This window comes from Pinus tabuliformis, chromosome 2_1 (assembly GCF_031772625.1).
Source record: "Pinus tabuliformis cultivar Carrire ecotype Pingquan chromosome 2_1, CPIR1, whole genome shotgun sequence".
NCBI classification, from domain to species: domain Eukaryota; kingdom Viridiplantae; phylum Streptophyta; class Pinopsida; order Pinales; family Pinaceae; genus Pinus; species Pinus tabuliformis.
In genome coordinates, this window is record NC_142299.1 from 496,059,640 (window position 1) to 496,347,997 (window position 288,358).

Consider the following 288,358-nt stretch of genomic DNA (forward strand, 5'->3'; position numbering starts at 1 on the left):
GCGACCCAGAATTTTGCCACACATACCAGACACTCTTGGAGGGTCGGCATGTTGCAGATTTTCACCTCCAAGACGCCCTATTATGCCACCTCGGTCACCTTTGTGTTCCAAGCGAGCGTGCCAAGATGATTTGGGAAGCACACTACAGTCGGGCTGCTGGGCATTTCGGGGTCGAGAAAACAGTGGCAGTACTGCAAAATTATTTCTATTGGCCGAATCTTCGACAGGATGTTGGGAAGTACATCCGATCATGTACTGCCTGTGCCATTGCCAAACCGACCATTAAGAAGCACGACCTCTATACCCCGTTGCCTACCCCTAGTCGACCTTGGGAATCCATATCCATGGATTACATGTCAGGCCTTCCTTCCACTAAGCAGGGAAATGACTGTGTTTTTGTGGTCGTCGACAGGTTCTCGAAGATGGCCATTATGATGGCCTACAAGAAGAAAATCACAGCAGAAGCCACTGCTAAACTCTTCTTTGAACGAGTGTGGGTGCACTTTGGGATCCCACAGTCTATCATCTCAGATCGGGACAGTCGGTTTCTCAGCACATTTTGGTCCAGTCTTTGGTCAATGCTCGACACCAAACTCACGAAGTCCACAGCCTTCCATCCTCAAACTGATAGCCAGACAGAGGTTGTCAACAGGATGATTGTGCATATTCTTCGCATGTATAACTCAAAGCATCCACACACATGGGACGAGAGCCTCCCCTATGTTCAGCACAGCTACAACCGAGCTCTTCACAGCTCCACTGGCCATAGCCCTTTTCAGGTGGGTTTTGGATTCCAGCCACTATGCCCCATTGATGTGGCCATGCCCCTTGCAGCTACTCACATGAATTCAGCTCATGTCCAGTCCGAAACAGATAAGGCCACCAGCTTCATTGAGCACATCCAACATATTCGCCAGTAGGTCCATGACCTTCTTGAGAAATCAAATGCCAAGTACAAGCAGCGACATGATCAACACCGGGTGCCACACAAGTTTTAGGTGGGCAACAAAGTCTGGTTGCATTTGCAAAAGGAACGCCTTACTGGAGCCTATCGGAAATTGAGACCACTCCGATATGGTCCTTACACCATTACTAAGGCTATGGGAGACAATGCATTTGAGCTCAGCATTCCCCCATTCCTTGGCCTGCACCCAGTGTTCAATGTGGACCGCCTTCTGATGAGCCCCAAAAATGGATAATTATTTGGGCTCATTCAACCTCCTAATTTGACTTAATCCACCATTCTCATTAGTTTATTGCATGTTTTTTATTATATTTATGCTAATAGAGTGAATTTGGTTAGTCATTATGCCAACAAGTCTAATGGGTGCTTTGTGTAGCCTTTTTGGTCAACTTGGAGACAAAATTGAAGGTCTTAATGAGCACTTGGTAGCCAAATTCGTGGGAGAACAAGGGAAAAGATTTGTAGGAAGGTGTCCCCTTCATTTATGGGCCTTACCTCGAATTCTCCACCATCAGCTCGGAGTTCAAGGGCCACCAAATCAATTAGCACAAGGGCAACCAAGCAAGTCAAGTAGGACTACTGTTAACTACAAGTCTTGGGCAGCCGAGTCCCTAAAGTTTAGGAGGACTGTTGGGGTCCTCAATTTGTATAAATAAGAAGGCTTAGGGCCTCATTTTTGTTAGCTAGTGCTTAGTCATTTCGTAGCTAGTGGTTAGTCATTTCGTAGCTGGTGGTTAGTCATTTCATAGTCTTGTTGTAGTCATTTTGTAGTTCGATTTTTAGGCAATAGATTAGCTTTGCTTTCAGCTCATTCTCAAGCTCTCCTTGTGGACAGTTTTGATGTAACTCTTCTTTTCTTGCTCAATAAAGATGAATCCAGCTTTGCACCATCTCTAAATCTCTCTTAGGAGGCTATAGCTCTTGGGGGTGGGCCCATCTCAAGCGCCCAATACCTCCTTTGATTATCTTAATGTGTTTTTGCTGCATTCTTAGAATAAAATCTGTTGTTTAGATCTAAATCTTGTTTTGTTATTTAGTTTGTTTTTTTTGATGAGTAAAATAGCTTTTCATGCTCAGATTTAGTTGATAGGTTGTTAACAGAAAAAGCTTCAAGAAAAGGGCCAACAAACATCTGTGGTTTCACCTCTCTCTCAGTGGGATCAGGAGTTGTGACTAGGATGACTTTGCTGCCCACAAAAACACTGACTTTGCTTTGCCATGCAATCATTAGTGTTTGGTTTTCATTTGTAGAAGTTGGTTACATGTTCAGATATTTGAATGCTTCATTTCATAGTTGATATACATGGTTTCCTTGCAAATAAAGCTGCTCTCCAATCTCGTTTCTGTTAGCCAAATCATATTAAGGGTAGCATAACTAGATCTTTGTTTTCTTGCATGTCTTTGTTGGTTCAGTTGGAAACACAAATTGCAGAGCACCTATGCCACTTCTCTATCTTCCCTGACTCCCTCAAACCCATCTTCTCCATCTCCTAACTTGGTTTCTTGCCTCACGTTGCCACATTTCCCTCATAACCCTACCTTTTGTGCAGCATTATTCCAGCCTTCTTGGAACAAGTCCAGCCATCTACACCTTCTCCTCAACTCCATCCTCCAAGTCTTGAACTCCCCTACACCCCTATTCCACCTCCATACTCATTCCTCCATCTTTTTCCCTCCATCCATGCTCCAAAATCCCATTTCGAAACATCCTGTAGAAGAATTACAGAACATCCTGTAGAAATCCTAAACATCTTGTAGAACCCCTGCAGACTTCCTGTAGAAGCTCATAAACACGGTTTCTTGGCAGCCAAACTTTGTGAGACTCTCTGGAAGGGTGTTAGGGACCCCTTAGACCCTCTCTGAACCTTCCCAACCTTTCCCAAGCATTTCTCCTCCTTGATCCACCTCTGCACAGTAAAAAATAGTTAGAAGCACATGCATGATAATTCCAACAACTTAATCAAAAATACAAAAAGATGTTTTCTTCAGATAGTGATAGCTTAGACATTTTCATTTTACCTTCATAGAAGTAATGGCATCTCTTTCAGCAGTTTGCATGCTCTCCTTTGTGTCAGTAGGACTAGCTGGTAGAATTAGAGTTTACGTTTCCTTTTGGCTTTCAGTTTCTTTTTGCAATTAGATTAGCTTCCTTCGAGTTAGCCTTCATCCATCAATTAAAAAGCTTCTTCTAAGAGCTCATAGAAGTTGGCTTAAGCTCCTAGTGGACTTGTGCCAGCTGACCAAGTGACAGCTGCAGCAAGAGCTAGTACTTGTACATACATCATCGTCGCTTCCAAGTTTGTTACGAACAACCGGGTTGATAAAATTAAAGAAGGGAGTTCCAGGAGTTGTAGCATTGTTGCTACAATATTGGAGCCCACCATATTTTTGGTGCTGTTGCCGGGGAAGCGTCAAAGTATTGGTGATTGCTGCTATTCTTCTATTTTCTACTACAACCTTCTGCTAAGTAGTTTATTTCATTTCCATTATGCAATTTCATTTATGCAAAAGTAGATTAGCATTTCTCACTTTCATAGATTAGCATTTCAATTCGGAAATTTCATTTCTGCAAGCGTAGATTAGCATTTCAATTCTGCAAGCATAGCCTAGCATTTCATTCCTGCAATTTCATTTGAGAAAAATAGCTTAGTCCTTTCCTGCTTTCATTTCAATTCCACATTTTCATTTTAGCAAGATAGTTAGTTGCAGTTCAATCTATTTCAATTTTGCAGGTAGAAGTAGAAAAAAGCAAAAATCAACCAAAAAGATTTCATTTCATGCCTTGTAGGAGTAGAGATAAGTTAGAAAAATGATTGCACAACACCCCCATTGCTTCACACAGCCAACCTTCTCTCTCTTCTTCGATGGCTGTGATTAAAGAACCCTTAGGTGGACAACAAGACATATTTGAAGAACCCCTAGGGGAAAAGAAGAAGAAAACATTCCTCTGAAGCAAATGGCTACAAGCAGAAATGTTGGGAGCAGTCCCTTGTCCAAAGATGAATTTGAAGATCAGATAGAAGATTTCAAGAGTGATATGAGGCAGTTTCTTGCCATAATTGGATACCTTGTGGATCCAAAAGAAGCAAGAGGAAGCCAAGAGGTCTTTGGTCATATTCTGTCCCAGGTGCACTAGAAAGCATCCTAGGAATGAATTTCCAATGCACTCCCTAGAAGTGTGTTTCATCTGTGAAGAATACCATCCTATAGATCAGTGCCCTTCCTTACCCAGAATCAGAGCTACATATCAGAGAGCCAAAGAAGCCACTGAACCACTCTATCATATGAACCAAAGGAAGCTGCCTGGACCTAAATCTTACCAGCAGGAACTGCAAGGGACACCTGAGACCTATTATGTCCCCTACCAAGCTACTTTCATGCCTTCTTGGGGTCCCCCTGCTCATCCTTCCTGGTTCACACCTCCTTCTTGTTCCTTCACAGATCCATATTATGCCCAACCAGTTGCTCATTCATTTCACTCTTATGCTCAGCCACAGCCTCAGTGGAATGCACCTTATTAGGACTGGAGGCCCCAGTACAACTCTCATCCCGCTCATTTTCCTCCACCACCTGCTCATCCACAACCATCGCCTCCTCCTCCACCAAGACAACCCCAAATGCCTACCCAACCACAATGCCATCCATATCCATCTCAATTTCACACCTCCACTCAACTACCCGTACCATTTCCAAAGCCATACAATGGAGTAGCTCAACCCAATTGCAAAGTTGAGGCACAACATGTGCAAATGACTCCTTTTGAGCTCAATGATGTTCACCAAAGCTCAGGAAGAGTGTTGCAAAACAGAGATTATATTGAAAACAATGAAGGACCAAAGGAAAAAGAAGATTCCAAAGAGGAGATCAAAGAACCATGGGCTGCACTTGATGAAGAGAAGAGATCAGAATCAGAGATCGAGAGAGTTCCTTCATGGTTACCATCAAATCCTCCATGTACTCAAGAGAAAGATCAGAAAAAAGAGGAAGATGAGAAGGTCATGATAGAAGGTGACATGAAGAATGATCCAGATCAGCAAAAGGACCAAGGATATCAAAGCTATATTGAGATATGGTTTCAGAAGTTGACTAAGTTGCAGCAGTACTCTCTTCTTCAGCTATGTTTGATCCCTTCAAAGTCAGATCATTTGGTCTCTAAAGTCCGGATAGTTGTCCAAGCATGCATTTCGAGCCTTCACATCATTTTTTCTCTAATCTCGATGTGCACATGGCTCCATTGGAAGTATTCTTATACTTGAAAATGATTTTGTTTTTCAAGTAGGGTAGGGTAGAAGAAAAAAAAAATCTAAGGTGAAAACCTCCGCAGAGGCGCCTTAGATTGGCTCATTGATTGAAAACCTCCATGAGGCGATCAATGGGTTGGGAAAAAAGAGAAAAGAGAATAAGATCTCTGGGTGAAAACCTCCCTTGGAGGCGCCCAGGGCAGGCAATTAGGGTGAAAACCTCCATGAGGCGCCCTAGTTGTCTTTCAAAAAAAAAAAAAAAAGAAGAGAAAAAGAAAAAGAAAAAGAAATCTAATTTCAATTGAATAATTTCAGGTTGCAGCAATGACATTGCAGGGCAGGAGGATCACTCACAACCAAGTCCGAGGGAGTTTTGTGCCTTCTACAGGAAGTTCTGTATTTCTACAGGAAACATCCTGTAGAACCTTCAAGCGAGCCAGATTCGATTTTGGAAGGGAATCTAAAGCTTGGAATCTATTGGTTATGCCTGCAAGCATCCATTTTTCCATCCCTCACCCATTTTCCATCATTTTTTTTCATGTCATTGTGCTTCTTTCCTCAAAACTATGTTTTCTACAGGAAGTTCCTGTAGGAGCTACAAGAAGTTAAAAAAGGATTGAAAAAAGTGGTTTGGTGAACATGGTAGCTTCCTCAAGGGTTCAAAAGTCCTCATGCAATCATCCAACTCCTCCTCCATCATCTCCATACCTGCATCACAACCCAAATTCATTTTTCATACCATGCAACAAAAATGCAAAATGCCTTGAGGCAAAAATACCTAGAACAAAATTTGTTTTTGCCATAACTTGAAAACCATGCATCCATTTGAAAAACCATTTTATGGGCAATTGTACAAGGGTGATGGCAACATGCGTGAGGATTTTCAGGCCATTCCGGTGCACGGTTTCCAAGAAATCAGCCTCCATCACCATCAACCATTTTTGCATTTTCTCCATATCCGTGCATCCGTTTCAAAACCTGTTTCATGGGGATATGCATATGAGTGATGGTAACCTACCCAAGAAGTTTCAGCCGATTCCGATGCACGGTTTCCGAGAAATTGATCTCTGAAATCTTCATCCATTTTCCATTTTTCTCAAAATCCGTGCATCCATTGATCACGATTTTGCTATGGGAGGTGAATAATGATGATAGGAACATGCTCAGCAAGTTTCAGATCGATCCGGTTTACCGTTTGGGAGCAATGGCAAAAATAAGTTCTGGTCTGGTGAAAATTCAGCAGCAGCAGCTTCAAGGTGCAGATCTGAGCGTGGAAATGGACTCCTGCAGCATGCATCTGGTCAGAGGACACCTGCACAAGGAAAAACAATCAACAATCATCAGCCAAGCCCTCATGCAACCAAAGGATCCAAGCATGCAGCAGCAGAATATGAGCATGCAGCAGCAAAAAGCACTTCACAGCAGCCATTTCACTTCAGGTACGTGACTAAACCTTGTTCCTCTATTGCATGAGTCTAATCTAAGCATTGCATGAACGAATGAGATGGGGGGATTCAGCCAGGAAGCTAGCCATATTCGATTGCACTCATCAAGGCAAAAATCACGCAGCATGCATGGATAAGTCATTTACGTGGAAGTTGAAAAACACAGTTAGTGTCAGCTGTTTGAACTCCAGTGCAGCGGATCAAGAAGAAAACATACAGTTAATAAATAGAACTGCAGTCTGCATGTGGCCACGTACACTTGGCCACTTCACTCTCTCACGTAAATCACGCTGCAGTTAAACGACGCTCGGCCGACTCTCACCATCCGCTGATTAATTTGCATTTGTGACATTCTTAGCTGAAGTATGCATCCTCTGCTCCCACAATCGGTTAACCTATCAACCTCCATGGAGCTTTGCGGCCTGGTTCGAATTTCTCTAGTGTATCGGGCTCACTCAAAGGCAGAGTAACATTCTACAGGAAACGGGTGGGGTCTTCTACAGGAAGTATGGCACAGCATTCTGGACCAGAGAAGCCCAGACTTTTCTTCATCGAATTTGGAGTCCCGAGAAAGGTAGGATCGAAAGCACTCTTCCATGTATGATATACTCCAAAAGAGTGGTGAATTGAGCTGTTTTGAATTGGAGGGTGACCATGCATGAATTTTCTTGAAAAACACTTGCTAATAGAATCTGTTTTAATGCCTAAAATAAGAGGCATCACAGCAAATGGGCAAAGCAGATCTGAAGTAGTGCGCTCCCTCTACCCAGTCAGCAGGCATCAGAAACAATGGTTAAGAATGATCCCTTTTATGCTATAACTAAGGCACATAACAACCCTGGAAAATGTGCCCAGGCTGCTGGTTATAACTCCTATCAGATGTGCCCCATCTCCTGGTGTAGATATTGTGCTTGGTCTTCCAAAAAGCGCCTCATATGCTCCTCTTCAAATAGCACTCAAATACCATATAAATTGGTTAAAGAACTACACCTAGACATGTGAAATCAGGGGCTACATAGACCAACATAAAAATTCCTTTCATTTTTTTGATCTGGAACTGATGGGAAAACAGCATCCACTTCTCTCAAAACAGTGTCTCTTCAACTTCAAATCTGCCCAATCATACAAGAACAACACCAATAAAAGAAAATGCTCATATTTGTGTTTTCTACATGTATTATAATCCACCATGACTGTTGATTTGTTTGCAGAGCTTGCACCCTACATATTGAAATATATGCGTTGGTTTAGACTCTGACTTTGATTCAAAAACAACAAAAAAAAGGAAAAAGAAAAAAAGGTCAAAAGTCTCATGGAAGTGCTCCTCTGTAAGCTGGTATAATTCTGCACCCTGTTCAAAATCTGATTTGAACTTTTTCAAATCTGAAATATCTCCCAGAATATTCAAGGTGCCTTCCTATGCTGAACAAAACATCTCAGACATATGGACTTATAAAAACATTGGATTTATCTTATTGTGTCCATCTGCTACTCGGGAATACTGCTACTTCATTTTCCAATATCACCCTGTATATGAAGTTATTGTGTGCTGGAAAGAATGCCTCTGCAAAGATCAAAACGCACCTGCACTTTGAGGGGTATCAGGACCTAATCATGCACTTGAAGAATGCTGCCACTAAACTGCTCATCATCTGGGGAACTAGGATACTGAACTGTCCATCCAAAAAAGAAGTGTTGGAAGAAACAAGTTTAATCCCTGGAAATTTTTGCAGGTTACAGGAACACCATGCGGAAAGTGGACCTCCCAACAGAAGCAGAAAGGTCACTACCAAGTTCCCAGGCATCCTCACATCCATCCCCTCCATGAACACTCATTCTTTTCAGGGTTCGGACACAATTTAGTCATGGTTCAACTTTCTACAGGAAGTTCTGTATTTTTACCAGAAACATCCTGTAGAAGCCCTTGGGTAGGCTAGAATCAATTATGGAGAGGGATTTGAAGCTTGAAGACTGTTGAGGAGACATGCAATCACTCTTTTCTTCCATCCTCCACTAGTTTCATCTCCTTTCGCCACCATTGTTGCCATCAGATTGAATATACTTGCACACTCAGGCTGAGAATTCACTAGGAAAAGGAACAGGCAGTGGGAAGAAGCAAAGAAGCATGGTTTCATGACAGAAAAGAGGACATCACTTCAAAATCTTGGCATGAAAAGGAGGCCACCAGGGCCATCAAAGATGAGGAGAGAGATTGGTTGCTCAGAGGATGAGCAACACTTTCAGTAGGGGGTGATGATGAGCCCCAAAAATCGATAATTATTTGGGCTCATTCAACCTCATAATTTGACTTAATCCACCATTCTCATTAGTTTATTGCATGTTTTTGATTATATTTATGCTAATAGAGTGAATTTGGTTAGTCATTATGCCAACAAGTCTAATGGGTGCTTTGTGTAGCCTTTTTGGTCAACTTGGAGACAAAATTGAAGGTCTTAATGAGCACTTGGCAGCCAAATTCGTGGGAGAACAAGGGAGAGGATTTGTAGGAAGGTGTCCCCTCCATTTATGGGCCTTACCTCGAATTCTCCACCATCAGCTCGGAGTTCAAGGGCCACCAAATCAATCAGCACAAGGGCAGCCAAGCAAGTCAAGTAGGACTGCTGTTAACTACAAGTCTTGGGCAGCCGAGTCCCTAAAGTTTAGGAGGACTGTTGGGGTCCTCAATTTGTATAAATAAGAAGGCTTAGGGCCTCATTTTGGTTAGCTAGTGGTTAGTCATTTCGTAGCTAGTGGTTAGTCATTTCGTAGCTGGTGGTTAGTCATTTCATAGTCTTGTTGTAGTCATTTTGTAGTTCGATTTTTAGGAAATAGATTAGCTTTGCTTTCAACTCATTCTCAAGCTCTCCTTGTGGACAGTTTTGATGTAACTCTTCTTTTCTTGCTCAATAAAGATGAATCCAGCTTTGCACCAGCTCTAAATCTCTCTTAGGAGGCTGTAGCTCTTGGGTTTGGGCCCATCTCAAGCGCCCAATATCTCCTTTGATTATCTTAATGTGTTTTTGCTGCATTCTTAGAATAAAATTTGCTGTTTAGATCTAAATCTTGTTTTGTTATTTAGTTTGTTTTTTTTTATGAGTAAAATAGCTTTTCATGCTCAGATTTAGTTGATAGGTTGTTAACAGAAAAAGCTTCAAGAAAAGGGCCAACAAACATTTGTGGTTTCACCTCTCCCTCAGTGGGATCAGGAGCTGTGACTAGGATGACTTTGCTGCCCACAAAAACACTGACTTTGCTTTGCCATGCAATCATTAGTGTTTGGTTTTCATTTGTAGAAGTTGGTTACATGTTCAGATCTTTGAATGCTTCATTTCATAGTTGATATACATGGTTTCCTTGCAAATAAAGCTGTTGTCCAATCTCGTTGCTGTTAGCCAAATCATATTAAGGGTAGCATAACTAGATCTTTGTTTTCTTGCATGTCTTTGTTGGTTCAGTTGGAAACACAATTGCAGAGCACCTATGCCACTTCTCTATCTTCCCTGACTCCCTCAAACCCATCTTCTCCATCTCCTAACTTGGTTTCTTGCCTCACATTGCCACATTGCCCTCATAACCCTACGTTTTGTGCAGCATTATTCCAGCCTTCTTGGAACAAGTCCAGCCATCTACACCTTCTCCTCAACTCCATCCTCCAAGTATTGAACTCCCCTACACCCCTATTCCACCTCCATACTCATTCCTCCATCTTTTTCCCTCCATCCATGCTCCAAAATCCCATTTCGAAACATCCTGTAGAAGAATTACAGAACATCCTGTAGAAATCCTGAACATCTTGTAGAAATCCTGAACATCCTGTAGAACCCCTGCAGACTTCCTGTAGAAGCTCATAAACACGGTTTCTTGGCAGCCAAAATTTGTGAGACTCTCTGGAAGAGTGTTAGGGACCCCTTAGACCCTCTCTGAACCTTCCCAACATTTCCCAAGCATTTCTCCTCCTTGATCCACCTCTGCACAATCAAAAATAGTTAGAAGCACATGCATGATAATTCCAACAACTTAATCAAAAATACAAAAAGATGTTTTCTTCAGATAGTGATAGCTTAGACATTTGAATTTTACCTTCATAGAAGTAATGGCATCTCTTTCAGTAGTTTGCATGCTCTCCTTTGCGTCAGTAGGACTAGCTGGTAGAATTAGGGCTTTCTAGGGTTTGCGTTTCTTTTTGTCTTTCAGTTTATTTTTGCAATTAGAGTAGCTTCCTTCGAGTTAGCTTTCATCCATCAATTAAAAAGCTTCTTCTAAGAGCTCATAGAAGTTGGCTTAAGCTCCTAGTGGACTTGTGCTAGCTGACCAAGTGACAGCTGCGGCAAGAGCTAGTACTTGTGCATATAACACCGTCGCTTCCAAGTTTGTTACGAACAACCGGGTTGATAAAATTAAAGAAGGGAGTTCCAGGAGTTGTAGCATTATTGCTACAATATTGGAGCCCACCACCTTCGGCCATACTTTCCACCATTGCTAGACACATCCGACATTGCAGAACAGCTCAAACCCACAGAATTAAATCCAGATTGCATGGAACAAGGCTCAACTGATCGGATCATGGACACACAGATCAAGCACACTCGTCAACAGAATATCCAACTGTATTGAGTTGTCAAAGCATGCCAACTCCTTCAGCAGGGCAAGTGGCTCACCAGGGAGCAAGTTCAGCAGAAGTTTCATCATCTCATGGAGGAGCTCAACGCAATGGGGACCATTGCTTCCTAAGGGGGGAGGAATGATCCAGGTGGATATTGGTGGCCACCTGGACCCCCACCATTGTCTTTCTCAGCATTTTTCAGTTTCCTTAATTGTAGCACAACTTACTATTTTTAGCATTTTTTCGGGTCCTGAACTTCCAAAGTTGTTTTGAGGCCCTAAACGACGTTTTTGGGGAATCCAGGGGCAACATTTCCAACAATGATAGTGCTCGGATAGATCTTTCTAATGAGCTATTGTACGTCAAACGGAGATCATATGCAAAGTTACGACCCCGGGAAGTTGATGTACCAATTTACCCCCAAACGGGGCCCACAGTTTGGCGTTTCATCTCCTAGGGTTAGGTTTTGGAATGTTAAGGGTTTTTCATTGTTTCTCAACACTAAATAGGCCTTCGAGCCTCATTGTAAGACAGTTCAGAGGCATGTAGCCATCACATCTCTTCTCAGAGATAAGCTACCATCGCCCTAGCTAGTTTATTTCCATTTCTGGTTGTAAGCATATTTCAGTATTTTCCATTAATGAAATGAAGTATTATTTCCGCTGCATCTTTGTGTATATGGTTATCTCTGTACTTTGTTGCGTTCCTGCTTAAATCCGGATCAATTGATCTGTTAGTTCTTGACATTTCACCAGGAAATGCCATCCCCAAGTGGAGCCACTGTTATGTTCCTATACCAATAGGTGTCATAATTTTTGAATGGTTGAGGTCAAATCTGTAATATGTACATACCTTTGCTTTTTGAAAATGTTTTCCATATTCAAAAAAATAAAAAAATGTAAAGAGGGTATGTTCTAAAAGAAAAATCAAAGGACAAAAAGAATAAATAAAAAAGGTCAAAAAAGATGAAAAAATGAACCCCAAGAAAAAAAAAAGACCATGAAAGTGTGCAAGTCAAAATGCCACTACTATTTACTTTTGATGCAGGATAAAAGATTTTGTGCAGCCTGTTACCTTTGCCACAATCCATGGATGGTCAAAATGTTTAAACTTCACAATTTCATGTTTTCAATTTTATGCTTAAAGATAGAGAATAAAATCTGACCAAACTGTTTAATCTTGGCAGATGAGTAGATAGGTAGAGTAAATAAAAGGAGCTCAACAATTTAATCTGAGAACTTGGATGTAATAAGGTTAGACTTAGATAGATTTCTCTTGTAAAAGAAAAGAAAAGTTTTGATAAAGGGTTTGCCAGCTTAAGTGCACCCTAATAAAGAGAAGTAAAAATGGTAGGATGAGTAGGTGGGTAAGTAGTTGAATGGTTGCGGAATTGTGATGATCAATTAGATAAGATCATATCATTTACCTTCATCATCAAATTTCTAAAGTATGGATGAAAATTGAGCATGTATCAAGTACACAAAGCCAATTAATTAAATTCCCTCATTCATTTCATTTTTCACTTAACTAATTTCCAAGGAAAGTCTTAAAGTACTTAAAATCTTAAGTTAAAAGGGCTCAGAGCATTTTTTTGACTTCTGGAGGGACCGGACCCTCAGCCCAATAACTTATAGATCCTAAGTACTAAAGGCCCCCTCATAGGCATTCACCCCCCCCGAAAATAATTCACTCATATTCCCAAATAAATTCATTTTCCCTAATAAAACCCTTTTCCTAAGGTTAAACTACTTTTGCCTAGGAAAAGTATTTGTTCCCCCCCACATAACTCATTTCCACATCAAAAACCCTCAAATTATGCGTAGCCTAAGTTTTTATGTTTTCTATGTGAAAAGCGAAAAACAAATTGCAAAGGAATTCACTTTACACTTAGCGCTAAAACATTATCCTCCATTTTCATATTAACTTTTAACTTTATTTATATTAAAATCCAAAAAAAATAACCCTTTCCCTATGTATTTATTAAAAACCCCTTAATATTAATACCCCGCCCCGAAGTTTGAAACATAAGCTTTATTGAATATCATGAATAATGGATTAATTAGTTGATCAGCCGCTAATTAAAAACCAAAACCTTCCACCGAATAAAAGAGATTAATTACTGATCTGCAATTAATTAATAATCGATCCCCACCAATGAAATCATCCCCGATGCCATTAACCCACCATAAACCTTGATTAATTAATCTCGCCACGCTTAAACCTCTATCGGGTCCCTCCATTAAACTTCATGTCAAATCCCTGCCCCGATCACTGTACAATCAGGTCCCATTTGATCCGACGATCGACAATCATATCGAGCAACCTCCGAAGGCCGACCTTTACCCGCCCGATATGGGTGGTTTCACTATTCACCCCACCGCTATGTAGCGCTTGATGAGTGGCATCAGGTGTCCTCCCTCCAAAACCAGTCTAGCCCAAAAGTGGTGCAATCCAACCGCTTACCAGACAACAAAAAAATGTCCCATCTCTCGCTAAAAGCCAAACGTACCTATCACGAAAGCCCACCAAGCAGTTGAATTTGCAAATAAAACTAAAAATCTCGTTATTTTTGGTTCTATCGCACTCAGACCTCTGTGCAAATTGCAGAGAATGTACAACTGCGAACCCACATTCAACCACCAACCTGTAGAAGCCGTTGAACTCCCAATTCACTCTTCAGTGATCTATACCTCCTGCAACTGTGCACATTTGTCCATCAAACCCATTCAAGGCCAAAACCAGGTATTTACTCAAATTCACCTAGAAACCCTATCCCATTCCCAAAATTCTTACTTAATTGCTTCAAATTATTAAGTAATTAAGTAGAAGAATTGTTCACCCGCATCAAGACTACTCTGAATTAAGACAATTTCCCCTAAATACTGCAGAAAACCTTCACCCCAATCGTTGAATCCACAAGAACCAAGGATGGATACTCCAGTTGCATTGAATGTCCTGCCAATTTCTACTCCCCACATGGACTTAAACCACCTCCCCTTAGCAGATAAATACTTTTAGATTAAAGATACTTCTATCCAAGAATCCCCATTGAAATTATACTACAGGCATAAATACCAGTACCTGAACCATGCAGACAAATAGGTCTTTGGGAATCATGTCTGCCCAAGTACCAATTCCCCAGAGTTCATGTCTTCCTTGAGATTGTCCACTATTTCCATATGAACTATAATCTCATCCAAAGAGTAGTGATGACTCCTGACCTGACTATACTATTTACCATCACTGCTGAATCCATAAATGAAATTTTGCAGTGGCAACTAAGCAAAAACCCGACCCACCTTTCTATTGGAGACCTTCTTAATAGATTCCCTACTCTCACTTCCATCAAACTTGCTCAGTTATTCCAGACCTTTATTAGGGAAGAGAAATACATTCCAAAGGATCCTCCCCCATACATGTGGACCATATTCTCCGATCTTGGCCAAGACATTATAGAAATGATATCCAGTGTGTTAGGCCAGACTACAAGTGAATTTGTTGATGAGATTATCATAGCTTTCATGTCCATTTACACTCCTGGACAGTCCTCTGCCATCATTTTTGACTATGCTAAGTACATTGCAGATAAGATGCATGATCAATTCATGAGAATGGAAAATGAAAGGGTGTTCAAATATTCATTAGTTTTATATCATCTTTTCCTGTACTATCAAGCTGATAAATTCCCATTCACACTCCAAAATCTTGATACTAGAGGCAACCCTAGATCAGTGCTCTTCTGGACTTCATTAATCCATCAATTTGACTCTCCATATACCTACACAGATTTCATAGATCTCTTTGTGCACCTAGTGGAAACTGTGTTGTTAGGAAGTCCTCCCCCAAGATTTATTGCAGATATTAGGAGGGTCCTATAATTGTCCAAACAATATAGAGTGGGAGATTATTGTGAACTAGCACCTTACAAACTGCCAAGATACCTCCCCATGAGATTGTTTGCTCTAGAGTACTATAGGCAAATGATTAATTCAGATGAGGTACATTTTGTGAAGGCCATGAAGAAAGCTCAACTCAGAATAAAAGACCAGCTTGGCCCCTTTATATGCAATAGTAGAGAAGCAGGAAAGGAAGCAGAAGAAATCCTTCAGAGACTGAAACTGAAACAAAGTTTCATATGGAGATATGACCCTTTAGATTTCATCTGCAAAAGGAGACAAAAGAAAAAATTATCTCCCTATATCCACCACAGAATTCCTAAAATAGAACAATATACAAATCAACTAGATTGGGTGGAGAACACTTTAGTTGACTGACATAGCATAGAAGTTGTTGTCGATAATGTATTGATTGATTTAGAAAGAATACTTGTTGAAGGTTCCTTTTTACAGGTGCCAAGAGAATCCCAATCCCAAAGGGAAACACAGGAACACAGTGAGCCACCAACAGAAAGAAGAAACCCAGAAGAGTCAAAGAATGGGTGAGAGGATTAAAGTCCTTGAAAAGGACTTGACATTGCAACAACCACTAGGAGATGTAAAGGAAATTCTCTGAGCCAACATCATTGACTCTGTCAATGATGTTTCGCCATCAATTCAAATAATTTTTGAGCAAACTGAACTGGTGAAAGTGGCCACTGAAGCCATTAAAAAGATAAGAGAAGAGTTAGGAGACAAACCTGAAGAAGCCAACCAACTGATAACACTCTTGATCAGCAAAAACATGTATCATTTGGATGAACTGGGCATAGAAGATAAGAAATACACCATCATAGAAATCAAGAAGGTTCTTACCAAAAGGAACCTAATGCTCAATCTTGAGAAGAGATGCCAAAGTATCCAAGCTGATATAGATAGATTCATGGCCAAGTTTGATATTTTGAGGGAAAAAGGTCTTCCCAGTCCAATGGTAATTAATGACAAGCTTATGACTCAAGATGACTACATTGAAAGACTAAACAAGTGGGCTAGCAACCAAGCTAGTACTTCAGGGGTAAAAGCTATTCCCAAAGGAAATGTATTATATGATAATCTAGAAAATCTGTATTTCCTCGAGCATGAGGTAAAACACCTTTTTGTCGACAGGCCAGATTTTTCCAAATACACCGATGCTGATGAGGTATATAGAAAGGTGATAAGGATGAAATTATCAGAAGGTGAATGGTGGACAAACTTGACAGATTTACTATAAAAGTTACTGCAATAAATCTCATATGACAGCCAGGTAAAACAGATGGAACATGGTTAAAATATAGCAGGTAAAGAGTATTAGTAGGTTGAAGACACTCAGTGATTCCATCACATATATATTAAGCAACTCAAAGAGCCAAATCCAAATTACAGCAACCATCACAATCATAATAAAAGGGACAACAAGAAGGATTTTTTCCATCTGTCTCTATCTTCGTGCCTGAAGATATTTTTTATTTACTAGATTAATTCTCATATTGATATGAGATATTTTGTAACATTTTTTATATAAATACTTCATATTTGAAGTAATTAAGGTGGATTAAAATACATTTCTGCAAACATTTCATATCAAGTTAAGGAGCTATTGTATTCAAGACTGGACTGGTTTTGCTGGGTCATGAAATAAAGCTAAAGACATTCCACTGGATTCTTGTGCACAATTGGAACCAAATAAGTATTATCTCTTCACGTTTAATTATTGTTTTCTCATCATGTTATAAATATTCACATGTTGTCTCTATGAAATCTGAATAGTAAACAAGGAAAAATATTTCAGAATTAGCTTTAAATCTCTTTGTCTTGACTGTTTACTTTCTCATTGTTTTCTACTAAACTATCTTGGTCTGGGAATCCTTAATTGCTCCCTTACTTCTATATTTTCCTCCCTTAGGTCCATAGTAAAGGATTCTTAGCTGCCCTTTGCTACTAATCTCCTTTTGTTTTTCATCTTAATCCCGGTTTAAGGATTCTTCATTGCCCTTTCACCCTCGTTAGGACTACCCCATCTATTTGAACCTCTAGATTTACTTTTGTTGTGCTAGCCTGCCCTCTGAAATCCTCCTTTAGTAATTGATCTGATCCAGTTTAGCCACTCTTTGACTGACTCCATAGCCCAATTGCCTGAATACTTGTTCTACCCATTTGTTTTCTTAAGTCCACCACTCAATCAAAACCAAACATTATGAGCACTAAGAACTAGCCTGAAATCCTACTCAAAACTAACTTAAATTATAAAGAGACAGCCCTCTCTGGACTTAGGTTGGCTAGAACCCGAGTCTAAAAGATTGGTTTGTGGTTACCTTGGATTCTTCCTTCTTTTTATAACTTCTAGGAAAGACTTCTGAGTGATAACAATCGACACACTAAGCGAGCTTCTACTTCTCTATCTAGGATGTTGGGTTGTGTTATATTGTTTTCACGACTAGCCCACATAGTTAACCAAGGGGTTAGAGGGGGGCCGGAGCCCCCCTTCGTTGTGTTGATTGCGTAGTGGGGGGTCATAGGGGGGGCGGCAGCCCCCCCGTCCAGGGGGTTTGAAGGGAGAGGGTAGCCCCCGTCTACGGGGTCCAGAGCAGCACCCTAGGTAAAAAAAAATTGGACCCTATATTAGGTTGGGCAGACCTACCCATAGTTTTGTGCATGGTTTTAACACATGGTTTTGGACGCGATGGTTTTCAGTGCATGGTTTTGGACGCGATGGTTTTCAGTCCATGGTATTGGATGCTTCGACATGTATAAATACATATTGTAACATTGAAAGGAACACAATGAAAAATCAAGCTAGTAGTCCCAGTTTTGGGATCCAGGGAAAAATCTCTATGTATATGTGTTTTATGTGTTATGCTCTCACATTGTTTAGTTTTTGTGTTTTAGAATTCATATGTAGGTAATTTTTGTAGGGGGTTAAAACCTACATTTGGTATCAGAGTTGTTTTTGCTTCAAGGGAATGACTTTGTTGCTGAGGGGTTTCGCTCAAGCCTGTGGTAGACCCTGTTTAGTGGTAGATCTCTGGGATTGATTTTAGTGGTGAAAGAAGATGGCAAGTAGTGGAAAGATAGAGATCGAGAAATTTAATGGTGATAGTTTTGAGTTATGGAAACTCAAGATGGAGGATCTGTTGGTGGATAAAGTTCAGTGGATCGCGGTAGATCCAAGTGCTAAACCAACGGGAGTATCTGATGAAGAATGGAATAAGTTGGATTGGAAGCTTAAGAGCACAATACAATTATGTGTCTTAGATTTAGTATTGCTGAATGTATCAGGGGAAGCTACGGAGAAGTCTTTGGGGGAAAAGTTAGGGACTTTGTACCAATCTAAGTCTCTGGTGAATAAACTATTCCTACGGAAAAAGTTGTATAACCTACGGATGAAAGATGGAGACTCAGTGACAGAACATCTGAATGCATTTAACACTGTGGTAAGTCAGTTATTATCTGTTGATATTAAAATTTCAGATGAAGATAAGTGCATCAGTTTGTTGTGTTCTCTACCAGATTCGTGGGATAGTCTGGTTATTGCAATAGGTAGCAATACAACTTCCTTGTAGTTTGATGAAATAGTCTCATCCTTACTGATGGAGGAGATGAGATGGAAAAATATGGAGAGCCAAAATGGTGATGCCTTGTCTGTACAAGGATGGTCCCAGAACATAAACAAAAATAAGTCATCGAGTGGGAGATCTAAATCTCCAGGAAAACCTGTAAAGGTGATTTACTGGAAATGTGGAAAGGAATGGCACTACAAAAGGGACTGCAAATCTAAGGCTCCTGACAAGGGAAAGGGATCTGATGATGCTCCTTCTGCAGAGGCGAAAACCACCTCAAATGAAGGTGGGGAGGTGTACTTTGCTTGTTCAAGTATACATGTAGATCATGAGGCATGGTTGATTGACTCAGGTGCATCCTTTCACTTCACTCCCCATAGAGAGTGGTTCTGCGCATATGAGAAATACATTGGTGGTGATGTCTTCTTAGGGGATGATAGGAAGGCTAGAATCATTGGTCAAGGAAAAGTAAAGTTGAAGTTGCAAGGTGGAAGGGTTAGAACACTTGCCGATGTTCTGCATATTCCTACATTGGCCAGAAATCTAAATTTTTGTAAGCAAGTTGGATGATGCATGTGTAAAAACAGTGTTTGAGAAGGATACCTACAAGATAGTTTAGGGAGCACTGGTATTGATGCATGGAGTTTGGATTGGAACTCTGTATGAGCTGCAAGGTAGAACTTTTGTTGATGGGTGCAACAGTTCTATGGTTCTTGAAAGTGGAGTAGAAACTCTAGTGGTCTCTAGAGAGAAGACCATGTTGTGGAATAAAAGGCTTGGACATATTGGAGAGAAGGGCCTTTGAATACTTCATGGTAAAGGTATGGTAGAAGGTATGAGTAATAGCTCTTTGGATTTTGATTTTTGTGAAAATTGTGTATATGAGAAGCAGAATCGGATGAGTTTCCCCTCTGGTGGTAAGAGGGTGAAATAAATATTAGAGCTTGTGCATAGTGATGTGTTTGGACCTGTGAAGGTTCCATCACTAGGTAATTCTATATACTATGTATCATTTATAGATGACTTCTCAAGGAATACATGGATATATTTCCTTAAGAAGAAATCTAAAGTATTTGATAGATTTAAAGAATTTAAGGCTTTGGTGGAAAACCAGACAGAGAAGAAGATAAAGGTGTTGAGGGAAGATAATGGTGGAGAGTTTTGCAGTAAGGAATTTGAGGAATTCTGTAAGAAGTGTGGTATAGAATGGCAGAAGACTACTCCATATACACCTGAGAAAAATGGAATTGTAGAAAGAATGAATAAGACGTTAATGGAAAGGGCAAGAAGCATGCTCAGTGGTGTTGTGTTAGGATAGGAATTCTGGGTAGAGGTGGTAGAGAAAGCATGTTACCTGGTCAACAGATCACCTTCATCAGCGTTGGAGGGTAAGACTCCACAAGATTTATGGACTGGTAAGAAACCCTCTCTTTCACATCTAAGGGTATTTGGATGTGATGCATATGTACATGTGCCAAAGGAGAAAAGAACCAAGTTTGATAGTAAATCTGAAAAGTGCATCATTATTGGGTATAAGGATGGTTTAAAGGGTTATAAGCTTTGGAACCCCATAACAAGGAAGGTTGTGTACAATTGAGATGTGGTGTTTAGAGAGGTGAAAGATGTTATTAAACATGAATTCCAACCAAAGGAATCTGAAAAGATAGAGTTTGAGCTTAAGGAGGAAGAATCATACTCTACAGCAGAGGAGGAATCAGAAGATGAAGAGCCACAAACTCCAGGTGTGAGAAGATCAGTTCGAGAAAGAAGCAGTGAGAAAGGTATAGCCCATCTGCTTTCTGTTCAAATTTTGCTTTATCTATTACTTATGATGATCCTAGAACTGTGAAGGAAGCAGTAGATTCAGAGGATGGAAAACTCTGGAAAGAGGCCATGGTTGATGAAATGGCATCTTTGCACAAAAATGAGACATGGGATCTGGTGGAGTTGCCGGCTTGAAGGAAACCCATTGGTAGCAAATGGGTGTTCAAGAAGAAGAGAAATGCAGAAGGAAAGGTGGAGAAATACAAATCTCAGTTGATAGAAAAATGTTATTCCCAGGTGCCAGGAATTGGTTTTGGTGATATTTTTTCTCTTGTTGCCAAGGTAGCTTCTATTATATTACTTTTATCTATTGCTACTACTTTTGATTTTGAGGTAGAACAGATGGATGTGAAGACAACATTTCTTCACAGGTTTCTAGGAGAGGAGATCTACATGAAGCAACCTGAAGGATTTGCGGTGAAGGGTAAGAAAGAACTTGTCTATGTATGGGTTAAAACAGTGACTAAGGATGTGTTATCAGAAATTTGATACATTTATATGGGGACTTGGCTTCAACAAAAGCAAAGCATATCACTATGTTTATTTTAAATTAATTTGTGACCATGTTATTTATCTGGTCTTGTATGTGGATGATATCTTGCTGGTTGGAAATGATAAAGAAATTATCGAGGATTTGAAGACCCAATTGTGCTCCAAATTCGACATGAAAGTTCTTGGTGTTGCAAACTATATTTTGGGCATCAAAATTAAAAGAGACCGGGAAAAGAGGAAGCTCTGGTTAAACCAGAGAAATTATGTCGAGACAATATTGCGGAGTTTTAATATGCAGGATAGTAAACTGGTGAAGACTCCTATTCCTGTAGGTGTAAAGTTATCTGTTGAACAGTGTCCCAAGACACAAGAAGAAGAAGAGGACATGTCCTATGTTCCATATGCAAGTGCAGTCAGTAACCTGATGTATGTGATATTATGTACTAGACTAGACATTGCATACACAGTGGGAGTATTGAGCATGTTTGTGTAAAAACCAGGAAAGGTGCATTGGACAATAGTGAAGCAGGTTTTTAGGTATTTGCCTAGCACTAGTGATTATGGTTTGTACTACCAAGGAATACCAGGATTGGGCAAAGTTTTGGATATCCATGGCTTTGTTGATGCAGATCGAGCTGGAGATCTGGATCAAAGAAGATCTACAAGTGGGTATGTGTTTAACCTATTTGGAAGTGCAGTCAGCTGGATGAGTAAGGAACAATCTATAGTGGCATTATCAACTACAAAGTCAGAATACATGGCAGCCACTCATGCACGCAAGGAAGCAGTTTGGTTGCAGAGATTGTGTTCAAGTATGGGTTTAGTATAGGGAGATATAAGGATAGATTATGACAGCCAAAGTGAAATTTTCTTGGCAAATAACCCTTCTTACCATTCAAAGACAAATCACATTGATGTTCAGTATCACTTTGTGAGGGATATGATAAAAGACAAAAAGGTGTTGCTAGTAAAGGTGGACACTTTGAAGAATATTGCAGATGCATTGAAAATATCTGTGAGGTCTGAGAATTTCTCTTGGTGTAGAGAAGCAATGGGCATTGCAGGCTGGATAAATGACTAAGCGCTCTTGTGGCCCGCTGTGGAAAGAAAACAACAAGTGGGAGAATGTTGGGTTGTGTTATATTCTTTCCAAGACTAGCCAACGTAGTTAACCGGGGGGTTAGAGGGGGGGTGAAGCACCCCCTTCGTTGTGTTGATTGTGTAGTAGGGAGTCAAAGGGGGGGCGACAGCCCCCCCTGTCCAGGGGGGTTGAGGGGGGCAGGTATCCCCCCTCTACGAGGTTCGACGCAACGCCACGGGAAAAAATTGTTTGGACCCTATATTAGGTTGGGAAGACCTACCTATGGTTTTGTGCATGGTGTTAGAAAAATAAATATTACAGAGCAATGGAACACATAAAATATTGTAGAAATATAAACAAAGAAAATGCATAAAACAAGATAAACACAGATATATGTGGTTCACCTAGTTTGGGCTATGTCACCGGAGAAACAGCCAGTCCTTCCTTTTATATTATCCAGCAAACTGAAGAGATACAACCTACAGAAGATCCACTGTAATTCCATCTCCGATCTCAATCTCCTCTCTCTTCTTCACTCAGAATACAGATCTACATAGATGCAATACAATTCCCTCATACATAGCGAGGGGTTTCCTTCTAGGGAAAAAACCCTAAATTAAACATAACTTCTACCGTCAGATCTCCGCCTAATGAATGGCCCAGATTGACCACGAAATTACAACATTTTACAAGGCCGCCCCCTAGAAAATATTTTATAGGCGGCATTGCCGCCCCATTATGAACTTGGGTCTAATGCAGCAATACCTTTGAATACAGAAGATAATCAGGTTCCACACCCAATAATCTCCCACTTGGAGACTGATTATAGAAAATCCACCATTGCTTCATTTGTTGGAAAATGACTCCACTTTGGACCTGGTCGTTTCTCATCTTCTTCATCATAGTTGAAGACCAATTGAAACTAATAAGATTCTCAGTTTCTCCCTGGTTACAGCTTTTGTTAACATGTCTGCTAGATTCTGGCTACTGTGTATCTTTTCCAGCTTCAACTGTCCATCTTCCAACGCTGACTGTATGAAATGGTACTTGAGCTGTATATGTTTAGTCTTGGAATGAAATGCAGAGTTCTTTGCAAGATGTATGGCACTCTGGCTATCACTATATAACTTGCCCAACTCTTGCTTCTTACCTAATTCATCCGGAAACCTTTGTAACCAAATCATTTCTTTACCAGCCTTTGTAGAAACAACATACTTTGCTTCTATTGTTGAGAGTGCAACAACACTTTGCAATTTTGAGACCAAACTGACAGTTGTTCCACCTACAGTAAACACATACCCTATTATGCTCCTCCTGTTATCTCTATCACCCGCCATATTTGCATCAAAATATCCCTGTAGAGCTGTTTGAACCACCAAAGCATAATTCTTGATTTGTGGTACCTCTCAAACACCTGAGAATCCACCTCACTGCCATCCAATGTTCTTTTCCTGGATTGTTCATGTACCTGCTTACAACTCCCACTGCATGTGTAATATCAAGCCGTGTGCAGACGATTGCATACATTAAGCTTCCAACTGCTTATTCATATGGAACTTTAGACATATGAGCCATTTCTTCCTGAGTCTTGGGATACTCCTCCTTACTTAATTTGAAATGGCTAGCTAAAGGTATACTAACTGGTTTTGCATTCTGCATATTAAACCTTTTCAACACAATTTCTATGTACTCACTTTGAGACAATGTTAATTTGCATTTCTTCTTGTCTCTAGTTATTCTCATACCAAGGATTTGTTTTGCAGCACCCAAATCCTTCATTGCAAATGATTTCGCCAATTTTATTTTGAGAACATTTATTTCCTACATGTTAGAACCTACAACAAGCATGTCATCTACATATAATAACAATATAATATAGTTGTCGTCATTTTTCCTTTTGAGATAAACACAATGATCAAAGTGACATCTAGTATAACCTTGTTCAAACATAAACCTATCAAATTTTAGATACCACTACCTTGGAGCCTATATTAAGCCATGCAAGCTCTTTGTCAACCTACACACTAGCTTCTCCTTCCCTTTTACATCATATCCTTGTGGCTATTGCATATATATCTCTTCCTCCAATCCCCATGGAGAAAGGATACATCTAACTACTCAAGATGAAAATCTTTCGTTGCTACTAGACTTAAAATAGTTTTTATTGAAGTCATTTTAACAACAGGAGAAAATATCTCATCAAAGTCTATACCCTTTTTCTGTGCAAACCATTTCACGACAAGTCTAGCTTTATACCTTTTTCTACCTCCATCTTCTTCCTTCAACATGTAAACCCATTTATTTTGCAATGTTGCTTTTACTGTAGGAAACTTGACTAAGTCCCAAGTATGGTTATGTGCTAAGGAGTCCATCTCTTCTCTCATGGCTTGCTCCCACTTCTTCCTGGTTTCTACCTGTACTGCTTCTTCATAACATTTTGGTTCACCAATACATAATATATTGAAGGAGAGTATCATTTAGGGGGTTTACTTATCCTGGTAGATCTTATAACACCACTTTCAGGTGTTTGAGGTGCTTGTTGCTGTTGTGATTGTTGTTCTAGATGTTGATCATTATGATTTCAGGCACCACCACTTTTTATGTGATCTTGTCAAGTAGTGTATTCTCTATTTTCTTTTTCTTGTTTCTTTTCCTGCAGCTGATCGTTATAAAAAAAAAATTCATTGAATATGATATCTCTGCTCCTAATGATTTTGTGTTTTTCATAATCATAAAGGCGATAACCAAAGTCATTAACACCATATCCAATAAAGGTACATTTCTTTGATTTTGCCTCAAGATTTGTTCTATTTTCTTTATTAATGTGGACAAAGGCTTCACAACCAAAAGTCTTTAAAAAAGAGTACTTTACCTTTTAACCTTTCCATGCCTCCTCTGGAATACCACCATCCAAGGAAATTGAAGGCCCTCTGTTTAGTAGATAAACAATAGTATCTACAACATCTACCCAAAATTGTAAAGGCAATCCTGCATGCAATCTCATGCACCTTGCATGCTCCGTGATTGTCCTGTTCATCCTTTCTGACACGCCATTTTCTTGTGGTGTTCCTAGAACTGTCTTCTCTCTGTGAATTCCATTCACCAAACAGTACCTAACAAACTCTTTGCTACAATATTCACCTCCATTGTCTAATATGAGACACTTCAACCTTTTTCCTGTTTCATTTTCAACCAAAGCTTTCCATTTCTTGAAAGTATCAAATACATCAGATTTATTTTGAATACAATAAATCCAGGTTTTTCTGGTTGCATCATCAATAAAACTAACATAATAATGAGAGCCACCAAGAGATGATACCTGAGAAGGTCCCCATACATCTATATGCATAAGCTCTAATTTTTCACTCTTCTTTTCTTTCCCAACTTAGAGGAATCTGACTCTCTTCTCTTTTCCATAAACACAATTCTCATAGAATTTTAAATCAACATGCTTCAAACCTAGCAACAGATCTCTTGAGTGAATAATCTGCATCCCCTTCTCACTCATGTGCCTGAGCCTATGATGCCATAATGCCATATCTTCTCATGTAGAGGTTAAAGCATTAACAAAATTAGAAATACCATTGCATAAATACAATGTACCAACCTTTTCTCCTTTAGCTATTACCAGGGATCCTTTAGTGACCTTCCAGGTTTTATCTATAAAAGTAGTCACACAGCCTTCACCTCCCAACTGCCCTGTTGAAATAAGATTTTTCTTCATATCTGGAACATGCATTACCTCCTTCAATAGCCATTGATTTCCATTATGTTGTTTTATGAAAACTGTACCCATTCCAATGATTTTACAAGGTTTATCATCACCCAATTGAACCTATCCAAAATCTCCTTGAACATAATCATGAAAATGTTTCTTATCAGGTGTGGCATGGAATGGAGCCCCTGAAACTACCACCCAGGCATCAATAATATTTTCTAAAGAAAGAATCAAAGCATCTTGCAACACATCACCTGTTACATTTGCTTCATGATTATTTTCTAGTTGTGTGTCTCCTTCTTTTCCCTTCCGAGATTTGCACTCTTTCTTTAGGTGTCCTTTCTTCCCACATTTCCAGCACACTATTCCTGATCTGATGTTGAATCTTCCTTTTCTTGACTTACTACAATATCCAGGGCTCTTTCCTCTTTCCATTTTTCTTCCCCTAGTCTCTGCAGTCAAAGAATTACCTGATGTCTCACCAGAGCTTTTCCATTGCATTTCCTCGCTAAGGATTGAACTGACAACATCATCAAAATTTAAAGTAATATATCTAGAGACAGATTTACTAATGGCCATAACTAAACCATTCCAACTTTCTAGCAATGAGCACAAAAATAACAGAGCACTAACTTCATCATCAAAAGTTACCCCTATAGAACTTAACTGATTGGTATCTATATTAAATCCATTTAAATGATCAGCAATAGATCCACCTTCTGACATTTTCATATTAAATAAATGCTTCATAAGAAATACCTTATTTGAGGTCGAGGGTTTTTCATATAGCTTGGCCAATGTCAACATTAAACCCTTTGTTCTCGTTTCCTTTGAAATATTAAATGCTACCGATGCTGCTAGGCACAATCATATTGTTCAAAGTGCCTTTCTATCGAGAATATCTCATTTTGTGTCTGTCATACTCGTCGGCTTCTTTTCCTTTCCGCTCAATGGTTGGTATAGATCTCTCTGATACAGATAATCTTCCATCTGGATCTTCCATAGCTTGTAGTTTTGGCCGTTAAATTTTTTGACCCTAAACCTACCATCTTCTGCCATTTCTCCCACTCGAAGCAGGAACCCATCTCTCATGTGAGTTTATCAGCCAAATAGACCTTCCGCTATGATACCAGTTGTCAGAAAATAAAATATTATAGAGCAATGGAACACATAAAATATTCTAGAAATATAAACACATAAAACAAGAGAGACACAGATATATGTGGTTCACCCAGTTTGGGCTATGTACATGGAGAAACAACCAGTCCTTCCTTTTATATTATCCAGCAAACTGAAGAGAAAAAACCTACAACAGATCCACTATAATTCCCTCTTCACTCTCAATCTCCTCTCTCTTCCTCACTTAGAATACATCTACATAGACGCATACAATTCCCTCATATATAGCGAGGGGTTACCTTCTAGGGAAAAAAAACCCTAAATTAAACTTAACTTCTACCATCAGATCTTTGCCTAATGAATGAACCAGATTGACTACGAAATTACAACATTTTCGAAGGTCCCCCCCGGACGTGATGGTTTTGGGTCCATGGTATTAGATGCTTCAGCTTGTATACATACGTATTGTAACATTGAAAGGAACATAATGAAAAATCAAGCTAGTAGTCCCAATTTTGGGATCCAGGGGAAAATCTTTATGTATATGTGTTCTATGTGTTATGCTCTCGCATTGTTTATTTTCTATGTTTGAGAATTCGTATGCAGGTAATTTCTGTACAGGGTTAAAACCTACATAGGAATGGATTTTCATTTAAAGGGCCATCCCTTCAGGAAGTATTGATTGACTAATCATATTTTCGTGATTTCCCCCTTTCAACCCGGTTGTATACATAGTACCTCACTTTCTTTCACTTGGTTCAACACATAAAACATATGCCATATCACAATTGTTTCAATCCATGGAAGGGTAATGTGCGCAGTGAATGTATGATATTCAAAGTATGAGTTTTGATATATGGTTTTTATCCATTTCCAATAGGCTTGGAAAGCACCCCAACAAAGTCACTTCAGGAGAACAAATGTTGCTTCCTTGCTATGAGGCCTAGAAAATACCCCGAAGAAGTCACTTGCTTCACCTCCCTGCGCAATAAGCCTTTCTCTTCTTTCATCTTTTATTATTTATTTAATAGGATTGTGCTTCGACACTTATTATTTTCAACGAGAAGAAGATGGATCCCGACTTATTGAGAATAAAGGAGGTTTCCCCTTAAAATAACTATTTTAGAACCTGTGATATTGGTTTGCTCACTTTATATTTTCCCCTTATTCTTTATCTACTAGATTGGACAAGAGTTAACGCACAAGTAGATATAAATCATGTTGAGTAGTTTGGATGCTAGTATAAGCACATATCTAGTAGGTTCCCTCAAGGTTTTCCTTTTGGATGTATCGTATTTCTATCCAGACTTAGTTCAACCTATGGCATCTTCCCATTCAAAGAAGGAGAACAAACAAAAAGCCAAGCATTGTGGTTGTCATATTCTCTCTTTTATTCTAGATTAAAGTCCTTAGAGCCATGCACTTTTCACAAAAGGTCTTATTTATGCACAATGAATTAGATAAAAAATAAGTCAGGAAATGACTAACATAACACACATATGACTGACATAGACGAAAAAGAAAATAAAAATCAAAAAGTATAGAGGAAGTGCAGCTTGTAGCTGCTATTGAAAATAATGTTTCAAATCTCATTCATTTGTAGGAAGGGGGTAATTCCACCCGTCTAAGGATTTCAACTTGAAGGTATTATGACTGAGTTTCTCTTCGATGGTAAACAGGCCAATCCAGAGGGGTTGGAACTTCATGTGTTTGTATTTCTCTTTGTGGTATTTATCCCACTTTAGTACTAAGTCACCCACAATGAAACTCTTAGCTCGTATAGACTTATTGTCAAACCAACACTTAACACAATTTTTATGAATGGAAAATATCTCTTTGGCTTTGAGCCTTTCCTCCTTAAGTTTGAGAAAAGTGTCCTACTTTGAACTAGAAGGCAAGGTATACATTTGGACTATTGGGAGAGTTGCAGGGTTGGGAGATATAGGTTCAGGGGCAAGATAACTTCTTTACCATAAACTAAAAAGTACAACTAGGTCTTAAGAGAAGGCTTAGGAGTTACATGGTCATCCCATAATGCATTTTTCAAAGTATTATTCCAGCTCCTTTGCTCAGAAAAGATGGTTTTCTTGATTATGCGGATGAGATTTTTATTTGTCGATTCAACCAAAGAATTTCCCTGCGGTTGATAATTAGATGCATGTTTTAATACAATCCCATTTTCTAATGTGAATTCATAAAGTTTCAATGACGAAAAATAAGTTGCATTATCAAAGACAAGTGATGTTGGAATGCCAAACCAAGTTATAATATTTTGTCTCAAGAAGTGGATGACTTCCTAGTCATGTACTTGTCTTAAGGGAACTATGTTTGACCACTAAGTGAAATAATCTGTCGCTGTCAAAATAAATCATTGTTTCTTTGAAGAGTGTGGAAATATTTCTCTGATAAAATCTAGGCCCCACTATTGGAGTGGTTCCTCAACTTCTACTAGTAGCAGTAGGGTGACTGGCCTCTGATCATGACCAATGCATCTCTGACAAGTTGGGCACTTACGAACATATGTGTGACCATATTTGAATAAAGTGGGCCAATAATAACTAGCCCTCATTACTTTTTGCGCAATTGCATCACCCACATAATGGCCACCTGTTAGTTTTCCGTGTAAGTCTCTAAGTACCTTCTTTGTGTCCTATGGCTCAAGTCATTTTAGCAAAACAACATTGTGGTGCTTTCTAAAAAGAACTCCACGAACAAGCTAGTAGGATAGAGATTTAAGGCAAATTTTACTCTTTTCTTTGTTTGATAGGTGCATGGGAAAGGTTTCATGCTCTATAAATTATAATATATTGGAATATCATGGTACTGTAGACGTGGAGTCAGGGACATGTTCAACATTGTTCATCTCTATTTCCTGCTCCCAACCTTAAATATCTTACTCAAGAGCATCTCTCACTTTGGTTGCTAGCTGATAGAGGCCATGACCCTTAATGGTATGAACTAGTTTAAACTCTTGATCATATTCTTATTAGCAGGTCAACCAATTTTCCCTCTTCTCACCCAACTCTTGTTACACAAAGAGTGTTCTTACCGCTGGATGAGGCACCAAAAAGGCTGTGTGAGATTTTAGAAGATAGGGCCTGAAGTATTTAATTGCCTTATATATAACATATTCTTGTTCTTCAATGGCAAGATAATTTATTTATCACCCCTATAATCTAGCATGCATAAGAGATAGGCAGTTCATTTCCTTCAATATCCTTTTTTGTCAATACGGTGGAAATAGATGAATATGAAGCAAAGGTATAAAGTAGGAAATATTTTCCATAATTAGGATTGAATAATGTAGGTGCACTAGCGATAGTCTATTTAATTTGAGAAAAATAATCCTTCTCCTATGTGTCCCATTTGTAAGTTACATCCTTCTTAATTATCTCCTGTAAATGCTTACCTATCTAAGCATAATCAGAGATGAATTTTCACAAGAAATTAATCTTCCCCAAGAAAGATTGCATAGCCTTCTTATTCACCGGGAACAAGATCTGAGTAATAGATTTGACCTTCTCAAGATCAAATTTAATGCTGCTCTTTGCAATGATGTGACTTAAATGAGTCCCTTCTGACATACCAAATATGCTTTTCTTGGGATTGATATAAATCCATTTTGGGACACCACTCAAATATTTATTTTTGATGACAGACATGATATGATATTTGTTTGGAAAACATAGTAACATCATCCAAATAAGAAAATATGATTTGACTAATCAGGCCACAAAAAGTGATTTCCATCACTCTTTGAAACATAGCACCGACATTGCTAAGCTTGAATGACATTCTTTTAAAAGTGAATGTTTTCCATTTGGTCCTGAAGGTAGTTTTCAAATGATCTGGTTCTGCAACTAGAACTTGATTGTAACTGGAAAAAAAATGTCTATTAGTGAGAAATTTTAGACCGAGATACTATTTGGAGGGTCTGTTCCATGGATGGAACTTGAAATTTTCTTTATTAGATGCTCGTTTTAGGTTGTGGAAATCTACACATAACCTTATCTCACAAAAAAATCTTCTTAACTGGGACCAAATTTGAAACCTAAGTGGAATGTATAACTTTCAAAATGATTCGAGCTTCCAATATTTTTCTCAATTATTTTTGGATGAGGGGCTCTAGTATTGGATGAACTTTCCTTAGTTTTTTCTAGAAATGTTTTACCCCTTCTTTCATGGGAATGACATACTGGATAATACAAGTATCATATGTTTATAAGTCATCGTATGTCCATGAAAACATATCATGGTACTGTTTAAATAAGTGGATGAATGATTGTCGTTTTTATGGATTACAATATTTACCAAGGTTTACATAGTTTGGGTCTTTCTAAGTTCCTAGATTGATTTGTTCAGATAATAAATTTGAGCTTTGATTCTTGGTATTGACTAGTCCTCTGAACCGGTTTTGCAGGTCATATAATTTTTCCTGGGGCACCACACCTTTAGGCATAGTGTTACCTTTATTTGCACTAGATCCTCCTGGAAAGCCTTGTCATTCTCATCCTCTTCTATAGTTGTTGAAAATGCAGTAAGAAAATATAGTTTTGAATTTACCTTGGTCAAACTAGATTAAAATTTGAATTTCTATTTCATCAGAATACTTAGGGATAGTTAACTAAAGTGACATGGATCTTGTCACTCAATGAACTCACTAAATTCAAGTTGGAGAAGCTTGAGTTCAATTCTACATGATTGATTTCTAATTTGTAGTAATCTATTTAAGTTAATTTGAGTTATTCTCAATTTAACTAGTTCTAATTGTTAGAAGAACTAGTGGAGGTCAAGTTGTGGAAGTGGAACTTCAACCACACTTAGTGATCAACTAGTTAACTGATCAATTAGCCTAAAATAATTGTTGCATGTAGAGAATTTGAGTTACCCAATTGATATGGATATTCCAAGGCAGTGTACTATAAGTAGCAGCATATTCCCAAGTGTACAGGTGGTGCATGTAGTCAAATATTGACCTAAGGCTATTGTGCAATTCCTTGGTGTGAAATTCTAAAAAAATGGGGGCAATTTCCCAAGGGAATATCACAAGGAAATAATATCTTGTGAAGGATTAGCTAAGTGTTGGTCCAAGTTCAATCAATTAGGCAGAGGGATAGAATATACACTCACAGGATATGCCCAGGGTTGATAAAACATTGTATTTCTTCTCTATTCTCTTATTAATGCAATATAGATAATAAGGGGTTTCAAGTAGTTTCTTTCCCATATATAAGTTTATGTGCATGTATTATGTTTCCTTTTGCATGTCTATGATTATCGTTATATATGGTGAATTAACTTTCACAAATTATTAAAGTAGCTTCAAGTCTTGTGATTTAAAAAATTTCATGATTATTAATGAATCTACCCATTAATTTCTATAGGGAATCAGAGTTGGAATCATTGTAGAGAAGATATTTTGAAGTTGTCATTGCAGGAGGTTCGAATTTGAAGATTAGTGTTGCAAGTTTTCTTTGTGACTGAGAAGATGGACTTCAATGGATTTAGGCTCGAGTATGCCTTGGAAGGCACCTAAAAAATTGTTGCATGAAAAGAATGCATGGATGAAATATTGGATGATAATGGGATGCTAGAATGCATCAAGAAATATGTAGCAAAAACTCAAGCATCTGATGCCAAAAATCTTTCTTAGTGGAAGAAAGGTGTGGCCAATGCGAGGAGAATCATATTGGCAGGAATAGGGGATTATATTGTTTCGAACCTCCACTGAAAATAGACTTCATTCAAAATGTGAAAAAAATTGACAGAGTTGTTCGAGAACAATAGTGACCATAAGAAGCTAGTACTCAAGGACAAGCTTTGAAGTATCAAGATGCAGAAGAATGGCACAATTTTGCATTACCTAAGCATGTTTACAAAGTTTCATGATGAACTTGGTGGGGCGGTGGTAATTTCCCTGAAGAAGAATTTGTAGCTATAGCTCTTTAGGGCCTTCCAAAGAGCTGACATAGCTATCAATATTTGGTAAATGGTAGAGATAAAATACCAAGTTGGGAGAGCCTATGGTATGACCTAGTGCCGGAAGAAATAAGGTGGAATACGAGAGACGAGACTTCATCCAAGGGTGAATATGAGGAGAATTGTACCTTGGATGGAAAGGAAAATAAAGGGAAAGGGAATAAATCCCAATCCAAAGCAAAATCTAGTCAAGGGGGAAAGAAGAAGGAGTTGTCCAAAGTCAAGTGTTTCCACTATCATGAATCCAGGCACTATGTATAGAATTGTCCACACAAGAAGGAAAGAAAGAAGACCGTAGGTGGAGAAATAGGTGAAGCCTTGGCTTCACAGTTTGAGCTTGATTTTACTCTCATTGAATGCAAGGCGATCACGATGATGGGAAGTGTGTGGTATCTTGACAGTGGTGCCTCATTCCATATGACAGGGAACATATATTTTTTGAATGATTTGGAAAATAAGGATCTCCATATTCACAATGATATGGTAGATGATGGAAGGTGCAATGTGATCGAGATTGATACTGTCACCTTCCAGATGGATTCGAGCTCCCCTCCTAGGTTTAGGGATGTGATGTTTGTACTACGACTAAAGAAGAATCTTGTCTCCATTGCACTTTTGGAAGATCGTGGCTATGATGTGATCTTCAACAAAGAAAAGGAATTCTTGAGACACATAGCCATGGGATAGGTGAAGCATATCAAGGTTTTGGTGTAGAACCTCTACAAGCTAGAAGTGGAGGATTGTGTTGCATTGAGCATAAAATCAAAGATGTTGCCGAGTCGCAATGTCGGATAACTTTGGCATAAAATATTTGGCTATTTTCATCATAGTGCTTTGAAGATCATGCAACAGATCACCACAGGTCTCCCTAATAGAGCACTAGAGCAACAAGACACATGCAAAGTGCATACCTTGGGGAAGCACACAAAATCCACTTTCCATGATCAGGATAGCAGAGCACATGCAGTCCTTGGAAGGATCCAGTCTGATGTTTGTGGACCTTTCTTGGCAACCTCCATTACTAGGCACAAGTATTTTGTTATGTTTGTTTATGACTATTCACAAAAGTGCTAGATCTTCTTAATGTAGAAAAAGGATGAGACTTTATCCATGTTCTTAGAGTTCAAGGAATTGGTGGATAAAGAAATGGGAAAGAAGGTGAAGGCTCTCAGGAATGATAATGGAGGTGAGTACATGTCGAATGAGTTTTAAAAAATATGTGAAAAAGAAGGCATTCGACGAGAGTCGAAAGCACCCCACAACCCACAACAGAATGGGGTGGATGAGAGGAAGAACTGAAACATTGTGGGAGCAGCACAATCGATGTTGCATGACCAAATCCTACCTCTGCACTTGTGAGCTAAAGCATGCAACAAAACAATATATTTGCAGAACAAGAGTACTCATAAGATTCTTGGCATGATCACACTAGAGGAAGCTTTTTGAGGGAGGAAGTCAAATGTGTCACACTTCAGGATCTTTGGAGCCTCTATTTATTGCCATGTCTCCAAAGAGTCAAGGAAGAAGTTTGAGCTGAAGGTAGAGCTAGGGGTATTTTTGGAATACACAGAAACTCCCCACAGCTACTGTGTGTATTTGACATCCCTCAGAAGAAATTTATGTGATGGGATGTCAAATTTTATGAAGACAAAGCCATGTGGTTCTCTCTTGAGAGGGAGCTTCAGATCTCACCAAAGGAAGATATTTTAGCTCCAAAGGAGGAGCCTCAGGATTTTGTGGAGCAGCCACAAGTTGAGGAGAAGAGAGTGGAGACGTCCATTCAAGAAGAGTAATCCAGAGAAGGTAGGAAGAGAACCATAGAAGCTGAGAGACATGTGCAAGATGCAAGGGAGAATGTAGGTGCTCTTTCAAATCAACACAGGCAGAGAAGGTCACCAGATCGGTACACATGCTACATGGATATTATAACTGAGCTAGTAGAAATTGAGCCATCCTCTTTCGAGAAAGCAGTAGAACAACTAGTATGGATTGATGCAATGGTGGAGGAGTACAAATACATTGTGAAGAATAGTATGTGGGAAGTGGTCCTAAGATCAATATATAATTAGTTATGGGTTCGAGATGGATCTTCAAAGTGAAGTAGGCAACAAATGGGAGCATATAACAGTACAAGTTGATATTTGTGGCCAACGGATACTCTTAGGTGGAGGAGATTGACTATGAGGATACCTTTTCTCCTGTAGCAAGGTACTCATCCATCATATCAATCCTTACTTTGGTTACGCAAATGGGGTCAAAGATCCACCAGATGGATGTGAAAAAAGCATTCGTCAATGGATTTATTGAGGATGAGGTGTATATCAAGAAACTTGGAGGCTTCAATACTTATGACCAAGAGTCCCATGCATGCAGACTCAAGAGAGCGTTGTATGGTCTCAAGGAAGCACCCCGTATTTTGTACACCGGGATTGATACCTATCTCACGTTTTTAGCTTCACCAATAGTGAAACAGATACAAAATTCTATCATATTTTGGTAGAAGGTAAATTATTTATTATTGTTTTATATTTTGATGAATTTATCCTTACTGGTGATGAATAGTTGATTAGATCTTGCAAGGAAGACCTTGCAAGAGAGTTTGATATGAAGGTCATGGGCCTCATGTAATACTTCCTTGGATTAGAAGTATGGAAAGGTGATGGGTAATTGTTTGTCTCGCACAGTAAGTATGCCAACAAGATACTTCACAGGTTTTTCATGGACTGGTGCAAACCCATGGAGACTCCTCTAGTGACCAACTAGAGGAAAGAGGATGCCACTTCAGCTGAGGAAGTGGACGTGACTATTTACCAGCAATTGGTGGGTTCACTCATGTATCTTGTGAACACATGACCAAACATGTGTTATGTAGTCAACCAACTTAGTCAAGTCATGGTTAGACTAAACAAACTATTTTGGAGGGAAGCTAAAAATGTTCTATGGTACCTCAGAGGCACTACAGTCTACCCACCCAATTTGGATATTGGTACAGATGAACAGAGGGAGTGAAGTTGTGTCGCTTCACTAATGTAGATTGGGTAGGAATTCCATCATAATAGAAGAGTACATTAGGAGGAATCTTCAATTTTGTTTCTATAGCAGTTTCTTGTTACAACAGGAAGCATAGAGAAGTGGCACTCAGCTAAGTAGAAGAAAAATACATGGTTGCAAGTCAAGCAGCATGTGAGGCAATCTGGATGAGGAAGATACATGTTTCCTTGTTTGGTCAAATGATGGATCCTACTATGATTTACTATGATAATTAGATTTGTATCAAACTCTTTGAGAATCTTGTTTTTCACGATTGAACCAAGAATTTTGATATCTAGTATCACCATCTACAGGATTGTGTGTTGAGGCGGATTATGTTGTTGCAGTAGATTATGATACAGGAACAAGTTGCAGATATTTTGACAAAGGCTTTGTCAAGAGGCAAATTTGAGTTCCATAGGTGCAGGATAAGGGTGGTTCATAATCACTTTCTTGCTAAGAGGGAGTGTTGAAATGAAGTAAGAAAATGTAGTTTTGACTTTACTTTGGTCAAACTAGATTAAAATTAGAATTTCTATTTTAGTAGAATACTTGGAGGTAGTTAACTGAGGTGATATGGATATTTTCAATTAGTTAACTCATTAAATTTGATTTGAAGAAGCTTGAGTTCATTTCTACATGATTTATTTCTAATTTGTAGTAATCTGTTTCAGTTAATTTAAGTTATTATCATTTTAACTATTTCTAACTGTCAAAAGAACTATTAGAGGTCAAGTTGTGGAAGTGGGACTTTAGCCACATTCAGTGATCAGCTAGTTAACTAATCATTCAACCCAAAATAAATGTTGCATGTAGATAATTCAAGTTACCCAGTTCAGATGGAGATTCCAACGCAAGTGTAGTATCACTTGTATCATATTACCATGTGTACAGGCGGTGCATGTAATTAGAGATTAACCTAAGGCTATTGCACAATTATTTGGTGTGAAATTCCTAAAAAATAGGGGAAATTTCCCAAGGATATAATGCAAGGAAATATGAGCTTGGGAAGGCTTGAAATTGGCTAAGTGTTGGTCCAGGTTCAATCAATCAAGCAGAGGCGTATAATATATAGTTTCAAGGTGTGCTCAAGGTTGAGAAAGAAATGTATTTCTTCTCTATTCTCTGATTAATGTAATATAGATAGTAAGGTATTTTGAGCAATTTATTTCCCTTAGATAAATATTTGTGCATGTGTGATGTTTCCTTTTACATGTATATGATTCTTGTTGAAGATGGTGAATTAACTTCCAAATCAGTAGAGTAGTTTCAATTATTGTGATTTAGAAAATTTCATGAGCAATATTGAATCTACACATTACATTCGACAATGGTAGCATCTTTGAACACATCCGTACTAGCCATAAAATGTAGTATCTCTTAGTCATCATTGAAAACATTAAAATTAGTGAAATTATCAAGAACAGATGGTTATATATAATCTCAATAGAAAAACCATTTCTCAATGGAGACATTCTATCGACTACATTTTTTAATGCCTCTACTACGACATTTCTAAGCCTAGGAATATAAATGATATTAAAATCTTTGAAATAATTAATCAAATGACATACCTCATACTATTAACTTTGATATTTGGTGAAACAAAGTGGATAGTATAATGTACCTAATGAGTAACCACTTATGAGTCACCAATTACCTTGAGTAACTGTAGTCCAAGTATGAGTGCTTCACATTTGGCAGTATTATTTATACACTCTAACTCCAACCAACATGGAAGGATATACTTCTTATTGTGTGGCTCTATAAGTACGCAACCAGCTCTGGAGCCATCCCGCATATTTGAACCATCAAAGTATAAATTCCAAATATTATTAGCTACTAAGCTACTCCCTATACTATTATTATTAGTATATTTATATTACAAGATTCATTTACACTAGTTAGAGAACAAGGAAGGAGGTTCCAATGTGTATCAGGTGGGATAGATGATGGTTGTGCTTGATAACGCCCATGATCGATTTCTAAGAAACAATTTCCAAATATTAAATTAGCAGAGGAAACATGCTCATTATGGCCTTCAAGTAGCGTGTCAGTGTATTTCATGTATGATTCACTTTCTGCTCGAATATGGTTTTTTTCTGCCGTTATATGGAAGCCATAAATGTGACCAATATGAAAAATACCCTTGTAATTTACTAGACTAGTCTCTACTTAGGTATACGCCATAGGCTTTGGGGATGTCCATAATTACAATATTTATACATTGGTGAACTCGATGATCAAATTATAATTCAATAAGAACATTCTTGAGTTCACCAATAGCTTAGACACGATATTTTCCAAATGATTTATTTTTGCATCAGTTTTGTCCCATTTAGCATTTATTTTCTTAGCAACAAATAACGACGTTACATTCCCAAATACACTGGAATTGACTAAAAAATTATAGACATTGTAATTAAAAATTTCAAAAGTTAACAAAAATAGAGGGTAGAGAGTGTTAGCATCTAATGTTATAGTGTTGGCTTGGTTTGGTTTGACCTAATTTCAATCTATATTGTGCACCAAAAAACCCCTCAATCACTGGCCCTTTCGGCAATGACCTACAAGAATATCGCAGTCTCACCCAAAATGACTATCAGAGGATGCAGAACTACGTTTCTGCAGCCTTGGAGGATAAGGAGATGTGGTATTATTATGTTATCTTATTCTTAGCATTTATAAATCACTTTGCCACATTATATTAATCACTTAAACATGCCATATACAATCATAAACTATCACTATGATGAAGTAAAATGCAACCTTAATAACTACTACTCTGGAAGAGATAATAAGAAAATATACACATCAAACACCAAATTACCATGGTTCAGCCCAGTGTAAGGCTACATCCACAAGAACTATTGCTTAATATAATAAATATTTTCACAACAGCTAGTTCTTGACCTAAGCACTAAGCAGTAGATTGTCTGCGCACTCACTTGCATAGGCAGGCCTCTACACACTCAGCTGCAGAGCCTCACCTTCTTTACCAAATTACTGATCACAATAATTTACCCATAACACTGATCAGGATCGATAGATGATTTTCTTATTATTATTTTACCCTATATATATTATTACATCGAAGGGTTACATCATCAAAATACCATGGACTCCCTAAAACAAGAAACTATGGTCCCAAAACCCATTGATCCTTTGAAAAATCACACATTGTTATAAAAAGGAGGGGCTTCAACCCAACCTACAACACCACATGGTATATTTAGAATGCTCCAGTACACAATCCACTTCACGTTCCGCTGCACACTCCATTGCGCTCTCCTCCCTACAAAATTTAGAGGCTTTGCCAAACTTTAGGCTCAGTTTGGTTGCACCCAATAGGCCCCCAACACTCACATGTGACAGATCCTGAGTCACTCAATTGGTTTGCCTTTGATATTCAATGTTGTAGGTGTTGTTGAACTGTTTCATAATGTATGTTACCTTCTTCTCTTCACTACGCACTTCCTCCAGTAATGCTTTTGTCACCAGTTACGTAGCCTTCTAAATCATTGTTGTCTCTCTCTATTGAATCTCTTGAAGCTTCTCATCCACTTCTTGGGACAATTGGAGAGCCTCATCCTACCATGGTTGAGTTCTTTCTGGAGGGAATTTCCCTCTATGATCTTTGTGAGATTCTACGATATTGGCAAGGTTCTCATAGTTGCCTGAATATCTTCTAGTAGTTGTTGCTTCTGTTGAATATCCACTTGAAGTTTCGGTGCATTTATATCTTCTTGCAACGAAGTCCAAATTTATAAAATTTCATCCAATAGCTTCCCAAATTTTTTCACTACTGCAGATATGACAGCCATTTCATCCTTCAGGTCATCCTCCATCTTCTCTCGCACTTCCTTGTTCTTCATTTCATATGTGAATTTCACTTCTGTAATCTTATCCTTGTATCTTTTTACTACAAGGCCAAGCTTTGCGACCTTGTCCTCCACTGGTTCCTCTTCTTGGACATAAATTTCTAGAACCTCACAGCACGTTGTTTTAACCACCTCCTTTAGCTTCTACTACTGTTGTACTCCCTGATCCCTCTCTTGGATCACTTGGATGATATTTTGTTGCAACGAAGCTCGCTCTCTCTCTACCCAAATTTTTAACTATGAAGTGTCTTGTTCATGCAATTCAACTTGTCTATGATCTCGAGATGCAACTTCTGCAATCTATGAAGTGGTACTCCTGCAATGTTCATGTTCACATGCCTCCAAACTTTGGCCTGTTGTTATACCTCATCAGAGTCAAAATGCAGGGCTCCGGCAGGTATTTGTGTTATCTGCACTACAATTGTAGGATCTATTGGTCTTTCCACTCCAATTTTTTCCTCTTCCTGCACTAGTTGTCTGGCCACCTATTCCAATATATTTAGTTTTGTATTGTTCTCCTCAACACTTTTTAGAAGTGAATTGTAGCGATCTTCTAGTTTATTCCATGATTCTGTTGTTTCTTCCTGAATTCTATCCCAAATCTGATCCAAGTCCCCATCAATGCAGATCAATGGTGTTAAGTCCTTTTTCTTATATTCATTCCACTTCTTCGCAACAACTTGGTTTGTCTTTGTATTTTCAAACTCTTTTTTCTACTCGTCGTCTTCAGGAGGATCCTAGTGACCCTAATCGTATTGCTCCTCTTGTTTAGACTCATGCTCATCCTTATCCTTCCCACTCGCTTCCCCAAATTGCGTCGTGTCCTCCTCTGTTAGACTATCCTCTGTCTATGTTTCTAGCACAGTCATCCACTCCATGGGCCATTGCTATATCTATCTTAGGATATCATCTTCTATCACTAAATATGGCAGGGGATGCCATTTCTTCCTTGTGTCCTTGCGAGCTTGTATATAAATTCTGTGGAAGTCATCCTTAAACTTCACAACATTGCTATACTTATTGTATAGGCTTGGTGAAAGGAAAGGGTGTTGGTTCACCAACATGTGTAATTTTGTATGGTATAATACAAAAAATATTCGTTTATCCTATGCTTGCATTGGTTTAGTGGTATATCATAGCGAGGCATACCGCACAGATTCACAAACATCCGAGGTTATCGGAGGGAACTGCGGATATTTCAGCTCTCTCCATGCAAGCATCACAATTATCAAATTTAACCATGCATAATGAAATGGAGTACATTTCTCTTGAGCCTCATATTAGTCATCTAGAAACTCGTGGAAAATATATGTAACCCATTTGAACTGAACTTGTTGGGTGCAACCCAACTTGGTCCAGTTTTGGTCAAAGACTTCTCATTTTTAGGAGAGAAGCGCGCGGAGTCCGTGAAATTATATTTACTGTGCGATGTTTAGAGGCTTTAGGGTGGGTTAAAGACCCTTATTTTCTAATGGGTATTTGGTGTTAGTTCATTGTTTTGTCTGATCCATGGTATGTGGACCATGGTCTTGTAGTAATGAAATCTATATAAAAGGATGTAATACGTCTTCGAGGATAGTAGTAAAAGTAGGGAAGTCATAGATGAATCATTGATATCTTTTGTCTTTAGTTTGTATTTTGGGCCTTAATAGAAGGATCTGTAGCTAAGTTCCTGGAGGCCTTGGACGAGTTTGCAATTGAGTGCACAGACCACCTGCAACTGGGTGCACAGGTCAAGAAGTTGTATGTATTGAAAGATCCATCTTAATAAAGAAAAAGAAGTTTTGGAAAATTCTTGTGTATTTGTGTTTCGTATCTATGTTTATACATATTGTTATGCATGTTTGCTATTGAATTATGAAAAAGAATACAACTATTCTTTGATATGGGTACGTGATAAGTGCAAATTTGTGAATTAAATCATCATCAAGAAGTCTTTTATGTATGCAAAGTTATAGATAGGTATAAAACATAAGTAAACACATGGGTGCCACAAAATGCATATCCCTCCAGCTGCAGAAACCTGATTCTGCAACCTCCCATAACCGCTTCAGGTGAGACTGCGATCTGCTTGCAGGTCATTACTTAAAGGGTTAGTGATTGAGGGTTTTGTTGGTGCATGGTACACTCTAAACCTAGGTCAAGTGACTCATCTACGCTATTAGAATCAGGGCGATGAGCTCTTCAATTTGGTCTTGGTTTTGCTGAGATTCAAAGACTTTGATTTTTAAGGTTTCCTATAGTCACTTGGTTCATTCCTCCCCACTAAAGGACTTTTGTTCCTCCAAAACCATAAATAGTATTGTAGTCTTGATTTGCATAACATGTAGCTATCAATACATGTCCTACTTACAAGACTCAAAGGAAACCCATACTTTCAAAGATTTTATAACACACTCATGGTCAAGTTTACAATAGAAACCATAGCCCATATTATTAAACTAAAAGGCCAAAATACCACTTTGTTTCATATACAAGTGTGTTGGCATTACGTTTTCTGGTATGACTGTATGTTACAGATATTGTACTTGATGGCAACTCCAGTGGTAAGGCTCTCAGTTTGATGAAAATTAAGAAGGACGCAGGCAATCGGTTCAGAAAGTGCGCCCCCGCAGGTATACCATGCAGAAACCGCGTCCAGGGATGCCGGCCGACCGTTCATGGGGTGCGTCCACCCAGTGCACACATTTCAAGGCAGAGAAAAGCACGTGGGGGTTTCTTGTGTGGTATCTAGCCGACGGTTTTGTGTTTCTATGGTGTCGGCTCGTGGTATTGTTCCATGTTTTGGGGAGAAGCTTGCCTATATAAAGCAAAGGAGTTCATTTGGATTGAGCAATTGTCTTGGGTTGAATATCTTATTTGGTGAGATCTAGTCCAGATCTAAAAAGCGAATCTTCTAATGGACTGTGATCTCTATGGCGCATCAATAGATCTGACTGTTTGGGTTTGTTCTGAAGTCTTCATATCATTTATATCTGAAGGGTCGCAGGTTCAGTGAAGGGGAAAGTGCGCCGGGACGCAGGTACTGTAAAGGGCAAGTGCGCCGAGATGCAGTACAGTAGAGAGAGACCTGCGTGGGGACGCAGGCCGATCAAGGTTCAGGTGCGTCTCTGAAGCAGAAGGACGCGGCGCGATAGTGTTTTCAGGTGCGTCTCTGTAGCGAAAGACGCGGCGCGATAGCATCCTTGGGTGCGTCCCTGAAGCAACAGAACGCAGAGCAGTCAAAGGAACAGTGCGTGGGCACGCAGCGAAGCAGAAGGATATCTGCGGGTGGACGCAGAGTAGCAGAAGGTTAACAGCGTCTGGTCGCAGGCCACAGAAAAGAAAACTGCGTCTCTGTTTTAAGATGTTCTGTTGATTGAATTTCTCTATTGATAAGGTGTTCTGGGTTAGTTCTGTTGTTGCTGATCTGATATCTGTAGTGATCTATATCTGTTATGTACTTGTTGATCATCTGATGCTTTATGAAAAGAAGTAGGGGGTTGTAGCTCCCTTCCAGGAGTAGACTGGAAAACAAGAGAGAGAGAGAGAGTTGCAGCTCTCTGCAGGTTGCAGCCTGCGTACTGGTAAAGGACTGCACCAGTACAAAATCATTGTAAAAGAAGTTTCTAAATTGAAAGAAGATAGAGACATATTGCAGCAGGTGGTTTTCACCCACATTGGGTTTCCACCTTACATCTTGTGTTCTTTGGTGTGACTATCTGTTTTTCATACTCATTATTTTATGGTACTGACATGCTAAAATAATTCAAAGATCAAATAAGGAAGATTTATTTAATTGCTAGATAATACTGATTCACCCCCCCTCTCAGTATTATTTCCAACAAAGTGATGTTATACATTCATCACTTTTACAAACAATTTTGCAACATGTGATTTACAATGATTTCCATGCCAAACTACTTGAAAAGACTTCCAATTCTAGATGGAGCTTCTTGTGATGCAACTTTATATGGAGCTCCCAACAGGTATCTCTCTGGTGTCCTTTCTTGTTGTGATGGTTTTAATGATTCTTCTTCCTCCAAAATTTCTTGACCTTATTTCTCCCCTAATATGGAGAGGGATTCTTATGTCATATCTCCTTCTTAGTCGACATAACCTTCCTTGAATGGTTGTCTCTAGTGCAAGTCCGGCGAGGAGAGCTTTCCTTAGCTCTTGTTTTGGAATTCTCACTTCTACTAGAAGGTGTTGATGTGCTTTTCACTGTCTTGGACTTGTCGCTTCAATAATATCTTGTCTCTTCCTTTCTTACAATCCCAATCCTACATATTAGGGTAATTCCACCGCTTGGATGGGATTTACAATGCCTTGGACATTAACTCCTAAGTGCTTGACTTCATATCCAATCTTCTTCATTAGGTTTGAACCAACCCTTGTAGTGCTCTTTCCAAATGCACCAAAATCATCATCACAATGAACGTTAAACGAAAGAATCACTGAGACTATTGACCCCAATTGTCAGTTTTGAAGCGAGAAATGATGGCTTTGCTAAGCCTTCACTATTCTTCAACATTTCCAAGGCATCTTTCATGGCTTGTAGCTGAATCTGTAAGAATTTCTTCTTCTCTTTTTCTTCTCGTAGAAGAATTCTTAGTTCAACATTCTATGCTTGAATTATTTGGTTGATCTCCTCAATTTATTAGAGCCATGAATTCTTTATTTCTCTTCTCACCTTTGGTGTAACACTTGCTGCAATCTTCATCTCATCGCCTGAATCAAAACCGAAATCAATTGGTCTGAAACCTACAATCCTAATAGTTGTGACCTTCACCTCATCGTTTGAATTAGATTCATGGTCTTGTTGCATGGTAGAAACCATGTTTTACTTCTCTTTTCCAACATTCCTCTTTGGCTTCAATTCTGGATGCAGTTTCCAATAATGCTTCTCATCATGTTCTTCTTTCTTGAAATGGGAGAAAGAGGGGTTTTCTTCCTTTTTCTTTTCCTTCTTTGCCAATCTCTCCTCATAATCCGCAAACAATTTATCGACCTTATTCTCCGCGGTGTAGAAATCTTTTTCGAAAGCTTTGTTATGGTCAATGCAAACATCATCATATGTCATTTTCCTTCTTCGCGTTGTATGTCCAATATTTGGATCAAAGGACTTAAATTTTCTTTCACCCTATTTTAGTTTGTTCCTAGTTATCATTCACACTGGCAATACACATCAACAAGAAGACCACTCTGATATCAAACTTGATTTAGAATCTCTTATATTTACTAGCATTAACCAAGATATTTTCCTCTATGATGTTTTTAGAGTTGACGAAAAAGAATTTTAAAAACATGTACGTAAACACATAAAGAATAAGAATCATAATGAAAACCATAAAAATAATGCACACAGTGTTTGATAATGAAGTTCGTCTAGTGTGGACTATATCTCCACACTTTAATTCAACAATCAGGAGGCCACTTCATTCATCCCATCAAAAGGAAAACAAGTTCCTAGCAAAATATATCATTATACCTCCAATCATGGGAGTGACCTGAAATTCGTCTACTTAAATTATAGTAATCACAATACCAGTAGATCTATCTCATCCTCCTAAGACTTTTGACTGTAAATATGACATACTTTTGACAGGTGCATTGTTGTGTCGAATTTCATGCCCGACAATTAATGATCAAGGCGAATTTCTTCCATGAGCCCTCAAATTCGCTACTCATATGTAAAAACTAATTGCACCATTGTGATTCTTGTGAAATTGTACTTAAAATGAGTATAAATCTGGCCACATTCTGCGACTTACAGTTCTAGCCCTGTATGGAATATAAAAGATTCAACATAAAAAACATTCTCCGAAATATTCTCTGCTAGAACCATGCCCTCCTAGTTCCAGCACTCAAGGTTCCATCAAATTCAGGGTTCCACCTTCTCTTTGTTCCACTATTAAGCTTCCATGGTATGCTCATGGATCCCGGCTTCACCCTCTGTCGAATGTACAAACAATGAGTTTAAATGAGTGGTCACCGAGAGACATTACAAATTTCGCCCCAATGGAATGTCGATTGGTGATTTACGTTGAAATCCATGGGGTTGGCATGTGTCTTAGCATTCAAACCAAGGCGAACCAATTTTATATCAATCAAGTCATATGTTATGACTCCACCACCATTTTGCTATAACCATTGCAATTTTGTTGAACCAAAAATTGAAAACGTTAATGGTCACCCTTGTTGAGACCGCCATCATACTTCTTAATTGTTTCAAATCTATGTTATATATAACATATAACGGCTAACCATTTATCATATATGATTCACGAAATAACCACCATAGGTTTGATATGGCTTTTAACAACCAAATTAATGCACCCATTCATTTTATGGTTTTGTGTCTTATACATGGTTTTAACCATATAACCAATTAATACCCATATTTTCAATCACCATATGACATTCAATAATTCGTTGGATTTTTTATCCAACCATTTTTTTTTAGCTTTTTACGGTTATATATATTTTTAATGTATTCTTCATTTATATGTTTTTTTTTGTTTTAAAATTAAGTCCCCTTAAACCAACAAATGGTTCCATTTCTAGGACCAAGATTTTTTTGAGGGATATGTTGCGGTATCCATCAAAGAAAGAAATCTAGGAGTGGGTTGAACAAAAAGAGCGAGAATTTGCAGTTCAGGAAAACAAAACACTGTGATTGTCAATTGAACACTGGTTGCAGAACTATATCTTCAAAGAGGAGTATGAAATATTCTTTGGTTTGTTTCACATTGAACTGTATGAGTGAGTATCAAAGTTAATTGAACATAAGACTTGTTTTAAGGGAGACGAACCTAAGGAGTGGAATCCTGCATTGATATGAATCAAGTACATCAATAACAGGATCTCAGGAGCTGTTGATTTTTGGATTGATAACGTTTTGGGGGGATTTATCACTGAATTCGCAATAAACATGATTGTATATTACAATAAAGTTGAGTGGATATTTTTCAAGGGTCCATGAGGTAATTACATGAACTATTTGAAGCTATGGATTAAAATGCTTTTATGTGAAAAGGGCGTACTATGAATTCAGTCAAATTGATGTTTGGGCGAAGAGGGAATAAGTCTAAAATAGGATCTACAAAAAGTGGAAAGTGATATAGAGTAGAGCACGGGCCAAAGAACTTTATAAGACTAAATATAGTCCCTTGTTAGGTGGGTCTGAGAGTGAAGAATAATGAAGTAACCTCGCAACCCCCCGCTATTCCCCCTCCCATCTTGAAGGTGCGTTGAAGTTAGGAGTTGAAAAAAATCAGGGTGTCTTTGGGATTCCCCATCCATCTACTACCATTACCCCCCATCTCCCTCCCCATAATTCCCCTACACCACCTCCCCCTCCCCCTGCCCCTAACCCCCCAAGAATAAAAAATTTCGATGACATTAAGCTACCTATCTTTAAAGGACTTGGATCAAAGGATCCTTACTAGTTCTGGTTTGTAGCTGATGCAGTATGGAAAGCAAGATAGATCATTGACGAAGATGTAAAGAAGGAACATCTCATCACGACACTACAAGAAAGAGAGATGACATGAGACATGAAGTATTATATGACTAATATGGCTGCTTCACTAGATGATATTAAGAAAGCACTGGTATCAGAATTCAAGAAGTCGAAATCATAATCACAATGCACTATCGAGCTAAAGGAAATCAAACAGTCGGCTATTGAGCCTGTGTGGGAGTTGGAACAATGATTCAAGGTGTTAATGGGACATGTAATCTTTAACATACCCCAAAAACAACATAAAGAGCGGTTTATAGCCACATTATTGCCACATATCAGGTTACCCTTGACGCAATAGAAGATCGCAACATAAGTTGAAGCATTGGAGATTGTGATGAAGTTGGAAGCTTCACCGATCAGAGATACTGATATAGGAGTACATCCTATTCAGAGTCAGCTAGCAAATTTGACCTTGGAATTGCAAGATCGCAAGAAAGGTAAAGAAGCTAGATCATAAGTGTGTTGTACAAAATGCAAAGCAAAGGGCCATTATAAGGATCAATGCCCTCTGTTTAGAGATTGCTTTGCAAGTGGAGTACCTAATCTAGTGAAGCCAAGATCAAGTTTGTTGTGCATGATTTGTTGAACAAGAGGCCAAAATTGCTCTGAAGATTTCTATTTATTATAGAAGTACATACAGACCCCAAAGCAATTGTTTTGCAACTTTTGTAAATCAGTAGGCCATGATGAGAGAAATTGTCGAAGCTATGACTTGATGATGGAGTGCACTGCTGATGCTTATAGAATACAAGATGAAGGACATACACATGAATATCCATGCCAGCATGTTGGTCGAGGAGGCTTCCAAGGATGAAGATGAGGATGAGGAGGAGGAGCTAGTCGAGGATGCGGCCAAATTATCTATTATAACTGTGGAAAAGCAGGGAATTTCACAAGAGACTGTCAGAACCCTACGACAAGCTACAACTACTATAAGTATTTTGATCACATGATAAAATAATGTCTCATCCTTATCAAGAAGATACAGGAGAAAAGGAACGAGCATCTCGCAACAGGTCTTCAAATGGTGACCACTAAGCCAAGGGAGGATCAACTGCGCATCGGAATTGTAACAAGAAGTGGAGCTGCGACTCAAATTGATAAATCTGATGAGAAAAAGGAAGTCGAAGCTACATGCATAAGAAAAACTACTGAAAAAAACCCCTGCATTTGAGATTCAGAAGGAAAAGAAAGTATTCATTAAGGTTAGGTGAAGCTTTATGGACAATCGGGCTTCGACCTCTACTGTGTAGCCAACATAGAAGAATAATTGCGAGATAGTACCAACTGCGACACAAGATGTTGATCTGAATATTTTGATGTATTTTCTACAGACTTGCATGAAATTGCTAAGAAACCAACAAATTATGGAAGGATTTTAGGAATTGATAGACTCGTGTGCTTCTAAGGAAGTAACATAGAGATATATGCACGTTGTAAACAACTTACATTGACACAAGAAGAGGATTGGAAAAGAAATGAGGCTTACTACATAGATTGGAGAATATGACATGGATCAGGTTATCTTGGATCTGGGATATGATGCCAACGTCTTGGTGAAGAAGACTTGGGAATTGATGGGTAAGCTAAAGTTACAATGGTCACTGATCTAGCTGTAGATGGTGAACCAACAGAAGATTGTTCCTCTAGGAAGATTGTCAAGTATCACAGTAGACATTCAAGGAGTGCGCACTAATACTAACTTTCACGTGATCTAAAATGTGGATGATAGTAATCCCTATCCTGCATTGCTTGGATTAGATTGGGCATTTGCTAACATGGCTATAATTAACTTGAAGAAAAGGAAAATGATATTTTAAAGCAACAATGTGAGATTCATAGTTCCATTAGATCCATAAGAAAGATTGAGGTATACTAAACATGTGAAAGAAGAGTACAATGTAGACGACATCGACAACATTTACCAGATAATAGAAAAAGGAGAAGAATGGATTAAAGCTATTGCAGATGGAAAATTGGGTTGGGAGCAAGACACTTCCTACACTTCAGATTCAGAAGAGGAATTATAAAATTGGCAAAACAGTTTACATGAAGTATCTACAAGACGATGTTCAAGGATCACTAAAGTAATACATTGTATGAAAACATAGGTATGTGATTTACCTTTTTATCATGGTTTTGGTAATGTCAATACTTTCTCTAGATATTATTAAAGATAGGTGTGAGAATGTCAGAGATTGTTAACTCTGGATTTATCCCTAAGAGCTACACCTTCTAGATGGTGGGGTACACATGAGAAGAACATAGGAGATTGGAAAAAATGTGGAAGATTGATGTGGGTAAGGTTTGGTCAAGTAGAAATAGAACTGGAAGATAAGTATGTTGGTCAAACTAATCCTAGAGAACACATACATCTATGTATGACAACGTGGAAGTAAATTTTGCGAGAAGAGTGGGTGCATGGCTTCATCCATACCTTAGAGACAATTCCTCAGAATTGGTATTTGGACAACATGGTACAACAAGTTGGGCAGAGATGGTTGATGGATTTATAATGAAATTTAGTTTTGAAGATGATTATCCTCATATAGATGCATCTCTTCAGATAGTTAAGAATAATATTTTTGAAAACAAAGTTCCATGTACATGGCAACCTGATTGGGCCACACAGTTACACAATGTAATGGAATGCTACAATATCACTTCAAAAGAGGAGGTAGATCTTCTCAATATAGACATCGCGAAATTTGAAGGTCAGCATAATGTGAATGGACCTGAAATAGAGATGCCTAATATAACAAAGCCATTAAAGATGAAGAAGGTGAATATAGGGTAAGAAGATGAGCCAAAGTTTGCAAAAATAGGAGATGACTGGGACAAATGCATAGCCAACAAGATAACAGATCTTTTGTATGAATACCAAGAGTTGTTCCCCACTAAGTTGCAGCCTTCAAAGAATATATACACAATTTTTTGGAAGTTTACTTTGATGATTGGACAGTCGTTGGGATGTTGAAGGAGCATGTGGCGAGCTTGAGGTTGATGTTGGATAAATGTAGGCAATACTAGATATGATTGAACTTGAAAAAGTGTATCTTATGTGCACCAATTGGTATATTTTTGGAACATGTACTTTGAAAGAAAGGATTAATGGTGGATCTCATGAAGATCGCAGTTATTTTGAACTTGTAAACACTGAAAATAGTGAGACAATTGCACACAATACTGGGACACAATGGCTATTACAGAGATAACTGCAATGATGGAGAAATTTCTAAAGAAAGATGTGACCTTTCATTGGAACGAAGAGTTCCTGAAAATATTGGATTCACTGAAAGAAAATATGGTGACAACAGCTATTTTGGTTTTCCTAGACTGGAATAAGGAGTTTCATGTACATATCGATGCATCTTGCATAACATTGGGTATAGTACTAGCATAGCCAGGAGCAGGAGAAATTGATCACCCCATAGCATTTGCAAGTAGAAAATTATCCAAGGTAGAGAAGAACTATAACACAACAGAAAGAGAGGGGTTAGATATGGTATATGCATTACAAAAGTTCATGCACTATTTGTTGGGAGCACATTTCAAGATGTTCACCGATCACTTTGCGTTGAAATATTTGATGAAAAAGCATGTTTTAGGAGGAAAATTTTTTCAATGGTTATTATTGTTCCAAGAGTATCACTTCGAGGTTGTAGTGAAGCCAAGAATATTAAATGTCATGCTTGATCATCTATTAAGGATAGAGATAGGAGAAGGACCCACCAGTATTAAAGATAACCTACCTGATGTGTATTTATTCACAATCAAATTCATATATTATCACTTTGCAGATATTATTTAATTTATTTCTACATGAATGGTTCCCGTAGAATACAATATGAAGAAAAAGAATGAGTTAGTAGTCAGAGCAGCTGATTTCTCGTTGATTGTTGGACACTTGTACAAAATGGGGCCAGATGAAATACTATGCAGATACGTTCCTGAACATGAAAGACAAAGTATTCTAATAGAATCTAATGGAGGAGTCGCAGGTGGAAATTATGCAGGAAAGGCTACCATACAGAAAATCTTGAAATTTGGGTTATGGTGGCCAATAGTACATAAGGATGAAAAATAATTTTGCCAAGCATGTGATGTATGTTAAAGAACAAGGAAGCCATCTAAGAGAGATGAGATGCCACTAGTACCACATGTAACTTTGTAGGCTTTTGAAAAATGGGCTATTGACTTTGTTGGACATATCAGTCCACCAGGGAAAAGGACTGGTGGGAGTTATATAATCACTGCCACTGATTATTTGACAAGATGGGCCAAAGCCTAGCCAGTGAAGGATTGTAGCACAAAAATTGTTGCAAAGTTCATCCTTGAATATATATTGTCCAGATTTGGATGCCTAAGGATTCTAAAGAGTGAACAAGGGAAACACTTCATGCATAAGACCATTGAAGCATTAACTAAGGAATTTCATATTTACCACTAGAAGAGCACTCCTTATCATACTTAGGCAAATGGAATAGTGGAATATTTTAATAAGATTCTAGAGAATGCATTGACCAATATATGCAATGTGAATAGAGATGAGTGGGATCTGAGGATTCCAGCAGTGTTGTGGGCATATAGGACATCATGTAATAAATGGACAGGGTAGACACCTTTTAGGTTGGTATATGGATAAGAGGAAATTATGCCTATAGAGTACATTGTGCCAAGTTTGAGGATTGCAGCATTCATAGATATGGAAAACCCTGACATTGTGAAGGAAAGTATGTCGCAATTACTGGTTCTAGAAGAAGATAGGTTCATAGGAGGGTTCCATCAACAAGTGCAGAAAGAAAGGGAGAAAGCCTAGCATGAAAGGCACATAAAAAAGAAGTCATTCCAGGAACAATATCTTGTACTATTATATGACAACAAATTAGCAAAGTTCTTAGGAAAATTCAAAAAACAGTAATTAGGGCCATATTTCATCAAGGACATCTATGATGGTAGCAGATTAAAAGTATACAGGGATGATTTTGTCCTTGTTGCTTCACACTAAAAAATGAAGGGAAGTAAGTCGTAGTGCCACTTGCAGTTGAAATTGGGCATGGGACTGTAAACTACTCTGTAGAAAGGGACTTCGTCGAAGGGAGATTACTGCACGATACTCAGGAGTATGATGAAGTCTGAAGGAACTACGGTGAAGAAATGATGACTACACTATAAGGGAAGGTTCATCGAAGTTGGCCAGAAATATGACCATTGGAAGGAAAAAGATACCAGTAAAAGGAAGTTGTCATTAAAGGGCACGAGAGAAATGCACTTATGAAGCACAGCTGGCTAAACCTAGCACCATACTGACATTAAAAGAGCAAGATCTTATCCAATCATGGAGTCTAAAATTCAAAATCGTTATAAAAACCATATCCCACACCACATTTTACACTTCATTGTCTAGATAATTCAGTTTGACAACTTGTAACTAAGTGTGAAAGAAGTGAGGAAATTGCTAGAGCATTTGCAAAGAAAGGGTTAGTAGGAGTCATGGAAGCCTAGGGTAGTCAAACCGTAGCAACGAGTGTACCCATGTCCCAAAAGCATGCAAGTTCACCATGAAATAAGGTATCCACAGAAGCATAGCTGCAGAAGAAACAAGAAGAGAGGCCAGTTGAGGTATGTGGAATAGAACTGAGGACATCTCCAAGGAAGAAGACATAGAAGGAAGTGCGAATGAAGAACAAGGAGGACAAGGGGAATAAATCTGTGCAGAAGGGAAATAGACCAATCTAGCAGAAGGAACCACAGAAGATTCGTGACAGTGAGGAAGAGGTCGAGGTGCAACAAATGGAAACAAAGGGCATAAAGATTCCCTCTATGCTCCAACCTTATATGCCAACGAGAAAACTGACTACCAAGCTGGTCAAGGACCAAAAGATATGAAGTTTGGCACATTCACTCCATTTCTACTAGAGGAAGTGTAATTAGATGGTGAAGTGTTGGGGAATATCTCACAACTGAAGATGGAAGACTGGGATTTCAATGATCAGAGAAAATGCTCACAGTTTGAGCTGAGAAGATACCTGCAACAGGTATATTACCCAGAAAGTGGAGTTACAAGGTTGGAGCCGCACTGGTGGGCTACAAGATTGTAGAGAGTAGGCCTGTTAAATATTCTACTTGTGCCACACTTTGATAGAAGTACATCCAATATAGCCTGTGTGCAACAAATTCTCGCATTGATACATGATGGATGCCTCTGGTTCGAGACAAGGATCTCGATCGACGAAATGTTGATTACAAGGATTATAGGACTGCCTCACTAAAGAAAAGACCCCAAAGAAGAGTTTGTGGGAAAGAATCAAGACAAGGTGATGGCACAGATGATGAAGGATAAGTTCAAAATTTTCAAGAAATCGAATGGATATGATATCATCTCTATCAATGACCAAGGGGTGCACTTCATCGTGCACATCTTGGCAAGAATGATCATGTAGAAGTGTAGGGGAAATGAGGTCCCTGCAGCCATGGTTTCTTTGGTGGTGTAGTGCAGCGTCAGGGTCCAGTTTAACTAGGCCACCTATTTATGTAAATGATTTTTGGAATACTATAGGGAAGCGTAGGAGGAGGGGAAGACATTTCATTATGCGTGGTTAATCATCATCATCACACTAATTGCATGGAAGGAGACGGAGGACTCGTAGTTTCCTCCTATTGAACCAGATGTTTATGAAGCAGCGAAGTATGCCTCCCTTTGGTATACTAAGGAGCCATCACATGCGATGGAAAATAGGATTTTCTTTGTAATAGTATCGATGGATTTATACATGGTGGTGAATCAGCACCCGAGGCTGTCACCCATTATGTATAGGAAATACTACAATGTCGTAGACTTTAAAGAAAACTTCCATCGAGTCTATGTAAAGGAAAGGAAGGAACCGACAAGGACATGGCACCCATTTCCATATTTAGCGACTGAGGATGACTTACTCATAGTAGTACAAAATTGGTCAACATAGTGGATGAATCCACCCAACGAAGAAATTGGAACGGAGAAGAGTACTCCGATGGATGCAGGTCTGAGTGGAAAGGATACAGAGAAAGAACAAGGCATGGAAGAAATAGAGCTAGAACAGGAACATGGTACTTATGAACACCTCAGTGATGAAGGAGTATCAAAGGAGTCACCATTCATCCTTAAAAATAAGGTACCTACAACAACCATGTCGGGCATGAGTAAAAAGTAGAATGCAAACAAATCTATGGGTGTTATACCAATTATCGTCACTGATGGGGACATCGTCTAGATCGGGGAGAAGGTCTAGGAGGTAACACCAAAAACTTGGGACATAATTGATGATCACTATAGAGAAATCTTGGCCAAGTTTTAGCAAGGCATCATAGAGTTGAAGGCACTACCACAGATAGCGAGACAGCCAGAGAAGAAAACTCAACCACTACAGATAGAGCGACGAATAGAGACAACATTCGGCGTTAGGCTTTTGAGGGTGCCAACTAGAGCACTACAGTTTGAAGCACCAAGGTACAAGGAATGAGCTAAAGCCTGGAGCAACATCAACATGAATGTTATCGCACTGCCAATTCAAGTACTACATGAATTCCACTATAGTATAGCAATTGAGCTACGAGAGCACAAAGAACACACTTTTTTGTTGACGAGTCAAGTGGAAAAGGAGAAAGATTCGCTGAAAAAGGAGATGGAGTAGTTGGCTAAGTAAAGAGATGAGGACTGGCAGTAACAACAACAACTGGAAAAATCCATTGCAGATGCTTGTAGCACAACTCTAGATGTGAAGGTCCGCAAAGAGGAGCCACTAGTAGAGAAGGTAGTGAAGCTCCCCTCGCGATAAAGGAATAAAAGAATATGCCCGCAAAGATCAAATTTGATTATGAGGTGAAATTTTTTGAGTTGCAAATAGGACTGCATCCAGCCATCCGCCCAGAAGCACAGGAGTAGAGGGAGAAGGATTTAAAGTCTACAATAAAAGGCATCTCTGACACAGTGGCAGAATGTGGAAAGTTGTTGGACAAAACTATGCAAATTTGAACCTCATTGCAAGAGAATCCAAACATTCAAAATATCGAGGAGGAGATATAGGTGAAGCATAAGTAGTGGGAAGGGATCTTGGCAATTGAAGACCTTACTAGTCTCGCAAAGGCTTTCTAGCATTACTGAAGGAAAGAACCTCCAGAAATAGATAGAAGATATTCAAGGAAGGAGAAGATATTGCAAGCGAGGACTTTGTTATACAGGAAAATGACCTCCTCATCAGCTCAAAGGAGAAATATAGTCTGACTAAAGGTTTGACCAAGTTCACATTCCTATTTTCTAGGGTAATGCTCCCCAGGAACTAGCAAGATGAGTTATAACACTCCCCATGCATGAACCATGGGCGTTAGTCCCTAGGGTAGCTCTCTGTGTTTCCATAGGGGCTTCATTAGTAAAATTTTTTGAGGTTCCAAAGGTCAAAGGAGTGGGTTGACTAAATAATATCCCACTTTTTACTTATATGTCAACCCGAAAAGTAGGAAATATCCATCTTCGACCTATTTGATGATATTTATATTTCACAGAGTCTAATAGAAAGGGAAAGAGCAATAAAGCAAGGAAGGATCCTAGCTTTTTCTAAAGGGAACTCGTGGGAGAGTTGGAAAGGATTAGCCTCTCATTTTATATATTGGAGTCTTGGAGCATTGTGAAAGGGTCGAAAGGTTGAAGGATTACCAACTTATTGTCGAAAATTTGTATGACACATAGTGGTTTAACAAACATTTAAGAAGAGAGAGAGAGAAAGGAGTTGGAGGATGAAGGGAAGCTTGATTCACGAGATGGTTGTAATCATCCTTTCCTATTAACAGTATAGACCTGTAGTTGCGTTTTTTACTCTATGGTGTTTATGTTTTGTTTCAATTATGTATTGATGCAAGTCCATAGTTTATGAGTAACTTAGATGCATGTTATTTGATATCATTATGTATTATTGTTTTGATTATCAAAGTTTATATGTTGTAGTATTACTTCTTGTCTTGTCTATATGAAGGTGTTGACCTAGAAGCTAGCAGAGAGGTCTTTTGCTTTGCTTAATTCGGTTCTCCAGTAAAACTGCATCAATATCTGAGGTATTATCTTCCCTCCTGCTTTAAATATCATACTTTAATATGGATATGTATATGATTCTTTATGCTAGCTGCAGTTAATATGATCTATCTACCAAGTACCCCGGGAAGATCCTTGAGGGTATTCTAGCCATAACCACCTGTGCATTAATCCCTATAGTAGAATTGGCGACTCTGTTGGGGACTACACTTAGTTCCTGATATTCACCTACCAAGTTCCTAGATTTATCTTTCTTCCAGGCCCTCCTGTACTTCTTGGTTCCCTTTCTGACCATTTAGGACTCTTCAGCACCCTCCTCACTATGCTCAACTTTTTTTTAACCCTAAAATACTTCTTTTTGAGCTTCTAACCCCCTAATGCACCCCAACAGTGCATCCAGAGAGTTATAACATTGTTGGCTTGCAGATAGAGCATTAGTGTAGTCACTAACTCTTTATGCCCTCTTCTAAAGTGCATTAGCCAACCAAATCTTGATCAATAGCCAGTTCTGTGAACTCCTGGGTTAGGGAAGCTATCTATAGTCTGATCAAGGATCTGCAGTTGTGCATTTTTGTTTGGTTTCCCGTTTCTTGAGAATTTTTTCTTTTTAGAAAATAACTTAACTGCTTATGTTTTTTCAGAAAAAATAAATAAAATTAATTAATTAATAAATAAAATAAAATAAAACAATAAAAAATAAAAAATAAAATAAAATAAAAATAAAAAATAAAATAGAATAAAATAAAAAATTGGTTAAAGTTTTTTTTGTTTAGTTGGTTGGATTATGCATTTATTTTAGTTAATTGTTAGAGAGCATTGCATATCTACAATTTGTGCTTGTGTTTTACTGCACTGGGTGCATGGTACTGATTAATGTATAAATGATTCTCTCCTTGTAGAAATAATTCATTCATCGAACTAAAATTGAAAAAAAAAATCTGCATGGTTTGGGTCAGAGTCCCACAAAAATCTCTATGTCAACACCCCTTCCGAAGACATTACCAAAGTACATTTAAAATATATCTCGTAATAAAATCAATCAACAACTATTTTTTTAGTATACACACATATTAGTCTAGGCTAGGATCTTGGGTTAGGAAGTTGTGCGTTAACTACCCAAGATTGTAAAATTGAGACTAGCGTCATTAAAGAGGGAAAATCCTGCTACACTCATACTATCCGGGACCACTCCAGTCAAAGCGGAGCTAAATGCAAGACAAAATTTGAATGTGAAAGAAGGTATAAGCATGCCTTCGATTACATCTCCTTTGGGTATTATGTGTATCGGGGATCCTTTCGGGGGTATCGGAGCTGAGTCGAGGACTCAAGTATCCTTCCTAGACAATGTACTGTTTGTGACCATGTCCCCCCCAGTAGTGTCTGTGATTTGAGGTAACCATAGTGTCTGTGAAAAATGCAAGGTGATTGGGGCAGGCTTCCCTAGTACCTAAACAAATGAACCTAATTTATCTTCGGTTTTTGGGAGGGTTCTCATCTTCACGAGAGTACTTAGCCCCTTAATCTGAGGTTTGGGCGAAGCTCAAGAGTAATTGTAACTGTAAATTTGGCCAACTATCTCTTTTATCCATTATGATACTAGGTTTCATCTCCATCAAATGGTGGTTATTAGATAGAGTCATATCCCTTGCTTGATGATTAAATTTTTAGAGTATTTTTTATTTTTTAGGTGTCAGTTTGTTATCACTAAGACTATAAGCAATATCAATATAAAAAAAATGATAAAATATATCAGTCACCGTGGCTACATATGACCCTCATCGTCAATATTGGCGAGAACAAGGTCTTCCTTCATTGATTGTGGAGGATCCGTCGAACCTCGATGAACTGGATTACCCATATTTAGGTAATCAGTCTCCAATATCTAACACCAAATCAATCAATACATCCCAAGATTCAATACCTCTGGAAGATTTTTTGAATGAAGGTTTTGTACCTCCTTATAATCCTCCTATCACTAATCCTTTGGGACCAATATATATTCAAGTTGCACCTGTACCTACCATGTCTTCCACTATACCTACATCCACCATTCCTTCAGTGACTAACGGGTTGTGGGATTTTGTGGACAATTTCATTCCATCCTCACTTCCCCTACCGATAGTCAGTAATACACCACTGATCAAAAACCATACTATCCAAGCTCTTCCAAGTTCGAGAAACTTGGTTACACCTAACATGAGTGGAACCTAGTACATACCAGTTTCTGCCTCTTTTATGCCTACTCCTGGACCTTTGTCTAGCGCTTCAAATAGATTTGTTAGCATGGGTCCCTTCAGTAATCCCTTTGGTTTGAATCCTTTGTTTAGTTCAAACCCTCAAGTTCAAATGCTTGGGAGCATTGTCCCAACATGCACATACCGACAGGGGGCATTACAATTCCCCCTCCGTTTATAAGACAAGCTAGACAGTCATTGATTGACATCAATGCTCCATATGTCAGTCAAATTACAATAGCCAACTAGGTGGTTGGTGGGATCCCTCATCCCAGTCTCGCTAAATCCATTTGGGCACCCCCTTCTAAACCTCAAGTGAGTCAAGGGGGCAATTTTTATCCTAGGGGAAATCAATCTTATATCCCCCAACCTAACAACCCATATGGATAGCCACACTATATAATTTTTCCTCAAGGAAACTATTATTCAACAAATCTTATGTATAATGTTGGGAATAATATGATGGGCAGACCGCAAGGAACCTCAAGTCATTTGTCATCACCCAAGTCAGATTCAGGGGCCCCAAATACTTTTTCTTTTTTGGAAACACTCGATATCCTCAATCTATACAAACTAACCAATGACCCCATCTACCATAACTTACATTGGCCCCCAATCCCGTAGAAAATACCTACTGACATCCTAAAGTTTGAAGGAAAACAAGGGGATCATCTGGGTACACATGTGACCACCTATCATCTATGGTGCATATCAAAATACATGGTGGATGACAGTATCTAGCTCTGGCTCTTCCTCCACACCCTTACTGGAAATGTTGCCAAGTGGTACATTGATTTACCGCGTGTGTTAGTTAATACCTTTGGCTCCTTGGTGATGGAATTTTTAAAGCACTTTCAGTTATCCATCCACTACGAAAATGGGACGAAACGCCCTACTACTTTATGCCAAGACACCTCCATCCACGTCTCCAATCACATTCATGAATGGAGATGTAGGCAAAGGTTAGTCAAAGCTCCCATTCTCGATTATCTATTGCCAGATTGGTTCTGTAAATATCTTCTTCCCCAAATTGCAAAGGACATTGCCTTAGGTGGTGTAGTCACTGAAAACCAATCCATTCGTTGTGCCTAACACTTAGATTTAATTTATTTGTAGTATGGCACATTATATGACATAATCCCCAATGACCCCAGAACTTCCAATTCTCCCGCTACTTAGCAACCTGATACGCATGCTGATGGTATTATCGATGCTATACCTAGGTCTGTTGTAAAACAAATTAGTGGGTACATTGCCTAGTTATCTTCTGATCCTGCTACCCAATCGACTGCCCTTCCTACCATTGCGATAAACTTTGTGAAGTCTACACAAAAACCCAGCGGTAAGAATAAGAAAAATATCGCTCTTCTGAAGAGCAGCTAGCCAAGTAATCCAATCCAAAGCAGAAATCTAATGCAGGACAAAGCTATCAAGTTCACTTGAAAAATCTATGCGGAAGAGCATATGACACATCAGTTTCTGTGTCTCCAAGAATGCATAGATATTCTTTCTCAAAAGGACACTGGCCGAACCCCTGTCATCCTACATAACCCTTTCCCCGCTCAAAAGTAGCAACATCTTATCGTAAACCCGCCTCAACCCCCGCAAGGGGGCAATGTTGGTTCACATCAACCTTCAACTAGTGATGGATCGTCGATTGTTTACACCTTTGAAATGGTTGATCTTCAAACGTGAGCCAAAACTTATGGAGCTCCATTCGCTAACGCTCAAGAAAATGCCTCTGGTTCAAAACCACTGTCACCTAATGATATTCACATCGAAAGGCCGATTGTTGATCTTATAATTCACCCTCCAAAAGAAGCACTTCATCGCACAACACATAATGCATCTGTACGTGCTAACTAGAGCTAAAGTATTGTAGAATATTTGGTTCAAGCACGCTAGCTATATCTGCGCTTGAAGTATTGCAAAATTGTCTAGCACAAAGGAAATCTTTTCTTTCGTCTACTGGTGCTTTTGACCCTCAGGATTCCATGCTTACAATATTCAACATGGAGATATTTAAACTTCCCCTTTCCCACCAATATGCATTTCAGGTGCATTTTTTCTGAAAGGACGAGGGGTACATAAAATTGTCATCGACGAAGGTGCTTCGAGTTGCGTCATCTCTACTTCATGTTGGCTCACCTTGGGTTCTCCAACCCTCTCTCCACTGTTGAATTCACTTAAATCTTTCGATGGCCATACATTCATTCAAAAGGTTACATTGCCAATTACCCCATCACTTTGAATGGGAAAACAGTAATGGTGGACATTGAACTTATGGATCGAAAACTCTACTATAATATGCTTTTAGTCCACAGTTGGACTTATGCCATGACTTCCATCATGTCTACGATTTTCCACATCATCCTATTTCCATTGGATGGTAGAATAGCCATCCTAGACTAGTTGTCCTTCCGCACCCTAGATTACTCCCTGTTGCCTAGTGACATTGTATCTTTAGTGGGTGGCATACCTGACTCTTATGTTAGTATCAGTACCAGTCTTTTGAAGGGTTCTTCCCTGATGGTTTGTTTTTCTCTCCCGTCGTCTGCAGTTCGATAGATAGTTTCTATGATCTCCACTATTCCTCATGACCCAACTGATCCCTGGATCCTCCTAGCCCCTTCAAAAATTGACTCTCATGGAGATCAAATTCCATTGTCACCAATCGAATTGACCTATCCAGCCATTCACTCTGCATCCTATTTTCCTATCACTTTGTTCATGGCCAATGGTACCACTTCCTCTCCCACAGTTTCTCCATATAGTAATCTTCTCAATCATGTCCTACCTTTGAATGAAACTATTTGAGAGATCATGTGTTTAGAGGAGCGACCTTGGGAAAACTCTCACCATCACATTTGATATTTGATTCAAATGCGACCCCTATACAAATATCATCCTTTGAACCACCTGAGGTCGTCCCCTCGAGTTATAAAACTATCCAAAATTTGGATTCAAAAGGGAACATAGGAAATATTTCAAAAACAATGCTCATTAATATCTCAGTTAAGACAAGCATCGTGGAAAATATATAGATTGGAGCAAATTGCAATACTGAGGAAATTGAAAGCTTCACTTGCCTTTTCAAGGAATTTCGTGTTGTATTTTCTTGGTCTTATGACGAAATTCCTGGAATAGATCCATCTATCGTCAAGCATGAAATCAAGGTTTATGACAATTTCAGGCCTGTTTATCAAAGACTCTAACAAGTCCACCCCTGCAAAACTACAACCATCAAGACTAAGGTGGAAAAATTATTATGTGTTGGTTTTGTTTAACCTGTTCCCTTAACAGAATGGGTTTCCAATCTTGTTCCTATAGATAAAAAACAGGGTACCATCCAGGTCTATGTTGACTACCAGGATTTGAACATTGCGTGTCCAAAAGATAATTATCTGACACCATTCATCAACCAGATAATCGATGATTGTGCTAGTTGTGAATCCTTCTCATTTATGGATGGTTTCTCAGGCTATAACTAGATCACCATAAAGCCTATAGACCAACAATAAACCACCTTCATTTTCCCTTGGGGAGTATTTGCATATAGAAAACTCCCATTCGGTCTAAATAATGCTAGAGAAACCTTTCAACAGGTCATATACTATGAATTCCATGATATCAAACATATTTTTCAAGCTTACTTGGATGACTTTCCAACCCATTCCAAGAAGTAATCCCAACACCTAGTTCATCTTCAAGCAATTTTTCTTAGGTGTAGGTTCTATAACATACATCTGAATCTGTACAAATGTGTTTTCTTTGTCAAGTCTAGACACCTACTTCGTTTCATTGTTTCCAAACATGGATTTAGGGTTGATCCCGATAAGGTAAAGGAAATTACTCAATTGTCCAAGCCACAAACCATTTTACAGCTCCAACATTTGCAGGGGAAAGAAAACTTCTTACAATGATTCACCATGAACTATGTCAAGCTGGCAAAATGTTTTATGCACCTACTAATGAAGGGAGTACCATACTTGTGGGATGATCAAGCTCAATGATCATTTGATGATTTGAAAGAGGCACTTATATATGCCCTACTGCTTAGTGCTCCCAACTATTCACATGACTTTCTCCTATACCTAGCAGCCTCGCCATCCTCTATTGGTATGGTGTTGGTTCAAAACCGTGATGATCTTAGTGAGAATGTGATCTATTATATCTTGAAAGGCTTGGCTGGGCCCAAATTTCGATATTCACATGTGGAAAAGTTGTCCTTGGTAGTTGTCTTTGCTGTCAATCGCTTCTGAAACTATATACTACTAGGTATACTACCGTCATTGCTTTGGAGAATACCATGAGACACATTTTGTCTCGTCAAGTCATCAAAGGAAAATATTCCAAATGGATTGTTATCCTCCAACAATTTGGTTTGCTTTTCGCCATTTCCAAGGCAAAAAAATCCTTAGTCTTCACAGATCTATTATCAGATCTTCCCATAGTCAATCCAAATGAGATAGCCCATGATCCTCTTCTGGATGAATCTATCTATCTGATCGACTTAGCTATCCCTTGGTATGGTGAAATTATTGTCTACCTCCAAGCGCAACGATTCCACCTTGAACTATCATCAGATGATCGTCGTCGCATCCTCCACTAATCTCAACACTATTTAGTGTTTAATGATACTTTATATCGTCACGATGCTGACACAGTTCTTTGAGGTTGCCTCACTCATGAAGAGGTAGAACATGTTTTAAAGGAATACCATGTTGGGGCATGTGGCGGTCATCTTTCTCGCATGGCTACCAACCAAAAAAAGCTACGCACAGGATAATATTGGTTGACCTTGTTTAAAGATTGTATCAAGGAAATATAATAGTGTCACCCTTGTCAAATAGTTACAAAGAAAATGCACACACCGCCAGCCCCCTACACATAGTCATCTCTGTCGGCTGCATTCCGAAATGGGGCATCGACTTCGTCACATGCAACCTCACTTCCTCTGATGGACACAACTACATTATTGTCGTTGTGGAGTACTTTATGAAATGGGTCGAAGCCATTCCCACTTTTTGGGCCAATGGAGAAACCGTGGCATTATTCCTATTCAATCAGGTGATTTTTCATTTCGGTGTACCCTACACAATCATTACAGACCATGGTCGTCACTTTTAGAATCACATGATGTCTGACTTAACATCGTTGCTCAGTTTTAGGCAAGAGCGGTCTTTCTCCTACTACCCCTAGGCTAATGGCCAAGAGTAAGCTATTAACGGCATCCTAAAAACCATGATTTTTCGGTTACTAGGAAACCAAAAAACACACTAGCACTACAAGTTATACCCTGCATTGTGTGCATACCGAACTTTAGTCAAGACTACTACAAGATTTACACCATTCCAACTCACTTATGGCCTAGAAGAAGTACTACCTATCGAGTGCCAAATTCCTTCACTAAAAAACATTGTTGAACTCTTTCCCGACACCACTACTGAAGAAAAGCACTTACTATACCTCAATCAACTGGACGAGACTCGTCCAGATGCCGCACTGGCCCTTGAATCCCACAAGCATCGAGTCAAAGCCCAATATGACAAAAATATCAAGCCTCATTCTTACCAGGAGGGTGATCTTGTTCTACTCTATGATAAAAAAACACAACCTCTTGGGAGCAGCAATGCTTCAACCATTGTGTATCGATCCATATGTCATCACCAAAGTCCTCTCAAAAGGTTCCTATGAACTTCAGGACTATGAAGGAATCCCACTCGCAGAGCCCTGAAATGGAATCTATCTAAAAAAGTATTGTGCCTAGTATTGCACTAGGCATGTGCTTTGTAATTTTATGTATGTATAAGTTTTTATTCTTTTGTTGTGACTAGATTTTTTGGCATTTTATGAGTATTTTTCTCATGCATGTCTCTTGTTGCACAAATGTCTAACCATACATAGGATACGTGGATGGTGCTAGTCATTGCACATGGCACATTGCATCAGTTACTTGGGCCATTTACACACCTGAGTAAGAATTAATGTGTTCCAGGGGTCTTTTTCTTGGCACTGGCACCAACAATATTGCTGAGTATATTTATGTAATTAAACTTCTCACTGAACCGTCATTTTGGGACATCTCCAATATGGTGGTCAGGTTAAACTCTCAGCTAGTCATTATGCAATTGAGAAATCAATATCACATTCAAAATCCAATATTGTTACGTCATTATTTAAGGGTACGACTCTTGGAACATCAATTTGAGTTTATTACATATGAACACATTCCTCGAGAATTTAATACAGTCACTGACTCATTAGAAAATTATGTATTAGATTGGCATCTGTCTCATTTATTATAGATACATGCATGAAAGTAAAATTTTACACAGTTAAAAATTTACAAAAAATTAAAAAACATTTACATCATAAAATACCAATATATATACATACATACATACATATATATATATATATATATATATCTATATATATATATATATATATATATATATATATATATATATATATATATATATATATATATATATATATATATATATCGAATCCAGTTTTTACATCAAAAATTCCCAAACCTTGAGTGTTTTAAGTACAAAAATGGCTTTACTAAGGCTTGCTATCACACCCACTAGATATACCATGCTAATGCTAAGAGACTACTGCTCATGAAAACTCAGAACAACTCTATCTACAATACTAAGAGGAACTAGAAATCTCTCAGGCACGCCCACTGTGTGTCGCTACATATGAGCAAGGATCTCCCTCATGGGAAGAGGTGACACACCCATGCTCAGACCTTCGAGGTTCCTAAGAGCTTCATGGAGACTCTTCTTGTCATCTCCCTCTTTGGCGGCTGCCACACCTACTCTAGCCCCAGGTAGATGGTCCCCCCACCTTGCCTGGTGGAGCATGCCTGCATGATGCACTTGTGCCACATCTGTGTCAAGAAAATGCTTCATGTCAGTACTTTTTCATCCATAAAATAAAAAGCATTACATAGCTTTAAAAAGTTAGAAAATGTTAGGCCCCTATACTACTAGTGTAAACCCCTTATTGTTATTAGTACAACCCCCTTATTATATTGTTGTACCCATTTAGTCCCCATAGAAGCCCACTATTGTTATTATTGTGCCCTTATATTATTATTGTTATGTCGGCTCTAATTATAGTATGACCCCTTAGACTCCTATATATAGAAAGGAGGTCTTGTCATTTGTATCATCGAAGAATTGTCCATTTGTGTAATGTAAAGGAGGTTGCCCCCTCGAAGATGCTTATTTCTAAGGCGTTCATCTATCTTTTCTATGTTTTTGTGAGCTGGTTTCATAACATTTGGTATCAGAGCTTTGGATTCTAGGGTTTCGTTGCTCCAAACAGGTCATTGTGGCATTTGCGCTATAACTTTTTTCCTGTGACATTTCAGACACCCATTTGGGCTGAAATCGTGATGAACCTTGGGTCCAAATTTCAGAGCTTTTCATGCTATATTTGCAGAGACATGATCTGAGGAAGTTGGCATTTTTGCAGACTCCCTAATTTCATTCCAAACAGGTGACCTGGGGAAAATCGTCATAAATTTTTTTTTGAGCATCAAATTGAAATTTTGTAAGAAGTTACAGAAAAAGGACAAACTGTAGTTTACTGTATATATTTTTCAGATGTGAAGGTCAAAACAGTGACATGTGGCACTTCATACAATTTCGCTCTGCTGGAAAGGTGTATAATCAATTCATCTTGGGAGATTGTGTATAACTCTGCCTTGGAGAATCTAAATTCGATCAGACTGGTGGCATTGGAAAGAGGACACAGAGGGCTACCGAAGTCGCAATTTCAGAACTGGAAGAACCGAAATTATAGAGTTATAGTCGTTTCAAGATCGAGCTCCTAAAATCAAGAAAAGGCGATATCAGAAACTTTGATGGAAAGGATCTGGTAAATTGGATACTTCAAATGGAGAAATATTTTGATCTACATGGTATACCACAGTTACAAAAGGTATGTATTGCATCTTCATATTTAGAACCGAATCAATTTTTATGGTATAAAGGGCTTTGTTCTCATAAATAACTTGCTACATGGTCAATTTTCATGTAGGAAATGATAGCACATTATGAGGATACAAAGAGCAACACCTTCTTTAGAGCAACACCACAACAATTGGAAAGAGAAAAAGGGCTTTGTTACAAAGTGGAAAGTAAAATTATGGCAACAAGGAAGTCTACCTGTCACAACTATAATAATGGAAGTGTTGTTTCTCCTAGCCTTCCACAACCTACATGGGTTACACCAGAACAATTGGAAGAAAAAAGAAAAAAAGGGCTTTGTTACAATTGTGATAGAAAATGCACTAAAGGGCATAAGTGTGCTGAGAAGAAATTATTTTACATAGAGTATGAAGAGGAGGAATAAAAGGATCAAGAAACATCAAAAGAATAGGATATGTGCTAGGACCCAACCCCAGAGAAAGAAGAAATGAATCTGACCATATCTTGTAAAGCATTGGCAAGAATTACCACTCCTCAAACTCTCAAGATAGAAGGACATATCAAGAACAATAAGGTTCAAGAAGTGAAAGATCACATCAAGAAAGAAGAAATGAATCCAACCATATCTTGTAATGCATTGGCTAGAATTACCACTCCTCAAACTATCAGGATAGAAGGACATATCAAGAAGAAAAATGTTCAAGAAGTGAAATATCACATCGAGCATCAAGAAATGAAGCCGACCATATCTTGTAAAGCATTGGAAGAAATTACCACTCCAAAAAATCTCAAGATAGAAGGACATATCAAGAAGAAGAAGGTTCAAACAGTGAAATATCAGGAAGAAAAGTATCAAGAAACATCAAATGAAGAGGATACTCACCAGGAACCAACCCCAGAGAAAGAAGACATGAATCGACCATATCTTGTAATGCATTCATCGGAATTACCACTCCTCAAACTATAAAGATAGAAGGACATATCAAGAGGAAAAAGGTAATAGTGTTGATTGATTCAGGGAGTACCCATAATTTTATTAATTGTAAGATAACCAAGGACTTGAATTGCTTCCTAGATCCAACACAAGAGTGTCAAGTGACAGTTGTAAGTGGAGGAACCATAAATTTCTCTGGAAAGTGCCAAAATGTCAAGCTATTCATGGGAGACTATGTATTGAATAGCCCAATGTTTCTCGTTCCAATGGGTGGTGCTAATGTTGTACTAGGAGTCTAATGGCTACAATCCTTGGGTACAATAGCTTTTAATTTTCAAAAAAAAATTATGAAATTTTATTCGAAAGGAAAGGAATTTGGATTAAGGGGTATCACAGGGAAACCAAGAAAGATAATCAACTCTGACGAAATGACAAAGCTTCTAAAGAAAGAACAATGAGGCTTAATTGCACAATTATGTTCGCTAACTGTTCACACATCGAAATCATGTATTTCTCCAGATCTCCAAAACGTCTTGGACAATCATTCCAAGGTATTTGAGACTCCCAAAGGTCTCCCACGTATTCATTATCATGATCAAGCTATTCATTTTATTCCAAGATGTGTTCCTCCAAACATCAAGCCTTATAGATATCCATATGCCCAAAGGAGTGAAATTGAACATATGGTTGCAGAAATGGTAGAGGTTGGTACAATTATCCAACCAAATTTGATAAAAAAAGGAAGGTATGAATGGAAGAATGGTGAAGCAGGGTGGGAACTCATTCAAAATTTGATGAATATCCCAGTTCCAACAATATTGCTAGAACTTGACAAGGAAGGAAAAAGAATATTGGAACCTGAAGCATTTACATAACCGAGAAGTTGACAGCTATGAAATCGATCAATTTCAAGGCATCTCATCAAGCGGAAGAACTTACCTGTTGAATATTTCACATGGAAGGACAAGAATTTTATGCAGAATGTTATGAAACCAGCTCAAGAAAAATATAGAAAAGATAGATCAATGCCTTAGAATTCAGCCTCTTCGAGGGGGCAACCTCCTTTACATTACATAAATGAACAATTCTTGGATGATTCAAATGACAAAACCTCCTTTCTATATATAGGAGTATAAGGAGTCACAATATAACCCAACTGACCTAACAATAATAATATAAAGCCACAAAAATAACAATAGAGGGATTCTATGGGGCACAGTAATAACAATATGGGGATAATAGGGACACATCAATATTAATAATGGGTATAACTACAATAATAATGGGGTAATCACTAATATTATAGGGATCCAACATGCCCCTCTCCTTCAAAAAAGTGTTGTCCTCAATGCTTGAGAAGTTCTGGATGCTTCTGTATAAAATTCTTATCCTCCCATGTGGAATCTTCAGCGGATAAGTTCTTCCACTTGATAAGATACTCCAAAATTGATCGATTTTGTAGCCGTCGAGTTCTTGTTTCTGTGACTGCTTCTGGTTCCAATATAATTTTTCCTTCCTCATCAAGTTCTAGCAATATTGTTTGAACTGGGAGCTTGTCGCCTATAACCTTCTTTAAACATGAAACATGGAAAACTAGGTGCAATCGAGAAGCTGCAGGAAGCTCCAATTTGTATGCCATAGTACCAATCTTTTGCAACACCTTGTATGGACCATAATACTTTGGTGATAATTTATTATCCTTCTTAGCTTGTTTGAGGGACATTTGCTTATATGGTTGTAGCCATAGGAATACCCAATCACCTACATCAAAACTTCTTTCGCTACGATGTTGATTTGCCTGTTGTTTCATTCTATTATGTGTCAACACGAGGTTATCCTTTAAGAGTTGGAGGACTTGTTGTTGATGTTCGATGTGATGTTCCACTGCTTGAACCTTAGAATTTTCTCTTAAATATGATGTGATGGATGGTGGTTGATACCCATAAAGTGCCATAAATGGGGTCATTTTTGTTGTTGTATGGAAGGAAGTGTTATACCACCATCCAGCCAAAGGCAACCATTTGACCCATTGTGTCTGTTTATCAGATACAAAGCAACGAAGATATCCTTCCAAACATTTGTTTACTAGCTCAGTTAGACCATCAGATTGAGGATCATAAGATGAGCTATGAGCTAACTGAGTACCAAGACAAGAAAATAATTCTGTCCAAAAATTTCCAGTGAAAATGGGATCTCTGTCACTTACAATAATCTTTGGGTTTCCATGTAGCTTTTGAATTGTTTCCATAAATGCAGTAGAAACTGTACTAGCTTTAAATCGATGTGATAATGCACAAAAGTGTGCATACTTGGTAAGTATGATGGGTCCCTATAATACTAGTGATTACCCCATTACTATTGTAGTTATACCCCTTATTTATATTGTTGTGCCCCTATTACCCCCATATTGTTATTTCTGTGCCCCATAGAATCCCTCTATTGTTATTTTTGTGGCTTTATATTATTATTGTTAGGTCGACTGGATTATATTGTGACTCCTTAGACTCCTATATATAGAAAGGAGGTTTTGTCATTTGTATCATCCAAGAATTGTTCATTTATGTAATGTAAAGGAGGTTGCCCCCTTGAAGAGGCTGAATTCTAAGGCGTTGATCTATCTTTTCTATCTTTTCTTGAGCTGGTTTCATAAAATTTGGTATCAGAGCTTTGGATTCTAGGGTTTCGCTGCTCCAAACAGGTCATCGTGGAATTTTCGCTATAACATTTTTCTGTGACGTTTCAGAAGTCACAAAAAAAACCCATTTGAGAAGAAATTGCGTTGAACCTTGGGTCTGAATTTCAGTGCTTTTCGCACGATATTTGCAGAGATATGATCTGAGGAAGTTGGTGTTTTGCAGACTCCTGAATTACATTCAAAATAGGTGACCTGGGGAAAATCGTCATAACTTTCTCTCTGGGAATCAGATTGAAATTTCGTAAGAAGTTGCAGAAAGAGGATGAACTGTAACTTCTTGTATATCTTTTTTAGAACCAAATATTGAAAATTGTACACGTGGCACTTCATACAACTTCGCTCTTATGGAAAGGTCTATAATCAGGTCATCTTGGGAAATTGTGCATAACGCTTTCTTGGAGAATCCAATTTGGATCAGACTGGTGGCATTCGAAAGAGGACACAGAGAGCTACTACAGATCACAAATTCAGAACTAGATGATTGGAAAGTACAGAGATACATCAGAGGCAATAGCAAGCTCCTACAAAGTCAAAAAATGTGTGTAGATTTTTTTAAATTTTTGCTTAAGCTTGGTTTGAAAATTTATTTTGAAGGACTTCAAAGGGCATAGTAGAGCATTATTATCGGTAACGGATGCCCCGAGGAAAGAAAATGCAAACACCTAGTAAGGAACCTGAAAGCTCTAGCATGACTCATGAAGAAGAGGAAGAAATGCTATGTGATATATCAAAATTACAAGAACAAGCGCAACAAATGTCACGCTCACAAAAGTTAACAGATACTAAGATAAATGGCGTGGAAGCTAAGATGAATGGCATGGAAGCTAAGATGGACAATTTGAAGATAGATTTGAACACAAATTTGAAGACAGGCATGGCAGATTTGAAGACAGATTTGACAAATTTTCTACAAGAAATACTTACTAATGGTGAAAAGGTTGTAAAGGAAACTCATGATGAGAACAAAAGAAATGTTAATCATGATTCCATAGACGCTAATGTTGGATCTAAGAATAACCATATTCCAAAAATCGATATGAGGAAGTTTGATGGCAAGGATCCTGCCACATGGATATTACAGATGGAGCAATTCTTTGATCTCAATAATGTGCAAAACGCACAAAAGGTACGTATGGGAACTGTATATTTGGAACCAAATCAGTTTGTATGGTATCAATGGCTTTGTTCTCGTAAACAATTTATCACTTGGGAAATTTTTACGAAAGAATTGATAACACATTATGAGGATACAAAAAGCAACACTTTTTTAGCCAATTGATAAGTCTCAAACAAAAGGGTTCAATAATGGAGCACATTGAGGAGTTCCAAAAATTGAACATAAGGGTAAAAGATATTCCAGAGGAGCATAGGATTGATGTCTTCATAGGGTCTTTAAACGATAATATCCAACATGATGTTCGCCTTTGGGAACCTGATTCATTAGAGAAGGCATTCAAGTTCGCAAGAAAAATGGAAAGCAAAATTATGGCAACTAGGAAGCATACCACTCACAACTATAAAGACGGAAGTGTTGTTGCCCCTAGTCTTCCACAAACTACAAGGTTGACACCACAACAATTGGAAGAAAAAAGAGCAAAAGGGCTTTGTTACAGTTGTGATAGCAAATACACAAAAGGTCATAAGTGTGCTGAGAAGAAATTATTCTACATAGATTGTGAAGAGGAAGAAGAAAAGGAGCAAGAAAGGTCAAAAGAAGAGGATATACTCCAGGAACAAAGCCTAGATGAAGAACAAATAAATCCGACCATATCTTGTAATGCATTGGCAGGAATTACCACTCCTCAAACCATCAAGATAGAAGGACAAATCAAGAAGAAAAAGGTAATAGTGTTGATTGATTCAGGAAGCACCCACAATTTCATTCATTGTAGGGTAGCAAAAGAATTGAATTGCTTCCTATATCTAGCACTAGAGTGTCAAGTGATGATTGCAAATGGAGGAACAATAAATTGCTCCCGAAAGTGCCATAATATCAAGCTATCCATGGGAGAATATGTATTGACTAGCCCAATGCTTTCCATTCCAATGGGAGGTGCTGATGTTGTACTAGGAGTCCAATGGCTACAATCCTTGGGTACAATAGCTTTTAATTTTCAAGAACTTTTCATCAAATTTTCTATGGAAGGAAAGGAAGTTGAATTAAGGGGTATTGCAGGGAAACCAGGAAATATAATCAGCTCTAATGGCATGACTAAGCTTCTAAAAAAGGAGCAAAGAGGTGTAATTGCACAATTATGTTCGCTAGATGTTTCCACATTGGAATCATCCATTTCTCCAGATCTCCAAAAAGTCCTGGACAATCATTCCAAGGTATTTAAGACTCCCAAAGGTCTCCCACCTATACGTGATCATGATCATGCTATTCATCTGATTCCAGGAAGTGTTCCTCCAAACATCAGGCCATACAGATATCCCTATGTCCAAAAAAATGAAATTGAACGTATGGTTGCAGAAATGTTAGAGGCTGGTATAATTCAACCAAGTCAAATTTCTTTCTCAGCTCTAGTAGTATTGGTGCACAAGAAGGATGGATCATGGCGCATGTGTTCGGATTATAGGGAGCTCAACGAGCTCACTATTAAAGATAAGTTCCCCATTCCTGTCATTGATGAATTACTGGATGAATTGCATGGATCAATTTACTTCACAAAGTTGGGTCTTCGTTCAGGATATCATCAAATCATAATGAAGATTGAAGACATTCCGAAAATGACATTTAGAACTCATGAGGGTCATTATGAATTTTTGGTCATGCCTTTTGGCCTTACCAATGCACCTTCAACATTCAAGGTTTGATGAATTCAATTTTCAAACCATTCCTTAGAAAATTTGTGTTAGTATTTTTTGATGATATACTAATCTACAGCAAGTCTTGGAAGGATCATGTTGAACATGTTGACAGGGTGCTACAACTATTGGAGGAGAAAGAATTATATGAAAAAATATCCAAATGTTTCTTTGGAGTCCAGGAGGTGGAATATTTGGGTCATATTGTATCTCATGAAGGAGTTAAGGTAGACCCTAGCAAAAAAGCCATTAAGGAATGGAAAATCCCCACATCCATAAAGCATCTGCGGGGATTTCTTGGGTTGACAGGGTATTATCGCAAGTTTGTTAAGAATTATGGGAGAATAGCAGCACCTCTAACAACATTATTGAAGAAAGATTCATTTTCATGGACTCCAGAAGCAACAAAGGCCTTTGAACATCTTAAAGAGGCAATGTGCCAAGCACCGGTCTTAGCTACACCGGACTTCACAAAAACCTTTATTGTGGAATGTGATGCTTCAGGAAATGGAGTTGGTGTTGTTCTAATGCAAGATGAAAGACCCATTGTTTTTGAAAGTCGTCCAATCAAGGGAAAGTTTTTAAGAAAAGCTATTTATGAGAAGGAAATGTTGGCAATACTCCATGCACTTAAGAAATGGTGACCCTACCTAATGGGAAGACACTTCAAGGTAAAAACAGATCATGATAGCCTTAAATACTTTTTAGAACAAAGATTATCCTTTGAAGAGCAACAAAAGTGGGTCACAAAGATGTTGGGTTATGACTTTGAAATCATCTACAAAAAAGGGAAGCAAAATGTGGTGGCAGATGCACTCTCAAGAAAGGATGAGGATGTGGAAGCATTGTTGTGTGCCATTTCTATTATCCAACCAAATTGGATAAATGAAGCAAGGGAGGAATGGAAGAATGATGAAGAAGTGTGGGCACTTATTCAAAAGCTACAACAAGATTCTAGTGCTTCTGATACATTTAGCTGGAAAAATGATTCGTTATGGTACAAAGATCACTTATACCTCTGTAAGAATTCCCAGCTAAAACAAAAGATTCTTATGGAATTGCACACTTCTCCCTTAGGAGGGCACTCAGGATTTTTAAAAACTTACCACAGGGTTAAGAAGGAATTTTTTTGGGAGGACCTTAAATCAGATATTCAAAAGTTTGTGGTGGAATGTTTGGTTTGCCAACAAAATAAAGTTGAAACAATTAAGACACCGGGTCTATTACAACCTTTATCCATTCCAAGCCAGCATTGGTGTTATAGACATTTTTGTGCCTCGCAGCATGGAGCATGAAATGTCAATAATTACAGGGATCCTCAGTCCCTAAACATGTTGTTCTTACCCCTAGAAGAACAAGGTCAGCAAACCACAGCACTTCCCATCAGTTCTCCACCTGAAAACACTCAAAAACAAGCTATTTTTGGATCATGTCAGCTGCTCCACTGAGTAACTGCGCTGAATGTCAACTGCTCCTCCTTGTACCTGCGCTGAAAGTCAACTCCAATGAAGGCTACCTGCGCTGGGCGAGATTGGCCAAGTGGCACAGTCATTCTGCAAGGTGTCAACTGCCCAGGAAGCTTCCAAACTGACACTTGGTTCAAGGGATTCGCCCTGTGATGAGTAAGAGGTACTTGATCTCCATGTGTAAGCAAGGATCTCCAAGTGGACTCAAGAACTGAAGTTTAACTGAAGAAGGAGAGGACACAAGGCAGCTTTATGTCAGTCTCAAGCTGACTCATCCTCTCTTCTTCTCTCCTATATATAGAGCTCTTCTATGAGGTCTAGTGAGGCTGGAATTTTGTGCAAAGCAAGGAAGTGTTGTTGGTTTACAGTTAGAGCTATTGGGTGATTGCTTTTATAGAGGTGAAGAGGAGATTTCTTACTGCTGGGGAGGTGCTGCTGGATTGGAGCCATTGATGGTTGTAACCTTCTCAGAACCTTTTACTTCTATCAATAAAGCTTTGAATGTTCTCCTATATACTTGTATTGCATTGATGTATTGTATTTACTTGTATATCTGATTCACTCTAATCCATGCATCAGTTATGAGTACATGTTTCTTGTAGTTTCCCTCTCTTGTTTGTGCAGGATCTTTGTGTAGCTGGGCCGGCAAGGGAACAAGGAGCTGGGAGCAAGGGATGAAGGGAGAAGACAAGATCGACAAAAGCGAAGGATATCGGTTGGTCAATCTTTTCTTCCTTCTCTGTACTTTCATAAAGGAAAATATTAAAGCTTTACTTTCAGTTGTTGCTAAGGAACTATCGCCCTTAGAGTAGGGATAGGGTCATTCCGAGTCGGATACTTTTCCCCACAACAAACTGGCGACTCCACTGGGGAGCGTATCCGTTTGATTTGTGTTTGTAGTATCTTTTCTATTCATTTCCTGAAGAAAAGAGTACCAAATCGAAAAGCTTTTGACTATATCAAAAGCGAAGTAGAGGGGCTGCTACTCTTGCTCATTTTCTGAGCAGATTCATGATTTGAAGAGCTGATCTACAAAAGACTCTTGTGCTCTTTGTGATAGCTTTTCATCCTCTTGATCATCCCTTAGCTTGTACTTGACCTATAGCTTTTTATTTCAGTGAATTTTTGAGCTTTTTATGACCCGGAAATCCTTGTAAACGCAACTCTCGTGTCTCAGTGCAGGCTGTCCACAGGCAGTCTGCATTCCAGCGCAGGTACTCCCTTCGGGAACTGCGCTGAGAGTCAAATTGACCGACCAGAGCCTGCGCTGATCCAGTTAGGCTATGTCCTCCTGAGGTTTCCCACTGTGTCTTAGCCCTGTTTTCACTGTTGTTTTGCTGCTGATTGCTTGTCATTGTACTTGCTGTAAACCAACTTTCCTTGACATTATTCCGCCTCAGTTGTGTAATGAAACTGTGATTGTTCTTTCAGTATTTCTTACTTCAGTTACAGTTTCCCATTGTGAAAAGCAAACCAGTATAGCTGTGGCCTCTTAGATCCTGAACTGTAAAAGTGTCTTTGAGATCTTAAGAGCTAGTTTTATTACTATTCATGGCTGTTTGAGTTTGTTTGTTTTTCATTTTATGGTTTGAATCTATACATTTCCAGTGTCTAAACAAGTCGATCTTAAGGTTTCTTTTGATTTTGGACAAGCTTGTTTATTCTCGCTTGAAATTAGATTCAAAGTTATACAACAGTTTCCTTTTTGTCTTACATCAACATTAAGGATAAAGAAAAGAAATATCTGCATTGTGCATGTGCATTATTGACAGTTTGTTGATTTAGGAAAAAAGTGCATTTAGTGTGTGTTCTATGATCTGTGAGAAAAGTTGATCTCTTTCTTTTCCCTCAGTAGATTAAGGTTTTCAAAGTTGAAAGATTGAAAAGTTTTGCTTCTCATCTTAGATTGCATTTAGGAAGTTGTATATATACATCTCGTGGTGATCCTTAAAGGCAAACTGCTAAGCAAGATCAACATTAAAATAAATCCAATTTACATAACAACGCTTTGTAACATAACGCAAACATCTAGAGGTCTAGGTAGAGACGTGTTCCGGCGTCGTTAAACATAGTGACTGTCGATCTCTACGAAGGTGGGTGATTCCTCCTGAGAGTCGGTGGCACTAATACGGACTTGTGCTCCCACGTACTGTCGAGTATATATTGGGAGACCCCTATAGGCAATTATCCTTTATCCATAGGAAGCCGTGTCGACCGCCCTACTGATCGCGATGCAGTGAACACAGCATTCACGAAGATCGACCACCCGTACCGTAAAACGTATTCTGTGGTTTCGCGAAAGGTTTGGCACACCCTCTGCCTAGATCTCCAGAGCAGTTTCTTTTGGCCCTTTTCAAACTCTATAACTGAAAAGGTCCAACCGAGCATTTGTCACTTCGGGCTCGTTAAAACATCGAAGGCGACTAGAGTCATATTTAGCTTTTTCTCGACTCTTAAAACATGAAAAAGCAAGTTTGTGTCTAAAAGCGTCGTTAATAAAATTTATTTTAAGCGGAACAAAATCACCTGTTATTCCCACGTTGATCTTTCAGTTGAAAAGTATGGAGCCCACCAACCAAGGAGGCAACCTTGGCGGAAGTCCAAATCCCTTCTCCTCTTGGGGAGATGTTGGTGCACCTCATATGGCGACATTGTCACTTCCAGGATTGACAATTGGCCTACCTGTATGGCTCTTTTCAACTAATGTAGTCCAGATCGCCACTAATCCTGAGCAGTCGAATCAACAGTCAGAACAGTCTAGAACTACCCACCAGCCTTCCACTTCTTACAATACTTCCTCTGATCCTTCATCTTCGCAAGGTAGAGCTGGCAAAAGTCAACCTCCCAAGGAGAAGAAGGAAAAGAAGAAGAAAGAAAAGAAGCAGAAGGAGCCTATGGCGAAGGCAGCTGGGGGCAAGCAAAAGACAGCTGACAAAAACCCACACACTGCACCGACCGGGCCTAAATCGCCATGTGTCATTTGCAAAGGGGCCCACTTCCATCGTGATTGTCCTTGTATTCCCCGGATACTAAGGGACTGGTCCCCGAGGTTGCACAATCCGGTAGCATCAACCTCTGATAGTCATGTTGATTGCAGTCCGTCAACTAGCGAGAGTGAAGGACGAAGAGGGAGACCAAGATCACCCTGTGTATTGTGTGAAGGCAAGCATGCCATCCACAAATGTCCATTCTTAGATGAGGCCAAGAGAGTTTTGGAAGACCGTCCGGTTTCACCGTTACGACTTCCTCCTGGATACCAAAAACTCGCGCCTAATCCCTTGATAGTTGAAAATCCAGTTGACCCACCCAAGTGGTCAGCTGAAGTGTCGGTCATTGAGAATGAACCTACTGAATCCAGACCAGACGAGAGTCTAAAGGTCGAAACGGCAGTTGACCCGGTGCTTCCTTCAGAGGTTTCATCGTCCAATGACTCTGTCATTGAAGACCCATCTTCAAATGACACCGTCGCCGAAGAGTCATCTTCATGCGACACCCTCACTGAAGAGAATAAGGATGACACCATCCAGGTTCTTTTCATTAGCACCGACTCTGATGAGCGTCAAGGCAATGCGCCCATTCCTTTATCGCAGGAAGGAACATCATCAGGGTGATACCCGGCCGTATATTCGGTCCCACCACCAAGCAACCTGGTTGTATCCTTTGATTGGAATCAACTAGGCAGACCCGGTTACCAGCCAGTATACCATTCAGAATCATTGTCCAGATCTATAGAATGGTTATGGCTGGTACTATCATTGATGAGGGGGCATCTGTGAGTATCCTTTCCTCTGTTGCTTGGAAAGCACTGGGTTCTCCGGCGCTTTTACCTGAGTTAAGAAATCTCTCAGGTTTTGATAAAGGAACCAGTCGACCATTAGGAATCCTCCCCAATGTGCCTGTTACATTGAAAGGGAAGACCGTCAATTTGAACGTGATGGTTGTCCAGGGACCCTTGGATTATAACCTACTCCTTGGACGTGACTATATTTATTGCATGGGAGCGATAGTCTCCTCACTCTTTAGAGTAATGTGTTTTCCACACGAAGGAAGGGTGGTCAAGCTCGTAGACCAACTTTCGTTTCCGGGATCTCGCATCGCAAATAGTCAAATACCATTCCTAAATGGTCTGTTCACTCAAGATTCGCCTCCACCCCCAGTCCTCCTTCCCGATGAGTGCGAGTGATTCGGAAAGAAAGACTGGAACCCGGGGGGCATGCACCCTGGTCTGCTTCGGGCAGAAGAAACCCTGGGTATAAGGTAGAATCTCCGCAGAAGAATATGACTAGTCCGTACCCCGTCCGGCGGTGGAAGAGGGGTTGTTCTGGAATAATATTCTTTTGTTAAAGTTATGTGTTTGGCAAAAGAGTCATTCACCTTTGTCTAAATAAGTGGGCACTGCCCAAGTAGGAATTCCCTTATTGCAACAAGTAGTAACCATCTTTGGGGAAAAGCAAGCCTCACCCATTAAAACAAATGTTTTGAAGGATAAGTAGGGGCAGCCTCCAAAGAAGGAGATTATATTGTTGTGACAGAGGGTAACCATCTTTGAGTAAGTCCCAATGATAGACATCGCCGAAGAAAGAGATTGATTTGCGGCAGCAAATAGAACCCTCTTCGGATAATAAGTAAGAGATGGCGGTATCTCGAAATTATACTTTATACCTGGGGGCATGCAAACTTTTGGAATGTGAGCGAGGGACGACTATTTATTTTTTACATTTTTAGGTCCTCCCTTTAAACCTGTAGGTCTAACCCTTTAAACTCGTAGGATTAGTCGTTTCCGACCTTGCATGAAGAAAGTCTGTGGGGCAAACGTAAAAACTTGCCAAAATTGGAGCATAGCTTCGTGAGGTAAAGCTCCTTAAAAAATAGCTATCTCATAGGAGGCGTTCTTATTCGATGACTGGTATATCGAGCAGTTTTAGCACATAGTTCATGCTCATTAAAAAATAAACGCAAGATCCGAGCAGTTTTAGCGCATAGTTCATGCTCGTTAAAAAATAAACATAAGTTTATGAGCAGGCTTTCCTTTAGAGTTCAAGCTCATTCAGAAAAAATGAACCGGTAAATAACCTTTTGAGATCGTAAATTCATCAGCCATAAAAGCCTTGGTCGTGTTTGTGCACCGTCACCTCCACTTTTCATTTGGCCGATCATTCACCTCCATTTGTGTGTTTACCTCTTTTGAGAAACAGCTGCGAAGAGTGATTTCACCTAGCCATCCTTGTGACACTGCCGTGATTGGAAAATTCCAACCTGTACCTGGAATCTGCTGCTATCCCTGTTTATCACTCGTTCCTCAAAAGACGAGTCTTCTTTGAGCTCTTTTCACTGACTCGTAAAATATGAAAAGTTTGCCGAGTTTTGGCCTTCCAGCTCGTTAAACGACCGGAAGAGCTATCCCTCCTCTAAATTTTAATCTTTTTGGACCTGAGGGATTATCGCACAAAAAGATCGAGCGCTTGTCTTGTTCGGCTCGTTAAAAGTACCGAACACCCATCCCTTCTGTATTGTTTTATACTTTTTCGGACTTAAGGGATTAGATGACGAAAAAGGAATTCTGGAGTTGACTTTATGTACCTTTTTAGACTCTCTAAAAATGAAAAGGACCGAGTTATCCTTGTCGTTAGACTCGTTAAATTCATTAAATAGCGACAAACTTGTCTTTAGACGAGAACGAGTTTCCCTGTCGCTAAGCTCGTTAAATCATAGCGATGGGCTTGCCCGAAGGGCAGGTTATAGAACAAGCATATGTTATCCTCCTCAAGCTTGACAAAAATAAAGAGGTACTGGTCAGAAATGACTGGGGAAAAATTGGGAGAACATCAAAGTTTAATGGTAGCAAGTCGCTCTTGAACATGACACTTTTCCTCCATACCACATCGGGTTGGGTTGTTTCATTCACCGGTCTCATCACCATGGTCCTCGCCAAACCATCCACATTTGGGGTAATGCTACCGATCCATCGCATCAGTGTCGTTATATGTTCAAGAGAGGTCATTCTGAAAGTGTCAACCGTGTCCCATCCACTGCCATACATTATCCTTCATCCATTCATGATCGCCACCCTGAATCATATGTCACAATTTGTTTTCACCTCCACTAAAATCATTAGCTCTGTTCCGTGTCATTGATGTGGGATTCATTAAGGCCCTCCTTTGACGGATCACTTCTTGTCGACTTCAGCTCATTATCCAAGAAGTTGATCTAGGAACAACCCCATCAGTACTTTGAAGCTTGCATGCCTCAATGGCAAGTTTCTCACTTCCGGCGACAGGTATACATCAATGACCTTCAACCAGAATATTTTGCGTGGCGTTCGACGCCAAGTCCTTTATTCACGCCACGTGAATTGTACTGCAGTACCTTGAGGGTCATTATCATTATCGGTGATTCCTCTCGCGCTTGTTAACGGTTTCCATCATTGACCGGTAATCAAGCGATGTCTTTCCATGTTTGACTTCAGCGCAATTCTCACATGGATCGACTTGTACTTAGAGTGAAGATCGAACGAGTTTGAAGACCCCGGATCTAGTTTCATCCGTCCGGGCTGCGATATATATTCAGGAAATATAAAAGCATTTATCATGTACATCATTGCAGCAGATGATCATCCTATTCAAAGGATGATAATTTCAGCAGAGAATTATCAGTCTACTATCAGATGATCGTCTGTTCTATGTACCAAAATGTATTTATAAAGCTGAGCATGGGAATGCCCGCCTCAGCTAGATCATGAAAACAGAATGAAAAATAATGTATTGTATTGTATTGTATTACAGGGCGCCTCCTCAGCACTGGAATGAACTTCGGACCCTCTAGATAAAGCATTTCACCCGATAAACGGCCTCATACTTTAGGGGGCAACTGTTATAGACATTTTTGTGCCTCGTAGCATGGAGCATGAAATGTCAATAATTACAGGGATCCTCAGTCCCTAAACATGTTGTTCTTACCCCTAGAAGAACAAGGTCAGCAAACCACAGCACTTCCCATCAATTCTCCACCTGAAAACACTCAAAAACAAGCTATTTTTGGATCATGTCAGCTGCTCCACTGAGCAACCGCGCTGAATGTCAACTGCTCCTCCTTGTACCTGTGCTGAAAGTCAACTCCAATGAAGGCTACCTGTGCTGGGCGAGATTGGCCAAGTGGCACAGTCATTCTGCAAGGTGTCAACTGCCCAGGAAGCTTCCAAACTGACACTTGGTTCAAGGGATTCGCCCTGTGATGAGTAAGAGGTACTTGATCTCCATGTGTAAGCAAGGATCTCCAAGTGGACTCAAGAACTGAAGTTTAACTGAAGAAGGAGAGGACACAAGGCAGCTTTATGTCAGTCTCAAGCTGACTCATCCTCTCTTCTTCTCTCCTATATATAGAGCTCTTCTATGAGGTCTAGTGAGGCTGGAATTTTGTGCAAAGCAAGGAAGTGCTGTTGGTTTACAGTTAGAGCTATTGGGTGATTGCTTTTATAGAGGTGAAGATGAGATTTCTTGCTGCTGGGGAGGTGCTACTGGATTGGAGCCATTGATGGTTGTAACCTTCTCAGAACCTTTTACTTCTATCAATAAAGCTTTGAATGTTCTCCTATATACTTGTATTGCATTGATGTATTGTATTTACTTGTATATCTGATTCACTCTAATCCATGCATCAGTTATGAGTACATGTTTCTTGTAGTTTCCCTCTCTTGTTTGTGCAGGATCTTTGTGTAGCTGGGCCGGCAAGGGAACAAGGAGCTGGGAGCAAGGGACGAAGGGAGAAGACAAGATCGACAAAAGCGAAGGATATCGGTTGGTCAATATTTTCTTCCTTCTCTGTACTTTCATAAAGGAAAATATTAAAGCTTTACTTTCAGTTGTTGCTAAGGAACTATCGCCCTTAGAGTAGGGATAGGGTCATTCCGAGTCGGATACTTTTCCCCACAACAATTGGGAGGACGTTTCAATGGATTTTATCACAGGTTTACCCAAGTCTAAGGGAAAGAGTGTCATCATGGTGGTAGTTGACAGACTTACCAAGTATGCACACTTTTGTGCAAAAGCTAGTATAGTTTCTACTGCATTTATGGAAACAGTTCAAAAGCTACATGGAAGCCCAAAGATTATTGTAAGTGACAGAGATCCCATTTTCACTAGAAATTTTTGGACAAAATTATTTTCTTGTCTTGGTACTCAGTTAGCTCATAGCTCATCTTATCATCCTCAATCTGATGGGCAAACAGAGATAGTAAACAAACGTTTGGAAGGATATCTTTGTTGCTTTGTATCTGATAAACAGACACAATGGGTCAAATGGTTGCCTCTGGCTGAATGGTGGTATAACACTTCCTTCCATACAGCAACAAAAATGACCCCATTTATGGCACTTTATGGGTATCAACCACCATCCATCACATCATATTTAAGAGAAAATTCTAAGGTTCAGGCAGTGGAACATCACATCGAACATCAACAACAAATCCTCCAACTCTTAAAGGATAACCTCGTGTTGGCACAAAATAGAATGAAACAACAGGCAAATCAACATCGCAGTGAAAGAAGTTTTGATGTAGGTGATTGGTTATTCCTACGGCTACAACCACATAAGCAAATGTCCCTAAAGCAAGCTAAGAAGGATAATAAATTATCACCAAAGTATTATGGTCCGTACAAGGTGTTGCAAAAGATTGGTACTATGGCATACAAATTGGAGCTTCCTGCAGCTTCTCGATTGCACCCAGTTTTCCATGTTTCATGTTTAAAGAAGGTTATAGGCGACAAGCTCCCAATTCAAACAATATTTCCAGAACTTGACGAGGAAGGAAAAATTATATTGGAACTGGAAGCAGTCACAGAAAAAAGAACTCGACAGCTACGAAATCGATCAATTTCAGAGTATCTTATCAAGTGGAAGAACTTATACGCTGAAGATTCCACATGGGAGGATGAGAATTTTATGCAGAAGTATCCAGAACTACTCAAGCGTTGAGGACAACACTTTTTTGAAGGAGAGGAGCATGTTGGGTCCCTATAGTACTAGTGATTACCCCATTACTATTGTAGTTATACCCCTTATTTATATTGTTGTGCCCCTATTACCCCCATATTGTTATTTCTGTGCCCCATAGAATCCCTCTATTGTTATTTTTGTGGCTTTATATTATTATTGTTAGGTCGGATAGATTATATTGTGACTCCTTAGACTCCTATATATAGAAAGGAGGTTTTGTCATTTGTATCATCCAAGAATTTTTCATTTATGTAATGTAAAGGAGGTTGCCTCCTCGAAGAGGCTGAATTCTAAGGCGTTGATCTATCTTTTCTATCTTTTCTTGAGCTGGTTTTATAACACTGTCAACTACCACCATTATGACACTCTTTCCCTCAGACTTGGGTAAACCTGTGATAAAATCCATTGAAACCTCCTCCCAGCGTTGGCTTGGAATGGATAAAGGTTGTAATAGACCTGGTGTCTTAATTGTTTCAACTTTATTTTGTTGGTAAACCAAACATTCCGCCACAAACTTTTGAATATCTGATTTAAGGCCATCCCAAAAAAATTCCTTCTTAACCCTGTGATAAGTTTTTAAAAATCCTGAGTGCCCTCCTAAGGGAGAAGTGTGCAATTCCATAAGAATCTTTTGTTTTAGCTGGGAATTATTACAGAGGTATAAGCAATCTTTTTACCATAACGAATCATTTTGCCAGCTAAATGTATCAGACATACTGGAATCTTGTTGTAACTTTCGAATAAGTGCCCACAATTCTTCTACATTCTTCCATTCCTCCCTTGCTTCATTTATCCAATCTGGTTGGATAATAGAAATGGCGCACAACAATGCTTCCACATCATCATCCTTTCTTGAGAGTGCATCTGCCACCACATTTTGCTTCCCTTTTTTGTAGATGATTTCAAAGTCATAAACCAACATCTTTGTGACCCACTTTTGTTGCTCTTCAAAGGATAATCTACGTTCTAAAAAGTATTTAAGGCTATCATGATCCATTTTTACCTTGAAGTGTCTTCCTATTAGGTAGGGTCGCCATTTCTTAAGTGCTAGAGTATTGCCAACATTTCCTTCTCATAAATAGGTTTGTGTAAAAACTTTACCTTGATTGGACGACTTTCAAAAGCAATGGGTCTTTCATCTTGCATTAAAATAACACCAACTCCATTTCCTGAAGCATCACATTCCACAATAAAGGTTTTTGTGAAGTCCGGTGTAGCTAAGACCGGTGCTTGGCACATTGCCTCTTTAAGATGTTCGAATGCCTTTGTTGCTTCTGGAGTCCATGAAAATGCATCTGTCTTCAATAATGTTGTTAGAGGTGCTGCTATTCTCCCATAATTCTTAACAAACTTGCGATAATACCCTGTCAGCCCGAGAAATCCTTGTAGATGATTTATGGATGTGGGAATTTTCCATTCCTTAATGGCTTTAATTTTGTTAGGGTCTACCTTAACTCCTTCATGAGATACAATATGACCCAGTTATTCCATCTCTTGTACTCCAAAGAAACATTTGGATCTTTTTGCATATAATTCCTTCTCCTCCAATAGTTGTAGCACCCTGTCAACATGTTCAACATGATCCTTCCAAGACTTGCTATAGATTAGTATATCATCAAAAATACTAACAAAAATCTTCTAAGGAATGGTTTGAAAATTGAATTCATCAAACCTTGAAATGTTGAAGGTGCATTGGTAAGGCCAAAAGGCATGACCAAAAATTCATAATGACCCTCATGAGTTCTAAATGTTTTTTTTGGAATGTCTTCAGTCTTCATTCTGATTTGATGATATCCTGAACAAAGATCCAACTTGGTGAAGTAAATTGATCCATGAAATTCATCCAGTAATTCATCAATGACAGGAATGGGATACTTATCTTTAATAGTGAGCTTGTTGAGCTCCCTATAATCTCGACACATGCGCCATGATCCATCCTTCATGTGCTCCAATACTACTGGAGTAGAGAAAGAACTTTGACTCAGTTGAATTATACCAGCCTCTAGCATTTATGCAACCATACGTTCAATTTCACTCTTTTGGGCATAGGGATATCTGTACGGCCTGATGTTTGGAGGAACACTTCCTCGAATCAGATGAATAGCATGATCATGATCACGAATAGGTGGGAGACCTTTGGGAGTCTCAAATACCTTAGAATGATTTTCCAAGACTTTTTGGAGATCTGGAAAAATAGATGATTCCAATGTGGAAACATCTAGCAAACATAATTGTGCAATTACACCTCTTTGTTCCTTTTTTAGAAGCTTTGTCATACTGTTAGATCTGATTATCTTTCCCGGTTTCCCTGAAATACCCCTTAATTCAACTTCCTTTCCTTCTACAGAAAATTTCATGAAAATTTATTGAAAATTAAAAGCTATTGTACCCAAGGATTGTAGCCATTGGACTCCTAGTACAACATCAGCACCTCCCATTGGAATGGAAAGCATTGGGCTAGTCAATACATATTATCCCATGGATAGCTTGATATTATGGCACTTTCCCGAGCAATTTATTATTCCTCCATTTGCAACCATCACTTGACACTCTGGTGCTGGATATAAGAAGCAATTCAATTCTTTCGCTACCTTACAATGAATAAAATTATGGTTACTTCCTGAATCAATCAACACTATTACCTTTTTCTTCTTGATTTGTCCTTCTATCTTGATGGTTTGAGGAGTGGTAATTCCCGCCAATGCATTACAAGATATGGTCAGATTCATTTCTTCTTTATCTAGGCTTTGTTCCCGGAGTATATCCTCTTCTTTTGACCTTTCTTGCTCCTTTTTTTCTTCCTCTTCACAATCTATGTAGAATAATTTCTTCTCAGCACACTTATGACCTTTAGTGTATTTGCTATCACAACTGTAACAAAGCCCTTTTGCTCTTTTTTCTTCCAATTTTTGTGGTGTCAACCTTATAGGTTGTGGAAGACTAGGGGCAACAACATTTCCATCTTTATACTGTTGAGTGGTGTGCTTCCTGGTTGCCATTCTTTTGCTTTCCATTTTTCTTGTTAACCTGAATGCCTTCTCTAATGAATCAGGTTCCCAAAGGCGAACATCATGTTGGATATTATCCTTTAAAGTCCCTATGAACACATCAATCATATGCTCCTCTGGAATATTTTTAACCCTTATGTTCAATTTTTGGAACTCCTCAATGTGCTCCATTATTGAACCCTTTTGTTTGAGACTTATCAATTGGCTAAAAAAAGTGTTTCTTTTTGTATCCTCATAATGTGCTGTCAATTCTTCCGTAAAAATTTCCCAAGTGATAATTTGTTTACGAGAGCAAAGCCATTGATACCATACAAACTGATTTGGTTCCAAATATAAAGTTGCAATATGTACCTTTTGTGTGTTTTGCACATTATTGAGATCAAAAAATTGCTCCATCTGTAATATCCATATTGCGGGATCATTGCCATCAAAATTCCTCATATCGATTTTTGGAATATGGTGGGTCTTCGATCCAACATTAAGGTCTATGGAATCATGATTAACATTTCTTTTGTTCTCATCATGAGTTTCCTTGACTACCCTTTCACCATTAGTGACCATTTCTTGTAGCAACTTACTCATATTTATCTTCAATTCTTCCATGTCTGTCTTCAAATCTGTATTCCAATCATCCATATTAGCTTCCATGCCATTCATCTTAGGTTCCACACGCTTTATCTTAGAATCCATGCCATTTATCTTAGCTTATATTAGCTTTTGTGAGACTAACATTTGTTGCACTTGGTCTTGTAATTTTGATATATCATGTAGCATTTCTTCCTCTTCTTCATGAGTCATGCTACTGCTTTCAGGTTGCTTACTAGATGTTTGCATTTTCTTTCCTCTGGGCATCAATTACTGATAACAATGCTCTACTATGACCTTTGAATTCCTTCAAAACAATTTTTCAAACCAAGCTTAAGAAAAAATTTAAAAAAATCTACACACCTTTTTTAACTTTGTAGGAGCTCGATATTGCCTCTGATGTATCTTTGTAATTTCTTATCATCTAGTTTTGAAATTGTGATCTGTAGTAGCCCTCTATGTCCTCTTTCCAATGCCACTAGTCTGATCCCAATTAGATTCTCCAAGGAAGAGTTATGTCAAATCTCCCACAGTGACTTGATAATAGACTAGTTCAGTAGAGCGAAATTGTACGACATGCCACGTGTCCCTATTTCGACCTTTGGCTCTTAAAAAGATATAAAAGAACTATAGTTTGTCCTCTTTTTGTATCTTTTTACAAAATTTCAATCCGATGCTCAGAGAGAAATTTATGACGATTTTCCCCAAGTCACCTGTTTGGAATGTAATTCAGGAGTCTGCAAAAAGACCAACTTCCTCAGATCATATCTCTGCAAATATAGTGCGAAAATCTCTGAAATTCGGACCAGAGATTCAGCGCGACGTATTATCAAAAGGTTTTTTTTTTAGCTTCTGAAACGTCGTAGAAAAAATGTTTAGAGAAAATGCCATGATGACTTGTTTGGAGTAGCGAAACCCTAGAATCCAAAGATCTGATACCAAATGTTATGAAACCAGCTCAAGAAAAAGATAGGAAAGATAGATCAACACCTTAGAATTCAGCCTCTTTGAGGAGGCAACCTCCTTTACATTACATAAATGAACAATTCTTGGATGATTCAAATGACAAAACCTCCTTTCTATATATAGGAGTATAAGGAGTCACAATATAACCCAGCCGACCTAACAATAATAATATAAAGCCACAAAAATAACAATAGAGGGATTCTATGGGGCACACTAATAACAATATGGGGATAATAGGGGCACAAAAATATTAATAAGGGGTACGACTACAATAGTAATGGGGTAATCACTAGTATTATAGGGACCCAACACAAAAGCATCAAGAACTACTCAAGCATTAAGGACAACACTTTTGAAGGAGAGGGGCATGCTAGGACCCTATACTACTAGTGTAACCCCTTATTGTTATTAGTACAACCCCCTTATTATATTTTTGTACCCATGTAGTCCCCATAGAAGCCCACTATTGTTATTGTGCCCTTACATTATTATTGTTATGTCGGCTCTGATTATATTATGACCCCTTAGACTCCTATATAGAAAGGAGGTCTTGTCATTTGTATCATCGAAGAATTGTTCATTTTTTTAATATAAAGGAGCTTTCCCCCTTGAAGAGGCTTATTTCTAAGGCATTCATCTATCTTTTCTATGTTTTTGTGAGTTGGTTTCATAACAAAAAATACTTTTTGTAATCTAATAAAATGTGCTTACCTTGTGGATCCCATTGAGTGCTAGGTGGTCGCATCAGCTCTAGATCTCCCATGAAATCCATGCCTACATAGGCATAATCATTGATCATGATAATCTGGACGTTAAGCCACTCGAAGAAATAATCTTCGAAGAAGTGTCGAATTAGTACCCCTCCAATCCGAGGAACTAGGGAAGCCCATCACCCCTGCCTTGGTTCCCTAGGATCAACCTGATGCAAACTCATATGTGGCCTCACCATGGGCACTCTCTCAAGAAAAAAGGATACAATAAGAGTACCATACCCAAATCCCCTTTGGGTATGATCTTAGAAGTCTTTAGTTCTACTTTCACCTGGCAAAGAACTCTCTCACACCAGTTGAATATCTAAGGCTACAAACAGTCAATGGCTAGTAATAACTGAGCTTTTGTAGCTACATGTAGGCTCTTGGACCCCACCAAGCACACGATCATCCAAATAATGTCCCTCATAGGCCTAGTCCTGATCCACTCAATGGGGACCCTGTTACTAACTAATCCACTTCCTGGCCTACAGTGAGTCTGGACCAACTCAAGGGTGGTTCGTGGATCTACTCTGCCACCAGTCAAGTTTACTCATGCACCTCTACATGATAAACCTGTAAGAAAGTAAATGTCATCTCTTTCGATTGCAATCTCATGATCCCTTATTCGGAACACACCTTGGTGTCCATCCCATCATTGGATAATCTAGTTGAGAAGTTCTTCCTGACCCTTCATTAGGTCAAGTCTAGCATACTTCATCAAACCGCATCTACGCAAAGAAATTAAGCATTCTATATCATTATGCATTTGTAATTCTTCACTATCGTGAACTCTTTCCCTTGAAAGACTCATGATGATGGCTCAAAACCTGCATAAAATCATCCAAAAATAAGTCAAAATGATGGTAATATCAATAAAAAAATCATGCATTTCAGTTTTAAAATGCGCCCATGTAGCCTAACGCTACCCCCTAATGCCCACAAGGCATGATAGCACACCCCTGTAGGTTATGAATGGTGTTTAACTCTCCTCCAACCCTATGAGGCAGAGTTAGGTGCAATAAATTGTCTAGGGCTTCCCCAAAATCCAAAATTTCACCCCAAATGTAGCTGAAAAAAGTAATATAATGCAAGATGAGGGTTAGACCATATACCTGGAACAGACGGCATGTTGAATGGTCACCTGGATTTTTTGCAATCACTCAGGGAAGATCTACTCTTTTTTCACTCTAGAACACTCACACATAACTCAAATGGTGAATATGAAGGCTTCCAAACCTTATTATAGTCATTCTGGAGGTATGACTCACCTTAGTTAGTCACTGAAATCAAATTTTTTCATTCCTATGTTGTTTATCATATGACATTTTGATATTCTGTCAATATTACTTATGCTCTGATGAATAATTTTTAGTGTTGAATTTTAGAAATGACCATGTTTGACTCAATATGAGCACTTTATTCTATGGGATCTTTTCTCTTTTGAACTAAAAAATCCTTGATTTATCGTCATCGGGCTCGTAAAACTTCTACAATGAAGATATGAGCGCTTTCTTTTTTTAGACATTTTCTCACTCTTAAATTGAAAAATCCCCAATATTTTCCCTTCTTCAGGCTCATTAAAACTATGAAGAAGGGATGCACAGTTCTTTTATCTCTTTTTCCTCACTCATTAAACTGAAAAATATATATTGAGTTTTCTTCATTTGAATTGTTAAAATTTGATGAAGATCTATTGAGTTTGTCTTCGCATGACTCATTAAAAGTTCATAAAGAATATTGAGTTTACTCTATACCCTCGTACTTGTAACAAAATGAGGCAAACCTCTGTTGAGCATAGTTTTATCACTTTATATTGACTCAATAGACTAACTTATAGAAAAGGAACTATGCCTGATATACTATTAAACCTTTTCTGCACCCAGTTATCAACTATGACAAAGGGACCCCCTTGGAGTTGCTCTTTGCAATATTTTTAGACTCTCTAAATATGAAAATACCATCGAGTTTACCCATATGGACTCGTTAAACTTAATCAAATGGGGAAAAATTGGAAAGCACAATTGTTTCATGTATGTATTTGGAGATATTTTTTGGCAGTAGTCGTTCCCTTGAACATGGCACTCCCTTAGCCAAACCTCATTTTCGTCAGCCTCTCAGATGAATCTTACCATCCTATGAGTTTAGCCTATATACTCTGATGTTCCTGCATCCCTGTATCCTAACACTCTTTGTTGTTCATGAGTCTAAAGGTACATGGTTAAACCTTTGTGTCATGCCTTATATTATTCAAGGGATTCCTTTATCATCTGCTTCCTGTATCAATCGTCACTCATATACTTCCATCATGCCCTCCGTCGATTTGACTCATTGCTCAAAATTTATCTTCAAAAACAATCATTCTTGTCTAGTTTCGTGTTGCCTGTTGCAGGACAAATTATTTCCTACCTTTCAACAGGTCTCTTCCTATCGACTTCAACACTCTATCTAGGGAGCAAATCTAGAGACATATCAGTGCCTTGGAACTTGCAGTCATTAGTGGCAGGCTACCTTGTGTTTGATCAAGGGTTTTCATTATTCACTCCCGGTCGAATGCTTCTACGAGTGTTCCACAATAACATCATTATTCACACTTGCTAGATTATACTATGAATCTTGGAGACTATCATCATTATCGGTGCCGATCCTTACATCTGTTAACAATTTTCATTATTGACTTGTAATAAGACGATTTCATACGTGTTCGACCTAAATGCATTTATTGACATGTGTCGAAATATGTTGTTGCGAGGAAGTGACGATCAAGACCTTGGGTAGAGGCATACATCACTCAACTTTGTTTCCTCTCCCAAGCTGCATATATTTTTTTTGTAGATAGCTTGTCAAGATTATCCTATTATGACACAGTTCCACAGTGTGCTTATCAGTGGACATGATTGTAATACCTCTTTCTTTAGAAATCAATCTGACATAGCTATTAAGTGTGGGAATACCCGACTCATGACTTGATTTTAGATTTTGACATATGCTGTTGTATTAGGTTTCTCGTAGTCCCAATGCTCTGATCCTCTCTTTTTTTTTTCCAACACAGTAATTCTAAAGTATTTCATCCATCGTCTTCATCTCAAATCTCACACTTTAAGGGGCATCTGTTATATAGGAAAATGACCTCCTCATCATCTCAAAGGAGAAAGACAATTGGACTGAAGGTTTGACCAATTTCAAAGTCCTATTTGCTAGGGTAACACTCCCTAGAAATTAGAAAGATGAGTTATAACACTCCCCATGCATGAAACAAGGGTGTTAGTCCCTAGAGTTACTCTCTGTGTTGCCCTAGTGGCAACGTTAGTTAAATTTTATGAGGTTTTGAGGTCAAAGGAGTGGGTTAACTGAATAATATCCCACGTTTTACCCATATGTCAGCCCGAAAAGTAGGAAACATCCATGTCCGACCTATTTGAGGATATTGTTATTTCTAACGAAGTATAATAGAAAGGGAAAGAGTAATAAAGTAAGGAAAAATCCTAGCTTTTGCCAAAGGGAACTCATGTGAGAGTTGGCAATTATTAGCCTCTCATTCTATATATTGGAGGCTTGGGGCATTGTGAAAGGGGTCGTGTTAGGATATTCCGACACATAGGATATAGTTAAGTTCAACTTGGTCTAGTATAGAGTTAGGTAAAGTGTGTTTCTTTACCGTTGTACATTTTGTAACTTACAATCCGACGGTCACAATATGTAGTGATCCGACGGTTCACTCTCACCTCGGTATTACCGACACGTGATCCGTGGCTTGACACTGGATTGGTCCATGAGTTCTATTTAAAGCGCATGGAGGGTCATTGTTCGGGTAATCCGTGCATGAGAGAAGCTTATGTAAATTTTCATTATTTGATTAATAAATTTCCTGTAGTACCCACGTTGGGACAGGCCGTGGACTGTTTCCCTCCTTGCACTCTGAGGGCTTTAACCACGTCAAAAATATTGGTGTATTGATTTGAGATCTGGTTGTGAGCGGTGTCCTTTTGGTATTCTTTCTGTGGAACTTACCCTGTAAATTCCTACATGGTATCAGAGCTATTTGAGGGTCGCGTCCGTTGGTGATCCAAATCTGAAGCCGGTAGAACTGCATGCGGCTGTCGTTTCCTAGATCTGCTGTTTCTGACTACTTTCGGGCCGAGAGGACTGCTCTGTTGCGTTCGGAGCATCTGTTCCAGTGAGGAACCCCTTTCGTTTCATGCGAAAAGGTTTCCGGTAGCCCTAGCTGCGTCATTTTTCAGATCGGGAGGTATACAGTGTTTTTTTTTGCAGTTTACTGTTATTTTCTCTCTGCTTATTTCGGTCTCAGTTTATTTAGCCTTTTTTTTTAAAACCGGATCTATACCTTTCATTTTTGCGTATGCTCTTTGCCCTGCGACTCTGTGCGATCTGAGCAAATCAGAAACAGAAAGGAAGGATTTTTCTCATGCGTATGCTCTTTTCCCTGCACCTTAGTGTGATCTCGGAAAATCAGAAACATTGAGAAAAATATTTAGTTTTTCGGCTAAAGCTAACTTTGAGATTTTTTTTAAAATTTCTAGTTTTTTGGCTAAAGCTAACTTCGAGCCGCAAGGTTCGTTTTTCTTTGCATATTCGTGTTGGGTTTTGTGTTTTGTGTTTTGTAGGGAAAAAGAGCTTTCTCAAGGCAAGCACGCAAACCGAGGCCCCCCCCCCTCTCTCTCTCTCTCTCTCAAATTCTTTGTATAGATCAATTGGTTCAAAGCTATTTTAAGAGAGTAGAGGTCTTGGGTTCAAGTCTCCATTTTGTGGGGGCGGATTTTTTCATTCCCGCACATTCGCGCACTTTGCCGGCAACTTCAACAATTATTTTTCAAAAAGCCATAACTTCTTCATCCGGAAGCCTTTTTCAGAGCCGTTTTTTTTAAAACCGCCTATTTTTTCGAGATCTATTCATTGGAACACCTACTTTCAGCATCTTTAGCTTCAGTTTTTTTAAAAAAATGGAAAGCCCATGCCAAGTCATTCTTGACAGCACTAACTACTTCCAATGGGTAGCCTACATCGAAGATTTACTTAGAAGTAAAGGTCTCTTCAGAATAGCCACAGACCAAGAGAAGAAACCAAAAGATGAAGACAAGGCGGAAAAATGGGAAAATAGACAAGATCAAGCACGTGGTTTGATAGGGATGTCTATTTCTCCTGATCTTAGATTCCACATTGCAGAACTTGAGACTCCTCATGAAGCATTAGAAAAACTTGCTAAAGTTTTTGGGATTAAAAATGAAATTAGAGCCCATCAACTTGAAAATGAGCTGCTTACTTTGGATCCTAATAATTTTTTCTTGCATTGAAGATTTCTTGTCCAAATTCAAGAACCTTAGATATCTCCTGGAAGGTGTTAAAGTTAAGAAAGACGATGGTAACCTTATTTATTCCATCCTTACTAAGTTGGGACTAGCCTACTCTGTATTTGTTTCCACTTTCCATTCTACAAGAGAAGCTTTCATTTGTCAAGGACAAGACTACAAGCCCCCTTCCTTTGACTCCTTTTGTGATTCCTTAATAAGAGAACAAGAAAAACTCTTACACCTTGGTCTTCTTAATCTTGGAAACTCTTCCACGAAAGCGTTAGCCGCCCAGCAGCAACCAAATTCAAAGAATCCTAAGAAGTCATATCCTCAAAAGAATGGTCCTAAACCATTTCCGCCTCAAAATGAAAGATCATTTCAGCAAAATGATAAGACCAATAAAAACAAATGGAAGAAGACTGATAGACATTGTAACTTTTGTAATCGAGATGGCCACTTAGAATCTAAATGCTTTAAGAAGATGGAAGCCTTGGAAGCCGCAATGAAGAAACATAACATCCATGTGGAGCCTACTTCAACTTCAACTTCCGGAATGGCACTTTCTGCATCTCATTGTCAATCATCTTAGTCTGGTTATGCATTAAATGTATCTTCTTCTTCTTCTCATTCTCATGAGTGGCTCATTGACTCTGGAGCCTCTTGTCACATGGCCAAAAACCAAGCCATGTTTTCTTCTTTAAATGATTGTAACACCAAAAATATATATATTGGTGATGATAGATCTCTTAATGTTGTAGGGACTGGAACTGTTCATCTAGACAATGGTCAGTTTAATGATGTATTATGTGTTCCAACCTTATCCTGCAACCTTCTATCTGTCTATCAGATAACTCATTCAGGTGAAGGTAAAATTGTTGAATTTTCACCTCATGATGTTGTAATCAAGGATCTAAAAGATCCTAAACAGATTCTAGCTACTGGTCTTGCTGATGATTCCAAAAGGTTGTATAAGTTTCACAACTTTGGGTCATCCAATCTTCCCTCAGTATTTGTTGCTCATAATGATGAAGTGAGCAAACTTTGGCATGAGCGATTTGGTCACTTAAACTATCGCTCCCTTCAGCATCTATGTAAAGAAAATATGGTGATAGGTCTTCCTATGGTATCTTGCAGAGATGGTGTTTGTGCCGGATGTGTACTCGGAAAACATCATCGGGACAGTTTTGACAAACGTGCCTCTTGGCACGCCTCAGCCCCTTTACAGCTTGTGCACAGTGATTTATGTGGTCCTCTTCCCGTTGCTTCATTCTCTGGCTACAAGTACTTCTTAACTTTCATTGATGATTTCTCCAGACGCACTTGGGTATACTTCTTAAAACTCAAGAGCGAAGTATTTACCACTTTTTTGGCCTTCAAAGCATTTGTTGAAAAACAATCTGGACATCAAATTCTTAAGCTAAGAACTGATAATGGTGGAGAATATGTTAAAAACACATTCATCAACTTTTGCACCGAAAATGGAATTCAAATGCAACATGCTGTTCCATACACTCCACAACAAAATGGTGTAGCTGAAAGGAAAAATCGCACCTTAAAGGAAATGGCTAATTGTATGCTGCAATCTAAAGGACTCAGTCTTAGTTTTTGGGCTGAAGCAATTAATTGTGCAAATTATATAATCAATCGCACTCCTACTAAGGTTCTAGAGAATATCACTCCAGAAGAAGCTTGGAGTTCCATTAAACCAGATGTAAGTCACTTTCGTGTGTTTGGAAGTGAAGCATGGGCCCATATTCCAGATGAAAAGCATAAAGCTTTAGAACCTAAGAGTGAGAAATGTACTTTTGTTGGATATTCTGAAGATGTAAAAGGTTATAGACTTATTCCATTTAAGTCCAAAAATGTTATCATTAGAAGAGATGTAAAATTTGATGAAACTAAATCGGCCTGCGAGCCTAGTCCGGCGGATGTGCCACCTCTTCCTATCTCTTCTACTTTTGAAAACATTTCTTCTTCAGATGATGAAAGCGAGGATGATAATCCTCCCCCACCTTCTTAGGATCCTCAACTTCCAAGATGGGTCTGTGCTACTCGGGATGCAGCAGGTGATCTTGCCAGTGATCCTACAGATCAGCGACGTACACGTTCTCAGTTTGAAAGAGCCTCTTCTTTACTGGCTCAAGCTCCAGTAAATCATGATCCTGACACTTTTGCAGAAGCTTCAGGCCATCCACATTGGGAAGCAGCTATGAATGAAGAATATCATTCCTTGATGATAAATGATACATGGGATCTTGTTCCTCTACCAAAGGGACGCAAACTTGTTAGATGTAAATGGGTTTACAGAACCAAGTATGGACCAGATGGGAAAGTTGATAAACATAAAGCTCGTCTCGTTGCTAAGGGCTTTTCACAGGTTGAAGGCATTGACTACACTGAAACCTTCTCCCCTGTTGCCAAAATGAACTCTATCCGCCTTGTTCTTTCCCTTGCTGCCTCTTTAAAATGGGAAGTCCATCAGATGGATGTTAAATCTGCCTTCTTGCATGGGGACTTGCAGGAAGAAATCTATATGGAACAACCCATTGGCTTCATACAAACAGACTCCAGCCTTGTTTGTCGACTTAAGAAATCCATTTATGGCCTCAAGCAAGCTCCTCGGGCTTGGTATGCCAAAATGGATACCTTTCTTTTAGAATCTGGCTTTTCTAGGTGTCATTCTGACAATACTGTCTACACCAAGAAAGTGGGCAACTCTCTTATCATCCTTGTTCTTTATGTTGATGATCTTATTCTTACTGGTAGTGATCCCAACCTTATAAACCATGTGAAGTCCAGCCTTAAAAAGAAATTTGAAATGACAGACTTAGGACACTTACACTATTTTCTTGGTCTTCAAGTCTTGCAATCCCAAGAGGGTATTTTCCTTTCCCAGTCCAAGTATGCTTGTGATATTCTTCGTCATTTTCACATGGAAGACTGTAAGCCAGCCCCTTCTCCCTTTCAGTCTGGAGTCAAACTTTCAGTCTCTTGTACTTCTCCTGAAGTTGATGCTACCTTATACCGTTAACTTGTCGGAAAACTCTTGTATTTAACCCATACTCGTCCTGATCTTTCCTTTGATGTTGGCCTTGTTGCTCGTTTTATGCAAAACCCCCGTGAAATTCATTGGAAAGCAGCTAAAAGAATACTTCATTATGTTCGAGGTACAGTACAGTTTGGGATTCATTATAGTGCCAAAGCATCTCCTCTGTTAGTTGGTTTCACTGATTCTGATTGGGCTGGTGACCATGATGATCGGAAGTCTACTGCCGGTTATGTCTTCACTCTTGGTTCAGGACCTATTACATGGGCTTGTAAGAAACAGGCTGCCATTTCTCTTTCGTCAGCAGAAGCAGAGTATCATGGTGCCGTGGAAGCTAGTAAGGAAGCCTTGTGGCTTCGTCAGATCCTATCAGAGTTTGGCTTTGAGCAGCAGCATCCAACCACACTTTGGTGTGATAATCGAAGTGCCATTCAGCTATGCAAAGATCCAGTCCAGCATCAGCGCAGCAAACACATTGAACTACACATGCACTTCATCAGAAAGCTCATTCATGACCATGTTCTTGAAGTGCAATATTGTCCAACAGATGATCAGGTTGCAAACATCTTCACAAAGGCTCTCACAGAGGCGAAGTTCACTAAACTTCGATATATGCTTGGAGTTCAGGAAGTTGTCACTAAGGGGGGATAGGCTCTAGTGCCTCCTTCCTTCTCCTATTGTGTCATATTTGTAAATCCTTCAATCCTATCCCAAGTTGTTCTTAAGGGGGGATGTTAGGATATTCCGACACATAGGATATAGTTAAGTTCAACTTGGTCTAGTATAGAGTTAGGTTAGAGTTAGGTAAAGTGTGTTTCTTTACCGTTGTACATTTTGTAACTTACAATCCGATGGTCATGATATGTAGTGATCCGACGGTTCACTCTCACCTCGGTATTACCGACACTTTATCCGTGGCTTGACACCCGATTGGTCCATGAGTTCTATTTAAAGCGCATGGAGGGTCATTGTTCGGGTAATCCGTGCATGAGAGAAGCTTATGTAAATTTTCATTCTTTGATTAATAAATTGCCTATAGTACCCACGTTGGGACAGGCCGTGGACTGTTTCCCTCCTTGCACTCTGAGGGTTTTAACCACGTCAAAAATACTGGTGTATTGATTTGAGATCTGGTTGTGAGCGGTGTCCTTTTGGTATTCTTTCTGTGGAACTTACCCTGTAAATTCCTACATGTTGAAAGGTTGAAGGATTGCCAACTTATTGTCAAAACTTTGTTTGGGACATAGTGGTTTACCAAGAGGTTAAGAAGAGAGAAATAGAAAGGAGATGGAGGATTAAGGGAAGCTTGATTCACCATATGGTTGTAATCATCCTTTCTTATTAATAATATAGACCTCAAGTTGTGTTGTCTACTCTATGGTGTTTATGTTGTGTTTCAGTTATGTATTGATGCAATGTCATAGTTTATGAGTATCTTAGATGCATGTTATTTGATATCCTTATGTATTATTTTTTTTATTACCAAAGTTTATATGTTGTAGTATTACTTATTGTCTTGTTTATATGTAGGTGTTGATCTAGGAGCTAGCGGAGAGGCCTTCCGCTCCACTACAGTGGGTTCTCCAGCAAAACTGCATCAAGGTCTAAGGTAATGTCTTCCCTCTTGCTTTGAATATCATGCTTTAATATGGATATGTATATGCTTCTTTGTGTGAGCTTCAGCTAATCTAATCTGTCTACCAAGGACCCTGGGAAGATCCTTAAGGGTATTCTAGCCACAACCACCCGTGCATTAATCCCTATAGCAGACTCAACCATGGTAGGATGAGGCCCTCCAACTTTCGTAGGTAGTGGATGGAAGGATCAAGAAGCCAAAGGAAAGGGAGAAAGAAGTATTACAGATGGTTTTTGGTCCAACTACAGAGGCATTGTTGGAGGAGGTGCACCAAGAGGAGAAACAAGTAGCAAAAATACTCCAGCAGTACAATGCAGTCTACAATGGTATTACAACAAAAATCAAGGGCATCGTAGTTGAGTGACTTGGGATGAGTCACATGTGAGTGTTGGGGGCCTATTGGGCGCAACCAAAATTTGTCCAGTTTTGGTCAAAGACTCGGCATTTTGAGGAGAGAAGTGTGCAGAATATGTGAAGTTATATTTACCACGCGATGTTTAGGGGCTTTGGTTGGGTCAAAACCCTTTATTTTGTAATGGGTATTGGGTGTTAGTTCATTGCTTTGTCGGATCCATGGTATGTGGACCATGGTCTTGTAGTAATTAAATGTATATAAGAAGATGTGATGTGTCATTGAGGATAGTAGTAAGAGTAGAGAAGTCATAGATGAATCATTGATATCTTCCGTCTTTAGTCTTCATTTTGGGCCTTAAGGGAAGGCTCTGCAGTTGAGTGCATGGAGGCCTTGGAAGAGTTTGCAGTTGAGTGCGTAGACCACCTACAACTGGGTGCACAAGTAAAGAATTTGTATGTATTGAAATATCCATATTATTAAAGAATAATAAGTTTTGGCAAAGTCTTGTGTATCTATGTTCATTATCTGTGTTTATACATACTGTTATGCATGATTTTCACTTAATTATGCGAAATAATACATGTTATATTATTCTCTGATATGGGTATGTGATAAGTGAAAACCTGTGAAGTAAATCATCCACACAAAGTCTTTTATGTATTCGAAGTTATAGATATGTATAAGACATAAGTAAACACATGGGCACCAAAGTACATCCCTCCAACTGGAGAAACCTGATTCTGCAACCTCCCATAACTGCTTCAGGTGGACTGCGATTTTCTTACAGGTCGTTGCCGAAAGGGCCAGTAGTTGAGGGTTTTTTTGGTGCGCAGTACACTCTGAACCTGGGTTAAGCCCCCTTAAACCAACAGAAATCCATTAGCACACTGCACAGTTAATGAAAATACCATTGCAGGGACTTCATTGTCCTGACACTTCCTCATGATTTTTCCAGCCAATATTTTGTGTTGCGAAGTGAACTCCCTAGTCATTGATCGATTTGATATCATAACCTCACTTCCCTTTTGTTAGTCCAAACTCATTATTCATGTTTTCTACTATGGCTCTCTGCTGATATTTCCCAACAAACTCTTCTACAGGATTTATCTCTTGATAAGGAAGTCTTGTGATTCTCCATATTAGCATTAGGTCTATAGGAATCCTCTTCCCCATCCATAGGCATCCATCGTGCACTAGCACAAGAATTTGTCTCACACAATTCTTTCTTCCTAGACTTCTACTGAAGTGCACCACATTCAACATATTCATTAAGCCCGTCATCGCCAATCCAGCCACCCACTATTGCGGTTCTAACCTTGTCACTTCACTCTCAGAGTAGTGTACCTGTTTGGTTTGAACTGCTGATATTTCTTTCTTTCATTGAAATCATAGTCTGTGAACTTCAGCTATGGAATCTTCCCAAGGATTTCTCCCATGAATCACACTAACTCTGGCAATAAAAGTGTAAAGGTGCCATAATTCGCATCTGTCAATTCTTTCTCTAGTTTTAGATCTGGTTTTCTTGGTGGAATATATAGTGGGAGGGTGATGGAAACGTTGTGCCATTAATTTCCATTTTCACTTTCTCTGCTTCTTCCTCACTATCTCTCACATGTTTGGGCTCCTTCTAAGGCTCAACAAGTCCCTTTTATTTTTTGTTCTTCATTCTCTATTCTTTAGTCATTTTTCGCGGAGATTTCTATTTCATGTGTGATGATGTTGTTGTGGGTGGTGATCTTGATGTTGTGGGTGTATCAAATACTTATTCAATGATTTCGGCTAAACCCTTCGCTTTAAATATACGAAGAAAATCTTTCAGACTCATATGGAAGCAATTATTTCTGCAACTTCTTTGCAATAACAATACTCAAATTCTCAGGACAACAAAGTGCCAAATCTGGGTGAGATGCAGCTTTTTATATTAGATCTAAGTTTTTAACCTCATCACTAGCTCAGATTGTGTTCATTAATTGCATATCTATCACTAAATCCAGAAAATTTGTCCTCATAAATACATCTTTATACATGTATTAACGACGACTTTCCTTTTTAATAGTCATATTTTCCTGGTGAACTTTGATGCATCCCATATTGTAGAGACAAGCCCCTCTTACATCAAGACTCCTCTGAACTTTGACATAATCCAGAGTGTAGCGAAGTAACTTCCTACATCAAATCTCTCTCTGCAGCATAGTTTATAGTCTAGTGCCCACTTTCTACTATAGGTGGCACTAAGACTCTTCTTCTTTCTTCAGAGTGAAGTTGTAGAGGTAGGGTTGTCCCTATACAGCTTCAACCTATTGTCATTTACTCTTCCTTGAATGAATTCTCCATTTAACTTTGCTAATTGAACTGTGCCTCCATCAATAATATGCTTGATAATGTATGGGCATGTTGTAGTAGTTACAACCACCCTCCAAAATTTTTCCTTAGCCTATTATAGAGCCTCCCTACCAACCTTTCACATCACTTTGTCTTGCTTCATCAAGTACTCAAGCTTCAGTGTTTTCCTCACACAAAGGCAACCTGTCGATCACAGTCGATCCATTCCCCTCACAGGCTGTTCACCCAGACTTGGTCGAGTTGTAAGATGAGCAGCTTCACCTTGAAAATTGCACATTTCTAGAGGGGGGTTAGCCTTCCCTCTAGAAATTATGTAATCCTCACTGGCAGCCTACTAGGCTCCAGGATTGCGCAATCCTGCTAGCCAACACTCCCAGCTGGATTTGTGCAAATTTCCCCAGCAACGTTGTTCAGCCCAGGATTTGCACAAATCTAGGCAGTAGTCAGCTACTTTACCTCGAAATTGAGCAAACCTCCTGGGCTGTCAGCCCAGCTCCCAGCCAAGAATGCACATTTTTCCCAAGTAGTTGAGCAAATACATGAATGAACAGACTAGTTAACCAGTTCCACCCGAGACCAAAGAAACTTGACTTGCATGCATGCATGACTTACTCTTCCCGAAATAGAAAGAGACAACATGTAAAATGCATTCCATGATTCAGGGAGATATTTTAGCAGCCAGAGGTTACATGCAAAGTTGTTTTAGAATTTTCCCTCCAAATGTCGCTTTTCCTAGATTTGTGGCATGCACATCATGAGACCCAACTTACTTATTCGACGCATCAGAGCTCATTCATTCACATTGAGCTTGGAGCTCTGACATCCCACAGCACATCTAGGACTCTTCAACACATCCGACTCAGCTATTCACGGGTAAGTGGCCTCAACTTGTCTTTTTTAGCATTTCTATCGCTTTTTGTGTATTCTCTTCTGTAAGTGTTGTTTTCTTTATTTCTTTAAATGCTTGTTGTCTTTTACATGTATACTAGCTTGTCCTAGCTTTGTTTTAGTTTTCGTTGCTATCTCACTTTTGTCACATACATGAAATTGTTTTGCACGAGCATTCATCCAACCGTCGAACTGCCTCACCCACATGCATGTTGATCTATTTGTTGAATCATTCATTCATGTTTTTCATGCACTGTCAATCACTTCTGCTATCACCTAGTGTCACCATGAATTTACTATGTTAGTTGCATTAAGTTGCCCGTCAGTGAGTCAGGCCAACCTTGGCCCGAGCTCTGCCTTCCCCAAGGTTTCATTGCGTAATCTGGGAAAGGAAGGCTCACCTTTCTCCCTATAAATGTGCATTCTTACCTAGCACTAGCCTCTAGGACTGTTTTGTGCATTTCTGGAGGATAGTGGCTACTTGGCCCCAAAAATTGTGCAAATCTGTTCCTGGGCTAACAGTCATTCCCAGCTGGAATTGCACATTTCGCAATCCCAGAAACCAACGGCCTCACTAGATTGTGTATTTTCTAGATCCAACACCAATTTTTTCCTCCCAAACATCCCAGATTTCCTTTTGAGTAGTTCTAGTTGCCAATCACCCAACCTCCTGTTAAAATTTGCACAATCTTGCACATCAGTTTCCCAGGTATGTGCCGTGTCTTTCCCCAGATTTTCTTTATTTCCACTGACATATTTCTTTCCATGCATGCTTCTTGTTTCCATATCTTTCAGGTGTTCATCTATCTCAATGGATTCCAAGAGAATAGGATCACAAGACATTGATGGAGTTGTAGCTCGAGCAGAAGTTGTGCAGGTGTCCTCTAGTCTGCTGATCTATGAAGATACGAAGTTGTATCTATACAAGGACATCAAACTAAAATGATACGAGGTTAATGAAGCATTCACATGCACTTTTTGGGAATACCTCGAAGGCCATTAGGTGTACGAGAACATTCAAAATTCTGACTTGTACTGAATTGCATATAGATACCCTGCGTTCCCATTCATGGACATGATTCACTGGATCGTCTCTCACACTGACCCCGAGATGATGACCTTGAGCATTGTCAATGGGATGAAGCTTGCAACCATCTAGGCACGATATTATGATGATATGTATCAGATGTTAGAGCCTGCGACTGTCATGAGTCCTCCATTCAACTTGCCCAGCAGCAGAGGTAACTCCAGAGACATTCTAAAGGATTGGGTAAAGGAGCCAGCTTGTTTTAGGATGACCCCCAACTAGATCTACAAGAAAAATATATTGAGGAAGGCATACCAATACTTGGTCATATTCACAAGTTGACAAAGTGGCCAAGCGAGCACTGAAACCTTTCCTTAGAGTTGGGTGATCGCATTCGACCAACTGGCTAGAGAAGAAAAACCATGCAACTGGTCCATTATACTGTCTCACCAACTAAAGGAACAAGTCATGAAGGCTCGACAGTCACCCGAGGGTATGCATGTAGATATTTACATGTCCGCCTACATCCTAGATGCAGTTTGTGCCCGACATGAGTTCCTGGGCTTGGAGTGGGCATGGTCACTAGCAGAGACTGTTGTGAACACATATTTCAAGTTGTTGTCCGAATGCAGCTTCAGGGGAGTAATCATATGGTTGTCCGACCATTTTGTCACCCCAGTGTACAGGTTGATATTCAAATAGGATCCACCCTGCATGTCAAAGGAAGCAATGGAGGCATTGTTAGGCATTGTAGATTGGTATGCCTCACCGTCCGACACTTTCATCTGAATGTTCAATGCGGAGAAGCCTCCGCATGTTCTACCAAAGTTTTCCTTGGACGTAATTTTCATGTAGGAACTAGTGTATCACATCTCAATAGGATTGACAGCTAGATTGCAGTGAAAGAAGAAGGCACCTTGGCCCACTCTTCCTTTGCAAATTGGGTTATATGAGATCCAGAGTATCAAGCAAGCGGATGTTGAATCATAATAGATGAAGAAGTAAATGTTCGACCTCTGAAGCTTCAACCCATATGACCCACATTGCATTGTGAAGGACCACTGCATGAGAGTTCAGTTCAACTTGATCCATGGGGCATTTCATTGGCTTAGGAAGACTCATGGAGGTATTTATACAATTCTTCGGGACCCAATGAATAGGTCAACTTTTCCCTTGAGTGATTAAAAAAGCAGCATGAAGCAACATCATGGAGAGCACCAATAGTAGTAGCAGTAATAGCAGCAGAGGCAGTAGAGCCAAGCATACATGTGTGCAACAAAGCGAAGAGGAATATTGTCGACCACATGGAGGAGGAGAAAAGTTGCAAGTTTTGAGCAGATCCACTTCTAGAACAAGCAACTACAGCTATTCAGGCAAAGAGGCAACAATGCAACAAGTGCATTGTGTGGAGGCAGAGGGACAAGAAGAGAATGGAAGAAGTAGAGAAGGAGTTACATGAGCTGAGGGAGAAAATCCAGAAGTAATAAGAGATGCACCAACAGGAGATGGAAGCACAGCAGCAGCAAATACAGCAAGGGGCACACCATGTGTATAAAGATGAAGCAACACTCGTACAAGTAGTTGATTCATCTAAACAAATGGCATCAGGTGAATAGGGCAAACCATCTCAGGGGAAAGACTTTTCTCATGAGATAGAACGGGCACTTGAACACTTGGATGTAGACATGGAGCAGCAAGAGTTGGAACAGGACACCGACCTCATGCCTCACCACAAAGAGGTCAACTCACTCGCTTCAATTCATTCGGATAATGAGAAAGTCTCAAATGACCAAGGAGGCACCGAGATCCTTGGTGGTCAGCTGGAAGAAAAGATGCACAACATCTCCTTTAACAAATCTCATCATAGATTTGTGTAGTCTCATAGAGTACCGACTCTGTAGGACCAAACTTCTCCTACGCAAGTTGAAGAACAAGTGATCGTGATTGATGTGCGCAAGCATCCACCTGATTTGGTCGATGAAACTAGAGTATATACTGAAGCCACTAGCTCAAGTGTTCATTTCCTCATAGCTAAGAATGAGTGAATGGCGAAGGAACTACAAGTGGCCAAGCAAGGAGGAGACTTGGTGACAGTGTCCACCCAAGCTGAACTGAAGAATGAAATACTAGATGAAGTATTGTCCCTCGATACAATTATGCAAGCATTCCACTCCAACTTTGGTAGCATGCACCAAGTAGTTTTCCATCTCCATGGATGCTAGCAACGATGTGTGAGAAGAGAACACATCTTGAAGAACATACATGCTGCTATTGACAACATATAAGCATGGACGATGAAGTAAAAGGGAGCCCCACTTCACTTGCCAAAGATGATGAGGGCCAATGCGGTCGAGCTGCAAGCATGTATTTAGAGTCAAATCGAGAACTATGAAGACCTACTGCAACTCATCACTAGCATACAATCTTCCCATGCATGAGTGTTGAAGAGCATGGATGTTATAGTGCACACTCATGAGATCCCATCACCTGGGAATCTCAACCAGGAGAAGATGAAGAAGTAGGTCCAACAGGAGCTTGACTCGTACTTCGACGAGTTGATGCACACCGTCACCAGACCAGACTTGCATATCAATGCAAACATCATGCGCAAGTACGTAGCTGGTCTGGCCACATTAAAAGCAATGATGTGCATGCTCTTAAATGAGCTAGATAGAGGAGCTCGAGTAGTGTACCTAGATGCTATGGAGGTGATCCAAAATGGATCCAAAACACCCTATAAGTCTTCAAAATAAAAAACTATCACATAAGGAAAAACCTTACAAAAGGCGGATTCCACTATCAGGCCTGAAAAACATGAAGAAATGGCCAAAAACAGAGTTATCGGAGGCTTGGACAGCGATGCACAGTAGCCGCCGGATCTGGCTGATCAACGGTCCATATCCGATTAGCATATTGCAATCAGCCAAGATAGGCAGAGGCTATCGGAGGCTAACACATAAATGTTGTGACAATGATCAGTGCGGGTCAATGAGGACTGTTGATCAAGTGCGCAGATCGGCGGCCCAGGTTAACTCACAATATCGCGTCGGCAAAACACAAGGGAGCGCTTATCAATGGCCCGGGGACTATGCGATATGCGACTGCGATATAATCACATCGCGATATCGCATCAGAGTAATACAAAGGAGCGGGGCCAATACAAAGGTGACTTGCGATAGCCAGACCCAATGGGATTACAGGTGATATTTGATATATTTTGAGATCCAGAAATAAGGTTTTTCTATGTATTTCTCACTTTGGTTAAATAAACGAAATTCACCCAATGCAATATATATCCGGACCTGATGGAACTTATAGATGTGAATATATAACATTTCAAGTCCAATATAAGCCATTTTGTTAGGATTTTCTTTGTATTTATGATTTTTAACAATAAACCCAAATACAAAGGAACCCACGCATATGCGATTTGCAATAGAAATTTAAAGGTGGACCAGATCAAATATAGGGCGGAATTAATGATTTTTGAAGTCTGATAAACGAATGATTGGCATATTTTCCCATGTTTTAGATTATTTCTCTGTGTAAATAGAGAACGACCATTTTTGGGATTTCAAAGGCGCCGATGGTCCCTTCCATTGCAGAACAGGTGGCCACCATCCCCAAAGACATTAGCAATGGTTGCTTAATGCTCATAGAGGGATTTGAGCGGAAAAATGTTGGGAGCCAGAGAGCCTAGAAGAGGAAACAAACAGACAATGCCAATTGGCTTAAAAGCCACAGAATGATAGAGACATAGTCAAGCAGTGCTGAGACAGAGTGAAGATAGAGACAAAGAGTGAGAGAACGAGTCTATGTACACAGAGAGGCTTGAGGGATTCAAGCAAAAATCCCATTGTTTTGTATCTGTTGTGTTGAGACTCAATTTGAGCTCACATTTTGTAAAAACTCTGCTCTTGAAGACATAATAGAGAGGTCGCCACTGAAGGCTGGACCAGGAGGTGTAGCCCAAGAGTTTTGGGTGAACTCCATATTAAACTTGTTGAGTTATGTGTGTTTGTCCATTATGTTTCTCTAACTACTCATTGTCTATATTATTCCCAATATTATCAATCTGTTGCACTAAGTAATATAGGAAAATCCATGCACATGAGTTTGTAATACCTTAATCTTAGTCTAAGATCTCATTTTTAGATCAAGTGGCATGAGAGCTTTAGGTTTGCCAAGGTTAGACAAGCTTGTGATGGATTGTTCAATGCTAACTAGGTCAAAGTTCAAACTAGGAGAAGGAGAACTTGTTGAGGCTAATCCAAAAATTGGAAGAGTCTATCCTAGGAGTAGAATGGTAGAACAAAACCCATTGGAATCAGAATCTCAGTTCATGGACGGTTTCATGACCATGAGAGCCATGGTGGAAGAGATGTATCAAAAATTTAAGAAAGGTCAAGGTGAAAGTACTTCAACCTCCAAACAAGACAAAGGAGCAGAGGAACCTTCTCTAGATGCCCTAGAGGGCAAAGGGAAAGGGAAAAATCTTCCTCCATCATCTCCTCCACCATCACCTCCATCATCCTCATCTCCTAGCCCTGAAAAGAAAAAGAAGAAAACATTTGTGATTAAATTAGATGTGAAATTTGATTTGCCAATCTATGATGGAGAATTAAATGCAAAAAAGCTAGACAACTAGATTAGACAGATTGAGGTATATTGCAGGGTGTAGAACATTGATTCAGAGAGGAGAAAGATTCAGCTAGCTAGCCTTCGCCTTGGAGGAATAGCCCTAGTGTGGTGGGAAGGCAAGACACAAGCTGATCTGAAGAGACAGGGTAAAATTCTTTCTACCTGGAATGAATTTGTTTCCGCCATTAAAAAACAGTTCTATCCACTAGCTTATATGCAGCAAGCAATGATGAGTTGGCAAGCTCTTCGCCAATTAAAGGGACAAAGTGTACAAAGCTATACCCAGGAATTCAGAAAAAGAGCTTTAACTCTAAGCATATCCCTAGACTCACCTGAAACTTTGTTGAAATATATAGGTGGTCTGCATAGCTATTTGAGGCACACCATTCTCATGTTTAATCCCACTAGCCTAGATGATGTATCAGTTCAGGCTACACATCTAGAGGCTAGAGGCAAGAATGTGAACCCGGAGATTAGGGTATCATTAAAACCCTCTGTACACAAGAAAAAGGAAAAGAAGAAGCACAAATAGAAGGAGAGGAAGGAAAACACTATAAAGAAAGACAAACCTTCATGCACTCACTGCAAGAAGGATGGAAACGATGATGAAAATTGCTGGTCTTTGCATCCAGAGCTGAAACCCTAAAAGTTAGGTGGTAAGAAGAAGAAGATTGCTGCTACTATTCAAAAAGACTTGGGGTCAAACTCAGGTGACGAAACAACAGTCACAACCACAAGTATAAAAGGTAAAAATTCTGAAGCATCTACAAGTAATTCTGCACAATCTATTGATAATGAAGATAATGAGAGGAAAATACATGAGCTTTTTCATATTAGAGTTATTTCCCAGCACCAAAAGATTGATACTTTATTTGATAGTGGATCACAAGTAAACTTGATTTCTGAAACAATTGTAAAGAAGTTTGGCTTACTAACAACACCTCACAAGAAGCCATATCCATTAGGTTGGGTATGTGATAAAGAAAAGCTATAAGTGACTAGACAATGTAAACTTAGATTTGTTATTGGGTCAACTTTTGTAGATGAGGTTGAGTTAGATATAGTTCCCTCGGATATATGTGGTATTGTTTTAGGAAGTCCTAAGTTACTTGTATGATAGAAAATCCATTTTCTATAGAGGTGAAAATAAGTATCAACTCACTAAAGATGGAATAGAATATATTGTAAGAGCTCATAAACTCAAAAATAACTATTCTCTCATAAACTCAAGGCAGATGAAAAGAATTGTAAATTCATGCAAGCAATTTTTACTAATGGTTGTAAAGGAAAAGACCCCTGATAAAACCAATGTATTTGAAGGTTGTGATGCTAAACAAAACACTGATTTAGATAAAGTTGTTTCGGAATATGATATCCTATTTCAAGAACCTAAAGGTCTACCATCCAAAAGGGTAATAGTACATGATATTTATTTGCAGCAAGATGCTCCATTGCCTAACATCGGAATGTATAGGTTATCCTCTTTAGAGACTTCAGAAATCAAGAAGCAGGTACAAGAGCTAGTCGATAAAGGGTTCATAAGGCCAAGCACATCACCATGTGGATCTCCAATTGTACTGGTGAGAAAGAAAGATGGTTCGTGGAGGATGTGCATTGATTACAGAACACTGAATAAAATAATGATCAAGAATATTTATGCTCTTCCTCGCATTGATGATCTATTAGATCAGTTGAAAGAAGCAGATTACTTTTCCAAGTTGGACTTGCGTAGTGGCTATCATCAGGTCAAAGTAGTAGAACAAGATGCATGGAAGACTGCTTTCAAAACAAAACAAGGGCTGTGTGAATGGCTGGTTATGCCTTTTGGCTTAACTAATGATCTTTCCACCTTCATGAGAGTTATGAATGATGTACTCAGACCTTTTATTGATGATTTTGTAATTGTATATTTAGATGAAATTCTTGTTCTCAGTAAAACATGGGAAGAACATTTGAAGCATGTAAAGCATACTCTAGATGTTTTGAAAAGAGAAAATATCTATGTGAAATTATCAAAATGTGAATCTCGCAAAACATATTTAAATTATTTGGGTCATATTGTAGGGTGTGGTGAATTGAAGATAGATCCCTCTAAGGTTGAAGTCATTTTGAACTGGCCTCAACCCAAATCTATTACAGAAGATAGGACTTTACTAGGAGCAGCACAATATTGGAGAAAGTTTATTGCTAACTTTTCCTTGATTGCAACTCCATTACATGCTTTAACAGGATTGAACAAGGTGTTTCAGTGGGGAGGAAAACAGCATAAAGCCTTCGACACCTTGAGAGAAAAAATTAGTACAACACCAATACTAGCACTCCCAGATCTTCAACGACCATTTTAGATTGAAACAGATGCCAGTGACTATTCCATGGGAGCAGTGTTGACGCAACACGCTAAACCCATATGTTATCATTCTAAGACATTTACTTATGCAGTAGTTACTTATCCCACATATGATAAATAATTGTTTGCATTAGTATAAAGTGTGAAAAAGTGGAAACATTACTCAATGGGAAAAGAAACAATTATACATACAGATCATCAACCACATCAATATTTGCACTCACAAACTAAGTTGCAGCAATCAAGACACTATAGGTGGATGGGTTTTCTACAACAGTTTCATCTTGTCATCAGATATAAAAAAGGCATACACAATAAGGTTGCATATATGTTGTCAAGACCAATCATAAATCCATCTACTATACTTAAGCATAACTCATTATTGCATGAAAGCTACATTGAACAATATGCTCAAGATGTAGATTTTAAAGATGTATATGCAACTTTAAGTCGGGGCAAATGAGTAGAAGAATTGGATTATCATGTTAAGGACCAACTCTTATATCATTTGGTAAATTTATGCATTCCTCAAGCTGAAAGAGTTAACATAATCCGGGAAGCAGATACTTCTCTGATATCAAGTCATTTTTGTGTAAGTAAAATAGTTGCACAGTTGCAAAGATTCTGTTATTGGCTAAGAATGCATGAAACAATTTCTAGATATATTAAAGGGTGTACTATGTGTGCTAAAAGCAAGCCCAGTAATAGAAAATTAGGCTTGTATAGTCCACTTCCAGTTCCTTCTCATCCTTGGGAAAGTGTTTCCATGGACTTTGTTGGGGGATTGCCAAAATCTAGAAAGGGTCATGATTATTTATATGTTATTGTGGACAGGTTCAAACAAGCAGATTACAACTGAACAAACAATGAAGTTGTCCTTTCATCATGTCTGGGTTCATTTTGGGTTACCCACTTCCATTTTATCTAATCGAGATTCTTGACTTGTTGCAAATTTTTGGTCAAATCTATGGGAATTGATGGACACCATATTAAAGAAAAACACAACATTTCATCCACAAACATATAGCCAAACAGAGGTGGTCAACAGGATAGTGATCCAATTACTCAGGGGCTGTTGCAGCAAGCATCCCAAGCTTTGGGATGAACATTTGTGTTGTGTGAAACATTCTTACAAACGTGCCAAGCACTCTTCTACACAGAGATCTCCTTTTGAGACCTGTTTTTGTTTTACACCAAAGTCTCCCTTGGATTTTGTCTTTAGTAAATACATAGCAGTTGATGGACAAAGTGACGTGGACAAAACAACCAAGTTCATTAAACTGATCCAAGAAATTCACCAAGCAGTACAGGAACAATTGGAAAGAAGCCAGGCCAAGTACAAGGCAAGGCATGATAGGCATCGAATTGAGCATAACTTCCAAGTTGGTGATCAAGTCTCACTATACATCAGCAAAGACAGAATGCAAGGTGAAGGTAAGAAGCTGAAGCCAATAAGGTATGGGCCTTTCAAGATACTTGAGAAAATTGGTGAGAACGCTTTTTGCCTTGATTTTCCAACTTACATGCACATCGATTCAGTATTTAATGCAGAGAACTTGAGACTGTTTGAACCTTCATTGATTGAAGATCCCGAAGAGAAAAGTTAGTTGCCTTATATTGATGATATGTTTCCTGAATATCTCAATGAGTTGCATGAAGATATAGTTTTGGACAGGAAGGTGAGAACTACACACAGAGGGGATGTTGAGTTCCTAAGAATCAGACTCAAAGGATCAAAACTAAGCAGTGCATGATGGATAGAGATTGGAAAAGTAAGGAAGTTGTATCCTCACTTGATTGATGCTTAAAAACCAACTTTTGGTGGTCCAAAAGCTTTTTTAGTGGGAAGGTGTGATCCAAAATGGATCCAAAACACCCTCTAAGTCTTCAAAATCAAAAACTATCACATAAGGAAAAACCTTACAAAAGGTGAATTCCACTATCGAGCCTGAAAAACATGAAGAAATGGCCAAAAACAAAGTTATAGAAGGCTTGGACAATGATGCACAGGAGCCATTGGATCTGGCCGATCAATGGTCCAGATCCGATCAACATATCGTAGTTGGTGAAGGCTGGCGGAGGCTATCGGAGGCTACCACATAAATGTTGCGACAAAGATGAGCACGGGTCAACATATATCATCAATCAAGTGCGCAGATTGATGGCCCAGGTTAACTCGCAATATTGGGTCAGCAAAACACAAGGGAGCACTTATCAACAGCCCGGGGACTATGCGATATGTGACTGCAATATAATCGCATCGGAGTAATACAAAGGAGTGGGGCTGATACAAAGGTGACTTGCGATAGCCGGACTCGATGGGGTTATGGGTGATATTCGATATATTTTGAGATCCAGAAACATGGTTTTTCTATGTATTTCACACTTTCGTTAAATAAACAAAATGCGCCCGATGCGATATATATCCAGACCCGATGGAACTTATAGATGTGAATATATAACATTTCAAGTCTGATATAAGCCATTTTGTCAGGATTTTCTTTGTATTTGGGATTTTTAACAATAAACCCAAATACAAAGGAACCCATGCCTATGCCATTTGTGATAGCGATTTAAAGGTGGACCCGATGGAATATAGGGTGGAATTATGATTTTTGAAGTCCGATAAACAGCAAATTGACGGATTTTCCTGTGTTTTAGAGTATTTCTCTTTGTAAACAGAGAACGACCATTTTTTGGATTTCAAAGGCGCTGATGGTCCCTTCCGTTGCAGAATAGGAGGGCACCATCCCTGAAGATATTAGCAATGATTACTTAATGCTCAGAGGGGGATTTGAGCGGACAGAGGCCGAGAGCTAGAGAGCCCAGAAGAGAAAATGAACAAACAGCGTCGATTGGCTTAAAAGCCATAGAATGACAGAGACAAAGGCAAGCAGTTCTAAGACAGAGAGAAGACGAAGATAGAGAGTGAGAGAATGTGTCTGTGTACTCAAAGAGGCTTGAGCAATTCAAGCAAAAATCCTACTGTTTTGTATATGTTGTGTTGAGGCTTAATTTGAGCTCACATTTTGTAAAAAATCTCCTCTTGAAGACACAATAGAGAGGTCACCACTGAAGGTTGGACCAGGAGACGTAGCCCAAGAGTTTTGGGTGAACTCCATATTAAACTTGCTGAGTTATGTTTGTTTGTACATTATGTTTCTCTAACTACTCATTGTCTATATTATTCGTAATCTTATTGATCCGTTGCACTAAGTAATATAGGCAAATTCATGAACATGAGTCTGTAATACCTTAATCTTAGTCTAAGGTCTCATTTTTAGATCAGGAGGCAAGGTATAGATTTCATACAGATGTCACGGCGGAACACACAGACATTATCAAGGACTACCAATCTTGGCATCAATATGTTATTGTTGATCAACATGAGGATGTCAAGTAGTTGGAATTCTATGGTATTCTAAGTTAGAATGATGTCTAGTTTATCTTGTTCAAGCCATTATTCACATGGGTACATGTGCGTTGTAATGTTGAGTCATGTCAAGTGTAAGGCAAGTCTCAATAGTGGATGTAACAATCATAGAATAGGTGAAGAGTCATGAGGGTAGTTGAATGGTCACAAAGGGGAATGTCAAGGGTCACCCCACCCTTTGATATAAATAGTCCCTCATAACTCATTGTAAAAGCTTTTGGTCAACCAAGCTTCTACTAAGACTATCTTGAAGAAAGCTTGGACAGTATTGTAACACACCTTAGCTTCTCCACTGCACAGAGCTAGTACATCACTTTGGAGGAGCAGGCAGATGTGGCTGTAATGTTTCACTGATGGGGCTAGAAGGTTTACATGGATGTATTGTATGATTGGAACTTACACTTTTATATAATAAGAGCTAGCACATTTTCATGCATATGTTGTTATTGTAGTTGGACTATTCTAGTTGCCTTAATGATATATGTTGTTTAACTTACGTATTTGTGTATGAACTGATTTGTATGCAATTATATGAATCTTGTTGTAAATGTGTTGCATATGTTGTTAATGTTGACTTGTCTGTTTCGACTACTCTGTCGGACACCAGACAGTCACAGACCTTTCACATGAACCTTGTTGTAACAATCATTGCACTCATTCGAACTGATCCATGAGTGTTGTATGTGTTATCTTACCTTGTATGTTGTGACTACCTCATCTGAGTGGACTTCTCTGCCAAAAGATGTGTATGTCCTTTTTTTTTTGTTCCTAGACAAGTTGGGACTAATCCCTTTCAACCTGGAACTCATCTTCACCCTTATCTCCTCCTTTATGTATCAAAACCTCTCATACACCTTCCTTGAATCACTGTAGCAGTCACACCCTTTCTACTGATAGAGTTATCTTACTTCCCTCTGTGTGACATTGCGGTCAAGGAATTACCTTACAACCCACTACTAGAACTCCTACACCAAACGATCTAATGTCTAATTGGGACTTCTTACCGGGGAGATCCCCTTGACATGTTGGTGGTTCCAGCACCATCAACATTTTTGGCTCTAGAAGGAGGGCTTGATGATAAGATGTGTCCTCTCATCCAATTTTGAACCTTTGCACATCTTTCATGGAGTCTTGTACTCTTCTTCCCCCACGATGCTTTTCAAATTTTGAAGATGTCTCCATCACGGGGAAGCTTTTAAATCTCTTGTCCACTCACACGTATGATGGTGAAGGCGAAGTGGCCTAGCCTCAGCGCTTACACAACTTTCTTTCCATGCTTCATGAGGAAGATGAGTTTTCTAACAAACAGGTCGGTTTGCTGCTTGCATATACACTTCGTGATTCCCCATTTCATTGGGTGCTCAGCCTAACGGCTAATACCATGCACTCATTTGAGCACTTTTTTGATCTCATTGAAGACACATTCTATCACTTTGATCCAAACCATCTTGACCGGAAACTGTTACAACAAGGGAGGGCTCTGCATGAATCAATTATTAATTTTTGGCAACGCTTCCGTGACTTGTAGTATCAAGCTCCGAGGAGCTAGATGAAGTTTTCTTATCTTTGGGACCGGTTCGAGTATTGCATTAAGAAATCTAACTGTCCCAAGAGAAATCTTGAAATCAAGCCTCACTCAACATTCTTCATTGACGGAGCTGCGCAATCTCATGTGGATGCGGACATCGTCTCAAGTGGCTGTACGCCTTCCTCTCATTCAACAACTCCACCACTGCCAAGTGATGCTGAAGAGCATACTCACACACCTATTAATCCTTCACACTCTCCCAAAATCACTTCACTCAATTTTTGCGTTGATTTGGTTGTGAGTCCTTTGAGTTCTCATATGCATTCTTATCTACGACCTTCGTCTTCGCACTCGGGTGTTCCTCCAAATGATGTTGTCTTGTGTTCATCTATTCTGGAATCTTCACTTATTATGAAAGAGGAACAACTGTTGGGCATGGAATCCCCCCATAGCATGTTTTGGGCTCAAAGCCCAAGTTTTGGTCAAATGTATTGTAAGACTACGCAAATTGCGGGCGCAAAGTGCGAAATGTAGGTTGAGTCATAGGGTTGTCCACCCTAAATTTTGTAATGTAATGTAATGTCATGTTAGCCTACCCATGGTCCACAAACCATGGGATTGTATAAATAGAGTGAGGCTCTAAGTGGTAAGGATAGCTAATGAGCAAAATAGAGATAGAGCATAGAGGAAGAGTCTAGGTGTATTGGGTCGTAGTAGTAGGAAGAGGCTCTGGATCTGAGTGTGCAAAGGTCTAGTAGAGTCTGCAGGTGGGTGTGAGGACCCCTACAGCTGAGTGCGCAAGGCAGTGTCGAGTCTGTAACCTTGAATGAAGAATAATAAAAAGAAGTTGATTCCAATTTTTATGCATCTTCTTGTATATTTCATTCTATAAATTTATGTTGTTTTGTTTATCACGCGCACTTATATGAATGCTAGATATATTATTAATTAACACTAGAATTACATAGATAAGTTAAGTAATCAGATAATAATAGGTTAATAATAAGGAACTTGGGTAATAATACGAATCGTGCCTGAGCAGGGTTGTGCAAAGGCAGCATCACAAGTTGCAAGGGGCTAATAGATGTGCGTAGCGATGTGCTCGCAGAATCAAACTACGGAACGCCAGAAGCTTATTAGACATTCCCAGGGTGCGGAAACCTAGTTCTAGCACCCTCCCATACTACTTCGAGTGAGACCTCAGTCCGCGCTCTATGGACTGTTGTTGAAAGGGCCAGCAGTGCCAAGATTTGTTTGGCTAAATAACCTCTGAACTTGGGTCAGGCCCATACAAGCCAACAAATTGTTCCGTTGTCGGGAGCGGGATCTGTATAAGGGATGTCTGATGTCGTTCCATTAGAATTCAGAAAAGAAATAAATTGAAGGGTGGTTGGATACGAAGATTCACGAGTTCACAACACATGAAAATAGAAATCTGTGACTATCTAAGGAACACTGGTTGGAGCGCTACTTGTATATGGAAATCCATGAAATTTTCTTTGCATCCTTTCCTTCTGAGCTATATGAGTGGATCGTGAAGCTAGCAGATAGTTAGGGAAGGTGTAGGCTCGACAAACCAATCGTATGGACTCTGGAATTAGTGCGTAGACTAGAAGTGTCAGGAGATAAGGTCCTGCGAGCTATGGACCATTGGCTCGATCGAATTATAGGAGGATTTATCACTAATTTTGCAGTAGATACGATCATTGGCTATAGTGAGTTGGAGCAACGTTTCCTCAAGGCACTACAAGGTAATTATATCAAATCTTTGAACACTTGGATTAAGATGCTATTGTGTGAAAAGCGGGTTATGCGAATAAATTAATGTTTGGGACTATGCGAAGTGGGAAGGTCTACAAAAGTGGAAGTAGTGAATAATTGGAAACCAGTCCTTTAATTTCCCCATTGTAGGAAAGAGAGGAAGAGCTCGCGAAAGTTTCTTCGAGAAGTACGGTTAGTCTAATAAGGTAGTGAATTCTGCGTTTACCACCTCCACCTACACTGCCACCCGTCTCACCCTCCTCACCTCCATCTCCACCCACCCCACCTTTGCCACCACCACAGTTCATTATGGTGAGTGCGATCAAACTATCGGTATTCAGAGGGGTAGGGAATGAATATCCGGACCAATTCTGATTTGTAGTAAGATCAGTATGGGAAGCACAAGGAGTCGTGGATGACAATATCAAAAAGGCTATGCTTGTAAGCACGCTACAGGATCGCGCATTAAAATGGTACATTAAGCATTCTAATGACCATCCAAATGCAGGAATCGTAGAAATCTAGACCACACAGAACATGGAATTTAGTAGGCCAAAGTCGAAAACATAATCAATCATCGGATTTAAGGAGATCGCGATGCTCCCGAGTGAGACCCCCTGGGATCTGGACCAAAGATTGAAGGGTATGATTCATGAAGCCAACATGACGTTGATGGATGGATAACACCACGCATGGTTTGTAGTGTCACTAACACCGCACTTAAGGACAACACTCTCAAAGAAAAAACTTTCCACCCAATCCACTCTACAAGACACTGGGTTGGGAATCCAACAAATCCACGTGAAAATACAAAATCTCTATTTGGAGATGCAAAGTTTGAAATAGGGCAAGACACCTTGGCTAGAGGCGTGCGAGGAGGTATGGTGCATAAAATGCAAAGACCAGGGGCATGACAAGGACCATTGTCCAGTGTTTGTAAAGTACTTAGTAGGAGGAGGTCCAATGCTGTTAATACCTGAGGCACAAGCAAGACCAAGCACGACACCTACATTATGGTGTGTGATCTGTCAGATAGGAGGAAAACACACTATGGATAATTTTCATCTATTGCAGAAGTATACGCAGACGTCCCATCAATTGTTTTGTAATTTCTGCAGGTCGGTAGGCCATGATGAACGCATGTGCAAAAGCTACGAATTAATGATGGATTAGACTCTTGCCTACAGGGTGCAAACCGAAATGTGAGCCCTCGACCCAAATGCAGGAATTGCGCATACTAGATTTCAGGGGCACGGTCGAGGTTGAGGTCGAATGGGACTAGGAAGGGGTCATGGACAGCTAATTTGTTACAATTGCGGAGGACTAGGGCACTATGCCTGCGATTGTACAAACCCGACAAGGACATCATGTTTGTATTGTACTTAGTTTGATCATGATGCAGAAGACTGCCTTACATTGATAGCGAGAATACGCGAAAAAGGGGTACTTCAGCCCCCTCTGATTCATAATTTGCAGATGATGAGGTTTGAGCCGCGCAAAGAAGACCCAAATGTAAACATGATGCTCAGGAGCGGTATGACCACTACGATGATAAAGGGAAGTAGTCAAAATAAATTGCGTGGGTTCACAAGGCTTCTACAAAGTAACCTGAATTTGATTTAGAATGCGTAAAGGAGACATTCATGGAAGCTAGGAAGAGCTTCATGGAGGCCTCCACTTCAGGTAGTAAGGATCAACTAGAACCAGGGATGGATCCTTCAATGCTCACTACCTTTCTGGAGACATGCATGAAACTGCTACGTGGCAACAAGGTAGTAAAAGGACTACAGGAACTTATCACTAGGTGCGCAAGGTCAGGAGAACCGCACGTGGTCTAGAAACTTGGAAAGCATGAATTTTACATAGGAAGGTACATGAGGTCGACTGCGCAAATCGGTGAGTGTAAAATGGATCAGGTAATCCTGGAACTCGGATCGAATGTGAATGTACTACCAAAACAAACATGGAAATGCATGGACAGACCCACGCTACAGTGGTCTCCTATTCACTTATGAATGGTGAACCAACAGAAGATCTTACCCATGGGAAGACTGCGAGGGGTAATAGTAGACATTGAGGGTGCGAGCACACAAGTGGATTTTGAAGTGATAGAGATTGTTGATGATAGTAATCCCTATCTCGTGCTATTAGGAATAGACTGGGCCACCGATATGAACGGAGTCATAAATCTGAAGAAGCGCAAAATGATCTTTGAAAAAAGTCACTACGCGTAGTACCGCTAGATCCAGCCGAAGGAGCGCGATACACTAAACCGGTGCACAAAGATGATAGTAATGACGATCTTGATTGTATTGACAAGATAACCACACGAGAAGAGGATTGGGTGAATCTGACTGCAAATGGAAGGATTTCGTGGGAGCGCGAAAGCTCCTACACTTTGGATTCAGATGAAGAGATAGAGCGATGGAAAAATTGGTTGCACGAAGTAACAACACTTAATTGAAAAATGATGGTTAGATCATTGCGTTGTGTGACAACAAAAGCAAGGGATATGCCTACATATTATGGGTTGACTGTGGTGGATGACTTCCTGAACAAATGTGAAAGCGTAGTACTAGACCAGTAGCGGTTCGATGCTCTGAAATGAGCGTTGCGTACAATGCCCGCACGATGGTGGGGTATGCGTCAAGGAAGTTTTGAGGATTGGCGTGGATGTAGAAGGATGATGTGCCTACACTTTGGAAAACTCAGCTCAGAATGAGAGCCAGTCAGCAGGGGTGGAACAACTTGTGTGCCCACCTTTCTCGATGGGTACTGAGATATGCTAGATAGCCTGCACAAGCGCACACCACTCCCATAATAGAGAATCAGAAAAAACCGCAACAACAGGAAAGGCGACGTGCACTACCAATTATCCACGGAGAAGCATTCGATATGGTGTGGAATGTACTGAACGGGGTTCACCAGGCAAGACGCACTGATTGGGACCTGTGCGTACCAGCAGTTCAATGGGCCTATAGGACCATGTGCAAAACCTTGACTACGGAAACGATTCCAAAGGTGCAGAACATAGTAGAGACTGTAATTTCTGAACAGAATGCTATGAGGAATACACACGTAATAGCTCTCACAGATGTGACAGTGCGTGAAGAATAGGACGAGGAAATCACATAGCTGTGTGAAATCAAACATATAAGGATTCAGGAAGCCATTCGGTGAGGGAACCTTAGACTTTGTGAACTTGAAAAGGATCGAGTACGATTGAGGAAGAAAAGCATTTTGATGGACGTCAAGGTCAAGAGGCTAGAAAATGAGATCAAGCAAGCATGTCTCATTGATAAACCAAGGATGACAAGGCAAGGTGCGGATGATCATACCATTGAATTGGAAGAGTGTCACAGAGAATTTATGACTCTACTGCCATGGCTATGACCACATCTCACCAAACACAGTAACCAAGGGAGCGCACTACATACGATAGAACATGCAACGCCGACTGTCGTAAGGGCAATTGGGGATTTTCAGTGCACTATACTAGAAGGCGAGTTGAAGCCTCGCACAGGTGGTGTGACCACCTGACTAGCCATAGGAAGGACAGTATCAACACTCCAGGCAATTGAAAGAGAGCGCGGGACTATAAAAGATTTTGTTTGAGAGCTACACGATGAGGGAGGTGTGCACAGAATCAGTGTGTCACAAGGTTCGCGTCCATGCACGAGGGGTTGTCCTGCTACGCTGGTAGGCTGGGAAGTGACCGTTGGTGTCACTATTCATGACGGGATGTCCGATTTGAGGCCAAATGGAGCGGGCAGTGGGCATTTAAGATACGAATTAAGGGAAAGATTTGGGACAATCTGTCACCAAGAAAGCATTGATGGCTCAGAATTGGGGGGAATGGTCGAATTTGAATTCCAAAGGTGTTATAAAACTCTAGGGGTTAGCCATGAGACAACACTTTTTCACTTGAGATTTGAGCAATCGATTAGAGCACAAAGTGTTGAGCGCCGAGTGATATTCGAGCCCCTAATTTCATGAAAGACCACATACAGTTCAAACAAGATGGCGACTACTAGGAGAGGTTTGGGATTTGCAGAAGGAACCATTGATGGCGCCGCGTAAAACCCCAAAGTACATGATGTTCTTGAAGATACTGGGGTCATGCCAGAAATACCGAAATCACCTCGGACACCGAGATTGAAAAAAGATAAGTAGTCAGCGGGACCATTCCGCATGTCCCCGAGAAATCTGCAGTTTGGTAAGCTCTCAATGGAATAAAAGGGTAAGGCTGTCACCATTGAGACATATGTCAAGGAGGAGGACCTGTAGCTCTCATTGCTGAGGTAGAGGAAGCAGGGGATGTGGAAGAGGATATCCAGCTAGTGCACTCTGCAGCGAAATTACCTGAGTACGTCCCTCTACGAAAAGGGAAAACTAAGATACCAAAGGATCTGGATGCCAAAAAGAGCGCACTCCAGACCCCGCTCCTCCCTGATGGGATTATGTTTGAGGGATCACACCTAGGCCGCGTGCCCACAATGAAGTTTGAATATTGGGACCTCGTAAACAGTGAGAAGTTCCCACACTTAGAGATGAAGAGCCTCATGATGCAGAGCACGAAGGGACCAGTAATAACATTAGAGTCACGAAAATGGTTGCGCAGTGTGGAGAAGGCCGAATTGCTTCATCTATTGTGGATACCACACTTTCACCACGTACCCATCATCTTTTTCATCATTAAGCAGCTGCTTTGTCTGGTGCATGATGGATACTTATGGCTAGAGGAGCCTATCCCCATCACAGCGGCTCTCATCCATAGAATTTCTCGGCTTCCCTGTAAGGGAAAGGACCCCGCAACGATAGCAGGAAAAAGCAGTGATTTGGCTCTCACGGAAGCCATGAAGAAAAAATATAAGATCGAGAAGAAAAATAGGGGTTACACCATCAGCAGTATCAAGGATAAAGGGGTGCACGTAGCCACCCAACTCCTACCAGGGTAGGTAATGAGAAAATTCTACGGCAATGAAGTACCAGTGCCCGTAGTTGTGTTGGCCAAACAATGCGCAGAGGCAGTCTAATTCAACTAGGTTGAGTTCCTCTATGAGGAATTCTTGATCAACTGCAAGGAAGCCCATGAGCAAGGTAAGACCTTCCACTAGGCATGGTTTTTCTTGTCCATTTTGCTGGTAATGGGAGAACTGCCAGAGGATAGTCAGTTCTCGAGCATTGAGCGTGACTTACCAGAGGCCACGAAGTATGCGTTGCTCTAAGCTACCAAGGATGCGAAGTGGATTCACAAGAGAAAGATCTTTTGGGTGCTCATGGAGGTCAGCATCCAGATGTGTAATAATAGGAGGCCGCACCTATCCCCCATAGTTCACAACAGTCGGCGGAGCTTTGCAGACTTCAAGGTAGACATGCACAATATTCACATCAAGGTGCGAAAGGATCTAGTGTAGCAGTGGACCAAGCTCCCCTTCATCACCACTGATGATGCAATTTTTACAGTGTTAGAATCATGGCCTCCCGATAGGCATGCCTTGAATTTGGTGGAGTTGGCTAGGACAGTAGCACAGAAAATAAAGGATGAGGCCAAGATGCGTGTCATGCAACTGGCCGAGAAGAGGCGCAATGCAAAAGCGACAGCAGAGGTAAGATTAGTTCGCGAGGCAACACAAGTAGCCGCAGAGCAGGCAAAGGTTGTCGAAGTAGTAGCGGTAGCGCAAACAATAGGGGCCACAACTGGTACAGATCCATTTGGGCACATCAAATCCCAACATTCATATCAATGATTTAGGACTCATCAAACCCTAAAATCAGTTGTTTCATGCCCTAAACAAGTCAACCCTTTGAATGCCTCCTTCCCAGACTATTTCATGACTTAAAGACATCCAAAAATTGCCTCTAGAGGGACTAGCATAGGTAAGCCCTTATGAAGGTGCGTTGCAGAGGAGTTAAGTCCACTGTCAGGGTGATTTGCAAAGCACTGAGGCTTCCTTTCACCTACGCTAGGCGAGAATGAGCGAAATTCACATAGGGTTTGGGAATATTCTTATCTTGTAGAGTCATCAAGAAGTTTCCCTGTCTTATCAACTCCTATGAGCTCGAAAATGGATGAGGAATGAGTTAAGGATTGTCCTATCCTCTCATCCCTTTCTCCATGGAACTAATTCAGAGTATGGAAGGCCATTCAATTTCACTATTAATGACAAAACCTCCTTCATCTTCCTATAAATTGACCACTCATCTAAGTGATCAAGGGTTGGATTATGTTGAATTGTAAGGAGATAATGCTACTATGAGACTTGACTTTGGAGCAAATGATGTGATGCCACAATCTTGTATTGCTTTTGATGTGATGTGGATGGGATCCAAGCTGGAGGAATGACTTTGAATCAGACACTGATTGCTATAATTCCTTCTTCTATCTAATAAAGTGTTTGAACCTTTTTCCATATGATGTGTTCTTTCATAATGCTTATATGTATGAATTGCTTTTGATTCCTTTCATTTATATTCAATGGATCATATGTTTTGATCAGTTTTTGTCTTCTGTTGTGTTGACAGGGTACTTTTCAAGCGGTTTAAGTACAGGAAGGAGTGACGAAATCGATACAAGGGAGAAGAGAGGAAAGTGGAACTACAGGTAAACCTTCTATCCTCTCTGCTTATCTATTGCTTATAGGAAAAGTCTAAAACACTTTAAACTTTTGTTCTAGACACAACTACTTGTCTACTGAATTAGTATTTATCTGTAGATGCAAAATTCTCCAAAACAAATTAGTGACTCCACTAGGGAATTTAAACATGAAACAAGGTCATGAGGATAGTTCCTTTTCTCCTGTCAACCTCGTTAAAAAATGAAACAAGGAATATGAGGATAGTTCCTTGTCTTGTGTCAACCTCATTAAAAAATGAAACAAGGAATAAGAGGATAGTTCTTTTACTGTGTCAGCCTCATTAAAAAATGAAACAGCTCACATGAGGATAGTTCCTTGTCTTGTGTCAACCTCGTTAAAAAATGAAACCAAGGAATATGAGGATACTTCTTGGTCTTGTCTTAAACTCGTTAAAAAATGAAACAAAGGTTATGAGCATAGTTCCTTGTCTTCTGTAAAGCTCATTAAAAAATGAAACAAGGTCCCCTGGAGCAAAGTTCCAATTCGAGTCTTTGAGTAGATCTTGTAATCCCAGTCGAGTCTTTCACTTGATCTAGTAAATGAATCTTCATTCCATCCACTTGATAGCCACGAGTAGTCTACTTAGGTGAATGTTATGAAGCTTGGCGGGCATGCACCTAGTGGTAAAGTTAAGTTTCCCTATAGGTTATGTGAAGGGAATCACCCCATTCACCTTTGTCCCTGTCTGGCTTCGTCCATCTGGTTACAGGAGACTCTCTATTTCATCATGTTGGGAGCATGTAAACCAATCTCAAGCATAGTTCTTCATTTCAAGCTTGCGTAAAAATGAAACTGAATCCATGCATAGTTTTTCATTTCAAGCTAGTGTAAACATGAAACTAAATCTAAACATAGTTCCCTATGGTTCAAGCTTGTCTAAAAATGAACCCATTTCCATTTTTAACCCTCGTGATTGCCATTCTATCAGCCTCTTTCATCATATGAGCCTTGGTTGTTTTCATCCCATCGCCACCATCCCTTTGGCCGATCATACACTTTCACTTGGTTTTTTTACCCTTTTTGAGGAACAGTTGTAATGAGTGGTCTTATTAGCCAGCCTCTCCACATAAATAAACATGTTTTGAGAAGTTCCAACATCACTGGAACCAGTTGCTACCCTAGACACCACTCATTCCTCAAAGTGGAGTCATATTTAAGCTCTTTTCAGACTCTCTAGATATGAAAATATTGTCGAGCGCTTGTCCTTTCCAGCTCGTTAACGGATTGGAAACAATATATCTCTTGTATTGTTTTATGCTTTTTCGGGCTTGAGAGATTAATTTATGAAAAGGAACTCCTAGAGTTTTCTTTTTTTCACTTTTCAAACTCTCTAAACATGAAAATGACCGAGTTATCTTTGTCGTTAAACTCGTTAAGACATCAAATAGCGACAAACTTGTCCATCTAGACAAGACCGAGTTTTACCTTTGCTAGACTTGTTAAAACATCAAATAGCGATGGATTCACCCAAAGGGTGAAATTATACAACAAGAATATGTTATCCTCCTCAATCTTGATAAAAATAAAGAGGTACTAGTCAACAATGACTGGGGAAAATGGAGAAAGGGGAAAACTACTTTATGGTAGCAGGTCACTCTTGAACATGAAATTTTCACTCCATCACCGTGACTATCTAGATTGGGTTATTAGCTTGATGGTTATCACACCATTGGTCTATCATACCATCCATCACTTTGTTTTGGGTCAATGCTACCAGTTCACTTTAGTGTCATTGACACATTCAAAAGAATTCATCCAATCAAAATCCATCTTTTGCAATATTGTAAACCTTCATTTTCATGACTGCCATTCTTGAACTTTGTGTCGTCAGTCAAATTCAATCTCTAAATCTCTCCACTCATTTCATGTCATTGATGTGGGATACATCAAGGGCCCTCCTGCAACGAGTCACTTCTTGTCGACATCAACTCATTATCCAAGAAGTTGACTTAGAAACACCCATTTAGTACCTTGAGGCTTGCATACATCAATGGCCTTCGACCAAAAGACTTTGTATGGTGTTTGACATCAAAACATCCATTCACACCATGCAAAATGTACTACAATACCTTGAGGATCATTATCATTATCAGTGATTTCTCTCGCATCTGTTAACAGCTTACATCATCGGCTGGTAATCAGATGGTGTCTTCCCATGTTCGACTTCAGATCACATATTCACATGGTTAGACTCGTACTTGAGTGAACGGTTGAACGAGATTGAAGACCCTAAATCCAGTTTCATTCATCCGAGCTGCGATTTCAGGAGTACTAAATCATAGGTACAATGGCTTTACATTGATAGTCATTCCGATCATGGGTCTATATCTATAGACGACTATTTTTGTACATGTAATCAAAGTTTATAAGCTAAGCATGGGTATGCCTTCCCTCAGTGATTCATGTAAAATCAAATATCATGATATATGTACTGTAATTGATGCAAGTCACCTTCCACTTTGATACCTCCTCATCACATCGTAAAGCATTTCATTCGACATTGGAAATTTTATGACTTCATGCTTTAGGGAGAAATTGTTATAGATCCATTTGGGCACATCAAATCCCAACAGTAAATCAGTGATTTAGGACTCATCAAACCCTAAAATCAATTGTTTCATGCCCTAAACAAGTCAACCCTTTGAATGCCTCCTTCCCAGACTGTTTCATGACTTGAAGACATCCAAAAATTGCCTCTAGAGGGACCAGCGCAGGTAAGCCCTTATGAATGCGCACTGCAGAGCAGTTAAGTCCACTGCCAGGGTGCTCTGCAGAGCACTTAGGATTCGTTTCACCTGCGCTGGGCGTGAATGAGTGAAATTCACATAAGGTTTGGTAATATTCTTATCTTGTGGAGTCATCTAGAAGTTTCCCTGTCTTATCAACTCCTATGAGCTTGAAAATGGACGAGGAATGAATTAAGGATAATCCTATCCTCTCATCCCTTTCTCCATGGAACTAATTCTAAGTATGGAAGGGCATTCAATGTCACCATTAATGACAAAACCTCCTTCATCTTTCTATAAATTGACCACTCACCTAAGAGATCAAGGGCTGGATTATGTTGAATTGTAAGGAGATAATGCTGCTATGAGACTTGACTTTGGAGAAAATGATGTGATGCCACAAGCTTGTCTTGCTTTTAATGTGATGTGGATGGGATCAGACACTGATGGTTGTAATTCCTTCTTCTATCTAATAAAGTGTTTGAACCTTTTTCCATATGATGTGTTCTTTCATAATGCTTATATGTATGAATTACTTCTGAATCTTTTCATTTATATTCAATGGATCGTATGCTTTGATCATTTTTCATCTTCTATTGTGTTGATAGGGTACTTTTCAAGCGGTTTAAGTATGGGAATAAGCGACGAAGTCGATACAAGGGAGATGACAAGAAAGTGGAACTACAGGTAGGCCTTTTATCCTCTCCTCTTATCTATTTCTTATAGGGAAAGTCTAAAACACTTTAAATTGTTGTTCTAGGCACAACTACTTGTCTAGTGAATTAGTGTTTATCTGTAGATGCTAAATTCTCCAAAACAGTCAGCCCAAATCCCAGCCGAGAATGTGCATTTTTCCCAAGCAGTTGAGAAACTACATGCATGAATAGTCAGGTTGACCAGTTCCACCCAGGACCGAGGAAACTTGACTTGCATGCATGCATGACTTACTCTTCTCAAAATAGAAAGAGACAACATACAAAAGGAATCCCGTGATTTAGGGAGATATTTTTAGCAACCAAGGGTTACATGCAAAGTTGTTTTAGAAGTTTCCCTCCAAGTGTCACTTTTTCCTAGATTTGTGACATGTGCGTCATGAGACCCAACTTATTTATTTGACACATCAGAGCTCATTCATTCACATCGAGATTGGAGCTCTAACATCCCACATTACATCCAAGACTCTTCAACACATCTGGCTCAGCTATTCACGAGTAAGTGGCCTCAACTTGTCTTTTTCAGCATTTCTGTCACTTTTTTTGTATTCGCCTGTGTGAGTGTTGTTGCTTGATTTCTTTAGACGCTTTCTATAATTTTCATGTATACTAGCTTGTCCTAGCTTTGTTTCAGTTTTCGTTTCTATCTCACTGATGTCGCATGCATGAAATTGTTTTGCACGGATGTTCACCCAACTGGTGAACTGCCTCACCCACATGCATGTTGATTTGTTTGTTGAATATTGCATTCATGTTTTTCATGCACTATCAATCACTTATGTTATCACTTAGTGTCACCATGCATTTACTGTCTTAGTTGGTTTTAGTTGCCTGTTGGTGAGTCAGGCCAACCTTGGCTCGAGCTTTGGCTTCACCAAGGCTGCATTGCGTAATTTGGGGAAGGAAGGCTCACCTTCCTCCCCAGAAATGGGGATTCTTGCCCATCACTGGCCTCCAGGAATGTTTTGCGTATTCCTAGAGGATAGTGGCTTCTTGGCCCAAGAAATTGCATAAATTTCTCCCTGGGTCAATAGTCCTTCCCAGCTAGAGTTGCGCATTGTGCAATCCCAGCCCCTAGCCTCCTAAACAAATTTTGGATTTCGTAGATCCAACAGCCAATCCTACCTCCGAGACAGCCCAGACTACCTTTCACGCAGTTCTGGCTGCCAGTCACCCAACCTCCTAGTAAAATTTGTGCAATCTTTCTCATTAGTTTCCCATGTATGTGTTGTGTCCTTCCCCGGACTTGCTTTGTTTCCACTAACATATTTCTTGCCATCCATGTTGCTTGTTTCCATATCTTTTAGGTGTTCATATGTCTCAATGGCTTCCAAGAGAACAGGATCACATGACACCGATGGAGTTGCAACTGGAGCAACAGTTGAGAAAGTGTCCTCTAGTCTGCCGAACTATGAAGATATGAAGTTGTATCTAGACAAGGACATCAAACTGAAGTGGCAAGAGGTTAAGGAAGCATTCACAAGCACTTTTAGGGAAGACATTGAAGACTGTCAGGTGTACATGTAACATTCACAAGTCTGGCTTGTACCAGATTGCATGAAAATACCCTGCATTCCCATGCACGGACATGATTCACTAGATCGTCTCTCACACTGACCCCGAGACGATGACCTTGAGCAGTGTCAGTGGGACAAATCTTGCAACCTTCGACACACAAGATTATTATGAGATGTATCAAATGTTAGAGCCCGCAACTATCATGAGTCCTCCATTCATCTTGCCCAGGAGGAGAGGTAACTCCAAAGACATTATGAAGGATTGGGTAAAGGAGCCAACTCGCTTGAGGATGACCCCCAACCAGATCGACAAGACAAAGATATTGAGGAAGGAATACCAATACTTGGTCATATTCGCACGTCGACTGACTGGCCAAACGAGCACTGAAAACTTTCCTAAGATTTGGGTGATCACATTGGACCAACTGGCTAGAGAAGGAAGACCATGCAACTGGCCTAGCATACTGGCTCCCTAGCTGAAGGAACAAGTCACGAAGGTTCAATAGTCACCCGAGGGTATGCATGTAGACATTTACATGTCTGCCTACATCCTAGATGTAGTTTTTTCTCGACATGAGTTCACGGGTTTGGAGTGGGCATGGTCACCGGCAGAGATTGTTGTGAACACATATTTCAAGTTATCATTCGAAAGAAACTTCAGGGGTCCGTAATCATACGGTTGTTCGACCATTTTGTCACCCTAGTGTACAGGTTGATATTCGAACAAGATCCACCCTGCATGTCAAAGGAAGCAATGGAGACGTTGTTAGGCATTGCAGATTGGTATGCCTCACTGTCCGACACTTTCATCCGCATTTTCAATGTGGAGAAGCCTCCACATGTTCTGTTAAAGTTTTCCTTGGACGTAATTGTCATGCAGGAAGTAGTGTATCACATCTCAACAGGATTGACAACTAGACTGCAGTGGAAGAAGAAGGCACCTTGGCGCACTCTTCCATCGCGGATTGGGTTATATGAGGTCCAGATTATCAAGCAAGAAAATTTTGAAGCAGAACAGAAGAAGAAGTACCTTTTCGACCTCCAAAGCTTCAACCTATATGACCTACATTTCATTGTGAAGGATCACTGTATGAGAGTTCAATTCAACTAGATGCATGGGGCATTTCATTGGGCCAAGGAAGACTCATGGAGGTATTTCTACCATTCTTCTGGACCCAATGAGCAGGTTGGCTTCGTCATAGAGTGGTTAACAAAGCAGCATGAAGCAGCATCATGGAGAGCACCAGCAATAGCAACAGTAGTAGCAACAGATGTACTAGATCCAAGCATACATGTGCACAACAAAGGGAAGAGGAAGATTGTTGACCGCATGGAGGAGGAGAAAAGATGCAAGTTTCAAGTATATCCACTTGTAGAACAAGCAGCTATGGATATTCAGTTAAAGAGGCAGTAGCACGACAAGCGCATTGGGTGGAGGGAGAGGGATAAGAAGAGAATGGAAGAAGAAGAGAAGGAGTTGCATGAGATGAGGGAGCAAATCCAAAAATAACAAGAGTTGTGCCAACTGGAGAAGGAAGCACAGCAACAACAAATATAGTAGGGGTACACCACGTGAAGACAAATGAAGCAATGCCCATACAATTAGTTGATTCATCTGAATAGCTGGAAACAGGCAAACGGGGCAAACCATCATAGGGGAAAGACTTTTCTCATGAGATAAAACAAGCACTTGAACAGTTGGATGCAGACATGGAGTAGCAGGAGTTGGAACAGGACACTGATCTCATGCCCCACCACAAAGAGGTCGACTCACCTGCTTCAATGCATCTAGATGATGAGAAAGTCTCAAATGACCAAGGAGGCATGGATATCCTTGGTGGTTAGCCGGAAGCAGAGATGCACAACATCTCCTTTAACAAATCTCATCACATAGTTGTGCAGTCTCACAGAGTACCAACTTTGGAAGACCAAACTTCATCTACACAAGTTGAAGAAAAAGTGATCGTAATTGATGTGCACAAGCATCTAGCTGCTTTGGATGATGCAACCAGAGTATATGCCAAAGCCACTAGCTCAAGTGTTCATTTCCTCATAGCTGAGAATGAGTGAATGGTGCAGGAACTATAGATGGCCAAGCAAGGAGGAAACTCAGTGACAATGTCTGCCTAAGCTGAAATGAATAAGGCAATACTAGATGACGTAGTGTCCCTCGATATCGTTATTCAAGCATTGTACTCCAAGTTTGGTATCGTGCACCAAGCAGTCGTCCATCTCCATGGATGGCAGTAGTAATGTGCGAGAAGAGCATGCATCTTGAAGAACATACATGTTTTTGTTGACAACATGCAAGAATGGAAGATGAAGTGCAAGGGAGCCCTACTTCACTTGCCAAAGATGAAGAGGGCCAATGGGGTTGAGCTACAAACACGTATTTGGAGTGAAATCCGGAACTATGAAGACCTACCACAACTCATCACTAGCATATAGGCTTCCCATGCACGAGTATTAAAGAGCATGGATGTTATAGTGCACACTCATGCAATCCCATCACTTGGGATTCTCACCCAGGCAAAGACAAAGAAGTAGGTCCAATAGGAGCTTGACTCATACTTCTATGATTTGATGCGCACCGCCACCAACCTAGACTTTCCTATCAGTGGAAACATCATGCGCAAGTACATAGCTGGTCTAGCCACATTGAAGACAATGATGCGCATGCTCCCAAACGAGTTGGAAAGACGAGCCTGAGCAGTGTACCTAATTGTTATGGAGGCATGGTTTATGTTTCATACAGATGTCATAATGGAACACATAGACACTATCAAGGACTACCAATCTTGGCATCGATATGTTACTATTGATCAGCATGAGGATGTCAATTAGTTGGACTTTTGTGGTTGTCTAAGTCAGAATTATGTCTAGTTTGTCTTGTTCAAGCCATTGTTTACATGGGTACATGTGCATTGTAATGTTGAGTCATGTCAAGTGTAAGTCAAGTCTCAATAGTGGATGTAATAGTCATAGAGTAGGTGAAGGGACATGAGGGTAGTTGAATGGTCACAATGGGGAATGTTAAGGGTCACCCCACCCTTTGCTATAAATAGTCCCTCATAACTCATTGTAAAGGATTTTGGTCAACCAAGCTTCTACTAACACTATCTTGAAGAAATCTTGGATAGTATTGTAACGTGCCTTGGCTTCTCCACTAGATGGAGCTAGTACATCTGTTTGGAGGAGCAAGCAGATGTGGTTGTAATGTTTCACTGATGGGGCGAGTAGGTTTACATGGATGTATTGTACGATTGGAACTTATAGTTTTATATAATAAGGGCCATCACATTTTCATGCATCTGTTATGTTATACAACAAGTTGACCTCCTCGTCAACTCAGAGGGGAAAGACATGATAGCTGAAGCAAAGACCACAATCACAGGCCTTGATTCCACACTAACGCTAGCTATGCACTAACAATATTCTTTATAAAGCTTGTTCATGAGCCTAAGGGTGCATTTGTGACCCTACTAACTCAAGTTTCTAGTAAGGAGACAACGTTAGTGAAACTTGGTGAAGTTCTAAGGGTTAAAGGAATGAATTGACTCATAAATATCTAGATATTTGTTCCTAAAATTACTCAAGAAAAGCAAGGAAACATCCAAAATCAACCTGTTTGGAGGATTTCTAATCTGAAAGGAGGCAAATGGGAAGGAGCTAAAAAGCATGGCAAGTTCATTGCTTTTTCCCTAGGGAACTCAAGGAGGAGCTTGGCAACCCTAACTCAATTGCTACATAAGCAAAGTTAGGGCTATGGTGATAGGGGTCAAAGCATTTGAAAGGATAGTATACTTGACTATTGAGCATTGTCTCAAATCATAAGATGTTGGCAAGAAGGGAGAGAGAGAGAAGGTGGAGGGGTAAAGGAAGGTTGATGCAACAGATGGTTGTAATCACTCTTCCAATATTAATATAGAACTATAGTTGTACTGTCTACTCCGTGGTGTTGGTACTGTCATTCATTTAGTTGTTTGTTGAACACCTTTTAGCATGAGTAGCTTAGTTATATGTAACTAGATGTTCTTTTATGTATTCATGTATTAGTTATCAGAGTTGTATGCTTTGATTATGCTTGTGTCTTCTATGTGTAGGACTTGATCTGGAACCGGCTCAGGGGACTTCAACCTAGCCACATTGTGCTCTCCAGCAAATCTACACGGAGGCTTGAGGTAATCTCCTTCTCCTACTTTGATAGTTAGTTATTGTTTATGAACATGCATGTAACTTTGTGATAGTTGTAGATAATCTTATAGTCTGTTGAAGGTCTTGGGAATACCTTTTAGGGTATCTTCATTCTCCATACACCGTGCATTTTATCCTATAGCAGAATTGGCGACTCCGCTGGGGACTATACATCTAGTTCCTGGTTTGCCCGGACAGTTCTTGGTTTTCTCCTCCTTCTAATAGCTTCCTAAAATTTTGCATTCCCTTTCTGACCCACCAAATATCTTGCTACATCTTGCCTACATGTATCCATCTATGAATTTGATCTAGAAAGCCCTATTTTTGACTGATTTCCCACACTAATGTAGGTTAGCAGACTACACAGAGCTTTATAAAGCATTGTGTCTACTCACAGGGAGCGTTAGTGGACCTATTCACTCTCAGTGGCCACTGCTATAGAGCATTAGTCTCCCAAAACCTTGATTTCCAACTGTGTTTGTAAGCCAAAAGGGATAGGAAGCCTTCTCATGGATTGAAAGAAGATCTATTACTGCATCTTGCTAGAAAAATAAGTGTCTTAAAAAGTTTTTTTTTGGGAAATAAGTTTTTTTTTTCTTTCTTAAAAGCATTTTTTACGAAAGAAAGACCCACATTTTTTATTCATCCTTCTTTTCAGCTAGTTAAAAGCTACTCTATTTTGGTTTCAAGTAGTTTTTAAGAAACTACTATACCACACAATCCATGTATAATATTGGGACTCAAACGATGGGAGGAGTGCAAGCCTCCTCAAGTCAATTGTCATCGCCTTGGTCCAAGTCGAGGGCACCACACAATCTGCCTTTCTTGGCAATGTTGGATATCCCCAACTTGTACAAACTTAGAAATGACCCCATCTATCATAACTTACAATGGCCACCAATCTTGCATAAAATACGAACAGACATCCCCAAGTTCGATGCAAAACAAGGGGAGGATCCGGGCAATCATATCACCATCTATCATATTTGGAGTGTTTCTAACTCCATGGTGGATGATAGTGTCTGGTTACGTCTTTTTCCCTGCACCCTCACTCGCAACGCAGCTAAGTGGTACATTGAGTTACCACGCGCATAAGTAAATACCTTTGACGCTCTAGCGATGGAATTCTTAAAGCACTTCTAGCTACCCATCCGCTATGAGGCTGGGACAAAACTCCTCACTTCATTACGTCAGGATACCGCCACCCACATCTCTGATCATATACATGAATGGAGATGTAGGCGGAGGTTAGTTAAAGCTCCCCTCCCAAACTATCTCTTAGCGAACTGGTTCTGCAAGTCCCTACTCCCCCCAATCGCTAAGGATGTTGCCTTAGGTGGTACGGTCATAGAATACCATTCTATACGTCATGCCCAACACTTAGATTTGATATATTCATAGTTTGGCACTCTTTACGACATAATCCCCAATGCCCCTTGCAACTCCAATGCTTCCACTACTACCAAATCGACTGCTCTTCCTACCACTACGATAAACTCTGTGTAGTCTACACAAAATCCCGGTGGTAAGAAAAAGACCGCTCCTTCTGAAGAGCAGTCAACAAGCGAAACCCAAAATAGAAGGGTGTTTCACCTCCTGACGATGGAAAGGATAAACTCGCCATATTTCCTTGCAAAATCTGTGCTGAAGACCACATGACCTATCGTTGTCCGCGTCTTCAGGAATGCACAAAATACATTGCCAAAAGGATATTGGTAAGACCCCCATTGTCCTAAATAATCCTTTCCCTGCTCGGCAGCAACAAAAACTTATTGCAAGCCAACTGCAACCCTCACAAGGAGGCAACAATGGTTCGCAACATCCTTCAGCTGGTGAAGGATCTTCTACCATTTACACATTTGAAATGGTAGATCTACAAACACGAGCCAAATCTTATGGAGCTCCTATCGCTCATGCAGAGGAACCTTCCTCAAGTCCAAACCCATCGCCACCCAATGATTTGCATATCAAAAGGCCAGTTGCAGACCTTGTAATTATGCCCCCAAAGGGGCACTTCGATGCACAACGCACAATACATCTACACGTGCCACCCAAAACTATAGCATTGTAGAAAACTTGGCGCAAGTGTCGTGGGCTATGTTGGCACTCGAAGTATTACAAACATGACCAACACAATGGAAAGCTTTACTTTCGACTATTGGTGGTATCGACCCATAGGATACCATGCTTGTAATTTTCAACATGGAAAAGTGTAAATCTCCCCCTTCTCACCAGCTTGCATTTTAAGTGCAAATTACTTCGAAAGGTAAAAGTATACACAGAACTGTCATTGACGAAGGTGCTTCTACCTGCATCATGTCGCCTTCATGCTGGCTCACCTTGGGTTCTCCAACCCTATCCTCACCATCAAATTCCCTTAAAGCTTTTGACGGCCGCACTTTCATCCCAAAAGGTTATGTGGCTAGATACCCCATCACTTTGTATGGGAAAATGGTGATGGTCGACATAGAAGTCGTGGATCATAAACTCGACTATAATCTGCTTTAGGACTGCACTTGGACTTATACCATGAAGGTCGTTGTGTCTTCGGTCTTCCATATCATCCTCTTTCCCTTGGATGGAAAGATAGTCACAATGGACCAACTGTCCTTTTGCACCCCATATTACTCTCTGTTACCTAGCGGCTCTATACCCTTAGTGGGTGGTGTACCTGACTCTTATGTCAGTATCGGTATTGGTCTACTGAAGACTTCTTCCTTGATGGGTTGTTTCCCTATTCTTCCGCCCAAGGTTTCACAGACAATCAATATGCTTTCATCTATTCCTCATGAACAGACCAATCCATGGATCCTAGTGGCTCCTTTAGACATTGACATATACGAAGAACAAATGCTTCTGTCACTAGCTGAATTGGCCTACCAAGCCATTCAATCTGCATCTGAACCTCCTGTCACTTTGGTTACGGCCAATGGTCCCATTGTCCCTCCCATAACCGCTCCTTCTTTCGATCCACTCAATCAAGTCATACCTATGGACGCAGCTATTAGATGTCATGAGTTTAGAAGAGTGACCTTGGGAGGACTCGCACCATCGTGTTTCGATATCTGATTCGAACATGATGCCTATTCAAATCCTGTCACCAGATGCACACAAAATCATTTCCTCACCATATACAACTATCCACACTTTGGACTCGGAAGGAACCAGGGGTAATAGTTCAAAAACATTGCTCATCGATATTTATGTCATGACAGGCATCGTGGAAAACATACAGATTGGAGCCAATCACAATTCTTAGGAAATTGTGAGCTTCACCTACCATTTTAAGGACTTCCACGATGTTTTTCCCTTGGTCTTATGAGAAAATGCATGGCATAGACCTTTCTATTGTCAAGCATGAGATCAAGGAAGATCGAGCATTCTTTTTTTGGTATTTTTCTTACTCGTTAATCCGAAAAATCCTCAAGTCTCCTTCTTCAGGATTGTTAAACGACTGCGAAGAAGATCAACCATTCTTTTTATGGTACTTTTCTTGCTTGTTAATCTGAAAAACCCTGGGTTTTGTCTTTAGTCTCGTTAAACATTTATAAAGATGATCTGAGTTTTTCATCATTGGGCTCGTTAAACATATACGACGATGGTCTGAGCAACTCTTTTTCGCTCCTTTTCTAGCTCATTAAATTGAAAAAGATCACTGGAGCGTTCTTTTTAGGCACTTTTTTTCTCGCTCGTTAAACTGCAAAAATCCTGAGTTTTGTCTTTAGGCTCGTTAAACATTTATAAAGATGACCTGAGCATTCTTTTAGGTACTTTTCTCGCTCGTTAAACTAAAAAATCCTCAGTTTTTGTTACCGGGCTCATTAAACATATACCCCAGTAACAAGAGCACTTTCTTTTTTGGGACCATTTCTTGCTCTTAAAATCGAAAAATCCCCGAGTTTTTCCCCTCCTTTGGGCTTGTTAAATCTACGAAGGAGGAATGAGCAGTTCTTTTACCTCTTTTTCCTCACTCACTAAACTAAAAAATATACCTTAAGTTTTCTTCATTGGACTCGTTAAAATTTGATGAAGGCATTGATTTTGTTGTCATGTGACTCATTAAAAAATCACAACGAAAAACGAGTTTAGTCCATCCTCTCGTACTCGTAACAAAATGAGGTCGACATCTATTGAACATAGGTTTCTCTTTATCCGAATTCAATAGATTAAATAATGGAAAAGTAATTGATCCAAGTATACTATTAACCTTTTCTCGCACCCAGATAACAACTATGACAAAGGGACCACCATGGAGTCATTCTTTACGATCTTTTCAGACTCTTTAAACATGAAAAGATCGACGATTTTTCCTGTCTGGACTCATTAAACTATTCAGATAGGGTAGAGATTCGCTCTTTTTGCGGTCCTTTTTAGACTCTTTAAATATGAAAATGTTGATGAGTTTACCCATTTTGACTCATTAAACTAATCAGACAGGGAAAGTGGACAATAAAACTGTATTCCATATTAGAAAGCGTAGTTTGGCAGCAATCATTCCCTTGAACATGGCACTCCCTCAGATAAACCTTCCTTGTGATAGCCTCTCAATATGAATCCTACCATCCTATGAGTTTAGCATATATACCCTAATGTTCTTGCATCTTTGTATCCTAACACTCTTTGGTGTTCATGCGTCTAGTGTTGTCTAGTTAAAACCATTCTTGTGCCTTCGATTGTTCAAGGGTTAACCTTTTGTTTCCTCCATCAACCCATCAAGCATATCCTTTCATCATGCCCTTTGTTGTTTAGACCCAAATTCTCAAAATATTCATCAAAAAACAAAACATTCTTGTCTCGTTTCTTGTTGATTGATGTAGGACACATTATTTCCTACCTTTTGATAGGTTTCTTCCTACCAACCTCAACACTCTATATAGGAAGACAACCCAGAAACACATTAAGTGCCTTGGTACTTGCAGTCATTAGTGGCAGGTTGCCTTGTGTTTGATCAGGGGTTCTCATTATTGGCTCCTGGTTAAGTGATTCTATAGGTGTTACACAAAAATATCATCACCATGATTATTTGCAGTCAATATGGGTCTATCATCACTTGTACTGTCCTCCTAAGTAAGTCTCAGACCTCAGCTCTTCAAGTCAAGCTTTGAAAATGGGAGAAAGACATTGAAAATCAATGAAACTCTGGTTCCACACTTTCTCTCACTGTCACCTGCGGTCCCGCACCTTCTGTTTACAAAAACTGCGGACCTGCCCGCTCTGTCCCTAACGGTGTGGGTGCGGACCCCTGTGAAAGTCAAAAGGTGCAAGTTTTATCTTAAAAAACTCACTTTGGGTTAATTCTAGATGTTTCTAGAAGGAATTTTGACGTGGATTGTTCGCTCTGAGGTGGTTCATGCATCCCAAAAGAGAAGGAGCTAATCCCTTGATGAGAAGAGCTATCCCTTTGAAGGAGGACTTAGTAACCTCCCTCCATTGCACTATAAATACAAACATTGGGCTGGTTGCTAGAGAGTTAGAAGCTGAAAATTTTTAAGGGTAAATGCTGGTGAAATCAAGACTTCTTAGTTGAGCTTAAGAGGAGAGATCACATACCTTTTTGGCTTCATTAGGGAGTGAGTGAAACTTGTCAAAGTAGAGGAGACTTCTTGCTGGACCCTGGGAGGAGCTTGTACAACATCAAGGCAAAGGTTGTAAAGTTCTTCTTCTTTTGAATTAATACAATCAAACTCATTTTTCTCAACAAGTATCTCATGTTATTTGTTTCATGGACTCCTTGACTTTCATGTTAAATATGTTTTATGATATTGGCTTTTCAGGTGCTATTTAATTTGTTTTCCTTGTTTGTGTTTGTAGATTCGTGACAAAGGAGCTCATTTGGATCGAAGGAGCGAGGGCATCCACAAACATGCGTTGGACCTAAGGTAGGCCCTAAAAACACTTGTTTTCCATTGTTTATAAAAGCATATTTAGAGAAAGATAGTGTCTGGTTGTTTTTCTTGTCATTAGGTCTTCTTTAGATTCTAGGAAGGTCTATCTTGTCCGAAAGATCGACTTATTCCGTGTGACAAAATGGCGACCATACTGGGGACTTGATTGTTTTCCTTGTCTTTACTTTGACCTGCGAAACTGTGTTATTGTTTCTATTTTTGGCTTGTTGTGTGTAAAATTGGGTATAATTTGTAGATCCAAGGTTATTTTTTGTTTTTCATAGCTTTGGGAGAGGAACCCTAGCCGTTTAACACAGTGCGTACCTACCTGCTGCTTGGCTTTTAGCACAGAGCGGGACCGCACCTGTGTCAACTGTGGGCCTGCGGACCCTGTCAAAATTTTGAAAAACCTAAGATTTCCTTTGTTAGTCAGCTTAGTTTTTGTTTAGAAATTGTTATCCACTGCCCAGACCTGCATATAACTTGTCAGAAGCTTTCCTTAGGTTTATTTCATTAGTGTTAGGGTTTTAGGTGAAATTCCTAGGAGTTTTGCTTGTTTGGTTTGTTTTTCATTTTGGTTGTGTAGTGGCTCTGAGATTAGAAGTTGTAGGGACTTCAGATCACCTTAGTGTCTACCAGCCTTCTTATGAGTCTAACCATTTATGAAATCTCCCCTTGTTGAGGAATCCGCTTTGATTTTTCTCTTTATAAAACTTCGAAAAGCTTGTGTTTAAAAGTTTGGATTTTCATTTTCAAAAAGAAAACAAAATTGGTTGTTCTTGACTGATTTGTGATTCTGCATAAATTAGTCCTTAGCTTACATCTAGCTAAGTAAAACATCCTTAAAAAGGACATTTAGTAGGCTTTGACTTCAAATAGGTTTTTATAATTTATAGATCTCAAAGTTAGTCATTTTCATTAGTTTTGAGTGTTTTATAAAAAATATAAAAAATCTCTTTTGGAAAAAAGTTTGTTTTTGTAGTGATTGAGTGCTTTGAAACGAAAAAGGGAAAATTTTGTGAAATAACTAGTTGTCTTGTTTTGAGTGCATTGGAAAAGGCAAAAGCTCTTATTTTAATTTGTTTGATTGAGAAATATTTGTGTTTACAAAATATTTGCATTCTCAAATTCTTTCTTAGTTAGAAGTTCATCGAAGAGAAAAAGATTGTTTAAATCATCTTAGGTGCATTTTTAGTGATTTTGAGTCAAGTCTTCATACCACGAGTTTCATCTCCACACCTTTTGACTTAAACAAAAACCAATAAAAAATAACGCTTAAAGTAAAATTCATCTAGTAACATTTTTATTTCTAGGGCTCTGATACACCAACTTAGCTTAGGCTAGTGTCTTGGAGTAGGAGAGTAATTAACTCTCCAAGACAGTAAAAACAAACAAGTAGCTGTATCTTGTGGTAGGGAAGAAATCCAATTGTTGCATTTATGCTCTGGGAAAGCTCCTCTTAAAGGAGAAGCACGAGATCATGTCCGAACCAGTGTGGGAATCAATCCTTCCTCATTGGGAACGACGCCAGATATTCATGTATTAAAAACGGTAAACCTCGGATTAACCATTGTCGAGGAACCTGGGGTCACTTGTTGGTAAACCTTGGATTATGTCAAGGAGCCTTCAAGGGGATTGAGCTTGCTACTCTGCCCTTGCGTGCGTATCGGATTGTAGACTGTTCCCCCATGTATATTTGTTTCAGTTGGTAACCTTAGTGGCCATATTCTTTAGGACTCTTCCTGAGGTGACAGTGTTGGAAAGAACCCACTGTACCTGGAGCAGACGTCAGATAGACTCACTTGGATTTTCTGGGGGGTTCTCTTCACTCGAGATGGTTAAGTGAAGGAACTTGTGCCAGTCTATTCATTAAACAGGTTGCTGGGGTAACTGTTCCAACCGCCATTTCTGTATTGAACTCTGCGATGTTGGATTTCATCACCAACTAGTGTTTTCAATACAGAAAGTTACTGTTTGTGTGTGTTTGATCTCCTAGATTCTTTAGGCATGTGATTCAAATTTGTTTGGTTCTTTAGAGACTTTAGGTGCTTTTCATTGAGATTTTACTTTGTTTGCGTGTGAAGTAGTTAAAAGTTTTTAACTGTGGCTGAATTACCAAGGCAGTCCCGTAGACTTCGGGGCTAGTCTCCTGAGTTTGTAAATGTGGCTGAGTTACTGAGGAAGTCCCGTAGACTTTGGGGCCAACCTCCTGAGGAAGTACTGAGCCAGCTTGAAGGCTTGAAATTTCTCGTAACTCCTAGAGACAATAGAATTGGGTCACCTGAAGAAGGAGAATCTTCTTTGATAGTACATCCTGATTTTCAACCGTTAGTGGCAGATTATAATCCACAGTCAGTGTATGTTTCCGAAATTGCTGGTAGCTTTTCATCTACTAGTGATATAGGTGAGGAACCTGAAATATCCGAGCCTGAAAGTGAATTTGCTGCTACTCCGACATCGGGGTTTGTTTCTCCAACCTCTAGTCGTCTTGGTTCACCTAGGGTAGAAAGAGTAATCACCCAAGATCTTCCTTCTGGACTTATTGCTATTGAAAAAATTGCTTCGGGAGAAGAAGTAGGCATCTCTATCCCTGAAAATCAACCTGTTATTGAGCTAAGGGAGCGTGAATCAATTTTTTACAGTCCACCTAGGAGCAGTTCTTGGTATCTTTCTTTGACTAATTTCTTAGAAAACTCAGGGTTAAGTTTTTCACCACCTCGTGCTCCTTATCACCCAACACCTAGAGGTTTTTATACTCCCGTAAATATGTCAGGACAGTCATCCATGTTTAGTCAATCGCCTAAATCTTTTTTGTACGACGGTCCTTATGTTCCCTCCGGGTATCAGTCACTTTCTGGTACTTTTTCGGGAGCATCTCCTCAACCCATTGAGCAAGGGTTATTAACTGGAAGCAATGGTACTAAACCGTTGAGCGTAGAAGAAATTCTTATGATGTCAGGTTCTATTCCCAATCCTCAACCTCAAGGTGGTCAGTTACCGCCTGGGGGGCAACCTCAAGGTACACAATTTGCATTTGGGGGGCAACCTCAAGGACAGTACATACCTATGGGAAGTACGTTCCTCAAGGTCAACCCCAGACTCAATATGTACCCCAAGGTCAACCCCAGTATCAATACATGCCTCAAGGGTATCAACCCCAAGGTCAGTACTCAAACCAAGGTTTCCAACCACCCTCCGGTCAAACATATGTTCAAGGAACGGGAAATGTACCTTTCAATTATCAATCCTACCCTCAACCCGGTTATGGTCCTCAATATTCTCAACCAGTTATGGGTCAGTACCTCAGAATGAATATAGTGTGGGATCCATCGCAAACTCAACAGGTGTTGCAGCCAAATGTACAGTTGTCATCTCAAACTGGACAACCCTTAGTTTCTGGTACACCCCAGCAACCAGTCCAGTCTAACATTCAAACTTCTGTACCTTCTGTAGTTTCTTAGCCTGGGCCTAGTACACCTCGTACTCTACCTCAAACGACTGCTACAACTGCCACAACATCTGTTCAATCTACCCCACCTACTTCTGGAGTATCGACAGCTCCAGTTTCTATTGTTCCTGTATCTACTCCTCAGACATGTTTACCACCGTCTGGATCCACGATTCAAAATTCGGTTCAGATGCCTGTAGGACAACCTGGTTCAAGTACGGTTGTCACAAGTCAACCACAATTTACTTATCAGCCATACCAGGGACAGTACCAATTCGGTCCTGTTGTGCAGCAGCCAGTCTATCAGTATCAACCGTACCCTGGGTACACTTATCAACAACCTCAACAACCCCAGTACGGTCCGGTTAATCCTGGTTTCCCGGGAGGATACAATATCCCAAACGCAATTCCTATTCCTAGTTATCCTGGATATCCTCCTCCTGGGGCTGGTCTCATGACCCAGAGTTTTAGGGATCCTAATCGGCAGTTACCGTTTATCGCAACTTTGGACTTACCTGACTTGTCGCGCCTAACGAACGATCCCATTAATTATCTTCTGTTTTGGCCGCCAATGCCGAATAAGTTGCCCAGTGACATTCCCAAGTTCGAAGGTAAATCAGGAGAGGACCCATCGAACCATGTGATGACTTACCACCTCTGGTGTGCGTCTAACTCCATTTCAGATGATTCAATCCGTCTTAGACTTTTCCAGCGCACTCTAATTGGTCTCGCGGCCAAGTGGTACATTGAGTTACCGCGAGGCACTTTTTATAATTTTAGTCAGTTAGCTACCTCGTTTTTAACTCATTTTCAGTTGCCAGTCCGATACGACAATGGCACGGAATTGCTAACTTCGCTAAAACAATCGACATCCACTTACATTTCAGATCATATTCATGAGTGGAGACGTCGACGGCGTTTAGTGAAGGTATTTGTCCTGGATCAGATCTTGGCCGAGTAGTTTGTAAAATCTTTGTTGCCAAAGATCACTGAAGATGTAGCTAAAGCCAGAGTTGTTACTGAGGAGCAAGTGATTGCTCAAGCACAGTAACTTGACTTGGTCTATACTCAGTCAGGTATGTTACACGAGAAAATCCCCGATCTTCCTAAGAAAAATCAAATTGCTGCAGCTCCTTCGAGCTCTCATGCCGCCGATGGTATGATTGGTACGGTTAACAATAAAAGTAAGCAAAAGTCTTCCAAGAATTATTCTCCTATCATAACCTTGCCTGATTCCCCAACAGGAGATTCTTCTACAGAGATTTCCACCGATATTCACGTTGTAGAGTCATCTACAGCCAAATCAAAATCCGGTGGGAAAAAGAAAGGAAAGAAGAAGAATAAAACGAACAAAAGTTCAAAGGAGAAACCTAAAAAGGCGGAATCCAATGATGAAAAGCGCAAACCTCGTTATCCTTGTCTCATTTGTGACGATGAACATTTTACAAGAGACTGCCCTCATCATGCAGAGGTTGCGAAAATTGTCAAAGGTTCCCAAACTCCTGCTGTTTTGAAGGATCCTTTTCCGGCTCAAGACAGTAAGATGATAGGTTCGTCCTCGAGTGCCAATGAAGAACCCATACTGATGATGTCCCATGTTAGGATTGCGACTCGATCGCAAGATTATGGTAGTAAAAGTCCTGTTGATGGTAAAGAAGCAGAATCTTCTCATTCTAATCCATCAACCTCAGCTCCTGGTTCCGATCCACTACAGATCGAGAAACCTAATCCAAACTTGGTAATCAAACCACCCGCCAAGGGTATACTTCGAAAGTCCGCTTTCAATCCACATGCAAGAGCAGCTCAGAATTATAACATTGTTGAGGATTTAGCTGTTTCACCCTCAGCAATGTCGGCTTTGGAAGTGCTGCAATCATGTCCAGCACAACGTAAATTACTTTTGTCGGCTATAGGAGTTGTTGATGTTCAGGACTTGAACCTAATAATTTTCGATCTAGAAAATATTACACCGCATTTGCCTCATCAAATGGCTTTCCAGATTCCAGTGATAGTAAAAAACAGGCCTATTCATTGGACTGTAATTGACGAGGGAGCCTCAACGTGTATTATGTCGATACAGTGTTGGAGATCACTTGGTTCTCCTTTGCTAAATCAATCCCCGACAATTCTAAAGGCCTTTGATGGCCATGGGTTTCATCCTTTTGGCATTCTACAGGATTTGCCTATAGGGGTTGAAGGAAAAACTGTTAGTCTAGATGTGGAGGTGGTTGATGCCCCTCTAGATTACAACCTTCTCTTGGGTCAAAGTTGGTCTTACGCTATGACAGCGGTTGTTTCATCGGTCTTTCGAGTAATAAAGTTCCCACATAATGGAAAGATTGTAACAATAGACCAGCTGGCTTACTTTTCATCTGACCCAGCCTCTTCTGAGAGTATTCAGCATGTCGGTAAAACGACTATCCCATATAAGGATGTTGGAGTAGGACTAGTTAAAGATGTCGGTTTACTGGGAACTTTTCCTTTTCCTCCGATCAACGCATCATCTTCATTTGCAACCATTCATATGATTACATCAGACACCATTGTTTATGATGATCCTTGGATCATTCCTTCTGAATCTGAGATAGAATCATTTGGTAATGCCATGCCTTTGAGTCCATATGAAATTGCTTATGAAGCCATGCAGTCATTTTCCGACCCATGTTCAACCGAAAGTGACTTCATGAATGTGGTCCGTGAGGAATCACTTTTCACATCAAGCTCGGATTTAATCACGTTTTCTGAACTTGTTCACTCTAATGAGAAAATTCGTGAAATCCTATGTGTAGATGATTTACCATGGGAAGATCTCCATCACAGATCTTCGTTTTTACCGAGGATGATCATTTTGAAAATGATTTCTCATCAATTTTTATGACTGAATATGTCAAGGAACCTCATAATCCAATGAAACATCCCGATTCAGAGTTAAATTTGGGAAACATATCTCGAACTATTACTATTGACATTTCGGTTAAGCCCAGAATTGTTGAGAACATTCATATAGGTGCCTCATGTACAGATGATGAAATTCAACTATATAAGGCCCTATTTCAAGAATTTTGTGACGTGTTTGCCTTGTCCTATGAGTAAATGCCAGGAATTGATCCTGCGATTGTTGTTCATGAGATCAAGACTTACCCGAACGCTAAACTCGTCCGGCAACGTTTGCGTCAGATTCACCCACGAAAAGCTGCTGCAATTAAAGCAGAAGTTGAAAAATTATTAAAAGCAGGTTTCATTTATCCGATCCCGTTAACGGATTGGGTATCGAATATTGTTCTGGTTAACAAAAAACAGGGAACAATAACAATATGCATCGACTATAGGGACATTAATCGAGCCTATCCAAAGGACAATTACCCAACTCCCTATATCAATCAAATCATTGATGATTGTGCCGACAGTGAAATATTCTCCTTTATGGACGGTTTTTCCTGATACAATCAAATCAATATTCTACCTGCCAATCAACTAGAAACGGCTTTCATTTGTCCATGGGGGACATTTGCTTATTGCAAATTACCTTTTGGGCTCAAGAATGCCGGAGCAACTTTTCAAAGGGCGATGTCTTATGCGTTTCATGACATCAAGCACATTGTACAACCGTATCTCGATGATTTGCCTGCTCATTCATTACATCGAGCTTATCACCTCGTCCATTTACGAGCAATCTTTATGAGGTGTAGGCATTATTGGATTCGTTTGAACCCACACAAATGTGTCTTCTGTATAGAAACGGGTCGATTGTTGGGGTTTGTAGTTTCAAAAGCCGGCATTCGCATCGATCCCTCGAAGGTCGAAGCTATCATCAAATTTCCTCCTCCTTCGAGTCTTCACCAACTCCAAAGTTTGCAAGGGAAAGCAAACATTTTACGACGATTCATTCCTAACTACGCCGAGGTTACAAAGGGTTTTACCTGGTTGTTGAAAAAAAATACTCCATTCTATTGGGATGAGATAGCTCAGAAATCTTTGATGCACTCAAGACCCATGCACCGTTGTTGCATCCTCCCAACTACAACCAGGATTACTTCTTGTATCTCGCCGCCTCTCATTCCACCATTGGAATGGTCTTAGTTCAGGAAGATGAATTCAGAACTGAACATGTGATATATTACCTTAGTCGAACTTTAAATCCAACTGAGCTAAAATACTCACATGTGGAGAAATTGGCATTGGCAGTTGTTCAAGTTGTCCAACGTTTTCGTCACTACATTTTACTACGTAAAACTACAGTAATTTAGGATTGCAACCCTATGATATACATTTTGACCAAGAAATTGCTAGGGGGCAAGTACTCTAAATGGATCGTTATCCTGCAGGAGTTCGACTTGGAATTTCAGAAATCCAAGTCTAAGAAATCTTTAGTTTTTGCGGAGTTAATGTGTGACTTCCTGCGTGCTGACACGGAAACTGTGACGGAGGAGCCCATTGCGGACGAATCCTTGTTTCTAATCAGCACTTTAGATCTGTGGTATGGATATATCATCATTTATCTCCAGACCCAATCCTTTCGGCCAGAAATTTCAAGCTCAGAATGTCGAAAATTTTGATTCCAGTCCCAACAATTCAGGATTATTGGAGATACTCTTTATCGCCGTGGGGCGGACTCTGTTTTTCGATGTTGCTTAACTCACGAGGAACCTGAAAGGGTTCTAAATGACTGTCACTCTAGAGCGTGTGGCGGTCATATGTCTGGGTTTGCCACAACCCAAAAGATATTGCGCGCTGGCTACTTCTGGCCGTCTTTATTTAAAGATTGTATTACGGCGGTCCAAAAATGCCACAACTGCCAAATTTTTGATCGAAAGATGCGCGCTCCACCTACTCCTCTCCAACCTATAATTGTTGTTGGTCCTTTTGCCAAATGGGGTATCGATTTTATTACATGTAACCCTCACTCGGCCGAGGGGCATGCGTATATCATCCTTGCGGTAGATTATTTTACCAAGTGGGCCGAGGCGATGCCTACATTTGAGGCAGACGGCAAGACAGCTGCAATTTTCATGTTCAATCATATAATTGCTAGGTTTGGTGTCCCACAAGTGATAATCACTGATCATGGGCGCCATTTTAGAAACGTTATGATGACCGAACTTACAGGCCAGCTTGGTTTACATCACGATAGTTCAACCCCTTATTATCCACAAGCGAATGGTCTGGTTGAATCCACCAACAAAGTTTTAGTTATCATGATCCAACGAATCATTTGGATTCATTGGTTGAATTGGCACAACATGCTATTTTCAGCACTTTGGGCATACCGAACTTCAGTAAAAACATCAACAGGGTTCACTCCTTTCCAACTAGTTTATGGTCTGGAAGCTGTGTTACCGATTGAATGCGAAATCCCATCACTGCAAATGGCCATCGAGTTACTTCCAGCCACTTCCAAAGAGGGAAAGCATTTGTTATACTTGGCTCAATTAGATGAGAATCGACGCGATGCTGCATTGGCGATCGAGACTCACGCAAAACGCATGAAAGCTCAGTATGATCGAAATGTGACCCCTCGAAATTTTTCGAAAGGAGATCTAGGCTTAGTTTATGATCAAGCTAATGATAAATTAGGCGCTGGAAAATTCGTTCCTATGTGGCATGGTCCCTATGTTGTCAAGCGAAAGCTAGCCAAATGGGCTTATGAATTGGTAGACTTTGATAGGGACTCTTTGGGTAAACCCAGAAATGGTCTTTACTTGAAGATGTATTATACTTAATGGATAGGTATGGATATTTTTAGTTAAGATAGTTTTTCTTTCTAGCTGGTGTGTTTATTTTAAATGGTGTGCTTAGCTTAGAGAGTGTTTTTTTTCATTGTTATTCCTGCTTATCTTGGTTTTACTCTTGAAATTGCAGATGTCGATGCCTCTCCAAACATACATTGGTTTCGCTGATGGTGCTTGTCGTAATACACGGAACATCTCTTCTGCAGCTTGGGTTATCTATTCGCCCTCTGATGAGTTAGTATCTGTGCATGGGGTAAGTCTCGGTCAAACAACGAACAACATTACCGAATATAGTGCAGTGATTGAGTTATTATCTGAATCTATTTCATTTGGGATTCGGAGTTTGATAGTGAGGTTAGATTCTGAACTCATTGTATTACAGCTTAATAGAGTGTACGCCATTAGAAATCCAGTGTTATTAAGATTATTTTTGAGAGTGCATCTCTTGGAACGTGAATTTCATTATATTGAATATCATCATATTCCAAGATCTTTAAATACATTAGCAGATGCAATTGCTTCTCGAATGTTAAATAGACATTTGCAATAATCATACATGTAAATTTAAAACCATTCCATAACATGATTTACAAGATAAGCCGGTAATAGTGATATATATATATAGGAGTGTGTCAAAAAATACATCGTCCTCAATCATAGGTTGAAAAACACCTTATGATCGGCAAAAATGATAAGTAAAAAAAACAAAAATGTCACATGTGCCCACAATAGGCGATCATCCTATCACTGGTGATGATCTCTATAAGAAACCACTGCACGGGCCACCTTGCAAAGGAACCTCCTAAAAGGTCTTGGCACCCCAATCACATAGCGCTGAAGTCGACGAGGAATGTCATCTATGGTGGTCTCTGGAATATCTCATGTCAAGCGCTCCAGATGACCCTCCAACTCGGCCAAAACCTCTGCTGATTCGTCCTGTGGGGTTGGCGCGGGTGCAACTGGTTGCTTCCTCTCGTAAGGCCGTAGAGCGGCTGGTCGCTGTGGACCCACATCTGCATTTGAAACTTTTTCTATCAGTGTTGAGACAATGGAAAAATAAAAAAAAATTAAAATAGGAAAAATGTTGAAAAGGATTTTACCTGAATCATCCCACTGCTCTCCTGGTGGAAGAGTCATGTCTGAGTCACCATGAAAATCTATCCCAGCGTAAGGGAAGTCCTGAATAGAAAAGACCTGGTTTTCCAGCCATTGGAAATACTCATGTTTGAATCGAGCAACCTCTGTCCTCTCCTCCGAGTGACGGGCCATAACTGCGACCCATCGCATCAGTTTGGGCTCTCGAGGAAGCCCAGCTCCAACAATAAGGTGTTGTGGGATCAACATAGGAACCCTCTCCAGGCCAAAACTCACAACCAAAGCCCCATAACCAAAGGTCTTTAGTCGTCCGTTCTTGGCCCTGGTCAGTTGGCCTTTCACATTGGCCAACACAGCATCGCACCAGTTGAAGATGGTGCCTCGAAAGCAATCAACTGCCATACGCATCTGGGATCCGGTGGCAATATGTAATGCGGCAGCTCTGCAAAGTCTGGTGACAGTAAACGCAATCACCATGAGTTCAGGACGGGATATGGTCTTTATGTCTATCCCTTTGTCTCTAGCCTGGCTGTTGCAGTACTCTAGCCGAAGGCTATCGATAGACTGGCCACCTGCCCTAGCCCCAAACAGAGCCAAGTCTTCACCTCTCTTAGGCAAACCAGTCAAGAAATATATGTCCGCCAACTCGATTTCGAGCTGGTGGCCGCCAATAAAGAAGCACTGGTCCTGTATGCTCCATCTGTCAACCATCCACTGTAAGAAATCCACCTGAGCCCTCATGCCAGGAATGGCCCAGAATTTGTACAAGCCGCACGCCCTCAAAGCATCAAGTGAAGGCTGATGATTCCATGCGGCAACATCCACGTCCTCATGCTCTCGTTCACGCCAATCTAGCATGATGTACTCTCTGCATCAAGCATAAGGATAAATTAAATTGCTAGAAATTATTTTGATTGGTCCATTTTTTAGAATTTTTGGGTTAAAAACCCTTGCGACGGGGACCGCACCCTCCGGGTTAGACACAATGCGTGGGACTGCACTTTGTCTACATGGAAGGTGCGGACCCCGAGCTTTTTCCCAATGGAGAAAAAGTCAGGGTCCGCAGGCTAGCAGTGGTAAACATGCGGGCCCCCGCGCGCGGGTTTTATGCCTAAAAACCCTCCCAAAAATGAAATAAATGACTAAAAAAAAATGAAATGGTTAAAAATGAAGAGTAGGATAATGTGGATTACCTGGAGAAGACGACGTTCGATTCCGACGGTTGAATTTTCCGTAATCTTCACGGGAATTTTTCTGAGCAAAAGCACTGTTTTCTCACCCAAACTCAAACGGTAATAATGAATTGACAAAGGCCCTTTTTATAAGTTTTTTGAGTAAATAAATTGCAAATTTGTTTATGTTTCACTTTGGAAAGGTATTTTTGCGACATTTTTATCCATTTCAAACAGGTATAAGTAATGTTTGTGTTTTTGTGCAGGATAACAGATTATTCAGGCAAAATCTATCATTTTCAACAGAAAAGAAACATTTAGAGTCACCTTTAAGCTCTTTTCTGACTTCTGAAACATGAAAAGATTACCGAGTGTTTCTTTTAAACTTGTTAAAACGGAATTAAAAGACGGTCCACTTACAACTCTTTTCCGACCGAAAAAACATGAAAAGATCGTCGGATTTTTGTCGTTTCAAATTCGATATTGGTTATAAAACGACGTGTCATTGATCACTTTTTTACTTTTTTGGGTCAAAGGCACTAATGACGAAAAGTACTCCTTGGTCGTAAAAGATCAAGCGGTTCTCTCAAGTATTATTTTATACTTTTTTGGGCTTGGGAGACACAAACTTACGAAAAAGGTCAACCCTGGAGTCTTCTTAAGTTTTTTCAGACTCTCTAAAATTGAAAAACGTCGAGTTTCTCCTATACTGGACTCGTTAAAATTTCACAGTAAAGGACCTGTTCAATTACAAACAGGAACGAACCACTCATTCTTAGGGTTCGAATTTAAACTAAGTTGGACTCATCCGAAGGATGAGATTATAATCAAGCAAATGTTATCCTCCTCAAGCATGTCAAAAATAAAGAGGTACTTGCCAGAAATGGTGGGGGAAAAGAGAGAAAAATGAGCCTGTTTGTCATACTTTGTAACCACTCTTGAACACGACACTTTTATTCACCTGGGTTGGGAAATCCTTTGCCTAACAGTTGATCAAACCACATTGAAAGTCTTCAGCTGGTTTCTGGGTATTAACTTTGGGTCAATTGTCACCAAACCATCTGTCTTGTCGTTATGTGTTCAAGAGGTCACTGCCAATAAGCCATTCATCTGCAAATATCTGTCATCCATCTTGACCATCGCTGGGTCAGTTCTTGCAACTAAATTTCTCCAACTTGATCTATGATTTCGTGTTGTGGGCTTGCCTACGACGGATCGCTTTCTATCGACATCAGCTCATTATCTAGAAAGATGATCTAGAAATCGTCAGTACCTTGAGATCTGCATGCCCCAATGGCAGGTTTCTCACCTTCAACGACATGTTGCGTCATTGACCTTCGATCAAAGGATTCCGTGACATGTTTGACATCAATACATTTATTCGCATCTCATGGATTGTATTGGGTGCTTTGAGAGCCATTGAAATCACTGGTGGTTTCTCTCACACTTGTTAACAGTTTACATCATTGACTGGTAATCAAGTGGTTTCTACCATGTTCAACATCAACACATTCATTCGCATGGATAGAATCATACTGTTTCGGGAAGTAGAAATGAAGACCCTGGATCTAGTTTCCACAATCCAGGCTGCGAGGAATTTTGTATTCATTATATAATGGACTATTCATAAACAGATGGTTGCATCCATACTATGTCCACATGAGTCTATACTTGTGATGTTTTACAAGATCATTCCTATATCAGAGCAGTAGTTAGTTTTTATAGTCAGTTTTGATCTAAGTATGGGAATGCCTACCTCAGCGATGATATGATCTCATATATATATCTTGCATTGAATGTTTTTACAGGTTCCAACCGGTCTCTCCACAAGATGATCCTCGAAATGATAAATTACTTCACTCTTCCTAAATGATCAATGAAATCCTCATCTACTACAGACTTCGCACTTTAGGGGGCACTCTGTTACACAAAAATATCGTCACCATGATTATTTGCAGTCAGTATGGGTCTATCATCACTTGTACTGTCCTCCTAAGTAAGTCTCAGACCTTAGCTCTTCAATTCAAGCTTTGAAAATGGGAGAAAGACATTGAAAATCAATGAAACTCTGGTTCTGCACTTTCTCTCACTGTCACCTGCGGTCCCGCACCTTCTGTTTACAAAAACTGTGGACCTGCCCGCTCTGTCCCTAACGGTGTGGGTGCGGACCCCTGTGAAAGTCAAAAGGCGCAAGTTTTATCTTAAAAAACTCACTTTGGGTTAATTCTAGAGGTTTCTAGAAGGAATTTTGACGTGGATTGTTCGCTCTGAGGTGGTTCATGCATCCCAAAAGAGAAGGAGCTAATCCCTTGATGAGAGGAGCTATCCCTTTGAAGGAGGGCTTTATCCCTTTGAAGGAGGACTTAGTAACCTCCCTCCATTGCACTATAAATACAGGCATTGGGCTGGTTGCTAGAGAGGTTAGAAGCTGAACATTTTTAAGGGTAAATGCTGGTGAAATCAAGACTTCCTAGTTGAGCTTAAGAGGAGAGATCACATACCTTTTTGGCTTCATTTGGGAGTGAGTGAAACTTGTCAAAGTAGAGGATACTTCTTGCTGGACCCTGGGAGGAGCTTGTACAGCATCAAGGCAAAGGTTGTAAAGTTATTCTTCTTTTAAATTAATACAATCAAACTCATTTTTCTCAACAAGTATCTCAAGTTATTTGTTTCATGGACTCCTTGACTTTCATGTTAAATATGTTTTATGATATTGGCTTTTCAGGTGCTATTTAATTTGTTTGCCTTGTTTGTGTTTGCAGATTCGCGACAAAGGAGCTCATTTGGATCGAAGGAGCGAGGGCATCCACAAACTTGCATTGGACCTAAGGTAGGCCCTAAAAACACTTGTTTGCCATTTTTATAAAATCATATTTAGAGAAAGATAGTGTCTAGTTGGTTTGCTTGTCATTAGGTCTTCTTTAGATTCTAGGAAGGTCTATCTTGTCTGCAAGATCGACTTATTCCGTGTGACAATAGGTGTTCAACAACAAAGACATTTTTCACACTCGTTAGATTGTACTGTGCATCTTGGATACCATCACCATTATTGGTGGCCTTCCTCACGTTTGTTAATGGTCTCCATTATTGACTAGTAATTAGATGATTTCATGCATGTTCGACGTCAACGCATATATTCACATGTATTGTTCTATGTTGTTCAGTGAAGCGGAAATCAAGACCTTGGGTAGAGGCTTGCATCATTCAGCCTTGTTTCCTCTCCCAAGTTGCGGATATTGTTTTTTGGAGACAACTTATGAGGATGATTCTATTATGACACCGGATCTGCATTGTGCTTATCAACGGCTAGTATCATCATATCTCTTTGGAGAAAAATCACTTTGACATAGCTACTAAGCATGGGAATGCCCGACTCAAGACATGATTTTAGTAGTTTTATATATATGTGTTGTATCAGGTTTCCCTTGCCACCCGAAGCTTTGATCCTCTCTCTCTTTTTGAAGGAAAATTACAGTTAAAGTAAAGTATTTCAGCCATTGTCGTAGCCTTTGATCTCATACTTTAGGGGGCATCTGTTATACAACAAATTGACCTCCTCATCAACTCAAAGGGGAAAGACATGATAGTTGAAGAAAAAACCACAATCACAGGCCTTTATTCCACACTAACGTTGGCTGTGCACTAACAACTTTCTTTATAAAGCTTGTTCACAAGCCTAAGGGTGCGTTAGTGACCCTACTAACTCAAGTTTATAGTAAGGAGACAACGTTAGTGAAACTTGGTGAAGTTCTAAGGGTCAAAGGAATGAATTGACTCATAAATATCTAGATATTTGTTCCTAAAATTAGTCAAGAAAATCAAGGAAACATCTAAAATCGACCTATTTGGAGGATTTCTAATCCGAAAGGAGGCAAATGGTAATGAGCTGAAAAGAATTTCAAGTTCATTGCTTTTTCCCTAGGGAACTCAAGGAGGAGCTTGGCAACCCTAACTCAATTGCTACATAAGCAAAGTTAGGGCTATGGTGATAGGGGTCAGAGCATTTGAAAGGATAGCATACTTGACTATTGAGCATTATCTCAAATCATAAGAAGTTGGCAAGAAGGGAGAGAGAAAGAGAAGCTGGAGGAGTAAAGGAAGGTTGATGCAACAGATGGTTGTCATCACTCTTCCAATATTAATATAGAACTGCAGTTGTACTGTCTACTCCATGGTGTTGGTACTATCATTCATTCAGTTGTTTGTCTAATACCTTTTAGCATGAGTAGCTTATTTATATGTAACTAGATGTTCTTTTATGTATTCATGTATTAGTTATCAGAGTTGTATGATGTGATTATGCTTGTCTCTTCTATGTGCGGGACTTGATATGGAGCCGGCTCAGGGGACTTCCACCTAGCTGCATTGTGCTCTCCAGCAAATCTGCATGGAGGCTTGAGGTAATCTCCTTCTCCTACTTTGATAGTTAGTTATTGTTTATGAACATGCATGTAACTTTGTGACGGTTGCAGATAATCTTATAGTCTGCCGGGAAGACTTTTGAGGGTATCTTCATTCTCCATACACCGTGCACATTATCCTATAGCATGTTGTTATTATAGTTGGACTTTTTCGATTGCCTTAATGATATATGTTGTTTAAATTACGTATCTGGGTATGAACTGATTTGTATGAAATTATATGAATCTCATTGTAAATGTGTTTTATATGTTGTTAGTGTTGTCCTGTCCGTGTGGACTACTCTGTCGAACACTAGACAGACCTTTCACATGAACCTTGTTATAACAACCATTACACTCGTTCGAACTAATTTGTGAGTGTTGTACGTGTTATCTTACCTTGTATGTTGTGACTACCACATTTGAGTGGACTGCTCCGCCGTATGCTATGTATGTCCTTTTGTGTTTTGTGTTCCTAGTCGATTTGGGAATGATCCCTTTCAACCTAGAACTCACCTTCACCCTTATCTACCCCTTTATGTGTTAGAACCTATCATACACCTTCCTTGACTCACAGCAGTAGTCACACCCTTGCTATTGACAGAGTTATCTTACTTATCTTTGTGTGACATCGCATTCAAGGCATTACCTTACGACCCACTATTGGGACTCCTACACCAAACCGTCTGAGGTCTAATTGGGACTTCTTATCGGGGAGATCCCCTTGACATGTTGGCGGGTCCAGCACCATCAACAGGACCCAACCAATGCATCTTGAATTTTCTTGGAAATTTTACAAAATTATTGTCATAAAGGAGAACAAGGTCTCCTACCTGGAAATTCTTCTGCTTAATATGTCTATCATGCCAGGCCTTTTCTCTTTCTTTATGTACTTGTTGATGGGATCCTACTATAAATATATCTTCCTCGAAAGCAAGCAACTGCATCATTCTTTCCTCCATTATATCAGGGTCTACCATATCTCTAAAAGCGTCAATCCTCAAGCTAGGCATGATGTACTCCATGGAATCACAACTTCTTTCCCATAAACTAACTTGAAGGGTGCTTGACCTGTCAACTTTTTACATGTGGTCCTATAAGACCATAAAATTGCTGCAATTATAAGGTTCCAATCATATTTATTCACATTGCATACCTTAGTACGTACATTCTGCATAGTCTTATTAAATTCTTCTATTGTTCCATTGGCCTGAGGATGATAATGGGTACTCTTCTGATGATAAACTTGGAACTCCTCAGAAAATTCTTCAATAGTATTATTTAGGAAATGTGAACCTTGGTCACTTATCAAAATCTTTTGACATCCAAATCTAGACAATATTCACTCAAAAATTAACTTCACAACAGTCTTTGTGCTGAATTCCCTTACTGGTTGTGTTTCGGCCCATCTTGTCAAGTAATCGGTCGATGTAATTATGTACCTTGCACCAGTCCTCTTTCTAGGTGGGTTGATGGGTCCAACAAAATCAATGGCCCACTTATCAAAGGCCTGTAATGTAACTTGTGGTACCAATGGTATCTCATCTCTTCTGGAAGGCTTCCTTGTTTTTTGACACATATCACATGCTCGATAGTACTCCTGCATATCTTTATGTAGTGTAGTCCACCACAATCTTGCTTTCAAAATATTATGCACACTATCTTTTCCTACATAGTTTCCACCAATTGCACCCCCATGAGTCTCTTCTAGAATCATCTATCATTCATGTTCAGGAACATATCTAAACACTATCTCATCTGATCCCATCTTATAAAAATGCCATGTTATTAATGAAAAGTTAGCTGCCTTAACCACTAATTCTTTATTTTGCATTTTGTGGGGTGGAGCGCATAGTGGAGCATTTTGAATATAGAGTGTGGTTTCGTAAGGGCTTCAGTGTGGGTCGAACGCCCTCCTTTTTGTAAAAGTGCATGATTTTTTAAACGATCAATGGGTTTTGGGACCGTAGTTGCTTGTTTAGAGAGTCCATGGTATCTTGGTGATGTAACCCTTCGATGTAATAGTTTATATAGGGTAAAATAATAAGAAGAGAATTATGGGTAAATTATTGTGATATGTAATTAGGTAGAGAAGGCGAGGCTCTGCAGTTGAGTGCGCAGAGGCCTGAGTCTGCAATTGAGTGCGTAGACAACCTGCAGCTTAGTGTAAAATTTAAGAACTATTTGTTTTCCAAAGATTTATTATATTAAGCAACATTTCTTGTGGAAATATCCCTACACTAGGGTGAACCACAGTAATTTTGTGTTTGATGTGTGTATTTTCTTATTATATGTTGTAGAGTAACATTTATTACAGTTGCATTTTACTTCAACACAGTGATAGTTTATGATTGTATATGGCATGTTTAAGTGATTAAACTAATGTGGAAAATTGATTTATAAATGATAAGAATAAGATAACATAATAATACCAAATTTCTTAATCCTTCAAGGCTGCAGAAACATGGTTCTGCATCCTCCCATAGTCACTTTGGGTGAGATTGAAAAATGCTTGTAGGTCTTTTCCGAAAGGGCTAGTGATTGAGGGTTTTATTGGTGCACAGTATAGATTGAACCTAGGTCAGCCCAAACCAAGCCAAAAAATGGTTTCGTTGTCAAGATTGGGATCTATTTGAAGGATATGTGGATGTGGTACCCATCAAAGAAGGAGATTCAAGACTAGATAGACATGAAAGAGCGATAATTTGTGGATCAAGAAAACAAAAACCCTTGTCTAACATCTGAAGCTCAGTTATAGAAGTATATTTTTACAAATCAATACGAGATTTTATTCCCTTCATTTCCTATCAAGTTGTACGAGTGGATATCGAGGTTTCCCAAAAGGAAGAACTGTTTTAAGGGTGTGTGGACTACTGAATTGATACAACAACTCAAGAGCACTAGCAATAGGATTTCAAGGGTTGTCGATTTTTGGATTGATAACATCTTGGGAGGATTTATTACTAAGTTTGTTGTAGACTCAACTGTGTCCTACAGTGAAGCGGAATGACAATTATTTAAAGGACCATGAGATAAGTATTTAAAATATCTTAAACTTTGGATTAATATGTTTCTATGTTAAAAGGGAGTTTTACAGATGCAATCAAATTTCTAGTTTACTTGTGTTTGCAAGAAGAGATAATAAATCTAAGCAAGAGACTGGGGTAGCATGAAGTGGAAAGAGATATAGAGTAGATACCAGAAAGATATCTCATGGAAAAGATCCGAAGATATTTATAGATACTCATTATAGTCCTATTTTGAGTGGATCATAAAGCAAAGGAGAATAAAGCCACCCTGATAACTCCCAGGTAACTTCATAGTGTTCACTATTCCAACCTAAGAGTTTGCAAAACCCAGAATCTAGTGATAGCCAAGGTATTTTTGGCTTTGTTCCTCCCCGTCCCCCTCTACTTACCCTACCAGTCCTACCCACCATCCCCCTCCCCTTACTCCTCCCCCTCCAAGAAGAAGTATGTCTAACAATATTAAGTTACTCATTTTCAAAGGAACCAGATTGGAGGATCCAAACAGTTTTGGTTTTATGTGAGGCTCTATGGACAGCGAAGCAAATCAATGATGAGAATAAAAGGAAAGCGCAGCTTTTTATGACGTTCTGAAATAGAGTATTGACATGGTATATGAAGTATTCAAATAATCAAAACACAACGTTTACAACACTAACAAGAGAGTTTAAGAAACCAAAGTCTGAGTAGCAGTGCATCACCGAGTTGAAAGAGATCAAACATAAACCTACTGATTCTACTTTGGATTTTGATTAGAGATATAAGGTGTTATTGGATCAAGTAATATTTGACATAGATCCATAAAAACATCAAGAATGGTTTATATCTACGCTACTACTGTATATCATATTTCCATTCACGCAACAAAATATAGAAAGTCAAGTCGAAGCTCTACAAATTGTGATGAAATTGGAAGCTTCACCTGTGGAAGATACTAATGCAGGCATTCAATAGATTTAGAATCAGCTAGCGAACCTAACCCTAAAAATACAAGTGTTGGCTTATTGGGGCCTGACCCAGGTTCAAAGTTGATTTAGCAAAACAAATCCTAGTACTACTGGCCCTTTCGGCAACAGTCTGCGGAGCACGGATTGAGGTCTCACTCGAAGTAGTATGGGAGGGAGCTAGAACTAGGTTCTTGCACCCTGGAGATGTCTAATGAGTTCAAGTGGTCCACGGTTTGACCCTACATGCACGTTGTTACGCGCACTTTCAGGTACCTCGCAGCTTTAGATGTTGCCTTCACGTAGCCCTACTTAGGGCCCAAATGCTGTTATTACCCAAGTTATTGATTTTTTTAGCCTACTTGTGTGCTTTAAGTTATACTTAACAACATAAACCATTCATTCAGGTGCACGCAGTAAATAGACAGTACATTTTCAATCTATATCAAACATGCATTAACCAAAGAACAGATACACAAATTAGTAACAAAACTTCTCTTTATTAATTTCTTTCTCAGTAATAGACTTGACTCTGCCCTGTGCACTCAGCTGCAGGGGTCCCCGCACTCAGCTGCAGACTACTAGGCCTCTGCGCACTCAGCTATGGGCTACTAGGCCTCTACGCACTCAGCTGCAAAGCCTTCTCCTACTCTACAACTCAAAGACACCCTTAGTCACTTAAAATCTTTCGTATCTCTACTTCTCTGCTATGCCTATTTTTTATCTTGTACACTTAGAGCCTCACTCTATTTATACAATCCCATGGTTCGCGGACCATGGGAAGGCCGACATTACATTACAAGACTAGGGTAGACAACCCTGTGACTCTATCATACATTTTGCGCTTCACACCTGCAATTCGAGAATTCTTTCAAACAATATTCGGTCAAAACTTGGGATTTGAGCCCAAAAACATGCCTTGGGGGGATTCCATGCCCAACAAGCCCCCAACACAAACATCATGACTCACCCTTGAGTCACTCTGTCAGTGCGGTGATCTTTGCACAGAGTCCCTCCAACTATTCTCGAACTATGCTGAGTTCAGCAGCGTAATGAGTTGTTGCTTGCTAGATCTACTACATCTGTTGTTCTGAGACCTCTATGTCCAGCGTGCTTCTCTGCATCTGTGCATGCATCCCCTATATGTGCGCAAGCTTTCCTTCGACGTTTGTCATGATAGTGAAGGCCTCATCAATCCAAGGCTAAATGCGCACTTTGATAAATGCCTCCTTGTGTCGCGTTGCGTCCACCTGCTCCTTTAGTGCCTTAGCCTGCTGCATCCTTGCAAGTTGCTGGGTGAGGACCACTATCTGCGCAGTTCCTCAGACACTGTCATATTGCTGCTGGAGTTCTCGCACTTCTGTTTCCAAGCACTGGATGTTGGGGTCCTCCTGCAAAGTCGTGAGAACCTCAAGTGCTTCTTCCAACATGTCAGTGGAATCTCGCAATGCACCTCCCATTTCCTCCAATCCCGTTGTGATAGGGCTAGCACAATTTTCTCTGACTTCTGGTGGATTGGATGGCTACGCCTTTTACCGCAACTTGGCGATCGATAGATTCAGCTCCAACCGAGCCTTGGTCATTTCTTCCCTGGCCTCGCAGACTCCTGTTGCTAACCTATGGATCTGCACCTCCATTGGTAGATCTGATGGGATGGCCAGCTCTGGGACGCTTTGGCAAGTGTCGTCTACCACCTGCACTAACTGTTTATTTTGTGTCACCAATTTGTCATGCTGCAAGATGAGTTGTTCCATTTTTATCTTTTGCTCACTGAGAACTTGGATCGTGCGACTCTCCCTAGCCGTTATCCCATCCTATAATAAATACAGTGTCTCATGCGAAAGGGAAGCCAGATTAAGGCCAAGGCCTTTCATCATGCTAACCAAAAATCTATCGACCTCATTTGATGCTACTAGGGCCCCTTCTAGAAACACTATTGTGTTTTCCATCCACACATGCAACATCTACTCTTTTGCCAAGGATCCTGCTGCGAGGTGGGTTGAAATGGTACACACCTGAGGGGAGCGCACATGTAACTCCTGCAACTGCGTTCTAAGGGCCCCCAACACAGTCTATTGCTCCTTCATGAAATCCTGAAGGGCCTCATTTTTGACATCGCGCACCTTCTTGCTGATGTCATGCAAATCACCCTCGGTTAGGGTGATCGGTTCAATGGCCAATTTCGAGGCCTTGAGCTTCTTCCTTGACCCTGCCTGTTTTTTCGTGTGTGGACGCTTCAATTGTGTGGATGCAGTCCCTAGGTCCACGCTTCCTTCTATTGTTTCTACTTCCTCCACCTCCTGCCCCTGTGAGGAGGTTTCTTGGCCTTTGCTCGCCTTCACAGTTGCTTCCTGTGCTACTGTTGCTACTTCTGTAGCTTTTTTCTGCTCGGCGGCTTCATGTGCCGCTTCCCACGCTGCCCGTACCTCAGTTATTGTTGTTTCCTTCTGCCTTTTCTCGACCAATTGTGCAATGTGTAGCTTGACATCGTCCTTCTTCTTCTGTACTGCTACCCTCTCAAGTTCTAAAAGATCTGGGGCATGCCATTTCGGAGGCCATGCCTCCAAGACAGTGAAAATCGAGTCTTCAGTGGCTACAAAGGGTAGCTTTGTCCACTGCTTCATCAGATCCTTTCACACTAATAAAGATGTTGTTCATATCAGCCTTAAATTTTGTAAAACTTTGCAGATTGTTGTACACCATGGGTGATGAGTGCGGCTTCTGGTTGATCCACATCCAGATGTTCATCTCCATGAGCACCCAAAAGATCTTGTTGTCGCATATCCTTTTCGCATCCTTCATGGCATAGAGCGAAGCATACTTTGCAGCCTCTGGTAAATATTTGTCAATTATGGGGAATTGACTATCCTCCAGAAATTCTCCCACTACGAGCACTATGGATAGCAATATCCATGCATAGGGGAAGGTTTTACCCTACTCCTGGGCTTCGCGAAAATTTTCCAAAAATTCTGTGGAGAGGAATTTGGACCAGTTAAACTGGACCCCCTCCGTGCACTGCTCGGCCAATGTGACCACCAGTGCCAGTACCTCGTCAGTGCGACACTTCCACATAATTTTGCCTACGAAGATTTGGGTAGCTACGCGGACTACTTTGTCCTTGATGCTAGAGATGGCATAGCCCCTCTTCTTCTTTTCCAACTTATTGGCCAAATCACTGCCTTTTCCTTTTGATATCGTTGCGGGGTCCTTTCCTTTGTAGGGGAGCTAGGAACGTGATGAATTAGGTCTACCGTGATGGGGATAGGCTCCTACAGCCATAGATACCCATCATGCACCAAGCAGAGCAGCTACCTGATGACAAAAGTGGTGATTGGGATGTGGTAGAAATGCGGCAACCAAAGTAGGTTCAGCAACCTAGCGTTTTCCACACCGCACAACCACTTCCATGGCTCCAATTTTGTTACTATCCCTATGGTATGATGCTTTATGAGGTTCCCAATCTCCAGGTGAGGGAACGTCTTGCGATCAGTGAGGTCCAAATCTTCAAATTTCATAGTTGGCATGTGGCCCAAGTGTGTGCCTTCAAACGTAATTCCATCTGGGAGGAGCGGGGTCTAAATCGAACTCTTGGTCTCATCCAGGTCTTTGGGTACTTTGGCCTTCCCTTTCCACGGAGGGACATAGGTGGGTAGTTTTGTCGCCGAGTGCCTAGGTTGAGTATCCCCCTCCATGCCTTCGTCTTCTTCCTTTGTGATGATAAGGGCCTGCAAATCTTCTTCTTCCTAATCTGTTTCTATCATGACAGCTTTCCCCTTTTCTTCCATCGATAGTTTGATGCACAGTGGGTTCCTCGCGGACACGCATACAGGATCCATTGCTTGTTGATCCTTCTTGGGCCTTGGCATACGCGGTGATTTGGGGATTTCTGCCACAACCAAGCTCCTTCTGGAACATCTTCCATAGTTGGGGCCTGTGTGGCCTCGCCAACAGTTACCTCTTCTATTCCCAAATCATCCTTAGTTGCTGTCATTTTATATGGGATGTAATCTGGCACTCAAAAATTTAGGGGCTCAATCAATGCTCGGCTCACAATGCTCAGGGCTCTGCTTAATCGCTCAATTCTCAAATGACCAAGTGTTGTTTGCTGGGCAGCCCTTTGTTTTTTACAGCGCTTCTTAAATTCGAATTCGACCGTTCCCCACAATTTCGGTTCATCAATGCTTCCTTTGCGGCACATTTTCCCAAATCTTGCCCATAACTCACATCTTAAATTCCCATTACCCGCTCCATTTGTCCTTAAGTCGAGCATCCCATCATGAATAGTGACTTCAATGTTCAATTCCTGGCCAACCCATGTGTTAGCGTATCCCTCCATGCATAGTCACGGACCTTGTGACTCTCTGCTTCTGCGTGCATCCCCAATATCGCGTAGATCTCGGGTAGAATAGTTTATAGTCTCGCGCTCCCTTCCAACTGCCTGGAGCGCTAATACTGTCCTTGCCGTGGCTAATCAGGTGGTCGCACCACCTGTGTGGGGCTCCACCCTATCCTCCATCACTGTTCTTGAAGAATCCCTACCTTCTATTGTTGTGGTCGGCATCGTGCACTTCACCATTTGCAACGCGCTACCCTAGTCACTAGGCTTAGCAATATGCGGTCCAAGCCAAGGCATCAAACTAACCAATTCATAGAAATAGTTCTCAACCTTGTCAGTATGATCGTGCACACCTTGTCTTATCATCCTAGTTTTTTTGGCGAGAAACTCTTCCTTTATCTCGTCCTGCAGCTTTTTGACCTCTGCATCCATCAAATCACTTTTCTTCCTTTACCTTACCCTTTCCTTTTCAAGTTTGTGGAGTCTAAGGTTTCCCTATTGGATTTCTTCCTCAAGTCCCATGCGTTCTGTTTCTTGCAGCTATGTGATCTCTCCTTTCTGGGCTTCATGAACCATCGTGTCTATGGGTGCTGCTACACGCAGACTAGGCTTTGCACGCTCCATAGGTATTACAGCATCTTCTTCATACTTCAACGTTGAAAGTGCCCCCTTGTTCAGGGTTTTGCACATGGTCTTATAAGCCCAGAGAACCATTGGTACGCGCAGGTCCCAGAAAGTGCATCTCACATGACGGACCATTTTCAACACTTTGCATACTCTGTTAATGGCTTCCACGTGGATAATCCTTGGTGTGCTTGGTCTTATCATACTTCGTCATTCGCGCCCTCGTCTTGCACACTCCTGCTTGTTGGTCCTATTTTCTATCACGAGGATGGTTTGCATTCGTGCAGGTTGTGTACCATATGCATGTACCTATATGGAGAGGTGGGCGCGCAGGCTATTTCGTCCATCATACCCGGCTTTCATCTACATCTGAGGCTTTCCCAACCAAATGAGCATAATCCTTCTACATTCTCGCTAGTCCTCAAAATTCTGCTAGTGCGTACCCCACCACTTTGCAAGAGTAGCACACAATGCCCATTTCAAAGCTTCAAAATGTTGTTGTTCTAGTACTTCTCTTTCAAATTTGTTCAGGAAATCATCTACCTCGGTCAGTCCATCATACATAGGCAGATCTCTTGCCTCTATTTCTACACAGCATAGTGACCTTATCATCATGTTATAGTTGAGCTTTCACGCTCCCATGAAATCCTGTCATCTGCTATTGGATTCACCCAATCCTACTCTCGCACAGTTATCTTGTAGATACAGTCTAGATCGTCGTCACTGTCACGGTTGCGCATCAGCTCTATGTAGCGTGATCCTTCCGCAGGGTTTAGAGGTACCACTACACACAGTGACTTTTTCTCAAAAATCATCTTGCACTTATTTATATTTGTCGCACGGAATGAGTCGATCTTGCGGACAAGATAGACCTTCCTAGAATCTAAAGAAGACCTAATGACAAGAAAACCAACCAGACATTATCTTTCTCTAAATATGATTCAATAAACAATAGCAAACAAGTGTTTTTAGGGCCTACCTTTGGTCCAATGCAAGCTTGTGGATTCCCTCGCTCCTTCGATCCAAATGAGCTCCTTTTCGCGAATCTGCAAACGCAAACAAGGCAAACAAATTAAATAGCACCTGAAAAACCAATTTCATAAAACATATTTAACATGAAAGTCAAGGAGTCCATGAAACAAATAACATAAGATACTTGTTGAGAAAAATGAGTTTGATTGTATTAATTCAAAAGAAGAAGAACTTTACAACCTTTGCCTTGACGCTGTACAAGCTCCTCCCAGGGTCCAACAAGAAGTCTCCTCTACTTTGACAAGTTTCACTCACTCCCCAATGAAGCCAAAAAGGTATGTGATCTCTCCTCTTAAGCTCAACTAGGAAGTCTTAATTTCATCAGCATTTACCCTCAAAATGTTCAGCTTCTAACCTCCCTAGTCCTCACCCCAATGCCTGTATTTATAGTGCAATGGAGGGAAGTTACTAGGTCCTCCTTCAAAGGGATAAAGCCCTCCTTCAAAGGGATAGCTCCTTTAGTCAAGGGATTAGCTCCTTCTCTTTTGGGATGCATGAACCACCTCAGAGCGAACAATCCACGTCAAAATTCCTTCTAGAAAACTCTAGAATTAACCCAAAGTGAGTTTTTTAAGATAAAACTTACGCCTTTTGACTTTCACAGGGGTCCGCACCTACACCGTTAGGGACAGAGCAGGTAGGTACGCAGCTTTTGTACACAGAAGGTGCGGGACCGCAGGTGACCATGAGAGAAAGTGCGGAACCAGAGTTACATTGATTTTTAATGTCTTTCTCCCATTTCCAAAGCTTGATTTGAAGAGCTGAGGTCTTAGACTTGCTTAGGAGGATAGTACAAGTGATGATAGACCCATACTGATTGTAAATAATCATAGTGACGACATTTTTGTGTAACAGATTGCCCCCTAAAGTGCGAAGTCTGTAGTATATGAGGATTTCATTTATATAGGAAGAGTGAAGTACTTTATCATTTCGAGGATCATCTTGTGGAGAGCTTGGTCGAAACCTGTAAAAACATTCAATGCAAGATATATATATGAGATCATATCATTGCTGAGGTAGGCATTCCCATACTCAGATCAAAATTAACTAGAAAACTATCTACTGCTCTGATATAGGAATGATCTTGTAAAACATCACAAGTATAGACTCATGTGAACACAGTATGGACACAACCATCTGTTTATGAATAGTCCACAATATAATGAATACAAAATTCCTCGCAGCCTGGATGTTGGAAACTAGATCCAGGGTCTTCATTTCTACTTCCTGAAATAGTACGATTCTATCCATGCGAATAAATGTGTTGATGTCAAACATGGTAGAAACCACTTGATTACCAATCAATGATGTAAACTGTTAACAAGTGTGAGAGAAACCACCAGTGATGTCAATGGCTCTCAAAGTACCCAGTACAATCCATGAGATGTGAATAAATGTGTTGATGTCGAACATATCACGGAATCCTTCGATCGAAAGTCAATGATGTAAACTGTCGTCAAAGGCGAGAAACCTGCCATTGAGGCATGCAGATCTCAAAGTACTGACGATTCCTAGATCATCTTTCTAGATAATGAGCTGATGTTGATAGAAAGCGATCCGTCGTAGGCAAGCCCACAACACGAAATCATAGATCAAGCTGAAGAAATTTAGTTGCAAGGACTGACTCAGGGATGGTCAAGATGGATGACAGATATTTTACATATGAATGGCTTATTGGCAGTGACCTCTTGAACACATAATGGCACAACAGATGGCTTGGTGACAATTGACCCAAAGTTAATACCCAGAAACCGGCTGAAGACTTTCAATGTGGTTTGATCAACTGTTAGGCAAAGGATTTCCCAACCCAGGTGAATAAAAGTGTGGTGTTCAAGAGTGGTTATAAAGTATGACAAACAGACTCATTTTTCTCTCTTTTCCCCCACCATTTCTGGCAAGTACCTCTTTATTTTTGACAAGCTTGAGGAGGATAACATTTGCTTGATTATAAGCTCATCCTTCGGATGATTCCAACTTAGTTTAAATTCGAACCCTAAGAAGGAGTGGTTCGTTCCTGTTTGTAATTGAACAGGTCCTTTACTGTGAAATTTTAACGAGTCCAGTATAGGAGAAACTCGGCGTTTTTCAATTTTAGAGAGTCTAAAAAAACTTAAGAAGACTCCAGGGTTGACCTTTTTCGTAAATTTGTGTCTCCCAAGCCCGAAAAAGTATAAAATAATACTTGAGAGAACCGCTTGATCTTTTACGACCAAGGAGTACTTTTCGTTATTAGTGCCCTTGACCCAAAAAAGTAAAAAAACGATCAATGGCACGTCGTTTTATAACCAATATCGAATTCGAAACGACAAAAATCCGGCAATCTTTTCATGTTTTTACGGTCGTAAAAGAGCTGTAAGTGGACCGTCTTTTAATTCCATTTTAACGAGTTTAAAAGAAACACTCAACAATCTTTTCATATTTTAGGAGTCAGAAGAGAGCTTAAAGATGACTCTACATGTTTTTCTGTCGAAAATGATAGATTTCACCTGAATAATCATTTATTCTACACAAAAACACAAACATTACTCATACCTATTTGAAATGGATAAAAGCATCGCAAAATACCTTTTCAAAGTGAAACATAAACAAATTTGCGATTTATTTACTCAAAAAATTTATAAAAAGGGCCTTTGTCAAGTCATTTTTACCGTTTGAGTTTGGGTGAGAAAATAGTGCTTTTGCTTAGAAAACTTCCCGTGAAGATTGTGGAAAATCCAACAGTCGGAATCGAGCGCCGTCTTCTCCAGGTAATCCACATCATCCTACTCTTCATTTTCAACCGTTTAGTTTTTTGATTTAGTCCTTCATTTCATTTTTGGGAGCGTTTTTAGGAGCAAAACCCGCGCGCGGGGGTCCGCAGGTTTACCATTGCCGACCCAAGGACCCCAACTTTTTCCCCATTGGGAAAAAGCTCGGGGTCCACACCTTCTGTGTAGACAAAGTGCGGAACCCCACACTATGTCTAACTCAGAGGGTGTGTACCCCGCCGCAAGGGTTTTGAACCCAAAGATTCTCAAAAATGGACCAATCAAAATATTTTCTAGCAATTTAATTAATCTTTACACTTGATGCAGAGAGTACATCATGCTAGATTGGCGCGAACGAGAGCATGAGGACATGGATGCTGCCGCATGGAATCATCAGCCTTCACTTGATGCTTTGAGGGCGTGCAGACTGTACAAATTCTGGACCATTCTTGGAATGAGGGCTCATGTGGATTTCTTACAGTGGCTGGTTGACAGATGGAGCATACAGGACCAGTGTTTTTTCATTGGCGGCCACCGGCTCGAAATCGAGCCGGCGGACATTTATTTCTTGACTGGTTTGCCTAAGAGAGGTGAAGACTTGACTCTGCATGGGACTAGGCCAGGTGGCCAGTCTGTCGATAGCCTCCGGCTAGAGTACTGCAACAGCTAGGCTAGAGACAAAGGGATAGACATAAAGACCATGTCCCGTCCTGAGCTCATGGTGATTGTGTTTACTATCACCAGACTTTGCGGAGCTACTGCATTACATATTGCCACCGGATCCCAGATGTGTATGGCAGTTGATTGCTTTCGAGGCACCATCTTCAACTGGTGCAATGCTGTGCTGGTCAATGTGAAAGGCCAACTGACCAGGGCCAAGAGCGGACGACTAAAGACCTTTGGTTATGGGGCTTTGGTCGTGAGTTTTGGCTTGGAGAGGGTTCCTATGCTGATCCCACAACACCTTACTGTTGGAGCTGGGCTTCCTCGAGAGCCCAAACTGATGCGATGGGTCGCAGTCATGGCCCGTCACCCGGACGAGAGGACAGAAGTTGCTCGGTTCAAACCTGAGTATTTCCAATGGTTGGAAAACCAGGTCTTTTCCATTCAGGACTTCCCTTACGCTGGGATAGATTTCCGTGGTGACCCAGACATGGCTCTTCCACCAAGAGAGCAATGGGATGAGTCAGGTAAAATCTTTTTCAACTTTTCCTATTTTAAATTTTTTTTTATTTTTCCATCATCTCAAAACTGATAGTAAAGATTTCAAATGCAGATGTGGGTCCACAGCGACCAGCCGCTCTCCGGCCTTTCGAGAGGAGACAACCAGTTGCACCCGCGCTAGCCCCACAGGACGAATCAGCAGAGGTTTTGGCCGAGTTGGAAGGTCATCTTGAGCGCTTGACAGGAGATATTCCTGAGACCACTATAGACGACATTCCTCGTCGACTTCAGCGCTATGTGATTGGAGTGACGGGACCTTTTAGGAGGTTCCTTTGCAAGGTGGCCCATGCAGTGGTTTCTTATAGAGATCATCACTAGTGATAGGATGATCGCCTATTGTGGGCACATGTGACATTTTGCTTTTTGTACTTATCATTTTTGCCGATCATAAGGCGTTTTTCAACCTATGATCGAAGACGATGTATTTTTTGACACACTCCTATATATATATCACTATTACCGGCTTATCTTGTAAACCATGTTATGGAATGGTTTTTAATTTACATGTATGATTATTGCAAATGTCTATTTAACATTCGAGAAGCAATTGCATCTGCTAATGTATTTAAAGACCTTGGAATATGCTGATATTCAATGTAATCAAACTCACGTTCCAAGAGACGCACTCTCAAAAATAATCTTAATAACACTGGATTTCTAATGGCAGACACTCTATTAAGCTGTAATACAACGAGTTCAGAATCTAACCTCACTATCAAACTCCGAATCCCAAATGAAATAGATTCAGACAATAACTCAATCACTGCACTGTACTCTACAATGTTGTTTGTTGTTTGACCGAGGCTTACCCCATGCATAGAAACTAACTCGTCAGAGGGCGAATAGATAACCCAAGATGCAGAAGAGATGTTCCGTGTATTACGACAAGCACCATCAGCAAATCCAATGTATGTTTGGAGAGGCATCGACATCTGCAATATCAAGAGTAAAACCAAGATAAGCAGGAATAATGACGGAAAAACACTCTCTAAGCTAAGCACACTTTTTTTAAACTAAAACACACCAGCTAGAAAGAAAAACTATCCTAACTAAAAATCTCCATACCCATTCCTTTAAGCATAATACCTCTTAAAGTAAAGACCATTTCTGGGTTTACCCAAAGAGTCCAAATCAAAGTCTACCAATTCATAAGCCCCTTTGGCTAGCTTTCGCTTGACAACATAGGGACCATTCCACATAGGAACAAATTTTCCAGCGCCTAATTTATCATTAGCTTGATCATAAACTAAGACTAGATCTCCTTCCGAAAAATTTCGAGGGGTTACATTTCGATCATACTGACCTTTCATTCGTTTTGCGTGAGTCTCGATCGCCAATGCAGCATCACGTCGATTCTCATCTAATTGAGCCAAGTATAACAAACGCTTTTCCTCTTCGGAAGTGGCTGGAAGTAACTCGATGGCCATTTGCAGTGACAGGATTTCGCATTCAATGGGTAACACGACTTCAAAACCATAGACTAGTTGGAAAGGAGTGAACCCTGTTGATGTTTTTACTGAGGTTCGGTACGCCCATAGCGCTGGAAATAGCATGTTGTGCCAATTTGACCGATGAATCCCAATGATTCGTCGGATCATGATAACTAAAACTTTGTTGATGGATTCAAGTAGACCATTCGCTTCTGGATAATAAGGGGTTGAACTATCGTGACGTAAACCAAGCTGGCCTGTAAGTTCGATCATCATAACATTTCGAAAATGACGTCCATGATCAGTGATTATCACTTGTGGGACACCAAACCTAGCAATTATATGATTGAACACAAAAATTGCAGTTGTTTTTCCGTCTGCCTCGAATGTAGGCATCGCCTCGGCCCACTTAGTAAAATAATCTACCGCAAGGATGATATAGGCATGCCCCCTGGCCGCGTGAGGGCTACATGTAATAAAATTGATACCCCATTTGGCAAAAGGACCAATGGCAATTATAGGGTGGAGAGGAGCAGGTGGAGCGCGCATCTTACGATAAAAAATCTGGCAGTTGTGGCATTTTCGGACCGCGGTAATACAATCTTTAAATAAGGACGACCAGAAATAGCCAGGGCGCAATATCTTTTGGGCTGTGGCATACCCAGACATATGATCGCCACATGCTCCAGAGTGACAGTCATTTAGAACCCTTTCAGCCTCTTCGTGAGTTAAGCAACGTCGAAAGATAGAGTCTGCCCCACGGCGATAAAGAGTATCTCCAATCATTTTGAATTGTTGGGACTGGAAACGAATTTTCCGACGTTCCGACCTTGAAATTTCTGGCCGAAAGGATTGGGTCTGGAGATAGATGATGATATCCCCATACCACAGATCTAAAGTGCTAATTAGAAACAAAGATTCGTTCGCAATGGGCTCCTCTCCCATAGTTTCCGTGTCAGCACGCGAGAAGTCACATATTAACTCCGCAAAAACTAAAGATTTCTTAGACTTAGATTTCTCAAACTCCAAGTCGAACTCCTGCAGGATAACGATCCATTTAGAGTACTTGCCCCCTAGCAATTGTTTGGTCAAAATGTAGATCATAGGGTTGCAATCCGAAATTACCGTAGTTTTACGTAGTAAAATGTAGTGACGAAAATGTTGGACAGCTTGAACGGCTGCCAATGCCAATTTCTCCACATGTGAGTATTTTAGCTCAGTTGGATTTAACGTTCGACTAAGATAATATATCACATGTTCCGTTCCGAATTCATCTTCCTGAACTAAGACCATTCCAATGGTGGAATGGGAGGCGGCGAGATACAAGAAGTAATCATGGTTGTAGTTGGGAGGATGCAACAACGGTGCATGGGTCAACGCGTGTTTGAGTGCATCAAAATATTTCTAAGCTATCTCATCCCAAGAGAATTGAGTATTTTGTTTCAACAACCGGGTAAAACCATTTGTAAATTCGGCGTAGTTAGGAATAAATCGTCGTAAAAAGTTTGCTTTCCCCTGCAAACTTTGGAGTTGGCGAAGACTCGAAGGAGGAGGCAATTTGATGATAGCTTTGACCTTTGAGGGATCAACGCGAATGCCGGCTTTCGAAACTACAAATCCCAACAATCGACCTGTTTCTATACAGAAGACACATTTGTGTGGGTTCAACCAAATACAATAATGCCTACACCTCATAAAGATTGCTCGTAAATGGACGAGGTGATCAACTCGATGTAATGAATGAGCAGGCAAATCATGGAGATACGGTTGCACAATGTGTTTGATGTCATGAAACGCATAAGACATCGCCCTTTGAAAAGTTGCTCCGGCATTCTTAAGCCCAAAAGGCAATTTGCAATAAGAAAATGTCCCCCATGGACAAATGAAAGTCGTTTTCGGTTGATCGGCAAGTAGAATGTTGATTTGATTGTATCCGGAAAAACCGTCCATAAAGGAAAATATTTCGCTGCCGGCACAATCATCAATGATTTGATCGATATAGGGAGTTGGGTAATTGTCGTTTGGAAAAGCTCGATTAATGTCCCTATAATCGATTCATATTCTTATTGTTCCCTGCTTTTTGTTAACCAAAACAATATTCGATACCCAATCCGTTAACGGGATCGGATAAATGAAACCTGCTTTCAACAGTTTCTCAACTTCTGCTTTAATTGCAACAGCTTTTCGTTGGTGAATCTGACGCAAACGTTGCTGGACGGGTTTAGCGTCCGGGTAAGTCTTGATCTCATGAACAACAATCGTGGGATCAATTCCTGGCATTTCCTCATAGGACCAGGCAAACACGTCGCAGAATTCTTGAAATAGGGCCTTATATAATTGAATTTCGTCATCTGTACACGAGGCACCTATATGAATGTTTTCAACAATTCCGGGCTTAACCAAAATGTCAATAGGAATAGTTCGAGAGATGTTTCAAAAATTTAACTCTGAATCGGGATGTTTCATTGGATTCTAAGGTTCCTTTACATATTCAGTTGTAAAAATTAATGAGAAATCATTTTCAAAACGATCATTCTCGAGTAAAAACGAAGATCTGTGATGGAGATCTTCCCATGGTAAATCATCTACACATAGGATTTCACGAATTTTCTCATCAGAGTGAACAAGTTCAGAAAACGTAGTTAAATCCTAGGCTGATGTGAAAAGTGATTCCTCACGAACCACATTCATTAAGTCAATTTCGGTTGAACACAGGTCGCAAAAGACTGCACGGCTTCATAGGCAATTTCATATGGACTCAAAGGCATGGAATTACCAAATGAGTCTATCTCAGATTCAGAAGGGATGATCCAAGGATCATCATAAATAATGGTGTCTGATGTAATCATATGAATAGTTGCAAATGAAGATGATGTGTTGATTGGAGGAAAAGGAAAAGTTCCCAGTAAACCGACATCTTTAACTAATCCTACTCCAACATCCTTATATGGGATAGTTGTTTTACCAACATGCTGAATACTCTCCGAAGAGGCTAGGTCGGATGAAAAGTAAGCCAACTGGTCTATTGTTACGATCTTTCCATTATGTGGAAACTTTATTACTCGAAAGACCGATGAAATGACCGCTGTCATAGCGTAAGACCAACTTCGACCCAAGAGAAGGTTGTAGTCTAGAGGGGCATCAACCACCTCCACATCTAGACTAATGGTTTTTCCTTCAACCCCTATAGGCAAATCCTGTAGAATGCCAAAAGGATGAAAGCCACGGCCATCAAAGGCCTTAAGAATTGTCGGGGATTGATTTAGTGAAGGAGAACCAAGCGATCTCCAACACTGTATCGACATAATGCACGTTGAGGCTCCCTCATCAATTACAGTCCGATGAATAGGCCTGTTTTTGACTATCACTGGGATCTGGAAAGCCATTTGATGAGGGAGACGCGGTGTACTATTTTCTAGATCAAAAATTATCAGGTTCGGGTCCTGAATGTCAACAGCTCCTATAGCCAACAAAAGTAATTTATGTTGTGCTGGACATGATTGCAGCACTTCCAAAGCCGACATTGCTGAGGGTGAAACAGCCAAATCCTCAACAATGTTATAGTTCTGAGCCGCTCTCGCATGTGGATTGAAAGTTGACTTTCGAAGTATACCCTTAGCGGGCGGTTTGATTACCAAGTCTGGATTAGGTTTCTCGATCTGTAGTGGATCGGAACCGGGAGCTGAGGTTGATGGATTAGAATGAGAAGATTCTACTTCTTTACCATCAACAGGAATTTTACTACTGTAATCTTGCAATCGAGTCACAATCCTTACATGGGACATCATCAATATGGGTTCTTCATTGGCACTCGAGGAAGAACCTATCCTCTTGCTGTCTTGACTTGGAAATGGATCCTTCAAAACAACAGGAGTTTGGGAACCTTTGACGATCTTCGCAACCTCTGCACGATGAGGGCAGTCTCTTGTAAAATGTTCTTCGTCACAAATGAGACATGGATAACGAGGTTTGTGCTTTTCATCATTGGATTCCGCTTTTTCAGATTTCTCCTTTGAACTTTTGTCTGTTTTATTCTTCTTCTTTCCTTTCTTCTTCCCACCGGATTTTGATTTAGCTGTAGATGACTCTACAACGTGAATATCAGCGGAAATCTCTGCAGAAGAATATCCTGTTGGGGAATCATGCAAGGTTATAATAGGAGAAGAATTCTTGGAGGATGTCTTCTTACCTTTAGTGTTAACCGTGCCAATCATACCGTCAGCGGCATGAGATCCCGAAGGAGCTGCAGCGATTTGATTTGACTTGGGAAGATCGGGGATCTTTTCATGTAACGTACCTGACTGAGTATAAACCAAGTCAAGGTACTGTTCTTGAGCAATGACTTGCTCCTCAGTAACCACTCTGGCTTTAGCAACATCTTCAATGATCTTTGGCAACAAAGATTTTACAAACCACTCCGCCAAGATTTGATCTGGAATAAATACCTTCACTAAATGACGTCAACGTCTCCACTCATGAATATGATCTGAAATGTACGTGTATGTTGACTGTTTTAGCGAAGTTAACAATTTCGTGCCATTGTCATATCGGACTGGCAATTGGAAATGAGTTAAAAACGAGGTAGCTAACTGACTAAAATTATAAAAAGTGCCTCGCGGTAACTCAATGTACCACTTGGCCGTGAGACCAATTAGAATGCGCTAGAAAAGTCTAAGATTGATCAAATCATCTGTGATGGAGTTAGATGCACACCAGAGGTGGTAAGTCATCACATCGTTCGACGGGTCCTCTCCTGATTTACCTTCGAACTTGGGAATGTCACTGGGAAACTTATTCGACATTGGCGGCCAAAACGGAAGATAATTAATTGGATCGTTCGTTAGGTGCGACAAGTCTGGTAAGTCCAAAGTTGCGATAAATAGTAACTGCCGATTAGGATCCCTAAAACTCTGGGTCATGAGACCAGCCCCAGGAGGAGGATATCCGGGATAACTAGGAATAGGAATCGCGTTCGGGATATTGTATCCTCCCGGAAAACCAGGATTAACCAGACCGTACTGGGGTTGTTGAGGTTGTTGATAAGTGTACCCAAGATACGGTTGATACTGATAAACTGGCTGCTGGACAGTAGGACCGAATTGGTACTGTCCCTGGTACGATTGATAGGTGAATTGTGGTTGACTTGTGACAACCGTACTTAAACCAGGTTGTCCAACAGGCATCGGAACCGTAGTTTGAATCGTAGATCCAGATGGTGGTAAAGATGTCTGAGGAATAGATACAGCAACAGTAGAAACCGGAGTTGTCGATACTCCAGAAGTAGGTGGGGTAGATTGAACAGATGTTGCGGCAGTTGCAGCAGTCGTTTGAGATGGAGTACGAGGCGTAGTAGGCCCAGACTGAGAAACTACCGAAGGTACAAAAGTTTGAATATTAGACTGGACTGGTTGCTGGGGTGTACCAGAAACTAACGTTTGCCCAGTTGTAGATGACAACTGTACACTTGGCTGCAACACCTATTGGGTTTGCGATGGATCCCACACTATGTTCATTCCGGGGTACTGACCCATAACAGGTTGAGAATATTGAGGACCATAACCGGGTTGAGGGTAGGATTGATAATTGAAAGGTACATTTCCCATTCCTTGAACAAAAGATTGACCTTGGGGTGGTTGGAAACCTTGGTTCGAGTACTGACCTTGGGGTAGATACCCTTGAGGCACGTACTGATACTGGGGTTGACCTTAAGGTATAAATTGATACTGGGGTTGACCTTGGGGTACATATTGAGTCTGGGGTTTACCTTTAGGAACGTACTATATCGTAGGTACGTACTATCCTTGAGGTTGCCCCCCAGATGCAAATTGTGTACCTTGAGGTTGCCCCCCAGGCGTTAATTGAGGCTGCCCCCCAAGCGGTAACTGGCCACCTTGAGGTTGAGAATTGAGAATAGAACCTGACATCATAAGAATGTCTTCTAGGCTCAACGGCTTTGTATTATTGTTTCGAGTTAATAACCCTTGCTCAATGGGTTGAGGAGATTCTCCCGAAAAAGTACCAGAAAGTGACTGATACCCAGAGGGAACAGAAGGACTGCCATACAAAAAAGATTCAGGCGATTGAGTAAACATGGACGACTGACCTGACATATTTACGGGAGTATAAAAACCTCTAGGATGATAAGGAGCACGAGGTGGTGAAAAACTTAACCCTAGGTTTTCCAAATAATTAGTCAAAGAAAGATACCAAGTAGTACTCCTAGGCGAACTGTAAAAAAATGATTCACGCTCCCTTAGATCAAGAACAGGTTGATTTTCAAGGATAGGGATGCCTACTTCTTCTTCCGGAGCAAGTTCTTCAATAACAATAAGTCCAGAAGGAAGATCTTGTGTAATTACTCTTTCTACCCTAGGTGAATCAGGACCACTAGAAGTTGGAGAGACAAACCCCGATGTTGGAGTAACAGGTTCAGGTATCTCAGGTTCTTCACCTATATCACTAGTAGATGAAAAGCTACCAGCAAGTTCGGAAACTGAAATCGATTGTGGATCGTAACCTGTTACTAGAGTTTGGTAATCAGGATGTACAACCAATGAAGACTCTCCTTCTTCAGGTGACCCAACCTTACTACCACTAGGAGTTACGAGGACTTTCAAGCCTTCAAGCTGGCTCAGGACTTCTTCAGGAGGTTGGCCTCGGAGTCTACGGGACTTCCTCAATAAATCAGCCACGGTTACAAACTCAGGAGACTGGCCCCGAAGTCTACGGGACTGTCTTAGTAATTCAACCACAGTTAAAAACTTTTAACTACTTCACACACAAACAAAGTAAAATCTCAATGAAAAACACCTAAAGCCTCTAAAGAACCAAACAAATTTGAATCACACGCCTAAAGAATCTAGAGATCAAACACACACAAACAGTAACTTTCCGGACCGAAAACACTAGTTGGTGATGAAATCCAACGTCGCAGAATTCAGTACAGAAATGGCGGTTGGAACAGTTACCCTGACAACCTGCTTAATGAATAGACTGGACTAAGTTCCTCCACTAAACCATCTTGAGTGAAGTGAACCCCCTAGAAAATCCAAGTGAGTCTAGCCGACATCTGCTTTAGGTATAGTGGGATATTCCCACCACTGTCACCTTAGGAAGAATCCTAAAGAATATGGCCACTAAGGTTACCAACAGAGAAAAATACACCTGGGGGAACAATCTACGATCCGATACGCACGCAAGGGCAGAGTAGCAAGCTCAATCCCCTTGAAGGCTCCTTGACATAATCCGAGGTTTACCAACAAGTGACCCCAGGCTCCTCGACAATGGTTAATCCGAGGTTTACGGTTTTTAATACGTGAATATCTGGCGTCGTTCCCAATGAGGAAGGATTGATTCCCACACTGGTTCGGACACGATCTTGTGCTTATCCTTTAAGAGGAGCTTTCCCAGAGCATAAATGCAACAATTGGATTTATTCCTACCACAAGATACAGCTACTTGTTTGTTTTTACTGTCTTGGAGAGTTAATTACTCTCCTACTCCAAGACACTAGCCTAAGATAAGTTGGTATATCAGAGCCCTAGAAATAAAATGTTACTAGGTGAATTTTACTTTAAGCGTTAATTATAGTGGTTTCTATTTAAGTCAAGAGGTGGTGGAGATGAAACTCGTGGTGTAGGACTCAACTCGAAATCACTAAAAAGATGCACCTAAGATGATTTAAACAATATTTTCTCTTCGATGAACTTCTACACTAAGAAAGAGTTTGAGAATGCAAATACTTTGTAAACACAAATCTTTCTCAATTAAACAAATTTAAAGAATAGCTTTTTCCTTTCCAAAGCACTCAAAACGAGACAACTAGTTATTTCACAAAAATTTCCCTTTTCTTTTCAAAGCACTCAATCACTACAAAAACAAACTTTTTCCAAAAGAGATTTTTTTTTTTATATTTTGTAAATAAAACACTCAAAACTAATGAAAATGACTAACTGAGAGCTACAAACTATAAAAAGCTACTTGAAGTCAAAGCTTACTAAAAGTCTTTTTGAGGATGTTTTACTTAGCTAAATGTGAGCTAAGGACTAATTTATGCATAATCACAATTAGTCAAAAAACAACCAATCTTTCGTTTTCCTTTTTTAAAAATGAAAATTCCAACTTTCAAATACAAGTTTTTCGAAATTTTGAAATGACAAAACACAAAGTGCATTCCTCAACAAGGGGAGATTTCATAAATGGTCAGACTCATAAGAAGACTGGTAGACACCAAGGTAATCTGAGGTCCCTACGGCTTCTAAGCTCAAAGCCACTACACAACCAAAAATGAAAAACAAACCCAACAAGCAAAATTCCTAGGAATTCCACCTAAAACCCTAACACTAATGAAATTAAACCAAGGAAAGTTTTTGACAGGGAACAAGTAGGTATGGGCAATGGATAAAACCTATAAACAAATTCTAAACTGATAAAAAAGAGAAAAATTTAAAATTTTTCAAATTTTTGACAGGGTACGTAGGCAACCTGTTTACACAGGTGCGTTCACGTTCTGTGTACAAAGGAAAAGTGCGTACATGTACGCACTGTGCTTAACTCAGAGGGTGCGTACCTCTCCCAAAACTATGAAAAATAAAAACTGACTCAAAATTAACTATATTCACCCAATCCCACAATCATCAAGTAAAAAAAAGAAACAGAAAATACAGTTTCTCAGGTCAAAGTATAAACAAGGAAAACAATCAAGTCCCCAGCGGAGTCGCCATTTTGTCGCACGAAATGAGTCAATCTTGCGGGCAAGATAGACCTTACTAGAATCTAAAGAAGACCTAATGACAAGCAAACCAACCAGACACTATCTTTCTCTAAATATTCTTCAATAAAAAATAGCAAACAAGTGTTTTTAGGGCCTACCTTTGGTCCAACACAAGCTTGTGGATGCCCTCGCTCCTTCGATCCAAATGAGCTCCTTTTCGTGAATCTGCAAACACCAACAAGGCAAACAAATTAAATAGCACCTGAAAAACCAATTGCATAAAACATATTTAACATGAAAGTCAAGGAGTCCATGAAACAAATAACATAAGATACTTGTTCAGAAAAATGAGTTTGATTGTATTAATTCAAAAGAAGAAGAACTTTACAACCTTTGCCTTGACATTGTACAAGCTCCTCCCAGGGTACAACAAGAAGTCTCCTCTACTTTGACAAGTTTCACTCACTCCCCAATGAAGCCAAAAAGGTATGTGATCTCTCCTCTTAAGCTCAACTAGGAAGTCTTAATTTCATCAGCATTTACCCTCAAAATGTTCAGCTTCTAACCTCCCTAGTCCTCACCCCAATGCCTGTATTTATAGTGCAATGGAAGGAAGTTACTAGGTCCTCCTTCAAAGGGATAAAGCCCTCCTTCAAAGGGATAGCTCCTTTAGTCAAGGGATTAGCTCCTTCTCTTTTGGGATGCATGAACCACCTCAGAGCGAACAATCCACGTCAAAATTCCTTTTAGAAAACTCTAGAATTAACCCAAAGTGAGTTTTTTAAGATAAAACTTATGCCTTTTGACTTTCACAGGGGTCCGCACCTACACCGTTAGGGACAGAGCAGGTAGGTACGCAGCTTTTGTACACAGAAGGTGTGGGACCGCAGGTGACCATGAGAGAAAGTGCGGAACAAGAGTTACATTGATTTTTAATGTCTTTCTCCCATTTCCAAAGCTTGATTTGAAGAGCTGAGGTCTTAGACTTGCTTAGGAGGATAGTACAAGTGATGATAGACCCATACTGACTGTAAATAATCATAGTGACGACATTTTTGTGTAACAATATTTATCACCCCATTCATATCAGTGGCCCAATCTATTCCCATTAGTGTGGGATAGGGATTGTTGTCATCAACAATCTCTATCACTTCTAAATCTGCAAGCGTTCTCGCGCTTTCGATATCTACCACTATTCCTTACAATCTTCCCATCAGTAGGATCTTTTGTTGGTTCACCATTCGGAATTGAATAGGAGACCATTGCAATGTGGGCCTGCCCATGTGCTCCCATGTCTGTTTTGGCAGGACGTTCGCGTCCGATCCTAGATCCAAAACCACTTGATCCATTTCATATTCCCCGATTTGCATAGTCAATATCATCTCCCATCCTATTCACGTTGTGTGCTTCCCGAGCTTCCGATCTACTTGCGGTTCTCCTGGTCCAACACATCTAGTGATGAGTTCTTGCAGCCCCTTCACCACTTTTTTGTCGCGTAGTAGCTTCATACATGTCTCCAGAAAGGTAGTCAGCATTGATGGGTCCATCTCGGGTTCTAGTTTGTCTTTACTACCTGAAGTGGAGGCCACCTTGAAACTCTTCTTAGCTTCTATGAATATTTCCTTCGCACGCTACAAATCAAACTTTGGTTCCTTTGTTGGAGCCTTGCGAACCCAGGCACTCTCTTCGGGCTTCTTTCCCTTATCATCTCCTATCGTGATACCGCTTCAGAGCACAATGTTTACGTTTCAGTCCTCCTTGTGCGGCTCAAACCTCATCATTTGTAGGTTCTGAGTCGGGGGAGGTTGGAGTGTTCCTTTATCGCACAACCTCGCTATCAGTGTGGGGAAGTCCTCTGTCTCACGATCAAACTAGGTACAATATAAACATGATGCTCTCGTCGGATTTGTACAATCGCAGGCATAATGCCCTGGACCTCCACAATTGTAATAGATCAGTTGTCCGCAACCCCTTCCCAGTCCCATTCCACCTCAACCTCATCCATGCCCCTGAAACCTAGTGTGCGCCATCCCTGCATTTGATCGAGGGATCACGTTTCGGTCTGAACTCTGTAGGTAGGAGTCCAATCCATCATTAGTTCATAACTTCTACAGGTATGCTCATCATGGCCTACTGACCTACTGAAATTACAGAACAACTAATGGGACATTTGCATATACTTTTGTAATAGATGGTAGTTATCCGTGGCATGCTTCCCTCCTATCTGACAAATTGCGCACCATAATGCAGGCATCACGCTCGGTCCTACTTGTGCCTCTGGTCTCAAGGTATTGGCCCTCCTCCCGCCAGGTAGTTCTCAAAGATTGGACAATGGTCTTTGTCATGTCCCCGGCCTTTGCACTTTATGCACCATACCTCCTCACGTGCTTCTGAGCGAGCTATCCTATCTTGTTTCAAACTCTGCATCTCAAGACACAAGTTTTTCAATTGCACATGGATTTGGTGGACTCCTAAATTAGGATCTTGTATCACGGTCTCATGCAGTCTCATTGCGATCTCCAAGGCCTCGACCTAAGTTGACAGCTTCTATTGTGACAACGCGTTCATTAGATGCGGCGTTAGTGATGCTACAAACCATGCATGGTGTTGCCAATCCATCAAGGTCATGTTGTCTTCTCGAATCATACACTTCAGTCTCTGATCCAGCTCCCAGGGGGTCTCGCCTAGAAGCATCGTGATTTCCTTAAATCCAATAATCGACTGTCTCTAATTTCAGCCTACTAAATTCCCTGTTTAGTGCAGCTTGGATATCTTGGATCCCTGTGTTTGGATTGTCATTGGAATGTTTAATGTACCACGTCAATGCGCGATCTTGCAAGGCACTAACCAGTGTTGTCTTCTTTATATTGTCATCCGTGACTCCTTGCGCTTCCCATACAGCTTTTACTACGAACCAAAATTGGTCCAAATCTTTATTCCCTACTCCTTTGAACACCAACAACTTTAGTCCACTCGCCATATTGAACTATGGTGGTGGCGGTGGTGGTGTGGGCGAAGATGGGGGTGAAGATGGTGAAACTGGTGGTGGTGTAGGTGGGGGTGGTATGTGCAGAATTCGTTGTCTTATTAGACTGATCACACTTCTTGGTGAAACTTTTGTGAGCTCCTCCTTGCTCTCCTGCCGAGGTGAAATCAAGGGACTAGTCTCTAATTCTTCACTACCTTCATTTTTGTAGATCCTCCCACATCGCATAGCCCCAAACATCAATTTATTCGCTTAACCCGTTTTCACACAGTAGCACCTCAATCCAAGTGTTCAAATATTTAATGTACTTACCTCGCGGTCCTTTGAGGAAGCGTCATTCCACCTTGATGTAGATGAATGAAGTATCTACTACGAACTTGGTGATAAACCCTCCTATAATTTGATTGAGCCAATGGTACACAGTGCCACGATATTATCTCCTGATGCTTCTAGTCTGCACACCAACTATGGAGTCCACACAATAGGTTTGTCAAGCCTACACCTTCCCTAACTGTCTGCTAGCTTCGTGATCCCTCGTACAGCTCAAAGGGGAAGGATGCAAAGAAAATTTCGTGGATTTCCATATATAAGTAACGCTCTAACCATTGTTCCTTCAATACTTGTGGATTCCTATTTTCCTGTGCCGCGAACATATGAATCTTTCTATCCAGCCACTCTTCAATTTCTTTCTTTGTCGGATTCCATTGACACAACATCAGACATCTCTTATGCAGATCTCAATCCCGAAAACGGAACCATTTGTTGGCTTATTGGGGCCTGACCCAGGTTCAGAGTTGATTTAGACAAACAAATCCCGGTACTACTGGCCCTTTCAGCTATAGTTTGTGGAGCGTGGATTGATGTCTCACCCGAAGTAGTATGGGAGGGTGCTAGAACTAGGTTTCCGCACCCTAGAGATGTTTGATGATTTCAAGTAGTCCGTAGTTTGGCCCTAGCACACGTTGCTACGTGCACATTCCTGTACCTCGTAGCCTCGGATGTTGCTTTCGCACAGCCCTACTCGGGGCCTGAACATTGTTATTACCAAATTCCTTACTAGTATTCCAATGTTAGTTGATTATTCTAGCCTACTTGCGTGCTTTAAGTTATACTTAACAACATAAACCATTCATTTAGGTGTGTGAAGTAAATAAACAGTACATTTGCAATTTATATCAAACATGCATTAACCCAAGAACAAATACACAAATTGGTAACAAAAATTTCTCTATTAATTTCTTTCTTAGTTACAAACTCGACTCCTCCCTGTGCACTCAGCTGCAGGGGTCCGCGCACTCAGGTGCAGACTACTAGACCTCTGCGCACTTAGCTGTAGAGCCTTCTCCTACTCTATAACTCAAAGACACCCTTAGTCACTTAGACTCTTTCGTCTCTCTACTTCTCTACTATGCCTATTCATTATCTTTTACACTTAGAGCCTCGCTCTATTTATACAATCCCATGGTCCACAGACCATGGGTAGATTGACATTACATTACAAGACTAGGGCGGACAACCCTATGACTATATCATACATTTCGTGCTCTGTGCCCTCAATTCATGGAGTCTTTACAACAATATTGGGTCAAAACTTGGGCTTTGAGCCCCAAAACATGCCTTGGGGGGATTCCATGCCCAACAATAAGACATCAAGAAAACCAAAGAAGTTAGAGAATAAGTATGGTGTACAAAGTGTAGATCCAATGGCCATTATAAAGAACAATGCCCTATCTTCAGAAATTACATGGCTAGTGGGGAAACGAATCCCTTGAATGCAAGATCCATCCCGTGGTGAGAAATATGTAAGACTAGAGGCCAACATCATTCAAGAGACTATTACTTGTTACATAAATATGTACAAACTTCGAGGAATCTATATTACAAATTCTGTAAATCAGTACGACATTATGAGAATAATTGTCGGGCTTACGAACTAATGATGGAAAGGAGTGTTGAAACATATAGAATGCAATCATAAGAGAATATACATGAGGACAATAGATAGTGCAGTCACCAAGGAGGTTACCAAGGAAGAGTTCGAGGTGGTGGAGTTGGTCGAGGACATGGATAAACCATTTGCTATAATTGCAGCCAGCCAAGTCATTTTATGAGAGACTTCCAGAACCCCACAATGACATGTAAGTACTATAAATCCTTTGACCATGTATTTCAATAATGTCTTGTACTTATTCTAAAGATGCATGAAAAAAGGAATCAACAACTGAAATAGAATATTCAAATTATAACTGCTGAAAGGAGGACCGAACAACCTTGAATTACTATTGTCACTAGAAGTGGAGTTACGACTAGTAGTGATAAAGAAGATGAAAAGAAAGAATCTGAAAGTGCATGGGTCAGAAAGACTACTGAGAAAGTTCTTATTTTTTATATTCAGAAAGAAAAAGAAGTATCTATGGAAGAAAGTGAAGTTTTATCAATGTTGAAGCTTCAACCTCTAGTACACAACCAAAGCCTAATCAGGAAATTAACTGCGACATGTCATCAACTTCGACGCAAGAATGAACTCCGACACAAGATCGAGCTCTGACAAAAGACCAAGATTCACCAAATCAAGTAGGTAGTTTAAAGTCTTTTCTGCATACTTCTATGAAATGTTAATAGATCAAAAGGTTGTAGAAGGGCTTCAGGAGTTAATAGATTCCTATGCATCCAAAGAAACACCAATAAGTGAGATGCGTGGAGTCAATAATTTTCAATGACAAAAGAGAACCAAAAGAGAAATGAGGCTCAATGCACAGATAGGAGAATATGAGATGGATCAAATTATTTTGGTTCTAGGATCTGATGCTAATGTCTTGATGAAGCAGACATGGAAATTAATGGGTAATCCGAAGCTACAATGGTCACCTATTAAGTTAAGGATGGAAAATCAACAAAATATCTTCCCTCTGGGAAGACTACTAAGTGTCACAATGGATATTAGAGTTTTCACTACTACTAATTTTGAAGTAATAGAGATTGTCGATGACAGTAACCATTATCCTGCATTGCTTGGAATTAACTAGGCATTTGAAAAGATGGCCATAAATAATATGAAGAAGACACAGATGATATTTGAAGGAAACAATATGAGAGTAATTGTCCCCTTGGATCCATCAGAAGGAGTAAGATAAACATAACTAGTCAAAGAAAAATATCGCACAACTAATATAGAAAATATCTATCAAATGAAAACGAAGGAACAAGATTTTTTAACCCTACTATAGAGGGCAAGTTGAGTTGGGAGCGTGATATGTTTTGTACCTCAAACTTAGAAGAAGAATTGGAAAGCTAGAAGAATAGGTTGCATGAAGTATCCACAAGGTGTTGTGCAAGAATTACTAAATCAGTTCATTGTATGATATTTAAGGTATGTAACCTGCCTTCTTATGATGGATTAGGTGAGGTAAATACTTTTCTTAATGATTATGAAGAACAAGTTCCATAAAATAAAATGTTGTCAGCCTTAGATATATCCCTAAAATCTAACCCTATTAGATGGTGGAATGCACGTAAGAAGAATATATGAAGTTGGCAGGAATGTTGAAGATTGATGGGGATAAGGTTTGGATAGATAGATACAAAGATGGAGATAAAATAAGATGGTGAAACTATTACAAGGAAGCATATCCAGCTATGCACTACAACATGGAAGGAAATTCCATTGCAAGAATGTGTACATAGATTCATTCATACATTAGAGGCAATCCCTAAGAACTGGTACCTAGAAACGAATATTCGACATGGTACCATGAAATGGGTAGACATGGTTGATGGCTTCTTCTGCTTGGAAACATGTCACACCAACAACATGAAACATCGATGATATTTCCATGTAGACAAGCTTGTGGGACCCACAGGGTCTCAAATTCTTTTGTAAATCCATTGATCTACATATATCTAGTTGTTTCAACAATTAGGGTGTCCTAAGGATTGTCACACAAAAAAACATTTGCATCCTTGGATCTTCGAATGTATCTAGACCACTCACCATATCCCATGACACATGTATTCAGTGCATACAACCTAAATTTTGTGGTAGCCTAGATATCTATCCAAGGGAGTATTAATATGGCCCTCTGACATGATACGGGCTGATTCCTAATACTAAATCGATCTATATTTGGCTCGCTTGAAAGGATTAGATTTATAGGACCTTTTTAATTGAACTTGATTTTATTTGAAGGCTTGAATCCAATTCGAATAGAAACATATTTTAACTGTGCTTTTTATCTTTCTATCATCACTTAATTCATCTCAAAATAATTGAATAAAGTAGAAAGACATGCATAAGAAACAAGAGAAAAGATAACAAACACATAAGGGAGGATATCACCAAGTTGGTAATGGAGTTCACTCGATGTGGGTTATATCTTTAGGCTCATGAATCCATGAACCACTCCATTCTCTTCTTCAGAGATGCTCTCCTTTACAAAAGGTTGAATTCCCACATCATCAAGTGTCAATAAACTTCCCACAATAGTGGCAGGATCAAAGAGATGTTTTCATAAATAATACTAAGAACTTATTTTCACAAGCATGTAGCATAAACTAGACTCTCTCACTTGAAGTGACAACATATCCCCTTGAATCCATTATTCAAGTTCAATTCATACTCATCACCATCATCCTGGTCTCACAATTTTGAGACCAATGATTGTAAACATGACTACTATCTGATGAAGTGTCAAAATGGCCTTTTCTCAGCACCACACCACATTAGTTTGAATGCAAAGACTCAACTGATGAATTCCCTACAATGATTCAGATATTATTGCTTGGTTGCAGCATACAAAGATCACTGGAACCTGCAACATACATTCATCCCTTCGCAATATCCAAAACAAGAAAAAAACCATAAATGCACAAGCTTAAATTGATTCTCATGCAAGACGATCATTGTGTTACTCAAAACACAACTAAGACATCACCAAAACATTGGTCTTGTCATTCTATGAATTTTGACTGTAAACTCGAGCACCTTCTAAGGAGTGTAACCTTGCCTCATGAAGCATGCCAAATAGTCATTGTAAAATGTGAGCTCCAACCATAAGCTCTAATTTTTTTTGCTCAAACTGCAACATATTCCATACCAACAGCTCTATCTCACAATTTTACAACTTTAGAGTATAAACATGACCTGTCATGCGGAAAGAGTCGTTAGTGCGGACACAAGCGACCTCCCTAGAAGCCTAAGACTTTCTAGTGACAAACAAGACAAATAAGAGCAATCCTTCTCTAAATATGCTTTTACAATATGAGAAATCAAGTGTTTAGATCCTACCTGTAACCCAACGCTGTTGTAGTAGTCCAACTTCGTTGATCCGGATGAGCTCCTCCTTCCCTTCGAAACCTGCATTCACTAACAATCAAACGATTAAATAGCACCTGAATATCACATAAAATAAAACATATTTAACATATAGACCAAGGAGTATATTAAACAACTCATAAATAACAAATTGTTGAGAAGAATGGACTAATTTGTATTAAAAGGTAACAAAAGGAACCATTACAACCTGAACCTTGGTGTTGTGCAATTCCCTCCTAGGGTCCACAAGAGTTCTCCTTTACTCTGATCAGCTCACCCACTTCCAAATAGAACAAGCAAAGATGGTAATCTCTCCTCACATGCTTCTACAAGGAAGTCCTAATTCCAGCAGCATCTACCCTTAGGAATGTTCAGCTTTCAACCTCCCCTCCCTTTGGCCCAATGCCTGTATTTATAGTGCTCTAGAGGAAGTTATTCAGGTCCAACATCAATGGGATAAGCCCCTCTTTGGATGGGATAGCTCCCCTCTTGATGGGATAAGTTCCTCTTTGGTAGGGATACATGAACCATCTGGAGGCGCTTCATACACGTCAAACAAGCTTCTAGAAGACTCTAGAAATGACCACAAGTAACTTTTTTAAGATGAAACTCACGCCTTTTGACCTTTACAGGGGTACGCACCCACCCCTTTACATACAGAGCGTACAAGTACACAGGTATTGTGAACTTGGGTTGCGTACACGCAGGTAAGGCTAAGAGAAACTGCGTACCAGAGATAATTGACTTTAAATGACTTTTCTCTCTTTCTTGAAATTTGACATGAAGAGCAGAGGTATGAGGCTTGCCAAGGAGGATAGTATGACAGTTGATGGAGCCATACTAACTGCAAATAGTCATGGTGACAAATTTTGGTGTAACATGACCGCCATATGACATGTGCAAGGTTGCCTTGAATCGCACGACAAACATTAATGGCAAACATGGGATTCTGTGATAAGCCCTCATATTTGATACTGAAATCATCATTTTGAATGCATCATTTTGTTCCTTGCAAAATTCTGAGTAAAATGAGTATAAAATCAACTGGGTTCTGACATTGTCAATTCTGGGCTCCTTGAGAACCTTTAAGATGCCATAAAATCTTTCTGGAATATTCCTTAGGAATATTCTCTAGAATATTCCATGAAATATACTACAAAATATTCTCCTCACACTCTATGCCCTCTTTGGAATAGTTCCACTACGTCTTGGTTCAGCTGCACATTGTTTCAACCCTCCCACCTCTGGGTTCATCTTTCCATGTGAATGAATAAGGTTTAAATAACTTTGGTTGGGAGAACATTACAAAGACTTGATTCATTGGCTCATATGGTTGGGATAAACTTATTAAGGGGCTAGTGGTTGTGGTCCCACTTGATGAATCTACCTTATGATTGGGCTTCCACATGACATCTATATAGCTAGCCACATGGTAGAAGGTTGACATTAACTTTGACTTTTGCCCAGATTGACTAGAACTTTGACTGCCCATAATTTTCTCATACAAATTTGGATTGAGGTTTCATTCACACCGTTGGAATTGGATCATCGAGCTCTACAAACTCACATTCAAATTTTGATCATTTTATTTTTTGATGTTTTATGGAGCCTCCTATATCACCCTCTCTGGATTTAGCCCAAACTGGGCCCCACCCCAGATGACCACCACTTTATCTTTTCCATCAAAAATATTTGAAACTTTAGAGAATTTAACTCTTCAGTGAAATTCACCACTTCAAATGTTCTAAAATTAGGATTGCCACATGTATCTGGTATACCTGTGATACATCCAACCTAGATGCATGTTTTGGCGACTATTCACTAGAGGCAAGATAAAGGGTGATTTCTGGTATTTTCAAACTTATAAAATTTCCTAAGTATTTTAGGGAATCGATCATGGTTCCTCTACGAGCCTAGCCTTTCCGAGAACAAATACATTCACAAGAAAGCATCCTTATACCCTACACAACTAAACCAAATCCTAAACATAGATAAAACACTATCACAGAGATATAAATATTCCTACCAATCAGGCATTGAAACAACCTAATCCATGGCTATCAACTTCTTATCAACTCAACCATAGCATTCACCATATATTTCTATAAAATGGATCTAAACAAATTACTATCAAATGTGTTGTTATGTCATGCATTAACTCATTATTAAACCATGAAGAGAGAAGGCAACCAATCAGTCATGCACCACATAAAACCATGATATATCCTAGCATACCATGTACAACACTTTAATAGCATAGATTACTTGATTCTTGATCCAAGAGTCTCCTGGGTAGTTATAGTACCCAAACCATGGAATTTCACACACCTTAAAATTTTCACTGTTTCCATTGAATAGTCATACATAACCACGCAATTAACTCTATATTTTAGGAAATATATCAACAACAACAGGGATCTACAAGTCCCTCAAACCATGAGAATAATCATACAAACATCTCATTGAAACATAAAAGAAATACATATTCCTTCATTAACTATGTTGATACACTCATTATCATATAACAACAATAATTATCATTCAAGTGCAATAGGAATTCATGGAGATACAAGTAAGAAACTTGTCTTGTTAATTGAATGATTGGAAACAAAGAAAGGGACTTCAACTCTCCTCCCAATTATAGGCTAACTACACTACCTTTATTTCTTACATTTAACCACCCCCAAGCCAGATTCAGAGCCCGAGGAGTGAAGTGGTTATGGGAAATTCACACCAGTTCAATTAGCAATTGTTGGGCCTCATAATTGTTATAATTTCCTTACCTTATTTCCTAGTTTTTATATTATTTTCCTGAGTCTTTATTGAATTTAGGACATGATAATCTATGGAATATGGATTCTAAAAGCATTTCATGTATTTCCATTATTCTATTTCCTTTATGAATTGACTCTATCACAAAAGTGTTACTTACTCACGGTTGGATCCTTATTTTGAATAGGTCCAACCTATCGATGAGTTGGAACTTGATGTTTTTCCTCGGATTTCTCGTAGAAGATTAGATAACTTGATACTATTGGTCCCTTGTTTGGAGAAAATCAGTTAAGGATAGGCTTCTGAGTCAGTCGTATGGAGATATTAAGATTTTTTGTAACTTAAAATAAGCATTTTGAGAATCTTCATATTCTCAGTATTTCTCTTTATCCAAAATAGATTTATTGTTCTACAGTCATAGTATAAAGACGAGGAATTGAGCCTCATGAGAGGTTGTTCAGCTGTAGTCGTGAACTTGGGATGACATTTATTATAATTGATCCTTTATAATTCAATGAAAGCTTTTATTATCTAGAGTTAATTTGTTGTGTTGATTTCTTTTACAAGATAGTTCAATTCCGATGATTTGGGCCTAATCCTGGAAGCAATGTTGTCTTCATTTGTGTCATTAAAATCATGTTTTTCTCTTTAGATTCAGTTATTTATTTTCTTATTTGTTTTCAATTTATAATTATTGTACAAATTCCTTATAGATTCAAACTACTAATTGTAATTTACTAAAACAATAGACTTGAATCTAGTCTACTCATGAGCGGAAACAATTTAATGATCATGAAATCAAGAAGCATACAAGAGAAATAATTTGATCAACACATTACAAAATGATTTCTTGGGGAAAGCCATAGCTAAAAACCTCTGCTATCTGTATATTGCATTAGTAAGAAAATATGAAAATATTACAATGCTTTGCTCAAGCTTGAGCAACCTATGCACTATCTCTATCTGTCTCACTACTTCCAAGACAAGTTTAGGCCAATACTTAACCAATTTTTTGCTTACCCAAGTCCCTATTTCCTTGCATTGTTTCCATGGTAATTATCCCCCTATTAATTAAGTAAATTCCTCAATATGAATTTTTCAATCCTCATAGGCCTTCCTCTGACTCCATGCACCACCTGTACAATTTAGATGATTATATAATTGATAGTACACTTCCCTTCAACTCCAATCTCAACTGAGTAACTCTCATATCTCACATGCATGAGTTACTTATGAGTGAATCATCAGTTAATTGGTCGAGCACATGAAGCAACACCCCACTATCTGACCTCCTACTAGTTCCTCCATTAGTTGGAGCTAGTTTAACTTACTTTAACTCAGTTAAACCGAATTAATTAATTACAACTCAAAATAAACTCAACTGGGATCCTATAATGTAGGAGACACTCTACATGACTCAAGTTAGATCCTCAAATCGAATTAAATAATCCAACTAAGTCAAATTACCTTAGTTAAATTGTACAAGTTGTCTTGTGATGTGGAATACAATTTTATTCCTAATTTAATTCAAGGACAAAATTAAATCAGGGTTTTCTTGATGCATTTTCAACACTCTCTCTCAAAAAGAAAGGGATTAGCAAATACCACAATCCTACCTATATGGAACTCGAATTCTCCTCTTGACATTGCCTTAGTCAAGATGTATGAATCATGTTCCTTTGTAGGATGTACTCCAACAACATGATTCTCCTATGCACACAATCTTGTAGATGGTGATACCGAATGTCGATATCCTTGGACCAATCATGAAAAACTAGATTCTCAAAGAGTTTGATACAACTCTGATTGTCACAATAAATCATTGTAGGATCTATTTGCTGACCAAATAACCCAACAATGATATTCCCCATTCAGATAGCCTCACAAGCTGCTTGAATAGCAGCCATGTACTATGCTTTTTCTGAACCGAGTGAAACTAATATCTACTTCATGTTGTACCAAGAAAATGTTGTTTAACCAATAATTAATATTCCCCTTGATGTTCTCTTCTTGTAAGATGGACTCTGTACCCAATCTACATCTGTGAATCCTTACAGCTTCACTTCCTCTGTTCATATGTACTAAAGACCAAACTGAGTGGTGCCTCTAATGTATCTCAACACATGTTTATCTATATTCCAATAGATTTTGGTTGGCTTAACCATTGCTTGACTAAGTTGGTTAACTGCAAAACAAATGCCTGATCATGTGTTCACCAAATACATAAGTGAACCCACAAGTTGCCTGTAAATAGTAGCCTCCACTACTTCACTTGAAGTAGCATCTTCCTTCCTCCAATTCCATCCTAGAGGAGTCTCCATGGGTTTGTTGCTCTCCATATGGAACTTCTTCAAAGACAAATAGTTCCTCATCTCCTTGCCATACTTCCATACCAAGGAAATAATGCATGAGCCCCAGTTCCTTCATATCAAATTCTCTTGCAATATTTTATTTGCTTCTCATCACCTGCTAGAATTAAACCATCGACATATAATACTATAATCAACAATTTACCTTCAACCACAATATGATAAATATTTTTATCTGCTTCACTTTTGGTGAAGCCCAAACTAATGAAATAGTTGTCAATCCTAGTGTACCAAGCACGGGGTGCTTATGTTAATCCATATAGCGCTCACTTAAGTTTGCACACATGTGACTCTTTATTGAAGTTATCGAATCCTTCTAGCTACTCAATGTACACCTCTTCCTCAATCACTCCAGGTTTCATTGCCACAAGTACTCCTGGTTTCATTTTTTAATCTCCGACAAGTACACCTGGGGGAACAGTCTATCTTATCCATGGTTTCATTTTTTAACGAGGTAATAGTCTTGTCTCAACTACCAATAATATGACACCCCTAAATGTTCCTGATTCTAAAGTGGTATCTACCCTGCCACGGGTTAATTATGTGGCAACTGGTCCCATATTTTCAGTTACCGATGTAAGTGAGCCTCTCACTGTTTGCTCATCTTCCTTTGATTTAGCTCCGGTAATTGACATGGAAAACTCTATGGGATTACTTGAACACGATGTTCTTATCCCTTTTGAGTCCCTTGACATGTGTTCCTTCCCGAGAAGTATTCTTCCTTCTGATGAAGACCTCTTGGAAGCCATGATCAAGGTGTGTCCATTGACATGTCTTTCCTCCAGTTGGAAGCCATGATCAGTGTCCACGAGGATAGTTTTTTCTTGTATCAACCTCGTTAAAAAATGAAACCAGGAGTACGGCCACAAGTACACCTGGGGGAACAGTCTAAACTCCGACAGCACGCAAGGGCAGAGTAGCAAGCTCAATCCCCTTACCGGCTCCTTGACAGTAATCCAAGGTTTACCGATAAGTGACCCCTGGCTCCTCGACAATGGTTAATCCGAGGTTTACCGTTTGTAATACGTACTGTCTGGCGTCGTTCCCAACGAGGGGGGAATGATCCCCTCACTGGTTCGGACATGAGCTCGTGCTTCTCCTTTAAGAGGAGCTTTCCAGAGTGCAATTGAAACAATTGGATTTATTCTACTCAAGATAAACTATCTGTTTGGTTTTGTAGTCTTGGAGAGTTAAGTACTCACCTACTCCAAGACCCTAGCCTAAGCTATGTTGGTGCTTCAGAGCCCTAGAAATGTAAAAATTACTAGATGAATTTTAATTAAGCGCCGTGTTATTAAGGCTGTTATTACTCAAATGGGTAAATGGATACGAAACCAATGGTGTTATGACCCGACTCAACTGAATGCAATCGAATATGATAATGTAATCTTTTCAATTCGATGAATCCTATCTAAAGTAAGGAGAGAGTTTCCATTCACTTCCAACAATGCAAAAAATTGATCACTAAGAGAAAATATAACAAATCCTCTAATGCACTAATTTTATCAAGAAAAACTAATGCAAATCAATTCCAAACCATTTTTGTTATTTTTTATTTTTTGTGTAAATTCAAATCAAAGAAAGTTGATCTAAATCTACGATTGATTTTTCAGAATGTAAACTATGCAATTGTAATCTAAGCACAATTCACTCGAAAAGTATGCAAATGTAATCTATGCACATTTTTCAATAATATTCTGAAAATGAGAATTCTAATTGTGCAAATGTGATCTGTGCAAAAGAATTCTCAAGCACAAGACGATTCTAATGTGATCTAAGAACCAATCAAGTGCAAATTGAGAAAATTGGGTGAGAGTTCCAAAGATCAAAACATAAAAACACTCAAAGGCGATTAACACTCATACACAATTTAGCCCCCCCCCGGCGAATGAGGGGGAAATTTTTTTGCAAAAACAAAAGCAAAAAGATGCAAAATTGTGAAAAGACTGAGACAAACCTCCAAGTAATGATCAAAGGAAATCAAATCAAGAATTTCTCAAGAAAGAGACTCAAAACACCCAATTGATGAAAGCTAAGAGCAGGAACAAGCTTAGGTGAAGATTCTGGGCAAGGGACTAATGAATCTGGGCAGAAAAAACTAAGAAAAAACAAAATCTAAGAGCAAAAAAGGCAAAAAATGGAATTTTCTCAAATTTTGGCAGGGGACGCAGGCAACCCGTTAGCACAGGTGCGGGCCCGCTCTGTGCACACAGCAAAAGTGCGTCCAGAAACGCACTGTGCAGCACTCAGAGGGTGCGTCCTCAAGAAAAACCAAAATAAAACTAATCCTATGCTAACCCACCCAGAGACAGAATCACAGAGCCAAAACCAGAAAAATAAACCAATTTTCTCAAAGCAAAGTTCACATAAAGGAAAATACTTTTCTCATCAATGGAATCTATCCCCAGTGGAGTCGCCAATTTGTCACACGGAATCTGTCAAGGGTGCGGACACGACTGACCTTCCTAGAAGTCTAAGACATTCTAATGACAAACAAGACAAAATGGAGTGATCTTTCTCTAAATACACCTTTTACAACATGAAAACTACAAGTGTTTAGGCTTACCTTATTCCAAAACGCTGTTGTTGAAGTCCGTTCTTGACGATCCGGATGAGCTCCTCCTTCAAGTCAATTCCTGCAACCACAAACAATCAAACAATTACCAAGCACTTGCATTTCATATAATAAAACATATATTCAACATGCAGACCAAGGAACACATGAAATAACTCATTAACACAAGCTATTGAGAAAAATAAACCAGTTTGTATTAATAACGAAACAAAGAAACTCTTACAACCTGGCCTTGGTGTTGTGCAAGTTCCTCCCAGGGTCCATCAAGGGTTTTCCTCTACTTTGACAAAGCTCACCCTCTCCCAAGTAGAATCAAGTGAAGACAATCTCTCCTCACAAAGGCTCTAATGGAAGACCTAAATCCTGCAGCATTTACCCAAAGAAAATGTATAGCTCCAACCTCTCCTCCCTCTGGCTCAATGTCTTTATTTATAGTGCTGTAAAGAGGTTATTCAGGTCCACCATCAATGGGATAATCCCCCTCTATGGGTGGGATAGCTCCCTTATTGATGGGATAAGTTCCCCCTTAATAGAGATACATGAACCAACTGGAGGCGCATCCATTTCATCAAACCGACCTCTAGAATGTTCTAGAAGTAACCACAAGTAACTTTTTCAAGATAAAACTCGCGCATTTTGCCTTTTACAGAGGGACGCACCTGTCCCTTAACATACAAAGCGTCCATGGACGCAGATTTTGTGAACATGGTCAGCGTCCCCGCAGGTAAGGCTAGAGAGAACCTGCGACCCCAGAGATAAACATAGTTTTTACAAGACTTTCTCTCTTCTTTGAGTTTGAGATGGATAACAGAGGCATGAGACTTGCCTAAGAGGGTAGCATGACTGTTGATTTGAGCCATACTAACTGTAAGTAGTCAAGGTGACATTTTTTAGTGTAACAGGAAGGTACACCCGATAGTTGTGAGGTGTATCAATGCACCCCACAAATATGCCCAACTTAGCTATTGGTTCTATATTTTTCCTTACATCCTTGGTAACATGATAGTAAACTGATGAACTAAAGATCCTGAAGTGTGCCACATCTAGTTTCTTACTTAAAAAAGCTTCTTCAAGTATACTCATCCCAAGAATCCAATGAGGGCTCATGTTCTACACATATACAACTATGTTGCATGCTTCATCCCACAAGTGAAATGGTAGACCCTGATCATGTAACATCGCACATGTAGCTCTCACAATACTTATTTTCTTCCTTATAGCCACACAATTTTGTAGTGGGTTAAGGGGTCCAATTAACTCCTGTCAAAATCCTTTTGATGCACAGAAGTTACTGATTCATTTGACACATATTCTCCATCATTATTGCTCCTGAGATCCTTCACTTTCCTTCCATCGTCTTTCTCAACAAGTATTTTAAATTCACAAAATTTAGAGAATGTCCTATCTTTCTTCTGCATGAATAAAATCGATCACTTGCGTGATAAATCATCTACGAATATTACATAATACATGTGCTTGCTTGTGGAGAATTTTGAGAACAATCCACACACAACTGAGTGAACTCTTTGAAGGATTGCTTGTGCTCCACTATCCTTATCATGAAAGGTGGCTTTGGTGTACTTCCCCAATGTACACACTTTACATGTATCTCTTTTCTCTAGTGTACCCTTGAGAATTCCTATAGAAATCTGTTGCATGACATTCAAAGCTCTATGGTACAAGTGACCCAATATTCTATTCCATAATTCACTAATGTCTCAACTCTGTACTTCTTTGATTTTGTTCTCAATGTTGCACAATCTTCTACATCCAATTTGTAGAGGTTCTTCACCTGAACCCCAATCTGATTCACTTGTCTTGAGGCTATGTGATGAAGGAAATCCTTTCCTTTGCTAAATATCACATCATAGCCACGGTACTCTAACATAAAAACTAAAACAAAATTCTTCTTCAAACCTAGAATACATATGACATCTTTTAATGTGAGAGGAGGACCAGACTCCCTCTAAAAAGTAACAGTATTAATGTCAGTTGCACTAGACCTTCCATCATCTCCCATTTCAATGTGCATCTGGAGGTCCTTCTCCTCCAAGTCACTGAAAAATTATTTGTTGTCAATCATATGGAATTAGGCTCCACTATCCAGATACTACACACTACCCATCACCATGCAAGAAATGAGGGTTAAATCCAACTCAAATTTTGAAGCAAGAGCTTCACCTATCACTCCTCCTAAGGGCTTCTTGTCGACCTTCTTGTGCGGACACTTCATGGCATAGTGTCCCAGCTCATGACAGTGAAAACATTTAATCTTCGACAAGTCCTTCGTATTACCGCCACTAGAATCTCCTTTGGATTGGAATTTCTTTCCTTTCCCTTTCTTCACCTTTCCAGCTAAGTCATAGTTATCTTCATCATCATGCTTGGGTGAGGTTCCATATCTAGTGCTCCACCTTATCTCTTCTTGAACCAACTCGTGCCACAAATGCTCCCACTTTGGTAAATGCTCCCTCCTATTTACTAAATATTAGCAGTTATTCCATCTCTTAGGAAGGCCTAGAAGTGCTAGGCTAACCAGATCATCTTCAGAAATTGTAATATCGACACTCCTAAGCTCATCCCAACATTGGGTGAATCTGCTCAAGTATTATGGTATTGTGTCACCTTTCTCCATCTTGATCTTTCGAAGCTTATCCTTTAGTGCCAACTTCATGTCGTCACTATTGTTTTGAAACAAGTTGATCAAGGCATGCCACATTTCATATGGTGTATCCTTCCCATGTAGGTTCAAGAAAATATGATCTCGAACTCCTTCTAGTATGATCCTTCTAACCTTTGCAACACATTCATTCCAGTCTTCTAGATCTTGAGCATCTGTTGTTGGAGTCTTAGGAATATCAATGTTTATTAATTCCTTCAGGCCCTAATCTTCCAACACTAACTCCATCCTATCCTTCCAAGAAATATAGTTCAAACTATCCTCAAGGGCATATTTGAGTCTCAATCCATAGAATGATATCCTACTAGATCTGAAGAATGATAATGCAAATTCAATTTCACCTGCAAAATAGAAACTCGTATTCTCCTCTTCTAGAGTGATTTATGCTCGAATACCATGTAGAAATTCCTTATAGATTCAAACTACTAATGGTAATTTACTAAAACAATAGACTTGAATATAATCTACTCATCAGCGGAAACAATTAAACAATTATGAAATCACAAAGCATATAATAGAAATAATTCAATCAACACATTACATAATGATTTCCTGGGGAAATCCACAACTAAAAACCCTTGCTATATGTATATTTCATTAGTCAGAATATATGAGAAGATCACAATGCCTTGCTCAAGCCCGTGCAACATCTGCACTATCTTTATCTGTCTCACTGCTTCCTAGACAAGACTAGGCCAATATTTAACCAATTTTATACTTTCCCAAGTCCCTATTTCCTTGCATTGTTTCCTTGGGAATTATCCTCCTATTAATTATGGAAATTCCTCAATATGAATTGCACAATCCTCATAGACCCTCCTCTGACTGCATGCACCACTTGTACAATTTGGATGATTATACAACTGATAGTACACTTCCCTTGAACTCCAATATCAACTGGGTGACTCTCAAATCTAACATGCATGAGTTATTCATGAGTGAATCATTAGTTAACTAGTTGACCACATGAAACAACACCCCACTTTTTGACCTCCTACTAGTTCCTCCAACAGTTGGAACTAGTTTAACTAACTTTAACTCAGTTAAACTGAATTAATTAATTGTAACTCAAAATAAACTCAACCAGGGATCCTATAATGTAGGAGACACTCTACATGACTCAAGTTAGACCCTAAACTCTAATTAACTAAGCCAACTAAGTCAAATTAACTTAGTTAACTCATACAAGTTGTCTTGTGATGTGGAATTACAATTTTATTCCTAATTTAATTCAAGGACACAATTAAATTACGATTTTCTTGTTCCATTTTCAACAATTGCAAGTTGTTTAAGTAATTTTCAAATTGCATGTTCTGTTTTAAATCAAAATTATTGTCAGTTATTGCATAGTGGATTTACTTTAACTAATTCAGTTTGGATTGTTGTTACTTTATCGTTGTTTCTTGGAGATAATAAGAGGATCATTATTCGTTTTGTTTAAATACCTTTCTATAGTATTGTTCTCTCACTTTATAATTGTTTTTCCTTAGCTAACCACTCAGTGGTTGATAGTCTTTCTTTATTGTTTCCCATAGAAATTATTTAGGATTTGATGCTTTGAATGGTTTGGCTTGGTTAAAAGCAAAAGTTATTAATTGTGGTGTGGGTTGGTTCCTTTATCATTGAAGTTTCGTTTTATGTTAGGATAATATTGATTATTCATATCGGCATTTCTCTTGCATAAACTATGCAGATAACCTTGAAATAGAAAGACGAGACTTCGGGTTGAAAATCTAATACGCAGTAGCTAGTTGGTCCTTTAGGAAAAATTAATTGGCCCAACTTTTTCGCATCATTGTCGGGGAGGTTATAAAAGAGAGTTTTGGTTGTATCTCTGAGGGTTAGGAATTAAAGACAGAAGGTAAGAACCTATGCACGCACCCTAATGGAAAGCAAGGATTTTTGTGGTACCTCCCCTCAGCTAATACGTTTAGTTTTTTTAGTTTGTATGACTAGAAAGAAACATAAGACTAGGATTCAGATAGTGATAGATCATAAATCTATCCTAACAAAAACCAAGACCTGAGGTCAAGTTTTGCTTGGAAGTATGACCTTCATAGATGAAAGCATTCAAAAGGAAGAGTCTCAAGTGTCTGTAAGTCCCAAAATAGTATCCAGGAAGGGATCTACTGTTATTTCCTCTTGATTAGCATAGTTGTATGCTGCAGCTAACACTGAGATTCATGATAAAACTTTATGATCTGAGAAGAGCTTCCAAGATATATCTAATAGGAATCTCAGCCCTTTTAGCAAGGGTGAGGGGCACTCTTACAATCTAAGGGAAGGAAGAGGTGTTACAAGTGAACCATATCCTCAAGATTCTGAGGATGAATCTCCTACAGCACCTATTGCGAGAAGAGAAACTGAAATTCCTGACTTCAGCAACGCTATAAGATCTAGTCAAGGCATAAAACCCCGATAGCATACCAATTTTTTTCAGCTAGCACATCTTGATTACAGGATTCCTGAAGTTTATTGCCATATTTTTGATCAAATGGAAAACCAAGTAATAGGGACACAAACCTTGACCATAGAATATCCCATTGTTGATCCACGGGCTAATGCATCAATGAAGGCTATCCCCCTTCAAAACCTCCCAAATTTTCATGGGATGGCCTTTGAAGATCGGGATGCATTTTTTTTTGAATTTGATGTTTTATGTCAGGGTTATGATTACACAACTGACCCCCAAAAATTAAAACTGTTTCCCTCTACTTTAAATGGAGCAACATTATGATGGTTTATGGGATTGGGGGATGGTACTATCAATTCATGGGATCAAATGAAAAACTCAATTCTTACTAAATACTAGAATTATTGTCGATCTAGAGATTTAAGGGGGGGAATATTCAAGACGACATCAAAAGAAGATGAAATCTTAGAATAAAATATTGAAATATTTCAATATAATTTACAAAGATCACCATATACCACTTTACCTAGCGATGTGTTGAAAATTGCCTTAGTTATAGGTATGAAAGATGAATTGATAGAAACACTCAATTTAATGCGAAAGGATGATATTTCTAAATAAGAATATGATGATATTGTAAAATTATGTATCATATGTTTACGTGGGAGTACACGGACTAAGCTTGAAACTCCTGATCCTCTCAACGGATCTAACAAAGTTACAAGAGGAGGAGTTACACGAAAAAATATTGGTAATATTTTAGAAGATTTTAAAATTGACATCCTAAGTACACTAATTACACATTTGGATGTTTTACAGGTAAAAAAAAAGTAGGCTGAAGTCGAGCAGGCATTTGCCATTTTTTGTCCTCGTTGTCAGAAAAACACACTTGTAACAAATATCTGCTAGACACAGTCGAGATATGCTCTATTTGTACCAAATATCACTCAACCAATCATTGTCCCTCGTTGCCAAAATTGAAATATGTATTGAAGGAAGTGGAGGAATAACTAGAGCCAGCATATTTTGTGGCACAATGATGACAATGGAAGAACTGCCCACCAAGTATGATGCAAGACCCTTATATGTTTTTTTTCTAGACAATTTATCAACAACAGTTTCCTAGATTAACATGGCATGGTCAGCAACATTCTAGTACTGTCTATCAGCCTCATCCATACACTTTATTGCCCTAGAAAAACCGATCATTTCCTGGTCCTTCTTTGCTAGATCAACAATGTTTCGCACCCTCACGGCAGAATTTACCAAATAACCCATACCCTCCACAATGGGTAAATAAACCTACCCAGGGGCCAATCTAGTCTTAGAGTTGGAAGTTGTTGTCTTAACAGGGCCTAACCTAGGTTCAGAGTCGTCTGTGCCAACCAACAAAACCCTAAATGTTGGCCCTTTCAGCAACAACCTGCATAGTGCAAGCCGTAGTCTCAACCGAAGCAGTATTGGGGGATGCTAGAACCAGGTTTTTGCATCTAGGGACATGTGATAAGTGGTTCTTAGGCTCTGACAGTTCATATCTACCTTGGCGCAGATTAGTAACCTTCCAGGGCTCATTATTGTAACTAGGGTAAAATAGCTTCTAGACCTTCGCAAAGGTCTATGATCAATCTTTGCGTACCTTAAACAAATAATTTATCCACTTTCGTGCATCAATAATTAACCCTAGATCTGAGTTCGCATAGATCTATCGAATTCATTAGAAAACATAATAAAAATAACTTTAATCTTCACAGAACTAGATAACTACTTAAATCATGCATAAATAAGATAGATTCAGTTGTTTTGCATAGCATTCATTCATTATTTTATAGAAAACACATTATAAGTGACAATTCATAACATAAATAGAATCAGTAGAAATGCTCAGATTGCACAATAATTCTTCAACAATCAGTCTTTATTGATCTTCAAAGTTCAGATTACAGTCTCTTTCACCCTACGCACTCAGATGTAGGGGTTCGCGCACTTAGTTGCAGACTTACCAAGGCCTCCTTCGTACTTAGTTGTAGGAGCCTTCCCCTTCTCACCTAAGTACGGGAAGCAGAGACTTCCTACCTTAACACTCGCCCAAAACAATCTCTATCTTTCATTATATTCCTTAGTTATCCACTACTAGACTCGCTATGACCCAAATATATAGCATTCTCAATACAATACCATGGTTTGCAAACCATGGCTGAGTCTGAAAACTGACCTATTTACTTATCCAAACCAGAGGCTAAGACCCATTTGACTCTTGTCTACATGCGTGCTCTGCATCCACATTTCGCAGAGACTTTACATATTTTACAAAAACTTATACAAAAATTTCGTTAACAAACCCCAAAACTGAACCTAGGGACCCTATCCCAACAGGCCCCCAACACAAAGATCATGTCTCACCCTCGAGTCACTTAGCTGGTGCCTCAATCTTGTTGCATAGACCACCGAGATCAACCTGCAACACTGCAACCTCAACAACGCTCTATGTCGCAGCCTGCTACACTTCTTCGACAAATTTTTCTGTTGTCAGGCCCTCCACTGCTAGGCACATTGTCCTCTATGTCTGTTGTAGCACCTTTAGCTTCTTCTTAAGGAATAGAGTAAGTGACAAGATTCCTCTAACCACGGCTATAATCTGGCCTTTAGCAAGGCCTCTTTCCTCTGCAATTCTTCCACCTGTGTTTGTAGCTTCTTTCCTTCTATAACTTAGCGAGGCATTGCACTGGTACCAAAGTGCGCATAGTCACTCAACACTCATCATATTGTCATTGTGTCTCTCGGACATCGATTTTTAGCTCTTGCAGGTTCGGGTCCTCCTACAGATTTTTCCATAATACCATAGCTGTATTGAACATCGTTGGTGCAATCATTAAATATGGCATCCAAGGTGCTCATATTTTCCTTGATTGCTGCTCCTGAACCTCTTGCGAAGTCATTAGCTGCAACTTCAACTGCATCTTGGCTATATTCATATGGAAATCAAAGGTAACCCGGCCAACCTCTTCCTTTTATGCGCATACCGTGGCAGCCAATTTCCCTACTATTCCTGATGCTTCAGCATCCTCTGGGATGTTCAATTCCAATGCTAATTTGCAAGCATGTTCTATCATTGTCTCCAGGCTCTCGCTTCGCGTCTACATCTCTTCCTTTGCCTTTAGCACCTGAGTTTTCTCCATGAACACTTGTTTGTTGTTAAATTTAAACTCACTTATGACTTTGAGGGTGCGTTGCTCCCTCATATTTATTTCATCTAAAACCCCCTGATGTAGCGCATGGAGGGTCTGGAGTGGCAGCACAGCTAAATTCAGCCCCATGTCCTTTACTATGTTGATCATTGCGTGATCCTCATTTGATTCTACACGAACCGACCCTTCTAGAAATGGTATGACTCTAAGGTCTAGAGTTCATTCCAGCTCCGCCATTATTCCACTTCCCTATGTAAGACTCGATTGCACCCTACTCCCTTGAATCCTGTGAGCCTGGATATGTAGCTCGCACAAATCCTTTTGGACGCTCCCCAGCGTCTGCATATATTGTTTCTCAAATTGCTGCAACACCTCAGTCATCGTGTCTTTAACCTTGTCACCGATCTCATCAAGATCGCCTTCTGTCAGCACCATTGGATTGAGATGCATCTTCTTCTCAGACTTATGCTTCTTCTGCTATCCACCCTTTTGAACCTACCCATGCCTCTTGAGGGTGAAAGGAGTGCTCTGCTCCTCACCACCACCTCCTTCCTAATCTAACAACTCCTGCTCATCCGTGTTCTTTGACGCTGACTTTTCGTCTTTTTGTCTCCTATCGTTCTTTCTCAACCTTCTCTTTTGCAGCGCATTATTTCTCTGCTTGGTCTTTCTCTACGGTTGCCTTAGCAACATCTTCCTCCTTCTTTTGTTCATCTAGAGCACGCACAACCTTCTAAGCTGCTTCCTTATGCTTTTGTGTAGCAAATCGTTTTGCAACTTTGTTAGTGCCTACATCAAGCCCTGTGGGTTCGCACCTCTCTGCTGGCCAATACCCCATAATCTCCTGCACGTCTGTCCTAGATACCAAATAGGGCAATTTTTTCCATGTGTGATTTGGGTCCTTTTGTGCTCTGATTGACACATTTTGGAAATCGACCTTGAACTCCGCATAGGCTGTCAATTGCGTGGACAAGGTTGGGAACAACCTTGGCCTCTGACTCATAACCATTGTGGAGAATCTTGAAAAAAAATATTCCTTCATTCTTGTCGAATTGTTTGTAGAACAAAACAAGGCAAACTGCGCTGCCTTGGGTAAATCTTCCTTGTGCCAGGGGAACTGACTATCCTCTAGCAATCTCCAAGCTACTAAAACAATGGATAATAAAATCCAAGCATAATGAAATAGATTTCTTTCTTCCTAGGCTTCTCAGTAGTTCACGAGGAACTCCTTGCATAGATATTTTTCCCAATTGTATTGGACACCCTTCATGCACTGTACTACTAGTGATACTATTGGCATCAGAACTTCATCTGGGCGACACTTCCTCATAATTTTTCTTGCAAGAATACTGGTGGTGAACTACACCACCTAGTCCTGAATACAACGGATAGAATATCTACATGAATTCTTAACGAGCCCATACTCTGCTTTCATCTTACCTGCCAACTCTTTTTCCCTGGTTTTCCCTCCAAACTCCTTGGCAAGGTTTTCCCCTTTATAGGGCAGCTTCATGATCCGGTGAATTAACATGTTCATGATCAGGATGGGATCCCCAATCTATACACACCCATCGTAGTCCAGCACAAGGATTTGGCACACACACACCATATTGATTATCAATCTATGAAAATGTAGTACACAGAGCATGTGCAGCAATCCCGCCTGCTCAACACCTCTGACCCACTTCATGGGCTACAACCATGTAACCTCAGTCTCCTCATAGTAAATTTTGGTCATATACTTACTGGTCGCCAAATGTGGGAACATCTCATGGTCCATGAGGTTCCAATCCTCCATTTTAAGCACTTGAATTTGTGCTAATGGTGTGCCTTCAAATTCCACTTGTTCAGGCAACAGGGGCGTTGATACTGAGAATTTCCTGGAATCAGGGTCTTTGGTAACCTTGGTCTTTCCCTTCCGCGAAGGGATATACTCAGGGAGCTGTGAGATAGGCTCTACCTATTTTTCATCCAATTCCTTTATGCCTCAGTATTTCTTCTCATCCAAATCAACCACTTTCTCTAGTTGTTAGTCTTTTTTCTCCTTTTGTCACACCTCCAGATTCTTCCTCGGTGACATTCGCACCAACATCGGCTTCTTCTACTTCTCCTTTATGGCTGGTTGCTTCTCTTTTGTGGCAGATTTCTTTGGCCTCGGTGACCACGGCGCAGTAAGCACAGGGGTTAAAGCTTCCATACTTGAAATCTAGGGGCCCGGCATGTCAGACACAGTAGCTTCGGAACTTATGGCTTCAGTGCGGTTTGTAAGAGTCATTCGTTGAATGAGTAGCTCTCGGGTAGCTACAGTGTAGTTTGCAAAAGAGGGTCTATTGCACAAAATATTGTCACCATGACATTCTGCAATCAGATCACCACTCATACTTTCCTCCTTTGCAAGTATTAAACCTCAGTTCTTCATGTCAAGCCCTGAAAAATGAGAGAAAGCCCTTAAAAATCTCTAAAACTCTAGTTCCGCACTTTCTCTTAGCATTACCTACAGTCCCGCACCCATTGGTCATGTCCCCTGCGTACCTGACCACTCTGTTTCTGTGTAATGGGTGCGAACCCCTGTAAAAGTCAAAAAGGCACAAGTACATTCTTAAAAACTCACTTTCGGTTATTTCTGGAAGATTCTAGAGGGAATCTTGAGGTGGCAAGTTCGCTCCTTTAAGGTGCATGCATCCCATACCTAAAGGAGCTAACCCCTTGATGTGAGGAGCTTATCCCTTTGAAGGAGGACTATATCCCTTCATAGGTGGACCTGTAACTTCCTTCCGCTGCACTATAAAATGAGGCATTGGGCTGGTTACTAAGGAGGTTGAAAGCTAACTATTTTTTAGGGTAAATGCTATTAGAATTTAGTCTCTTAATTGAGCTTGAGAGGAGAGATTACATACCTTTTGATCTCATTGGGAAGAGCGTGAGGCTTTTCGAAGTAGAGGAGATTCTTGCTTGGACCCTGGGAGGAGCTTGTACAACATCAAGGCACCAAAGGTTGTAAAGTTCTTCTTTGTTCAAAGTTAATACAATCAAGTCTATTTTTCTCAAGAAGCTGACTTTTATGGTTTATTTCATGGATTCCTTGATCACCATGATGAATATGATTTATTATATTGGCTATGTAGGTGTTATTTGATGTGTGCTTGTTTGTGTTTGCAGGTTCTTAAAAGGAAACTCATTCGGACGGTCGAAGCATGGCTGCCACAAACTAGCGTTGGACTTGAGGTAGGGTCTAAAACACCTCTTGGTTTTTATTTATAAATCGCAATATTTAGAGAAAGGTAGATTTTCTTGTTCTGCTTGTTGCTAGATATCAGTTGATACTAGGGAGATCGGTCTTGTCCGCAAGAACGATTTATCCGGCCGACAAATTGGCGACCATAGTGGGAGATTGAATTTTGGTTGTTTGCCTTTACTTTTACTTTGACTTGAGAAACTTTTTCTTGTTTCTGGTTTTTTGCTTGATGTGTGTGGGTTGGGTAGGTTTTAGATTCTGAATTGTTTTTTGTTTTTTCACGTTTTTGAAAGAGGACTGCACGTTCTATTTGTAACACAGTGCGAACATCCCCGCACTGTTACTTTACTACACAGAGTGGTACCGCATCTAGTTATACCGGAAGCCTGCGGACCCTGTCAAATTTTTTAAAAACCTAAAATATTTTCATCTAGTTAAGCTTAGGATTTGTTTACATTTTTTAGCCTCTGCCCAGATCTGCATGTGTCTTGTTAGAAAATTCTTGTAAGTGAATTCCATTGGCATTTTGGTTTTAGGTGATTTTCTAGAAGTTTTGCATGCCTAGTTTGATTTTCGCTTGGTCTTTGTAGTAACTCAGAGATTAGAAGCCTAAGAAACCTCAGATTTACCTGGTCTTTTTGGTCTTCTTGATGAGTCTAACTGATTTATGAAATCTTCCCTTGGTGAGAAATAGATCTCATTTTCTCTTTGCAAAGCTTTGAAAGAACTTGTTTGAAAGTTTTGAATTTCATTTTTAAAAAGAAAACATAGTTGGGTGTTTTTTGATTAATTTGTTATTCTGAACGAATTAATCCTTAGTTTGTTGAAAAACTAAGTAAAACATCCTCAAAAAGAAATTTTTAAAGCTTTTATTTCAATTAGGTTTTTAGAAATTTTTAGATCTCAAGCATAGTTTTTCATAGTTTTGAGTGTTTTCTAGAAATTTTAGAATCTCTTTTGAAAGAAATTGTTTTCTACAGTTTTTGAGTGTTGAAAAAGAAAGTGCTTTTTCATGAGCATAATTATTAGTCTGGTTTTTGATTTTATTGAAAAAGACAAAATGTTTTTCTTTCCATTTATGTGTTGAAGAAAAGATTTGATTTTCAAAGAATTGCATTCTCAACTCTTTCTTTAGCTAGAAATTCATTGAAGAAAAAAGAATTGTTTATCATCTTAGGTGCATTTTTAGTGTTTTGGAGTCGAGTCTTCACACCATAAAGTTCCATCTCCATACCTTTTGACTTAAGAAACAACCTGTAAAAATAACGCTTAAAATAAAATTGATCTAGCAATCTTTTTATTTCTATGGCTCTTATCACCAACATAGCTTAGGCTAGTATCTTGGAGTAGGGAGTAATTAACTCTCCAAGATAGTTAAAACAAACAAGTAGCTATATCTTGTTGTAGGAAATAAATTCCAATTGTTACATCTATGCTCTGGGAAGCTCCTCTTAAAGGAGTCAAGCACGAGATCATATCTGAACCAGTGAGGTAATCAATCCTTCCTCATTGGGAACGATAGAAGATATACACGCATTAAAAATGGTAAACCTCGGATTGACCATTGTCGAGGAGCCTGGGGTCACTTTTTGGTAAGCATTGGATTATGTCAAGAAGCCTTTAAGGGGATTGAGCTTTGTTACTCTATCCTTGCGTGTGTATCGAATCGTAGACTGTTCCCCCAGTTATATTTGTTTCTGTTGGCAACCATAGTGACCATAATCTATAGGATTCTTTACTAAGGTGATGGTGGAGGGAAGATCCCACTGTACCTGGAGTAGACATCGACTAGACTCACTTGGACTCTCTGGGGGGTTCTCTTCACTCAAGATGGTTTTGTGAAGAAACTTGTGCCAGTCTGTTTCATTAAGTAGGTTGTTGAGGTAACTGTTCCAACCGCCCTTTCTGTATTGAATTCTGCGACGTTGGATTTCATCACCAACTAGTGTTTTTGGTACGGAAAGTTACTGTTTATGTGTGGTTTGAACTCTTAGATTTTTTTTTAGGTGTGTGATTCAATTGTTTGTTTCTTTAGGTAATTTAGGTGGTTTAATTGAGATTTTTCCTTGTTTGCGTGTGAAGTAATTAAAATATTTAATCGTGGTTGAATTACCGAGACAATCCTGTAGACTTCGGGGGCAACCTCCCGAGTATTCACCAAGCCAGCTTGAAGGGCTACGAGATCTTGTAACTCCTAGTGGCAGTAGAGTTGGGTCACCGGAAGATAGAGAATCTTCTTTAGTTGTTCATCCTGATTATCAAGTTCAAGCAACAGAGTATATTTATGAACCAATTTCATTTTCCTAAGTTATTGGTAGTGTTTCTTCTACTAGTGAATTAGCTAAAGAACCTAAAATTTATGAGCCTGAAACTGAACCTGCTACTACTCCATTGTCAGGATTTGCTTCTCCAACTTCCAATGGTCCTAGTTCACCTAGGGTAGGAAGGATCATTACCCAAAATCTTCCTTCGGGACTCATTTCTATTGAAGAACTTGTTATTTCGGAAGAAGGTATAACTATCCCTGAAAATCAACCAACTTTAGAACTTAGGGAGCGTGAATCAATTTTCTACAGTCCACCTAGGAGGGACGCTTGTTACGTCTCATTAACCAACTTTTTAGAAAATCTAGGTCTTAGTTTTTAACCAGCTCGAATTCCTTTTCATCCAACACCTAGAGGTTATTATCCTCCTTTGAATATGTCGAGATAGTCATCCATGTTTTCCCAATCACCGGAAGCATTTTTATATGGCAGTCCTTCTGTTCCTTCTGGGTATCAGTCACTCACTGGTACTTTTTCAGGAGCATCTCCTCAACCCATTGGACATGGGATATCAATTGGTAATAATGGAACTCAACTGTTGAGCGTAGAAGAAATTCTTATGATGTCTGGTACTATTCCAAATCTACAACCTCAAGGTAGTCAGTTACCGCCTGGGGGGCAACCTCAAGGTACTCAATTATCGCCTAGGGGACAACCTCAAGGTAGTCATTTACCACCTGGGGGGCAACCTCAAGAACAGTACATTCCTTCGGGACAGTACATTCCTCAAGGTCAACCCCAGACTCAATATATACCTCAAGGTCAACCCCACTATCAATATATGCCTCAAGGTCAACCCCAGTTTCAGTACGTGCCTCAAGGTTATCAACCTAAAGGTCAGCACCCAACCCAAGGTTACCAACCACCTTCGAGTCAATCATTTGTTCAAGGAGCTGGAAATGTACCTTTGAATTATCAACCCTATGCTCAACCTGGTTATGGTCCTCAATATCCTCAACCTTCTATGGGTCCATACCCCGAAATGAACATGGTGTGGGATCCATCTTAATCTCAACAGATTTTGCAACCTAATGTGCAGTTGTCATCTCAATCTGGACAACCTTTGGTTTCTGGTTCAACCCAGCAACCTGTCCAACCTACTATTCAAACCTTTGCACCTGGTGTAGCTCAACAGTCTGGGCCTAGTTCGCCTCGAAATCTTCCTCAAACAACTGCTGCAACTACTGCAGCTTCTGTGCAATCTACCCCACCTACTTCTGGAGTATCGACAGCTCCAATTTCTATTGTTCCTGCATCAACTCCTCAAGCATCTTTACCTCAGTCCAAACCCACAATTCAGACTTCGGTTCAGATGCCTATAGGACAACCTAGTTGAAGTACGGTTGTCACAAGTCAACCGAAGTTCACTTATCAACCATACCCGAGACAGTACCAATTTGGTCCTGCTGTGTAAATCCCAGTTTACCAGTATCAACCATACCCTGGATATACTTATCAGTAACCTCAACAACCCCAGTATGGTCCGGTTAATCCTGGATTTCCGGGAGGATATAATATCCCAAATGAAATTCCAATTCCAAGTTATCCTGGATATCCTCCTCCTGGAGCTGGTCTTATGACCCAGGGTTTTCGTGAACCTAATCGTCAGTTACCGTTTATTGCAACTTTGGACTTGCCTGATTTGTCATTCCTTACGAACGATCCAATTAATTATCTTCCGTTTTGGCCACCAATGCTGAATAAGTTGCCTAGTGATATCCCAAAGTTTGAAGGTAAATCAGGAGAGGACCCGTCAAACCATGTGATGACTTATCACCTCTGGTGTGCTTCTAATTCCATTATAGATGATTCAATTTGCTTACGTCTTTTTCAATGCACTCTGATTCTTTTTGCGGCCAAGTGGTACATTGAGTTACCGCGAGCCTCTTTTTATAATTTTAGTCAATTAGCCACTTCGTTCTTAACTCATTTTCAGTTTCCTGTCAGATATGACAATGGCACGGAATTATTAACTTCATTAAAACAGTCAACGTCCACATATATTTCAGATCATATTCATGAATGGCGACGTCGACGACATTTAGTGAAAGTTTTTATTACGGATCAAATTTTAGCATAATGGTTTGTTAAATCATTGTTACCTAAAATCACTGAGGATGTAGCTAAGGCAGGAGTTGTTACTAAAGAGCAAGTAATTCCTCAAGCTCATTACCTTGACCTCGTTTATACACAGTCCGATACTTTACACAAGAAAATCCCCGACCTTCTGAAACAAAATCAAATAACTGCAGCTCCTTCGGGGTCTCATGCCGCTGATGGTATGATTGGTTTAGTTAACACCAAAAGTAAGAAGAAATCTTCAAAGAATCATTCTCCTATTGTAACTTCACCAGATTCCCCGACAGGAGACTCTTCCACTGAAATGTCTGCCGATATTCATGTCGTAGAATCATCTACGACCAAATCAAAATCTGGCGGTAAAAAGAAAGGGAAGAAGAAAAATAAACAAAATTCGAAAGAGAAATCAAATAAAACTGAATCTACTGACGAGAAACGTAAACCTCGCTATCCTTGTCTCATTTGTGACGAATAGCATTTTACAAGAGACTGCCCACATTGCACTGAGGTTGCGAAGATCGTCAAAGGTTCTCAAACGCCTACTATCTTGAAGGATCCTTTTCCTAGTCAAGATAGTAAGATGATCGGTTCTTCCTCAAATGCCTCGGAAGAACCCATAATGATGATGTCTCATGTTAGGATTGCAACACAATAGCAAGATTATGGTAGTAAAAGTCATATTGGTGGTAAGGAAGCAGAATCTTCTAATTCAAACCCATCAACTTCAACTCCTTCCGGTTTTGATCCGCTACAGATTGAGAAACCTAACCCAGACTTAGTAATCAAACCGCCTACTAAAGGTATACTTTGAAAGTTAGCTTTTAATCTGCATGTGAGAGCTGCTCAGAATTATAACATTGTTGAAGACTTAGCTATTTCCCCTTCAGCAATGTCGGCTTTGGAGGTGCTGCAATCATGCCCAGTACAGTGTAAATTGCTATTGTCGGCTATAGGAGCTGTTGATATTCAGGACTCGAACCTTATAATCTTCGATTTAGAGAATAGTACACCTCGCCTACCTCATCAAATGGCTTTCTAGATTCTAGTGTTAGTCAAAAACAAACCTTACTTTAGGACTGTAATTGATGAGGGAGCTTCTACGTGTATTATGTCAATCCAATGTTGGAGATCGCTTGGTTCTCCTACACTCAATCAATTCCCGACAATTCTAAAGGCTTTTGATGGCCATGGGTTCCATCCTTTTTTCATTCTACAGGATTTACCTATAGGGGTTGAGGGGAAAACTATTAATCTAGATGTGGAAGTGGTTGATTCCCCTCTAGATTACAACCTTCTTCTGGGTCGCAGCTGGTCTTATGCTATGACTGTTGTTGTTTCATCGGTCTTTCGGCTTATAAAGTTTCCTCATAATGGAAAGATCGTAACTATAGACCAACTGACTTACTTTTCATCCAACCTAGCCTCTCCTGAAAGTATCCAACATGTCGGCAAAACAACTATCCCTTATAAGGATGTTGGGGTAGGATTAGTTAAAGATTCTGGTTTACTAGGAACTTTTTCCTTTCCTCCTCCTAACGTATCGCCTTCTACTGCAACCATTCATATGATTTCATCAAACACTATTGTTTTCGATGATCCTTGGATCGTACCTTCCGAATCTGAGGTGGACTCATTTGGTGATACGATGCCTTTGAGTCCCTATGAAATTGCATATCAGGCTGTACAGTCGTTTTCTGACTCTTGTTCAACCAAAATTGATCTAACGAATGTGGTCCATGGAGAATCACTTTCAATATCAACCTCAAATTCAACAACTTTTTATGAGCTTGTTCATACTCATGAACAAATTCATGAAATTTTGTCTGTTGATGATTTACGATGGGAAGATCTTCATCATCGATCTTCGTTTTTACCTGAGCTTGATCATTTTGAAAATGATTTTTCATCTATTTTTACTACTGATTATGTCAAAGAGCCACAGAATCCATTGCACCATCCTGATTCTGAGTTAAATTTGGGAAATATTTCTTGAACAGTTCCTATTGACATTTCAGTTAAACCTGGAATTGTTGAAAACATTCTTATAGGTGCTTCTTGTACAGACAATGAAGTCCAAACTTGTAAAGCCCTATTCCAAGAATTCTTTGACGTGTTTGCCTGGTCATACTAAGAGATGCCAGGAATAGATCCAACAATTGTTGTTCATGAAATCAAAACTTACCCGGATGCTAAACCTATCCGGCAACATTTCATGACATCAAGCACATTGTGCAACCTTATCTCGATGATTTACCTACCCATTCATTACGTAGAGCCGATCATCTCACTCAGTTACGAGCAATCTTTATGAGATGTAGGCATTATCGAATTAGGTTGAATCCACACAAATGTGTTTTCTGTATAGAAATGGGTCATTTACTGGGATTCATTGTTTCAAAAGCCAGAATTTGTGTCGATCCCTTGAAGGTTGAAGCTATTGTAAAATTGCCTCCTGCTTCGACTCTTTGCCAACTCCAAAGTTTGCAAGGGAAAGCAAACTTTTTACATCATTTCATTCCTAACTACGCCGAGATAATAAAGGGTTTTACCAGGTTGTTGAAACAGAATACTCCATTCTTTTGGGATGAGATAGCTGACAAATCTTTTGATGCACTTAAACACGCGTTGACCCATGCACTGTTATTGCATCCTCCCAACTACAACCAGGATTACTTCTTGTACCTCGCCGCTTCTCATTCCACCATTGGGATGGTTTTAGTTCAGGAAGATGAATTCAATAGTGAACATGTGATTTACTATCTTAGTCGAACTTTGAATCCGACTGAGCTTAAATATTCGCATGTGGAGAAATTGGCCTTGGTAGCTGTTCATGCTGTCCAAAAATTTCGTCATTACATCTTACTACGCAAAACTACCGTAATTTCTGACTGTAACCCTATGATCTATATTTTGACCAAACAATTGGTAGGGGCAAGTATTCCAAATGGATTGTTATCCTGCAGGAATTTGACTTGGAATTTGAAAAATCCAAGTCAAAGAAATCTTTGGTATTTGCGGAACTGATGTGTGACTTCCCGCGTCCTGATATTGAAACTATGGCAAAAGAGCCCATTGCGGACAAATCCTTGTTTCTTATCAGTACTCTTGATCCATGGTATGGAGATATCATTGTTTGTCTCCAAACCCAATCTTTTCGGCCTGAAATTTCCTGATCTTAGTGACGGAAAATACGATTCCAATCCCAACAATAAAAAAGTATTGGAGATACAATCTATCGTCGTGGGCAGATTCTGTTTTCCGACATTGTTTAACTCATGAAGAAGCTAAAAAGGTTCTAAATGAATGTCACTCTGGAGCTTGTGGCGGTCATATGTCTGGGTATGCCACAGCCCAAAAGATATTGCGTGCTGGTTATTTCTAGCCGTCTTTATTTAAAGATTATATCTATGCGGTCCGAAAATGCCACAATTGTCAAATTTTTGATCGAAAGATGCGTGTTCCACCTGCTCCTCTCCACCCTATATTTGTTGTTGGCCCTTTTGCAAAGTGGGGTATCGACTTTATTATATGTAACCCTCACTCGGCCAGGGGGCATGCATATATCATCCTTGCGGTAGATTATTTTGCTAAGTGGGCCGAGGCGATGCCTAGATTTTCGGCAGATGGCAAAACTACTGCAATTTTCATTTTCAATCATATAATTACTAGATTCGGTGTTCCTCAACTGATTATTACTGATCACGGGAGTCATTTTCGAAACATCATGATGACTGAACTAATATATCAACTTGGCCTACGTCACGATAGTTCTACTCCATATTACCCACAGGCTAATGGTCTGGTTGAAGCCATCAACAAAGTTCTAGTCATTATGATCCGACGAATCATTGGTATTCATAGGTCAAATTGGCATAGCATGTTATTTTCAGTGCTTTGGACGTATCGAACCTCAATAAAAACATCAACTGGTTTCACTCCTTTTCAACTGGTTTACGGTTTGGAAGCTATGTTACCCATTGAATGCGAAATTCTGTCATTGGAAATAGCCTTAGAGTTACTCCTAGCCACTTATGAAGAGGAGAAACGTTTGTTGTGCTTAGCTCAGCTAGATGAGAATCGATGTGATGCTGCATTAGCAATCGAAACTCATGCCAAACGAATTAAAGCTCAGAACGATCGAAATGTTGCACCTCGTAATTTTTCGGAAGGAGATCTAGTCTTACTATACGATCAAGCAAATGATAAGCTAGGGGCTGGAAAATTTGTACCTATGTGGCATGGTCCTTATGTTGTTAAGTGAAACCTGGTGAAAGAGGTCTATGAATTGGTAGATTTTGATGGTGTCTCTTTAGGTAAGCCCAAAAATTGTCTTTATCTAAAGAGATATTATGCTTAAATCTAGGTGTGGAGATTTTAGTTAGATTAGTTTCTTTCTAGCTGGTGTGTTTTAGATTAGAAAAGTGTGCTTACTTTAGAGAGTGTTTTTATCATTTTTTCCTGCTTATCTTGATTTTACTCTTGATATTGCAAATTTCGATGTCTCTTCAAACATACATTGGTTTCGCCGATGGTGCTTGTCGTAATACACAGAACATTTCTTCCGCAGCTTGGGTTATCTATTCACCCTCTGACGAGTTGGTATTTATGCATGGGGTAAGCCTTGGTCAAACAACGAACAACATTGCAAAGTATAGTGCAGTGATTGAGTTATTATCTGAATCCATCTCATTCAGGATTCGGAGTTTGATTGTTAGGTTATATTCTGAAATTGTTGTATTGCAGCTTAATAGAGTTTATGCCATTAGAAATCCAGTGTTATTAAGATTATTTTTGAGATTTCGTCTCTTGGAACGTGAATTTGACTACATTGAATATCAGTATATTCCAAGATATTTAAATACATTAGCAGATGCAATTGCTTCTCAAATGTTAAATAGACATTTGCAATAATTAAACAGTAAATTTAAAAACATTCCATAACACGTTTTACAAGATAGCTAGTAATAGTGATATAGCATAGCATAGAAGTGTGTCAAATATACATCGTCTTCGATCATAGGTTGAAAAACACCTTATGATCGGCAAAAATGATAGTACAAAAAGCAAAAATTTCGTATGAGTCTACAAAGGCGATCATCCTATCACTGGTGATGATCACGATAAGAAACCACTGCTCGGGCGACCCTACAAAGGAACCTCCTAAAAGGTCCTGGGACCCTAATCACATAGCGCTGTAACCTAAGGGGAATGTCATCTATGCTAGTCTTTGGAATATCTGCTGTCAAACGCTCTAGATGATTTTCCAATTCAGTCAGGGTCTCTGTAGATTCGTCTCGTGGGGCCAGTACTACTGCAGCTGGGTGTCTCCTCTCATAGGGCCGGAGAGTGGCTGGTCGCCGTGGACCCACATCTGCATTTGAAACTTTTTACTATCAGTTTTGGACGATTTAAAAAAAAAAAAAATTAAAACTTAGAAAATGTTGAGAATGATTTTACCTGAATCATCCCACTGCTCTCCTGGTGGAAGAGTCATGTCTAGATCACCACGATAATCCATCCCAACATAAGGAAAATCCTGAATCACGAAAAGTTGGTTCTCCAACCAACAAAAATACTCAGGAGGAAATCGAACAACCTCTGAACCCTCCTCAGGATGACGGGCCATAACTATAACCCAGTGCATTAGCTTAGGTTCTCAGAGAAGTCCACCTCCAACAGAAAGATGTTGTGGGACCAACATCAGGACCCTCTCTAGACTAAAACTCACAACTAAGAAACCATATCCAAGGTTTTTTAGTTGTTCGTTCTTTGCTCTAGTCAGTTGGCATTTTACATTCCCCAACACAGCTTCGCACCAGTTGAAGATGGTGCCTCGATAACAGTCTACTTCCATTCGAATTTGGGATCTGGTAGCTACATGCAGTGCTGCGCTTCCACAGAGTCCAGTGATAGTAAATGCAATCACTTTAAGTTTAGGACGGGAGATAGTTTTGGTATCAATCCCTTTGTCCTTTGTTTGGTCATTACAAAACTCTAGTCGGAGACTACCGACAGACTAGCCACCTGGCCTAGTCCCGAATAGAGATAATCGTTCACCTCTCTTGGGCAAACCAGTTAAGAAGTAAATTTCCTCTAGCTCCATTTCGAGCCGGTGGCCACCAATAATGAAACGCTAGTCCTTTATATTCCATCTGTCCACCAGCCACTGCAAAAAGTCTACTTGGGCCCTCATGCCAGGTATGGCCCAGAATTTAAATAGCATGCATGCCCTCAATGCATCTATTGAGGGTTGATTATTAATTGCGGCAAGGTCCACATCTTTTTGCTCCCGTTCCTAATGAGCATTGTGTATATCCTACATTTTAAAAAAGGCGGATTAGAACATTTTAGTTCAAAAAAAATTTGGGCGGAAATGAAAAAATTGAAGTTTCAAAACCTATTTTCGCGGGGTCCGCACCCACTAGTTAGGGACAGTGCATAGATCCGCACTCTTCCCAAGCAGCAGGTGCGGGCCCCTAGCTCTTTCCTTTGTATGAAAAGATCGAGGTCCGCAGGTTTCACATGTTGCACCTGCGAACCCCCGCGAGCGGTCTTTTAAACTAATTTTTCTCTAAAAAATCAAAATGGAAGCCTAAAAACAAAATTCAAATGGTTGAAATGCAAGATTAAAGTGATGTGGATTACCTGGAGGTGACGTTTTTTATTCCAACGGACGGATTTTCCGCAATCTTCACAGGAAGTTTCTTACCCAAAATATCTCTTTTCTCACTCTGAAGTCAAACGGTAAAAATGAATTTACAAAAGCCCTTTTTATAAGATTTTTTGAATAAATGAATTTTTAATTTGTTTATTTTTCACTTTAAAAAGGTAACTTTTTGATGCATTTTTATTTATTTTAAACAGGTATGAGTAATGTTTGAGTTTTTGTGCAGAATATCGTATTTTTCAAGAAAAAATGATCATTTTCAACAAAAAACATTAGAGTCCTCTTTAAGCTCTTTTCTGACTCGTAAAATATGAAAAGATTGCCGAGTTTTTCTTTTTAAGCTCGTTAAAACAGAAGTAAAAGGACAGTCCACTTACAGCTCTTTTTCTGACTGTATAAACATGAAAAGACTGTCGGGCTTTTGTCGTTTCAAGTTCGATATTGGTTATAAAACGACGTGTCGTTGATTGCTTTTTCAATTTTTCGGATCAAAGACACTAATTATGAAAAGTAATCCTTGATCATAATGGTCAAGCAGTTCTCTCAAGTATTATTTTATACTTTTTCGGGCTTGGGAGACACAAATTTACGAAAAAGGACAACCATGGAATTCTCTTAAGTTTTTCTTCTAACTCCCTAAAATTGAAAAACGCCGAGTTTCTCCTATAGTGGACTCATTAAAATTTAACAGTAAAGGACCTGTTCAATTTTAAACAGGAACAGACCACTCCTTCTTAGGGTTCGAATTTTAAACTAAGTTGGACTCATCCGAAGGGTGAGCTTATAACCAAGCAAATGTTATCCTCCTCAAGCTTGTCAAAAATAAAGAGGTACTTGCCAGAAATGATGGGGGAAAAGAGAGAAAAATGAACATGTTTGTTATACTTTGTGCCTTAGAAAATAATATAACCACTCTTGAACACGACACTTTTTGTTCACTTGGGTTGGGAAATCCTTTGCCTAAAAGTTAATCAAACCATATTGAAAGTCTTTAGCTGGTTTCTAGGTATTAGCTTTGGGTCAATTGTCACCAAACCATCTGCAGTGCCGTTATGTGTTCAAGAGGTCAGTGCAAATAAGCCATTCATCTGCAAAATATTTGTCATCCATCTTGACCATCCTTGAGTTAGTCCTTGCCAAATATATTTCTTCAAACTTGATCTATGATTTCGTGTTGTGGGATTGCCTACGACGGATCGCTTTCTATCGACTTCATCTCATTATCTAGAAAGATTACCTAGAAATCGTCAGTACCTTGGAATCTGCATGCCTCAATGGCAGGTTTCTCGCCTTTGACGACAGGTTGCATCATTGACCTTCGATCAAAGGATTCTATGACATGTTCGACATCAGCTCATCTATTCACATTTCATGGATTGTACTGAGTACTTTGAGAGCCATTGACATTACTGGTGGTTTCTCTCAGACTTGTTAACAATTCACATCATTGACTGGTAATCAAGTGGTTTCTACCATGTTCGACTTCGACACATTCATTCACATGGATAGAATCGTACTATTTCGGGAAGTAGAAATCAAGACCCTGGATCTAGTTTCCACCATCTAGGCTGCGAGGAGTTTTGTTATTCATTATACAATGGACTATTCATAAACAGATGGCTGTGCCCATACTGTGTCTACTTATTTCTATACTTGTGATGTATTACAAAATCATTCCTATATCAAAGCAGTTTAGTTAGTTCTCTAGTCAGTTTTGATCTAAGTATGGGAATGCCTACCTCAGTGATGATATGATCACATATATATATTTTGTATTGAATGTTTTTATAGGTTCCAACTAGGCCATCCATAGGATGATCTTTGAAATGATAAAGTACTTCACTCTTCTTAGATGACAAATGCCATCATCATCTATTACAGACTTCCCACTTTAGTGGGCAATCTGTTGCACAAAATATTGTCACCATGACATTCTGCAATCAGTGTGAGTCTATCACCACTCATACTTTCCTCCTTTGCAAGTATTAAACCTCAGTTCTTCATGTCAAGCCTTGAAAAATGAGAGAAAGCCCTTAAAAATCTCTAAAACTCTGGTTCCGCACTTTCTCTTAGCATTACCTGCGGTCCTACACCCACTGGTCATGTCCCCTGAGTACCTGACCACTCCGTTTTTGTGTAATGGGTGCGGACCCCTGTAAAAGTAAAAAAGGCTCAAGTACATTCTTAAAAACTCACTTTGGGTTGTTTCTGGAAGCTTCTAGAGGGAATCTTGAGGTGGCAAGTTCGCTTCTTTAAGGTGCATGCATCCCATACCTAAAGGAGCTAACTCCTTGATGTGATGAGCTTATCCCTTTGAAGGAGGACTCTATCCCTTCATAGGTGGACCTGTAACTTCCTTCCTCTGCACTATAAAATGAGGCATTGGGCTGGTGACTAAGGAGGTTGAAAGCTGAATATTTTTTAGGGTAAATGCTGTTGGAATTTAGTCTTCCTAATTGAGCTTGAGAAGAGAGATTACATAACTTTTGATCTCATTGGGAAGAGTGTGAAGCTTGTCAAAGTAGAGGATATTCTTGCTTGGACCCTGGGAGGAGCTTGTACAACATCAAGGCACCAAAGGTTGTAAAGTTCTTATTTGTTCAAAGTTAATACAATCAAGTTTATTTTTCTCAATAAGCTGTCTTTTATGGTTTATTTCATGGATTCCTTGATCACCATGATGAATATGATTTATTATATTGGCTATGCAAGTGTTATTTGATGTGTGCTTGTTTGTGTTTACAGGTTCTTAAAAGGAAACTCATTCGGACGGTCAAAGCGTGGCTGCCACAAACTAGCGTTGGACTTGAGGTAGGGTCTAAAACACCTCGTGGTTTTTATTTATAAATCGCAATATTTAGAGAAAGGTAGATTTTCTTGTTCTGCTTGTCACTAGATATCAGTTGATACTAGGGAGATCGGTCTTGTCCACAAGAACAATTTATCCAGCCGACAGGGGCATGTTATGAACTCTTCCCAAAATTCACGATTCATAAGCTTCAGACAACAAAGCACCCAACCAACTTTCAAAATTCAAAGTGTTCTTTGTTGGACCAACACGTGTAATTGATAGGAAATTTTGAATTCAAATCCAACCGTTCCCCCCAAATTCTGATAATAAATGCATCTTTGGCGGCAGATCTCCAAAGATTTTCACCATAAATAGCGCCTACCCGCTCCCCTTCACTAATTTTTGGCCATCAAATCATGAATAGTAACCTCAACAGCTACTTTTGGGCCCACCAGTGTGGCATCATCCTCCATGGCACAGCTCATCCAACGCAACTTCACTTGTCACACCCTTGTCATTCTTGCATAGCCTTTCTACCCCGTTCTTCAACTAGACGAGCAGCGTAGTTTATAGTCCTACAATCCCTTGTAACTTCCTGGATTGCTAAGATTTTCCTACATCCATATAGTCATTGCACAGGGTAGGATCCCCTGTGTACAACTTCAACCTACTTCTGTTCACTTTTCCAGGGAATGGTTCTCCATTCAGCTTCACGAGCTGAACTGCGCCACCATCCGTGATCTCCTTAATAACATATGGCCCTAACCAGTGCATTTGAAACTTTCCTGGAAACTTCATGAACTTGCTGTCATATAACAGCACCAAATCATCTACATTCAACGTGTGTAGCTTAATATGTCGATCATGCCACAATTTCTCGCACTCCTTTTGCACTTGCTGGTGAAATCCTGTAAGGAAGTGGTCTTCTTCTAACTCCATGATCTACGCGAGCCGTTCCTCCAAGGTTGCGTAGTCTGCCATCTCAGTCAATGTTGTAATCCATAAACTTGGCACAATATACTCCATAGGCATTACTGCTTCAATTTCATAGACCAACCTGAACAGCGTTTATCCTATCGACTTCTTGTAAGTTGTCCTATAAGCCCATAACACAACAGGAACATGCATGTCCCAGTCATTCCTCTGTGTGTTGCATAACTTTGTCAATGAATGCTCCAAGATTTTATTAAAATCTTCCACTGTTGCATTTTCCTGTGGGTGATAGGATATCCAAAACTCGTTAAGACGTACTCGAATAGAAACTTCGTAGCATAGGTCATTGTACAATCCTTTACTAACGCGCTTCCACCCACCTGGTTAAATGCTCAGTTGCAATAATGATATACCATGTTCCCATCCTTTTTCCTGGTGGTTGTATTGGACCTATAAATTCAATGGCCCACTTATCAAATACCTGCAATGAAACTTGAGGATTTAAAGGAAATTCATCCCTTCACGAAGGCTTCCCCATCCTTTGGCAAGCATCACATTCCTTGCAGTATGCCTTGGAATCTTTGTGTAATGTAGGCCAGGATAACCCAGCGTGAAAATTTTTCTACGTGGTCTCCTTCCCTGCATAGTGGCCTCCTTCCACTCCTCCATGAGCTTTGGCTAGGATGCTAGCACGTTCAAACTCCGAAACATACCTGCACAGTATCTGAAAATTCTGCAACGTGAACTACTAACTCTTTCTTCTGTTGAGTGGAATAACCTTTCGGAATTGTTCCCGTTGTTAAGAACTAAATAATATCGGTAAAATTATCATATGTTGCGTGCACCACAAAGAGCTTCACGTCTTGCAGTCCTTTCTCCAAACTACTTGGTTCCTCACCTATTTCAATCCTTGATAGATGGCCTAGTCCTGCATTCAGCCTTCCAGGCTTTACAATCACCTCAAAGTCATACTCCTGGAACAATAGTAACCATCGGCATATCTTCCCCCCCAACACAAGCTTATTGACTAGGTACTTCAGCGTAGAGTGATTTGTATACATTTTAAAATGTCCACCTAATAGATAATGTCTGAATTTCTATAGCGCATAGACCATCGCCAACCCTTCGCACTCTGTAGTAGAGTAATTCTTCTCATCTTTGGATAACTTCCTACTCACAAAAGCTATCAAATGGTCAATCTCTCCTTCACCTTCCTGTGTTAATACAACTCCTAGTGCAATACAAGATGCATCAACATGCACATGAAACTCCTTTTTCTAGTCAGGAAATACCAAAATAGGTGCAGTCACCATTTTCTCTTTCAAGACATCCAAGTTGCGCTGACAGTCTTCATCCCAGCAAAACATCGCATCCTTATTTAATAATTTCTCCATCGACGTGGTTATCTAGGCATATGGCTTGATAAACTTCCTATAGTACCCAGTGTGTCCCAATGTCACACACAGTTGTTTCACATTCCTAGGGGCTTCCAAATTCACAATTACAATGATCTTGGTAGGGTCCACCATCATTCCCTACTTACATACAACGTGGCAGAGCAAAATCTCTAAAGGCACACAAAATGTACATTTTTTCAACTTCAGCATGATATGATACCTTCGACATGTATCCAACATGAGGCAGAGACTCACAACATGTCACTTCACCAACCCAAACATAGTCCAATCATCAAAATATACTTCCAGGAAATTATGAATAAGCTCTTTGAACACCGCGATCACTACCAGGGAAAAGATTGTAGGTGTGTTCTTCAATCCGAATGGAATAAATGTATATTGAAAGCAACCCAACTCAGTTGCGAAGGTTATTTTTCTTCGATCCTCCGATGCAATCTTTATTTGATGATATCCCAAAAAACAATCAGTGAACGAATATGCCTCCTATCCGCCAACATTGTCTAATACTTCTTCAATAAATGGTGTCGGAAATGGATCATGCACACAGGCATCATTCAACTTCCGCAGATCTTAACATATGCAGATCTCACCCTTCTGTTTCTTTTCTTGGACCACCATAGGGATTACCCAATCTAATTCGTCTACAAGCTCAATAATGCTAGCTTCCAACATTTTATCCAGTTCTAGGTGCACCTTCTCCTTATACTTTGGATTCAATAGATAAGGTCGTTGCTTAATAGGCTTCACATTTGGTTTCAATGTAATCTTCATAACGCCTAAATCTCCGAAAATCCATTTCAAATCTGAAAACTTCATGGGGAATAAGTCTTGGTACTTGCGCAATAGCTCAACTACCTTATTAACTGTATCATCATCCCAATAATCTCCTAACTTTCATGAACTTAGGTTCTTCCTTAGGTCCAATGTTTACCTGTCGAGTTTTCAAAGGCGCAGATATATCCGGGTTCGCCACCTTCAGTCCTTTGACTTTGCGTTGTCCTTCGGTCTCTGAAATAGTAACATTCTGCGAATCATCCTCTTCTTCAGTAGTCACATTATAGCATTCTAGTGCATGGCATAGCTTTTGACTCCAATCTGGTTGAATCAATTCTACTGGATCCTTCAGTGTTCTGAATATAGCTTATTTTATTTCCTACAATGCTTCATCAATACTATCAAACCCATCCTCAAAACTGAAGGTTAATAGAAAACTCTCTCTTAAAACGTCCCATTCAGCAGTTCCATGGTGAAGCTCTATCTCCAAATACTAGTTCATTGGGATCGTATCTAGTGTATGACAGAATATATGCACCCATTCTGGTTGTGGTTTTGTTCCCCAGGCCTTAGTCCATCGTGCTAAGTGATTGTGTGGATCATCCTTCCCACTATATTTTTTGTTCATTCTAGTATTAGCATAGTCAAACCTTAACTTCATCATTCTTTTGTATTCTCTCCATCCTACAAAGCTTTCTTTGTGCATACTCCACCAATGGGCAGGCGTAGAGCACAGTGCCAACTCCAGTGCCTGGAATCGATGCTCTTCCAGTACTTCTCTTTCAAATTCATCCAGAAACAATTCCACATTAGTCAAACCATCATAATGAGGAATATTTATTACATCAATCGAAACACACCTGAGTAACTTGGTCATCATATTGCAGCGGTAAATACTTCATGCAGCTGATTCTGCAAGTGTTCAAGCTCTTCATCTGAATCTGAAGCGCAGGAACTATCCATGTCCCATACAATTCGTCCATCAGATCTAGGATTCATCCAATCCTCATCTCATGTTGTTATCTTGTATATCTGATCTAGATCATCGTCACTTTCAACATAGCCGCGCATTGGTTCAGTCTAACATGCTCCTTCCATAGGGTCTAGTGGCACTATAACCTTGAGAAAATTCTTCTCAAAGGACATCTTCCGCTTCTTCAAGTTGATCACTTCAATCATATTGATAGCTGAGTCGATTCCTAGCAGTGTGGGGTATGGGTTACTATCATCCACTATCTCAATGACCTCAAAATCAACTAGCATACTCGCACCCTCAATGTCCACCGTTACACCATATAAGCACCCCATTAGAATGATCTTCTATTGATTTTCCATGAACAACTGAATAGGAGACTAATGCAGCGCAGGTCTCCCCATCCTTTCCCATGTTCGCTTATGCAAGACATTCACATCAAACCCCAGATCCAAAATTACCTGGTCCATTTCATATTCACCTATATACGCAGTTAGCCTCATCTCGCGCCCCGTTCGCAGCTTGTGCTTACCAATATTTCTTATCGTTCACTTTTCAGTAGGAGTCTTTTCCTTATTGGCACACTTTTCTCTATTAAGTCTTGCAAGCCTTCAAGTGCTTTTTGATCGTGCAATAACTTCATACAAGTCTTCAGAAAGGTAGCTAGTATTTAAGGATATACTTCTTTCAACACATTAGTCTCGAGCATTTTCTCCTGACTTCCTGAGGTGGAAGCCTCAGCAAAGTTCTTCCTTTCTTCTAAGAAAGTTTCTTAAGCACGATTCAGATCAAAGTCGAATTCCTTCTCAGCATCCTTGTGTACACATATGTCTTCCTTAGGCTTCTTACCTTTATCTGCGCCAGCGGTCATACCACTTCTCAACACAATATTGATTCTCTAATCCTCTTTGCGGGGCTCAACCCTCTTCATCTGAATGTTTTGTGTAGGTTGTTGGGGTTGCGCCTTATTCTTTTGCATCTTTCCCATAAGAATCATACATCCCTCTATGAAATGGTAAAACTATTGACAATAATACCATGACGGATGTGTGGGATTTGTACAATATCACGCAAACTATCTTGCTTCTCCACAGTTATAGCAGATTACCTGCCTGCACCCTCGACTTGGTCCAGTGCCTCTTCCTCTTCCTCGACCTTGGAACCCTTTGTGTGCTATTCTTGTGCCTTGATCCTAAGGTTGGTTCTTTGCTTGCATTCTATAGGTCAAGTTTATATACATCATCAACTCATAACTCCTACAATGGTTTTCATCGTACCCTACAAACTTATAGAAATTACAAAATAACTGTTGAGGGGTCTGTACAAACTTCTACAACAAATGGAAGTTATCAGTAGCATGTAGTCCTATAACTTGAAAAATAGCGCACCATAGCGTAGCTCCAACATTATTCTCTAGTTTCAGGGGAACAAGCCCTCCCCCTATAATATAATTCTTCAATACCAGGCAATGGTACTTATCATGTCCATGGCTCTTACATTTCAGACACTAGATCTCAGTGTGCACCTCCGGCTGAGCTTCCCTTCCTTTCTTCAAGCTCTACAACTCCAAGTACAGACTTTCCAGATGTGAATGAATCTTTTACACCCCAAGGTTTGTATCCTGAATAGGCGATGCATCCAACCTCATTGAAATCTCCAAGGCTTCTGCTTGCATTGCTATTTTCTATTGTGACAGAGGTATTATAAATGTGGCAAGAGTGATGCTATAAACCAGTCACAATGCTAGGAATCTAAGATTTGAATATTAGCATGCCTGATCAGGAATTTCAACCTCTAATCAAATTACCAAGGTGTCTCGTCAACCTTGTGTCATATTTCCTTAAATTCAATTACTGACTACGCCTCTGACTTAGGCTTACTGAACTCCTTGTTCAAAGCTAATTGGGTATCTGCAAATGACACGTTTGGGTTATGAGTGCAATACTTGATATACCATGCTAATGCGCAATCCTATAAGGCTGTAACCAACTACGTTTTCGTGATATTATCATACGTAATTTGTTGTGTTGTCCAAACAACATCTACAATAAACCAAAATTGTTTTGGATCTTCGCTACATGTTCCTTTAAAAATCAACATATTCATTGTGTTTACCATGTTGAATGGAGGAGGTGGAGGTGGAGATGTAGGTGAAGGTGTATGGGGAAGAGGTGGAACTGGAGGCGGAGTGGATGGATGAGATATCCTTGGAATACCCTACGTCATTAACTAAATTTCACTTCGAGGTGTAGTCAGCACTACCCCTTCGTCATTGATTGAAGGGGGTTCAATGAGCAGACTATATTCTAGGTTGGATCCTTTGTTCCTTCCAAATAATCTCCCACTTCCTGTAGCCCCAGACATCAAGGTAACTCCATAACCCTCTTTTCACATAACAACATTTTAATCCAACTCTTCAATGATTTCAAATACTTACCTCATAGGCCTTTAAAGATTCTTCACTATACTTCACTATAGTTGATATTTCTATCGATAGGGAAATAAGTCACAAAACTCCCCAATGTGCGATAAACCCAGTGGTCCACAAGCCGCGCAATATTTCTTTCTGATGCTTCCAGATGTCACACTAATTTAGGAGTCCAACTATAGGGCCTCTAAGCCTCCACGTCCCTTGACTATCGTCCAATTTGGATAACCACTCATATAATTCTTCAGGGAAGAAATAGAAGATGGCATCAATCTTGTCTGTGTACAAGAATCTCTGCAACCACTGCTCCTTGGATAATTTAGGGCTTCTGTTCTCCTGAGCCGCGAACGCGTGCAGTTTTCGATCAATCCACTTGTCAAGTTCTTTCTTTGTGGGGAACCATTTATCACACATCTGTTAGATAGATCCTGGTCCCAGAAAAGGAACCATTTGTTGGCTTGAGGGGGCCTGACCCAGGTTGAGAGTTGTTCACACAAACCAACAAAACCTTATTTATTGGCCCTTTTTGAAACAACTTGCATAGCGCAGGCTGCAGTCTCACCCGAAGCAATATTGGTGGATGCTAGAACTAGGTTTCTACATCCAAGGACATGTGATAAGTGGTTCTTAGGCTCTGACAGTTCAGATCTTCCTTCACATAGATCAGTAACCTTCTAGGGATCGTTACTGTAACTAGGGTAAAATAGTTTCTAGAGCTTCACAAAGGTCTATGATCAATCTTTGTGGACCTTAAACAGACAATTTATCCACTTTCGCGCATCAATAATTAACCCTAGATCTGATTCTGCACAGATCTATCGAATTCATTAGAAAACATAACATAAATATCTCTTATCTTCGTAGAACTAGATAACTACTTAAATCATGCATAAATAAGACAGATTCAGTTGCTTCATGCAACATTAATTCATTATTTTATATAAAACACATTATAAGCGACAATTCATAACATAAACAGAATCAGCAGAAATGCTCAGACTGCATAACAATTCTTCAAGAATCAGTCTTTATTGGTCTTCAACATTCAGATTACATAATCTTTCACTCTACGCACTCAGTTGTAGGGCTTTGCGCACTCAACTATGGACTTACCAAGGCCTCCTGTGGAATCATCTGCATGAGCCTTCCCCTTCTTACTTAAGTATAGGATGTAGAAATTTTGAATAATATGACACTTTTTCACAGTGATTATCCTAATTATACACTATTGTGGAATGCATGCATAATACATAACCTCCTCTACGTTGATCATCAATTTTGCGAAATTAAAAATAATGAAACATCAATTGCATGCGCACATTAACACAGTATGTAACCCGGGGAAAGCATACAGTTGAAAACCCCCAACTATTTGTATATTATATTGATTGAGAACATGTAACAATACATAGTACAATACTCCTCATTAGTATTTAGTACTATCTCCACCTGTTACACACAAACTAGCTTAGATCTGAATCAATCACAGGTTCAAATCACCTCCGCTACTTGCCTACCTCCACTGCGCAATCCTGCATGAGAATAGATGAGAATGGCTGATCAAAACTCATATTTCCCTTGGCTGAACCACGCAATCCTCATTGGCAATACTCAATTCATTTATTGTGTAAATCTCATGCACAACTATAGTCACAACTGACAGCTGTCTTGCCCTTTCACTCACCTCTAACACCTGTCTCCACTGAAATTTCCATACATTAAGTTAACTAATGTATTATTTATTTGATTTATGAGTTAATAATTAGTGAATTAATTAATAATTAATTCACATCACTCATCACTAGTGTATTCTGCAGTTAGACTAAATACAACTAGTTCAACCAAGTCAAACTGAACACAACTCCATCAACTCCTCAATCAACTCCACCAAACTCAATCACTTGAGTTCTAACTGAAGTCCATCATGCAATAGCTCAACTAACCCATAAGAAAAGCATATTTCCTTCTGACAACTGCATGTGCCACATCCGTAGCTCGAACTGAAGTGCTCCAAAAGGATAAGATAATGTTTATAGTCCAAATATTATTAAGAGCTAATAATATTCGATTGTTCTATTTTTAGCCTGGCAGTCTAAAAATAGACTCCACCCATATGTCTAAAAATAGAAGTCCATCTATTTTTACCAACATGACCAATCATCCAAAAATAGCATTCTACAACTCATAGACCGTGATCCATATGTCTAAAAATAGACATAGTGTAAAAATAGACTTTGCACCAAAAATAGCCTGCGGGCCCACTTAGTGAAGGCGACTCCTTTCCACTAAGCTCCATCATCTTGTTGCATTTTCAACACAGGAAGCAGAGCCTTCGTTCCTTAGCACTCGTCCAAAAAAATCTTTATCTTGCCTTAGCTTCCTTAGTTATCCACTACTAAACAAACTATGACTCAAATATATAGCATTCTCAATACAATACCATGGTATGCAGACCATGGGTGAGTATTAAAATTGACCTATTTACTTATCTAAACAAGGAGCTAAGACCCCTTTGACTCCTATCTAGCAGCACACTCTGCATCCACATTTCATGGAGACTTTACATATTTTACAAAAAATTATACAAAACTTGGGTTAACTAACCCCAAAACTGACCCTAGGGACCCTATCCCAACAAAATCATCCCACTAGACCGATCAATCAATTGATGGGATCATTGCCTCAATCAAAATCACCATTACAAACCCCACTTCAAATACCTCCATTACATCCTCAACTACTTGAACAACCAAACCTGAATCTAAATAACAGGCTTGTGTAATTTTTAGAAATTCTAGAAAACCCAGACTATTTCTCTCCCTCTTTGAAATGTAATGAATTACGTTTAAGATCTGGGAGGACTATCTTTCCGAAAGATCTTCCAAAGACTCAAGAGCAACCAAAAAATTAAAATCCTACTAAGGAGCAGTCTTTAACAGAACACTCTCCTCCTACCATAATTATTACTAAAACATAATTTTTTATTAACCCGATTAAACAACAGGAATATATTAAGATTACAGATGTTACTCCCCCATTCCCTGAGAGATTAGACATAGTAAAATCACATGTATATCATGAATTTTATCTCATAGGGGAACTGCAAAATTTATGCATCAAAATCCCTCTCCTATATGCTATCAGAGAAATACCTATTTATGCAAAAACCATTAAAGTGTTGTGTGTGAAGAAGCCTAGAAGGAAACCAAAACATTTTTCTATAGTCCATGTTCTTGGGAAAATCTCTAATATTATCCTAGGAAAACAAATACCTATTAAATATGATGATCCTAGAAACCCTGTAGTCACCATCCAAATTTAGGGGCATAACTTCCAAAACACTTTAGTGGACTTAGGAGCTGCTATAAATATTATAACACTCAAAACATGTGGCCTCATTGGAATAACTAGTTTTAAACTGACTCCAACCATGTTAGACCTATTCGAAAAATCCATAGTGAAACCAGAAGGAAAATTAGATGATCTCATTGATTTTGTAGACTCTTAGGAATACCCAGTGGATTTTTTGGTCCTTAATCCTAAAAATAAGTTGGAAGGACACCCTCTAATATTAGGCAAACCATGGCTCACCCTTGTAGATGCATACATTGGGTGTCAAACTAGAAGCATGACCATCACCAAGGGACCTACTATCAAGAATATCATTCTATATCCACCCGTTAGACCAAGCATACTAGCTGACAAATCTAGATGGTTCCCTCCCGAATATCAGGAAAGTAATTTACCTTCTCCCCTCACTATTGATAAATCTCTTATGTTTAAAAGATAGACTGATGACAATATAATTAATGGATTTATTACCCATCCTTCCAATGTAGGAAACCCAACATGTCAGATGTTAAAATTTGTGCTTGATAAAGAATCCCAAGGAGATCCATTGGAGTATTTGAACAGTGAGCATATACCCATGACCACAATTCATCATAGCATCCCCACTAAAATTGAACCTAGAAAGACCTTGAATATCAACACCAGCCTTGATGACCTTCGGTGTGAAAAACTAATCCAAGTTCTTCTAAAATATAAACAAGCCTTTTCTTTGGAATATTATGATATCAATGGCATTGATCCACAATTTATGCACACAACATCTCTATGTTGAGAAAGATTCCCAAACCATTCTCCAACCTCAAAGAACATTAAATCCACATGTTAGGGACATAGTGAAATAGGAGATTCAAAAACTTCTCGATGTTAATTTTATATACCATATTTCTGACAACCAGTGGATTTCACCACTGGTGGTAATCCCTAAAAAGAATGGCAAACGGAGAATTTGTGTAGATTATAAAGAACTAAATAAAGACATGCATAAGGATCATTTTCCTCTTCCATTTTTAGACCAAGTCCTTGATAGTCTTGCTGGAAAGAAATATTTTTCTTTCTTGGATCAATTTAGTGGGTATAATCAAATCCAGATTTCTCCTGAAGACCAGGATAAAACTACGTTCACCTATCCATGGGGAACATTTGCATATAGAGTCTTACCATTTGGGTTATACAATGCACCAAACACTTTTCAAAGGGAAATCCTGCATATTTTTTTTATCTTATTAATGAAGCGTTGAACTATATCTGGATGATTTCACCCCTTATGATAATGATTTTGATCAAGCTTTACATAATCTTGGAAAGGTTCTTGCACAATGTATATCTAACAGGATGTGCCTTAGTAATGAAAAATGCCACATGATGATGACAAAAGGTGTAGTCTTGGGACACTTTATCTTTGTTGCAGGTATTCAAGTAGACCCGATCGAGGTAATTCTTAAACTCCCTACCCCTCATACACCAAAAAAAGTACGTATTTTCCTTGGTTTTGTAGGTTACTATCTTCATTTTATAGCACATTTTGCAAAAATTTCAACACCATTGTATGCGTTAACTGGACATGTGGAATTTAAGTGGACTTATAAATGTGATATTACTTTTGCAGATTTGAAAAAGTTGGTTTCAACAGTTCTAATGTTGTTGGGACCAAATTGGAGTCTACTATTCCATATATCATCAGACACATTAGACACTGCGATAGGAGTAGTTCTCAGACAAGAAGAGGATAAGAAGCCCTACGCAATTTATTACATTAGAAAAAACATCACACCTATAAAGTTAAACTATATTGTGATAGAAAAAGAGTTTATGGTCGTCGTTTATGCTATAAATAAATTTCATTATTATATAACAGGATATCCAATTTTTTTGTACACTGATTATTCTTCTATTCAGTATTTAGCTAACAAATCTGTTACCAATGGCAAAGTAACTCATTGGTTAAAGTAACTGCAGAAGTTTGCATTACTATAAAGGATCAACCAGGAAAATAAAACCTTGTCACAAATTTCTTATCAAGAATCTCATGTGTGGCTGACTCTCTACCAGTGGATAAACCAATTCCCAGATTAACATCTATTTGTTGTAATTTTCAAGATGTTGTGGTATGTTGATGTTGCAAATTCCCTCGTGGCTAGAAAACTGCCATCACACTTCTCATCTTGAGAAAATAAGTTTATTATCTAATGCAATGCATGATTTTCATGGATGGATGGTTACCTCTTCCACACAAGGGTTGATATTCAAATTTGCAGATGTATCTGAGAAAAATAATTTATGACATCCTCAGGGCTTGTCATGATGAACCCTATGGGGGTCATTTTGCTGATCGAAGGACTAGACATAAGGTATTGCAGATGGGCTATTTTTGGCCTACAATATTTAAAGAAGCAAAGAAATATGTCCAGAACTATGACAGTTGTCAAATAATGGGTTATCCCATTTAGGCTAATGAAATACCCCTTCAACCACAAATTGTATTGGAACTATTTGAAAGATGGGAAATGGACTTTGTAGGTCCCTTTAATCCACCTTCAAATCAGAAGACATATATTTTAGTTTGTACAGACTATGTAACCAAATGGGTGGAAGTGGTAGCACTTTCAAGGGCCATAGAAGAAGCAATTGTCAATTTTCTATTCGAATTGTTTGTTCGGTATGGGCTACCTTGATATCTTGTAGCCAATGGGAGATCATAGTTCACCGCTCATAACATTTCAGCTACACTGCAAAAATAACATATCGAAAACAGAGTTACCTCTCCTTACTACCCATAAGAAAATGGGAAGGTGCAAAGTACAAACAAAGTCTTAGAGGCGATTTTAACTAAGAAAGTATCTGAAAACCGCCAAGACTGGGCCTCCAAGCTTCATAAGGCCTTATGGGCCTATTGGACAACTTTGTGCAACACTACTTGTTGTTCACCTTATCAGCTCATTTTTGGTAAGGAACTTATCTTTTCGATCAAGTTTGAAGTCAAGACTCTCAAAACTGCTAATGAAGTCGGATTGGATCTTACGAAGGCACAAAAATAGCACCTACAACAGCTCAACGAAATGGATGAAATTTGCCTTCTTTCTTTACAATGCACAACCATAGTCCAATAACAAAGAGATAAATGGCATGATTGGCTGATCAAAAACAAAAAATTTCATAAATGGAATTGAGTGTTCTTATATGACTCAAGATTCCAATACTTTCTAGGTAAACTCCAAATGAGATGGTTGGGTCCTTAGGAAGTTACTAAAGTCTATGACAATGGAATAGTGTGCCTCGCTATGATTGATAATTCTAGCATTTCCTTCCTTTCCAATGGGCAACGATTTTGTCTGTATTACTAGCCACTTACCTGAGAATATTTTCTTCATGAAATTAATAATGATGCAAATTTGTAGGTTGTAGTTGATAGGGGAAATGCCCCTATATTCACAACCAAGTAAAGTTTCTTTCGAAATCTCTTTCATTCTATACATAATGTAAATATTTTTTTTATCTTTTTATGGTATGTACATTTTTTTTACTTCGAGAAAACATCGCGAATACTTTTATGAAAACATTGTTGTTTCTTTCATTGTAGTTTTGTTCCCTTAATTACAATTGTTGCTTCCTTAGCCATAGTTGTTGTTTCCTTAATTGCAGTTGTTGTTTCGTTAGTCACAATTGTTGTTTCCTTAATCACAGTTGTTGTTTCCTTAGTCATAGTTGTTGTTTCCTTAATCATAGTTGTTGTTTCCTTAGTCACATTTGATGCTTCCTTAATCACAGTTGTTGTTTCCTGAGTCACAACATCGGTCATTATACTTGTTGTTTCCTTAACAACCTTTGGTTATTCCCTTAGACATGATTACTTTTTCCCTAGTTTATAAATATTTATATTTCTTTAGGGTAAGGAATATTTTAAGCCCTCTTTCGATATGATGGTTGAACAAATAATTTGTCTAATTATTATCATAGAAGGACGCTTTATAAGAAATCCTTATCAAGATTCTAAATTTCCTTAATTTTTTTAATTCCCCTGATTTTGTAAGAAATATATAAAAGTACTCATGATTTATTCCTTCTATCACCACTAAAGGAGCTTTCTTTCATTCCAATTTTTAATGATTCTACGATATTTTTGAAAAATGATTTTTGGAGACAAAATTAGTGAGCTAAAAAGTAATTATAATAATACTTTGCATACCATCCCAACTCTTAAGGAGTTGATATGCCACCCATTCAATAAGTAATCTTTTATGATTAACAAAAATCATAACAAGCAAAGTGAATAGGAGGGCGTTGTTGTTGTTTCCTTAGTTACAGTTGTTGTTTCCTTAGTCACAGTTGTTGTTTCCTGAGTCACAACTGTTGTTGTTTCCTTAATCACAGTTGTTATTTACTTAGTCACAATTGTTGTTTCCTTAATCACAATTGTTGTTTCCTTAGTCACAGTTGATGTTTACTTAGTCACAATTGTTGTTTCCTGATTCATAGCACCAGTCATTATACTTGTTGTTTCCTTAACAACATTTGTTGTTCCCTTAGACGTTATTACTTTTTCCCTAGTTTATAAATATTTATATTTCTTTAGGGTAGGGAATATTTTAAGCCATCTTTCGATATGATGGTTGGACAAATAATTTTCCTAATGATTATCATAGGATGATGTTTTATAAGAAATCATTATCAAGATTCTGAATTTCCTTAATTTTTTTAATTCCCTGATTTTGTAAGAAATCTATAAAAGTACGCATGATGTATTCCTTCTATCACCACTTAAGGAGCTTTCTTTCACTCCAATTTTTAATGATTCTATGATATTTTTGAAAAATAAGTTTTGGAGACAAAATTAGTGAGCTAAAAAGTAATTATAATAATACTTTTCACACCATCCCTAACTCTTAAGGAGTTGATATGCCACCCCATTTACTAAGTAATATTTTATGATTAAAAAAAATCATAACAAGCAAAGTGAAAATCAAACAAAGAACAGGATGTCCCATCCCAAGCCAACCTACCATGATCATAGGATCTAGCGGAGTGACATTACCACTTTTGGTCACCAAGATAGGGCAATGGCATTTGGTCTTTCGGTCAGAGGAAAAGAGACCTCATCATGAGTCAGCTTGTTCACCTCATTATCTCTGATGAATGGCATTGTTATTACCTGGTTACCATGCCAGAACAATGGTCTTTTGTAGATGTTTCATAAAAATAAAAATAAAAAAGAGGTATGAAACTTTCCTAGTAAATGGGATATTGATATCTCAATGGGTTAAAAGGAAACCCAGTCGAGGCTATGGATGCCTGCTGGAAGAAAAGGACATTCATGTGGTATTAAAGTAAATTTAAATATTATAATTTAAGTTGGATATTTTTTATCCTCAAAATTAATAAAGCAAGATCATTATATTTATTATGGAACTTTATAAAACCCTCCTAGAAAGTGGTGATGTTGGTTGATCATGAGAAACTAATTATAATTTTTCATATCAGGGATATAAATTTTTTGGAAATTCAATATTCTAATCAATTTCTTTTGTTTTTTTCTCTCTAATGATACTCCTTAGGTGAATATTGTTTCCACCCATCTATTGTCCCTAAAAATATCTACATGCCTTTACTTCACTCTAATACTCCACGTATTATGATAATCAACCTTATCATTACACCTCATGATTAATAAATGTATTAATGATTATCTCGTGTGCCACAAATATCCCTCGTCCTCCATTTTTATTTCTTACGGTTATCCTACCACACCTAATTAATACCACCTTATCTCTTAACCATGCTAAATTTTTTGTTAGTGTCAGTGTCTTCACACTGCCATCAGTGATCAAAATTTACTCTTTTGCATTTCATATTAGGTGTCCCATTCTGATGAGTTGCATTCCATTAGGTCCTAGATCTACTGTTGGTAGGGTTCATTTCAGTTTTTTCCCTCATGACATATATCTGTTGACCTCCTTACATACTTTTCAGTCAATGATTCATGCTTATTTCCAGTTCATTTCATCAATTAGGTCTTAGGTCTAGGGTTTCAGCCTCATTAAGTATTACTGTCTTACCATGGTCAAATTTCAATGACTATTGCTAATAATGGTTAGCAGACAAATGAGGATGAAAATAAAGATCAATAAAGCTATAATTCCTTAATTTGTGAGCTTAATAAATTTTTCACCTCAAAACTAGTTTTGAGGTGAAAACAGAGCATTGGTATATTATTTGTAAATTTCATGTAGTTTTATTGTTCTCATATGTAATTAATGTTTCATGTTGCCCCTGGCCACCCACTGATATTTCCAAGTACATGCCATTGGAAAAGCCAAAGAAATTGAGCATCAGTTCACCTATCCAAGCAAAAAGTCAAATATATAAAAAAATAGAGTATTTCAAAAAAAGCAAATATACATTACAATGTGGGTTTTGTACATAAAAAATAAAAAAGTGGAAAATCTATATAAATTTTATCCCTCTATTGATCATTTCATTGTTTGAGTTGAAAATCAAGAGCTAAAAGGTGATTTGAAGTGTCATTGAGCAAAGGTGTGAAAGTGCTGCATTTTTTGACAAGCTCTGACTAGCGCTGCACACCAAAGGCTGGCGCTATGCACCTGGGTGACTTCCTCAGTGAAAAATTGAACGGGTGCTGCACACCTGGGTGAGGCGCTGCATACCTGGTAGCTAAGCCTCAAATCGCTCTAAATTTGCCCAATTTGCCTCAAATCTCCCAATTTACCTCTTGGCAAGTAAGTAATTCAATCCTTCTTGACTGAAAATGGTTTTGTATCAAATTTTGGTGATGTTTTCACTCATGAAGTTAAAACCCTAGTTTTGACTCGAAACTATCCCCTAAAATTCACAAACTGTCTTATAAATTTGGTAAGCTCACTTTCCTATAGTTTTCCTATCCAGTTCATTTTACTATTGTTTCCTAACTACCATTCCCTCATATATTCTTCCCAAGTCCCATTCTAACATATAAATTTCCCAAAACCCTATACTTTCTCCCCAAAACCCTACATACTTACTCCTACAGACATCCGTAAACCCTACTCATTCCCTAAATCTCATTCACACTCCCATTCACTCTCATCTACTCATTCATAAAATCTCTTCATACTCATCTTTCATCCACCCTATCTCTTCTTTCACCACAAGTCATCACAACTATAAAAACAATGGAAAGAGACAGTGAATATGAGTTTGAAGAAGATTCCCTTAGTGACGATTCCACGGAGAGAAACATACAGCACAGGAAACCTCATAAAGGAGGAAAGGTTATCAGAGAGGAGCCCACCAATTTGAGGGAGTTGCAAGCATGCCCATTTACCATTTCTTGTTTTAAACACCAATCATGTTTTGGTTTTTGTGAGATGGTGGAAAGGGTTAAGTGTCATCATGAGCTAGAAAGATTGTTTGTGACACATTTGGATAATAGTGAGGTATCCCTTGCTAGAATCACATTCACCTTATCACCAGCTCTCATTTCAGAGGCTACAGGTATTCCATATGTGGGTGAGAAATAGAAAAAAGGTCAAGATATTGACAGGGAGTACTATGAGCCTTACATCAAGGCTAGATACCAAGACAAAATCAAGAGAGTATTCCCCTTCAAGTTTTTGGAAGATAGGTTTGCTCCATTGAGGAAGATTATCATTAAGTATTTTACTTGTGAAGGTAGGTTCTCCCGATTGTATGCCTGCCACATTAGACTGTTGATGCATTTCACTAGGGTGAGAATGATGAATATCCCCTACTTCATGTTCAGAAACATTGAGAAGATCGAATTTATTGTAAAGAAGAAACCATATCCCCAGCAATTAACTGGAATTTACCATTACTCCTTGATTAAAATCATTTTTCTTCATCAGCTGAACCTTCTTAACATGCCATGGGAGACTTTCATTTCTCATGAGATGTTCAAAGGCCCTCAAGTCTTTTCATTAGTTCCTCATGAAGAAGGTGGACCTTCAGGACATGAAAAGGTCAAAGAGATTGAAACTGTTGGAGTGCCAGTGTTTGTGACATATGAGAGGGGCACTAGGAAACTTTTTGTAGCTGCTAGGCGAGTATTATCTCCACAAGGTGTGGAAGGGGTCTCGCCTTCATCTTTAGGCCACAGGAAAATGCTATCTCCACAAGGAGTGGAAGGGGATTTTCCTTCTTCTTCAGCTAAACAGGTACAGGTTGAGAAACACAACAAGGGCAAAGGTAAAGGCAAGAAAAAGATGCATAAGAAGGATCTTAGTGATGAGCAAGAAAGAGATTTTGACCTTGTTGATCATGAGGAGACACAAGGATTTGATGTCATTGATTTGGAAACTCAAGATCCAAAGATTACCAAAGACATTATCATCAACGAGCAAGAGGCTGAGATACAAGCCTTGTCAGATAATTTAGAGAGGGCTAATTGGATCATCAACTATTTAGAGCAAGAAAACAAACAATTGAGCGACAAGCAAATCCTCATGGAGCTAAAAATGATAAAATAAGGCAGGAAAAAGATCAAGGAGGCCAATGTTCCATTAACCCCTATTGAACAAGAAATTGAGAATGATAGGGAAACTGTTATGAAACCAGCTCAAGAAAAGATAGAAAAGATAGATCAATGCCTTAGAATTCAGCCTCTTCGAGGGGGCAACCTCCTTTACATTATATACATGAACAATTCTTGGATGATTCAAATGACAAAACCTCCTTTCTATATATAGGAGTCTAAGGAGTCACAATATAACCCAGCCGACCTAACAATAATAATATAAAGCCACAAAAATAAAAATAGAGGGATTCTATGGGGCACAGTAATAACAATATGGGGATAAAAGGAGCACAACAATATTAATAAGGGATGCAACTACAATAGTAATGGGGTAATCACTAGTATTATAGGGACCCAACATGCACCTCTCCTTCAAAAAAGTGTTTTCCTCAACGCTTGAGTAGTTCTAGATGCTACTGTATAAAATTCTCATCCTCCCATGTGGACTCTTTAGCGGATAAGTTCTTCCACTTGATAAGATACTCCGAAATTGATTGATTCGTAGCTGTCAAGTTCTTGTTTCTGTGACTGCTTCCGGTTCCAATATAATTTTTCCTTCCTCGTCAAGTTCTGGAAATATTGTTTGAACTGGGAGCTTGTTGCCTATAACCTTCTTTAAACATGAAACATGGAAAATTGGGTGCAATCGAGAAGCTGCAGGAAGCTCTAATTTGTATGCCATAGTACCAATGTTTTACAACACCTTGTACAGACCATAATACTTTGGTGATAATTTATTATCCTTCTTAACTTGCTTGAGGGACATTTTCTTATATGGTTGTAGTTGTAGGTATACCCAATCACCTACATCAAAACTTCTTTCCTGTGATGTTGATATGCCTGTTGTTTCATTCTATTTTGTGCCAGCACGAGGTTATCCTTTAAGAGTTGGAGTACATGTTGTTGATGTTCGATGTGATGTTCCACTGCTTGAACCTTAGAATTTTCTCTTAAATATGATGTGATGGATGGTGGCCGATATCCATAAAGTGCCAAAAATGGGGTCATTTTTGTTGTTGTATGGAAGAAGTTTTATACCACCATTCAGCCAGAGGAAACCATTTGACCCATTGTGTCTATTTTTCAGATACAAAGCAACGAAGATATCCTTCCAAACATTTTTTTACTATCTCAGTTTGCCCATCAAATTGAGGATGATAAGAGGAGCTATGAGCTAACTGAGTTCCAAGACAAGAAAATAGTTATGTCCAAAAATTTCCAGTGAAAATGGGATCTCTGTCACTTACAATAATCTTTGGGTTTCCATGTAGCTTTGCATTGTTTCCATAAATGCAGTAGAAATTGTACTGGCTTTAAATGGATGTGATAATGCACAAAAGTGTGCATACTTGGTAAGTCTGTCAACTACCACCATGATGACACTCTTTCCCTCAGACTTGGGTAAACCTGTGATAAAATCCATTGAAACCTCCTCCCAACGTTGGCTTGGAAAGGATAAAGGTTGTAATATACCAGGTGTCTTAATTGTTTCAACTTTATTTTGTTGGCAAACCAAACATTCCGCCACAAATTTTTGAATATCTGATTTAAGGCCATCCTAAAAAAATTCCTTCTTAACCCTGTGGTAAGTTTTTAAAAATCCTAAGTGCCCTCCTAAGGGAGAAGTGTGCAATTCCATAAGAATCTTTTGTTTTAGTTGGGAATTCTTACAGAGATATAAGCGATATTTGTACCATAAAGAATCATTTTGCCAACTAAATGTATCAAACGTACTGGAATCTTGTTGTAACTTTCGAATAAGTACCCACACTTCTTCGTAATTATTCCATTCCTCCCTTGCTTCATGGATCCAATCTGGTTGGATAATAGAAATGGCACACAAAAATGCTTCCACATCCTCATCATTTCTTGAGAGTGCATCTGCCACCACATTTTGCTTCCCTTTTTTGTAGATGATTTCAAAGTCATAACCCAACATCTTTGTGACCCACTTTTGTTGGTCTTCAAAGGATAATCTTTGTTCTAAAAAGTATTTAAGGCTATCATGATCCGTTTTTACCTTGAAGTGTCTTCCCATTAGGTAGGGTCGCCATTTCTTAAGTGCATGGAGTATTGCCAACATTTCCTTCTCATAAATAGCTTTGTGTAAAAACTTTCCCTTGATTGGACGACTTTCAAAAGCAATGGGTTTTTCATCTTGCATTAAAACAACACCAATTCCATTTCCTGAAGCATCACATTCCACAATAAAGGTTTTTTTGAAGTCCAGTGTAGCTAAGACTGGTGCTTGGCACATTGCCTCTTTAAGATGTTCGAAGGCCTTTGTTGCTTATTGAGTCCATGAAAATGCATCTTTCTTCAATAATGTTGTTAGAGGTGTTGTTATTCTCCCATAATTCTTAAAAAACTTGCAATAATACCCTGTCAACCCGAGAAATCCTCGCAGATGCTTTATGGATGTGGGGATTTTCCATTTCTTAATGGATTTAATTTTGCTAGGGTCTACCTTAACTCCTTCATGAGATACAATATGACCCAAATATTCCACCTCTTGTACTCCAAAGAAACATTTGGATCCTTTTGCATATAATTGTTTCTCCTCCAATAGTTGTAGCACCCTGTCAACATGTTCAACATGATCCTTCCAAGACTTGTTGTAGATTAGTATATCATCAAAAAATACTAACACAAATTTCTATGGAATGGTTTGAAAATTGAATTCATCAAACCTTGAAATGTTGAAGGTGCATTGGTAAGGCCAAAAGGCATGACCAAAAATTCATAATGACCCTCATGAATTCTAAATGTTGTTTTTGGAATGTCTTCATTCTTCATTCTGATTTGATGATATCCTGAACGAAGATCCAACTTGGTGAAGTAAATTGATCCATGCAATTCATCCAATAATTCATCAATGACAGGAATGGGAAACTTATCTTTAATAGTGAGTTTGTTGAGCTCCCTATAATCCGGACACATGCGCCATTATCCATCCTTCTTATGCACTAATACTACTAGAGCAGAGAAAGAACTTTGAATCGGTTGAATTATACCAGCCTCTAGCATTTCTGCAATCATACATTCAATTTCACTCTTTTGGGAATAGGGATATTTGTACAGCCTGATGTTTGGAGGAACACTTCCTGGAATCAGATGAATAGGATGATCATGATCACGAATAGGTGGGAGACCTTTGGGAGTCTCAAATACCTTGGAATGGTTTTCCAAGACTTTTTGGAGATCTGGAGAAATATATGATTGCAATGTGGAAACATCTAGCGAACATAATTGTGCAATTACACCCCTTTGTTCCTTTTTTAGAAGCGTTGTCATACCGTTAGAGCTGATTATCTTTCCCAGTTTCCCTACAATACCCCTTAATTCAACTTCCTTTCCTTCCGCAGAAAATTTCATGAAAATTTCTTGAAAATTAAAAGCTATTGTACCCAAGCATTGTAGCCATTAGACTCCTAGTACAACACCAGCACCTCCCATTGGAATGGAAAGCATTGGGCTAGTCAATACATATTCTCCCATCGATAGCTTGATATTATGGCACTTTCCAGAGAAATTTATTATTCCTCCATTTGCAACCATCACTTGACACTTTGGTGCTGGATATAAGAAGCAATTCAATTCTTTTGCTACCTTACAATGAATAAAATTGTGGGTACTTCCTGAATCAATCAACACTATTACCTTTTTCTTCTTGATTTCTCCTTCTATCTTGATGGTTTGAGGAGTGGTAATTCTAGCCAATGCATTACAAGGTATGGTGGGATTCATTTCTTCTTTATCTAGGCTTTGTTCCTGGAATATATCCTCTTCTTTTGACCTTTCTTGCTCCTTTTCTTCTTCCTCTTCGCAATCTATTTAGAATAATTTCTTCTTAGCACACTTATGACCTTTAGTGTATTTTCTATCACAACTTTAACAAAGCCCTTTTTCTCTTTTTTCTTCCAATTGTTGTGGTGTCAACCTTATATGTTATGGAAGACTAGGGGCAACAACACTTCCATCTTTATAGTTGTGAGTGGTATGCTTCCTAGTTGCCATAATTTTGCTTTCCATTTTTCTTGCTAACCTGAATGCCTTCTCTAATGAATCAGGTTCCCAAAGGCGAACATCATGTTGCATATTATCCTTTAAATTCCCTATGAACACATCAATCCTATGCTCCTCTGGAATATTTTTTACCCTTATGTTCAATTTTTGGAACTCCTCAATGTGCTCCATTATTGAAACCTTTTGTTTGAGACTTATCAATTGGCTAAAAAAAGTGTTGCTTTTTGTATCCTCATAATGTGCTGTCAATTCTTCCGTAAAAATTGCCCAAGTGATAATTTGTTTACGAGACCAAAGCCATTGATACCATACAAACTGATTTGGTTCCAAATATAAAGTTGCAATACGTACCTTTTGTGTGTTTTGCACATTATTGAAATCAAAAAATTTCTCCATCTATAATATCCATGTTGCGAGATCCTTGCCATCAAACTTCCTCATATTGATTTTTGGAATATGGTGGGTCTTCGATCCCACATTAGAGTCTACGAAATCATGATTAACATTTCTTTTGTTTGCATCATGAGTTTTCTTTACTACCTTCTCACCATTAGTAAGTATTTCTTATAGAAAATTTGTCAAATCTGCCATCTCTGTCTCTAAATTTGTCTTCAAATCTACCATGTCTCTCTTCAAATATGTCTTCAAATCTATCTTCAAATCATCCATCTTAGCTTCCATGCCCTTTATCTTAGATTCCACGCCATTTATCTTAGCTTCTGTTAGCTTTTGTGAGAGTGACATTTGTTGCACTTGTTCTTGTAATTTTGATATATCATGTAGCATTTCTTCCTCTTCTTCATGAGTCATGCTAGAGCTTTCAGGTTGCTTACTAGGTGTTTGCATTTTCTTTCCTCGAGGCATCAGTTACCGATAATAATTCTCTACTATTCCCTTTGAATTCCTTCAAAATAAATTTTCAAACCAATCTTAAGCAAAAATTTAAAAGAATCTACACATTTTTTTTTCACTTTGTAGGAGCTCGATAATGCCTCTGATATATCTCTATACTTTCAGATCAACCAGTTCTAAAATTGTGACCTTCAGTATCCTTCTGTGTCCTCTTTCCAATGCCACCAGTCTTATCCAAATTGGATTCTCCAAGGAAGAGTTATGTGAAATCTCCCACAATGACGTGATTATAGACTAATTCAGTAGAGAAAACTTGTATGACGTGCCACGAGTCACTATCTCGACCTTTGGCTTTGAAAAATATATACAGTAAACTAAAGTCCATCCTCTTTCTGTACCTTCTTATGAAATTTCAATCTGATTCTCAGAGAGAAACTTATGACGATTTTCCCCAAGTCACTTGTTTGGAATGTAATTCAGGAGTCTGCAAAAATACCAACTTCCTCAAATCATATCTCCACAAATATAGTGCGAAAAGCTCTGAAATTCGGACTCGAGGTTCAGCACGATTTCTTCTCAAATGGGTTTTTTTTTAGCCTCTGAAACATCGAATAAAAAAATTTATAGTGAAAATGCCACGATGACCTATTTGGAGCAACGAAACCCTAGAATCCGAAGCTCTAATACCAAATGTTATGAAACCAGCTTAAGAAAAGATAGAAAATATAGATCAACACCTTATAATTTAGCCTCTTCGAGGGGGAAACCTCCTTTACATTACATAAATGAACAATTCTTGGATGTCAAATAACAAAACCTCCTTCCTATATATATGAGTCTAAGGAGTCACAATATAACCCAGTCGACCTAACAATAATAATATAAAGCCACAAAGATAACAATAGAGGGATTCAATGGGGCACAGTAATAACAATATGGGGATAATAGGGGCACAACAATATTAATAAAGGATGCAACTACAATAGTAATGGGGTAATCACTAGTATTATAGGGACCCAACAGAAACATGGCTAGAAAGGGTCAACATACACCTTGAGAGGCTGATTAAGAAGGCCAACAGAGACAAGAAGATGCTTCGCCACATGGCCTACCACTATATGACCCGCAACAAAATTTGCAACATAAGGATGAGGAAGCTTAAGGCTAGGTTGAGGAAGGCCTTAAAGAGAAAAAAAGGAGCAAGACAAGCTGAAGATCTTGGCTGAAGCCTCATTAGCCCATCAAAGCAACTAATGGTGGTGCCTTGTGCCAAATCTAGGCAAGTTTTGATAAATTTTTGTCATTTTCAAATTTTGAAATTTTGTAACACAAAAATTTTCCCTAGCTATGTAGCGTCACCGGCACTACGCTTTTCACTGGATGACTTTTTGAAGAAATGGCTTGTATATTTGGATTCATAATGATGAGAGCATCAAACTCAGAAAATCTCAGCAATTTTGGAGCAAAACCTGGTCACCAAAAGGTCAAAAAACCATCAAAAAATGACCTCTTTGCCTCTTTTTGGACACATAGAAGTAGCCTTCGTAGATTTCACTTTTGAGGGGGTAAATGACATCCAAATGAAAAAATTGAAGATGTTCCAAAAACTAAACAGGAATAAATTTCCAATGAGCTATCATGGGCCCAATTTGGCTAAGGAGAAGGCCTCCAAAAGTGATTGTGAAACAGCGCTACGCACCTAGCCAGTGCCACTACACATAGAGCTAGTTTGCCCAAAAATCTAGTTTTCGCCTAGTTTATCTGCAAGTTGACTTTTTCTCTCTTCTTGGAAATTTTTTTTATTTTAATTAATTCTATTGTATGTAAATGTAATTGTGAAATGACCTTATAGGGTAGATTCATCAGTTTGAGGTGGTTTGGGGGTCAATGAATCACTTTCCATGCTTATAGAGGCAAGTTGTTCCACTACCTATATTCTTGTTCTTTGTTTGGAAATGGTTGTAACAGCCCCTTACCTCTTGGATTCGACCGCTGATGGCTATCATAGGTGGTTTGATGTCTATATTATGTATTTTTTCAGTCATTAGCAAAGGTTGGACTCTCTTGGATGCTCTAAGCTACATTGTACACCTTTTACAGCAGTTTGGCAAGGAAATAAACCAAGATTTGCAGCTATTTTTGTGGGATACTTGTGGTAAAGTGTTTTTTCATAGTTTCTTCTTCTATTATTAGTTTTTCTCATGTGCTATGTTTGCCACAACCTAATTCATTCTTCTATCTAAATGATATCAAGATAGATAGGTATAATACATTGGTTACAGTGCTCTGCCTTGGGAAACCATTTATTTTTTGATGTTTTCTATAGTTTGAAGAGGATACATGATCTTTGCATGCCCTCCTCAGCTCCTCACCAGTCTTATACCTCTCATCTCACTCAATTCCAAGTGTCAAAACACTTACCTACCTTGCCCCATAGAACACCCTGCATCCTGACTTCATTTCCCGGATCCAAAGCTGCTTGCTCCATTTGATCCAGCAACAAAACTCAAAAAAAATCAATAAAAAAACCTAGAGCTACTATACCTAACCTAACATCCATATTTGAGTCAGTCATCTTGACTGAAATTCACAAGGAGAGAGCCCTCTTCCAACCTGGTAGGGCTAGCTACCAGGTTAAGCGTGGTTTGTGGTTATCCTAGGATTGCCTCCCTTCAGCCTGAGGTCAATCTAGGCACTAACATATTCCAACCTATTAAAAGACTGACTAGAAGTTGTGGTCACCTTAAACTCTATTGGGGGGGTGAGGAGGCACTAACATGTGAGTTTTTACCCAAATTTCCAAAAATATCATTGCATTTTATGGTTGTTGAGTCCCTATATTTTGTGCAGATTACTATATTTTTAATTTTGTTGTTTCCAAATACAAAATTGCTTCTTGTTGAACAACTAACAATGGGTGGACATTCGATACATTATGAACCCATTCAATTATAGGCCACGGAATAGGCACGCGACATTTTGGGCCAAGCAGAATGGCTAGAATACTTCGGACGATTGCAGGGCTTTGATAACGAAATAGCATGGGAATTCACAAAAAAAATTGGATAATGGTGTAGCAATGGTAAGAAACATACAAGTACAATAGTAGAAGTCACAATTCTTCTGACAGAGGGAGAAAAATTGTGTGAAATACATGCTTCACTCCAGAACGCAACTATCTTGTTTCTGAACCCTAGTGAAGAGTTGCTTAGGAAAGGAAAGGAGTATAATCCCAAAGTATTCATTACCAGAGTCATGGAAAGAAGTAACAAGTATCTTTCAATAGTATATTACCTATGATGCAAGGTACAATGTGGTGATGGGACATAATCTTGAAGTAATGGAATCTCTAAGGAAAAAGGTAACCCTAAACCTTCCTTGTTTTCTCAATTCTTTGTTGCATGAAACTGTTGTTAGGCTAAGAATATCTAAAGATCAAGTTTTGGTCATTAGTCATCACGGGATTATCAAATTATTAGTTTTAATAAGTTTGATTCAAGCACAACAAAGTTGGGAAGGGTTATTATGAATCCCTGACGCTGGCCAAAGCATTCATTTGGAAAAAATAACTTTGATGACAAAAGATAACCCATATGAAATTGTACAAACCTCAAATCCTCAAAAACTTAGTAAAGAGGAGAAAAGAATGGTTGTTGTCTTACTCTCACTACCCAAGAAAAGGAGAAGTTAATAGGTTAATCAAGTTATAGCAAGGTCAGAGTTCTTTAGATCCCCTTCAGTAGTTACCAGAACAAAATTTGACTCCACAATTCTCCAATGCAGAGGGAACGGAACAGGAAACCCTTGGAGAAAATTCAGTTCAAGACTCACTAACCCCGGAATAAAAAGAGTAGGAAATGGAAGTAGCCCAATCATTAGAAGGGTTAGAAAACTTATTGGAAACTGTGAATTTTGGAGAAGTAATAACTATTCCAAAAGAAGAATCTGTAGCTCATCCAGAAATCCCTTTTTACAAAGAGACTTCACCTAATTTACCAATTGCAAACTCCCCAACCATTTCTTCAGCTACTTTCATTTAGGAATCAACTGGTGATACTGAAGTTGTTTTCTTTCAGTAGCATCTAAAGACTCTGTCGCTATTGTATTGGATCCCTCCTCTCTGGAAGAGATGACTCCATGGTTTCTCCTTGAAGATATGATTGGTGAAGGAAGAGATGCCGATTCTAATTTTCCAATTGGACCTCAGATTGATCCTCCTATCGATGACTTATTGAAATATGTAGTTGATACAATACCAATGCAAGTCAACAATTCATTTATTGGCCCTTTGACAATTGAATATGTTGGCATTATGACTAATGTATTGTCCTTGATGGAAACCTACTTGATAAAGACATCAACATGATGGCTATGCAGATGCGAAAGGTGAGATAGACAAAGGAATATCAGTTTAGAGACAAAGGAATGATAAAGGTGATGTTTGGAAAGTATATGCAGGTACTATGAGTAAAGGTCGAGCACATACACATGTGTGGTGAAGAAAAGTCACGTATAGTTTCCGCACCATGGTATTGTCAATACCAAGGATCATTACCATGGTATTGGTCCATAGTAATGAGTGCAACAATAGATAATTTATCTTGTCAAAGAATATGATCAGCATTACTAAGTTATTGGCCTAAGGTATTGGCTAAGGCCTAAGCTATAAAAGGAGATGGATCTCAAAGTGTTAGGTGTGCAAGTTTTGTGTTTTCTATGAATGATTTGATATGAAACAGGTGTGCACCAAGGATCAAGGAAAAGACACGGATCTGAAAAATCTGAAGTATGGTATCATATGTACTTGTTTGATTTTCTTGTTGAAAATATATAACTATGATAGATTTGTGGTGTTAATGATACTCTGACATGAATATGAGATAGTAATGGTTGTGAAGAATATTATATGGTTGCAGTGAAAGAATAACTCATTGATTCAGATATGTACATCAATTTTCCTCTAAGAGATTGCATACATACACGGATCTTCTTCTGACTAGTCGTATATATATTCTATAGTATGGACATATTTGTACATAGGTGTCAAGTATGAAAAGCGTGTACATATGTAGAAGTGCTTTATAAGAGTCGTGTACATCTACTAGGGTTTCGCAATATGATTTGATGGTAATGGTTGATCTATTATGTTACGTTTGTTGTTGTCTGTCGATGAAGTCTCTCTTATAATAATCTGTGTTTGCCAGTACTGATTGGGCTGAATTGATTATGAATTAGAAGTTGGCTAAGTGATGATGCTACTATGTGATGATATGTATTTGGTTCAGTGATTTATGTTGACTTCAGTACTTGATTAGGTGATTTATTCAGTGGCATAGTGATTCAGATACAGTTATCAATATTATGAGATCTGTATGTGGGTGTTCTTCAAGAGAAGCGTGTACATACGCAGGTATAATTAAGAAAAATAGCGAATATAATATGATGCATACTCGATCAAGGTTTGTAGTGGCAGTAGTTTGTTTCTGTGATGGGTGACAATGTTTGACTTGATATATTGATGAGTGGCTATGCATTGGTATGATTTGTTCTAATCTAGTTTGATCTAGTTGCATTGGTTACATTAGTAGATTTGATGATTCAGTGTTTGAGTAGTTGGTTTCAGAATTTTTGGGAGTGGATCCATTTTGAAACATTCTTAAAAGTGATCCACAAAGAGCTAAGGATGGCATCTTTTAGAAAGGGGGTTGTATCTCCCTTCCAGTAGGAGCTGGAAAATGAGAGAAGGTTGTAGCCTTCCACAGGTAGGAGCTTGTGTACTAGTTAACATCTACACCAGTGCAATATTGTAAGAATATTATTTTTAATAAAATAAGAAGAAAAAGACGACAACAACAGAGGTTTTCTCCCACATTGGGTTTCCACCTAAAAATCCTGGTGTTCATATGGTTGTGTTAATGTTCTATTTGCTTCTTAACTGGTCATACTTACTGTTTAATAAATGAATAATGGAATAATAATGCATTGATTAATGTTGCACAAATTATCAGATAATTTATCTAGATATATGTGGGTTTCTGTAGTAACAGTCATGTACATACACCAGTTTCCTTTACAACAGTCGCGTATAAAATCAAAATAAGGAATTAAAAATGGAGTGTGTAAAATATTGATTCATACCCCCATCAATATTTTTCCTAACAATTGGTATCAGAGCATGTCCTTCAGAAGAAGCTTGATCACTTGAAGGAAGATTCATCAAAATGACAATCAAGAGGGAGTAGCATCTATCAGGCCACCATTGTTTAATGGAACCAACTTGGTTTTTTGTAAAGTCGGAACAAGAGATTATCTATAATCATTCTAATTTGATGTTTGGGGAATCATTGAAGGACGCTATCAATATGCATCCTCCATTCTCACAGATGAAGAAGAAAAGAAAAAATATGAGAACAATGAAAGGGATGTCAACGTTCTGTTGGGAATTTTGGTAGAATCAGAATTTGTAAAGGTCATGCAGCTGAATACCACAAAGTGTATATGGGACAAGATCATCCAAAGTTATGAAGGTGACACTAAGGTAAAGAGTGCCAAACTTCAAACATTTGGGATTCAATATGAAACTCTCATAATGCATAGTGATGAAATTATTGAAAGTTTCCTTCTTAGGGTAGATGAGATCGTTAATTCAATGAGAAATATTGGTGATGAAGAAAAAGAATCAATGCTTTTTGAGAAAATCCTAAGATCTATAACCCCAAAATTTGATTTGGAAGTCTCTACCATTGAAGAAATGTAGGATTTGAAGAACCTTACTATTGAATAGCTTTGTGGGATCTTAACAGCTAATGAAATGAGAAAAGGGGGTGTTGGGTGCAACCCAACTTGGTCTAATTTTTCAGTCAAAGACTCCACATTGTGTGGAGTGAAGTTTGCGGAGCCGACGAATTTATATTCATCACATGGTTTTTTAGGGGGCTTTAGGGTGGGTCAAATCCCCTTATGTTGTAATGGCTATTGGGTTTTAGTCATTGTTTTGTCAGATCCATAGTATGTGGACCATTTTTTTGTAATATCAAAACCTATATAAGGAGATGTATTACTTCGTCGAAAGATATAGAAGAACTAAGCCTAGATTGTTCATATTCTCTATCTTGAGTCTGTAGTTTTGGGGAAGGCTTCACAGCTGAGTACGCAAAGGCCTTGAAGAGTCTACAACTGAGTATGCAGACCACCTGCAGTTGGGTGCGCAAGTCAGGAAAGAGAATGTATTGAAGATCCTTATTAATAAAGAAGGGGTTTTGGTGAACTATTATGTATTCCTGTGTTGATTCTTTATTATTATTAACATCATTATGTGTGCTTTTTATTGAATTATACGAAAGAATACATGTTATACTATTTATGATATGTTTATGCGTTAAGTACCAATCTGTAAGATTAATTGCCAATGTGAAGTTATTCATGTATGCAAAGTTGTAGGAAGGTAGAAGACATAAGTAAATACATGGACGCAATAGTGCACATATCCCTTTGGCTACAGAAACCTAGTTTTGCAACCTCCCATAACTACTTCAGGTGAGACTATGATCTGCTTGCAAGTCGTTGTTGAAAGGGCTAGTGGTTGAGGGTTTTTTTGGTGCGCAGTACACTCTGAACCTAGGTCAAGCCCCCTTAAACCAACAAATGGTTCTGCTATCGGGACCAAGACCTGCTTAAGGGATATGTTTTGGCGTTCATCGAAGAAAGAAATCCAGGAGTGGATTCAACAGAAAGAAAGAAAATTTGCGGAAAAAGAGAACAGAAACCCTCGATTATCAGTTGAAGACTGATTGTAGAAGTATATCTTTGAAGAGAAATATGAAATCTTTTTTGGTTCATTCCACATTGAATTGTACGAGTGGGTATCTAAGTTGACTGAGCATAAGACTTGTTTCAAGAATGATGAACCTAAGGAGTGGAATCTTGAATTGATACGGTGACTCAAGAACATCAATAACATTATCTCAAGGGTTCTTGATTTCTGGATCGATAGTGTTTTGGGAGGATTTATCACTGAGTTTGCAATAGATGCAATTACATCTTATAGTGAAGTTGAATGGAGACTTTTTAAAGGACCATGAGGTAAGTTCTTAAGATATTTTAATCTTAGGATTAAGATGTTATTATGTGAAAAGTGGATTCTATGAATGCAGTCAAATTAATTTTTGGGTGAAGAAGAAATAAGCCTGAACCAGGGTCTACGCGAAGTGGAAAATGATACGGAACAGATTCAAAGAATTTTATTGAAACTGAATATATCCCCTTGTTAGGAGGCTCTAAGAGTGAAGAAGAAAGAAGTAACCCCACAACCCCATGAAATTCCCATGCCCGTCTTGAAGGCGCATTGAAGTTAGGAGTTGAGAAGAATCAAGGCATCTTTGGTATTCCCCACCCATCAACTCCCCTTACACCCCATCCCCCTCCCCATAATTCCCCTACACCCCCACCCCCTCCCCCTCCACCTAGCCCCCTGAGAAGGAGAATGCACGATGACATTAAGCTTCATATTTTTAAAAGACTAGAATCAAAGGATCTTGTTCAGTTCTAGTTTGTAGTTGATGCAATATGGATAGCAAGACAAATCACTAGTGATGATGTAAAGAAGGCGCAGCTTGTCACGTCACTATGAGAAAGAGTGCTAACCTGGTATATGAAGTACTCTGTGACTAACTCGACTGCTTCGTTGGATGAAATTAAGAAATCATTGGTATCAGAATTCAAGAAGCCAAAATCATAATCACAGTGTATCATAGAGCTAAAAGAAATCAAACAGCCCGCGACTAAATTTGTGTGGGAGTTGGATCAGTGATTCAAGGTGTTGATGGGCCAAGTAGGCTTTAATATACCCCTATAACAACGTAAATAATGGTTCATAGCCATGTTGCTATCACATCTTAGGTTACCTTTGACACATAAAAAGCTTGTGACTCAAGCCAAAGCATAGGATATTGCGTTGAAGCTGAAAGCTTCACCGATTGGGGATACTCATGCAGGAGTACAGTAAATACAAAGTAGCTATCCAATCTAACCTTAGAATTTCTGGACCTCAAGAAAGGTAAAGGGACCAGATCAGAAGTATGGTGAACAAAATTCAGAGCAAAGGGTCATTATAAGGAGCAATGCCCTATGTTCAGAGATTATTTAGCAAGTGGAGTGCCTAATCTAAACCCAGGCCTGTGGTGCGAGATTTGTAGAACGAGAGGCCAACATCGCTCTAAAGATTGATACTTGTTATAGAAGTATGTACAGACCTCAAAGCAGTTGTTTTGTAGCTTCTATAGATCAGTAGGCCATGATGATGAAGCACACTGCTGATACTTATAGACTAAAAGTTGAGGGACATACACATGAAGATTCAGGCCAGCATGCTAGTCGAGAAGGATTTCAAGGAGTCGAGGATGAGGACGAGGAGGAAGATATGGCCAAGGACGTGGCTAGATTATTTGTTACAACTAAGGACAGGCCAGACACTTCGCAAGAGATTTTCATAACCCTATGACAACCTGCAACTAATGTAAGTCTTTTGATCATGTGATAGAAGAATGCATCGTCCTTATTGTGAAGATGTAGGAAAAAATAAACTAGAAACCTGCAGAAAATATAAAAATGATGACAACTGAACCATGGGAGGATGAGCCATGCATCGACATTGTAACAAGAAGCAGAGCTGCGATTGGAAATGATAAAGCTAGTGGGAAAAATGAAGCTGAAACCACATGGGTAAGAAAAACTACTGAAAAATATCCTGCATTTAATATCCTGAAGGAAAAGCGAGTGTTCATGGAGAGAAAGCAAAGCTTTATGGATGATGGGGCCTCGACCTCTACCACGCAGCCGAATCAGAAGGATAACTACGAGATAGTACCAGTCGCAACACAAGATGTGGCAAGCTTAAGGTTGATGCTGGGGACATGTAGGTAGTACCAGATCTCATTGAACTTGAAGAAGTGCATATTTTGTGCACCATTTGTCATACTATTGGAAGATCTAGTTTGTAAATAGGGATTAATGGTGGATCCCGTGAAGATCATAGTTATTGTGAAACTGCAAGCACCAAAAACATTGAGACAACTGCACATGGCACTAGGACACACACACTACTACAGAAAATTTACAAATGGGTATGCGTAGATAACTGCGCCGATGGAGAAATTGCTAAAGAAAGATGTGAATTTTCAATGGAGCAAAGAGTGCCAGAAGAGCCTGGATGTACTGAAATGGAAGATGGTTACTATACTTGTTCTACTTTTCCTAGAATAGAAGAAGGAGATCCTTGTACATGTTGATGCATCTTGCATAGCATTGGGTATAGTGCTAGCACAACCAAGAGTAGGGGAAATTGATCATCCCATAGAATTTGCAAGAATGAAACTATCCAACACGGAAAATAACTATATCACGATGGAAAGAGAGGGATTAGCTATGGTGTATGCATTACAGAAGTTTAGACACTATATTGGGGGCACATTTCAAAATGTTCACTGATCACTCTGCACTACATATTTGGTGAATGAACCTGTTTTAGGAGGAAATATTTGTCGATGATTATTATTATTCCAGGAAAATGACTTTTAAGTTATATTAAAGACAGGAAATTGAATGATGAACCTGATCATCTATCAAGAATAGAGATAGCAGAAGAACCAACAAATATCGAAGATAACCTGCCTGATGCACAACTATTCAAAATTAGAGTCACAAACGATCACTTCGAGGATATTATTCAGTTTCTAACCATAGGAATGGTGCTTCTGGAGTACACTATGAAGCAAAAGAAGGAGTTGGTCGTTTGAGCAACTGATTTCTCGTTGATTGTTGGACACTTCTACAAAATGGGACTAGATGAAGTACTACGTAGATATGTCCTTGAACATGAACGACAAAGTATTCTGACATATGCTCATGGAGGAGTCCCAGGGGGGAACTATGCGGGAAAATTCGTTGCACAGAAAATATTGAGAACTGGGTTATGGTGGCCCACACTCCATAAAGAAGAAAAACATTTTTGTCAAGTATGTGATGTATGTCAAAGAATAGGAAAGCCATCTAGAAGAGACGAGATTCCACTAGTGCCATAGGTAAATTTGTAGGATTTTGACAAATGGGCGATTGAATTTATTGGACCTATCAGTTCGCCAGGAAAGAAGACTGGTGTGAGGTATATAATTACTACAACTAATTATTTGACAAGATGGGTTGAGGCACAATCAGTGAAGGATTACAGCATAGAAACTATTGTCAAGTTCATGTTTGAATATATATATTGTCCAGGTTTAGTTCTCCAAAGATCTTGATTAGTGACCAAGGCACACATTTCTTGAACAAGATCATTAAATCACTAACTGAGGAATTCCAGGTTTATCACCAGAAGAGCACTCCTTATCATCCTCGAGCAAATGGAATAGTGGAATCTTTCAATAAGATTCTCGAGAATTCATTGACCAAGGTATGCAATGTGAACAAAGATGACTCGTATTTGAGAATTCCAGCAGTGTTGTGGGAATATAGAACAACATCCAAGAAATTGATAGGGCATACACCATTTTGGTTGGTATATGGACAAGAGGCAGTTATGCCTATGGAATACATTATGCCAAGTTTGAGAATTGCAGTTGTCACAGATATGGCGAAACTGGACATTATGAAGGAAAGAATTTCGCAAATACTAGCACTAGAAGAAGACAGGTTCATAGCAGGTTCCATTAGCAAGTACAGAAAGAAAGGGAGAAAGCCTAGCATGACAGGCATATCAAGAAGAAGACATTCTAGGAAGGAGATATTGTATTATTATGTGACAAAAAATTCTCGAAGTTCCTAGGAAAATTTAAAACACACTGATTAGGACCATATATCATCAAGCACATCTCTAATGCTGGTGTAGTTCAGCTCGTGAAGTTAAATGGTCAACTGATTCCAAGACGAGTGAATGGTAGCAAGTTAAAGATATACAAGGACAACTTTTTCCCTGAGGCTTTGAACTGAAAAATGAAGGGAATGAATTCTTAGTGCCACTTGTAGTTGAAAGTCAACACAGGACTATAAACTACTCTACATAAAGGGACTTCGTCGAAGGAATATTATTGTGTGATACTCAAGAACATGATGAAGTCCAAAGGAGTTGTGACAAAGGAAAAGTAACTACGCTACGAGGGAAGGTTCATTGAAGTTGACCGGAAATATGACGTTATAAGGAAAAAGCTATCGTTAAAAGGGAAATTTCCATTAAGGGACGTGGGAAAAGAGAATATGAATCATAGTTGGCTATATCTAGCCCCATACCTGCATTAAATGAGAAATCTTGAAGTGATCATGAGGCTGGAATTCGAATTTGTTATAAAAACCATATCATGTGCCACATTTGACACTTTGTTGTCTAGGGAAGTTGAGAAATTGCATTAAAGATAGCTACTATATATCTAGGAGGATTTTTTAAGAATTTGTTGGAATATTTACAGAGAAAGGATTAGCGGGTATTATCGAGGCATAAAGAGTGAAGTTACCCATGTCCCCAAGATGCCAGAGGTTGCCAAGAATGTAGGTACCCATAGAACCATAGCCACAGAAGAAGAAACAGTAGAAAATACCAGTTGAGGTCTCTAGGGTGGTACTCAGAACATCTGCGAGGAAGAAAACACAGACAAAAGTTTGCACGAAGAACAAAGAACATAAGGGGAAGAAGCCCATGTAGAAATGAAAGAAGTTGATACAGCAGAAGGTGCCTCACATATCAGTGATAGTGAGGATGAGGTTGAATTTCAATTAATGTAAACAGACGGAAAAGAGATTCTTGTTGTGTTCCCACCTTACATGCGACCAAGAAAGCCAAACACCAAGTCGTTTAAGGAGCCCAAAGATGGAAATATTGATGTATTCACTCCATTGCTACTAGAGGAAGTGTCATTTAAGGGAAAAGTGTTGGGAAGAATCCCCCAACTAAATATGGAAAACTGGTACTTTAATGATCAAAGAAAATACGCTCAATTTGAAACAAGTAGATATCTAAAGCGGGGTTGGTACCGAGAAAGTGGAGTTATGAGGTTGGAGTCATTCTAGTGGGCTTGAGGATTACAGAGAGTGGGCCTCTTGAATATGTCAAATGTGCCAAACTTCGGTCGAAGCACAACCAATACAATATGTGTGAGGCAACTCCTCGCACTTGGACATGATGGATGAATTTGGCTAGGGATGAGTATCCCTATTGACGATATGTTAATCAAAAGAATCACAGCGTTGCCTCATGAGGGAAAAGAAACTGTTGAAGAATTTATGGGTAAAAATAAGGATAAGGAGATGGCACAAATGATGAAGAAAAAGTTCGGATTAGTGAAGAAGTTGGGGGATATGACATTAACTTCATTGATGACCAAGGAGTGCATTTCACAGCGAGCATCTTGCCAAGTAAAATAATGAGGAAGTGTAGGGCCAATGAGGTGCCTACAATTGTAGTGTCTTTGACTACGCAGTGCAGTGCAAGAGTCCAATTTAATTGGGTTTCCTATCTGTGCAACAAATTTTTTATAAACTACAGGAAGCATAGGAAGAGGGGAAGACGTTCCACTACGCTTGGTTGTTAATACTCATCACATTGATTGCAAGGAAAGAACCAAAAGAATCACAGTTTCCGTCTGTCAAGGTGGATGTTTGTGAGGCAGTGAGGTATGCCTCCCTCTAGTTTACTAAGAATCCAATGAGCACAACAGAGAATAGGATTTTCTTTTTGGTGATGACATTGGATCTACACATGGTGGTGAATCAGTATCCAAGGTTGCCACCTAGTTTGTATAAGTAGTATTGTCACATTGCAGATTTCAAAGCAGACTTCCATAGAGCTTATGTGAAGGCAACAAAGGACCCAACTAAGGCATGGAACTCATTCCCAGACTTAGTAATTGAAGATGATTTATTTTTCATAGTACAACAATGGTCAGAAGAATGGATGAATCCACCTAATGGAGTGGTTGGAATAGTGAAGGGTACTCCACAGGATGCAGGTACAAGTGGAAAGGATGCCAAGGTGGAAACAGAAAAGGAGCATGAGGAACCCGTTAGTGATGTAAGAGTATCAGAGGAGTCACCTTTTATTGTCAGAAGGAGAGACACAACAACTGTGGTAGGCAAGAGGAAAAATCAGAATATTGATCAGTCTAAAGGTGTAGAAACACTTGTCCTCACTTATGGGGATATCGACGAGATCAGAGAGAAGGTCCAAGAGATCATAGCGAAGACATGGGCCATAATTAATGATCGATATAGAATGGTATTGACTAAAGTATAGAAGGGCTTCGCGGAGTTGAAGGCATTGCCGCATGTAGCAAAACAAAAAGAACAAAGAGCTCACTCACTGCATGTAGAGCAAAGAATAGAGACACAATTCGGCGTTAGAATTATGCAAGTGCCAGCTGGGGCACTTCACTAGTACCCATCAGAGGACAAAGAATGATACAAAGCATAGAAGAATGTCAACATAAATATTATCACGATGCCCATTGATATGCAGCATGAATTCCATCAAAGTTTAACAACTGACCTATAGGAGCAGGAGCATTGAACCTAGGTGATGACGTTGTAGATGGAAAAGAAGAAAGTTGCATTGAATAAGCAGCTAGAGGAGGTGGCTAAGAAAAGAGATGAAGCATATTAATGACAATAATAGTTATAAAATTCCATTGAAGAAAGTTGGAGCACAGTCCTAGATGTGAAGGTTGGTGATGACGAACCACCAACAAAGAAGATTGCGAAGCTCGCCCTCGCAATAAAGGAATTGAAGAATACACTGGTGAAGATCAAGTTCGAGTATGAAGTGCATATATCAGAGCTGCAAAAAAGGTTGCAGCCAACCACGCCACCAGAAGTGTGGGAGCAGAGGCAAAAAGAATTAAAGGAAACAATGAAAAGTATCTCTGACACAGTGGCAGACTACGGGAAATTATTGGATGACACGATGCATATTTCGACCTCTCTAGAAGGATCCAAACATCCAAAATATTGAGGAATAATTATAGGTGAAGCAGAAGCACTGTGATGAAATCTTGGCAGCTGTAAAGACCCTACCAGTATTACATAAACTCGCTAGTATTACTAAAGGGAAGAACCTACAAAAGTAAATAGATGATCTTCAAAGGAAGGAGAAGATTTTGCAGGCAAGGACTCAGTCATGTTAGGATGACGCCATTAAACTATCTCAGGAAGTGGACGAAAGGCTCAAAGAATTGAAGAAAAGGGAGGCATAAATATTGCAGAAGGTTCTTGCCCCAACCACATAAACATTGTTGGATGAAGCACACAAACAGGAGAAACAAATGGCAGAGATGGTCCAACAGTATAATGTAGTCTACGATGGAATTGTAGCAAAAATCAATGGAATCAAAGCTAAGTGACTCAGGATGAGTCAAGGGTGAGTGATGGGGGTCTGTTGAGTGTAGCCCAACTTGGTCCAAGTTTTGGGTCAAAGACTCCGCATTTTGAGGAGCACAACGCACAGAGCTAATGAATTTATATTCATCACGTTGTGTTTTAGGGGCTTTAGGGCGAGTCAAAGCCCCTTATTTTGTAAAGGTATTGAGTTTTAGTCATTATTTTGTCAAATCCATAGTATGTGGAGCATTGTTTTGTAGTATCGAAAACTATATAAGGAGATGTAAAACTTTGTCGAAAGATATAGAAGAACTGTTGGGCCTTGAAATTGTCATTCACTTCCATTACATTTTCACTTATATTTCCATATTGTCACCTTCACTCCACCTTTATTTCATTACATTTACTTTACCATTATCATTATTGGGTCACATTTATGTTTTTGCAAAATTTATTAAGTCTTAGCATTTTTAAGTGAATTTATGGTTAAAAATTAGAAAATAATGTGCATATGCTTATACCTAACAAGTGGGATGAGATTGTTGACATGTGTAGGTCAAAAGGAAGCTTCTAAAAGACCCTTATGTGGCCTCCCAAAACCAAATTCGAATTTGAGTGGAGAAGATCATGGGATCATGAGGAAATGTGTCCCATTTCCTATTTGTATTGAAACTCTAAGAATACATGTGTCTTATCATTTCCTATTTTGATTGTAACTCTAGAGATATGGGGAGAGATTCATGGACTCTCATTAATGAGATAGCTTCTCATCTTTTTGTATAAATAGGGGAAGTTTTCTCCTATCATTTTTATGTGTAAAATTGGAGTTATGCTCAAGCTTTGAATACAAAATTGGATTGTGGCACCTTACTCATGAATGTTACTTCATTTTGACTTGGTTTTGCTTACATATGGAGCATCTCGATTTACCTGTTATCACTCAGGTTGTTCCCTTTGACTCCTAAGGGAATACGGTCGAGGTAACCACTAACCAATCTTTCAGCTACAGGTCCTAGCCTACCTGCAACCAGAGAGGGCTCTCTCTTTATGATTTAACGTTGTTTTGGTTTAATTTTAGACTAGTTATAACGCACAGGATTTTGTTTTGAATTTGGTTGGATGATGATTTCAAATAGAACTCATATGTAGTTTTCAGAATAACTTAGACCATTGGGCAATGGAGTCAATGCTTGTGTATAGCTGAAAGTGCTTGTTGGAGAAGAGGAAATACTACAGAGCCAGACAGGTATCCATGAAACAAATCTTCAAATTTAGGAATAGATGGCATGTAATCAGGGAATGAAAGGAAATTAAGGATCTTTCACTATGCTGATAGAGGGAAAGATGAGAATATTATCTAGGAGTAATTAAGAATTCCTAAACAGCATTCATAATGAAAGAATTAGTGCAAATATGAGCAATTAAGAATTCATATTTATGACCAATTCTGCAGAAAACATGGTTAGAGACAGAAATTGAGCAAAGGGTGCAGTTAATCAAGTCCTGAGCTATTATTTTTCTCTGTTGCTGAGATCATGAACATACATGTGAATTTAGCAAACGTTGAAAGGACAAAACATGGTTTAGAAAAACTTATTGTTTCATTAGACAACATAGGAATTCTGTAGCAGAACGCAGTCCATCACATTCACATCCAGATAGTGCAGAAATCATAAACTTCATCAGCTCTTTGTATTAGATAGTCTAAAACTTACAGCGCAGCTCTTAGAGCAATAATCATTCACCAATCCCAAATACATTCTATGGGGGGGTATATATACAAAAATATGATAGGAAATATCTAGATGATGAGTCCTCATGTAATAAATTACATCACCAACTCTTCCAAGAAAGTAAATGAAAAGAGTAATTGCTGCAATAACTAGTAATGTAATAGCTGTCCATATTGTCAGAAATTTTTTTACTTTTGGGACCAACTGAGTCGTCTGGGCCTGCGCTTTTAATTTTGCATTTTTTGGGCTTGCTGCCCCAGCACTTTGATGAGTTGTTGGTTTGACCTTGTCCACCTGTTGTCTAGTTGCTCAGTCTGATGCCAGCGTACTGAATTCTGCTAACCTGTAAATGACCAAAATCTGACCAAAATTTGAAGCTAAACGAAGAGGGAAAAGACCTAGATTATTTGGGCAAGACTTCTAGCATTACTTGCCACCAATCTTCTCTAGGAAGCTGATGTCTCTGAATCTTTATCAATGTCTCATCTACCTCAGTATATTTGTACAAAGTAGGCGTGACCTCAAAAAGATGTTTGATTTCCTGCTCAATATAAAACAGGTTTTCCAGCTTGTCATAAAGGTTCTGTCCTGATGGGGGTCCTGCTTCTGTTGAGGAACTTGAAGATGTTGTGATCTGGTGTGTAATAAAAGTATTCATTCTGGTGGCATACTATTCTCGGGTCAGTATTCTTCCAGCACTAGTCAATAGGTTGGGCAATCCTCTGCTCTGCAATGCTCTGAGGTTTAGCTTGAATTCATCTACTTCTTCCTGCATCTCCTGACATTTTCGTTCTAGACTTTGGACAAAATTATTTAAAGTCAACACCCTTTTCGCTGTTAGGACAGTCTTTGTCCTGTTGCTGATGTCTAATGCTGCCAACTCTTCCTTGGTGTGAGTGTTCAGGAAATGAATCATTCTGATGGCCTGCTCAGGCATATTCCCTAATGTTGTTCTAGCCCTCTAATTCTCAATTTGAGCCCGGCCTATCAATTCTATTTGCTCGTGCATGGTTTGGATTGATTTCCATTGCCTAGTGATTGATTGGCCAATTTTGGACCACAAAATCTTTTTTATTTCAACCAGGGTCTTCTCCAAATTTAGCTCCTTCTCCAAGGCCTTTATTTTTTCATTGAGGGCCTTAATCTCCCTTGTTTTTTCAGCTACTGTCACCTTGGACTTATTGTAGCTCACTTCTAGTTTGGCCAGCTTTTCCTTGGCCTCTTTTATCTCTGTTGCCTGAAGTTCTAGCTCCTTGACAGCTTTCATCATTTCATCAATGCTCATGCTAGATTCAGGGACTTTTGTTGTTGCTTCTGTAGCATCTGTGGTGGATGAGGCTATTGTGGATGCTAGGATGATAGGGGGGATCACTGCTGCTTATGTAGGAGGAACAGGGACATCAGTAGGAACTGTTTGAGGTGGCTGGGAGGTCGACTCTCCCTGCTTGCCTTGCACTGCTCTTTCCAATTCTTTCTCCATCTGAATTATTCTTTCATTCATTTTCATCAGTAGATCCATTGTATCCTCGACCTCTTTTTCTTGCGCCAGCTCTGCAGTTTGTGCGTGCATAGTAGGAGCCAATCCCAATTGTTTTCTAAGGGTAGCAATGTCATCTTCTTTTTTCTTTGTAAAGGCCCTGATAGCCTTAGGGTCCTTGGGATCATGTCCTAGGTCCACAATAATGTCCTCCAATGTTTTAATTCTATTGTCTTTGGCCAAGGAGGACAGTCTTTCCAAATCTAGCTGAGCATTTGTGTTTCTTAAAGACTCCTTCAATTCATGGGCCAGCATGGCCTTATCTGCTAAAGTAGCATAGACCATCTCACCCGTCTGTTTATGAAGCTCTATTTGATCCATCGGGTGAATGTCCTTGGCAAGGACCTCTAGACTAGTCTTCACATAATCTGCAGCTGACTGTGGCTACGGTATCTTGGGCTTGAAGTGGCTGAGAATCATTTTTTCTTCTTTAAAGTCATATGCTGCCATCAACCTCTGTTGTTTGGCAGGTGTTGCCTTAAGAAACTGATCATACAACTGCACTCTTAATTGCTCATTTTGAGCCTTGATTTCCACGAAAGCAGTTTTGATACTTGGCCGCTTGCTTTGCTGTATCGAGGAGGATACCTCCTTGCCCTGCTGCTTCTCTTGCTCTTGCTGGAAGGAGCTAGTAGGTGTGTTTTGGCTTGCTTCCCTTTCTCTTCCTGGACTTTCTGGGATGTCCTCAATAATTTCTTCCTCAAATGGAGAATCAACTCTTTGCCTCTTGGATTCAGGTTGCTACGTAGGCCCACTAGCAGGTGTGGAGTCCTCTCGGTCTCGCTTCTTACCTCTTTCTTCATTAGCCAGAGTTTGTAATATTGGCACTTGTAGTGCCTCTGTTTGCTGTGGAGGGGCTTGTTCTTGAATTTTCTCCTTTGAGGTGGTAGGTTGTTCTGCAACCTTTTCTTGCTCTGCATCCATTGGCTCTTTTTCTTTTGATGTACCTATTGCTGGTGTAGACTGTTGCTGGGCAGCTTGTGAAGCTGCAACTATGGATGGACCTTCTCTGACTTGCTGAGGTAGTTTGAAGGTTACCTGGTCAAAAGAATCGAAGTCAAGAGTTTTTTCTAGATCTGTGACATTTTGCTCCATAATTTCTTCTTGAGCAAACTCCTCAACTAGTGTCCCTGCCAGCCACTCATCTTGGTTTACATATTGTTCAATTTGTGGAAATTTACAATGGTCATAGGCAAATAGCCTATATTTAACTCTTCTGGCATTGATAAATCCATCCAGATCATAAGGAACCCACCGAAAACTTCTCTTCAGCTTGAGTTTTTGCCCCAATATTTGGTTAGCCTCTTGCCAACCCTCTTTCTTGTTCATAATGAAGGGGCCTAGATGATCTCTAAATTTCAAGCAAGCTTTCTTCTTGGCACTATGGAAATGAGTGAGGTCTAAATTGATGAGTTGCTTGTAATATTCTAAGGCAAAAAGTCTCATTGGTACATATCTCGGGAGCCTGTAAGCACAAAGCTCACAGCCATAGATTCTTATGACAGTGTGATTTTGGTAGAAATACCAATCACCTATTTTGTAAGTCTCAGACAGCTGCAAGATCTTTTTCATGTCATATGATAATCTAGGAGGAGGACTTCTCATTATGAGACAAGAGACTGGATATACAAATTGGTCAATGAACTCACAGTAGGAAAATGGAGAGTTTTGGACCTCATGAAAAACTGATGACCAAAAGATGACAGACCTTCTTTCACCCTTAGCATCCAACTTCTTGATGGGGAATTGGAAGCTTTTAGACAGATAAAACATGAACAAATGATAGATATATGAAGAATATTTAAAGATTCCTTCCCTATCCAGCTTTACTAATTGGTCATGCATTTTATTGGCTATGAACTCGGCATAGTTATACTTGACAGCAGGGGGTTGTCCTAGGTTGTATGCAGACAGCAGAACCAACACTGTTTCATCAATGTGCTCACTTGTCTTAAAACCCAGCACATAAGAGATCATATCTACAAGTAGTTTGCCCACCTCATTGAAGTTTACATATAGGAATGGAGGTGGCTCAGTAGGTTGGCAGTCTGCCCTCATGAATGTCTTGGTAATTCTTGCAATCTCAGAGCTGGAGAGCTTGGAACCTTCATCCAGCAGGTAATTCATAGAGAAAGGAAACAATAGTTGAGTCTGTTTGAAGTTTAACATCTGGTTGATGGAGTCAGGAGTAATATAAAAGAGTATGCTCCCAGATGGAGACTTGACAGCTCTCTGAGTTGGATCATAGCTCTCAGCACACAGACGGATAATCTCAGGAAAAACATTTACAGAGGCGAGGAAGTAAAAAGGCAAATTGGACTCCCATATGCCATACATGTCACAGTTACTCAAAAAACTGTTTCTCAACTGGCAGAAGGTTTGCAGGTGATTCCTGTCCCCAACTAAATCTTGAATGAGGTAATCTTTATCAGCTAGGGGCATGGCTTCAAGCTCTCTGTTTGGTGGATTGATAGGAGTGACACTAAGAGCTGTTGGAGTGGCCATTATAAAACTTTTTTGATGTTATCTTTGGACTGAAGTTTTAGAGCAATAACAAACTGAGGATGACTGCTTATGAGGATTTGTAAATGAGTTGGAGACTGAGTTAAGTGGAACAGTAGTCTTGACTTTCTGGATTTATGATAAAAGAGGTAAATTTCTGCAGAGTATAGATATGTTTCTCTTCTCTTGAAAGAATTCTGTGGATTAAGGGATTGTGGGAAAAATGCAGAGGGGAAAAGGGATTATTTTAGCCGAATGAGTGAAGTTTTTTGCAGAGGATTTGGCAAAAAGGGGTGAATGCACGGTAAATATGAAAATTTCCCGGCAATGCAAACTTAAAAACTGTTTTTTGATGGTGAAACTGCAGGTGGGCGCGGGTTCAGTTGTTCTTTTTAGCAGGGGGTTTATCAAATGGGTTTTAAGTAGCATTCAGGTGCAAGAGGTGTCTTTAATTTGGGTACTTGCAGGTATTCAAGCAACTAAAATGGAGAAAATGGTGAAAGCAGGGAAAATGGGTGAAATTTGGCAAGTACCTGGTTAAAGTCGGCGAGGGAAATTGAGCTGGTATGGTGGCGAACAACGGATGTGAATCTGCAGGCGGCTCCGGCTCAATTGTTTGAATTCGAATTCTAGAGGTAAAATGACATGAAAGAGTGTGCGCAAGTCTCCAACATGACCATAAGAATGACATGAAATGGTCGAATATGCGCGTTTTTTATGAAAATTTTGCGCATTTGTGCTTTTGGCGCTTTTCCGCAATGACGTCAGCATGACATCATTGGCGGGTCTCGGGTACAGCAGGATGACGTGGAATCTGATTCGGGCGCTGATGTGGCGGTGACACGGTGGCAGGGTGTGGACGCGGGCGGATGAAGTGTCAATGACGTGGAGCAGTGGCAGGGACACAGTGGTGACATCACAAATGACGTGGTTGCTGACATCAGGGGACGGAGGGTGGTATCCGGTTTTCCCCACACCACCTTTGAGCATAGGCGGTATTGGGGGAGGGGCCTCCGAAAACGCCGGGAGGCCGACACGTGGAGGGGGTACGGCAGGGAAACCGCCCATCCCCTGGATGGTAACCTCCGGCGGATCGGGGCATGAAAACGCCCGCCCACCGTTGGATCTGGAGCACTGGGGATCGGACGGCTGGTGGGGTGATCGGGGTGTCGTGCAACTTCAGAATGGGACCCGCGCGAATATTCGGTGTTTAAACACATGCGCCATGGTTTAGACTTTGGAAAGTGGGTTAATAGGTTATGCGCCGGCAGCGTTTAATGTTTTAAATAAACATTTAAACCAAGATTTTTAAACAGTGAGCGCGAAAGGGTAGGATGGCAAAGTTTTATGGGTAAAGGGGTGGGGAAAGAGGTTATTAACTTAACCGAATGTTAAGTTAACTCCGAAGTTAGGACGCGGAAGGGTTCATAATAGTCCCAAATGGACTATTATTTTCCAAAACTATATATACATAGCTATAATGCTATAGGGTGGGATATTTAATATATTTTGGGGTTTTTTACATATTTTTTTGTAGCAATGGGGATTGGAAAGTAGCCAGGGAGCTATATAATAGAATTAGGAGTTAATATGAGTTTATGAGGTGAAAGTATAGTAAAAAGGGCTAAGTTTATAAAATGAAACTTAGACATAAGAATTGCATGGAATGTGGAGGAGTGATTTTACACAAGAAATGTGGCTTCTTTTCATGAAGGAAGTCAAAACTTGACTTGATATTTTACAAAAATGAACTGAAAACAGGACTTGTTGGGAAGATCCCAAAGTCCTGAAGGGGGTGTTAGTAAGAACCTTTGAGGGGGATGAAAGGGAGTTAGTCATGCTTCCAAAGTCCTGCCATTAGACCACTACTTTGACCTTTCTTTCATTGATGAGATGAGCTCTGACTGATAATACATGAGGTGATCAAAGCCTTGTTTCTGCAAATCCAAACTACCTACCCAGCCTAATACACCTAACATTTTTTCTTCCTTTTGAATGGGTGCACTTAGACTTGCAAACCCTGATTATCCTCTTTTCTTTTGACTGCCCTCCTATCTAAATCGACCCTTATCTCTTCCAAGGGCCTAGATTAAGCAGTTGGGCTCCTAAATTTCTCTACCTAGCTAGTGATCTGCCAAGCTTGAACTGTTTGGACAGATATTCATTCTCTAGTCTACAACAAGCAATTTAAAACATGGCATGGTCCAGATTGAACTGTTGGGCCATCCATGAAGCTAGAAATGGAATTTTGGCTAGCCACTTTCCTAGTCGTTCTTTGGGCTTCATTTTTATTTTTCTTTATGACCAATTTACTCTTTTTTCCCTTTGATAATTCTTTTAGGGCATACCCTCTTCACATTTTTTAATTCTGCCTATCTGCATAGAAAATATGGAACCTTTGCAGCACAAAAGATGAACATATTTGGCCCTTCCACTGTCAATCATGAAAAATGAAACCTATTGGTATAGGAACCTAACAGTGGCTCCACGTGGGGATGGCTTTTTTAAATTAAAAAGCCAAGAACAACAGGTCAGATTGCCTTATTTCCAAATTTTGCTGTAGCCTGAAAATTCCTTCTCTTGAATATCAATGATCTGAACCTTTGTATCCTATATGCAGTCCTGATGAGCTGATCTGTGATTACAGCTCTGTCTTTACTGGCTTTTCTGAGTATTGATCATCATCTATATACTTCCCAAGTGCTGTTCTCGATTTCTTATGATAGAGTCAAGATATATATTAAAGAATGGTGCAGTTCCCTGATTTTCCTCTTCAAAATTTGCTGCATTTATTTCCTTATCATACTGCTGTAAATAAAATGCTGGAATTACAAATATTTATGTACAATATATATTTGTGCTATGTTCATGAAAGGGGATCAAAATAATGCTTGAGCATTCGCCCATTGACTGGGCCTTCCTCAGTATCTGTGCCATCCAAACTCTTCAGAAAGTATGTGTTATTACCTTGTACAGCATAAATGACATAAGGTCCTTTCCACAGAAAATCAAATTTCCCATGTTTCCCTTTGTCCTCCCTCCTAGAATCCCATCTCAACACTTTGTTTCCTATAAGGAAATCTTCAGCCTTTGTTCTCTTGTCAAAGATCTTCTTGAGTTTATCTTGTAGAACCTGAGTTCTCTGATATACTTCTTCTCTTGTTTGCTGCAAGTGTATAGTCTGATTAATCCTTCTTTGAATATCATTAGGCTTAGCTTGTATTTCTTGCAGCAACTTGATTACAGGGATTCCCGAAGATGAAGGGAACCTTGCCTCCATTCCATAAACTAGTTCATATGGACTTGTACCAATGGATCTTTTAGTGGTCAATCTGTCCGCCCATAGTGCATTTACCAGCTTCTTATGCAAATTCTTTTTGTTTTCATCCAATACCTTTTTGATGATGTTGATGAGGCTTTTGTTGGAGGACTCAGCTAGGCCATTGCCGTGAGGATAATAGGTTGTGGAATGGCCTAAGGTAATGTGGTATTTGTGGCAGAAGTTGATCATTCTTTTGGATTTGAAAGCAGCTGCATTATCTGTGATAATTTTCTCAGGACAGCCGAATCTAGACAAGATGTTGGTTTCTACAAATTGCATGATGATTGAATCATTGGCTTGCCTACAAGGGATGGCTTCTATCCATTTGGTAAAGTAGTCTGTGGCAGTCAAAATCCACCTATGTTGGCCAGAGGATGAAGGGTGGATTTCACCAATGAAGTCTAACCCCCATTGTTGGAATGGTATTTCAGTTGTAATAGGTTTGAGTGGTAGAGGTAACAGCTTTCTCTTGCCTTCAAAGATCTGGCATTTATGGCAAGATATTACAAACTTTTTCACATCAGCAAACAGGGAGGGCCAATAAAATCCAGCCCTTAGAATTTTATCAGCTGTAGACTTCCAATATAAGTGTCCTCCACAGTCACCTGCATGAAATTCCTTGAGGACATTATCAGTTTCATCTAATGTTAGGCAATTGAGTAAAATCCCTTCATGATTTTTCCAAAATAACAGATTGTCTATAATACAAAACTTTGATGCTTTCATGTTCAAGAATCTTTTCTTAGTTCTGGACAACCCTGGAGGATCTTGCAGGTTTAACAATACAAAACATATATCAGTGTACCAAGGGAATTGTAAAAAGGCTTGTTTGATCTATGGAGTCGCCATCTCCTGCTCGTTGTCCAGTTCATTGATATCAAGGGCTTGAAAATTGGTTTCAGTCATCAGTTTGGCTAGCCCTTGTCCTTTGATCATTTTTTTTGGCTTGATTTCAATGTCATATTCTAAGATATTAGCAATCCATTTGCCCCTTTTGCCTTCAATTCCTTCTTGAGTTAAAATGTCTTTAACCACAGCATTTGGGACATAGGCAATCACATGAGAGTATAGAATGTAAATTCTGAAGTCTTTGATGGCCTTTACCAGGGCATAAGCTTTCTTTTCCATGATCTGATATTTTAAGGGAGCGTCTCTAAGAGCTTTGCTAAAGAATGCAATGGTCTTCTCACACCCTTGGTCATCTTTTAGCAATAGGACAACAGCAATTGTGTGTTCAAAAGCAAAGGAAAAAATGATGAAATCTCTATCAAACCTGGGACTTGTGAAGACTGGTGTATTTGTCAAAGCTCTTTTGATGTCCTCAAAGGCTTGTTTAGCTTCCATGGTCCATTTGACTTTAGAATCTTTCTTCAGCATATTGTTTGACAGTCTAATCAGCTCGGCCAAATTAGGGATGAATCTTCTTAAGAAGTTGATCTTCCCTAGAAAAGCTTGTAATTCTTTGATGTTTCTTGGATGAGGCACTTGAAGGATAGCTTGAATTCTGTCCGGGTCGATCCTAATGCCATCTTTTGAAATTATATGACCTAGGAGCTTGCCTTCCTCTAGGCCAAACAGTGATTTCTTTGGATTCAAAGATATGCCATATTTTCTGAAAATTAGGAAAACTTGCCTTAACTGTTCTAAGTGTTCTTGGTCTGATTTTGAAAAGGTAGTGAGATCATCAAGGTATATGACTAGGAAATCATGGATTTCTTTGGAAAAGGCTATGTCCATTTCTCTTTGAAAAGTGGCCCCTGCATTTTTAAGTCCAAAAGGCATTTTGACATATTTAAATGTTCCCCAAGGTGTTGTAAAGGCAATTTTATCTTGGTCATTCGGGTGTACTAAAATCTGATTGAATCCTGAGAATCCATCTAACAATGAGATCCTAGAGGCTCCCACTACCCTTTGTAAGATATGGTCCATTTTTGGTAAGGGATAATGGTCTTTGAGAGAGACTTTGTTTAAATTCCTTAGGTCCACACATAGTCTTATCTCTCCTGTTTTCTTTCTAGTAGGCACCAGATTTGAAATCCACTCTGAGAACCTGATTGGAGCAATGATTCCTGCCTCATACATACGTTTAACTTCTTTTTCAATTAGAGGGAGAAGGACAGGGTTCACTCTTCTAAGCTTTTGTTTAAAAGGCCTTTGATTTTCTTTCAAGGGTATAGTATGTTGGATGACTGAGGTATCATAGGATTTGAGGTCCTCATAACTCCAGGCAAACACATCTTGGAATTCCTTGAGTAAGTCAATGTATTTCAATTTCTGATCAGCAGGAAAGGTTTTGGAGAGTTTTACCATTTTGGGATTTTCTGTGGTTCCAATGTTGCAGTCCTCAACTTCAGCATTCAGTGGTTGTATTTTTGGCTTCCTGGAGATGTCATTTGAATCGAATAAATCCTCCAAAGGGGTTAAGCGTGTGGGAAGAAAATTGTCCTTTAGATCAATTACTTCAGCTTCAGCCTCAGCTATTTCATCAAAATCTGTTTGTTTCAGCTGTTGTATATTTTTGTCATCAAAAGTAGTTGGATGCAAAATCTTCCTTGCTATTTCAGCTGATATATTATGCTCAATTCTGTTTTTCTGTTGTTGATCATGCATAGTGTAGGTATCAATGTTGATGTTAGAGAATTCCTCCTTTAGAGTCAAGAAGTTATTTATCTGTGTGTCATTTTCAAAAATCTGCCAATTTTGACATTATCAGGGACTACAGGTCTATGTTTGATTTCAGCAGTGAAATTGTGGTTGGGCTCTAATGGTAACTTGCATGTGCTGGCAAAGGTTGCCAAGCTGTGTGCATGTAAATTGTGCTTTCTTGAGATTTTGGTGAGCTGAAATTCTAAGAAAGTGTTAAGTATTTCAATGGATGCTCCTCTCTAAGCCCTCATCCTAAGATGGTTTGTGACAAAATTTCCCTTCATCTACTGTATGATTAGATCTAAGTCTCCTAAAATTTAAACTTTGGTTGCACCCAGGTTTTTGATGAGCTTTAGTCCTAGTAAGAGGGCTTCATACTCGGCCATATTGTTTGTACACCTGAAATTCAACCTATATGCATGACCCTCAGCATGGTCATTCTGCATGTTGTGTATCCAAACCCCTGCCCCTGCTCCTAATTTGTTTACTGAGCCATCAAACTCTAAGTACCATAAGATTTCTTGCTTGTGGTCAGTTTTGGGAGTTGCAATGATTTTCAGAGTGGGCAAACTTAAGTTTTTTGTTTCATTTAGTTTGTCTTGTATTCTGGTTACATCAATCATTTCAATAGTCCCTAGGTTTTGGGTAACAGATTCTTGATTTGTGCAGATTTTTCGCTCTACAGCCAAAGGTTTATCATCAATTGGAGGACACATATCAGTATTAAACAAGATGAATGAATCCATATCAGAATGGATAGAATAGATGGGAAAGTTTTGGGGCTTTTCCTGACTGCTAACCACGTATTTCATCAGTGTTTCTCGATATAATCTCTTTTGTTGCCCAAATACTAAAATAGTGGCATAGGACATGTCCAATTGCAAAGATCCTTGGAGTTTGGCTCCCCAAGATCTTGATAAAAGCATGCCATATTTGGGTGGAATGTCAACTACCACCACATCCATCATAATTGTTTTAGTTGCGTATTGGACCAGGGATACACACAGGTCTGTGATTAGTCCTAAACATCTGACCTGGCTGGAATCAAATGAGAATAGATCCTTGTAAGGTCTGGTGATGTCTAGGTCTAGCTTTTCCATCATAGATTTAGGCATTAGGTTATGGGAGGCTCCTGAATCAAACATTGCGTTATGTAACACCTTGTCATGAATGTTTAGGCTAACATAAAAAGGTGGAACTCCTCCATTTGCTATCTTTCCGTTGACCTCAGGACCAAAAAGTAATTCAGGTTGGTCATCTAAAATATTTACAGCATCCCTATTGTCTGGTATTTGGAGGGACCTATTGATTTGTTGTCTGTATATCTCATGTTTGGCCAATTCTGAGAGAGGAATGGCTATCTTCAGTTTACCTATTTCTGTTTCCAAGTTAAAGGGTTTTTCAATCTGCAGCTTTGTGTTGGGGACAACAAGCTTTTCTTTTTCAGGTGGGTCATTAGTGACCTTCTCTTGAGTTTGGGTGTTGTTTTGAGGTACCTCTGTTTTGGGAATATTTTCAGGAGTACTGCTCAAAATTTCTTTTGTGTGAGGACTTATAAATGTCTGATTTTTTAAGGGTTGTACATCTGATATGTCTTCCACAGTGACTTCTCTTGGGTTTGGGTTTATTCTATCTGACGATTTTGTAGTAGCAGCTTTATCTTTTAGTTTTTTTGGTTGTTTAGTATCCTTTGGTTTGACAGTTTTGGGCACATCTATGGTTCTGCTCCTTAATTTGTATTGTTTGTGAACCTCATAGACTGTTGCATCGTAGCCTTCCCTAAAATCAAATGACTCTCCTGATTTGGTTTGAAATTGATTGATGTCATGATTATCTTGATCTTCTTGTGTTAGAAAGACTTGGTGTTCACTGTCCAAGCCCATCAAGTTGATTTGAGGATCCTCAATTGGTTCACTAGATGTTGATGCTTCAGCATAGTTTTGTTGAAAGGGAGGTCTGATGTCCTGATCAAGGCCAGCTCTTCCAACATTTGGATTTTGATTCTTTCTAAAGTTCGGGTTCCTTGTAGCACTTGGTTGACCTTCCCACGATGACTTTCTTTCGATGGTTTCCACCCTATCCCCAAGTCTGTCCATACCTTTGATGATTGCATCCAATTTTTGTTCAAAGGCTGAAGGTTCATCTTTAAAAGTAGTTCTCCTTTCAGCTCTTGCCCTATTTCTTTTAGCAATTAGGTTTGCCTCCACACTAACAGCTATATTTTGCATGTCTGCTAAGGTCGGAGGGGCTCTTTCCCTTAGTTGATATGCCATGTCAGAATCAAATCCATCAGGGAATTTGATCAAAGCTAAGTCAGGTGGAGGTCTAAGCTTTTGAGGAATAGCATTGTAAACATTGTTGAATCTTGCACAATAGTCTAGGACAATTTCTTGGGGGCCTCTTTTTATGGTGTCATACTCAGATAATATGTGTAGTGGATCTTTTTTCTTTTCCCATCTGTGGAGAAATGTCTGGTAGAGGGACTCTGGGTCAGCTATGGAATTTGCAGTAAGCGCTCTAAACCAAGTTCTTACTTCGCCTATTAAACTTTGGACAAAAATTTTCATTCTTACATCATCAGCGTCTATCTCATAGTTTTCAAAGTAGTCTTGCATTTTCTTTGTATGTTGTAGGGCAGTATAGGTACCTGTACCATCAAAATAAGTGATCTTACTTTGATAATCCTGAGGCATAGCCCCTGGATTTCCAGGTAACTGTAAAGGGGCATATCTATTTGCCATATTGACAGGGATCAATGGAACAACAGGAAGAACTGGAACAGCTGGAACAATAGTAACTGTGGTAGAAATATGGGTGGTAGATGGTGGTGTAGAGAAGGTGCTTTGAGAGGTGGATGAGGAAGAAGGAGAAGAAGGAGCAGTGTGAGGATGGACTGAGGTTTTAGCAGGGGTTGGAATATAACTTTGCTGAACTGCCTCAGGGCTAGAATCAGTAAGATCTTTTATTGTTTTATAAGGATCTTTGGGATTAAGTTGGGATTGTCAAAAACAGCTGGAGGATCAGGGTCGGGATTTGACCTGGTATAATGAGTTTTCTTCTTTGGAGCCAGCTTCCAAATTTTTTTTTGGTATTTTTCTGGGAATGTTTCTAGTTCAGGAAGGAATTGATTAAACTTTTTGGAACAGATGTTTAGAGCTCAAAACTAGAATGAAGATTGACTGAAGCAACTTTTATTTAATCCTGTAAATGCAAAGCAAGAACAGTTTCAAAGGCTTCCTGGCTGACATTCAGGCTTCATCTGTAGTTTTAAGGAATAGACAGCAATTGGAAAAGTTCGTCTGGTCCCCAGTGGGTCGCCAATGATGTTATCACTCAGGTTGTTCCCTTTGACTACTAAGGGAATACGGCTGAGGTAACCACTAACCAATCTTTCAGCTACATGTCCTAGCCTACCTGTAACCAGAGAGGGCTCTCTCTTTATGATTTAACTTTGTTTTGGTGTAATTTTAGACTAGTTATAACACACAGGATTTTGTTTTGAATTTGGTTGGATGATGATTTCAAATAGAACTCATATGCCATTTTCAGAATAACTTAGACCATTGGGCAATGGAGTCAATGCTTGTGTGCAGCTGAAAGTGCTTGTTGGAGAAGAGGAACTACTACAGAGCCAGACAGGTATCCATGAAACAAATCTTCAAATTTAGGAATAGATGGCATGGAATCAGGGAATGAAAGGCAGTTAAGTATCTTTCACTATGCTGATAGAGGGAAAGATGAGAATATTATCTAGGAGCGATTAAGAATTCCTAGATAGCATTCATAATGAAAGAATTAGTGCAAATATGAGCAATTAAGAATTCATATTTATGACCAATTCTGCAGAAAACATGGTTAGAGACAGAGATTGAGCAAAGGGTGCAGTTACTCAAGTCCTGAGCTATTCTTCTTCTCTGTTCTGAGATCATGAACATAAATGTGAATTTAGCAAATGTTGAAAGGACAAAACATGGTTTAGAAAAACTTATTGTTTCGTTAGACAACACAGGAATTCTGTAGCAGAACGCAGTCCATCACATTCACATCCAGATAGTGCAGAAATCATAAACTTCATCAGCTCTTTGTATTAGATAATCTGAAACTTACAGCGCAGCTCTTAGAGCGATAATCATTCACCAACCCCAAATACATTCTATGGGGGGGTATATATACAAAAATATGATAGGAAATATCTAGATGATGAGTCCTCATGTAATAAATTACATCACCAACTCTTCCAAGAAAGTAAATGAAAAGAGTAATTGTTGCAATAACTAGTAATGTAATAGCTGTCCATATTGTTAGAAAATTTTTTACTTTTGGGACCAACTGAGTCGGTTGGGCCTGCGCTTTTAATTTTTCATTTTTTGGGCTTGCTGCCCCAGCACTTTGATGAGTTGTTGGTCTGACCTTGTCCACCTGTTGTCTAGCTGCTCAGTCTGATGCCAGCGTACTGAATTCTGCTGACCTGTAGATGACCAAAATTTGAAGCTGAACGAAGAGGGAAAAGACCGAGATTATTTGGGCAAGACTTCCAGCATTGCTTGCCACCAATCTTCTCTAGGCAACTGATGTCTCTGTATCTTTATCAATGTCTCATCTACCTCAGTATATTTGTAAAAAGTAGGTGTGACCTCAAAAAGATGATTGATTTCATGCTCAATATAAAACAGGTTTTCCAGCTTGTCATAAAGGTTCTGTCATGATGGGGGTCATGCTTCTGCTGAGGAACTTGAAGATGTTGTGATATGGTTTGTAATAAAAGTATTCATTCTAGTGGCATATTGTTCCTAGGTCAGTATTCTTCCAGCACTAGTCAATAGGCTGGGCAATCCTCTGCTCTGCAATGCTCCGAGGTTTAGCCTGAATTCATCTACTTCTGCCTGCATCTCCTGACATTTTCGTTCTAGACTTTGGAAAAAATTCTTTAAAGTCAGCACCCTTTTCACTGTTAGGACAGTCTATGTCCTGTTGCTGATGTTTAATGCTACCAACTCTTCCTTGGTGTGAGTGTTCAGGAAATGAATCATTCTGCTGGCCTTCTCAGGCATATTCCCCAATGCTGTTCTAGCCCTCTAATTCTCAATTTGAGCCCGGCCTATCAATTCTATTTGCTCGTGCATGGTTTGGATTGATTTCCATTGCCTAGTGATTGATTGGCCAATTTTGGACCACAAAATCTTTTTTATTTCATCCAGGGTCTTCTCCAAATTCAGCTCCTTCTCCAAGGCCTTTATTTTGTCACTGAGGGCCTTAATCTCCCTTGTTTTTTCAGCTACTGTCACCTTGGACTTATCGTAGCTCACTTCTAGTTTGGCGAGTTTTTCCTTGGCCTCTTTTATCTATGTTGCCTGAAGTTCTAGCTCCTTGACAGCTTTCGTCATTTCATCCATGCTCATGCTAGATTCAGGGACTGTTGTTGTTGCTGTTGTAGCATCTGTGGTGGATGAGGTTGTTGTGGATGCTGGGATGATAGGGGGGATCACTGCTGCTTGTGTAGGAGAAACAGGGACATCAGTAGGAACTGTTTGAGGTGGCTGGGAGGTCGACTCTCCCTTCTTTCCTTGCACTGCTCTTTCCAATTCTTTCTCCATCTGAATTATTCTTTCATTCATTTTCATCAGTAGATCCATTGTATCCTCAGCCTCTTTTTCTTGCGCCAGCTCTGCAGTTTGTGCGTGCATAGTAGGAGCCAATCCCAATTGTTTTCTAAGGGCAGCAATGTCATCTTCCTTTTTCTTCATAAGGGCTTTGACAGCCTTAGGGTCCTTGGGATCATGTCCTAGGTCCACAATAATGTCCTCCAATGTTTTAATTCTATTGTCTTTGGCCAAGGAGGACAGTCTTTCCAAATCTAGCTGAGCATTTGTGTTTCTTAAAGACTCCTTCAATTCATGGGCCAGCATGGCCTTATCTACTAAAGTAGCATAGACCATCTCACCCATCTATTTATGCAGCTCTATTTGATCCATCGGGTGAATGTCCTTGGCAAGGACCTCTAGACTAGTCTTCACATAATCTACAGTTGACTGTGGCTGCGGTATCTTGGGCTTGAAGTGGCTGAGAATCATTTTTCTTCTTTAAAGTCATATGCTGCCATCAACCTCTGCTGTTTGGCAGGTGTTGCCTTAAGAAACTGATCATACAAATACACTCTTAACTGCTCATTTTGAGCCTTGATTTCCATGAAAGCAGTTTTGATACTGGGTGGCCGCTTGCTCTATTGTATCGAGGAGGATACCTCCTTGCCCTGCTGCTTCTCTTGCTCTTGCTAGAAGGAGCTAGTAGGTGTGTGTTGGCTTGCTTCCCTTTCTCTTCCTGGACTTTCTGGGATTTCCTCAGTAATTTCCTCCTCAAATGGAGAAACAACTCTTTTCCTCTTGGCTTCAGGTTGCTGCGTAAGCCCACTAGTAGGTGTGGAGTCCTCTTGATCTCGCTTCTTACCTCTTTCTTCATTAGCCAGAGTTTGTAATATTGGCACTTGTAGTGCCTCTGTTTGTTGTGGAGGGGCTTGTTCTTGAATTTGCTCCTTTGAGGTGGTAGGTTGTTCTGCAACCTTTTCTTGCTCTGCATCCATTGGCTCTTTTCCTTTTGATGTACCTGTTGCTGGTGTAGACCTTTGCTGGGCAGCTTGTGAAGTTGCAACTATGGATGGACCTTCTCCGACTTTCTGAGGTATTTTGAGGGTTACCTGGTCAAAAGAATCGAAGTCAAGAGTTTTTTCTAGATCTTTGACATTTTGCTCCATAATTTCTTCTTGAGTAAACTCCTCAACTAGTGTCCCTGCCAGCCACTCATCTTGGTTTGCATATTGTTCAATTTGTGGAAATTTACAATGGTCATAGGCCAACATCCTATATTTAACTCTTCTGGCACTGATAAAGCCATCCAGATCATAAGGAACCCACCGGAAACTTCTCTTCAGCTTGAGTTTCTGCCCCAATATTTGGTTAGCCTCTTGCCAACCCTCTTTCTTGTTCATAATGAAGGGGCCTATATGATCTCTAAATTTCAAGCGAGCTTTCTTCTTGGCACTATGGAAATGAGTGAGGTCTGAATTGATGAGTTTCCTGTAATATTCTAAGGCAAAAAGTCTCATTGGTACATATCTCGGGAGCCTGTAAGGACAGAGCTCACAGCCATAGATTCTGATGACAGTGTGATTTTGGTAGAAATACCAATCACCTATTTTGTAAGTCTTGGACAGCTGCAAGATCTTCTGCATGTCATATGATAATCTAGGAGGAGGACTTCTCATTAGGAGACAAGAGACTGGATATACAAATTGGTCAATGAACTCACAGTAGGAAAATGGAGAGTTTTGGACTTCATGAAAAACTGATGACCAAAAGATGACAGACCTTCTTTCACCCTTAGCATCCAACTTCTTGATGGGGCATTGGAAGCTTTCAGACTGATAAAACATGAACAAATGATAGATATATGAAGAATATTTAAAGATTCCCTCCCTATCCAGCTTTACTAATTGGTCATGCATTTTATTGGCTATGAACTTGGCATAGTTATACTTGACAGCAGGGGGCTGTCCTAGGCTGTATGCAGACAGCAGAACCAGCATTGTTTCATCAACGTGCTCACTTGTCTTAAAACCCAGCACATAAGAGATCATATCTACAAGCAGTTTTCCCACCTCATTGAAGTTAACATATAGGAATGCAGGTGGCTCAGTAGGTTGGCAGTCTGCCCTCATGAATGTCTTGGTAATTCTTGCAATCTCAGAGCTGGAGAGCTTGGACCCTTCATCCAGCGGGTAATTCATAGAGAAAGGAAACAATAGCTGAGTCTGTTTGAAGTTTAACATCTGGTTGATGGAGTCAAGAGTAATATAAAAGAGTATGCTCCCAGATGGAGACTTGACAGCTCTCTGAGTTGGATCATAGTTCTCAGCACACAAACGGATAATCTCAGGAAAAACATTTACAGAGGGGAGGAAGTAAAAAGGCAAATTGGACTCCCATATGCCATACATGTCACTGTTACTCAAAAAACTGTTTCTCAACTGGCAGAAGGTTTGCAGGTGATTCCTGTCCCCAACTAAATCTTGAATGAGGTAATCTTTATCAGCTAGGGGCATGGCTTCAAGCTCTCTGTTTGGTGGATTGATAGGAGTGACACTAAGAGCTGTTGGAGTGGCCATTATAAAACTTTTTTGATGTTATCTTTGGACTGAAGTTTTAGAGCAATAACAAACTGAGGATGACTGCTTATGAGGATTTGTAAATGAGCTGGAGACTGAGTTAAGTGGAATAGTAGTCTTGACTGTCTGGATTTATGATAAAAGAGGTAAATTTCTGCAGAGTATAGATAGGTTTCTCTTCTCTTGAATGAATTTTGTGGATTAAGGGATTGTGGGAAAAATGCAGAGGGGAAAAGGGATTATTTTAGCCGAATGAGTGAAGTTTTTTGTAGAGGATTTGGCAAAAAGGGGTGAATGCACGGTAAATACGAAAATTTCCCGGCAATACAAACTTAAAAACCGTTTTTTGATGGTGAAACTGCAGGTGGGCGCGGGTTCAATTGTTCTTTTTAGCTGGGGGTTTATCAAATGGGTTTTAAGCAGCATTCAGGTGCAAGAGGTGTCTTTAATTTGGGTACTTGCAAGTATTCAAGCAACTAAAATGGAGAAAATGGTGAAAGCAGGGCAAATGGGTGAAATTTGGCAAGTACCTGGTTAAAGTCGTCGAGGGCAATTGAGCTGGTATGGTGGTGAACAAGGGATGTGAATCTGCAGGCGGCTCCAGCTCAATTGTTTGAATTCGAATTCTGGAGGTAAAATGACATGAAAGAGTGTGCGCAAGTCTCCAACACGGCCATAAGAATGACATGAAACGGTCGAATATGCGCGTTTTTTATGAAAATTTGGCGCATTTGCATTTTTGGCGCTTTTCCGTGATGACATCATCGGTGGGTCCAGGTACGGGAGGATGATGTGGCATCTGATTCGGGCACCGACGTGGCAGTGACACGGTGGCAGGGTGTGGACGCGAGCGGATGAAGTGGCAATGACGTGGAGCAGTGGCGGGGACGTGGTGGTGACATCACAGATGATGTGGTTGCTGACGTCAGGGGACGGAGGGTGGTATCCGATTTTCCTTGCACCACCTTTGAGCATAGGCAGTATTGGGGGAGGGGCCTCCGAACACGCCGGGAGGCTGACACGTGGCGGGGGTATGGCAGGGAAACCGCCCATCCCTCGGACGTTAACCTCCAGTGGATCGGGGCGTGAAAACACTCACCCACCGTTGGATCTGGAGCACTGGGGATCGGACGGCTGGCGGGGCGATCGGGGTGTCGTGCAACTTTAGAATGGGACCCGCACGAATATTCGGTGTTTAATCACATGCACCATGGTTTAGACTTATGAAAGTGGGTTAATAGGTTATGCGCCGACAGCGTTTAATGTTTTAAATAAACATTTAAACCAAGATTTTTAAACAGTGAGCACAAAAGAGTAGGATGGCAAAGTTTTATGGGTAAAGGGGTGGGGAAAGAGGTTATTAACTCAACCAAATGTTAAGTTAACTCCGGAGTTAGGACGTGGAAGGGTTCATAACAGTCCCAAATGGACTATTATTTCTCAAAACTATATATACATAGCTACAATGCTATAGGGTGGGATATTTAATATATTTTGGGGTTTTTTACATAGTTTTTTGTAGCAATGGGGATTGGAAAGTAGACAGGGAGCTATATAATAGAAGTAGGAGTTAATATGAGTTTATGAGGTGAAAGTATAGTAAAAAGGGCTAAGTTTATAAAATGAAACTTAGACATAAGAATTGCATGGAATGTGGAGGAGTGATTTTACAGAAGAAATGTGGCTTCTTTTCATGAAGGAAGTCAAAACTTGACTTGATATTTTACAAAAACGAACTGAAAACAGGACTTGTTGGGAAGATCCCACAGTCTTGAAGGGGGTGTTAGTAAGAACCTTTGAGGGGGATGAAAGGGAGTTAGTCATGCTTCCAAAGTCCTGCCATTAGACCACTATGACCTTTATTTCATTCATGAGATGAGCTCTGACTGATAATACATGAGGTGATCAAAGCCTTGCTTCTGCAAATCCAAACTACCTACGCAGCCTAATGCACCTAACATTTTTTCTTCCTTTTGAATGGGTGCACTTAGACTTGCAAACCCTGATTATCCTCTTTTCTTTTGACTGCCCTCCTATCTAAATCGACCCTTATCTCTTCCAAGGGCCTAGATTAAGCAGTTGGGCTCCTAAATTTCTCTACCTAGCTATTGATCTACCAAGCTTGAACTGTTTGGACAAATATTCATTCTCTAGTCTACAACAAGCAATTTAAAACATGGCATGGTCCAGATTGAACTGTTGGGCCATCCATGAAGCTAGAAATGGCATTTTGGCTAGCCACTTTCCTGGTCATTCTTTGGGGTTCATTTTTATTTTTCTTTATGACCAATTTACTCTTTTTTCCCTTTGATAATTCTTTTAGGGCATACCCTCTTCACATTTTTTAATTCTGCCTATATGCATAGAAAATATGGAACCTTTGCAGCACAAAAGATGAACATATTTGGCCCTTCCACTGTCAATCATGAAAAATTTAAACCTATTGGTATAGGAACCTAACATTACCATCTCTCACACTTTTATATCAGCTACCTAAAATGTGTGAGATTTAATAGCTTTTATATATTAAAGTTCATTTGCTTTCTTAGTATTAGTTTCAGAATGACTGTGTAATCTTTGCTTCTCTAAAATCATTTCAACATGAAAGATTTATGTAATTTCCAATTGAATTAAGTTTGAGGCAAGAGCTCATAGCTATTTAGTTTCCTTTCATGTTATATTATTTAATTTCTTAGATCAAATTATCAATTCATTTTATAATTGAATAAAAGATCAAGCCAAGAAGGTGACTTCAAATTGGGTGATTGAATGTTCAACCTATGCAATCATTGAGCTTTACTTTTTCATGCTTTTATATTTGCTTTTAAAATCCTCATTTAATTGCATTCACTGATATTCCTAAATATCATTCTAAGAAATTGATTTAATCATATTTCAATATTGAATAGTTAAATATTTAATACATGTAATTACTGACTTATTTTCTGCACACTTTACTTGCTTTTCTAGGGCATTAGAAGTTAAAGTATAAATAGTTGCTTACACATCATCTTAAGAAGGTAACACTTCGTAATTAAATGTTGGAGTAACTAAGTATACATTAGTTGTTTTTTATTTCATAGGTTAGTTGAATTTCATTTTCATTATTTCATTTCATAGATTAGATGAATTGGTTTTCATTATTTTGTAGTTAGATTGATCTAAATTGAAAGACAATTTCTAACACATACAACGCACACATGCTTCACAAGTCTACGAAACCCCCCGGTTGACAAATTAAGTGACAGGCAATCACTTTGCCCCAACATTTTGGCGCCACTACCGGGGAAGTGTGCATATGAACTAGCTTTCAGTTTAGAGTGTATTTTATTTGTTTTTGTTTTTACTAACCATTTATGGACAAAGGGTCTAGAATGCAGCCCAAAGACTACATTGAGGAATGGTACCAAAAAGTGGTTACACCACAATATTCATCAATTCTTCAAGAGATCCTTGTGGAAAATCGAAAGGTCAAGTCTATTTTGCATATCCTTACAAACAATCAGGTACATTTTTCAAGTTTGGATATGAGCATTTCAAAAAATTTAATCTGTAAATGGCTTCATTGGAAACTTGAATATACTTAAAAAAAAAAAAATAAAAAAAAAATAGTTTTTAGATAGATAGGAAGAATAAAAATAATTTTTTATAGTTTTTAGGATGAATTTGATGTTTTATGGTGCAGTAAGAACCACCCATCTACTAACCCTTGTTAGGAAAAATTTGCAATAAAAGAAATGGTTGAGAACAAGGAGTGCAAGCAAAGATCACAAACAATAATTTAAGGTATGAGATCAAGCCTTTTCATTTTATTTTTGCAAAATTTATAGAGGAATCGATTGATAAAATCTTGACTATGCTAACAAAATAAATCTCTCAAGTATGTTCTCCTTCTGCACTGTGTGTGACCTGGAGGATCAGAAAAAGAAATTGTTTTGTTAGTATATCATAAAAATTATTTAGCTATTGCAAGACTTGCAAATCCATGTGCAAAAATCCTTACCTCTGTAATGCAAGAGTTTTCTGCAGGATTACAAAAATGATGCGGTTAGATTTCTTCAAAGCGTTGTCCCATCTTTTATCTCATTCCAGATTTTGAGTCCCCCAGAATTGTCTATAGGATGATTGATATAGTTATATCTTCCCTTTTCCTTTGCTAGAAGACATCCACACAACCACAAGCCCAACCTTCAAAACCTGCAAATCAAAAATCACCGGAACATTTCTAGAAAATGCAACAGCATAAACATACGATTTTAAAATGCAAATTCTGAGCAAACCAGGGAGAATCTGACAAAAAAAAAAATAGACATGGGTTTTCTCTGGAATGGTGGCAATTAGGTAACTCGTGAAATATTTTCTGGATTTTGCAACCATTTAAGAGAAACCTGAAATTGATTTTTGCAAAAAATGTAATTTCCAGAAAGCATAAACTGTCTTGACACCCTATTTTAAAACAATTTTTTGGAGCAAAACAGGGTGAATCTAAAAAAATTGGGACATGGTTTTTCTCTGGAACGGGATGAATTTAATAACCCAAAAATTGTTTCCTCGGATTCCTAACCATTCGGGAGAAAATCACGGTTCTTCGAGACCCTATTTGGTGACTGCATGAGGAAAATGGATTTTTTTTTTATGCACGAGGTTTTGCCGGAAATAACAGATTTAATTCACTAAGACTTCTAATAAAACAATGACTATTGCTCCTCTGCAAAAATTTGAACAGATTTACCCACCTTACATCTTTGAACACTTGGAAGAAATTGCTAACTTAATGTCGCACCCATGTGTATACTCGTTTTGTCACGTGTCAGTGCAGTCAAGGAATGATTCTATTTTGAATGCTATGAAGCATGAGTACACAATTAGTCAATTCGGATTTGTGGTTGATACATTAATGTGACTTGTGCCAGACATGTAGATAGCGACTAATGTGAGATGTGGATTTCCAGGCGAAACAAAGGAAGATAATTTCGAGGCCACTATTAATCTGATCAAAGAATACAAGTTTCTGCATGTTCACATTTCACAATTTTATCCAAGGCCGGGAATGCCAACTGCTAGAATGAGAAAGGTCCCTACTTCTGAAGTAATGAAACGAACATCAATAATTTTCATAAATTGAATTAAAGAAATCATTTTATTTGCAAAAAAAAAAATTATAATATATAAAAAAGAATTGTGATGATTAATACATATGCAATCAATTTATGGAATCAAATTATAAAACGAAAAATACTTGCAAAATTTGATTGAAATAATTTTTTTTTGTACAAGTACTTTTTTATATTTTTACCACTTCAAATATTTTTGACAGCATGTTATTTTTGCAGCAAAAATGACGATTCAATAATGGCTTGCAAAACAATTGGAAAATTATTTAGATGATATATGAACATCTGGCATTAATATTGTTGCTGTGTATTTTTCTATGAAGTTTTAACTTGCAGAGCACAACAAATCTTTGTGATGCCAAATGTTTTACTGAGCACGGTGCATGAAGTCATCTGACAATAGGGAGTTAATTTAATTTTCATGGTTATTTATTAAAAATGAATTGTTATCAATATCATGAATTGGACTGAATATAACACTCTTGATTTTCCTTAATTTGTTTTATTTGACATTTACATTTTGCATAAGAATCAAACAGTAATTTGGCCATTTCTTTTTAAACACACTTATGGTCATTATGTCAAGTTTTTTTTGCAGGTTTGGGATGATCGAATGATCATTGAAGAAAACTAATTGTGCACACATTTGGTCTTCAAATGACCAATTCCATGAAAAACATAAGAGCAAGTCCATGTCCATATCCACCAACACCATTACCTTTCCTCCCTTTTGAATTATAAATCCAACCAAGTAATTCAAAGCAAGCCACAGTCATTTTTCCCAGCAAGAGTTAGTTGTTCATTTTCCTTTATTCACATACACTTTCCACTTGACCCACAAATAAAAGCAAGAAGCTCACTTACATGCTTATTGCCCATTGTCATTATTATTTTCCATTGTCATCTTCCATTTTCATTTTTCCTTTCCTATCCTTTTTCATTTCGCAAATAAACCCTACTTCAATGCAAATTATTGAGTCCATACTCTTTTGACTCTAAAATCCTTGCAAAAACACCTTGAGGCTTGCATGCCTTAATGGCAAGTCCTCATGCCGACGAACAATGGGAATACATCAATGTCCCTTGTTCATCGGATCTTCTAGGTACTTGACAACAACAAAATTATTCATACTTAGCAAGATGTGTTTGGGCATCTTGACTCTCATTGTCATCAGTGGTGAGAGTTCTTGTGTTGACTAGTGGCATCTATTAATGACCAGTAAGTCAACAATTTCCTCCTATGTTCAACATTAGAACATTTATTCACATAGCAGGAATTGTGCCAATGAGTTTTGAAGACATGAAGACTATCATTTTCAGCATTTTGGAGCAAATGTAGAATGTATGCAACCACATAACCAGATGGAAGCTGCGGAATCAGACAGTAGCTGCAGATCCAAATACAAGTTGCGGAATCAGACAGTAGCTGCAGAATCAGATGATAGCTGCAGAATCAAATAGCAGCTGCGGAATCAAATGAAAGCAGCAAAATTAGCACTATTCCATAGCAGATTCAGCAAGTTTTAATAAAAGCAAATAAAAAGTCATCTTGACTCTTTTCTCCATGACTTGTCCAACCACTTGAAGAAGATTATGATCGGAATTTTGTAGCCACCACAATGCAGCTCATCCATTTCTAAAGGGTAAGTTAAGATATGTCATTTTCTAACTTTTTACCATAAAATTTCTTGAAAATATAGAATGATAATTTTTGGAAAAAAAAATATTTCTCTTCCTCATCTCATAAAATTGCTAATATCATCATTTGAGGAGGGATGCATTCATATTCATATTTTTCCATATTCATATCACATTCAAAATCCCACATACTTTCAAAATATATTAACTATTACATTATTGTTGTGAGCATACAAAGACATGTCAAAAGTACTAAAAATGATAATTGGATACAAACACAATCATGTTTTTCACACAAGAACCAACTATGATGCAATCCAATAAAGATATACTTTACAACAATAATCAAATTATCATTGTGCAAAGTTCAAAGATAAAAAAATGAATGCAACAACAAAATATGGTTGTAACACAAGAACCAACTATGTTGCAATTCAACTAAAAGATTTTGTAGTAGTATGAAGTTATCAAATGATATCATGCAAAGTTAAGCCAAAGCTCAAGGATCAAAAATAATTAATGTAATAGATTGCGTGAGGACATGCAATAGCTTCAGTTGGGGGGTATGTTGGGCCTTGAAATTTCCATTCACTTCCATTACATTTTCACTTATATTTCCATATTGTCACCTTCACTCCACCTCTATTTCATTACATTTACCTCCATTTCATTACATTTACTTTACCATTATCATTATGGGGTCACATTTATGTTTTTCCAAACTTTATTAATTCTTAGCATTTTTAAGTGAATTTATGGTTAAAAATTAGAAAATAATGTGCATATGCTTATCCCTAACAAGTGGGATGAGATTGTTGACATGTGTAGGTCAAAAGGAAGCTTCTAAAAGACCCTTGTGTGGCCTCCCAAAACCAAATTCAAATTTGAGTGGAGAAGATCATGGACTCATGGGTACATGTGTCTCATTTCCTATTTGTATTGAAACTCTAAGAAGACATGTGTCTTATCATTTCCTATTTTGATTGTAACTCTAGAGATATGGGGAGAGATTCATGGAATCTCATTAATGAGATAACTTCTCATCTTTTTGTATAAATAGGGGAAGTTTTCTCCTGTCATTTTCATGTGTGAAATTGGAGTTATGTTCAAGCTTTGAACACATAATTAGATTGTGGCACCTTACTCATGAATGTTCCTTCATTTTGACATGGTTTTGCTTACATATGGAGCATCTTGATTTACCATCCCTCACACTTTTAGATCAGCTACCTAAAATGTGTGAGATTTAATAGCTTTTATAGATTAAATTTCATTTGCTTTCTAATATTAGTTTTAGAATCACTGTGTAATCTTTGCTTTTCTAAAAACATTTCAACAGGAAAGATTTATGTATTTTCCAATTGGATTAAGTTTGAGGCAAGAGCTCATAGTTATTTAGTTTCCTTTCATGTTCTGTTATTTACTTTCTTAGATCAAACTATCAATTCATTGTATAATTGAATAAAAGATCAGGCCAAGAAGGTGACTTCAAATTGGGTGATTGAATGTTCAACCTATGCAATCATTGAGCTTTACTTTTTCATGCTTTTATATTTTCTTTTAAGATCCTCATTTAGCTGCATTAACTGATATCCCTAAAGATCATTCTAATAAATTGATTTAATCATATTTCAAGATTGAATGGTTGAATATTTAATACATGCAATTACTAAGTTATTTTCTGCACACTTTACTTACTTTTCTAAGACATTAGAAGTTAAAGTATAAATAGTTTCTTACACATCATCTCAAGAAGGTAACACTTCATAATTGAATGCTAGAGTAACTAAGTATACATTAGTTGTTTTTTATTTCATAGGTTAGTTGAATTTCATTTTTATTATTTGATTTCATAGATTAGATGAATTGGTTTTCATTATTTTGTAGTTAAATTGATCTAAACTGAAAGACAATTTCTAGCATATACAGTGCACACATGCTTCACAAGTTTACGAAACCCTCAGGTTGACAAATTAAATGACAGGCGATCACTTTTCCCCAACAAGAACTAAGCATAGATTGTCCATATTCTCTATCTTGAGTTTGAAGCTTTGGGGAAGGCTTCGCAACTACTGTGTAGAGGCCTTGAAGAGTCTACAACTGAGTGCACAGACCACTTGCAATTGGGTGCGCAATTTAGGAAAGAACATGTATTGAAGATCCTTATTAAGAAATAAGGGGTTTTAGAAAAGTATTGTGTATCTTCCTGTGTTGATTCTCTATTATTATTAATATCGTTATGTGTTCTTTTTTCTAAACTATGCAAAAGAATACATGTTATACTATTTCTGCTATGTTTATACATTAAGTACCAATCTGTAAGATTAATTCTCAGCGTGGAGTTATTAATGTATGTGAAGTTGTAGGAAGGTAGAAGAAACAAGTAAATACACAGACGCAACAATGCGCATATTCCTTTGGTTGTAGAAACATGGTTCTGCAACCTCCCATAATCGCTTCAGGTGAGACTACAATTTGCTCATTGTCGAAAGGGCCAGTGGTTGAGGGTTTCGGTGGTGCGCATTACACTCTTAACCTGGGTCAAGCCCCCTTAAACGAACAAGAGTCCCTCAAATATCATAGGAGTAACATTCAAAGCTACTTCTAAAGGAAAGGAAAAGGATGATCTTAAGGGATCAAGTTATCTATCAGATGAAGAAGAGGCCAACTTTGTAAAGAAACTCCAAGTAGGAATTGGCCTATTTAGAGGTACGCTTCCTTTCAAATGTTTTGTTTGTGGAAGAGTTGGTCATTATGCTGCTAATTCCCTTATAAAGAAAACCATGAGAAAGGGAAGAATTTTGCAAAAGTAAATTTTAAAGGAAGGTTTGAAAACAAGAAAAAAAAATTACACACACGAAGATAGTGATGGTCTTTCAAATGGTAAAGAAGGTGAGCCTGATCAAGAATATCAATTACTTATGTAATTTGAAGATAAATATATTGATGAGTCTAATGATGTTTTTTATGG